General features: G+C 39.2%; 2 protein-coding genes across 2 annotated transcripts; one reads left to right on the top strand and one right to left on the bottom strand.

Annotated features, from left to right (window-relative positions):
• Positions 1–63,305: 63,305 nt before the first annotated feature.
• Positions 63,306–281,965, bottom strand: RNGTT (RNA guanylyltransferase and 5'-phosphatase). The gene is made up of 16 exons (XM_082855531.1): positions 281,740–281,965; positions 272,511–272,620; positions 270,826–270,929; positions 270,648–270,736; positions 262,866–262,941; positions 261,444–261,684; positions 252,263–252,372; positions 250,605–250,706; positions 219,740–219,875; positions 209,698–209,769; positions 198,411–198,575; positions 175,809–175,877; positions 156,113–156,213; positions 113,750–113,816; positions 67,081–67,204; positions 63,306–65,615 (listed from the first exon to the last, which is right to left on the bottom strand). Exons 1-16 carry the CDS (start codon positions 281,801–281,803, stop codon positions 65,455–65,457), a joined length of 1,791 nt encoding a protein of 596 aa, XP_082711657.1. The 5' UTR covers positions 281,804–281,965; the 3' UTR covers positions 63,306–65,454.
• LOC309972052 (methylglutaconyl-CoA hydratase, mitochondrial-like) lies at positions 122,462–123,615 on the top strand (the record flags this gene model as incomplete). Its single annotated transcript, XM_082855490.1, has 1 exon — positions 122,462–123,615. One exon carries the CDS (start codon positions 122,462–122,464, stop codon positions 123,479–123,481), a length of 1,020 nt encoding a protein of 339 aa, XP_082711616.1. The 3' UTR covers positions 123,482–123,615.
• Positions 281,966–288,358: the final 6,393 nt, after the last annotated feature.

Below are 288,358 nucleotides of genomic sequence, written 5' to 3'. Positions count from 1 at the left end.
CTTAATGTAAGTGGTTTTTTTTTTTAAGATACAGAAATGAACATCTAAAACAAAAAGTTCTCTCTCCAAAGAATTTTTCCCTGTATGTGATTGTAGCAATAATATTCCAGTTTCAATTTGTTCCAGATTCATAAGGAAAACGGGCTTTTCCTGTAATTTCCTGGTTTATTCCTCTCTTGACAGCAAAACTAGGTAATATCTTTACAGGAATATGGTCTTTTCACTGAATTAGAAAGTTTGTATGTTCGATTCAATTATTTTCTCACGTTTCCTAGGTATTTCTCTGGGCACAAAAACACTTTTACTTAACAACAGCAACAAAATATTGCATTTCCCTTTAAAATGAAATTTTAGAAGAAAAATTGGGAAAACGGAAGTGTGTGTTCATCCTGAGAGGGGTGTCAGAAGCAGCTGGGTGGAGGGAGAGGTGCAGAAGCTCCGAGTCAGACCGCGTTTGATTCAGCCGAGTGGCCTTGGGCGGGTCACTGTTCTGCTAAACCTCAGTTTCCTCTCCTATAAATCAGAGATGGAACACCCACCCTTCCGGGTTAGTGTGAGGCAGATGAGATCATGCATTGCGGCCCTAAGCCCATGCTCAGGGATGTCCCTGTGCCCCAGAGCAGCCCTTGCCTTGGGCCAGTCTGGACCACCCACCCCCCAACACACACCACTACCCACCCACGCACCCTCACATCAGTAAATACAGGACCCATTGCTCCGTAGAAGGCACTGGTGGTAGTTTCTACAAATGGCACCAAGGAAACAGGTTTGCCACCAGCCATGACTCGGTCTGTTGCCAGGCCTGGAGTAGGGGTGGTAGGGGACAGCTCCTGTTACCTCCAAGGCGTGGTGTCTGGGGACGCTGCAACAGCCATCCCTTCTCGGTGGTCAGGCAGGAATCCTTGTCTGCTCTGAACTCACAGGCATTGCGTCTCTCAAGATCTTCATTCGGACGCCAGGTCTGCTGGGGAATGCCTTCGGAGGGGGCTCATTAACGCTTGTAGAGCACCTGTCAAGGGCTTGCACTACGCTAGGCACTTCACATCATCGTCTCACGTGACTCTCTGCAGTAAGTAACCATGGTCACGATCATGACCTTTAATGATTGCTTGATTACGTGCTCAGCACTTCACATGTACTGACTCATTTTAATTTTATAACAAGCATATGTAGCAGCTATTATCCCCATCTTACACGTGAGAAAAATGAGGCACAAATGGGTGAAAGAATTTGCCCAGCAACACAGGAGATGTGAGTCAGACTTGCACTTTGTACACCAAGGGATTTGACACCACACCAGGAGCATCTATCTCCGTCACCCTGACGCGCCTTACTCTGAACCGGCTCCTTTCTGTTTAACCTACTTCCAAGGTGGCAGCTAGAATGATCCTCCTTTGACTTGTTAGCACAGGTGGAGTACTGTCCACAGTTCTAATATTTCAGGACTAAGTCTGCCTGCCTCTAGTTGGACTGTGGATGCCAGGAGTTAAGTGTAGGGGCTTAAACTCAGATGCCAAATCCAACTTAAGTCAAAAGCATACATTTCAAAATTGGATAGTACTATAGTCTCAGCCTTCAAAGTACTTTTAATTTAATTTAATTTTTTATTTTTTTAAAAATAAATTCTTCAGTACATTTTAGTACAGATTTATAAATCCTACATCCATTAAAATTGATGATGCAACAATGACATCCTGGGTACAATACTGTTAACTATAATTTAAGAAAGGTGATATTTCAAAATTTAACCAGTCAAATTACCAATCACCTATTTTTTGACATCAAAGTACTTTTAATTTTAAATGAAGCAGTCATACTGCTTTTCCATTCTCCTTGGGGTACAGAAACTTTTATAGTCCTTCATGAGCCAGTTTACCTCTAGGTTAAAAGAATCTGCAGTACCTTTCTCTGCATATCACTAGAGGCTTTGAGTGTCCTGATCTGTACCCCACGACCCCTGGAGAGTTCTAAACCTAGGTCTGTATTCAAGTGGACCCAGGGGCTCTGTTCTACTTGGAGCGATTCTTTTCCCTTCCAGTAAGTCGTGTTTTCATGGAGAGTCCTAGATCCAATTTGGCACCTCTGTGCATCCCAGGCCAAGAAAGGACCGCACCTTTTAGGAGAGCTCTGGGCTATAATCAATTCCCACACTCAACACAGTCCAGACCCTGAACCCAGAAATGACCTTTGGGAAAATGGAATGTAGGTAATGGGATGCACCCAATATTTCATCACATGTCACAGGAGTAAAAATAAGCACAGTAAATGATACATCAGAGGTCCACCCCGAACGACATCCTCCCTCTGCTTAGAATGACTGTTCCATTTTCCTCCCATCTTCATCTCACAAAGGCTTCAACAGTTGCAGCTCAAATGCTCCCACCTCTGGGGACATCTTCCCATACGCCCACTGAATTCACTGTTCCCCCTTCTGAATTCCCATACACATTGTACTGACAGCACCTCCACACCTACTGTATCTTGAAATTACCTGTGTAGGTCTGTCTCCTCCACCAATGAGCTGAGGGCAGACCCCATGTTGAATTTTCTTGGAGTCCCCTTGCCTGCCAGTACCTGGAGCAGAGGAGATAGTGAAGACTTTTGGGAAGGAAGGGGAAACAGGAGAAGGGAAAGGGAAGGAAGGATATAAGAGGGAAAGGAAGGATGGAGTGCAGGAGAGTGGAGTACATACAGGTTGACGTTTCCCACAATGAGAGGATGGTAGTTGGAGATTGTATTAGTGTCCCAGGGCTGCCACAATAAATTGTCACAAACTTGGGAGCTTAAAACAACAGACATTTATTTTTTCTCAGTTCTGGAGGCTAGAACTCTAAGATCAAGGTGATAGCAAGGCCATGCTTCCTCCAAAGGCTCTAGGGGAGAATCGCTTCTTGCCTCTTCCAGCTGCTGGTGGCTCCTGGCGTTCCTTGGCTCGTGGCCACGTGATTTCAATCTCTGCCTCTGTTTTCACGTGGCCTTCTTCCCTGTTTGTGTCAAATCTCCTTCTCCTTTCTCTTATAAGGACACCAGTCACTGGATTTAGGGACCACCCTAAATCCAGCATGATCCCATCTGAAGATCCATAACTTAATCACATCTGCAGAGACTTAATTTCCAAAGAAGGCCACACTCATAAGTCCCAGGGGTTAGGACATGGACATATCTTTGGGCGGGACACAATCCAACCCTGTCGTAGAGGCAAACTCCACATCTTCAACACCCCCTCTCCCACCACCATCCAGAGGTGTTCCCAGAGGGAGGCATTCTATTCCAAGGCTTGGTTCACCGCCCAGCACACACAGAAATGATCAGATTTCAGCATCACACTGGAGCAAAGATACAGCGGCTCATGGCCTGAGGACACCACCAAGGGGATCTGGCTGCCCCAGGCCTGCCCCATGGCCCCGAACTGAGGGGATCATTATCTCGGCAACCCTGTGACCCATTCCCAGCCGCTGCGCTGCAGCCCAGCCGCAGTGCTCTGTAAACACGTAAGAGTCACAAAGCAGGGGGTCCCCACCTCCAATCTCCTAATATCTAAAGCTGGCAGAAGGCACAAAAGCAACATTTCCCTCTTGGGGGACCCATTCTTCTTCTGCATCCACCGCCCAGAATTTCTTTCTCTCCTGTCTTGGCCTCTGAACTGGAGAGACTTGTCTCTCCCTTTGACCGTGAAATACCAGAAGGGGTCAGGAGCCACCCTCTTTTCCCTGTGAACTTTCTCCTCCCAGGTGGCACAGGTCTTACCTTTGTGGCTGCAAGTCCAGTTTCGAGCTTCTATTTCATCTTCTCTCATTACGCCCACTGGGTTTCTAATTATGTGCAGGGCATGCCCAAGACCACACAGAAGATTGGTGTCCTTTATTCTTCCACCTCTGCGTGTACAGGCTGGGGCTGTTATTAGCAGTTATGTGGAAAAGAAGGTATGATTTTCCTTTATGTGGAACAGTTCTACCCAGCCCCACTGTGAGATTCAAGAAAAGGCCGTTCCTAGATAGAATTCACGCCACATCTCTATTTTGTATGCTGCCCGTGAATGGAGTGTAATCTGTCCTTCCTGAAACACCCTCATCAACTAACTCGGCCAACTTCTTTCCCAAACAAACCCTGTGCAGCTTCCAGTACTTTTTCTGCAGAAACTACTAAATTAGCTGCTTTGTGGTTTGCTGTTGAGCCCTGAGAACTTTATTTCATTATTAGGCACTCCCTGGCCTACAGGGAGAACTGCCTGGAATATCTAAAACTGTCTATTGTTGAAGTTCATTTCATTTCTATGCCTGCTTCCGCTGGTGATATCGAACATGGGCTGTGTATCAAAATGTTATACCGGAGGGGGGGAAATACATGAATAAGATGATTACAATGGCAAAAGAATCCAATTCATTTAAGACACTCCACATTTCTTTTCAGATTTAATCATTCATTCTTTCATCTGTGCAAGGGTGGTAGTCAATGTTGGCTGATCTTAAGGATAATGAGTGAAATTTTCTGGGAATATAGTCTCAAACACGCTGCAAAATATACGTGGCTCAGATTTCCGGATTCAAACGGGAAGGTAATTTTTATAAAAGCAATTTTTGCAGAAGATATTCAAATTCTCATTTACAGAGCTGGGCAGGTCATTTTGGTGAGTCGAGTCAGTCTGCACTTGCTGCGCTGGCATCTCAGCAAGGACCCTGACAACCCTGGGAAACTGACAAGGCTCATTTGCAGCTTCAAAGACAGGAACCATTTAAATACACAAGTTCGTAGCAGCTGGAGGTAAGGAATTGTGGTGATGCTGACATTTTGCTCCTTAACTCAGCTGTGAGTCAGAGCACAAACTACCACAGGGCCAAAATTTTCAAGGGATGACGTTAATGTTCCTCCCTGGATTAAGACGGGCCGTACATATGCTTGTCCTACGGCCTATGACCCCTCTCGGGTAACTATATAATTTATCATCCAAATAGGGACACTTCTGAGAATGAAAGGGGCTATATTTTTAATAATTTATAGGGGGAAAAAAGGCATAAACTAAGACTATCTCAGGCAAACTGGGAAGTATTGTCGATCCTACTTCTCTCCCTCCCCCCAGCCCTGACCTCATTCCCACCTCATCCTTAGACATTTACCGTTCATCCCCCCACCCCCTGTGACCTTGTGGATAGCAGTGGTTATGGGGGTGGGGCTGGGGAGGTATTGGTGGCAGTCATCTCCACAGCACCTCCCCTCAACCTCACATTCAGATTCTGCCATTGTCAATATATGAGACCACATGAAGACGGCTGAATAGTGTATATGGACTATATGTACACAGGAATGTATGTGGCTCCCAAACGTCCACGGGAAACTCTTCTCCATCTTATTCTACTCCTCAATTGCCAACACCTGCCTCCTCGCCTGTCTACTCACCTCACTGCCACCAGCTCCTTCAACCCATTTATATCATGGAACCTAGAAGGCAAACAAGTTGTAGCAATTCTTCTGGTTCTCCAGCACTTAGCCTTGATGACAGAAATGGATTTAGAATCATAGATTTGGGAGGACCCTGGAGAAACGGCTGCCCCATCCAGTGACCTTAAAGGAAATGGTTTCAGTCACATAAGAAGAAATTTCGTTGCTAGAATTCGTCTAGAGATAGAGTTCTCAAAGCCAATTTCAACAAGTCTGTTCTCCTATTTGCCAACATAAGCAACCGGAATCTCCTCGTGTTCCACATGCTCTGCGTTTTAGGGCTTATTCCTTTTGTCTGCCAATGCAGAGCATCCTCTGTGGGGCGACCCCTTCTCTACTCTTTTCTTTCTAGTCTTTATCTTTCTTGTTCCAAGTAGTTTCATGGTCATTTTTTGGTTACACAAACTATCAGAGAGATGATTTAGGAGGGTTGGTTTTCCTATCTGATATTTCTAGACCCTGGATCTCTGACTGATATTGACAACATAACATTCCTGGTTTTCCAGAGGGACACTTAAATGTTAGTCCTCACTTGGCCATAGACGCCCCTTCACCACTTATTTTTTTATTTTTATTTTTTTGCGGTGCGCAGGCCTCTCACTGTTGTGGCCTCTCCCGTTGCGGAGCACAGACTCCGGACGCGCAGGCTCAGCGGCCATGGCTCACGGGCCCAGCCGCTCCGCGGCATGTGGGATCCTCCCGGACCGGGGCATGAACCCGTGTCCCCTGCATCGGCAGGCGGACTCTCAACCACTGCACCACCAGGGAAGCCCCACCACTTATTTTTAAATATGGATTTCACATCCGGAGAGTTCAAGGCTATCATTCCCTGGGCGTTTTTCCTACTTGGCCTTTGGCTTTTAACCCCTCCTTGGTGTATCAAGGACATTTGGGTTCATTATTATCTCTCTCTGCCTTAATTAAATCAATTAGGGAAAAGATATCAGGGAGCTAGTTACAGACGGAAAAGATGTGTAAGAGCCTTGTCTTGGGAGAACACACTTTGCCTTGCACTTACTGAGCACTGAGTACATTTGCAGAGCTGAATTAATTTCAAGCTCAAAGTGTCCTTTTAAAAAAATGTTGAGACATATTTGTAATGTCTCCAGTGAAGAATCTTACCCTGAGAGAGAGCTGAGTATATTTCATCATTAGGAAGGTTTTGCTTTGGGGTTACTCTATGAGATGTTGGACAGAGCTCTTGGCTGGGGGCCCAGCTCTGTCACCTTAAAAAAAAATCACTTCACCTCTCCGGGCTTGGTGCCCTCATTCATAATATGTGGAGTATAAACTATGAGAATCATACTCTAATCTCTCAAGTCATAAAATTCCATGATCCTATTCTTCTATTCAGGTAAAGAATGCATTTCCTTAAATTCTTTTTTTTTTTTTTTGTCTGCGTTAGGTCTTCGTTGCTGCTCACGGGCTTTCTCTAGTCATAGCGAGCAGGGTCTACTCTTCGTCACGGTGTACAGGCTTCTAATTGCGGTGGCTTCTCTTGTTGCAAAGCACGGGCTCTAGGTGCACAGGCTTCAGTAGTTGTGGCACGCAGGCTCAGTAGTTGTGGCCCATGGGGCTTAGTTGCTCTGCCGCATGTGGGATCTTCCCGGACAGGGCTCAAACATGTGTCCTCTGCATTGGCAGGCGGATTCTTAACCGCTGCACCACCAGGGAAGCCCTCCTTAAATTCTTTTTTTTTTAATTTTTAAAATTTTTATTGGAGTATAGTTGATTTACAATGTGGTGTTAGTTTCAGGTGTATAGCAAAGTGAATCAGTTATACATATACATATATCCACTCTTTTTAGATTCTTCTCCCAAATAGGCCATTACAGAGTTTTGTTTTTTTTTTCTTTTGCCACACCATGTGGCATGCAGGATCTTAGTTCCCCAACCAGGGATCGAAACTGGGTCTCCTGCAGTGGAAGCTTGGAGTCTTAACCACTGGACCTCCAGGGAAGTCCCCATTACAGAGTATTGAGTAGAGTTCCCTGTGCTATACAGTTGGTCCTTATTAGTTATCTATTTTATATATAGTAGTGTGTATATGTCAATCCCAATCTATCCCTCCCCCCCTTACCCCGTAGAAAGCATAAATTTGTTTTCTACATCTATAACTCTGTTTCTGTTTCATAGATAAGTTCATTTGTACCTATTTTTTAGATTCCACATATAAGCGATATCATATGATATTTGTCTTTCTCTGTCTGACTTACTTCACTCAGTATGACAATCTCTAGGTCCATCCGTGTCACTGAAAATGGCATTATTTCATTCTTTTTTTAATGGCTGAGTAATATTCCATTGTATATATGTACCACATCTTCTTTATCCATTCCTCTGTCGATGGACATTTATGTTGCTTCCATGTCTTTGCTATTGTGAATAGTGCTGCAATGAACACTGGGGTGCATGTATCTTTTCGAATTATGTTTTTTTCCAGATATATGCCCAGGAGTGGGATTGCTGGATCATATGGTAGCTCTTAAATTCTTTTTTTAAAAAAATAGTGTTCATGTGAAACCCTTAAAATATACAAAATTACAAGCAACAGCATAACTATTTACCATCCACCCACATTTAACACATCTTAAAATTTTGCCATATTTACTTAAAATTTTCTCTTTTTAAAAAAAACAAGAAATAAAACAAGACAAATACATTTGAGGCACTGTTTGAAGATTCCCTAATCCCTTTCCACTGCATCTCCCCAGAGCTTGACACTACCCTAAGACTAGCATGCTTTTTGTTTCCATCTTTGTTTTTATACTTTTGTAATATGTGTGACATCTCACATTTCAAATCCCTTACCCTCATTATTCATTTTTGTTTTTCTCTTGGGAGTTCATTTTGATTGATAGTCAACTTCATTTACCTATTTCTCCTTCCTTGTCACTATCCAAAAGTATACATTCTTGAAAGGGGAAGAAAAATTCTCATTCAAAATTCCAGAACTTAACTATTAAATGAGAGTAACAATTATAGAAAATTACACCATTTGGTAGTGCAGGTTCTCTAAAGAATCCTTAACAACCTCTGCTAGTTTCCTTGTCCTATGGAGAAACAATTTCTACAGGATGTAGAATAAAGAATAACAGTTTCATTTCATTTATAACCAGTGCCCTTTGGGAAGGCTCAGAAAAAGAGTTGCTAAACACTTGGATGGACTGGTAAATTTCTCACACTTATTCATCAACTTTGTCTCTCTTACAAGGTAAGCACCGGGGAAACCTCTGTCTTGCAGAGGGTTGTAGAAAATACCAGCATGTAATAAAAGATCTGGAACAATAGTGAGGACAGTCACTGTTCTGGATATAAGGCACTGAGGAAAAAAGGACTGAAACAAATCACGACAAATATTAAGCTTTATTTGGAATAGAATCACATACCCTAAAATTACAGACCAAAAGAAAATTAGAGTCAGCATTATTAAATCCCCGTCAGCTAAAAATGGTTGGGGTGATAATCATCACTTACTTTGGAACATCTTACATTAATATCAGCATACAAAGCAATATTCCAACAACTGGTGGAAAATACAACTTTCTGCATTTTATAAATATTGCTGCTGTGAGGCACTGAGAGTCCAAGCTACTTGATAAAATTATATAAGTCAGTGAATGGTCAAGCCAGGATTTGAACTCTGATGGGGAGAATAATATTAAGCATTCAAAGAAGATCTTGCTGTTAGGCAACAGGAAATCTTTCCAAAGCAAATGAACCACTATGCATCTGAAATAAGGAGCAAATTAATTCCCCATTTGGGGAACATCTGTCAGATTGGTAGATGGCCACCTGGGAAAATGGCCCTTGTCTAAGATCCTGAGAGACTGGAGCCATGTAAGAAAGTCCCATTAGTATCCAATGAAGTGTGTCAGACTGAAGCATCTTGTTGTGAGGATGTTAAACTATGTGCCATCCTGCATCTGAGACTCCAACATCAAAATTCAAAAAGAAAAGCATCTTTGAACACCTTTTCTAGCTTACTAAGAGGGTATGACAAAATGCCCGGGGAAATCAGAGATGATGAGGGGAATTTCGTAAGCATGGAAAAACAATCTTTACCCATGAGGCACTGTTACTGAGAATAGCAAAGGAAAAGTCCAACATCAAATGCAGACCTTGGTATATTTCCTCCTATTTTCCCGGTTCTCCGCATTCATTACTGCACAGCTTTTCACAGCTACTCTTAACTGTTGGAAAAACCATCACTTAAAATGTTTAAATATGATATTGATTTCATCTCTGTCTACCATCACTCTAAGAATAGCTAACATTTATTGAGTAATTCCTTCATGTAAGGCACTGTGCTAAGTACTTCATATGCATTTTTTCCATATCATCTTTATAGTAACTTGTATAAAGTGGTATTTGGGGGCGGGGTGGCTAGATAACCCAGTAAAAATCCATCTAAGCAAAAGAGTATAAAGAAAAAGACCACATAACAAGAAGCCCAAGGCTGGCTTTAGGTGTGCCTTGATACAAGGCTCAATGCATGGCCCACTTTCCTCCCTCACCATTCCTCTACTTTCTCTGAGTTAGTCCTATTCTCCACTTGGCTTGAGTCTCATAATTTCAAGATGGTAGCCAGTAGCTCCAAACCTTTCTTCCTCTCAAATTCAGATCTAGTGGAGAAAGTATCTGCCTCTGATGCAGAATTCTCAGCAAAAGTCTCTGAGTTCTGAGTGGGTCACATGCTGATCCCTGCACCAGTCACTGAGGCCAGGGAAAGTGGAATGCCATTTTCTTAGGCCCAGGTACCATGATGCATCTCTGAGTGGTAAAATGAAGCCCCACCCAGAGCCCCCAGGGTTGAGAGCAGGGGATGGGGTGATTCCTCAAGGAAAATTCCAAAAGAAGGTTAAATGCAGAGTGGAAAAATACCCGATCCATACAAAATTTATAAGATAAGACAGAAAGGTTGGAAATATTCTTGGGTGAGAGAAATAGCATGATGCAAAAGTGTGGAGGAAAATAAACGTGGTTTTCTCTAAGGAGACGGGGTCCATTACATTGGCAGAATACAGCAGCTGAGCAGTGGAGAAAACACCAGAAAGGCAGGACATATCCAGGGTATGGAAAGCCTTCGATTAGACCCGCGTGTTTAGACCTGATTCAATAGGCAATAGAGTCATTGTATAGACGTGGAGGAATAAGATGAAAAATACTTGTGAGGAAATGGGTTTTCTGGAATACCAGAAAACTGGACACAGAGACGTGATTCAGAAACACCCGGCTGTTAACTCTGCTTTCATTAATGCCCCATTCTGAAGTCTTGGCCTTATTGATGCTGAGTTTGGTTTAAGAGCAAGGAGAGCTTTAGGGATGTTTATAAACATTCCCTTAAATGGAAGTACGTGAACCATTAGTGTGAATTTTTCTGGACTATTGATATTGAATATAATGCTTGAGATTAAAAGAGCAAGGTGTTAATAGAAAACAAATTTACGGGGAGACCTTCAAGATGGCAGAGGAATGAGGCATGGAGATCGCCTTCCTCCCCTCAATTATGTCAGAAATACATCTACACGTGGAACAACTCCTACAGCTACTGAACACTGGCAGAAGACTTCAGACCTCCCAAAAGGCAAGAAACTCCCCACGTACCTGGGTAGGGAAAAAGAAAAAACAGAGACAAAAGAATAGGGACGGGACCTGCACCAGCGGGAGGGAGCTGTGAAGGAGGAAAGCTTTCCACACACTAGAAGCCCCTTCGCGGGCGGAGACTGCGGGTGGCGGAGGGGGGAAGCTTCGGAGCCACAGAGGAGAGCAGAGCAACAGGGGTGCGGAGGCCAAAGCGTAAAGATTCCCGCACAGAGGATCGGTGCCGACCAGCACTCACCAGCCCGAGAGGCTTGTCTGCTCACCTGCCGGGGCGGGCGGGGCTGGGAGCTGAGGCTCGGGCTTCGGTCGGTTCGCAGGGAGAGGACTGGGGTTGGCAGCGAACACAGCCTGCAGGGGGTTAGTGCACCACAGGTAGCCAGGAGGGAGTCCGGGAAAAGTCTGGACCTGCCGAAGAGGCAAGAGACTTTTTCTTCCCTCTTTGTTTCCTGGGGCACGAGGAGAGGGGATTAAGAGCGCTGCTTAAAGCAGCTCCAGAGGCGGGCGCGAGCCGCGGCTAAAAGCGCGGACCCCAGAGACGGGCATGAGACGCTAAGCTGCTGCTGCCGCCACCAAGAAGCCTGTGTGCGAGCACAGGTCACTATCTGCACCGCCCCTCCCGGGAGCCTGTGCAGCCCGCCACGGCCAGGGTCCCGGGATCCAGGGACAACTTCCCCGGGAGAACGCACGGCGCGCCTCAGGCTGGTGCAAAGTCACGCCGGCCTCTGCCGCCGCAGGATCGCCCCGCACTCCGTGCCCCTCCCCCCCCCCCCCCCCCGGCCTGAGTGAGCCAGAGTCCCCGAGTCAGCTGCTCCTTTAACCCCGTCCTGTCTGAGCAAAGAACAGACGCCCTCAGGCGACCTACACGCAAAATGGAGAAAATACAAGAAACGTTTAATAAGGACCTAGAAGAACTAAAGAGCAAACAAACAATGATGAACAACACAATAAATGAAATTAAAATTTCTGTACAAGGAATCAATAGCAGAATAACTGAGGCAGAAGAATGGTTAAGTGACCTGGAAGATAAAATAGTGGAAATAACTACTGCAGAGCAGAATAAAGAAAAAAGAATGAAAAGAAGTGAGTAGAGTCTCAAAGACCTCTGGGACAACATTAAACGCACCAACATTCAGATTATAGGGGGTTCCAGAAGAAGAGGAGAAAAAGAAAGGGACTGAGAAAATATTTGAAGAGATTATAGTTGAAAACTTCCCTAATATGGGAAAGGAAATAGTTAATCAAGTCCAGGAAGCACAGAGAGTCCCATACAGGATAAATCCAAGGAGAAACACGCCAAGAGACATATTAATCAAACTATCAAAAATTAAATACAAAGAAAAAATATTAAAAGCAGCAAGGGAAAAACAAATAACATACAAGGGAATCCCCATAAGGTTAACGGCAGATCTTTCAGCAGAAACTCTGAAAGCCAGAAGGGAGTAGCAGGACATATTTAAAGTGATGAAGGAGAAAAACCAACAACCAAGATTACTCTACCCAGCAAGGATCTCATTTGGATTCGACGGAGAAATTAAAACCTTTACAGACAAGCAAAAGCTAAGAGAATTCAGCACCACCAAACCAGCTTTACAACAAATGCTAAAGGAACTTCCCTAGGAAGGAAACACAAGAGAAGGAAAAGACCTACAATAACAAACCCAAAACAATTAAGAAAATGGTAATAGGAACATACATACCTATAATTACCTTAAATGCAAATGGATTAAATGTGCCAACCAAAAGACAAATACTGGCTGAATGGATACATAAACAAGACCCTATATATGCTGTCTACAAGACACCCACTTCAGACCTAGGGACACATACAGACTGAAAGTGAGAGGATGGAAAAAGATATTCCTTGCAAATGGAAATCAAAAGAAAGCTGGAGGAGCAATTCTCATATCAGACAAAATAGACTTTAAAATAAAGACTATTACAAGAGACAAAGAAGGACACTACATAATGATCACAGGATCAATCCAAGAAGAAGATATAAGGATTGTAAATATTTATGTACCCAACATAGGAGCACCTCAATACATAAGGCAAATTCTAACAGCCATAAAAGGGAAAATAGACAGTAACACAATCATAGTAGGGGACTTTAACACCCCACTTTCACCAATGGACAGATCATCCAAAATGAAAATAAATAAGGAAACACAAGCTTTAAATGATGCATTAAACAAGATGGACTTAAATGATATTATTAGGACATTCCATCCAAAAACAACAGAATACACTTTCTTCTCAAGTGCTCATGGAACATTCTCCAGGATAGATCATATCTTGGGTCACAAATCAAGCCTTGGTAAATTTTTAAAAACTGAAATCATATCAAGTATCATTTCCAACCACAACGCTATGAAACTAGATATCAATTACAGGAAAAAATCTGTAAAAACTACAAACACATGGAGGCTAAACAATACACTACTAAATAACCAAGAGATCACTGAAGAAATCAAAGAAGAAATAAAAAAATACCTAGAAACAAATGACAATGAAAACACAATGACGCAAAACCTATGGGATACAGCAAAAGCAGTTCTAAGATGGAAGTTTATAGCAATACAATCCTACCTCAAGAAACAAGAAACATTTCAAATAAACCTAATCTTACACCTAAAGCAATTAAAGAAAGAAGAACAAAAGACCACAAAGTTAGCAGAAGAAATCATAAAGATCAGATCAGAAATAAATGAAAAAGAAATGAATGAAACGATAGCAAAGATCATTAAACTAAAAGCTGGTTCTTTGAGAAGATAAACAAAATTGATAAACCATTAGTAAGACTCATCAAGAAAAAAAGGTGAAGACTCAGATCAATAGAATTAGAAATGAAAAAGGAGAAGTAACAGCTGACACTGCAGAAATACAAAGGATCATGAGAGATTACTACAAGCAACTCTATGCCAATAAAATGGACAAACTGGAAGAAATGGACAAACTCTCAGAAAAGCACAACATACTGAGACTGAACCAGGAAGAAATAGAAAATATAAACAGACCAATCACAAGCACTGAAATTGAGACTGTGATTAAACATCTTCCTAACAAACAAAAGCCCAGGACCAGATGGCTTCACAGGCAAATTCTATCAAACATTTAGGGAAGAGTTAACACCTATCCTTCTCAAGCTCTTCCAAAAAATTGCAGAGGAAGGAACACGCCCAAACTCATTCTACGAGGCCACCATCACCCTCATACCAAAACCAGACAAAGATGTCACAAAGAAAGAAAACTACAGGCCAATATCACTGATGAACATAGACACAAAAATCCTCAACAAAATACTAGCAAACAGAATCCAACAACACATTAAAAGGATCATACACCATGATCAAGTGGGGTTTATCCCAGAAATGCAAGGATTCTTCAGTACATGCAAATCAATCAATGTGATACACCATATTAACAAACTGAAGGAGAAAAACCATATGATCATCTCAATAGATACAGAACAAGCTTTCGACAAAATTCAACACCCATTTATGATAAAAAGCCCTCCAGGGGCTTCCCTGGTGGCACAGTGGTTGAGAGTCCGCCTGCCATTGCAGGGGACACGGGTTCGTGCCCCGGTCCGGGAAGATCCCACATGCCACAGAGTGGCTGGGCCCGTGAGCCATGGCCACTGAGCCTGTGCGTCCGGAGCCTGTGCTCCACAACAGGAGAGGCCACAACAGTGAGAGGCCCGCGTACCACAAAAAAACCCAAAAAACAAAAACAAAAACAAAAACCCTCCAGAAAGTAGGCATTGAGGGAACGTACCTCAACATAATAAAGGCCATATATGACAAAACCCACAGCCAACATCGTTCTCAATGGTGAAAAACTGAAACCATTTCCTCTAAGATCAGGAACAAGACAAGGTTGTCCACTCTCACCACTATTATTCAACATACTTTTGGAAGTTTTGGTCACAGCAATCAGAGAAGAAAAAGAAATAAAAAGAATCCAAATCAGAAAAGAAGTAAAACTGTCACTATCTGAAGATGACATGACCCTATACATAGAGAATCCTAAAGATGCTAACAGAAAACTACTAGAGCTAGTCAATGAATTTGGTAAAGTAGCAGGATACAAAATTAATGCACAGAAATCTCTTGCATTCTTATACACTAATGATGAAAAATTGAAAGAGAAATTAAGGAAACACTCCCATTTACCACTACAACAAAAAGAATAAAACACCTAGGAATAAACCTACCTAAGGAGACAAAAGACCTATATGCAGAAAACTATAAGAAACTGATGAAAGAAATTTAAGATGATACAAACAGATGGAGAGATATACCATGTTCTTGGATTGGAAGAATCAACACTGTGCAAATAACTATACTACCCAAAGCAATCTACAGATTCATCGCAATCCCTATCAAACTAGCAATGGCATTTTTCACAGAACTAGGACAAAAAATTTCACAATTTGTATGGAAACACAAAAGACCCTGAATAGCCAAAGCAATCTTGAGAAAGAAAAATGGAGCTGGAGGAATCAGGCTCCCTGACTTCAGAGTATACTACAAAGCTACAGTAATCAAGACAGTATGGTACTGGCACAAAAAGAGAAAGATAGATCAATGGAACAGGATAGAAAGCCCAGAGATAAACCCATGCACATATGGTCACCTTACTTTTGATAAAGGAGGCAAGAATATACAATGGAGAAAAGACAGCCTCTTCAATAAGTGGTGCTGGGAAAACTGGACAGCTACATGTAAAAGAATGAAATTAGAACACACCCTAACACCATACACAAAAATAAACTCAAAATGGATTAAACACCTAAATGTAAGGCCAGACACTATAAAACTCTTAGAGGAAAACACAGGCAGAACACTCTATATCATAAATCACAGCAAGATCCTTTTTGACCCACCTCCTAGTGAAATGGAAATAAAAACAAAAATCAACAAATGGGACCTAATGAAAGTTAAAAGCTTTTGCACAGCAAAGGAAACCATAAACAAGACGAAAAGACAACCTTCAGAATGGGAGAAAATATTTGCAAATGAAGCTACTGACTAAAGATTAATCTCCAAAATATACAGGCAGCTCATGCAGCTTAATAACAAAAAAACAAACAACCCAATCCAAAAATGGGCAGAAGACCTAAATAGACATTTCTCCAAAGAAGATATACATATTGCCAGCAAACACATGAAAGAATGCTCAACATCACTAGTCATTAGAGAAATGCAAATCAAAACTACAATGAGGTATCACCTCACACCAGTCAGAATGGCCATCGTCAAAAAATCTACAAATAGTAAATGCTGGAGAGGGTGTGGAGAAAAGGGAACCCTCTTGCACTGTTGGTGGGAATGTAAATTGATACAGCCAGTATGGGGAACAGTATGGAGGTTTTAGTTGAAAAACTAAAAATAGAAATACCATACGACCCAAAATCCCACTACTGGACATATACCCTGAGAAAACCATAATTCAAAAAGAGTCACGTACCACAATGTTCATTGCATCTCTATGTACAATAGCCAGGACATGGAAGCAACCTAAGTGTCCATCGACAGATGAATGGATAAAGAAGATGTGGCACATATATACAATGGAATATTAGCCATAAAAAGAAATGAAATTGAGTTATTTGTAGTGAGGTGGATGGACCTAGAGACTGTCATACAGCATGAAGTAAGTCAGTAAGAGAAAAATAAATACCATATGCTAACACATATATATGGAATCTAAACAAAACCCAAAATGGTTCTGAAGAACCTAGGGGCAGGACAGGAGTAAAGACACAGATGTAGAGAACGGACTTGAGGACATGGGATGGGGAAGGTTAAGCTGGGACAATGTGAGAGAGTGGCATGTACTTATATATACTACTAAATGTAAAATAGATAGCTTAAAAAAAATAAAAATAGATAGCTAGTGGGAAGCAGCCGCATAGCACAGGGAGATCAGCTCGGTGCTTTGTGACCACCTAGAGGGGTGGGATAGGGAGGGTGGGAGGGAGACGCAAGAGGGAGGGGATATGGGGATATATGTATATGTATAGCTGATTCACTTTGTTATAAAGCAGAAACTAACACACCATTTGTAAAGCAATTATACTCCAATAAAGATGCTAAAAACAAAAACAAATTTATGGCTGCCTAAGGGGAAAGGGGGACGGATAAATTAGGAGTTTGGAATTAATAGATACACGCTACTATATATAAAATAGAAAAACAACAAGGACCTACTGTAGCGCACAGGGAAGTCTAATCAATATCTTGTAATAACCTATAAGGGAAAAGAATCTGAAAAAGAATATATATGTAACTGAATCACTTTGCTGGACACTTGAAAACAACACAACACTATAAATCAACTACACTTCAATTTTTAAAAAAAGAGCCAGGTCTTAGCAAGAATTGTGTTTTCATGATCTAGAAAGAACTAGACAATATTGCTGGCACCTCCAGGGCCCCATTAAGTATTTCAGGGGCCAAGAGAAGCTATACCGACATATGCTTTATGTGTTCCTCCCCTGCATGTTCTGGCTGATTGCAAGAAAACTGTGTTTCTATTTCATAGAGGGACTTAATATAACTTTACAGCTGAGAGTAGTGCAGGGGAGTCTGTGGCAGGGGGGATGTATGTGTATGTGAGGAGCGGCTTTCTCCACCAATCCACACCCCCAGAGCAACATCACAGTTGGTGTCAAAAGTAGGATTCGCACAGAGACTCTCCTGTTCCCGTGCTGGTCTTTGGAAGGGACGCTGAGAGGTTGAAGGAAGGAAATAAGAGCAAAAAATACCAGGATACAGACTGCCGAGTCCTTAATATGAGACTGAAAGTTTTGAAGGATATTTTGAGGAAGAGATGGATTAGTGGAATTCATCTATTTCTTTACCTCCAACAGGTCAGCCCCAGTGAATACCTTTAAAAGTCATTTCTCAGGGTAAATATCCTAGAGCAACATTCTCTGGCTTCTCCTAAATATGCCAGTCCTGGCATTGGGGAGGAGTAAAGATCCCCAAAGGTAAGAAAGGACTATGAAGCAGGAGGGCTTCTCTACTCTAGCATCTGGGACCATAACCTGAAGGACTCCCACCCCCACCCCAAATTCCCACCAAGCAGAAATTGGAAAATTGCTGAGGTTTTAGACGTATGAATGGGAGAACATGGGACTGAAAGATACTTTAACTCTTGCGCTCACTTAACTGTTACCATAGGAGGGTTGCCAAAACCAGGGAGGATTAAGTCAATTCAAAAGTTTTTAAAAAACATCTCTACTGACCTTTCCCCCAGAAAATGGCCAAGGAGAACACTGGTTCTGATTTTAAAATCTTAACTGTAGGGGCTTCCCGGGTGGCGCAGTGGTTGGGAGTCCGCCTGCCGATGCAGGGGACATGGGTTCGCGCCCTGGTCCGGGAGGATCCCACATGCCGTGGAGTGGCTGGGCCCGTGCGCCACAACTACTAAGCCTGTGCTCTAGAGTCTGCGAGCCACAACTACTGAAGCCCGTATGCCTAGAGCCCGTGCTCCGCAACAAGAGAGGCCACCGCACTGAGAAGCCCGCGTACTGCACTGAAGAGTAGCCCCCGCTAGCTGCAGCTGGAGAGAGCCCACGTGCAGCAACAAAGACACAATGCAGCCAAAAATAAATAAATTAAAAAAAAAAATCTTAACTGTAAGTCTCTTAAAATGTGTGCAAATAGTTTCCCTAGCATGCAAATCTGATCTTGAGACAGAATTAGACAAATATCCTAGGAACTAATTGGGTTAAATTTTGTGTTCTGAAGTTTCACATTTTTCTTAAACAAGAATATAGCATATTTATTAGTGAAAAGGTGAGCCACTACTTTCTGAAACTTCTGCTTGAAACAAGGATGCACGTGTAAGCTGACACAGTTGTGTATTTGTGTGTCTGGTGAGATGTAGGCGGAGAAAGAAGAAGAAAGCATCATTTTCAGGATGCTCATGGTCTCCGATACTGAATTTAAATAGTCTCAATACAATCCAGCTAAAGCATTAAGTATAACTTCAGTGTTTTAGACGTGATGCTGTTTGGGTCATAAATGAACCTGCTGGACCAGAGCCAATGGAGGTAAGGGGAAGCTGGCACTATGCCCAGCATCTCCAAAGAGATGCTGAAAATAAATTAGGAAAATAAGTGTTTTTCCTTTCTTTTGGGTCACCTTAGAATATTGGCTTGAGGCCACAGTCTCTTTGGTAGCTAAGGGGTTGATACAAAGCTGCTCCTCCCTTCTTCCTTCAGTAAAATATAGGGAAATGCTGTGGAAGTTGAATAGTGTAGAAGTTGGGAAAGGGGGGAGGTGAGAAATGGATACAACTGGACACTGGAAGAGAAAAAACTCCAGGGTCTTTATTAGAAAATATGTCTTTTATGGAGAGAATAATCAAAGGGAGTTGGGAAATAGACAGAGACCCACCGGAAAGACTGTGTGTCCTTAACTTGGAACACTAGAAAGAGAGACAGAGCCAGACAGGGTGACAGGAGCAGTGTGGGTGGGGAGAGGCCGTGGTCAGCTGTCCCCAGTAGAACCCTCATGCACCCAACCTCCCCATCCCAGAGAAATCAAGATGGTGGCCCACGCCCAGCCTAGATCTTCACAAGCTGGATGAGCCAATCAGGGGAATGAAAGGAAGTCCACTGAGACTTGACTAGAAGAAGGAGATGAAGAACTCCTCAGCTTTCAAACAAAAAGAGAGTGCAGAGGAGAAAACTGCATGCTTCCACAGCACTGCCGTTAACCCTGGGTGAGATGAGCCCGCCAGGGCCCACACTTTAGGGGGCCCCATATACTGGTTCACCGATGCATTGTCTGATATACACTGTCTGATAACAGCAAATGCAAAAACAAACAAACAAATAACGGGCTAGCCACCCAGGGTCAAGAGGTGCACTTCAGTCAAATAGATTTGGAATCAAGTCCTCAGACCAAACTGTTAAAAAACCCAGACCAAAAAGGAATATACTCAGAGTCAGAGGCTGGTGGGCTCCATGATTCTGAAAGGCTGGAGGCAAAAAGAACATTCAGGAGCCCCAGGGCCCTGACTCTGTGTTCTGGAAGACAGTCAAGGATAAATGTGACTGTCCCTCAAATGGACACGCATGGCTGCTTAAGTAACACCTTCTGGTACGGTGATGTGAGCTCAGGTCTGAGGTCTGTACAGCAGCAAGAATTGATGGGGACCTGGGTGTGTGGACAGTGTTGCCAGGAGCTGTGTGTCCCACAAGGAAACCCAGGGCCACAGGAGGCCACCCAGAGGTGTGCCATCTCTTCTGCCCTGTGTCCCCTCACAATTCTTAAGACTTTGTAATCTTGGCTGATCAAACCAGGAAGCTACTGGAACCCCACTGTGGATGTGAGTGTGTTGGGGGTAGGGGTGGGGGTCTCTTTCAGCCCATCTCTAACTCGCTTGACACATTACATACCTTCCCTTGAAAAAAGATTACCTAAGAAAAATGAGTGTAATTTCTGGAGCAAGAAATCAGAAGTCTTTCGGATTTATCCTCTCTCCAATTCAAACATAACGCTATTCACCACTACCTAAAGTACTTCGGTTTCTTTGCCTGAAAAGTAAAGTTGAGCTTACAAATATTTTTCCCTTCCATCTCAAAGGAGGCTGTGAAGTTGAACTAGAAGACGTTTATGATCGCCGATGAAAGGTACTCATTAAGTATAATTGCTATCATTACCTGAGTCTGTTTTTAGTTTCCTCATTTTTTATATTTAGAGATGGCATGATATGGTCCACAAGAACTCCAGCATTAGCATCCTTACCCACTTGCCTGCATACCTGGGCCTGTCCTGGGCTAGAAGGTGGGTATGTCAAAGCCTTGGATCTCTGGGCACTGGGGCTCATGGCAATGCTAGATCCCATGCTCCGTTCGGTGCTACTTTCTGACAAGCATCAAATTTCATTCCAAAACATATGTACCAATAGCTGGCTTGCTGTGGGTACAATTAGTCACTTTCTCAGAATGAGGAGCAAAGGGCTAATTGTTCTGCAAGTGGACAATTGCTGCTGTAATTATTAGCCCCTGTAATTTTTCATCCATACATAATTGCATATGCAGATGAGGAGAGCTTGGGCTGTCTTCTTGCAGTTCCACCCAAGAGGCCGTTCATTGTTATGCTCAGGGTTTTTTCCACTTGTACTGGTCACGGTTGAGCTTTTCCGTGATTGTCTTTTCTTACTCCGTAAAATACCAATGCAAAAGCAGTTTTTAAAAAGTTTTCCAGAACAATTTAAATACTGAATCAGCCCTCTAGTCGCTGGGTTTGTGTTAAATGTAACTTGAGTACTTAACAAAGGCAAGTCTCTGGCTGAAGTTTATGGAATCATAGAAAAGAATGAAGCTAGCAATTTCCCCTCAGCTCCCAGTATCTGCTCTCCCCTGCAGTCTCGGCTCTTCTCGAAATCAAACTCACAGTCTCTCTTTGGAACTTCATTTCAGTGTATGACTCTAACTTTAAAATATCCAAGCCTTTTATGTTCCCAAATTGAACTCAGGAGTTCTAGAATCATCGTGGTGGCAGCGAATTCATTGTTAGTTTCTTGGAGAATGATGGGACCAAATTTGTTATACCTACGTTTGTAGCCAGAAACCATCTTGAGAGGTAAATGAATCTATTTTAGGTTTCTATGTTAAGTTTTTTTTGTTTTTTTTTTTGTGGTACGCGGGCCTCTCACTGTTGTGGCCTCTCCCGTTGCGGAGCACAGGCTCCGGACGCGCTCACGGGCCCAGCCGCTCCGCGGCATGTGGGATCTTCCCGGACCGGGGCACGAACCCGTGTCCCCTGCATCGGCAGGTGGACTCTCAACCACTGCGCCACCAGGGAAGCCCCATGTTAAGTTTTAAAGAAAATGCTTTTGGAAGCAGCTGATCTTTTTCCTGAGGCATCTGGCCAAAATCCACCCAGCTTCATTTCACCTATATCTGCAAATCCTCAGCTCAGGGCAGAAATGTCTGGGTGATAGAGGAAGTTGTGAGGAGGACTTGTCTCCTTCCAATTTGCAAAGTTGCTTGAGAACTCCTTGTACCGAAGGGCATCCCACTGTTCCCCTGTTCCTGGAGCATGGCTGGTGGTCCTAGACAAACACCCATGGTGTGGCAGGCTTCTCTTCAGATGAAAACTCTGAATACTCAGAAAAATTCTTTCCAGCTTTGTGAACTCTCATGATGCAATCAGTCACAAAGCTTGGTAATGCTGGGAAAGGCAAGATTGATTTAAAGGATTTGGGGAGAATCGTGCCATTAGGCAATGCGTTTTTTTTTTTTTTTTAATAAATTTATTTATTTTTGGCTGTGTTGGGTCTTTGTTGCTGCACGCGGGCTTCCTCTAGTTGCATCGAGCAGAGGCTACTCTTCGTGCGGTACGCGGGTTTCTCATTGCACTGGCTTCTTTTTTTGCAGAGCACAGGCTCTAGGCACGTGGGCTTCAGTAGTTGTGGCTCACGGGCTCTAGAGCACAGGCTCCGTAGTTGTGGCACACGGGCTTAGTTGCTCTGCAGCATGTGGGATCTTCCCGGACCAGGGCTCAAACCTGTGTCCCCTGCATTGGCAAGCGGGTTCTTAACCACTGCGCCACCAGGGAAGCCCTAGGCAATGCTTTGATTTTTCTTTTTCTTATTCTTTCAGTGGTTCCAAATAAAAGTGAAACTCACTGAAAGATATAATATCTACCTGCTGAAGTTGAGAAAGAGGCTCCGGTGAAGTCATTTGCGATTAAAGGTAAATCTGGGACTTCCCTGGTGGCACAGTGGTTAAGAATCCGCCTGCCAATGTAGGGGACACGGGTTCAAGCCCTGGTCCAGGAAGATCCCACATGCCGTGGAGCAACTAAGCCCATGCGCCACAACTACTGAGCCTGCGCTCTAGAGCCCGCGAGCCACAACTACTGAGCCCCACGTGCCACAACTATTGAAGCCTGCGTGCCTAGAGACCATGCTCCGCAACAAAGACAAGCCACCGCTATGAGAAGCCCGCGCACCACAACAAAGAGTAGCGCCTGCTCGCTGCAACTAGAGAAAGCCCGCGCAAAAACAAAGACCCAACACAGCCAAAAGTAAATAAATAAATAATAATACTTTTTTAAAAAAAAGGTAAATCGGCCGGCACATAGACAGCAAATGTGTGCATACATGCCTGCAGATCCTTCTGGAAGACTCAAAATAACATTCAGCTGCTCCCTATCTCATGACCCCTAAGAGCTGTGACCTGAATCACTTCCCCCCATCTAAGAATGTTAATAACCACTGTGGAGATCACGCATTGCATTTCCAGTGCCAAAATCCCCCTTCTCTCCTGCTCAAAGAGGATCCTAAATGCACCACATTTGCTTTTTTATGAGGATGCATTTGCCAGTCGGCCTCAATGCAAGCCCAAGTGCTTCAAAGGCATTAATAAAGGGGTGGTAATCTCAAGAGCCTTATTTTTGTCCCCAGTGTTCACCCCAAAAGGAAATGTGCTTCTTACTAATAATAGAGGATGTGACCAAAAGCATTCAGTGTATTTATCTGTTCCTAGTTCATTTGCCAAGGCTGATGTGCCCCATCAGAGCTCTTTTAGAAAGGCTAAAACAATTAACCTCTTTCTCACTTGCCCTGCCAAACGCCAAGGTCTGGCAGTTCTTGTTCAGGAGATTTAACCAAAGATCAGCCCCTCCTCCCCTGACACATAAACCAAGTTAACGCATAATGATGATGAGAGCTAACATTTACTGAGCTGGGTGCCAGGCACTGTGTAGTCCTTTACATATGTTAACTCATTTCATCCTCGCGACGACCCCGTGAGGTAGATCCCATTCAGATCCCCATTTATCACTGTGGACACTGAGATACAGAAGCGTTAAGAAACTCGCCAGAAATCACACAGCTGGTCCGGATGCTGCTCTAGAGAGAGACACTGCTCTTGGTCACTAGAGATGCATCTCTGAGTGGATGCTGTTGTACGTGTTAAGGTGATGTAGGCTGATGCGTTGCCCTCCAGTTGGTATCAAGGACCACGAGATAAGAAAGGGCCATCCTGGCTTCTCCCTATTCCTTAAGACCCATGATCCCCTTATGCTTCCTGCTATCATTTAGCTCATTTGTGGTTTGGCTGGATTTCTGACTTCCAAATCAGATGTGCTAAAAATATAGTCTTGGGCCCTGGTCCAATACAGATTCTTCCAGATTCACTTAGAAGCCTCTGAGTCAGTTTACAATAGAGCACATGTATTAGACGGACAAGCTCATTATCAGACGATGTGTCTAAAGAAATAACAAGAACCACACAAGAGCCAGTCACATCAGATTTGCAACCATCAGGCATTTGTCAACAATAGTCACCAAGTCTAGGGCTCGTTGGTAATCGTGCATGAACTGTGTAATGCTAGCAAACAGGAAGGCAGTTCCAGATAAGCCTTGCTGCCATGTACTTCCATCTCTTGTGATTTGGCCCATCTCCATATACCATATATTACTGACTTTTTTGGTTAATCTATATATACGTTTCTTTATTATTTTTAAATTAGTTTTCAGAAGCTATCAGCCCTTGGAATCATCTGATGGGCATTTGTTACTGTTGTTTTGTTTCTTAAACAAAAGTTAAATTAAAAAAAAATTTTTTTTTATCCTGATAAAACTCTTATGCCCTCATTTTTAATGCCTTCAGCAAGCTCTGTATAAGGCAAGGAGCTGAAAATAGAATTTGGCACTGAACAATATTCTGTAACATGAAAACTCTTCCCTTGTGTAAAAAAAAAAAATTGTCACAGGCAACATTTCTCTACATTCAATTTGATAACCGAAGCCCAAGAAAATGCAAAAGGGGATGCAAATTTCTGTTCCACGTGTTTTCCTGGGTACGTATCCCTATCACGACCCCTGTCCGCCTCCTGCAGTCAGTAAAGCCCTGGCCCTGGCCGACACCCACCCACTCACCCACTCCCAGCTCAAACTCTGATCCAGAGGAGGGATGGGCTCTGCTCTGAGTGAAGAACGGCATCGCTCTGGGTTGAATTCATAGTAGTTGTTAATTTAATAGTGGGTTAGTTCGTCGAACTATTTTTGGCCACAGAATGTTTTCCTCCTTATAAGAAGCTTGTAAGCAATATGTAAAACATCTTTGTGGGTCCCCAGCCTATAGCCTTGCAAGTTTCCTTCTCATAACTAGTACTGTTTCTCTTCAGGGTAATTAATTCAACGAGCAACCAGCAATCTACCTTTAGCTTAAACTTCATTGGTTTCCGACTAAAAACAAAAGAAGAACCCAACGTTTGGTGAGTGTCCCAGTCAACCACTTCCCTTGCCAGGAGAGTTTTCAACAGGTGCAGCCACTCTCTGAGGGCCCAGAGATGCAAATTTTGAGCAAAAAAGCCTGTTTTCCTTCTGCCTTTGGCTCCCCTCTGGGTCCTGAAATGACTGTGTTTAACCAGAGACTTACAGATCACGGAAGATGATTTTTTTTTTTCCACTCCAGGCAGAAAAAAAGCACAAGCCCAGGTTTATCAAAAAGGCAATTTCCCTCAGTACTTTAATTAAATGTTAACCTTTCTGTGAAGAGTTATAAATTGCATTAGAACATAAACGTCAACCGACGACATTTGAGACCTGAACAGAACTTATGTAATGTTTCCAATAATTAGTGTGTCTATTCCAGACGTCAGTTAAAAGTTCAAAACCTTGATATGTGGGTGTCACCAAAGAGGACAGTGAGAGCCACACACTGGGGTCCTCGGGGAGAATTTCCAGAAAGGCAACGCATTTTGACCAGAATTAAAGCAGACTTCTGGCCTAAAGATCTGTTTTCTTTCTGCTCTCCTGGGCCTCCCAGACGCTTGGGGAAATCTTAACAATACTAGACGCGTTTACAAGTCAGACTCAGTCCATTTTTAGAGTGAGTCAAGATTTATAATGCTCTTTTCCTTTTCCTTAACAATCTGAGAGCCCCGGACTGACACCCTTCACCTTGGAGTGAGGCTATCGCTTGTCCTAATCTCCCCCATTCCTCCCAGCCTGCTGACTGGTACACAGTGGCTTTTCCCTTCCATCTGGCTGACAGATGCCACAAACTGCACATGACTGTGTCAGCCTCCAAGTCAGGGCATCGATAACTTCCATGGGACAAAGTTGATAATCACCTCTTGGTGTAAAATGGTCTTTTAGAGAATTAGATAAATGTGAAACTCTCCGCGAGGTCAAGAACATCTTCCAAGGCCACCTCCCCCGTTTTGACGGCATGATGGCCTGACGTGGACATTTGTTTTCAGGCCTGTGATTCCCGCACCCTATGTCCCTCTGCTTTATCCCAGGCAAAAAACTGGGCTGCAGGAAGGCCTATTGGTCACACCCTTAAACCTGAGCAGGACAGTGCCCTGGGAGCAAGGCCTGCCTCTCAGGGTCAGGCCTTCACGTCCTGTTCTGAAATCTGCTGACCCCGAGGAATAAATAATTCATCTCTCTCCGGTAGTGTCTCTTTTTACAGAGATCTCTGTGACAGAGCTTTGACGGTAGCAATGTTCATCATGATTGTTCATCCACAGAAGTAAGGAGAAGACCTGGGGAGGGGAGAGGGAAGCCCCAGCATGACTCCAGAATATCATTCCACACCTTCACGGTCAACGTCGGAAAGTGTTTGAACAAAGGAAATAAATGAAGGTATAAGGTCTCTGCACGGGCAGTTGCTGGAAGAGTCGGTTTGCTCTAGTCTAAGGCTTGGGCAGGACCACATCCCGGCTCGTCAGCAGAGATCCTGGTCTTCTAGATATTCTTTCAGCTGGTCCCGTCAAGAGGGATCCTGGCCTTCTAGGCATTTTTTTTTTTTTTTTTTTTTTTTGCATTTTCCCCTCCGGGCACACCTCTGCTCTTCCTGTTTCTTTTAGCTTAGGCAAAACGGGGCGGTGGGCGGGAGGCATGATTCTCTGGGCTCACATAACTGGGAGGAAGCCAGAAGAAGCCGAACAGGCCAACCAGTCCCTCTCCCCGCAGCGCAGCTCACCCACCGGCCAGCTGTAGGCTCTTCTTCGGCAGCCCGGCCTCTTCCCTGAAAGGAGAGCCTGATTTGGCCTCTGATTTCACAGTTACATCCTCACAGCTTTGGTCCTGGAGCCTGCCCGGAAATGGTCTGCTCTGACTGTCCCCCAAGCTTCTGGAAGCAGACCTGCTGCCCAGCTAAACAAATTCACAGTGACTGGGGAGCAGTGGGGTGAGGCTGGACAAGAAAGGGGTTGGCCATTTTTCAGCTCAGGACAGTTTGGGTATTTCAGCTGGTGTGCACGTATTACTACAATAAAAATGGAAGTAAAATAAAATGCTTCCTCTCGACTGGCAGACAGTTAAAAGACAGCATAACTCAAAAGCACGGCCAGCTCATCGTTCCTATTTTTAATGGTAGTAAAATACCCATGACGGAAAGCTGACCATCTTAACCACGTTTAAGTGTACAGTTTGGTGGCATTAAGTACATTCACACTGTTGTGAATGTCACATGTCACCAGCCACCTCTAGATCTTTTTTCACCTTGAAAAACGGAAACTCTGTACATCGAACAATAATTCCCCATTCTCTGACCCTCTCCCTTTCAACCACCATCCTACTTTCTGTCCCCATAAATTTTACTATTCTAAGTACCTCATATGAGTAGAACCACACCGTACTTGTCTTTTTGTGACTGGCTCATTTCACTTACCGTAATGTCTTCAAGGTTCATCCATGTGGTAAACATTAGAATTTCACTCCTTTTTAAGGCTGAATAATACTCCATTGTATGGACATACCACACCTTGTTTATCCACTCATCTGTCAGTGGACACTTGGGTTGCTTCCACCTTTTGTCTGTTGTTCATAATGCTGCTGTGGACATGGGTGAACAAGCAGCTCACCTTTTAAAACTACATTTTTAAGAGTTTCTCTGGATTTTAGTATGAAGACAGAAGCAAAGGGAGGCCGGGGCACCTGGGAAGTAAACTACCCATCCCTCACCCCTGGCCATCAAAGGGCTCCGTCCTGGGTTCTTTGAGTGTCCTATGAAGCAGAGATTTTTATCCCCATCTCGTACTGAGAAACTGAGGCTCAGAGGGTTAATTAAGTTGCCCGAGGTAACATAGCTAGAAAGGGGCTGAGAGTCAACCCAGGTCTGACTCCACGGTCCCTAAACCGTCTGCTGTCTCGTGCTGCCTCCTGAAAGCGGGGCAAAGCTGGACCCGGTGTGTGTGAAGATGGGGGGCAGGCAGGAGGCTGAAACTCTGTCCCTCCCTCCCCTGCGCCTACGGAACAAAGATTATTATTATTATTATTATTTTTAGAGCCAATGGAAAACAAAGAAAAGTACAGCAAATGGAGCCTACAGGATGCAGACAGGCAGCCTGACTCTCAGATGAGAACACACTTAGCTATTTGTAACAAGGCTGAAAGCGGGGACAAAATCTCAAAGTCTGCAAGGAATCATGGCGCAAAAGGGACCAAATTGCAGGAAGTATTTCAAGGCCGTGAGTGGACAGCAAAATGGCAGATGAGTTTTAGGAGGGAAAATGCCGGGAACTGCACTCAGAGAAAATCACCCAAACCAGACTAACGGGGGATTGCTTTGAGCAAGGAGGTCAGGGTGTGTATGGGCTGAGCTGCCCAGTGCCCCTCAGCAGGGGAAGGGAGCAAAAAATACCGACATCTTGGGCTTCCCTGGTGGCGCAGTGGTTGAGGGTCCGCCTGCCGATGCAGGGGACACGGGTTTGTGCCCCGGTCCGGGAGGATCCCACATGCCGCGGAGCGGCTGGGCCCGTGAGCCATGGCCGCTGGGCCTGTGCATCCGGAGCCTGTGCCCCGCGGCGGGGGAGGCCACAGCGGTGAGAGGCCTGCATACCGCAAAAAAAAAAAAAAAAAAAAAAAAACCAACATCTTTGAAAAAAACATCATTCACAAAGCAGAAAAAAATAAAACAACAATAAACACCCTTACCGAGGTGGAAAATAAGGCTTGCACTGAATGAACAGATCCCGTAAGGGAAAGAGTAGTTTTTCTTTGGAAATACCAGGGCTGCCTGTCGCAGGCACCGAAATGGTCAGTAAAATTTTGAGCATCATCAGAGCAGTCCGAGAACACACCTCCTCCCACACCCCTGGACCGCTGCATGTGCCTTCCTGTGGCATCTCAGGAAAGCAGCGCAGATATGAGGAGATGCAGGGTTGAAACGGGAATGAGTGCAGGAGCCTGGGGTTTTCTCACAGACCAACGCCCTCCCTCCTTGAAGGTCTGACCATGAGATCGGGGAAGATAACGCTGTCTCTGGACAGGTTACATCCAGGAGCCCCCTGGCCCGGGCTTTGTTTTATGTTGCTTGTCTGTTCATTGTGAGGGCACAGGAAAGGGAGGGGATGGGAGGAGATACTTTGCTATTAGGTCTTCAAGAATCTTTGTGGAGTTTCTCTCTGAGACCAGGGCCAGGATGTGGCCGGACTCCCAAGTCGTATTAAAAACCCCCCATGCCGTTCCAACCAGACCTGGCCCTGGCTCGTGGGTCCACAGCTGCCGGGTGAGGGGTCCTAGGCTGAGCTCAGAGAGGGGAAGGATCTCCCTGCATTCTCAGGATCTGACCTTTGAGACATTTTACTGAAATTTCTAAAACCACAGTGACGCCTCTGCTGCCTGAAACAAGAATCTCAGGTAAGGACAGTGGTGGAGCCTGTGATTTCTTTGTCTCACTGGGTCCATGCGTTGGGACCACCACCGTCCTCGCCACCAACACTCAGAAGCAGGGCTTCCCTGGCCCCCAGGTCTGGCACACGAGCCCCACACAGCCCTGATCCAAGGGCCAGGCCCTAAGCTCAGTATTGGGTGGCCTCATTCCAGGCTCCCAAGGGCCACTCCGATCTGTACTCAGCTCCCAGGGAAGGGGCTGCTCACGACCTGGGTGGGGAGTGGTGGGGGAGCAGGGGGCTCCGGTCTGGGGAAAGAGAGGGAGTGAGGGCAGGAGATAGGCGGGCATGAGGGCCCACTGGGGAGTGGGGAAAGTGTATTGTGGAGGTAAAAAGCTAGGCAGCCAGCCAAGCTCCCTCCGTGGTAGCGGGGACTGACGGGGGTCCCCGCGCAGTAGTGCGGCTCCCGCACTGCAGGAAGGCGCCCCCAGAGGCCGGGAGTGGAGGTGGAGCTGCGCACAAAGGTTGCGTGCCGGGCCCCAGCCCTGCCCAGGGCTGTGCTCAGCGGGAGGATACAGACGCTCTCGTAATCACGCAAAGATGCAGCAAAGGCAGGTGGACAGCCCTGGGCTTCTCACCAAAGGGACGCTCAGTACATGTCGCAGGAATGACTGTGAGTCAGTTGATGAGAGCGCATGCACCCCCCTTCCTCTGGGGAACACATGGGTAACACACAATAAGCGGCACCTCTGCCTGGGCTTTGCTAGGCTAACTCTGGCTCAGCAAAGCCACATCCTCGGCTGGCAGTCGGGGAGAGTGTTCTACGTGTGCTGGGCTCATTATCCACAGGGCAGGTACCCACCTGTGGGGCTGGGCATCAGGCCTTTGCCTTCATCCCAAATCTAGCTGGGCGGGACCAGTGCATGCAGAACAGAGCATCCTTTCCCTGACCGGGGCAGCCAGCCCCGTTCTCTCTCCACCCATAGCATAAGATTCCCTCCCTGCCATTAACCAGCCGGCTCCCAGGGGGCAGGGGGCAATCCCCTCCCTGCGGCCGCTGCACAGGGATGACATCTAAGGACCATTCAAAGTGCAAGGGGATTGACCCCGCTCCGCCGTGCACTTTCTGCTTAATAGGAACAGCTGGTCAGTGAAGTGTTTGCTAGCAATTTAACAAGGCTCAAACGGCGAGAGGCATCTGCCGATAAATCAAAAGCGGCGCCCGGCTAAATGAGGTTTAATTTAAATTCCTATCTCGAGCGAAAGGGGAGCATAATTGTGCCTTCCAGTTGTACTAGTACCAGCAAGGCCCAGGCCAGATCGGCTCGCTGCCCACCCCCGGCCGCCCTGGGGTGTGATGGCCCCAACAAGACTAAACTGTAAAATAAAGCCAACTGCCGAGGGGGCCGGGGAGGGCGAGAGGAAGGAGATAATGTGTCATTTCTTGCAGAAACAAGCCAAACTTTACTGTATTCGGAAGCCATAAAACTCATCACGGCCAGAAGCAAGTCCACCGTGGCTGCCCCATTAGAGCAGAGGGCAGGGGCCCAAGGGCAAGGGGGCAAATGAGCCTGGCAGGGAGAAGGACTCGTTCCATGGAAGTGTCACCAGTCAGAGCCATGATGACACCCAGGAAGAGAAGAGCTGCTTTCTTCTTATTGTCTCCTGGCACAGAGATCTGGACACAGACTTTGCCACCTACACACACGTCCTCCTCTGCCTCGAGCCGTCCTCAGCCTTGCACGTTCACCTGTAAACCCCTAGCTCCCAATGCATTTGATTCTCCCCTCCCTGCACATCCCATTTCTCTTTAAAATCAGAGCCTGGGCTTAACATCAGGCAAAAAGCCGGCTGCTGTCTAATGCGTCTTCCCTGCGAGTGCCTCAGGAAATCAAGCAGTGAGTCACCAAAGATTTGTCCTTCAAGGAGTCCTATCGCGGCGGCCCTGCTCGCACGTTTCATTTCACAGGGGGCAGAGATGCCTTCCCCGCGGGCTGGGTCTGGAGGGTGTCGTAGGAGCTCCGTACCCAGGACCTATTAGGCGGAGGGAGTGACTCAGAAAGCCTTGGGGTGGAGAAGCAGGTGCCCCCATGCCCACGGATGCCAAAAGTACGGCCTAGAGTTCACGCACAGTCAGTCCACACGCCCTCATCCTTCGCAAGGCAAAGTCTATCCTCTCCCTCTGCTCCACACTCCTCTCAGTTACGCTTCCTAACTTTGCTCTTCAAACACGTCAGCACCTGTTCCCTTGAAATCAGCACATGTTCACTGAGGACAGGGGCCCTGCCACAGCGACTTCGTCCCCTTTTATAATAGGTCCCAAGGCTCATAGGCCAGGGCAAGACCTCACCCAGGAGTGTATCTTTTAGGAATTGTGTACGACAACTAGTAAGAGCAAAGACAAGAAGTTTATTTTTCTCTCACGTTAAAATTCACAGATGGCAGTCCTGGGCTGGCATGGCAATGTGCATCAGAAACCAAGGCTCCTTCCATCTCTTGCTTCTGTATCTTTTTTAAAATTAAACTATAGGTTGATTTACAATATGGTGTTAGTTTCAGGTGTACAGCTTCAGATTCTTTTCCATTATAGGATATTACAAAATATTGAATATAGTTCCCTGTGCTATAAGTAAATCCTTAGTGTTTATTTTATATATAGTAGTGTGTATCCATTACTCCCATACTCCTAATTTATCCCTCCCCCTCCCCTTCCCCCTTGGTAACCATAAATTTGTTTTCTGTGTCTGTGAGTCTGTTTAGTAAATAAGTTGATCTGTGTTATTTTTTTAGATTCCACATGTAAGTGATATCATATGATGTTTGTCTTTCTCTGCCTGACTTACTTCACTCAGTATGATCATCTCTAGGTCCATCCATGTTGCTGTAAATGCATGGTTCTGTATCTTTAGCCGCTGGCTTTCATCCTGAAGGTCACCTCATGAGCAGAGATTGATGCTGGAACACCAACTATCACATCTGGATTCCAGGTAGGAGGCAGAAGAAAGAGGGAAGGGATATTTTTTTAAAAAAAGGAAAGAAAAAGGCACTTCACAATTGCCTATTTTGTAAGTTTTCTCAGAAGTCCCACTCAATAACATCTCTATATATCTCACTGGCTAAAACCTAGTCACGTGGCCACACCTAGATACACAGGAAGCTGGGAAACGTGGTCTATTAGTTGAGCACATTGCCACCTCCCACAATCAATAGGGCTGGGCTGCCTCTACAAAGGAAGAAGAGGAGAATGGATTGGGGCTGGCGTTAGCAGCCTCTGCCACCATAGGCTGCATCTCGGTTTTGCTTTACCGTTTGACAGGTCTTCCTGTGAGGTTCTGTGGTTGAGACGGTAACACCCAGACTGGGTAACCAGACAGTCTGGGGGGATCCCATCTAAGCAGCATCTCAAAGGGAGTTGTGATGACGCCAGCTGGGACGGAAATCTAGTGACCATCACAGGACCTAGTCCTGATGGCAGATGTTAACAGTGGCTTGGATGCAGACTTCCAGAAGGCAGGATCTTTGCCCCACTGACGAGGGACACACATAAAAAACCCAAGCAAATGTGACAGCATCTATTCGAGCACAGAGGGGAGAGTGTCCGGGGCAGCAAGGGGACACATAGAGCAAGTTGCCCTGGATTCTGAGCCTGGGGTTTTTTCCTGGTCCCTATACCCTCCTGAGCACAGCCTTGACATCTGTTGGTGTTTAAACACATATAGGTGCCAAAATAATACATAAATAACATTTTTTGCACAAACTTCGTGTTTGGCGAACACACGCTAATTGGTCAAAATTAGGCGTAAGCACCAAGCACTTCCCTGGTGGCGCAGTGGTTGAGAATCTGCCTACCAATGCAGGGGACACGGGTTCGAGCCCTGGGCTGGGAAGATCCCACATGCCACAGAGCAACTAAGCCCGTGCCCCACAACTACTGAGCTTGCACTCTAGAGCCCTCGAGCCACAACTACTGAGCCCGCGTGCCACAACTACTGAAGCGGGTGTGCCCAGGGCCAGTGCTCTGCAACAAGAGAAGCCACAGCAATGAGAAGCCCGCGCGCCGCAACGAAGAGTAGCCTCGGCTCGCCGTAACTAGAGAAAGCCCCCTCGCGGCAACGAAGACCCAACACAGCCAAAAGTAAATAAATAAATTTATTTTAAAAAATTAGGCATCAAGTCCCACACATTGGTCTTCAATAACGTCCACGAGAGCAACAGCTGGAAGCAGCAAGTTAAAGGTGTTACAGCACCTGAAAGGGACCCTCCACTTCTCACACACATATTTTTTGAGCACGACTGTGTTTGTTTGAACTGCTCTCACAATGTTCTTCCAGAAATTGGTAAATTTGCTGGCCCAAAGGAAAGAGAGGCGGGAGAGGGTCCTTCAGCCCTGAGCTCCAAGCTAAACCAGGGACGCTGCATGTTTATTTGCAGAGCAATGCTCAGAAAGGGTGCCTGTTCGGTCTTCTGTTTTTTGCTTTTTATTTTGAAATAATGTTAGACTCACAAGAAGTTGCAAAAATAGTAGAGAGTTCGTTGGTACCCTTCACCCAGGTTCCTCAACTTATAACATCTTACACAACCAGAGCACGTTAATTTTTTTAAATATTTATTTATTTTATTTATTTATTTGGCTGCACCAGTCCCAGTTGCAGCATGCGGGATATTTAGTGGCGGCATGCAGAAGATTTAGTTGCGGCACATGGGATCTAGTTCCCTGACCAGGGATCGAACCCAGGCCCCCTGCATTGGGAGCTCGGAGCCTTAGCCAGGGAAGTCACCAGAGCACATTTTTAAAACCAGGAAAAGGATATTAGTACAATATTATTAACTAAAACTACAGACCGTATTCAGATTTCACCAAGTTAGCACATGGATATACTCATGTAAACGCTATCCTATTCAGGGTACGGAGGTGTTCTGTCCCCAGAGTGAAAACCCTTTGCCTATCCTTTTAGGGCCCTCCCCCTGGCACTCACTGATCTGTTCTCCATTACTATAATTTTGTAATTTTAAAAATGTAATATAAACTAAGTCATATAATTTGTAAACACTTTAGGGTTCTTTTTTCACTGAGGATAATGCCCTCAAGATCCAGCCAAGTGGTTGCATGTATCAATAGTTTCATCCCATTTTTTTACTGCTAAGTAGATCCATGGCATGAATGTACCACAGTTTGTTTAATCATTTACCATTAAAGAACGTCTGTTTCCAGTTTTTGTCTGTTACAAACAAGGTTGCTATAAATATTCGTGTACTACTATAAACATTTGTGCATAGGTGTTTGTGTTTGATGAGCTTTCATTTATCTAGGATAAATACCTAGGAGTGTGATTGCTGGGTCACATGGTAAGTATATGTTTAACTTCACAAGAAAATGGTTTTCCAGAGTGGCCTCACCATTTTATATCCCACTAAGCAACGTGTGAGAGTTTCAGTTGATTCCTATCCTTTCCAACAATTGGTATTGTCAATATTTTTAATTTTAGCCATTCTACTTCGTGTGTAACAGTATCTCCTCATGGTTTAATTTGTAATTCTCTAATGGCTAACAATGGTGAACTTCTTTACATATGCTTATTTGCCATTCACATGTTCTATCTGGAGAAATGGCATTCAAGTCTTCTGCCCTCTTTCTAATCACAGACAGTCCCTGACTCAGGATGGCTCAACCTAAGATTTTTTGAGTTTACGACGGGGTGAAAGTGACACATGTTCAGTGGGAACTGTACTCACGAGTTTGAATTTTGGTCTTTTCCCAGGCTAGGGACAGGCAGTACGATGCTGTCTGTCACAAAGCCCCGTGGTGGGACCAGGTAAGAATGGCGGGATTGGAGATACACAAACCGTAGCCAGTCTTCAATTCACAGATCACTCCGTTTCTTACACACAATTAACACGCAGCACAGGTTAGTCAAAGTAGAGAAAATAGAAAGGGGTAATGCACCGACCGCTCCAAGGAGAAGTCCCGAAAGGAGGCATCTCAGCACAGGCAGCGGTCTCTGGTCCTTCCCTCGGCTCCAACAGGAACTCGGGCAGGTCCATCTGGAACATCTCTCAGCAGCGTGGAGTCGGGTCCTCCCGTGAAGAGCTCAACTCCGTGGACTCTTTTTAAGGAGTCTGCCAGTACGGTGTAAGGTTACACCCCTGGGGTCTTGTCTCTCTAAGTCACTCCTTCCTTTCCTCTGACTTATGTTGCCAAACAAATATCTTATGTAAAGTAACACTCTTCATTTATCCCTCTGAGACACTCGCGGTCCTACACTGGACGTTTCAAAACAACTAATGTGGAAGTTTACCTTGACCGCTGTGACTCTTTTGAACCACATAACATAGCTTAAAATAGCTTAACTCCTAAAGGTTTCACGCAGGATGAATAGGAATCCTAACACGAACGGAATTGCATGGTAACATATACTGTCTCCTGATGCTGGACAGAGGCAGCCACTCCCTGTCAGCCACACGATCACCAGGGTAAACACCCCATACACTTAACAACCATTCCGTACCCACACAACCATTGTTTTTTCACTTTCGGGAAATTACTCAATAAGTTACATGAGATAGTCAACACTTTATTGTAAAATAGGCTTTGCATTCGATGATTTTGCCCAACTGGAGGATAATGTAAGTGTTCTGAGCACATTTAAGGTAGGTGAGGCTAAGCTATGGCGTTAAGTGGGTTAGGTGTATTAAATGCATTTTTGTCTTAACGATATTTTCAACTTGTGAGGGGTTTATCTGGATGTAACCCAATCATAAGTTGAGGAAGATCTGTACATTGTTTTACTGTCAAGGTTAACAAGTTCTTGATATATTCTGAACTGTAAGTTCTTTGTCAGATATATGATTCTGCAAATATATGCCCACTTACACCACTTTTATTCAACATAGTACTAGAAGTCCTAGCCAGACATTAGGCAATAAAAAGAAATAAAAGTCATCTAAACTGGAAAGTAGAAAGTAAAATTATCTGTTTGCAGATAATATGATTTTTATGTAGAAAACCCTATAAAGATTCCACACACACACACACACACACACACACACACACACACACACACACTGTTAGAACGAATAAATGAATTCATCAAAGTAGCAGGATGCAAAGGCAACACACAAAAATCAGTCGCATTTGTATATGCAAACAACGAACAAGCTGAAAAGGCAGCGAGCAAAACCGAATAACAAGAGCAGAGAAAGTTACAGGAGGAAGCGATTCCCTGCAGATTTGTAGGGAGGAGACTGGCTTGAACCACTCAGCCCAGGAGCTCATCATCACCGCAAAGCCGGCTCTCCGGGGAGGCTGGGTAAAGACACCCAGCCTTCCAGAGACCAGCCCTTCTGACAAAGCACAGCCGCCTTCGCGAGCAGCCAGGCAAACTCTGCAGAGAAAACGCAGGGCAGCCGCTGAGCAGCCTGAATTGCCATTCAAAGGAGAGGTGGTTTCTCTCCTTCTCTTTCTGCCTGAGCAAGTGGACCTGCATTCCCACTGTTTATGTGTCTTAAAAGCCAACATGTTCAGTGTGTTTTGGGTGTGGAAAATGATCAGCCCACAGCTGGCACGTTGAGATTATGTCTTAGGCGAGGCATTTCCTTCGAGACCGAACCGTTTGTACAGTTTTGTTATTTCAGACCACACGCTGCCTGGCTGCTGAGCAACAGAACAGGAGTAAACGGACCAACATTCTCAGCAACGTGAGAACCAGTTTCGGCGCCTGGTGAGAGTGAAAGCTGGATCTGGGCGGGTGCCAGGCAGAGCACACCCGCCTGCTTCACCCTTCCCCAGGCTCCATCCACGTCTGTGTGGCCCCGGGCAGGGGTGAAGCTTGCTTGGGGTGATTGTGTGTCACACACGTGCCCCTTCATCCCCTGCCTGCTTCCCAAAAGGGCTTCCTGCTCCTGCCACGGACAGCAAAACCTGCTTGGAGTAGAAGGGCAGAAAATGGCCTTTTCCTGAGCCAAACCCCAAAGGAACCCAAACTCTGTGTAAAATATGTGGGCGCACTTCCTGTTTTAGTTACCCTAGGAGGGGTTCATGATCCTCTCACACACTCCTGATGCCTCTCCCCTTCCCGTCGTCAATCTTCATGGCTTTAGAATGTTTTCCTGAGGGTTAGGCAGTAAGCTTAAAAGTACAGACACACTCATCGGTGAAAGAAATGTAGTTGGCCTACATAAGCTGCAAAATGAACTTCTTGTGTGATGTTTGGTGATTATATCCCTACAGGTGAAGGCTTGAACTCAGGGTACTGGAGAAGTTTTACTCAAAATGGATAGATGTGTGAGTGGGTGGGTGGATGGATGGAGGGATGGATGGGTAGATGGATGGATGGATAGCTGGGTGGGTGGGTGGATGGATGGATGAATGGATGAAAGGATGGATAGATGGTGGGTGGGTGAATGGATGAAAGGATGGATAGATGGTGGGTGGGTGAATGGATGAAAGGATGGAGAGATGGTGGGTGGGTGGATGGATGGATGAATGGATGGATAGATGGTGGGTGGGTGGGTGGATGGATGGATGAATGGATGAAAGGATGGATAGATGGTGGGTGCATGGGTGAGTGGATGGATGGATGAGTGGATAGATGGGTGGGCAGATGGGTAGTTGGATGGGTGGGTGAGTGGATGGGTGGATGGGTGGGTGAAGTAAAAAGAGAACCACAGCAGGCTCAATGGCCCCCTGAAGCCCCTGCCCAGTGAGTGGTGGGGGGAACCTACTAGCCTTCCTGTCTTTAGTGTCCTGTAGGAAAGTCTAGTTCCTCCCTGGCCCTGGCCCTGATGACCAATGCACAAGTGACAACCACGACTTGGAGCACCCTTGACCACACTGTGACATCTGTGTCTCTACCTTAGCAAGATCATGGTCTCTCTCAAGAAAGAAAGCTAATAATAGGAAAAGGACCTCAGCTGAATAAAGACACAGAGCTATTCAGTTTCAAGGCCAAAATCAACCAACTATCACTGCCCTATTCTTATGTTTAAAGTGATTTGTCAGAATAAAAAAAAAAAAATCTGTTTACTGGCCCTGAAGCATCTCTTCCAATCCCAGCAGGGTCAGAACTCGGGTGTGAACAGCGTGCCAGGCCGAGCCCCTTCCCAGCCACTGGGCGGCATCCCTGCTCACTTCTCAGACCCTGGATCCCGCTGGGCTTCCCAGTGCGTGGGAGCCGAGCTGGGGCCTGGGACCTGCTTCCAGGCCACCAACCTGAGGTCTGGGGCATCAGCCAGCAGGACCCCTGATGGAAACGGAGGCGTGTAGGAAAGAACTGGACGGCAGGGACTCTGGACAGGGCCCACTCTCCTCTCCCCAGCTCACCAGGGAGCTCTTCGGGCTTCAGATCAGCTCTTCCCCCAGACTTCTTCCAGGTTCTGAGCTGGCAGGAAAGGTGGGCTCGTGTCCCCTGGGGGCTGACCACTGAGTCCCATGGGACCTTCTTGGGAGGAGCTCCCACACGTTTCCTTTTCCTTCCTCTTTTCATTAGTTCTCCAACCTTATACTCTGTCTTATGCTCTGGTCCTAAATGCTTCCCTCTTTCCAGCATCTGCTGGATGGTAAGCGCGGGGCTAATCTTCCCTATTAATCTGCCCCTGGCTGCCCCTCCAAACTCCCAGCCCCTCGGGGGGTCTGCTGGACCCAGCATCCTCCCCTGCGAAGAAGTGATTGGTCCAGATGCTGTCTGAGCTTCCCCCCAGCCCTGGCATTTCCTTTCAAAGGGTGGGTGGTATGTTCTTCCTCAGACCCTCAGAGCCAAGAGCCTGCTCTTCATGCCTTCTGGGCACCGTGGGAGACCCTGGACTGAAAGCAAAACAATCCACTGGGCCGCAGCTCTGCCTGCACCGTCCAGTTCCACCCACGGGAGCCACCAGGCACACGCGGCTCTGGACATTCCCATTGAAAGTAATTAAACTTAACAAACTTTCAATTCTGTAGTTCAAAGAACCTGAAAAAGAATATATGTATAGGGCTTCCCTGGTGGCGCAGTGGTTGAGAGTCCGCCTGCCGATGCAGGGGACGCGGGTTCGTGCCCCGGTCCGGGAAGATCCCACATGCCGCGGAGCGGCTGGGCCCGTGAGCCATGGCCGCTGAGCCTGCGCGTCCGGAGCCTGTGCTCCGCAATGGGAGAGGCCACAACAGTGAGAGGCCCGCGTACCGCAAAAAAAAAAAAAAAAAAAAAAAAAAAAAAAAAAAAAAGAATATATATATATATAAAACAGAATCACTTTGCTGTACACCTAAAACACTGCAAATCAACTATACTTAAATAAAAAAATTTGGAACAAGAATTTTTTTAATTCATTATTTTAGTCATGATGCCCTCTTGTCAGCTACCCAGTAGCTACCTGTGGCTGGTGGCTACTTTATGGGACGGTGCAGTAAAGCGTTTCTGTCGTCAAGGAAGTTTCCCCCAGATAGTCCTGGAGGCAGGCATGCGGTCTGCGGAGGCCAGGCCAGAAGCTGAATTGTCCTAGGACCTACCTCTACTGCACTGTATCCCTTAGAAGTTAGTCACTCAAGCAAGTCCGTATTCAAGATGGAATAGTGTTAAAGAATTGGTGGGCATTTAAAAAAGTCTGTACAGAAGGTAATTCAAAATCTGACACCTTCCACTCCCATGGTCATCTTGATCTACATCCTCCACACACTCTTGGGTCCCCAAGGCAGAGACGAGAGCATCTGTCCAGACTCCTCCCTCCTCACCCTGCACCCATTTGGCACCAGGCCCTGTTGACTCCGCCTCGCAAATTACTCTCACGTTCCTCTCTCTTTATCCCTCCTGCCACTGCCATGGATGCCTCCATCGTGCCCTCTGGGTCAACTGCCAACCCTCTTCCTCCTTCCCCGGGGTACTAGGACCACCACTGGAATGCACCTCAGACCGTACCATGGCCCTTCACTTTCCTGAGTAGGAACCTGAGTACCAGAGAGGTAAAGGGACTTGCCCAAAGTCACACAGCTGCCTGGAAGCAGAGGCAGGCAAGAACTCAGTGCTGCTGGCCACTGGGGCTGGGCATCTTCCATTACCTCACTGCCTTGAGGGTAAGTCTTTGGATGTTCTTGAAAGGCATTCTCCCACCAGAGGCCTGGGACAGTCTCTCTGCCTTTTTATTCCAAGCCCAAAATATGGTCTCCGTTGCTAGATTTTGCAAACAAATTATTGCTAGAGAAATAAATGGCCACTTTTATTATTTTCTTTATTCCAAGTTACCACTTAAATAGGCATTGCCAGATTTCTGGGTGTCATCATCTCATGAAGGAACTATTCTTGATCTTAAGGAACTTCCGTTCTAAAATTATACAAGACACAGACAGAGAAGATAGACACACACAGAGAGACACTAGGCTTTGCTTTTTTTGGTAAGGGCTGGGGGAAGCGCAGGGAAGGGAGAGAAAATAGAAAAGGATAGAGAAAGATCAGCACTGTTTGGTGGATGAAAATAGCAGGAGAGACGGCAGAGAACTTGATGGGTTCTGTCCCCAAGAAGAAGGGATTTCGAAGCTGCGCAACTATTTATTTATTTTTGCATGTGGAATCAGCTATTTTATGCAACTGATAAAATCAAGGACAATTAGACCAAATTGAGCTTTAATTTTGGATTGAAAGTGTGATTCTTCCACCAAGAACTCCCTCCCACGACATCTGAAATTACTAACTGCGGAAGGCACCCAGAGCCGTCAGCCTAGACCAGTGCAGGCTTAATGTCTGTCAAAAACGTAGACGCTAAGACCCACATGCTCCTGCAGGGGCATTAGAAAGTCTAGACGGGGTGCAGATTACGGCCACACCTCAGGCAGCATTATTCAAAGCACTTGCTTGTTTACAGTTGATTTAACTTTGGAACCGAAGCAGGAAAAGTGACCCCAGAACCCCTGGAGGATCTGGGCTGCTGGCTGTGGGTTTGGGAGGAATAGCGGGTAGGGATGTTGGTGGGACACACTCCGATCAAAAGCAAGATTTCCCTCATAATTTCATTCTCCAAAATGTGCTGAGCTTCCCCTAACCTTGAAAATAAAACAAAACAAACAAACAAACAAAAAAACCCACGCTATCACCTCTTTTCTCTTCCCTACATCTCCCTTCCTTTGCTACCCTGGTCCAAGAAGCGTAACATCCAAGTTAAAAGTTCAGAGTCTTTCTTTGAGGTCAGACAGTCCTGGGCTGACATCCCTCCTCACCTATCAAGGAAGATCTCTCTGAGCCTCGGGCCATAGCTGCTGAGTACCAGATGATGATGGTGTCTTGTCCACAGGGTGTGCACAGGATAATGAGATGATGTGTGTAAGGCATTTGACTGGCACAAAGTCGGGGTTCACAAACCATTCGCCATCATTATAGTTATTCCTGTGGTCACACGGCCTCTAGGCCCCTTTCTCCTGGGCCTGTTAACTGATGCTGACGATTTCCCCCGTCTTGGCCGGACTGCCCTTCGGAAGCCTCGGTCCCTGTCGGAAAGCTGAGAGGCAGGGCCGGGACGCGTGTTCCCTCTGGGAGGAGTTGGGGACCCCACCCGTGCCCCGCGTGGGCCCTCTCAGCCGGACGGAGGAGAGGACAAAGCTTTCCCCGAGTGCCGCAGGCAGGGCTGGGACAGACAGAGCTCATCGCTGGCGTGTCCCCCAGGCCGGACACGACGACGGGTGAGATGGAAGGCTTGCGGGGTCCCCGGAAGGGCTCGGGGAGCATGAGGGGCCCGTGTCACGTGAGACCCCTGAGCAGGGGACGCGCAGCCAGGCCTTCAGAGTCTGCTTTCAGCTGGTGTCCGGGCTTAAAAATGGTGACGAGGCCCAATTTCAACTTTCCCTCCACCCTCTCTGAGATGCCTCTGACCCTCCCTCCATCAGTCGACCCTGGGTTTGTCTCTTTCCTGCAGGGGAGGGAGGGCCTGGTTGTCGAGAAGGCTCTTGGTGAGATCAGGGGCCTGGTTGTCGAGTGGACTGGACAGAGGGGAGGGAGGGAAAGGAAGACGTGGGAGGGTTTGCGCTCAGCCTTTAGACGGTTCCTCGAGTGGTTGTGTTCATTTGTGCGACTGGGATCGGGCACAGCTCCTGCCCCGAGGGGCTCCTGAGGGAGGGGAGAAGGGGGTTCTAGATAACGAGAGACATGAGCACAGGGCGTGCTGGGAGCCCACGGGAGGAGGGGTCAGTAAAGGCCTCAGGAGAAGGAAAGGTCTGAATTAGGATGTCAAGGGTGATGAGCAGGGGTTACGGGGTCACCCAGGTTGTGGAGGGTAGGACAGTTGGGCGTGGTGTGTGTGTGTGTGTGTGTGTGTGTGTGTGTGTGTACTGCAGGGCTACAATTCATTTGTGGGTGCGGGGAGGATGTTAGGAAGTGGAGAGGTTGGCAGGGGCCACATCACAGAGGCCCTGAAGGCCCATGTCACAGAACTGGGGTTTTCCCAGGGAGACGACGGGAAGCCCCAGAAGACGCTGAGACCGGCGAGTGCCACAGCAGGACTGCATTTCAGAGCCGCCCATGCTGACTCTGCCCCAGGATGCGTTCTTGGGCCTTGACGGTCACATACCTGGCTGCCACATTTCTGCTTTGCAGAACTGAGGAGACTCAAGGCAACATTTTTTGTTGTTGTTCATGCCATTGCTTAGCAATGGAAGCAAAACACTCACCTTCCATGTGATCAGGGGCCCTTTAAAATGTGTTTTTATTTTTTATCAAAGTAGTGCATGTACATAGGTTAGGAAAGCCAGACATGGACACAAGGTGTGTGATAGAAAACAGTTGTCCCTGCCCCCTCTGCCTCCCTCCCAATTCTAATTCCTCAGATACCACAGCTTCCTTCTTCTGCTCTTTCCCTCTGCATCTGCAGATGGCATAGGTAGAATGCTTTTTCTTTTTTTTTCTGTTTTAGATTCATTGTGGAAGGCCGGGCCATTGAGATAGGCTGGGACCTGGGACCTGGGATCTGGGACCCTTTGCTGCAGTGCTTATACAAAGAAACTACAAGAGACTAAAAATAACTGCTTGCATGCGCATGCACAGTTGGGACAAATTATGGACAACAAGATACAAAGAGACCAAAAAAACCCAACTGCTACTTCTGAAGAGCTGGGAGCAAAAGCAGGACACTGTGCATGCCCCCCCCACATAACACCACCTAAGGGGTGGGCAAACCACCTAAGACACCCCTCTGGCCTGATCCCTGGACACACCCCTGCCCTCACCCCATATAAGGAAACAGCTCACGCCCCTGCTGCAGCAGGAACCCCAGTAAAGCCTTGCCTGAATTTCTTGTCTGGCCTCTTATCAATTTCTGTTGATTAATAACCCTGGTCGGTAACACCATCCCTCCCATTTACACACTCTTGCCTCCTCTCCATGTCCTCATGTCCTCAATACAGCGACGTCACACTTTTAGCTAAACCAGGGGCTAGCATAGTGTTTCCAGCACAGCCGAGCCACCTGGTAAACTAGAGCAACGTTTGCTTTTGTTTTGCTTTTTGGTTTCCTGGAGTTAGTCATTGCCAGTTTGTTTGGTTTTCCCAAACAAACTGATTCACCCCCAGCCCCTTCAGCTGAATCCCAACCTCCTTTCATACCTTGGAGCAAAGCAAGCCTTCTGCAGGATCCTTTCTGCTGAGCCTTTCCTCCTGGACCTTCCCTCTCCTGCTCAGGTGGGAGACACTTCTCTCCAGGCGGCTGCCTAGCTGGCACACGGGGGCTTCTTCTCACTCTCAGCCTGAAAAATCCCTTGGCCTTCAGAGCACCTGGGGACCATTTGGGGACGCTTCCTCAGGTAGAAGAAGCTATACAAAACTTTTGTAAAAACTAGGATAATTTTGGATTCCCCCTTTAAGTACACTGGAAATGACTCTTAACCACACACAGGCCTTGGCTTTCTGAGGGTGCAAAATCGAATCCCCTCTTTGGTTTTAAATGCACTAAAGCCCTTGCTCTGCCGGTCTGATTCCTACAAGGGCATGCAAGACACACAGCTGGTAATTTTTCCAGGTGCACACACAGTAATTAAACTGAATGCTATCATAGCCTTTCTAGGTAAAAGGCCTCCTGGGCTTGTTTTAATGAATAGATAAAGCTCATCTGTAATTAGTACCTTTAGTTATTAATATGCAAAGGAGGCCTGCTGGTATCTGTAATTAGCACCAAATTCTCGACGGTTAAGGATGCTGCCAAAATAGGAAAGTCTGTAATCCTCAAAGTCTCCAGCCACTTGAGGACCTCCCAGACCTCACCTCCAGCCTAGCCTCCCCCTCTGTGCTCCCCTCCCAGGTGTCCAGCTGCCTGCCAGACCCTCCTCTCTGTATTCCAGAAGCATCTTGAACTAGTCTAACACTGGACTCAAGTTCTATTCCCTCCCTACACTTGCAGCCCCTTCTAAGAAGCCCAGTCCTGGGTCATGGCCCTTGTCTTTCCCTTGCCCTCCTTCCTCCTTCCCAGCAGGCTCACCTCCTCGGGAATAATACACCACCCAGGCAGTCCCCTGACCCAGAAACCCACGCCCCCTCATGACCTCTCTTGTCTCCTCTGGCCATCCCACTCATGTCGAAGGCAGCTGCCTCTTCTTCCACGCCCGCCCCCTCCCCGGGTCAGGCCTCATCAGTGCTGCAGGGGTGGAAGGTTGGAGAGGGGAGTCTGCCGTGCCTTCCCACGGTCTCCCCACCTCCTTTCTCGGCAGCCCCATCCATTTCCCATGTTGCAGCTAAGCATGATTTTTCCAAAGCACCTCTTCACTTTCATCTTTCAGGTCTCAGCTTCGACACAGTGTCCCCTGGGAAGACGGCGAAGATCCCCGGCTCCCCAAGTCCGATGTTAGTGCCCTACCCACCTCCTCCCTCGGCACCCCTAACTATCGCGTGTAGCATTTAAGCGCTCATATGGTGTTTGCCTGTTTATTTGTTTGCTTCCCTCCTTAAGAACAGGGATGTGTGTCGCTACCCTCATCAACTGACACACAGTAGACCATCAACAAACGCTTTCAAAAGAAAGACTGAGTTAGGCTTCTCAGATTTTTTTTTTTTTTTTTTTTTTGCGGTACGGTGAGAGGTGCGGGCCTCTCACTGTTGCGGCCTCTCCCGCTGCGGAGCACAGGCTCCGGACGCGCAGGCTCAGCGGCCATGGCTCACGAGCCCAGCCGCTCCGCGGCATGTGGGATCTTCCCAGACCGGGGCACGAACCCGTGTCCCCTGCATCGGCAGGCGGACTCTCAACCACTGCGCCACCAGGGAAGCCCTCTCAGATTATTTTTTAAAGTCCTCTATCAATTCTTGTTATTTGATTAATTTGCCAGCAAACCGACTCCTACCCGCTGCGTGCAAGGGAAACCTTTGTCTTAACCTTGATTGCTTGACATTGCGCACTGAATTAGGAAGGCCTGAGTGAGCTCTTGTACCCGGTGTAATTGTGCCCCCCCGCCCAGGTAAATGCACAGTCCGCTGTGGGAGGCTGGGTGGTACAGGGGCCAGAGCCCTGCCCCGAGTCAGGAGGGTGGGATCTTCCACTCTCTGGGCTGTGACACCTTGGACCAGCCGGCCTCCCTGGCTCGCCTGGTGGCTTTGGAGTTGCTGGCAGGGGGCCGGCCGCTGAAGCCTGAGCCTGCCTCTCCCCACTCTCCCACCCCCAGCTCCGCCACATTGTGTATGATTCTGTCGCTTCCATCACTCACATCTGCAGCCAGCGGCCCCGATGCAGATTAAGTCCTTTGAAGGCAGGCTCTGAAAACACGAGGAAGATATTCTCTTTGGTAGGAACATTCGAAATAACATCTTTTCAAGTGTGTGGAAGATCAGAATATGAATAGGATGGGGGTGCGGTAAGAAGGGTTTGTGAAAGGAGGGGCTGGGTCCTGCAGCTTGCTCTATTCTGAACGGGGGAGCCGGGAAGCTTGCTTTCTTTTCTCTACAAAATGACAAAATCGCTGTGGGGACATTTACAGCCAGAATCTCTCTGACATTTTTAAATCTCCGAAATCACGAAAAAAAAAACCCCAAAAAACATCATAGCATGTGCGTTGGCAAGGGAAAAGCTTTATGTTGTGGGGTTGTCTAAAAGACACCAGCGGAGCCTGGGTATCTCTGTCAAGACTGTCCTCTGAGGATAGTTTCCTGGGCAGCATCTGCATCATCTAGAAGGTGGGGTGGTAAGGACTGAGCACTTCCTTACAAGTCACTGCAGACATGGTGGCCAGTGTGTCAGGCTCACCTCTTCCCGCTTGGGATGGATGGGAAGGGACAGCAATGGAAATCTTAAAGGTGCAGGACGACACTGAACCCAACGTTCACGGTTGGGTGTTGGAGGCCAGCTGTGGCCCCATAGCTCACCCCTAAGAATCTAGGACCCCCTGGCCCCTTGGGGTGGTGACTTACTGGGCAAAGCTCATGAACAAGCACTTGGCCTGGAAGGCAAAGAAACAATAACTCTGAAATCCCAGTGAGGAGGTATCTGGACACCTATAAATAAATCACCTACTTCCCCCATTCTTCGCATTACCGCCCATCAAAGTATCGGCCTCAACATTGGCTGCTCAGTTAATAGTCCTTCAGGAGCCAGTGTGATGCCAAAATCTAGCAACTCACCGGCACTTAATGACAACGTCCAGCAAAGATGCTGACTAGCCTTGCTGAATATGCTATCCTTGTATGGAAGAGGCAAAAAAGGAGGGAGAAAAAGGGCTGGGGCCCTGCACCTCCAACCTCAGAGGATGGGCCAAGGTGGGCAGGGCAGCTGGAGCCCGAAACAGACTCCTCAGGACAGCGCGACCCTGGACTGGGCCCTTCTAGGAAGCCCATATCACGGGCTGGCTCTGGGGCAGCAGTGTAAAACTGGCCATGCTATAGCTTTGTATTGACAGACACATCAGCTTCACATCCAAGAGGGGTGCTGCGTGGTGTAACCCTATGTGATGCATGTGGCTTGGTCGTTCCATTTGGAAACAGGAGACAAAGTCAGCTTTGTATCCAGGATTCCTTCTCTGTCGTCTTTACAAATGCACACAAACAGGTCTGACAACGTGCTACGTGCCCAGAATAAGGGAGTCACCGGTGCGGAACTATTTCATGGCAGTAGTCCATGGAAGGGGCAGTTCTGACTGCTGGGACTGGTGCACACAAACACCCCAAGTCCAAACTTGTCCCCAGACTGCTTCTGGTCCCAGAGCTTTTTGGATTGTAGAACTCTTTGAGAATTAATTAGGCAGGACCTCTGGACCCTCATTCCAGAAAGTAATATACAGCTACACAAATTTTGCCTATAATTTCCCTGGAAAGCAGGGATCTTTGGAGCTCATTTATAGCCTCCTGGTTAAGATCCCGGTTTAGGAGTTGACAAAAAAGTTTCTTCACTGTGATGGGCTAAATATTGAGTTCTCTCTGAACACATTATAAACATATTATACATGATCGGTTTTTATCAAAATTCAAATTGTTGACTTCTCAGGAATGTCTCTGCCAATAAAGCAAAATGTATCTGTGGCGTGAAGGAGGAAGGCGGCCTCTGGGGCGAAGGCTGGGAGGAGCTGCTTTTCTCTAGAACACACATCACCCACAGCCCCGGTTGCCCCAAGAGATTGTCTGACTTGGAGCACATCCCTGATATTTTCTTGGGCATCTCGTCTGCTTCTGATAATTGATCTGAGCAGCGTCCGTCGAGGGTGTGTTGAGGGACAATGTTGGGGGTGGATCTTGTGCAGGTTCGTTCACCCGGGGGGTGACTTATGGCCGACTGGCTGAACTGTGATTTGGTGCAGCTGAAACAAGGCTGCAGGTGAATGGGGGCTGGCTCCTGGTTTCCATCTATTTGGTGGCCACCTTTCCTTCCCCAACACCCCAGAGGCTCTCTCCAGAGTGGTCACCAGGGCTAGAAGTTTTAGGAATCACAGTCCAATCCAAATTCTTAGCTGGGATGTTGAAGGGCCGGGTGTTGGGGAAACACGTCTCCCAGGACAGCTGAAACAGTGAGCCAGTTTGCAGGGCATTGGCTGGCTCCAGGGAGAGCTGAGAGTTGGGGGGACCAGGCCAGCCCGATGGTGGGCTGTTGGTGGCCTGCCGGGGCTGAGAGCCGGTGCGCTCTCGGCTTAGGAAGCTCTACCGGAAGGCAGTTTCTCTAATGCCCACAGCGGCACCGGAGGGGTGAGCAGGGCCCTGGAAAGGGTGGGTATGATGTGGGCCCAGGGCAGAGGTGGGGGAGGCTCCTGGGAGTGGGTCGCTGCCCGACAGCTGGCCGGACTGAGGCTCCTCTGTAAGGACAGACAGGACAGGGCCCAGCCATCTGCTCAGCGCTAGTATTCGGGACAGGGTTTGCCTGTAGCATCAGAAGAACTCAGGCCTCTCGGGGGAAGGCACTGCTCCCTGCCAGGACGGACTAGGTGAGCTGGTGACAGATGTGAGTCAATCCTCTTTCTGTTTACAAGTTGCCGCAAATCATTTTCCAGGGTTTTCCTACTGGGTACCTTATCTTCTCAACCGTGGGGTAAGTTCCAGGAAAAGAACTGTGTCTTTTATTTTTTAAGGTCCACCCTTGGCTACAAGCCTGGCCCTGAACTTGTGGAATTCAGTGTCTCCGGCCACGTGCCTTTGCTCACGCAGTCCTGAGTCCCCCTAAAATGTGTCTCTGTTCACCAGTGAAATCTGAAGTGACCAGAAGATGCCCCGCCGTGAAGACCACGTCGAATGGTACCACAAAGCCTTGTGGAGAAAGAGAATGAGGGCTCGAGGCCCAGCTGGCCCTGCTCCAGATCACATGACCTTGGGCAAGTCACTCCGTTTCTCTGAGCCCCAGTCTACTCCCCTGAGCAACGCGAGTGGCGATGACTGCTCCCAGAGCTGCTGTCAGGGTTCAGTCACAGGTTGGATGCGGTTTGCTCTCACTAGAAATTTCTCACCAGTGTTGGCTCTGGCGTATGGCCTTTCTCCCAGGGAGCAGTTTCCCAAAGCCAACCAGAGACCCTCTTCAGCCTCTCTCAAACCTCCATAGCAATTTGTACCCTCCTATCTCACGCTTCTTCTGCCTGGTATCATCACTCAACCGTGTAATATATATTAGCTGTCTATCCCCACCCTGACCCTCAGCCCTCACACACATTCGATGTTTATTTATTTTATTGACTTCGGCTGCACCAGATCTTAGTTGTGGCATGCAGGATCTTTTAGTTGCAGCATGCAGGCTTCTTAGTTGCCGCATGTGGGATCTAGTTCTCCGATCAGGGATTGAACCTGGGCCCCCCTGCACTGGGAGTGTGGAGTCTTACCCACTTGGACCATAAGGGAAGTCCCACACATTCACTGTTTAAATAATATTTATTATTTTCTTTATTGAGGTATAGTTGATTTACAATATTATATAAGTTTCAGGTGTACAACAGAGTGATTCACAATTTTTAAAGGATGTACTCCATTTATAGTCATTATAAAATATTGGCTATATTCCCCATGTTGTACAATATATCTTTGTAGCTAATTTATTTTATACGTAGTAGTTTGTACCTCTTAATTCCCTACCCTCCTTCTCTCTCTCCACTGGTAACCATTAGTTCTCTATATCTGTGAGTCTGTTTCTTTTACATCACATTCACTAATTTGATTTATTTTTAAGATCTCACATATAAGTGATAACATACAGTATTTGTCTTTCTCTGCTGACTTATTTCACTTAGCATAATACCCTCCAAGTCCATCCATATTGCTGCAAATGGCATTCTTTCTTTCTTTTTTATGGCTGAGTAATATTCCATTGTATATATGTGCCACATCTTCTTCATCCATTCATCTGATGATGGACACTTAGGTGGCTTCCATGTCTTGGCTCCTGTAAATAGTGCTGCTGTGAACATAGGGGTGCATGTATCTCTTCAAATTAGTTTTTTTGTTATTTCCAGATATATGCCCAGGAGTGGTATTACTGGATCACGTGGTAGCTGTATTTTTAGTTTTTGTGAGGAACCTCCATACTGTTTTCCACCGTGACCGCACCAGTTTACATTCCCACCAACAGCGCACGAGGTTTCCCTTTCTCCACATCGTCGCCGTACACATGCACTTTCGCAAGCTTCTAAGGGCCAAGTTGACAGCTAGTTCAGATTTACACACACCAGAGCCTCCAGCGCATATGAGGATCAAAGGACCGCTGCCTGGATTGAATCATTTACTGCTATGGAATAAATATTCAAGTTCTGAAAAGGAAGTCACACCGAATCACACAGCGATGTTTCAAACCTGAAGATTTCCTCTGCAGCAAAACTCTGTTTTTCTATCAGCAGCAAGTTAGCCATTCATGTGAATAATTTCAAACAGCCTGAAAAATCACCACTGATTTCAAAGCACCACAGTCACACATTAAACCTCTTTTCAGAGAAAGACGAAAGAGAACTGAAAGAATAAACTTTCAGTCCAAAGGGTGGGCGTAAGGAGATACTTATACAACAAAATTAATTTAGCCATTTGCCAATCTTTATAGTGGATGACCTGAGAAGGACATTTTGCTTCTATCCAGAATATACTGTTATGTAATAAATGAAAGCTCAGCTGTCCCCCCAAAGAAGGGGGGAGTTGATGTGTCACTGGCCACCAGAGGGACACCGTGTGACACAGGCCACAGGGCCACCTCCTCCGCCGGAGGCTCTGGAACTTGGAGGCTGGTGGGGGAGACTTGAAACCGCCTGCCCGGGTCCAAGCCCACCTGGGTTTGCATGCAGTCACCCCCCAAGGCAGATACTGTGCCTCCAACTCTGAGTCCTGAGGGTCAGGTCAGCTCTGCGTTTGACTTGTTTTGTTATTGAAATTACAGGTTTAGGAAAGGAGTGTTGGCTCCCAACTCAGAAGAAGGAATCTCCTCGGGCATCTGTGTGCTGATCTAAGCACCATTCATAATTTTTTTCCAAGCCAACCTCGTTTCTGTGACCTTTAGTAATCTCGTTATTCCCAGCAGAAAAGGCTCAGAGCTAAAACAGTCTCGTTATAATTTAGTCTTTACACTGAAAAAAAATTTTCCCCACTGTCCTTCACCTCACAATCCCCCAAATGCCCCCCACCCCCTCCCCACAAAAGAGACCCCGAAACTCCTATACTTGGTTTCAAGCTCAAAGCAGATCTTATTTATTTATTTATTTTTAGGACGCATCAGTTAAATCTGTTCATCTTTTTTGAGTTGAGGGACTGGAAGAAATCACACATCGTTTCTGATGTGATATACCCATGGGCGGTTTTGCATCCTACCCAAAGATAGCTCAACTTCATTTTAAGATGTTTTGCCTTCTATGGCAATCAAAATCAAACTTTTCTAAGTAGACGTGTGCTTGTGGGTTACGCAACTGCTGTCAGCGGTGCCTGCGGTCTTTGCTTGACCTTGGATGAACATCTAAGCCTTGGAGGCTGGTGTGTGCATCAGTGCTGCCCACATGCACACGGGCGCTCCAGGTCGCTCAGGCTCCAGGATGATAAGAGGGTAAAGGGCAGTCACCTCTGGGCTACTCATGGGCTTTGTGAAAGGTCACATCGTCTGCCTAATTGGAGGCAACTTTCTTTCATGCCCATTTTTATCTCCTCGGGGAGAAATGCCAAGTGAACTGAGAATTAAGAAGTCAGGGGCCAGCTGAGCAGCCTTGTTAAAGACACCTCAGGGGGCTTCCCTGGTGGTGCAGTGGTTAAGAATCTTCCTGCCAATGCAGGGGACACGGGTTCGAGCCCTGGTCCGGGAAGATCCCACATGCCATGGAACAACTAAGTCCGTGCACCACAACTACTGAGCCTACGCTCTAGAGCCTGCGAGCCACAACTACTGAAGCCCATGCGCCTAGAGCCCATGCTCCACAACAAGAGAAGCCACGACAATGAGAAGCCCTCGTGCTGCAATGAAGAGCAGCCCCCGCTCACCGCAACTAGAGAAACCCCGCGCGCAGCAACGAAGACCCAACGCAGCCAAAAATAAAAACAAATCAATAAATTAATTTTAAAAAATGAGAGACACCTCGGATTTTGGGTCTCACTTTGCTCATCTCTAAAACGGGACCAGATGCTTTCAAAGGCAACTTCCAGCTCAAACTCAGGCTCTTGCTTTTCTTTTCTCCAGGAAGATCCCAGGAGGTGATCAGGGTCCAGGTGATCACTCCGTTCTCCCCAAATGTCATCCATCCAGCCTCCTGCATGTCCTTACTTTTCTCCTGCCCCATGAACAGCATCTCTGTTCTCACCCCGGGGCAGCGTCTTCCCTTCTGCCCACCCTTCCCTGGGTCCCATCAACAAGATATCTGGGGTAACATATTTTTAACCAGGACAAGCTTTGGGAAAACCTCTGTCACTGTTCCGAGGAAAGTCGATTCTGTTTATTATCATAAACTGTTGTCCGTTTCCTCAAACTTTCCACTTACCTCTTCTCCTTAAACAAAATTATCTTTCTCCCACCGTAACACTTCCTATGCAACCCTTTTAAAGGAAACTATTGCATTCATTCAAATAAAATTATTCAGGACCTACTATTTGTTGGGCTCAAGAAATGCTTGTCGAGTGAATAAGTGAATGGATGAATGTACCTTGTTGGTTGCTATAGGAGATTCAGAAACAAGCCCTCTTCCCAGCCTTTAGGGGGATGGTCTGTGGTGGCAGAAAGGATTAAACGCACACAAGAATAGTTGGAATACAAGCAGTGCTAACCTTCATGATATAGTAACACTGCTTGTAAATACTGAAAGCCAGTGTCAGTTGAAAACAAGTTGGAAAAGAGCCACTTCCCTAACCACACCCTGTAAGCATCTTTCTCCTCCCAGCTATTCTGCCTCTTCCTCGGCACCCCCAGACCTCCCCCAAAACTAGCAACCAGAGAGGGTTAACACCTGGCTTGGCAGGGAACCTCAGGTATGCTGCTCCAGAGCTGTTCTGATTGGTCACACCCTTGCCTATGAGTTACTTAATATTTGGACTATCTCTACTGTATGAGTAAAGCTCAGGTAACTGGCAAAAAGAAATAATAAAAGTAAGTAAAGAAAGGAAATATGGGGAGAGTTGGTTCCATTCTCCACTAGAGTGATGGGCACCAGCCATAAGAGGACGTTACACTCCCTGGTCACAGCGACCAGCTCAGGAATGGGCAAATGACCCAACCAGATGCAATGAGATGTAACAAAACTTTTGCTGGGACTGTTGGTAGAGGGATATTTACTCTTTATGATGGATGTGGACTGCGATGTGATTCTGGAGAAACCATGGGCTACCATATGAAGCCCAGTGATGCTAGGAGTTGAGTGATGGGAAAGCTCCTAGATCAAGCCATTCCTGAAGTCATGCCTGCCTTCTGCACTATTCAGTTATCTAGAGTAGGCAAGTTTGTCTTTCTATCATTTTTTAACAAAAAAAAGTCCTGATACTGGGATGAAGGAAATACAGGAGGAAGAGAGATGGAAAACGGTGCCGTCATTCTCAGTTCCCTTCTTTCTTAGCTTTTTGGAGCCAGGTCTACCTGATCCTGGGATCTGGTCTCCTTACTCTTTCTCATTCCCCAGGTCATCATCCCCTCCTGACTTTGTTTTTTGATTTCCTACCCAGTCAGGAGTAAAATCCCTCACATTTTCAAACTTCTTCTGTTTTCACCTTGCCAATCTCCAACCCTGGGTCATCAGAACAACACTCCCCAGCCCTTTTCTCATCATGGCAAACTCAAAACATGACACTCTTTGAAGGGTACCCTGGGGTAAACTAGAGATTTAGGGTGTCTTTATGGGCCTTGGGGAGGAAAAGTCCATTATATTTTTTAATATTATGAAATTTTGATCTAAAAAAAAGTAAAATACAAAGTCCCAGGGAAGATATAGCTTTGTATAAAACTTCAAAATAAAATCTTTTCAAAATGTTAAACAAGAAATTTGAGCTTTCTTCTATGGACATGACTTTTTTAATATCAGTTTAAATGCTTCAAATGCTGTCCTCGAATCCTAATCAAGACCTTTTATTTATTTATTTAGATTTTTAAAATTAATTTATTTTTTATACAGCAGGTTCTTATTAGTTATCTATCTATCTACCTATCTATCTATCTATCTATCTATCTATATATATATATATTTTTTTTTTGATACGCGGGTCTGTCACTGTTGTGGCCCCTCCCGTTGTGGAGCACAGGCTCCGGACGCGCAGGCTCAGCGGCCATGGCTCACGGGTCCAGCCGTTCTGCGGCATGTGGGATCTTCCCGGACCGGGGCACGAACCCGTGTCCCCTGCATCGGCAGGCGGACTCTCAACCACTGCGCCACCAGGGAAGCCCAGTTATCTATATTTTTATCTTTGTAGTGTATTTTGTAGCTTTCTTAACATTTATTAATAGTAAGCTTATTTTATATTTTAAAAATTTTTTTTGAATTTTATTTTTTTTATACAGCAGGTTCTTATTAGTTATCCATTTTATACATATTAGTGTATATATGTCAATCCCAACCTCCCAATTCATTCCACCACCACCACTAGCCCCCCGCTGCTTTCCCCCCTTGGTGTCCATACGTTTGTTCTCTACATCTGTGTCTCTACTTCTGCCCTGAAAACCAGTTCATCTGTACCATTTTTCTAGATTCCACATATATACATTAATATATGATATTTGTTTTCCTCTTTCTGACTTACTTCACTCTGTATGACAGGTCTCTAGGTCCATCCATGTCTCTACAAATGACCCAATTTCGTTCCTTTTCACGGCTGAGTAATATTCCATTGTATATACGTACCACATCTTCTTTATCCATTCATCTGTCAATGGGTATTTAGGCTGCTTCCATGACCTGGCTATTGTAAATAGTGCTGTAATGAACAGTGGGGTGCATGTGTCTTTTTGAAGACTTTTTAATGATAATCTCCTCAAATTCTTGGTAGTCACTATCAACGAGAAACTGCACGTTAGAAATAAAAAAATTAAAACCATTCTTTGGGAACCTTTCAGAATGTCGACAGCTGAAATTATATTTAAAGAACCAACAGTCTCTTCTCTTTTTCATTTCTACGTACAAATGTGATTTCTTGCTGATGTTTCTTATGATAAAACAAATGGACTTTGAATCCAATCGGATTATTTTTATGTCAACTATTTCCAAATAATGGGAAGCCCTAATGTGGAGAATGCAGGTGTATTTTTAAAACAGTCTCCTTATACCTAAAATGAAGACCATGACAATAGTTCATCAGCCATGGGTGAGAGCTTCCCAGTCACTGTTTCAAGACAGCCTGCTGTCCCGGCCCGCATGGTGGCCAGGTGGGGCATAGACTGTGGCCTCCAGCTGAGAGCTGCCTCTGGGCTCCTGCAGGCAAAAGCGCAGTGACCAACATCAAGGACCATGATGTACAGATGCTCCACCGTGGAAACTGGGTGAAGCCAGCTGTGCAGCATGACTCCGCCCAGCCTGGACAGAGAGCTCGTGGAGCTGCTGTGCACACGGCCGCTGTGGCTGATAAGAAGGGGCCTCCTGGGAGGCCGGTGAGGGCTTTAGCGGGTGGCGCTAAGCCTCTGCCTTCATGTACAACAGACACTCGCGTCCACTAGACGTAGCATCACAAAGTGAATGCGCCCTGCGTAACCACTGCTCTTGGGAATAGTAAATTCACCTGTTGACGCAGATGAAGCCCCTAACCCCAACGCCTCCACTTCCTACTATTTTTTCTTGTTTTTCCCTTCACCTCAGCCACCAGCATCATCTTTCTGAAGGTCGCCTAGAAACCCAATTCAAGGCCCTTTCCTCAGCCCTTGACTCCTCTCTGGAGCAACCAGAACTATTTCACGCCCTCTCTAGCAAGAGACATTTCTCTCTCTCGGGCCAGGACCAGGAGGTTTTGTATGACTTGTTAAGGAGACTTGAGTGTAAAGCCCTGAAGTCTCTCGGAAAAAAACCAAAAAAACTCATAGATGGGGCTAAATGGATGAGTGCCAGGTTTCAAAGAAGCAGTATTTGTAATGACATTAAAAAGTCAAGGCTACTACATTGGCTTTCAGCATTTTTCATCTTTGAATGCTCAATAAAACTATTTTTGGCAAAGGAAAAAAAAGAAACATTTCTCTCTTATCGACTGTGGGCTGTACCGTCTTGAGCCTCTTCTTACTTCTTGATGCCTTACTTTCTTTCTTAGTTTTTTTTTTTTTTCCCTCTCCTACCCACTATCAATGGGGTTTCTGACCCTCTTGTACTCCAAACCTGCTACACACACTGTTTTCACCATCACTATTGTGTGGACGAATTTAAAATCCTACTAGTGGTATGACTGTCCAAGCTCCAGTTCTAAATTTCTGCCCTCTCTTTGGACAATTCCATCTGAATCTCCTGACAGCACCTCTTGCTCATCACGCCCAGAGGCCCCTTCTTCATCCCAACCCCAAACCAGCTCTTCCTTGCCACTTCTCTGCTTTGTCAAGGGCACCACCGTCACCCCACCTCGGCTCAAACCCTTGAAGGTAAACTTGGTTTCTCAACTGATTGCCGAATCTTGATGATTCTCCCTCCTGAATGCCTGTCACATCCAATCTCCTCGATTTTGGTAGATGCCACCCTATCCTGGGTTCTTTACCTCTCACCTGGATTATTACAATAGCCTCCCAACTGGCCACCTTCGACAGATTATTACCAGTTTATTGCACCCAAAAACTCCCTTGTTTAAAAGCTTTCAATAGGGAATTCCCTGGCGGTCCAGTGGTTAGGACTCCGTGCTCTCACTGCCCAGGGCCCGGGTTCAATTCCTGGTCAGGGAACTAAGGTCTTGCAAGCTGGGCAGTGCAGCAAAAAAAAAAAAAAAAAGCTTTCAATAGCTCTTTATTGACCAAATTTAGCTTAACTTCTTAGCCAGACATTCAAATCCCTTCATAATCTGTCCCCAGCCTATCTGTGTAACCCAAGTTCATTTATAGATTCTAGAAATATTTACTGAGCTCCTACACTTTGTGCCAGACTGGCCTAGGTACTGGAGATACTGCAATGAATGAAATCAAATTCTCAGTTCCCATGGAATTAACATTCTAAAGAGAGTCAGACAACAGGCAAACATATATGTTAGATCATAACGCTTGTAGAAAAATAAATTCGGGTAAGAAGGTGGACGGTGATGGGAGTGGCATATTAGATGGGATGGTCAGGAAGTCCTTTTTGACGAGGCGGCATTTGTCTAGAGACTCGAATGAAATGAGGGTGAGACTTATGGATATCGAGGGGAAGGGCATTTCAGGTAAAGGGAAAAGAAAGTTCCAAGTCCTTCAAGTCAGAGCACGCTTGGCAAGTTGGAGAAACTGCAAAGGGGCCAGAATCGATGAGCAGAGTGAACAAGAAGGAAGAGATGAGAGAGAGTCGGCTGGAGGCCAGGTTATGTAGTCCTGGATGGATGACGATGTGCATTTAGGATTTAATCCTGAATGAGGTGGAAGGCCCTGGAAGGTTTTGAGTAGTTGAGTGACATGTTCTAAAAAATACTACAGACAGCTGTGGAGAGACTGGATTGAGAAGGTGATGAGGGAGAGTGAAAACTGGGAGACCAGTTAGGAGGCTGTTGCAATAATCCAGGCAAGAGATGAGACGAGCGGTTTGAAGAGGGTAAGAAGTTGTTAAATTCTGGTTACGGTTTGAAGGTAGTGCTGCTGGCATCTGCTGGTGGATTGATTGGATGTGAAGTGTCAGAGGAAGAAAAGAATCAAGGATGATTCTCAAGCAACTGGAAAAGCACAACTGCCATGAACTGAGCTCTCTGAGAAGCCTGTGGGAAGAGAAGGAAGTCTACAGGAGGAGGAAAGTCCAGTCTGGGGCGTATTAAGCTTCAGGTGACCATCAGGTATCCAAGTGAAGATGTCAAGTTGTCAGTTGAATAGTTGAGTCTAGAATTCACGAGAGAGATCCAGGCTAGAAATAGGTTTGGAAATTGTGTGTAGATGGTATTAGTGTTCAGAGAGTAGGAGAGATCTCTTAGAGAGTGTCCACAGAGGCCAGTGGACTGAGCCTGGGTCACTACCACATGCAAAGGTTGAGAAGATAAAGAGAGCTCAGCAAGAGAGAACTGTGGGTGGAAGGAAAGAAAGCCAAGAAACTATGGTGGCCTGGAAACCAAGAACAGAAAGGGTTCAACGAGGAGGGAGTCGTTTGTGATTTGTTTAAAAATAATCGTGTGTGTGTGTTGTGTGTGTACACGCATGTGTGTAATGGAGGGTGGGGGGCTAGTTGGTATATAAAATAAACAGGAACTGCCACATTGATCATTGCTGAATCTGGGAAGATGGGGAGCTCATTTTACCATTTTCCTTATTTGTGTATATGTAGGAAATTTCCCATTAAAAAGAAGTGACAGGGACTTCCCCGGCGGTCCAGTGGTTAAGGCTCCGCGCTTCCACTGCAGGGGGTGTGGGTTCCATCCTTGGGCAGGGAACTAAGATCCCGCATAACGCACTGGCGTGGCCAAAAAAAAAAGTAACAAAATAAAACAGAGAAACTGAAACACTGATGGTGCTGATGGGTCAATTCAGAGAGTGGATGTGACCTGTAGAGGCACTGGTGGTGGTGACGAGCAGTCTCAGCAGGGACGAGAGCCTGTTGGCAGTGGGTTCAAGAGAGATGAGGAAAAAAGGAGCAAGTGAGTGCAATCACCTCCTTCTAGGAATTCCGAAGGAAAGGGGAACAGAGAGAAATGGGTCAACAGCTGGAAGGAGATCAAGGGGCCAGCGGTGGGTAGGTGGTTGGTGAGCTTAGGATGGGCTGAGGACAGCCATATTTCCTACCACTGCCCTGCACACAAGCTCTAGACACAGCCCCGGAAAGCATCCTCTCCCCACGTTCTCTGTCCACACCTGCCCCTCCCCATTCATCCCACCCATCCACCAAGGCCTAGACCACGTTCCACCTCCTGCATCATCCCAACTGTATGTGATGTGTCCAGGTGTCTGGTTTCTACCCACATGCAGAATTTTCAAGAAAATTTATTATATGAAAGTTTTGGTTGTGGTGCTGTTCGGTTGGGGTCTCTGTGGCTCTCACCTCCAGTGTGTGTTTATGCTGTAGATGAAAGCTATACAATGCTCCCCTGATGGCCTTCGGCGGGGAAGCAGAACTTCTACAGAAACAGTAAAGTTTCTTATTCCTTTAGATCTTGGAAGATAGCATTCGATAGTAGCAACGAGAAGAGTATCTCTCACTTGCCTTTCCCACTCTAAAAGACAAGGCTAGAAGCACCAATCCACGCTAAGGGATCACGGACTGCTATTTATTTCTAAAACTAACTGAAAAGCCTCAGCTGCTAACAAAAGACTTCTCTTTGGAAACATCAGAAGTCGGGCGGAGCAGGTGGGTGGGGAGAAGAAGCCTTCTAGTTTCAGCTCCGTGAAACTGCCCTGAAAAGTAAGATGTGATGGAAAACACTGCTTCCCTCACACCTCCCTCAGAGTATGTAACAGCGAGGAGACCAGGGCACTTTCTTAAGATTCTTCCTGCGGAGAAGTTTCCCTCAGAAGCACTCATTTGCAGTGCAAAAGGCAAGAACAGACAAGACACTTCTAATCAGGATTAAATACAAGATGCATCAGAGATGGGCTGTGAAGAAATTCTCAAGAAACGAGAGATGTTATCAGTGCTTCATGATGAGAAGGCTAGAGGGACAAAAAAATTTTCTGTTCCTATATAGCTAAACTGAGGGAGACAAGAGCAAACACATCTTTTTTTTTTTTAATTGAAGTACAGCTGGTTTACAATGTTGTGTTAGTTTCAGGTGTACAGCACAGTGATATATTTATAACTGAATCACTGTGCTGTACACCTGAAACTAACACAACATTGTACATATATATATACTTTTTTAGATTCTTTTCCCTTATAGGTTATTACAAAATATTGAGTATAGGGACTTCCCTGACAGTCCAGTGGTTAAGAGTCCATGCTTCCACTGCAGGGGGCATGGGTTCGAGCCCTGGTCAGGGAACTAAGATCTTGCATGAGGCCAAAAGAAAACAAAAAAAGAAAATATCGAGTATAGTTCCCACATCTTGACTGAGTCTCAATAGCAAGTACAAAAGGCACGTGAACCTCCCGCCCTAATTACTGCCGGGTGCCCACTGTTGCCGAGCCCTGTGCTGTGTATGACAGAGTCCCTCCGCTCACGGAGCCCAGGGGAGACCATCACGACACAGCGTGACAGCCAGGAGGCTACCTGTGGCGGGAAGGCCTCCCTGATCCTGGGGGTAAGGGAGCTTGGAGCTTTCTGACAGAAGCAGTAGAAGCACCAAAGGTTCCTGAGTGCAGAGAGCATGGAGGTTTGGGGACAGCCAGGAGTCACACTGCGGTGAGACCCAAACCTGGATATACAGGTGGAGACCAGGTCACACAGGGCCTCTGATGTCATGGGCCAGGGAGCTCTGACTGGAGAGGAAAACAAGAGCAGCTTCGCAATTTTGAAAGATCATTCCGGTGGCGGCAATCTAAAGGGAAAATAGGGCTTCCCTAGTGGCACAGTGGTTGAGAGTCCGCCTGCCGATGCAGGGGACGTGGGTTCGTGCCCCGGTCCGGGAAGATCCCACATGCCGTGGAGCGGCTGGGCCCGTGAGTCATGGCCGCTGAGCCTGCGCGTCTGGAGCCTGTGCTCCACAACGGGAGTGGCCACAACAGTGAGAGGCCCGCGTACCGCAAAAAAAAACAAATAAATAAATAAAGGGAAAACAGACCATGTGCCGACTTCGAAATTGTGAAAACTGGTGACTCCTGTTGGTGTGACTTGCTGTCAAAGCCAAATTCTGTTTTTCTGTGTTATATTCGGTTATGCTTATTTTTGTACCTCAAAGAGGTGAGGGTTTCATTCTATCTGTGTATTTTTAAACATTCAGATAATTTCATTGTTCACCTATATATCTTCGATCACAAGAGCACAATGTAATCAACCATTGTGAGGTAGCTGGACGATAGTTACTATGAAAACGACCTTCAGCTATGGAACCAGGGGCTGCTTCTTCCCTGGGGTTTTCATGCCCTCTCCCCACTTACAAGCCCCGATCTGGAATTTCACCTATGCAGTGATTCCCAACACTGGCCTATGAAAAAGTTTTCACCAGTTTGGGGTTAAATGTAGAAGCAAAGGATGGTGTAGTGAGACTTTCATAAAACAAAATTTGGTCTGCGTAAATGCATGTCTTTTCTTCTAAATTATGCCTTACTTCCTTTTCGGGTATTAAGATTCCCTTTATTTTATGAAACGATGGCAACCCAGTATTTTGTAAATGACCTTTCATGGCAAAACAGTTGGCTACCCCAGATCTGTGCACTGATTTTTTTGAAATGTGAAATCTTCTTAGAAGCTTGGGAGGTCACCTAACAGCTGAGTCCAGGGAGGGGATGGACACATCTGGAATTGACCAAGGCTGATGATAACCTGCCAAAGCATCAGGGTTGACAGCAAACTATGTGACAATCAGGAAATGCTGGCCCAGTGTGTGATTTAATCACTTATTTCTTGCTAACTGCATGTGTGGAATTTAGCATCTTTATGAGAATTGTTAAACTTCTTTTCACGGCCTCTGCGTCACTCACATTTAAATATTGTTAAATAAGGTCCTAAAGATGTGTTTACTTTCCTGCTCCCAACTTCATCTTATTTTGGAGGGAGGTGCTTGGAGCCTATTACCTGTTAGCACCAAAGAAACAGCTTCAATAGTTTGGGACCCTGGCACAGAAGCAGCCCTCCTCACAGAGGCTGTACCAGAGCCTGTCAGGGAGTACTGACTGCACAGTAAATTAGGACCTGGAGTAGAAAGACCTGTGTTTGGGTCTCAGCTCACAACTAACTAGCTATGTTACCTTGGGTCAGAGCTTCCTCAGCTACAAATGAGGCTGATGACGGTACCTCCCTGCACAGAGTGGTTGTGGCATCTTTGGGCTTGGAGACTATTCCATAATGGTCATATTGCTATTATTGTGAATACAGGATGTTTACAAAGCACTGGTTTTTACACAAGAATCATGTCAGACTGAAAAGCTTCTTTTTGATCATCTGATCCAATCTTGGCATCTTATAGATGGGGGCGGGGAGAAACAAGTTCTAGAGAGGACAGAGAAGCAATGAGAGGCAGAGCCTAGACTTGGTCTTTGGGTTGAGCCCCGGGGTTTTCTCTACCACATTAGTTTTCTCCATCTGGAAGTATTTGATTCTTAACTTCCAAGTTTCTCGGTTTCTCAGGAAGGAAAACAGAAGATTTTCCAAGTCTTCATGTTAATCTCTAGAATGCAACAAAACCAGGTGGATTTTGATGGGTATGGTGGACAGCAGCAGGATCTGATGCCAACAATAAAAGGGACACGAGTGCGTTGGTTATATAAAGGGACACAAAGGCACCACCAGGAAAACAAAGTAGATACACTTTCTATTATTTTAAATCAGTAGTTTCATTACAATACTGCACTGACACACAATTAAGAGAAGGAATGTCCTGACATTTTCTGAGCATTTCATGGAAAGCAAATGTAACCAGCCAGGCAGCCGAGTCTTCCACATCTTTTCCAAACACAAAGCAAAGTTATATATCGTAGCTCAGGAAAGTAAAGTTTTCTTATCCTCATCTACAAAACTTCAGTGTCAGAAAACAGTTATTATGAAGTGGGCTGAGAAAGAAAGTGTTTCCTTCATGACGTCCCAAATCCTGACTCCAGACTTCCACCGCCACCCCCCACCCCGACTTCCCAGATGACTTTTTATGACACTGCAGATGGTAATGTGTTCAGGGGCTAAATGTGATCTACTTATTATATTTCACTACAATTGAAAGGAAAAGATAAATTAAGAAAATAAAGTCCTGGAAAATGCACAAATGCACAAATGCAAGGAGAAAATATCTGGGTGTATTAAAAATGAGATGCTCTTTTCACGTAACTCATTTAAAAGGTTACAATTACCATAAACATTTTAACTCCATTAAAGACTGCTGACAAAAGCTTGCTCTTACATCTGCAAGAGCCTTCTGCGTTTACACGGGTTTGGAAGAAAGCAATGCACCTTGTGAAAAGAGCCACCAATCCTGGTGGAGCAGGCGTCGGACTATTTGGAGTTGCATAGGCGTTTTTTTTAGATCTGCTTTGTACAAGATACCATGAAACCTTGACCAATTTCCATTTTTCAATAGTTAGTGCGGCAGTCAGATGTTTTAATCCCTGTTGTGCTCAAACGCACAAAAGTACTCTAGGAAAGAAACACTAAAATGGCATTTTGAATAAATTCACTATACATTACGTAACTTGGGAACAATAAAGGAAGAAGCCCAAGCATGACTCTAGTATTTCATATAGAAAAGCACTGCAGGAAGAAACTTTGTTTAAAAACATTAAAACTCGGGTGAATATAAATACATGTTTGGTTCATCTGTGCTATTTGATATAGAAATCCTATCAGATATTCAATCTACTACGTGACCTGTTTGGGTTTCTCACTGTATTAGCAGAAGAATATACACTGCTGCATATACTCACATATATATGCATATACATATATAAAATTCAGATCATGAAAATTTGTTTAAATACACATACTTAAAACCTGTACCTCTAAAAATAAATACATTAGCTTCTAGTAGGCTAATTTTCAAGAGTTCCTTCACAAACCAATCAGAACACAGTTTCCCAACAATGGCATGTGACCAATTAGCCACTCTTTAAATCCATTATCTATCAGTAAATGTGTTTTTTGTTTTTTGTTTTTTGTTTTTTTAAATTCAGATGTACAACTGAAATAGCATTCCCAGAATAGAAGATGAGAGAATTCTGGCTTTGAAAATAAATGTCTTGGCTTCCTTGATGTTTAGTTCCTACAGATGTCTAGTCTTTGCCTCTGCATTTATCAAGCAGTGGGAGAGCATTTTCTAGTGACAGCATTCTCTTCCACTGACATTACCTTCTAATTAAAGGAGTCAGCTGGCATTTCCTTTGCTGTTTGGTGCAAGGGAACAAATACAACACTGTCTGTATCTGATATCACTCCCATCATCACAGTGAGTTGTGTGTTTTAACGTAATTTACAATGTGCTACCACTGAGGTACAGCAGAAGTAGCCCTGGCGTTAAAACCAAAAAAAAGAAAGAGAACAAAAGTCTCCCAGGAGAACAACACACACAGGACCGGGTGGTGTGTCTCTAAGTTCTATGAAGTAACTCGGTACCACTGCCAGAGTGGATGCATTGGATAGCTGATACTGCAGTTCAAACAACAGAAAGAGACGATGAAAAGATTCAATATACCTCCTTTAGAAAGGATGAAATTAACAAAATTGGAGCTTTACTTTTTTACTTTTCCATTTCCAAAACAACTTCTTAAAATGATATAAGCCAGACCAAGTTCTTTAATATAGCACAATATTTAACAACTTTGTCATTTGGTTTTGAATACAAGAATTTCAGAAATGTAGGAAATCCATGATAAATAATAGCAAGAATATTTAATGCCATTGTCTAAATGTTTTAAAAGGAAAATCTATCATAGTTGAAATACAACTTCTAAAAAATACAGTGTTCTAGGCGCTCACAGTTCTAGATTGCTAACTTTATAAATTAAAGTGGAAGTTATCCGTATATAAACAAGGCCTCTTTTTCACTGATTTCGATCTCATTTAAACCTTTGGATATTTCAGTCTTCAGATTCCACAAGGTAAGGCTGAGTTTACCAGATATAAACAAAATGTTTAAGTCCATGATGTACTGTAGCACTGAGGAAACAAATGCATCAAGTATTTACAGGCTGGCTACAATACTTTCTTCTTCTTTTTTTTAAAGTCAAATGTGTATCAACATCAAGCCACACTCTGTTTTGAATTTCTCTGGTCGCAAAGAAAATGGGGCAACAGCACTTTTCCTCACTCATCTTTCCTCTCAATCCTGAAGTCAGAGGCAGGTCTTTAAATCAAACGTCTTTTGGGAGGTGGTGGAGGCATGAACTCCGTGTCTGGGTCCAGATGATGATGCTTTCGCTTCTGTCCTTGAGAAGCTGCCGCACATCTGTTGATGAACTCAAACAGCATCTCCTTGGTGACAGGGTTTGAGATGCTGTTGCACACGGCTGTGGACAAAGGGAGACGTGAGTCTCGTGTGAGGGTTCATGGAGGCGGCTTACTCGCCCCAGGGAGATGAGGACATGGGGAGACGTTTCCGTCCCAACACACTAAAACTTTCCATCTTCCCAACGTGGGCGACTTGCTGTGGCTTCAACTGTGCTCCTCCCTCACCCACCCCCGAAATGAGTGCATTTCTGGTGGCTGCTCTTTACTATTAATTCTAGACCCAAACTTTAAGTATTTGGGTTTAAGCCTGTCTTCACTACAGTTTTTGATCCCTCCTAACAGTTTGTATAGGATATTGATCTCGCCCAGTGCGTCACACTAGGGTCCATATTCAAGCACAGTTTCTAAAGGAAGTGCGCGCTCTAGTCCTCCAGCCTTTCTCTCTCTCAGAGAGAAGCGCACACTGAGGCATGTGTACGGCACCAGCCACCGTGCCCGCCGAACGGGGAGGCTGCAGTGTAGCTGGCAGAGCATATTATTCTTTATTTTAGTAACTTGCTTGAAGTAAGGTATTACAACAAAATGACTATTAAAGAAAGCACCTTTCCCTATGTGATCAAAATTGTATTTACCCACTTGGTTTTAGGAAAACAACACGGGCTTAATTACTCCTCTTTTCCAAATTAACGCATCCTGTCTGAACACAGACGTTAGTTCCAACAAGAACCTTCGAATGTACAACAGTAACTTTTAAGCCACAAAACTCAAAGTGGCAATTTCTGTATTATCTCATAAGCTTATCATACGATCATCATCATCACTGACTGAGCACTCAAAGTGCATAATCCTATTAACCTTTATTTTTGGTTTTTATCTGTCTTTTTCTTTCAGTTCCACTAAAAACAGCAACCCAGAATTGCTGCCAGTAGTAGTTTACACCTTAGAGACCTAATTAATATGTGCTGTTTCCCATGAAAGACCCTCACTACTCTGAATTCCCAAAGCACTCACATTGTACCCAGAGCACACCCTGAAGGACAGCATAGCAGGTTTTACGTTTCTTTTTTTTTTATTTTATGTTTTTTAAGGTTTTCATTGACTTTGTTCTTCATTGTTTGTAAAACTATCTTAGGAGCTGGAAATTACATTTCCCCTGCTCATGCCATCTTTTGCCATCTGGCAGACGATGGCTTCAGCATTTTGAATGGATCTGCAATTACCATGGCTTTTGTTGTGGCTGTCATTCAACAAATTCATCCTGTCCGCAGCCCGATTTCCTGCCCTTTAACCCCTCTCCTGGGTGCCCGCAGCAGCCCACAGGTGAGGGAGGACAGGAGCCACGCGGGGCACAGACCTGCCACGAGCCCTCCGCGGTCCACACGGCCTTCTGCCCCCAAAGCTGAACCACAAAAGGCAGCACAGTTTGGTTCTAACACTTCAGCTCTTGTGTGTTGTTGTGGGTTTTTTTTGTTTTTTTGGGGGGGGTGGTTCATGTAACCTCCACTGGGAGGGTGTCACACTCACCCATGGCAGTGTTGTAGGCATTAGGGAAACTTTTGTCTGTTCTCTGTCTCATAAAGACCCAGCTGTTGTTCTCGAATTTGCATTCTATAATTTTGTTGTCATACTGTTTTAGCTCTTTTGTCACCTGTTTTAAAAGAGAATTGAGGAAAATATTTAAATCATCTGACAGGCTTCTTGCCTGCACTACGTGACAGACGCATTAGGGAAATGCCAAAAACACCTCGGTGCCTCTTCACACAGAGCTCTTTGTCATCCGAAGCATCTAATCAAGCCCAAGGATGTGGTGCGCCCTCCCTTGTACACTTGCTCATCAATCTGACACCTTATAAATAGTCGTGAAAACGGTTGTCAATACATAGCAATTAAAAGAAGCTAAGGAGAAACCAGCCACTTCTGGGCCAAATGCAAATACGTTACCATAGGGACCAATGCCTTCGATATTGTCTGTGTCCCTCTGGCTTTCAGAAACTGAGTATCTGTGAAGGTTTCAACAACCTTTAGAAAGACCACACCATCTAAATTCCTATGTCGGAATCTAAGAAATCCCCTTTACTGGTTAAGATAAAAAGTTACGCATAAAGAATAAACATTAGGATCTGATTCAGGCAATGTGCATCCTAACTATTTTGCTTTTCAAGCAGTGATAATTAACTAAAAGTCTAATCTTTAGGCTATTTACCCTTTTCATCTCTAAACCGGTATGAATTTAGAGATGAAGCCACCTTTGATATTAGCTGGTAGGTTTTTTAGTTACTTCACCTCAGATGATTGCATATGGATTACAACTTAGTCTATCAACGCTAACAAGTATCCATGGCAACTACAGAACCTTTGAAAAGATATTTCATCGGGCTGTGAGGATGGTTTTCATAAATAGGAACCTAAGCTTATCTTCGCAGTTTCAAATCAAATGCCAGTCATGGTTAATATTTTAATTCTGTCCTCGTCTTTCACAGCTAACAACTTTTCCTCACAATACGGAAGATTGCAATCAGTTAACTTCATTAGAATTATTTGAAATGCTCTCCTTTTTCTACCCACATATTCACTACCACCTAGGAATACGAAGGGAAGCAAATTTTTAAAAGATGCTTTCAATTCACAGATTAGGCAGTGCATATCTCCATAAAAACTTTCAAATTGTAGTCCTTTTCCCTTTTCCAATCCCTGTAGTCCTTTTCCAATCAAGTGTTACACTTGATTGGACTATTTGCATTTTCAACAAATCTGACAGGACCAATACATTCAGTGTATTGGAATCAGACCTGCCCAAGAAAGTGATGCTCTACTTACTTAGCAAACTTGCTAAATTTATTCTCAAATATTCATTATTCTAGTCTCAACTCCCCTCCCTCCCTTCCTAGGGATCTACCTCCTTTTATTTCTGATACATTATCTATATCCAAGTGTTAGGCAACTTATTCAGGTAAGGTAACCACTTATGTTATACCATAAGTAGGGTCTAACAGGTAAGTTTCTAAACCTTCCAGATTCTCCATTTTCTAATTTCTAAAATGGGCAAAGGAGTTTCTAATACACTGGGACATTGGAGCAATAATAAATGAAAGTGCCTGGCACATAGTAGACAACCACTAAAGTTCTTAATTGAATATATAAAATTAGGAAATGAAACATTGCTTTTTTTTTTAAGTGTACAAATAAATTTACTAAAGATACCAAGATGACATGGAAAGGTACACTTTGAAAATACCCGTCAAGAAAATTGTATCACACACATCTACAAGAATGGCTTGCTATCAATAATGTGCAGTCTGCACTTCTACTGACTACCAATCGTAGTACATCTTTATCACATATTTACCATTCTTCTGTTTCTAGTCTCAGAATTGCTATAAATTATGTGTTGCTCCATCTGACTACAGCGATTAGGCAGTATTATTAAGTATCTGTGTATCTACCTGGGTACGCATTAACAATCCGGGAAATAGGGCTTTCCAGAAAATGCATGCACCTACCACTAACCTAAACGTATTTCCATGTTCAAGAACAGTACATTGTTCTTCACTGATCACACCAGTTATATTCCCAAGATAGACACAGTGCAAGGTACTCAATTTGGGTAGGTAATAAAATATGTTTAACTTTTAATAAATGTATTTAGGTAATAAAATAGATTTAAGATATAAAACAATATCTTCCATATGTATACAAACTAAAGACAGTTTTCACTAATGGTCAGATGAAGAGAATGATTAGCATACAGGGAAGGAGTTCAACTTTAGTATCCAAATTCTAATTTGTTACTAAGACAATAATCATCTTCAGTCATCACCTATTATTATTTACTAAAACAGGATCTGGTTAGGCCTTTTATACTCAGCTCTGTTATCCTATTGTGAGTTAATGAGAGCTTGAAGGTAGTAAGAATAAAATATTTATAAATCAAGATTTCACATCTGTACCCATAATTACATTGGATTGAGATTCTACTGTTTTGGGGGAAAAAAGGAAGAAAAGAAAAGAAAATACAATGTATTTTATATTGAAGAAAAAATTGTTTTCATGTATCCATCTTTCTGAGTACCACACTTCTGATACCATTTGAGTCTACCAATAATCCGATGTTAAGAGACAGTCAGATGAAACCAGATCTAGTACCTCTGAAGATTTTAGATTAGCAGGTCAATGGTAATACTTGGAACGAAGGGCCCAAGACAGAGGCAGGCAGAACCACAGTTGCTCCTCTCAGTTGCACTTTTTTAAAGGAATACTTTTTGGAACCTAAATGCTGGACACACTACCAAGTCACAAAAGGCGAACCATCAGCGCTGGCTGAACCATGCCGCTCAGAGCAGGCAGAGATGCGCTTCCATCTCTAATGGTGGAGCACAAGCCCCTAGAATTTATTGTCCCTGCTCTGTGAGAGCTGTTTTGTTATCAAGAGCTCATCTTTCTTTTCTAGAGAGACTGTACGAAGGGGAGGGGGATTTCTCTGAACTAATGTGCTCTAGAGACACTTTAAAATAACGAATATCCTTGGATTGAGAAAGACACCAGTAAGCTGGGAGTTTTTTAACTTTTAATTTTGAAACAATTTTAGCTCTACAGAAAAGTTGTAAAGATAGTACAGAGAGTTCCAGGATTCCCATTACCCAACTTTCTCTAATGTTCATGTTCCGCATATCATGTTACATTTATCAACTCCAAGCGAGAAGTTAACATTGGTACAATACAATCAGCTAAACTACAGACTTGATTCAGACTTCATCAGTTTTTCCACTAATGTCTTTATCTGCTCCAGGATCCAATCTAGGAAACTGCATTCCTTAGTTGTCATGTCTGCTTAGTCTCTTCCAACCTGTGACAGTTACTCAGACCTTCCTTGACACTCTTGAAGAGTGCTAGTGAGATATTTTGTAGAATGTTCCTCAAATTGGGATTTCCTGATGTCTTCTCATGATTAGACTGAGGTTATGAATTTTGGAAAAGAACGCCAGAGAGGTAAAGCGCACTTCTCATTGCGTAATGTCTAGGGGGTAGATGAGATCAACGTGATTTCTTCCTGGTGGTGTAAACAAACTCTGATCACTTGGCGAAGATGGTATCTGCCAGGTTTCTCTACTGCAAAGCTACCATACTCTTAGTTCCAGGCACTATGTCTAGCCCTGCTCAGAGATAAGGGAATTAAGCCACTTGCGGGAAGGAAGGGTATCAAAGAATTTGTGGACATTTATTAAAAGCACCACAGAGATCAATACATTTCCTGGGAGAGAGATTTTGAGGCTAGACAAACATCCCTTTTCTTCTTAAAGTTTCGCTCATTAATTTTAGCATTCATCCATGAATCTTGCCTGCAGCAATTATTACTGTGGCGTTCTAATGGAATTTTCTATTTTCTCCATTCCTTCTACATTTATTATCTGGATTTCTTCTGTAAGGAAGATTTGCCTTTCTCCCTCATTTATTTATTTGCTTACTTGTATCAGTAAGAACTCATGGGTATTTATTTTATTCTTTGGCTTATGATAAAGTAGTATTGTCATTTATTTTCTTGCTCAAATTGTTCTAGTTTCAGCCACTGGGAACTCTCTCAGGTTGGCTCCTGTGTCCTTTTAACTTGCTTCCACTTTTACTTACTTATGCATTTTTAGCATTTAGTCCCTGGCAATAAAAGCTACTGCTCTAGGCTCACCTTGTCTTTTCTCTGCCTCAGCTCTAGAGTCAGCCATGGGGTCCTCTACCAGGATTTTACAAGAAAAAAATTACTCTTCGACAGTCCAGACTATGCTAAAAAAGTACTAACACACACCACTTGTTTTGGTCAGAATTTTCAATTATTGAGAAAAAAGAGAGGGAGGGGGAAAGAGGAGTGAGTGTGAGACAGACAAAGAGTAACAATGAGACTCTAAATATGAATATATGTGTATATATATATATATATACACTTAGAAGTTTCCACCCCATCTTTTGTGAACTGCTTTCTGGAACTAAACTACATTGACCATTTTTTCTTTTCTGAATTTAAAATTCTACTCAAGCTCTAACTCTGTAATGTGACAGAAGGTGAATTTTTAAAATGTATTTCAAGTAGATGAACTCAAACAAAAATCTTGTTTCCACGTATGCAACTTCAAAGTCTAGTACTTATGAATGAAGGCAGAGAAAATAAAAGAACAAATAAATCACAAATGAAATGGAATTATAAAAGTTTTCCTTGTGGTGTCAGGACAATACAAATAGCTTAAACCTGAATTATTAGACAATCTTCTAGAACTACTACCTTATAGTAGGGCCTTAATATATTATTTTTAGCAAGTGCATCCATCTACTAGAGAAAATAAAACCCTTGACAAGCTACCCTTTTTAAAAATATGCTAGACTTAATCACTTCAAAAAACGTTCCTTCACTAAAATCCATTTGTGTTTTTTGCACCTTTATAATGAAGAACTACTGTGTAAATAACACACTTCACATTTGCTAGGTTAGAAACAGAAGCAGGAAGCCTCTCTCTCATGAATGGTGGGGTCTTCAAGCCCTCCAATCTTGAGTTCAACTAATGAAAGTTGCCAATAAAAAGAAAGCAGCTTGGGTTTCCCTGGTGGCGCAGTGGTTGAGAGTCTGCCTGCCGATGCAGGGGACACGGGTTCGTGCCCCGGTCCGGGAAGATCCCACATGCCGCGGAGCGGCTAGGTCCATGAGCCATGGCCGCTGAGCCAGCGCGTCCGGGGCCTGTGCTCCGCGACGGGAGAGGCCACAACAGTGAGAGGCCCGCGTACCGCAAAAAAAAAAAAAAAAAGAAAGCAGCTAGAACTCGGTCTTATTTATCCCAAAAGGTCATTACAGACGAGTCACAATTCCAGGGTATGAAATCCCCACTAAACTACAGATTATTACCTTTTTATAAAATCAGAGTTAGTTATAGTTATTATTCAAAATATAATACATCTTCATATAAAATAACTGGGCAGATAAAGCAACAACATGTTAGTACTGGTTATTGGTAGATGGTGGAGTTAGGAATGACTTAGTTTCTTCTCTGTGTTCTGCTGTATTGTCCAAACTTTCTACATAATACATGCTTAACTTTCATAATTTTTAATAATAAAAAATTCCTAAAATAAACTATGTTTCATAAAAGATGATAAACATGAGATTGGTTTTTAATGTAGAGATACAAAAACAACAGGAAGAGCTAAACCTTTAAACAGAAAACAAAAAGTTTTGGAATAAGGTCCTAAGTCCACAGTTCCCAAACTGTGCAATGAGACAACCTTATAGAGAGGCACTGTGGGGTACTTTAAATTTCCCGGGAAACACAGTGGCACGTGTTGGACACCATGCAAACTATTAGTTGGCAGGAGTTCACATTTTCAACATGAGATTCCTTTGGGTAACATATCTCTGCAAAGCTGAGTATTCAGTGGTTATTGTCATTGATAAAAACCAAGTATCACCAAAATCAATGTGGAAAGTAAATGAGGTTGGTGGTGTATAATCTGATTCTAAGGTTTAAGAAATTACGCAGTCCTTAAATGGAATTACATTTTCAAGTTTCTTTTAAAAAAATTCCAACTTTAAATTCTATATCATGACAAAATATGAAACAAGAGTGACAGCAGAACATTTTCATGCACGCAAATTCTTAAAATTTTAGTATTTCATATTCTTTTCTAGGAGATTACCAAAGTTTTGTTTCATCAACATGAGGGCAACAATGAAAACAAAGAGGAAGATGTGGAATCAAGGGAGTTCATCCAGCTCAGGAGAGAAACAAAGGCAATTCCCATCCTAAGGCCGTTTTAGGATGACCACTGTGCCAGTGTGCATAGCAGACTGCTACAAGCTTTATGGGGGCCACAGGGTAGTGGCTCAAGTAGGAGGAGTTCCATGCCCCCGCCTGCCTTAAATATTGGAACTGAGACAATGTGTGATGTGACAATATAAAGTGGAGTTTTAAAAAATTCTGTGAGTATAGTATTTAATATAATGACAGATTAAACTAAGAAAAGAAAAAAAGAAAGAAGAAATTATGCAGTCCATAACACATGCTAAGCTGTTAGGACATAAACATTTATTAAGTAGTTTGGATCAATCCACTTAATAAATGGAATTGTTAGGTATTTCTTTTGGATTAGAAATGTCTATGAGGGAACATGAACCAAGAAAGTTTGATAATCTCTGCCCCATAGCGTTTTCATTCATCCTTCCCCAGATCCTAGTCTCTAAACCCATATGTAGGCTTATATCTAGCACTTAGTGGAAACCAACCAGAGCAGTGAAAAACTTTGCTTGAGGTACAAAAACTAGATGATGGGTACAGAGGAGAATTTCTATCAAGTTAAGTTCATTCATTGACTTAGATCACTAACATATATATTCCTCACTCATCTTCTCTATCTCAATAAATGATTAACTCCGTTCACCCAGTTCCTCGTGACAGAAGCTTTAGTGTCCTCTGCTCCCTTCCCCTTTTATCTTCCCTCCTATTCACTGCATTACCAGTTCTATCTCCAAAATACATTGAGTATTTGTCTCTTTTCTTACTACCATCATCACAGCCCAAGCCCTCACTGTCTGTCAGATTCCTGCAACAGCTTCCACACTGGTTTCTTCTTCTACATTTTCCCCATCCAATCAATTTTTTTTTTTTGCGGTACGTGGGCCTCTCACTGTTGTGGCCTCTCCCGCTGCAGAGCACAGGCTCCAGACGCGCAGGCTCAGCGGCCATGGCTCACGGGCCCAGCCGCTCCGCGGCATGTGGGATCTTCCCAGACCGGGGCACGAACCCGTGTCCCCTGCATCGGCAGGCGGACTCTCAACCACTGCGTCACCAGGGAAGCCCCAATCAATTCTTTACAGTGCAGCCAGATTGGTCTTTGACAAATGTAAATCCAATCAAATCATTCCTTTGCTTAAGAGAAAAACAAATAAAAGACACGCCAGTTGGAAAGGGAGAAAAAAGACTATATTCACATAAGACACGATCACTTACATAAATGGAATCTATGAAGATGCTCCTAGAACTAGTAAGTTTAACAAGGTTGCAAGGTTAATATACTAAAACCAATTGTATTTCTATATATTAGCAAAGAATAGTTGGAAATTTAAAATTTAAGGAGTATCATTTATAGTAACATTCAAAAACATAAAATAGGTATTTAAAAAAAAAAACATGCAAAATCTGTATGCTGACAACTACAAAACACCAATGAAAGAAAGATATCAAAGAGGACCTAAATGAATGGAAAGATATATCATGCTCACAAACTGGAAGATTCAATATTGCTAAGATGTTAACTATACAGATTCAACATAATCATAAGCAAAATCCCAAAAGGATTTTTATATATATAGACAACCTAATTCTAATATTCATAGGGAACGCCCAAGACACTAGAACAGCCAAAACAAAAAGAACAAAGTTGGAGAACTGACACTAACTGATTTCAAGGCTTAGTATATAAAGCTACAGAAATCAAGACAGTATGGTATCGGGTGAGTAGAGAGACACATACATCAGTGGAACAGAACAGACAGCCCAGAAAGAGATCCACAATTATAAGGTCAATTGACATTTGACAAAGGAACAAAGGCAATACAATGGAGAAAGAAGAGTCTTCTCACCAGAAGGTGCTGGAACAATTGGATATTCACATGCAAAATGATGGACCTCAACCCATATCTTTCACCTTACACACAATTAACTCAAAACAGAAAGTACACTTAAACAAAAAACCTAAAGCTATAAAATTCTGCTCTGCATCTAAAGATGCTGTTAAAAGAATGAAAAGACAAGACAGAGATTAGGATAAAATACTCGTAAATAACATTTCTGACAAAAGACTTGTATCCAGACTACATAAAGAACTCTTAAAACTCAATAATAAGAAAACAAACAACACAATTTAAAAATGGACAATCTGAACAGAAACTTCACCAAAGAAGATATATGAATGGCAAATAAGTACATGAAAATATGCTCAACACATCATTAGGAAAATGCAAATTGAAATCACAATAAGACACTACTATGCACCTGTTAGCTTGTCTAAAATAAGTATCAAATGCTGACAACAATGCCAAGCAACTGAACTCTTACACATTGCTGGTGGGAATGCAAAATACTATAACCACTTTGGAAGACAGTTTAGCAGTTTCTTAACTGTCTTCCAAAGTTAAACATACACTTACCAAAAGAGCCAGCGACCCCGCGCCTAAGTATTTACCCAAGAGAAATGAAAACATACATTTGCATAAAAACCTGAATACAAATGTTTGCAGTAGTTCCGCTCATAATCACCCCAAATTGGAAATAACTCAAATGCCCTTCAACTGGTAAAGAGATAAAACAAATGTTGGTACAGCCTTGCAATGGAATACTACCCAGCAATAAGAACTATTGATAAACTATTGATAAATGGAATACCATGGATGAATTTCAAATACAGTATGCTAAGTTAAAGAAGCTAGATTTTAAAAGCTACATAGACTATGTGATTCCATGTACATGATACCCTAGAAAAAGGCAAAATTATAGGAACAGACAACAGAACAGTGGTTGCAGAGTTTGGGAGTGGGAGAAATGATCGCTTATACCAGGGTGTCATGTGGGATTTTGGGGGGAAGTGATGGAACTGTACTATAGCTTGATTCTAGTGGTGGCTATACACCTGTATGCATTTGTCTAAACTCACAGAACTGTACATCAAAAGGAGTGAATTTATTGTAGGTAAATTTTGAAAGATGAATTAAAACAAAAAAGAAACAAGAAAAATGTCAATTAAAAAAAAAGTAAATCAAATCATGTCATCCCCTTATCAGTGGCTTCTCATGACACAGCACTAAATGACATAGCCCCTGCTTATTTTTCTAGCTCGTATAAGTTGTACAACTTTTCCTCTACCTTGTTTATCATTATTTGTAAATATAATTTTTTTGTTGATTATCTGTTTAATATCTGTCAGCCAGAATGGTTAATAATTATTGAATACTTACTAGATGCTGAGCACTGTTCTAAGTACTTTATGTGGATTCATTTATTTAATCCTCGCAACAGCTCTAGGAAGTATCCCCGTTTTTACAGATAGAGAAGCCAAGGCACTAAGGAGTTAAGGAATTTGATTAAGAGTCTCATAGCCAGTAAAAGGCAGAGAAACATCCTGCATCCCTATTAGGTTTTATAATCTGATTTAATCTGTATATGAATCCAGTGAGATTTCCAGATGTGGACACTCAAGCCCAGAGAATTTAAGTAACATGCAGAAGGATACAGAGCTAATTTGTTTTGGTATCAAAATTCAAATTCTAGGTCTTTGTGAGTCAAAAACCTGTGCCCTCCTTTTCCCTAAGAATTTAGGCTCTAGGTTGAAAAAGTATTACAGGAGGCAAAGGTAAACTACACTTGTGGAAGCTTTTACTTCTTGTGTAATAAACTGTAATTTAAGTAAGTATTTCCAAGGATTATATTCCACTTGGGAGAGCCTGTGGGTGGGAGGCGAAGTGATGTGTGACAGACGAAGGGCGGGAGAACATAACATGCTGGTGTGAATCAAGCACGATGTCTTATCAAGTTTCTTTTCCTTTACTTTTCAAACGCCCACCATGTTGACCTGCACCATCTCTGCTGTTTGCTATTCTGGTTGCGTGCGCATGAACCACACATCATGGCAAATTGCAGAATTTCTCAATCATTAAGGATTTACAATAGGTTAATTTTAAAATGGGCTGCACTTCACAGCTGCAAAGCTTTTGTCTGATTTCTCGACCAAATGAGAAGCCATTATTGGATTGAAGACCTTTCCATGGGCAATGACAAGCAAAAGAAAAAGGTTGTGTGGGCAGAACAGGCAGCTCTGCCAGGTAAGGTGAGGTAATGGTTAACAGCTCACTAAACAGACTGCCAAACTCTATGGCACAATGTATCGCACTGTTTAGTACCAAGCATGATGAGAATTTATAAGTAGATCACGGGTTCAGTGCACACGTGGGATAATAAAAACGATACACAACCAAGGAAAGCTTTACAATCTATAGGCATAGATTGTATGCCTATAGGCAGTTTTACTGCACTTCGATTTCACTTCACAGATATTGTGTTTTTTGTTGTTGTTTTTTTTTTTTTTTTACAAATTGAAGGTTAGTAGCAACCCTGCTCTGTCTGATGATGGTTAGCATTTTTTAGCAATAGAGTATTTTTAAATTAAGGTATGTACATTTTTTTTAGACATAATGCTGTTATTGCACACTTAATAGACTACAGTTTGGTGTAAACATTACTTTTATATACACTGAGAAACCAAAAATTCAGGTGACTTGCTTTATTGCGATATTTGCTTTATTTCAGTGGTCTGGAACCAAACCCGAAATATCTACAAGGTCTGCCTGTACCATTAATGTGGGGAGGAGGCTAAAATGCAATATGCATGCCTAACACGTTTTTCTTTCTAAATAGTTATAAGTACCATGACAGACTTGACTGATGTTGCTTGTTTTTTAAGATGTCTGTCTCACAGCCAAAGCAAGTAATTCATAAAGTATATCTGTCAGATTGAGTTTGATAAATGGTCTATCTATTGGCAGTAACAAACACCTAACTTTAAATCGTGTTACCGGTCATTAAATATCCATGCTTAACAAAGTTCACAATACACTGGATCTAATGTTTGAGCTAGGCAGGTCACTAAAATGTCAATGTATAGTTCAAGTTTACTTCAATGAGTCCATCATTTACTCTCCAAGGACTTGCTAACAATTTGGGCCCAATAATGTTCATTTGTTTATTCCTTTAGCAATACATGCTGGTTACATATAACTTTATCTCTTTCCACTGACCCATTTAAAACCTGTCTATTCTTATAGAGTACAGACCTCAAGAGAACTGTCCTCCAGCTAGATCAGTGTGTCAATCAACCAAAATGCTACCATAATAAGTAAAGATTTCCTTCCTGTTCTGCCTACTATTTAGAGGAAAAAAAAAAAAAAGGTTGACACTCTTCCCTTTTGATCATCTTCCAGAGTAAACTTGGTCTTTAAAATGACTTGATTTGCCCTATCAGCATTAATGGGCACAGACCCACAACACCTTTGAATCATTAGCTTAGGGACACAGAACTCCTTAGTTTAGTGATAATGCTCTGTGGTGACTGCGACCCATCTGAGCAAACAAAGCTTTCCAGGATTCCTTTCTCACAACTCAGCACCTCGGGTCAGTGCAGACTGTCACTGAGATACTTGGACCACAGTAGCTGTAACTTTGCCATGCACACTGCCTTCTATTTTTATATATGCTTTCTCAACAACTATATTTCTTCTTCTTTGAGAAAGAAGTTCTGGAATTATTGACAAAAGCATTACACAAACACAGAGTGACAGTACACTGCTCAAAACCCTGGAGTTCTGTTTTGTATCTTTATGTACCTTCTGAATGACATTCACAATGGATTTATTTAAATCTGCCTCCTTAGCTCCAGGTATTGGGGATATCAAAAACCACTCAGAAGAGGTTGAAAGTTTAAAAATGGTTACAATAAATTATCTGTATCAGCTGTCACAGTCCCTAAATACCTTCCTCAAAAAAAAAGATCTTTTTTTCCCAAAACACACTACAAATACCTTTCATAAAATCCAATATTCTGGAGTTGATAGGAAACTTGGAGGTCATCAAATCAAACACTTTTATTCTGAAATATCTAAGTACTAAAGTGCATCCTGCATTATGTCTACGAATTAGTGTATCTTTATGGGTGTGAACATTCATGCATTGAGGAGATTATAAAACCAGATGAAATAGCAAATTCATTACTTTGGTAACTTGTACTCAAAACTAACTTAATGTTTTTACCTAAGATATTTATTTTTTTGAATTAATTTTTATTGGAGTATAGTTGCTTTCCAATGTTGTGTTAGTTTCTTCTGTACAGCAACTAAGAGATTTATTTTCCTTCAGAGATATTTACTTTTAAAATTATTGACTGAGATTTTTTTCCTTCTTGGGGAAGGGAAAGGGAGGGAATGAACAGTTTTTGAACACCTGCTTTGTAGCCAGCACTGTGCAGGGCACTTTATATACTTTATTATCCTTCATGCTAGAGGAAAAGGAAACTTTTATTGTTGTTCACTCCTAATCAAGAAATTACTAAATAACTAAATGCTAATGGAGTATCCTTTGCAGTCACCATAAACTACAGGCAATGTGCGGATCCCTTTAGGTCATGTTAAGTTTAATGTGATATAATCTTCTAAAACAGAAACGGTAAGAAACACGGGCTGCATAAGAGAAAAACAAACAAAAATGAGCAAACAGACAAAAAACTCACCAGCCTCCAGTGCCACGGGTTGGCTAATACAAGTGTGGAGAAAAGAGGCCTGGACAGAAGTTAGGAGGAAATCTCTATAGTGGGGAGGGTAAAGATGCGGGAGTAGACAAAGGAAGTTCTCAGCGTCCTAAGTCACGTCTGTGAAATTAAAGTGCTTTCAGCTGAGTAATACACAACAGAGGACGATTTCAGTGATGATTAGAGCTATTTAAATTTTTAGTAGGCTCCAGTGATTTAAAACAGTCTTTTCTGTCCGGGAAACCGGTTTATCTGCTTTTATTTTCAAACTTGGGGGCGGGGGGGGGGGGAATCTTTGCAAAGAATTATTCATGTATGTAAAATGCACAAAAATACTATTATGTAAAGATGTCTACATTTAGAAGTATGTGATTGCCCAATTTTTGAGAGATGAGAACTCACATTTGGAACCAGATTAAATCTCTCACTTAGCTCCCTCCCTCCCCCACGCCCACACTCTGTTAGGTTTTCATTCTAGTCCAGTCCTGGTGAGGATATATGGCAATGCGTCCTAGCGGGAATAAAGAGCAAAAAGTACATGGGCAATCCTCCCCTTACCCCCCCCCCCCACACACATATCTTACCACTCAACTGCTCTTATCAAGCCTCCAGAGAGTATATTCTGAATAAGGTAGCCGTGGTCGCCTATGAGGAACGAAATTATTCTCTGGACTGTAGTGCTAAACTACATGGAATTAAGTCTGAAGATTAAAATAAGGTGGGTGGCTTTTCACCTTTCCTCTAAAAAGTACCTAGCACAATCCTGATGCTTCATAAAAATAACATATCAGGTAAGTGGCATGCTTGGCAGGAACGCTTTTAAATCGCATGTTACAGGATATTCTCATCCTAGTGCGCCTCCCTCGAATTTTGACTAAGTCAGCTCAGCCCCACGACTACAGAAAGCACTGAGTGAGTCTCCGACGATGCTCCTCCCACCAGTGCCAACCTGTGCCAACTTTTAGGCCAGGACACCTGCCACCCTGAGCGCCCATGGCTTCTGCAGTGGTGGATGTTGTGCCTCTGGCTCACTGCTTGAGGGTCTGCTCTGACCAAATGACAATACAGGAAGGATGTTTGTTTGGGGGGTTTATTCAGAATTGGAGTGTTGGAAAGTAACAAGGTGCGAACACTCACAGCCAGCTGCTGGCTGCCACAGAAGACAGGGCGATCACCTCCTGGTACTACTGTTCTGTGCCCGAGGGCTCCAAATCGTCACCGCTTTAACTTGCTACCACACTTCAGATGTTACCACTCTTGTTTCCATTTTTGCTTTTGAAACATTCCAGGAACAACTGAATCCTACCCATCTAATTGGTGCCAAATTTACATACAGTCATGTCCCCCCCACCACGGTGTTCAGTGGACATTCTAGTCATTGTCTGTCCTTAGGAAAGGGCGGGGGCTAAGTCCCTGTTTTAACCATCACACAGTACAGCCTGGAGTTTCACCAGCAGATGAATGCTAGGTAGCCCCACTCCAGAGCCTGCTGATGGCACAGCAAACAGCTGAATTTAACCCCTAATTAATCATGAAATATCAACTCCCAGTTAAAGAGGTTGGCAATGATTTGGTAAGTTAGGGGAAGTGGCAGAGTGAACATCTGGGATTTTTTTTTTTAATCTGACATAATAAAAGGAAAAGTAGCTCATTCTTACATTTCTTTTTGCTGGTTTTTTTTTTTTTGGCTTAAACAACTCTTTAGAAATCGAAATCCAACAGAGAACAATTATGTTAATAACGCCAGGAAATCTGTTTGCTTTGTTATATTGGGCTTCAAAAGCACTTCAACTGAACTTACATTTGTGATCACAAGTAATGCCTGTTCTTAAATCCATTTAAAATGTTTACTTTATTACAGCTTATTATAAACGTGAATCTGAGATGCAGCGCCATGGCTGCTCAATTTCCAGGCCACAATTTTATGATAATCATATGAAATGTATTCCTGTGTCAACAGCACTGCCTAACAATGCCCCAAATGGGGTTGTTCACAGCGCTGGACGCAGGGTAACCGCTACAAGCAGAGAGCTCTTCACTGGAGAATTTTAACTGAGTTTGTAACATGTACTCTTTTGCTACACTTAGCTCAGTTTAATTACTATGATCTCAGAATAGAGTTGAGCTCCTACAAGAAAACTGACCCTACATACTGGAACGTGACTGGGATAAATGGGTTCTGTTATTTTATTGTATGGTTGGAGACTCTTTTTGGATAGCCTTCCAATACCAGAGGGGATGAGACTGGAGAATTCTTCTGTACTTGATGTCCCCCTACTGCACACAGTGATAATAAGGTACCTGGAAGATACCTTCTGTCACCCCGGCATCTCACAAAGGAGTAAGGGAACATGTAATATATGCAGATCCAATAACTGGAAACAGAAAATGGGTCTAGAGGTGCCCCTCCCTCTCCAATATTGGCTTCTCCACACACTCATGCTTTCCTCGCTTCCGTGATGAGTAGCCCATGTAACTGCCTAGTTGTTGGAGTTGAGACCTCAAGCAACATTTTCCCAACTCAGCATTTTTTGAGGCTCTATTACGCAGGTACCAGGCCAAGCGTTTTTATGCTCATTATTTCCTTCATAAGATCTATCCGCATGCAGTGGACCGTCTACTTTTTAGAGGGAGGGACAAGCATGTACTGGCGGGAACCAGGATCATGTGGGAGTGAGCCGTACATTACTTTTTGCTTCACTCTTTCGTTTCTCCTCCTAGGACCGCCTCTCTGAATGGATAACAGGTCTGTGCAAATGCTCAAACAACCTTAAGACAATTCACTTTTTACACCTCATTGTTTTAGAAAGAGTACCAAGCCCAGAATCCTGGCTGAAAAGAGAGCACAGGAGCTCACCTAGGCCACCTCTCTTTTTAGACTGAAAACACAGGTTCACAGAAAGCCTACAATTTGTCCAAAGCATATGGCTCTGTAGGGGCAGAGTCAGAATGAGGGTCCAGACACCCGGCATTTCAGTTCCGCACACTGACCCTGTGGTCTACAAGACTATCTTTCACCAGCAAAATGGGTAACTCTGCAGGCCAAATTCTTACTTGCAGTCTTGCAAGTTTCACCAAAGAGGAGAAAAAGGTTTGACCCAGTTTATCTAATGTATTAAAAATAGTTTATATCCCAACCTACTATGGACACACACACATACACGTTTCATTAAACAATTTATATTCCAACTTGGTGCACTTTGCTATTTTTTTTCTTCTATTTCATTTCATGAAAACAAAACAAACAAAACTGGTTGAGATCCACTAAACTGCTTTCAAGACCAACCACCAAAGTTAGAAAAAAAAAAAAACCTCACAGAGGATTCTAATAATAATAATTTCAAACAACTAACAAGGAAGTGGGGGAGGCATTTTACCTTTTCTAGCAGGAACTGCATAAAAAATGGAGGCAGACAACCCTCAGGACAGCAAGCCAGACCCCACCGGCTGGCTCCTCCACCCTTCCCCACGCCCTCGCCCTTCCCAGAATGATACACTGTGCTGAGGCTTCCCTGGGCCAGGCAAACACGCTCAGCCGTTTCTCCAGTTGTCCCTCTCTGGCACAACATGCTGGCCAAGAAGAACTGATACTTGACTTTAATAATTTCAGATGACACTTTTCTCTAGAGAATTGGGTCTGTTTTGTCAGCTCCTGAAATACCACATGATATATTATTTCAGAGTATAATTTCTTCCTTCTGTTTACATTCTCCCTCATTAGATGGTAAGCTCCTTGAGCAAACAAAACAAGGACCCTTGTTTTGCTCACTGCCAGATCCCACTGAACACAAAAGAGGTGTTCAATAAATATATATTTAAAAAAAAAAAACCTTGATAAGGATTATACAAAGAAATTATAGAAGTGACATCAGATTTTGAAACATTCCAGCCACTATTAAATGATTTTCACCCCCTGGACTGGTCAGGCTCTCACATCATCCTCTCTTCCCCTCTGGCTAACCACCTCTCTTTTGTCAGGATCACCTTCTCTGGGAAACCTGCTCTGACTCCACAGACTCTCTGCTTCATTGATGTGCTCTCTTCCCTTATCTTAGAAAAATGGCCTAGTGAATTCTCTACGTCTTCAGCTTGACAATAAGCTCCATCAGGATGGAGCTTTAATACAGTGCCTTGCACACAGTACATCCTCCATTAAAACTTTTACATGCAAACATGCATGAAAAGTTATGTACTTCTGGCCTGAAAAACCAAACCAAACCAAAATAGAATAAATCCAACCTAATGACCTGGTTATACGGGTAATTAGTAGTTGACTCAATCACAGCTTTCTGAGTAGAAGTCCTTTTAAACCATGCTGCCACATAAAATTAGGCTTTTCCTTTGTGGATGTGGGTATGACTTCTAGTGAAAGAGGAAATAGGATGTCAGCTACTGGGGAGAACTGAAGGGGGAAACAGAGAGGAGAAAGTAAGCAAACACCATCCACCACGCATTTCTATGTCAGCTGGAAAACAAACACACAAAAGTTTAGGCATCCCATTGCATCATATTCATTATAAACCAGGAATTTTCTGCTTCCTAAAATATTAAAGATAATGATGCATCCATCCACCCAGTATTTATCAATATTGTTCACAGTAGGAAAAAAGATAAATGTATCATTCCTTTTTGTATCAAATATACAAATAGGAGAAGCACTAGAAAAATACACAGTGTAAATATGCAAATTTTAACTAAGTAATTCATTTACATAGCTCCACTCACAGGAACTCAAACATCTTTGTTAACATTAACCCTTCACATTCTCGTGAGCTAGTTTTGCAAGATTCCTATTTTAAACAGTGACTTAGGACCCATGTAAATAAGGATAAATTCAAAATAGTTTCTGCCTTCCTGTCTGCCACTCTAAAATGAATCTACATTTCCTTCTTAAAATAATTTTCCATAATAAATCTTAAGAAAGATCTCCATCAAAATTTCCTGCAAAATCTGCAAATAGTAGGGTCAGCAAACTGTCTCAAGAAATATGATTTGCCAAGTTAGTTCAATAAAAATATTCAATAGGACACAAGCTGAAAGGCTATAGACCAAGAAAAGACATATGACAAGACACTGAGAGTCTGCCTTGAGGGTATAAAACGTTGGTTTCGAGTCTCTAATAATTGATCACTTTATTAATGATCCAACAGAGGACTTAATGAATAGCCTACTAATAGGATCTTAATTCAAATTCGAAGCATCTTTTGAATATCCATTAGGAAAAGTAATATAATGAAAATTTTAGAGAAGGTATTTTTGCAGAAAATAAAATGTAACTTGGAAAAAATACAAAAGATGAAGTCCTGGTAAATATTTAGTATGTAAGGGAAAATGGAAAGGCTGTCATCACTGTGGAAAAAGAAATGATAGTAGACAGATTATCAGAAAAAGATTTAAAATAAGACATTCCACTATTTTTATATACTATTGTTATTATTAACAGTTCTCACCCCCTTTGACAGAAAGAGTCATATTACTGTAGCAGGAGGCAGAAGTTTGGAGGAAAGACTTTCTTGAAGGAAGAAGAAATATCCCACTGATGGATGAAGAACTGGGCTTAAGTTTGAGTAGGTTGCTAGGCTCTTTTTTCCATTCTTCTCTCTATATTCACCCAGAAAACTACAAAATGCCTGTATAAAGTAACAGGGAAGAAATAAACACAGAGGCATTCATTCCTTTGCATTTTTTTTTCTGTGTTTGGGGTGTGTGTGTGTGTGTGTGTGCACGCACGTGTGGGTGTGTGTATGATATGTATGTTTATGATGTATACATATTTTTTTCAATTTTAAATAACAAATGCAGAGCTTTTAGAAAGCCTGTAGGTGATATTTGGATACAAAAAAAATTCTAAAATGGAGACAGAGTAATAAATCAAACCCTGCAATTGAGGCTCAGATAGAAACAGAAAGCGCCTCTGTCATTTTTTAACCTTCCAAGGCCTAAAGATGAACAAATCCCAGCCCTCAAACACACATATACAACAGCCTGTGCAATCAGAAAATGACAGATTCAGGAGGAGATTCTACATTCTTGATAATCAGCCCTGTAATCTTTCCTCTTCCCTATACCACACTGGCCAACATACAATTTAATTTCATCATTTGGATGTGTGTGATTATTTTTATTTATAGCCTCCAGATCTGCAGATATAGAACTTGTGGTTTCTACTATTTACTCTACCTGAAGGTGTATCACAGGTACAACACTCTCCTGCTCTTTGGAATGGGAGTAGGGGTACTTTCTCCTTTTTAAGAGATACAGGTCATTTGCACAACAAATACTTCTTCAGCTTGTATTATTGTACAGTCATATTCTGATGAGTCCAAAGAGCTTCCCCTACCACCACCTGAGGGGAGGGAGGGAGGTGGGAGGACATTTGTATCAGAAAGAGACCAACCACAATTCCTCTATGGCTGGGGCCATCTTCTAGCACCCGCCCTGCAGAATGAGCAGGAAGGCCTCTTCCGACTGCTATCTCTGACACGTGGTACTGCTGAGCTCCTTGGAGTAGATCCAGTTCTTTTAGGAAAGCCAGCACGGTTGTGACATCTTGTAGACCTAACTTATTCTGAATTCTGCTCTATAAGGAAGACTGTTTTAGAGTAATTCCAATTTATTATTACTAATTAATATATCGCCCTTTGGTAAACCAGACCAAATTTATAAGGAAGAGCAGACACATGTTACCATGAGGTCACAGACTGTGTTTACAAAATTCAGACAGCTAGTGACAGAAGGTTTCAAGCTTACTTTCCCCTGACTCCAAAGCTCTTAACCATGTGATCTGAATAGAATTCTCAAGGCATTTATTTTATTTGACTTTGAATGTCTTCACTTTCTTTTATAAATCCTTAAAGTCAAATAATCATAAATGACTGTATTTTAGTTTAAAAAGGATGCTAGACATGATTTACTGAAAAACCGTATTTTTAATTTAAAAAAAAAAAAACTCTTTTAAGACAAAGACGAGAACCCCAAATCTCATACCCAGTCCTGAGATCCTTCCAACATACCAGACTGCTTCCTTTTAACTTCTTCAAATAACCACACAGAGTACAATTTAAGGACAATTCAGTATTTTCCTCACCTTGCTAGATTACTGAGACAATTTAGGAAAGAGAGTGCCACAAAAGAATATAAGGAACTGTGGAGTAGGTAGAACTAGATTAAAATCTTGATTCCAGTGCTTTTGACACATTTGTGGTGTGCTCCGTGCTGTACAAGCCTTAGGCTCTATGCTACGCCACTCTATGCTGTTCAATTTTTAAGCCATGTAACCTGGAGCACAATGCCAGATGGTTCCTATTGGGTCTGCTTGAGTCAACCTATGTAAACCTTTTGGTAGACATAGGGGGCTGCAATTCTGTTAGCCTGCTTTCCTGTTATTTCCTGGGGTTTATTCTGCACTCAATTTATATTAGGAAAATATGATCATGTATTACAAACAGAAGAATTCTTATTCTATTTCTGTTAACTTCCATTTTAAACGACAAGAAAATAAAACTAAATAAACTGAAGAAACTAAAGCCCATGCAGTTCACCTTGACATTCAATATATGCTTTACTGAATATGCTTTATAGAGCATATTTATATGCCTTTATATAGCCTAAAACTATTAATGGTAGTAGAGGAAGGCAAACAACTGACTGTTTGGTTTACTTTCATTCTATTCTTTGTTAACCTGAATTGGAAAAGTGGCTATTCCACGAGGTTATTTATAAATTAAAACCAAAGTGATACCTGGCTTTGAAACAATACCTTGAACTCAAAATCAAAATGCCTCCTTAAGTTAGAAGCCTGCAGCACAGACAGACACTCTCAAGCACAGCCACATGCTCTACTTTTTTAGAAGAGGTGTATCGAGTTTTAGGCAGCCCAGGTTCCCTAGAAGCATACCTGTGGTGTTAGTTATGTACTCAGTTTCTCATGTCACAATTCCTCATATGAAAGAAAAATGTAAAAAGATCAGAAGATCCTAATGTTCTGGATCCCAAGGTGATAAAAGAACAAAGTCCCTATTTGTAATGGCTCATTAAATGCCTTAGAGAAGAAGTGATGGGGGGGTAGAAGGAAACACCATTTTTTAAAATGACTTTTATAAGCCTAGATTTGTGCTAGATGGTTTATCCACACTATTCTATAGAATTCACATCATGATTTTAAGAAGTAGATGCTGTCATTTCCATTTTATAGATATAAAACCAAGGTACATACATTGGATGAGAATCCCACCAGATTCGTCTAGTTCTAAAGTCTATCCTAAGGTTCAGGGATTGGTTTGCTTTTCAACTGAATGGCAAATCATCCTTGTGCAGTTTAATAGATTCATGAAAAAAATTTCCATAAAGATCTCTAAAAGCTAATTATGAAGTTAATCCCACACCCCATAAAGGGCATAAACATGTCTCACACACCAGCCTGCCACATTTCTCACAACTAAATTTCAGCAAAAAAGCACAAGAGCCAAAACAAACTAAAAAACTGAAGGGTTCTATTTTTTTGGATAAGATATACTTTTTCTTTAATCTGACAGATTTCTCTATTGGTTACATAGCATGAGCAATTTTCTCACAGGAAATCTCTTGTATTTATAGCAAGCTAATTACTCTCTAGAAGTGACTGTCATATGTATGTGGATGGTTTTGGATTCAATTTTGTCAAAAGCTGGGAAATTAATTCATGTCTCATCCCATGCAAGCCTTATGTTTTAAGAGATTAAAAGCCACTGCAAAGACCTATTACCAGGGAATTTCTGAAGACTACCCTTAATTTAAAAATACATTAGTCTACTTCTTTTTGGATGATATAATCTACGAGCCTGTTTGTTATGGTCAGCTCAATGTTCTACCTAATTGTGAGGGAAATATCTGTTTATTAGAAATAACAGATTTTTGCTTTAAAGTTCAGACCAAAAAAAAAAAAAAAAAGAAAGCTTGCATCTTAATCATAAATGTACTGCATTAAGACATAAAAACAAAAGATTCCAGCAAATAAGAAGCTCACTAATTTCATATACCAAAAGCTACAATATGCTATTTACTACACAATTAACTGTTTTCTCTCAAGAGAGAGATGTAAGTAACATTTTGCAAACTTCATTTTGTTGAAATATATTCCCGTCTGCTGAGCTTCTTATTTTGTACCAGCAAAAGTGAAACATGCTACTTTTGCTATTGTCAAACAAAAAACATTTAAATGATTACCAATTTTGATTCTTGCTCTAATTTTTTTCAGCTGCATATGGTAATACATTTCAAAAAATGATGTCAGGGATGCCACTTTACTATAGCAAAGTATTAAAACAGACATTTGGTGTTATCAACATTTGCTGCACCCCTGAAGAACAATATGGGGAACTTTTTTTATTTTAGAGGAGACAACATCTACTTCTAATCTATATTGAGTCCCTGTAAAGCACGTGCTACTACCATAATAAAGGTCTCCAGCAGTTATGAGGCTTTTGTTTAAGTGACCCTAAAAAGTTTAATGGGTTTCCAAGACCACTCATCAACATACAGAGATCCTACTATTCACCTACTTCAGTCTGTGTGATATATACTTTCTCGATTCAAACATGGGAAGTTTCAGTGGCAAGTAAAGACCTACGCGTGTAAAATCTTAAAAGTTAATCAGAATTCAGGAAAATATTAGATTTCACAGGCAGTATATATTATTTGCCAAGTAAGTGACACAAATCATATACCACTCCCAGAAAGAAAGGATGGCTCCTTCCCAGATATTGGCTCATATCTCCCGTACAGTTCTTATTGTATTATTCTTTTTGCTATTAAGCTATTTGTATACATACCTTAAGAGCCTAGAATAGGCAGATTTAAAATTTTTCATTTCTGAATCCCACCACGGTACTGAAAAATACCCAGCACTTGGTACATGCTCAATCAATGTTTACTTGAATACCTGAATAAATGAATGACTGGTGACGATGATAAAGGTGATGAAGACAGCAGCCACACTGAGGGCCAGGTGGTGTCCTAGGGGCTTCGCATGCATTAACTAATTTACTGTTAGCTTCCTCTTGGTACTTTACTAATGCGGACACTGAGGCACAGAGGGACCAGCTTGCCCCGACTCATCTAACTCCTTCATGCCCTTCAATTCTGGGCTTAAAGGTGACTTCTTTAGGGAGGTCCTCCCAACCCATGAGACAAAGCTACAGACACTTGCCCTCCATCCAAACAACCCCTTTACCTTCCCTATCATTACAGTCGTCACTCCTGAAGAACTGATTTAATCAGCAGTCTTGTACATTACACAGTGAGCTCCATAAAGGCAGGGACCATGTCAGTCTTATTCACTGCTCTAACTCCAGTGCCTATCAAAGTGCTTGGCACATAATGGGTACCTAATAAATTTAAGCTTCATGACTGAGTGATGCAGGTAGCCATTACATTTTCATTTAAAGAATAAGTAACAAACATGAGCAAATCTGAGGTGATCTGAAAGAGTCAATATAACTGCCCAGTAGGCATCTGAAGATTCAAAACTGTGGTTTAAGAGAAGAATGAGGTAAAGATTTGAGAGGCATCTTCAGGCTATTATTCCATGGCTATAAATGATCACAACAAAACTGTGACACTATGGTTGACCCATTTCTGAATACATATTATTTGTATATTAAGGAGAACCCAACATCTTATGTTTCTGTTGTAAGCCCCCAAAAGAAAAATTCCAAAAGGGGCCTTATTAAATAGTAAAATTAATTAAGATGAAACCATTCTTTAAGAGGTTCCTCTTTTTTTTTTTTTTTTTTGCAGTGCACGGGCCTATCACTGTTGTGGCCTCTCCCGTTGTGGAGCACAGGCTCCGGACGCGCAGGCTCAGCGGCCATGGCTCACGGGGCCCAGCTGCTCCGCAGCATGTGGGATCATCCCGGACCAGGGCACGAACCCGTGTACCCTGCATCGGCAGACGGACTCTCAACTACTGCGCCACCAGGGAAGCCAAAGAGGTTCCTCTTAATAACAGTATAGTGCCTTTATGAGAGTGCCTGGAATCTGCCATTAGCATATTTCTAGTTTGGTAGAAAAGCTTCCAGCTTATATTAAAGCTCCTGTGTGTTTTCTTTTGTTTTTTTTGTTTTTTTTTTGCAGTACACGGGCCTCTCACTGTCGTGGCCTCTCCCGTTGTGGAGCACAGGCTCCAGACGCGCAGGCTCAGCGGCCATGGCTCACGGGCCCAGCCGCTCTGCGGCATGTGGGATCTTCCCGGACTGGGGCACGAACCCGTGTCCCCTGCATTGGCAGGCGGACTCTCAACCACTGCGCCACCAGGGAAGCCCCTGTGTGTTTTCTTTAAGATGACCATGGTGAAGCTGAAATACACTACTACCATGATTATACACCAGAAGCACTCAAGCAGTAGAGATGAGTCCTGTGTTGTAGGGACAAGCAAAGCGTTTAAACCTGCAGATGTACCTAAAAGAGGCATATGGATTACAAACCACACTACACCACTACTGTGACAACAAATGTGAAAACTCCGGCAACGCACTGGCTGACAAGAGAATAGAAAGCAGAACTGGTTCAGTCACTCTGCTTGACAAACTTGAAGATAACACCTATGTTACGGGAAAAGTATTGTAAGTTTCAAACCTGTTTTACATCACTTGATGCAGCTGTGAGTAGCAGTGACAGAGACATCAACTACTGCCACCGTGAAGAAAGGGAGACGGTGAGGAAAGGCAGCAGCAGGCTCACTGAAGAAAAGAAACCACTGCAAGTGAAAGAACATCATTTCTGAGCAGAGCTGCTAATGCTTTTTGCCTTCTTGGCCGTATTTACACTTATACAGCCAGTAAGCAGAACCACATTCAAATATTTAGGACCACGAGAGCAGCGTACGTAATTAAGAGAAATAAAGGGTAAGTCTGTAGGCCCTTCCAGCAAACAAAACAGTACCAGTAATGCAGTACTGTCTTAAGGCAAATATGGCAGAATTAACACCTCCTTATTAAAAAAAGAAAAAATAGGAACACAATGTCAGTGAATGAAAGTACTACACTTTTCCAGGAGGATGTGGAGACACCTTTAGGCCCACTGGTCAAAGCTTATGGATGTATATAATCAGGTGCAAATTAAGGTTATTGATTTAACAAGCTTAGTCACCTAATTTTCCCTAGAAATTTCGGCACTTTTTAAGTTACTCACAGGAAAAAAAAAAAAAAGAAGCAAGAAAGGAACTGCCAGAATGTGACTTTGAGAAATAATAGCTGACAGCAAATCACCAACCCTGAAGCACAGTAATCTTGGGCCCCTTTCTGAGGCAGTAACTGGCTTAAGAGATATTAACAATTCCTGAAGCCATCACTTTATTAAAGTACAGGCAAATAGTCCAAGACAATACTCAAAATAAAAGTTCTATAAATTATAGGACACTTTAAGAAGGTAGGGATACTTCCAATTTATCAAATGAAAAAATTAACATAAATGCTTGCTTAGAAAAGGTACATGGGAAAATTTTCATTAAATGATGATGTTGTTGGGTCACTGATCTCTCTACTGTCTTGCGTTTCTATAGAGCTTGCTCTGTTCAATGCACTGTTGTTGTATGGGCTGACTCCCTTGGAATACTTTTTTTCTTTTTTTTTTTGCGGTACGCGGGCCTCTCACTGTTGTGGCCTCTCCCGCTGCGGAGCACAGGCTCTGGACGCGCAGGCTCAGCGGCCATGGTTCACGGGCCCAGTCGCTCCACGGCATGTGGGATCTTCCCAGACCGGGGCATGAACCTGTGTCCCCTGCCTCGGCAGGCAGACTCTCACCCACTGCGCCACCAGGGAAGCCCCCTTGGAATACTTGATCAACGTCTCCAATGGAAAATTTAAGTCAGCAATATTTACACAAAAACAGTGTTGTAAAGAACAAAGGGAGTGGGCTTAGGGAGTCAAGAAAACCTGCGTTCAGATCTAATTATATCATTTACTGGTTTGCATGACCACGGGCAAGTTCTTTAACCTCTCTGTATCTCAACTTTCTCATCTGTAAGTAGAAATAATATTTACTTTATAAGACTTTATAAATATTAGAAGGTATAATATGTCCTGGGCATATAATACGTGCTCAATAAAAATGATTTCTTTGCTCTTTATAAAAATACCTTATTTTTTTCTATTCCTAGTACAATTAAAGTCATATGTTACCATTCATTCCATTTATGCCATAGATGTTTCTGTAAATGATCATTGATCTTAACAAAAACATCTAACTTTAAAAATAATGTCAAAGGTTGTTATTTCCAAAAGAAAGAATACATATCAAACCAAAAATATGCAAATTCTATTACTGTGTAGTATTATCACTAGAGTTCAGGTTTCTGCTTCCAGATTACCACGCAGAAACACTGAAGGAAATGTTTAATGAAAATGGTACACTAGAAGAGCTAAATTTTTAGACCTATTTATGTATTATTTATAAATAATTATTATTTATTTTTAAGTCAATAATAGTCTTGATGCTATGTTTTTAAAGTCACAATTTTGACGGTAATTCTCTAAAGAAGCTGTGAATGCAACAATAAAGGGTCAAATATCACCTTCAATGGGGAGAAAGGTATAATGAACTGATTTCTTTCTCACAATAAAAATCTGCACTGAACAAACCTGAACCAATCAATCTGTTGTCTTTTTCCAGGATACAAATCTCCTGTGAAAACTATGTCTAACAGACTTGGGCTTAATCTTAACTTCTCAAGACACACAAAAAGAGATGAAAATAACTGAAATAACAACTATGGAAAGGCAAGATCTTCAATGACTTGAACTGTCAGATTCAAAAGTATAACTAGTCACATTAAGAAAGGTTCTCTAGGGCATTCATTTCCTGTCACAAATAATAGTTCCACTTGAACAGCAAGAGAATATCAGAAAAAAACAAATAGAAACATTAATTTGAACTATTTTTATATTAGCTCTACTTCAAACAATATGAAGAAGATATAAAAATATTTTACTACCTGACAGTTATGACTTTAGGAATCCAGGACCCTTTTGTCATTGTCCATGGCAGTGAGCATTATTATTAGTTACTTTAGCTGGGTCTAAAGAAGCCATCTGAAATACTGATACAAATCAGCAAGAAAATGTCAGTTTTTGATGGTGAGTTTGGTTCTCAGCTAAAATTCTGGTGTTTCTCTAAAAAGGTATTAGTCCCTGCCCAGTTCCAAATTACAAATTCTTAAAGCGGTCTGTATAGTTTTGCTGTTAGTGTGTTTTTTTTCTTTTTAACTCTCTAACACCAATTTACCTCTTCAACCATATCTCGTATTACTTCCTTACATAAACTTTTTCTTTTATACTCAAGGCAAGACTTTATAGTTTCACTCCACACTTTGCATTTTCTACTTCCCTAAAACACCTTTCATTCTCCTATTCCTGCAAGGAGTAAACAGAGAAAGACAAAGTCTTTCTTACACACACACACACACACACACCCTACTATTCACCTAATTGGTAGGACAATACAGTTCTCACACACACACACACACCCTACTATTCACCTAATTGGTAGGAAAACACAGTTCTTATTTCCTTTGTGAATCCCACTTCAACTACCCCAGCCCAGAGTTTTTCCTCAGCTTTGGACATCTATAGCTAATTCCAAGCATCTGACACATCACATCCTACCTTCTGTTGTTAATTATCTTTTTACAAAGAGATTCTTTCCATCTCACCAGTCAGACTATAAATAAGTTAGGGGCATATAAAATAATATTTTTATTTTACGGTATTTTTAATTGAAATATAGTTGATTTACAATGTTGGGGTAGTTTCAGGTGTACAGCAGTGTGATTCAGTCATATGTATATACATATTTTTAAGACTCTTTTCCCATACAGGCTATTACAAAACATTGAGAAAATAGCTTATTAATCTTTATATCCCTGTCTTCACCAAAATACTTTGTACATATATACCTAATCAATGTTTCTTTTTGACTAGCAGGTAAGTTTTGAGATAAAAAATTGCCAAGAGACTAGTACATATAGTCAAAGGAATAGGGAATTGTCACCATTAGAGCGGAGTGGGAGTTAGGGAAAATGAGGGGACAAGAGCACAGGAAAGCCCGATGGAAGGAATTTATATTTGCTACAGTGGGCAACAGGAAGCCACTCTTGGTGATGATTTAAAAATGAAAAAAAGGGCTTCCCTGGTGGCGCAGTGGTTGAGAGTCCGCCGCCTGCCAATGCAGGGGACACGCGTTCATGCCCCGGTCCGGGAAGATCCCACATGCTGCGGAGCGGCTGGGCCCGTGAGCCATGGCTGCTGAGCCTGCGCATCCGGAGCCTGTGCTCCGCAACGGGAGAGGCCACAACAGTGAGAGGCCCACATACCGCAAAAAAAGAAAAAAAAAAACAAACGAGTGTGGGAAGAACTTAAGAAAGGTTCTAAAGGCCAGAAACAGAGACTGAATTTATGCTAGAGAGTGTCAAGATGCCTAAAATAGAAACTATCAAGGAGTAGAAGGTTTGAAGGAAGAAAGCGATGTGGCTCTACCTCAAGTCCCTCAGAAGAGGTGGCCATTAGTTAACAGCCAACAGGACTGAGTGAAGAAGAGGCCTGGGCTCAAGGGAAGTCAATCTATTAAGGACATTTGGCACTCCACCAAGAATAAGAAGAATTCAAAAGAACGGACTTGTCTTCACTTTTCTCTCCCAAACTATAATTTTTCATAATTGTATTGATTTAATAAATCATTCAGGCCAGTAAAGGCATTTGAAAATCCTCAACAGGCTTAAGATTTTACTTATTATGGATAAGACTGAGCCCTGTAGAGCATGGAAGTCTGTATCTTTTAATGGATACAACAGAACGGAATAGTTCATCACTGGTAGTAACTTCCCCTCAGCAGTACAATTTCTACCTTTGCCTTGTGTGGCTCCATTTCACTCCAGAAATCTCCACTTTGTGACATCTAATGACCTTCATCATATGCATGTGGCCTTATTTCATTCATCCTTTTGCTAAACCATCACCACCCTGAGAATATCTCCTTGCTTATTTTCATTGTCACTGCCTTTTACATCGTCCAATTACTCTTGTGCTATGCAACCAACCTACTCATCCTGAAACTTAGAAAACATCTGTTCCTTCTCAGTGCAATTCTGCTCTAGTTCCTTTTGCAGCTAAAATCAGCCCTGAGTCATCAAAATGTGTCCAAGATACACTGATCTTGAAAAACATTAAAATGCTTTAATTCCATCTATGCTCACAAAGCATACACAACTTTGAGTCAAAAAATGAGAGACTGTTTTTCACTGTATCTAGCAAAACTGCCACACCTGGTTGAAAAAAAAAAAAAAACTATTGTGGGCTTCCCTGGTGGCGCAGTGGCTGAGAGTCCGCCTGCCAATGCAGGGGACACGGGTTCGTGCCCCGGTCCGGGAAGATCTCGCATGCCCCAGAGTGGCTGGGCCCGTGAGCCATGGCCGCTGAGCCTGCGCATCCGGAGCCTGTGCTCCGCAACGGGAGAGGCCACAACAGTGAGAGGCCCGCGTACCGCAAAAAAAAAAAAAAAAAAAATTTATATACCTGATTTCTTCCCAGCTGGTTCTTGAAGAAATAGATTTCTAGAGACTATTTCAAATTAATAACCATATAATACTTTCACCCAAATCTCTTGGATATTAAAAAGTAATAAAGGCAAAGTAAAAAGCATTTAATTCAAAAGGAAAACAACTAGGAGGGTTGGGCCTTCTTAAAAACTCATGGCTGAGGAGAAACATATGACACAATAAATTCCAAACTAGATGCTTTGGGAACAAAAGGAAAACACTCCATAACTATATCAGAAGATATTTTAATTAGAAGCCTTTTAATATTTCAGCAGTTCACAAATGTTCTCAATACAAGAACTCTCAGCTCTTACAATTAACAACTAATGAACATAAACACTCAACAATGACTAAATAAGTAGTAGAAGTAAGATTAAAACTTTGAGCTCTTTATACTCCCATCTCTTTGGATGTAAATAAACCACAATGACTCTACCTTGATCCTTGTGGTGGAACCACATTTCCTTTGGTCAAGCCATTTAGTACAATCCGTGTCTTAACTAGTATTATACCCATTACAGAGATAATTTTGGCCTGCTATAAAATCAAAACTCAGAAGGGCTTCAAGAATTACAATAATATACTATATATGGTAATGCAACATAAATAGTAATTAGTACACTAAATAGTATACACTAAAATAATACTCTATAGGACGCAATATAATGTAAACTACCTGTTGGCACTGTAACCTTCAGTGTGTCACTAAGCCTTCTATGTTTTCCTGATCTGTAAAACTGAAAATGCTACAAGTACCTACACTTTACAGGTTGTCTGAGAATTAATTAGAGCAGTGCCTGGCACTTGGTGCTCAATAAATGTTGGCTATAATATTTGTTTGCTTAATAACGGTACTAACCATTCATGCTTTTGGTTTTAAACAAGCATATTATCCTGCTTTCCTTTTTCGTGTTAGAAAGTTTTCAAATACTGACAAATAAGAAAAAAAAAAAAAAGATGAGATATCCGAAGAGATATCAATATGGTTTTAACATTTGATAAAATGTAAGATATATATATATATATATATATATATATATATATATATATATATATACACACACACACACACACACACATTAGGGGTACATTTAATTTAAATATTCTTTTATACTATTTGTTTCTCAAAGTCTCAGCATTCTTTGACCCCGCAAAAAGAAAAAAGTTTTATATGAAATGAAATGAATTTCCGACTAGATAACTGCTTTTATTAAGACTTAGTAAGTAGAATCTGACTCTAAAATATTGCAATCTATTGAGAAGAAATTTTGTATAGTCAAACAACCTAAAATGTCATTTTATGTGTCTAGATTATCTATATAGATTCTGGATAGACTAATTTTTAAAAAAAGATATATAATGTGTGTTCACTGTTAATATTTTGACTATTACCAGACTAAATCTTAGCAGAAAACAATTAAAACTACTTTAACACTAGAAAAAACATATTATTTTAGCAGATGAATGACCACTTGTGAAGCTATTTCCTGGGTATCACAACTTCTGATCTGGTCACACTGTAGAAAGAACTTAAATATTAATATTTAAAATATTTTAGTAAAACTGTAAATATCCAAATGGTACCTTAATGCTGACTTGTATTTGCAATATTAAATTTATAACAGTTTCTCCAAATCTTACACTTCATTGCATTTAGTACAGTTTGTGAATTTCCTGAACGACAAGCTTATCATTTTTACTTACTGGCAAATAATTCTATAGAAAATGAAACTTTGGGATATGAAGAAAACAAATAACCAGCTCACTATTTAGAAAAAAACTGTTTTAAGAGATAATTAGATTTATTTGACTATATTTTTAAATTCCTGTCTCAAGACAATCAAAGATCCTTCTTAATTTAGAAAGATTGGTTCAAGATGGCAGAGTAGGACGTGCTCTCACTCCCTCTTGCAAAAGCACCGGGATGACAACTAACTGTTGAACAATCATCAACAGGAAGTCACTGGAACTCACCAAAAAAGATACCCCACATCCAAAGACAAAGGAGAAGACACAATGAGATGGTAGGACGGGGGCAATCACAATATAATAAAATCCCATAACTGCTGGGTGGGTGACTCACAAACTGGAGAACACTTATACCACAGAAGTCCACCCACTGGAGTGAAGGTTCTGAGCCCCACGTCAGGCTTTCCAACCTGGGTGTCTGGCAACAGGAGGAGGAATTCCTAGAGAATCAGACTTTGAAGGCTGGTGGGACTTGATTGCAGAACTACGACAGGACTGGGAAAAACAGACTCCACTCTTGGAGGGCACACACAAAGTAGTGTGTGCATCAGGACCCAGGGGAAGGAGCAGTGACCCCATAGGAGACTGAACCAGACCTACCTGCTAGTGTTGGAGGGTCTCCTGCAGAGGCGGGGGGTGGCTGTGTCTCATCGTGAGGACAAGGACACTGGCAGCAGAAATTCTGGGAAGTACTCCTTGGCGGGAGCCCTCCCAGACTTCACCATCAGCCCCAGCAAAGAGCCCAGGTAGTCGCCAATGTTGGGTCGCCTCAGGCCAAACAACCAATAGGGAGGAACCCAGCCCCACCCATCAGCAGACAAGTGGATTAAAGTTTTACTGAGCTCTGCCCACCAGAGCAACACCCAGCTCTACCCACCACCAGTCCCTCCCATCAGGAAGCCTGCACAAGCCTCTTAGATAGCCTCATCCACCAGAGGGCAAACAGCAGAAGCAAGAAGAACTACAATCCTGCAGCCTGTGGAACAAAAAGCACATTCATAGAAAGAAAGACAAGATGAAAAGGCAGAGGTCTATGTATCAGAAGAAGGAACAAGATAAAACCCCAGGAAAAAAACCAAACAAAGTGGAGATAGGCAAACGTCCAGAAAAAGAATTCAGAATAATTATAAGGAAGATGATCCAGGACCTCAAAAAAAGGATGGAGGCAAAGATGGAGAAGATGCAAGAAATGTTTAACAAGACGTGGAAGAATTAAAGAACAAACAAACAGAGATGAAGAAGAATTAATGAACAAACAGAGATGAACAATACAAGAACTGAAATGAAAAATACACTAGAAGGGATCAACAGCAGAATGACTGAGGAAGAAGAATGGGTAAGCAACCTGGAACACAGAATGGTGGAATTCACTGCTGCAGAACAGAATAAAGAAAAAGAATGAAAAGAAATGAAGACAGACTAAGAGATCTCTGGGACAACATTAAACACAACAACATTCGAATTATAGGGGTCCCAGAAGTAGAAGACAGAGAGAAAGGACGCAAGAAAATATTCAAAGAGATTATAGTCGAAAACTTCCCTAACATGGGAAAGGAAATAGCTACCCAAGTCCAGGAAGCCCAGAGAGACCCAGGCAGGATAAACCCAAGGAGAAACACTCCGAGACACATAGTAATGAAATTCGCAGAAATTAAAGACAAAGAAAAATTACTGAAAGCAGCATGGGAAAAACAACAAATAACATACAAGGGAACTCCCATAAGGTTAACAGTTGATTTCTCAGCAGAAACTCTACAAGCCAGAAGGGAGTGGCATGATATACTTAAAGTGATGAAAAGGAAGAACCGACAACCAAGATTACTCTATCCAGAAGGATCTCATTCAGATTTGATGGACAAATCAAAAGCTTTACAGACAAGCAAAAGCTAAGAGAATTCAGCACCACCAAACCAGCTCTACAACAAATGCTAAAGGAACTTCTCCAACTGGGAAACACAAGAGAAGAAAAGGACCTACAAAAACAAACCCAAAACAATTAAGAAAATGGTCATAGGAACATACATATCGATAATTAGCTTAAACGTGAATGGATTAAATGCTCCAACCAAAAGACACAGGCTCACTGAATGGATACAAAAACAAGACCCATATATATACTGTCTACAAGAGACCCACTTCAGACCTAGGGATACATACAGACTGAAAGTGAGGGGATGGAAAAAGATATTCCATGCAAATGGAAATCAAAAGAAAGCTGGAGTAGCAGTACTCATATCAGATAAAATAGACTTTAAAATAAAGAATGTTACAAGAGACAAGGAAAGACACTACATAATGATCAAGGGATCAATCCAAGAAGAAGATATAACAATTGTAAATATATATGCACCCAACAAAGGAGCACCTCAATACATAAAGCAACTGCTAACAGCTATAAAAGAGGAAATCGACAGTAACACAATAATAGTGGAGGACTTTAACACCTCACTTACACCAATGGACAGATCATCCAAACTGAAAATAAGGAAACAGAAGCTTTAAATGACACAATAGACCAGATACATTTAATTGATATTAATAGGACATTCCATCCCAAAACAGCAGATTACACTTTCTTCTCAAGTGCGCATGGAACATTCTCCAGGATAGATCACATCTAGGGTCACAAATGAAGCCTCAGTAAATTTAAGAAAATTGAAATCATATCAAGCATCTTTCCTGACCACAACGCTATGAGATTAGAAATCAATTACAGAGAAAAAACGTAAAAAACACAAACACATGGAGGCTAAATGATACGTTACTAAAAAACCAAGAGATCATTGAGAAAATCAAAGAGGAAATCAAAAACTACCTAGAGACAAATGACAATGAAAACACAATGATCCAAAACCTATGGGATGCAGCAAAAGCAGTTCTAAGAGGGAACTTTATAGCAATACAATCCTAACTCAAGAAACAAGAAAAATCTCAAATAAACAATCTAACCTTACACCTAAAGGAACTAGAGAAAGAAGAACAAACAAAATCCAAAGTTAGTAGAAGGAAAGAAATCATAAAGATCAGAGCAGAAATAAATGAAATAGAAACAAAGAAAACAATAGCAAAGATCAATAAAACTAAAAGCTGGCTCTTTCAAAGATAAACAAAATTGAAAAACCATTAGCCAGACTTATCAAGAAAAAGAGGGAGAGGACTCAAATCAATAAAATTAGAAATGAAAAAGGAGAAGTTACAACAGACGCTGCAGAAATACAAAGCATCCTAACAGGCTACTACAAGCAACTCTATGCCAATAAAATGCCAACTGGCAAGAAATGGACAAATTCTTAGAAAGGTATAACCTTCCAAGACTGAACCAGGAAGAAACAGAAAATATGAACAGACCAATCATAAGTAATGAAATTGAAACTGTGATTAAAAATTTTCCAACAATGAAAAGTCCAGGACCAGATGGCTTCACAGGTGAATTCTATCAAACATTTAGAAAAGAGCTAACACCCAACCTTCTCAAACTCTTCCAAAAAATTGCAGAGGATGGAACATGCCCAAACTCATTCTACGAGGCCACCATCACCCTGATACCAAAACCAGACAAAGATACTACAAAAAAAGAAAATTATAGACCAATATCTCTGATGAATACAGATGCAAAAATCCTCAACAAAATACTAGCAAACAGAATCCAACAACACATTAAAAGGATCATATACCATGATCAAGTGGGATTTAGTCCAGGGATGCAAGGATTCTTCAATATACACAAATCAATCAATGTGATATACCATACTGACGAACTGAAGAAGAAAAATCATATGATCATCTCAATAGATACAGAAAAAGCTTTTGACAAAATTCAACACCCATTTATGATAAAAACTCTCCAGAAAGTGGGCATAGAGGGAACCTACCCTCAACATAATAAAGGCCATATGCAACAAACCCACAGCAAACATCATTCTCAATGGTGAAAAACTGAAAGCATTTCCTCTAAGATCAGGAACAAGACAAGGATGTCCACTCTCACCACTATTATTCAACATAGTTTTGGAAGTCAGAGCCACAGCAATCAGAGGAGAAAAAGAAATAAAAGGAATCCAAATTGGAAGAGAAGAAGTAAAACTGTCACTGTTTTCAGATGACATGATACTATACATAGAGAATCCTGAAGATGCCACCAGAAAACTACTAGAGCTAATCAATGAATTTGGTAAAGTTGTAGGACACAAAATTAATGCACAGAAATCTCTTGCATTCCTGTACACTAATGATGAGAAATCTGAAGGAGAAATTAAGGAAACACTCCCATTTACCACTGCAAGAAAAAGAATCAAATACCTAGGAATAAACCTACCTAAGGAGGCAAAAGATCTGTATGCAGAAAACTGTAAGACACTGAAAGAAATTAAAGATGATACAAACAGATGGAAAGATATACCATGTTCTTGGATTGGAAGAATCAATATTGTGAAAATGACTATACTACCCAAAGCAAACTACAGATTCAATGCAATCCCTATCAAACTCCCAATGGCATTTTTCACAGAGCTAGAACAAAAAATTTTACAATTTGTATGGAAACACGAAAGACACTGAATAGCCAAAGCAATCTTGAGAACGAAAAACAGAGCTGGAGGAATCAGGCTCCCAGACTTCAGACTACACTACAAAGCTACAGTAATCAAGACAGAATGGTGCTGGCACAAAAACAGAAATATAGATCAATGGAACAGGAGAGAAAGGCCAGAGATAAACCCATGCACCTATGGTCAACTAATCTATGACAAAGGAGGCAAGGATATACAATGGAGAAAAGACAGTCTCTTCAGTAAGTGTGCTGGGAAAACTGGAGAGCTACATGTAAAACAATGAAATTAGAACACTCCCTAACACCATACACAAAAATAAACTCAAAATGGATTAGAGACCTAAATGTAAGGCCAGACACTATAAAACTCTTAGAGTAAAACACAGGAAGGACACTCTTTGACATAAATCACAGCAAGATCTTTTTTGACCCACCTCCTAGAGTGATGGAAATAAAAACAAAAATAAACAAATTGGACCTAATGAAACTTAAAAGCTTTTGCAAAGCAAAGGAAGCTACAAACAAGACGAAAAGACAACCCTCAGAATGGGAGAAAATACTTACAAATGAATCAACGGACCAAAGATTAATCTCCAAAATATATAAACAGCTCATGCAGCTCAATATAAAAAAAACAAACAACCCAATCCAAAAGTGGGCAGAAGACCTAAATAGACATTTCTCCAAAGAAGACATACAGATGGCCAAGAAGCACATGAAAAGCTGCTCAACATCACTAATTATTAGAGAAATGCTAATCAAAACTACAGTGAGGTATCACCTCACACCAGTTAGAATGGGCTTCATCAGAAAATCTACAAACAACAAATGCTGGAAAGGGTGTGGAGAAAAGGGAACCCTCTTGCACTGTTGGTGGGAATGTAAATTGATACAGCCACTATGGAGAACAGTATGGAGGTTCCTTAAAAAAGTAAAAATAGAATTACCATATGACCCAGGAATCCCACTACTGGGCATATACCCTGAGAAAACCATAATTCAAAAAGACACATGCACCCCAATGTTCATTGCAGCACTATTTACAATAGCCAGGTCATGGAAGCAACCTAGATGCCCATCGACAGACAAATGGATAAAGAAGATGTAGTACAGGGCTTCCCTGGTGGCGCAGTGGTTGGGAGTCCGCTTGCCGATGCAGGGGACACGGGTTCGTGCCCCGGTTCGGGAGGATCCCATGTGCCGTGGAGCAGCTGGGCCTGTGAGCCATGGCCGCTGAGCCTGCGCGTCCAGAGCCTGTGCCCCGCAACGGGAGAGGTCACAACAGTGAGAGGCCCGCGTACCGCAAAAAAAAAAAAGAAGATGTGGTACATATCTACAATGGAATATTACTCAGCCATAAAAAGGAACGAAACTGGGTCATCTGTAGAGACATGGATGGATCTAGAGACTGTCATACAGAGTGAAGTAAGTCAGAAAGAGAAAAAGAATTATCATATATTAACACATATATGTGGAACGTAGAAAAATGGTAAAGATGAACCGGTTTGCAGGGAAGAAATTGAGACAGAGATGTAGAGAACAAATGTATGGACACCAAAGGGGGAAAGCAGCAGGCGGTGGTGGTGGTCCTGTGATGATCTGGGAAATTGGGATTGACATATATACACTAATATGTATAAAGTGGATAACTAATAAGAACGTGCTGTATAAAAAAATAAAATAAAATTCAAAGAAAAAAAAAAAGAAGGATCCCTCCTACCCATAACTTACAATTACCGTATCTACTTATGATGGAATATCACTTACTGCAGTAGTCTGAAACTTCTGAGGGTGCTCAAGGTACCAACTTTAATAGTGCCCATTACAAATCACTGGCAACATTAATGGATTTGTATTATCTAGTCTCAGAGTTTCATAGTTTGTTATTGTTCTCGAAGGGTCAACAAAGAGAACACTGGTCTGGAGCTTCCCTAGCCGCCTGAATCATGGCCATGATACACTTGAAATGGGTCTTTATTGCCACCTCTGCCTTGGGGAGGGGGCAGGGGTGCGGGGTTGCTTTTTCAAATTTTATTAGGCAAGCGGACAAGTAATATTCCTTCCTAACTGACTATTTACTGGAGAAATTATTTTTCTCCTTTTGTGGGAAAAAAGTGAAATATATAACTTCTAGATATCTAATGTACAATCTAGATCAGAAACCATGGCATTTGTCAGAAATATGACTTCTACAAGAGTCATTTTAGATATTATCTTTTCTATTTACATGGTTGTCAGTGCGTTTGAAATTCTTTTTAGATGTAAAACATTGGTAGGGAAAAAACCCAACAGGATAAGAAACACCATGTTATTTCCTTTCACCAAAATAGGATGTCCATTGCATTATAAATATGTAAGTAAGCATGATACTATCTCCTTTCTTGAGAACATTTCAAAATTACAAAAAGGAATTGTTTAGTCTTTTTCTCTCCAAATCACATGTAACAAGAAGACAGCATGATATGATAGATCTGGTTTTCAAAAAAAACTAGAATATGCTCAAATGATTTCTAATATTTTTCTATAAAGTGGCTAGCTCAAGAGAGATTGAAAGTAATTGGAATATCCAGCTAAGAAAAATGCTTTCTTAATTGGAAAATAATTTGAGGACTAGATTTAAAATGTTCTCAGAATAATTCACACAATCTACATTTCAAATAAACTTACTGATGTTAATAACAATTTACAACCACAATCTTAAATTAGAAAGGAAAATTAATTTATATTGCCTCAAAGATAATCCCAGCTCAAGAGATGAGAAAATAAAGTTTTAATGCAGTAAATATGTATGTAATTAGAACCAGAGTTTTAAATACTTTGATGAACTTCATGGTAAATACTTGATGGTTTAAAAAAACAACAACAACAAGCTCATAGATACAGAGAACAGGTTAGTCGTTGCCGCAAGCAGTGGGTGAGGGTGGGAGAAATGGATGAAGAAGGGGGTCAAAAGGTACAAACTTCCAATTATAAGGTAGATACGTTCTGGAGATGTAATGTTAACAGCAGGGTGACTATAGTTAATAATACTGTATTGTATATTTGGAAGTTGCTAAAAGAGTAGATCTTAAAAGTTCTCATCACAAGAAGAAACTGTTTTGTAACCATGTAAGGGGATGGATGTTAAGTAGACTTATTGTGGTGATAATTTTGCAATGTGTACAATATTGGACCATTATGTTTTACACCTGAAACTAATATGCTATATATCAACTATACCTCAATTTAAAAAAAAAAAGCAATATTTGGTTTTCTAGGCATTCTTCAATAATAATGTTAAATATTTAGTGTTTTTATGTCTCAGGCACTAGGCTAATTGCTGAGGATACAGAAGCACACAAGACACAGCCCAGCCCTATGGGACTCATATTTTTGTAAACAGATAAGTTTTTTAAGGACATGAAGGTAAGAATACTGAAACTGAAACACGTATGACCACAGGCCTTAAGTGTTACTCAGTTTTGGCAATAACACGGCCAAAAGTACCTTGGTAAAAATGGCAGGAAAACTACTGCTATTGAATACTTTCTGGAACCCTAAGTCTGCAGTTTCGATGTGATTTGTTGGTAACAATGCATGATTTTTAACATCCAGAAAGTTGCTAGATGGGCTCACTAGAGAGCCCAGCAGTGGTCCTGAAGCACTCTGTCAGCAAGTGTGCAGGATAAAATGCCGTCAGCAACTTAATAGTTTTTGCATATAAGTAAAGAGACTTTTGGCTTCCATGACAGTTTGTGAGGTTTTTAAGTTTTTTTTCACTTTTTGAATCTGCTTTCAACAAAGAAATACCCATGTCCGCTCTGATTACTGCAACATGAGACACTGAAAACTTGCCTCTCCACTCACAGTACTACAGAAAACTGAGCAATTATTCAATGAATATGGCACACTAATCTAGATCTGCTTCCACTGCTTTCTCTCAATTTCTCACTCATCTCCATTTCTTTCTGTTTTATTCATCTATGGGGATCTAAACTTTGTCTTTCTAGCCTCAAAATACATGAAATCACTTGGAAGACAGAGTAGGCACAGAAGTCTCTCTTCTGTTTATGAGAATTAGGGTCCTTTTGAAATAGAAAACAGCTTTGCTTGGCTCCATGAAACATCTTAAGTCACTTCTCATTTATCTTTTCTTATACTCTCTTCCTCCTTCTCCCCAGCAACTATGACATCACATCACTTTCTTCCCCTCCAAAGCCACTCCGAGGACTACCATCAACTCAGGGGCAGGTAAGCTTCCTCACCATTGCCTGCACTGCATCAATGTGGCAAATGGCAGCATTAGCTGGACAAGTCCTACCCTGCAGCAGTGTCTGCCAAACTATGAGTTGTGACCCATTTTCCAAACAGAGAAGTTAATTTAGTGGGTTGAGACCCACATTTAAAAACTAAATCAATGGAAAAATAAACTGAACAGAATGGAAAATCATACTTATTTTGAAACTTTGGTTTATGTTGTGTGTGTATAAATACACATATGTGTATGTGTGCTGGAACTCAATGAAAGTACACTTCTTACATTCCTACAGGTCATGGTGGTAAGTTTGGAAGCCGCTAAACTACAATACTCAGTTCTAGGCCTGCATCTATATCTGATGTAATACTTCAGATATTTTAGAGATTTAAAATATGGATGTTAAATAATTTCCTTTAGTAAAAAGTGTTGATCTAATGAGCCACACATTTTCTAAAACATCATCAGTCAGTGAACAAATCAGTTTTCCTAGTTTTCTCAGTATTTCCTAAGAGACCCCAAATAAATACTTTATCTTTAAATTTAATTTACCCTAAAAATTAAAATTGACACATTATTAGGCATTTCAAAGATATTTTTAAGTAACAAATAACAATCCAAGCTCAATATACCTAAAACGGAAAAGTATTCTACTTTTTTTAATTTAAAAAAGTCTGAGGGAATGGTTTGATGGATTTTCAAATATTTCAAAAATGAAGAGATCACTATTTCTTTGCACTAACGGAATATGTATATGAATACAAACACCAATTTTACACCAATTTTATATTTCCTGGGCTGTAAAGAGACTTAAAAATTGAAGCTCAGAAAGCCTAGAGTATGAGACTGTGACTAATGGCACCCAGTCCCTCAGCAGGGATGGAACCAAGTTCTGAGGCAGAGAATAACCCAGCTGCACTGACTATAAAATAACTGCCTCAGAATAACGGTTATATTCCTTACATTTCACATATGGCTGCTGCATGGAATTCATAGTTAAAATACAAAAGACATTCAGCCATTCCGCAGTGTCAAAGTGAAAACTGTATGTTACTCAGCCTCACAGCTTCACACACTTCTTGGGCTGTCTGAACTGCAAGAGGCAACTAATACCAAGCCCGGTGGAGAGGGACAGCCCTGTGGCTCTGAGACTTTCCATAACAATCCTTGAGTTGATTAAAAGTGATGTTGACAAGCTTCAATCCTTCTTGGTTTTATGGATTATGGCTGGTAAGTGGAGCCTCCAGGACTAGAACCCTATGAGAATAGCACTGAGATTTTTACTGCACCGTAAAATGCTTTAGAAAACAACACAGAATAATAGGTATAAAATGTAAACTACTGGGACTTCCCTGGTGGCTCAGTGGTTAAGAATCTGCCTACCAATGCAGGGGACACGGGTTCGATCACTGGTCCGGGAAGATCCCACATGCCGTGGAGCAACTAAGCCCATGCGCCACAACTACTGAGCCTGCGCTCTAGAGCCCGCGAGCCACAACTACTGAGCCCATGCGCCACAACTACTGAAGCCCACGTGCCTAGAGCCCACGCTCCGCAACAAGAGAAGCCACCACAATGAGAAGCCCTTGCACCACAATGAAGAGTAGCCCCCACTCTCCCCAACTAGAGAAAGCCCGCGCGCAGCAACGAAGACCCAATGCAGCCAAAAATAAATAAATTTTAAAATAAATAAAATGTAAACTATTATTTAAACTTGACCATGTCTATAAAACTAAACTATGAAGAATAGAATTATATACGCACTGAATTAAGATAAAGGTATTATGCAAAGATATACAGAAATAACCACCCCTCCACCCCAAAAAAGCTTCTGACAACTTGAAAGCATACAAATAAGAATTAAGTAAAATTTTACTTTTTTCAAAACTTCCCTTTTAAATTTCAAAGACTACATATAAAGATATAATGAAACATATCTCTTACTTAAGAAAACCCTAAGTCACACACAGCCCAGTACATCTAGAAACTTATCTTAATCTCAATAAAGTTGAAAGAAGTTAGTCTTGGATGAGGGTGAAATCTACTTCATTTACAGCACTAAACAATAGCTGTGGATATGTGAGGCAATCCTTTTCTTACTCTGTATTACAACTCATTATAAAATGATCAGTGTTGGGCTCCCCTGGTGGCACAGCGGTTGAGAGTCCGCCTGCCAATGCAGGGGACGCAGGTTCGTGCCCCGGTCCGGGAGGATCCCACGTGCCGCGGAGCGGCTGGGCCCGTGAGCCATGGCCGCTGGGCCTGCGCGTCCAGAGCCTGTGCTCCGCAACAGGAGAGGCCACAGCAGTGAGAGGCCCACGTACCGCAAAAAAAAAAAAAAAAAGAAAGGATCAGTGTTTTATTTAGTTTATCATATTTTAGTTTAAAATAAGAAAATAATCATGTATGTTTAAAATCAAGTTCTTCAGATGACAAATTTCCCATGAAAACTTATTCTGATGACTTTCAGAAGATGTTAAGAAATATAAAAGGTAAACTTGGGATAACTTCCTCTAAAAATAATGAAACCTGAAACTAGCATGAAGATGTACTGGTCTAAGACTGTAATGAAGTCCCATGTTTGTATACACTGGTATCTTTACCTAGGGCTTGGACAGAAAACTAAAACTAAAAGATTAATCATGGGAGAGGGAGGGAGGGAGAGACAGAGAGAGAAAGAGTGGTTGTAACAATTCATGTTATATGCTAATAGTACATACATCTATTGTCACGCTATAGCAAATTTTCTGAACTCATTTAACACTAGCCCAAATATCCACCATCCTTTTTGTGTTTTCCTTTTTCTCTTTCTGATCTTTATAAATTGGAGCTCCTTTTTAGAAATACAAATGTAAAATGCCACTTTAACAAATGTAGCCTCTAGCACCAAGCCACTCACACTTAGTCCTGTGATGTTAATAAATGAGAATTCCTTTTCCTAAATATTCAAATGAACAATTTTCTATCTTGATTTATAAAAAAAAAAAATTCAACCAATACTCTCTTAAGAAAGCAAAACAGTTTCCATTTATTAAAGGTCATATCTGATATCTATGCCACACAATACAGTATCATTACATTTAGTTGAACAGCAAACGAATACTGGTATTTCATGTCCAGAAGAAGTCAGATGCAAGGCAAGGGGCAGGGAATGAACCTTAAATTTCTAGCCTGATCTCAAGCATTTAAACTATGATTTTTAAAAATTGTTTCCCAATTAACTTACAAGCATTCTAATTAGGTAGGGATCTATACAGCATTTTCATAAGAACCACAGGAATTATAGAAGAACTTCAACAATTAATGAGGATAAGAAATCCTTTTACAGTACATGAGAGAAACCTTTCCCATAGCAACATCAAAGGAAAAAGATGGCCTAAAATAATGGACTTTTTTCTATTGAGTTGATTATCTAGGCATAAAGGGTTGACAAAGGATTGACCTCTGTCACTGGGCTTGTTAGAAAGGGCTTGGATAAAGAAAATCATATGTTAATGAATCAGGTGAGTGATGGAGGAATCACCCTCATACATACATACTCTTATGTTTTTGACACAACATGTAACACACACACACACACACACACACACACACACACACACACAAATTCTACCCTTCCTTAAATATATCAGATAAGCCTCTCACTTTTTCATTATTTCAGTTATAATACAGAGAAACAGGATTTTCCAAACCAATGGACAGAAAAAAAATTGGGCTTTTAGAAATGTTTCTGCTGAAACTTATTAGAATTCCTGCCTCTACTGGAGAATTTGGTGAACAGGATAGTGAGGGAGGTTTATGAAGAGACTCTTGCCAACTCCACTTGTGTTCCAGGGATGTTAAAAATAGAATTTAAAAAAATGTACCTGAATGCTTATCATTACTTAGGGAATCAGAAACGTTCAAGAGGGTCCACAACTTAAGACCCTAATGTGGACTTTTGAGAGTGTCTTAAGTTAAATTAAGGAAGGTACTTAAAGAAGTGCTGATGCTATGGTAGCTAAAGAAGGTTTTTCATTTTAAAATGTCAATAATGTGACTAAACCGCCTCAGTATTAAATATCTTATATGTCCTATTCAGGCTCAGTCTATTCTGAAAAATCTTTGTTTTTCAAAGCATAAAAATAGGTCATATATGTAGGGGGAAAGGCATTCAAAATCACATCCAACAAATGAATGTGAGAAAAATAATTAACTCATAGAGCCAAGAAACAATTGTGAGGAAAAATCCAATACTAAACCAAAAAACAAATCAAATTTTACAGGTCTGTCAGAAAACATTAATAAAGTTAAAATAACAAAGGAAAAGGATGACTGCAAACCTTTCTTTTTATTTACTGCCTTGAACATTCATAATACTATTCCACTTTTTACAAGAAAGCCTAGTTGGAATCTGTGCTTCAACCCTCAACTAATATTGCTATAAAAACAATCTTTGACAAAAAAATTGAATGCTTTCCCTCTAAGATCAGGAATAAGGCAAGGATGTCTGTTCTCACCATTTCTAATCAACTTTGTACTGTAGGTTTTAGCCAGTGCACTAAAGCAAGAAAAAGCAATAAAAGGTATCAATATCAAGATCAGAAAGGAAAAAGAAAACTGCCTCTTAGTAGATGACATAATCATTTATGTAGAAAATCCTATGAAATCTACAAAAAAGCTACTAGAATTACTAATTGAGTATAGTAAAGTTGTAGGATTTAAAGTCAACACACAAAATTTAATCGTCTTTTTATGTACTAGCAAAACAATCGTAAAATGAAATAAAAAATACTTTTAAAATAGCATCACAAATATAAAATATTTACAGATAAATTTACTTTTAAATGTGCAAGACCAACACACTGAAACAATGGAATACTGCTGAGAGACACTAAAGATCTAAATAAATGGAGAAATATGTGGCTTTGATGAATTGTAAGATTCAATACTGCTATGATGTCATTTCTCTTCAAATTGATCTCCAGATTCAACGTGATCCAAATCAAATTTCCAGCAGGTATTTTTACAGAAATTGACAAAATGATTCTAACATTCACATGGAAATTAAAGGAACCCAGAGTAGTCTAAACAACTCTGAAAAAGAACAAAGTTGCAGGATTTACACTACCTGACTTCATGACTTATTCTAAAGCTACAAAAATCAAGACAGTGTGATATTGGTGGAGGGATAGATACATAGGCCAATGGAACAGAATAAAGAGCTCAGAAATAGATTTACACACATATGGTGAATTGATTTTCAACTAAGATGCAAAGGCACTTCAATGGTGGAAAGGATACCCTTTTTAACAAATGGTTTAGGAACAACTGGATATCCACGGGCCAAAGAAAGGTTGGGGTGTAGGGGGACAACATTCCTCTATGCCTTGAACCTTGCATCATATACAAAAATTAACTCCACTGGACAATAAACTTAAATGTAAAACCTAGAACTATAAAGATTCTAGAAGAATACATAGGAGAATACTCTTTTAGCCTTTGGACTAGGCAAATATTTCTTAGATCAACAGTAAAAGCAAGAACCGTGAAAAAAACTAATAAACTGAACTTCACCAACATTAAGAATTTTTGCTCTCTGAGGATCCTGTTAAGAGAAATCCCATATCTGATAAAGGGCTTACATCCAGAAGATATATAAAGAATGTTCAAAACTCAACGGTAATAAAACAAAAAACCCAATTAAAAAATGGCAAGTTTTGAACACACACTTCACTAGAGACGTACAGATGGCAAATAAGTACATGGGAAGATGCTCAACATTATTAGTCATTACAGAAATGCAAATTAAAACTCCAATGAAATACTATATACCTATAAGAATGACTAAACTTAAAAAGACTGACCATACCAAATGTTGATGATGATATGGAGGAACTGGCAATCACCCTGCTCGTGGGGAAATAGTTTGGTAGTTTCTTAAACAGTTAAAACATACAACTGCCATTTAACTCAGGCATTTTGGTCTTAGGTATTTACCCAAGAGAAATGAAAATATATGTCCATACAGAGACTTGTACACAAATGTTCACAGCAGCTTTATTTATAATAGTCAAAAAGCAGAAACAACCCAAATGTCTCTCAACGTGTGAAAGGATAAAGAAACTGTGCTAAAACCATATAATGAAATACTACTCAGCAATAAAAAAGAATGAACTACTGAAGTGTAACAACATGGGTGAATCTCAAAATAATAACACTGAATGAAAGAAGCTAAAAGAGAGAGAGAAAGAAATACAGTATGATCCATTTATATAAAATTCCAGAAAGTGCAAATTAATCTATAATGATTAGATCAGTGGTCACCTGGGGACTGAAAAAGAAAAAGGAAGGGCAGGACGGGGGAGTTCAAAGGGGCACAAGGAAACTTTTAGGGGTGATGGATATGTTCATTACCTTGACTGTGGTGATGGTTTCACAAGGGTATGTCAAATTGTACAGTTTAAATATGTATATTTTACTGTATGCCTATTATACCTCAATAAAGCTGTCAACAAATTCTATTGGTAAAAAGGGTAATGTGGCTCTAAATTGTACTCTTCTTAACTAATCACTAAAGTGCAATGGTCAAAATTAACGCTACTAAGGGCAAGATTATTAAACTAGTCGATTCACTGAAAAACTGAATTACTTTTTCATCAGAGATATGCAAAAACAAATGAAATTAATAATTCACATTCCCAAATTTTTGTGATAGTTATTTGCATGGTTTTGGTGGGTTCTGGACGAGTGAACTGTATCTAGGGAAAATATACTAGAAAATGAACAACCATACCTTGATTTGTGCAAAGGGTCTTTCATAACCTCCAACATAGAGAAGGCCAACATTCTGAGGAAGTAACCTACAAAGGAAAAAAAAGCATTATTTATAAAATACTCTTCCTTAAATATGAGGTTGTATAATTACCAAAATTTGTATAATAGATCCTGACTATGAAAAAATTAATATCTATGCAATTATTCTTGTCTTTTTGCACGATGGAATAGTAACCAGCAAAGGAATAATTCTTATACTTCAGAAGATGATGGGTAAATATTGAGAATGGCAACTTAAATGTAAAACAGTCTAACATACTAGTAATTCTAGCAAAATTACTACATAGGGGAGAATTAAAAGAAGCAATGCATATATTTAAAAATCTATAAAAGTTCAATTCAAGAAACACTCACTGTGTGTCTATATTATGCACTATGGAGATAATACAAACCTAAACAGTTCAGTCCCAAAATTTAACAGGAAAACCAGATACACAACCCTAACAAAAGGTGGCCTCTGATAAATGCTATTCTAGAGGTATCTGCCATTGCAAAGTAGTGGAGTGAGAGATACCTTCTATGGAGGGAGCTGGAGAAGCCTGAAGAGGAATTTAGGCTTAACTTTTAAAGGGTTGGTAAGGCAAAGGGAGAAATTTTAAACTATACCCTGAGAATGCAGAAGATTTGAAACCAAAAGTAAAGAAGTCTGGCTGAAGTAAGGGATAAGTTAGTCAGAGATGAAAACCCGAAGAAGGTTTGGAATGGGCCATGAAGAACGTCAAATGTCTTATCTTTATTTCATAAGTAATATTTATTTTTTTGTACAGACAATAAATGCACATGGAAATAAAAATCAAACCATCTAGAGGGTGGAGATAAAATGGTTACCTTCCCTGCATCATTCCTTCCTTCCTATTTAAAGAGGGCTATCATTCTTGACTACATTGAAACACTGTGAATAAGGAAATACCATCATTAGAACTATGCTTGTGGAGCATGTAGTCGTGCTGGGTATGAGAAGGTCATAATTAAATTAATTACTTTACGGTATCTTGTAATCACTGTCACCGGGTGACAGTGTGAGATGGTTGTATGATTACTGAAGAGGAGAATACACCAACCCAAAATACACCACTTTGACATGTGGATTATTTTAAGCTGAAGGCAATCAAGACCTAGGAGACTCAGGAAAACTTTTTACCTCTCTTGTAACTGCCTAAAAGAACTTAGATGGGGGGCCTGGCCCAGAGAGAGAGCTATTACCATAGATAACGTTTTTATCTGAAAGACCAATCTGCATGGCAGGGCAGACTTCTAAATACAAAACATCTGTTCTTCTCATCATCCTGTGAGTTACCCTCCTCCCCTTTGAAGACCCAGGCCCTTATCCCATTCCTTAGCACAGGATGGCACATAAGCCTCAACTGCTCGACCTACCCTTGAGTCTTGTATCTTTGGGGATCCCGTACATACTAACTTAAATATGTTTTTCTCCTGTTAATCTGTCCTATGTCAATTTAATTATTAGACCAAAGAACCTAGAAGAAAAGAAGGGGAAATTTTTCTACCCCTACTTAACCTTCCACTGACTTGGTCTAGTAAGACTCATAAAGTTCACTGTTAAAGCACCTTAGATTTTATGAAATAAGGTAGATAGATATTCCATCTCCTAGGAACACCTCTGTTCCCTACATTCTTTAAAGGCCTATAAAGTACTGAAGGCCAATAAAGGAAAGCTAATAGCTGACAAACACAAAAATAAATTAAACCAATTTAGCAAAAAGCTACAGTACTTAAGTTCGGCATGTGAGTGATACTTACAGTTATGCCTTTTAGCATGTTGTTGAAGGTTACAAACATGACTAAAGGGATATTTGTTCACTGGATGCAAGTAGAAAGCATAAGAAATATCCCCAAATCTCAACTAGGAAATGGAGAATTTCTTCACCATCATTTGACAAATAAGAAATTAATCAAAGCAACAAAACTTTAAATCTCTCACAAATTGCTAGTATCACAAATTTAATGTTAGTTTTATATAGCAGTGGTAATTTATTTCCTATATAACAAATGATGACAAAAAGCTTCATAAACCTCTTTTAGAAGAATAGTCACTGTTCATACAAATACATGATAGAAAAGGAAGAGAATAAAAGCTGGCTGACATTTAAAAATCAGTATGCCTCTAATTACTATTCATATGCATTTTAGGAAGCTTGCCAATATACTATTCAATGTGTCCTCCCCTTCCTCCAACTTGCCTATCTAATAACTACCTTCTAAACAAGAAATATCTTAAATATGGTAGTTACACAGCATATACATATTTCGCTTTTTAAATACTGTTCTTTCTCATTCATGTCCATATTATTCCTTACATAAATTACATTACCACCTTCGTTTGAGTGGGTTTTCATAGGTATCATAATTTAAGCGTTTGTTATGTGTAAAATAATTAGTACTTTGAGAACATAAATTCCAACTTCTAAGATGGAACGTTTCCTAAAATGCTTTTACCTTTCAAAAAATTATTATGCCAAATTGTATACATAATTATTGTCAAACAATAGGCACCATTTTATTATGACAGGGTATTTGTATATAATATAGCATTCACACATTTTAAATCCCCAGGGTAAAGGCATTAATTCAGCATTTACAGATGCATTATAAATATATGTTAAAATAAAAAGCATATGTTAAAATAAAAACCATGACGCATTTAGTACCAGATAATTGTTTTGTCCTTCTATTAGGTGAACATTAATATAACATTTATACAAATGCTAATAACTTCCAAAAAATTTGCTTGTAACTAAATGCTTCTACGGCTACCAAAGAAATTTTTAGAGTAAGAAGGCATTGCTGAGAAAAAGCTAAGAGAATTCAGCACCACTAAACCAGCGTTACAACAACTGCTAAAGGAACTTCTCTAGGCAGGAAACACAAGAGAACACAAAACACAAATTGACCTACAAAAACAAATCCAAAACAATTAAGTAAATGGTAATAGGAACATACATATCGATAACTACCTTAAATGTAAATGGATTAAATACTCCAACCAAAAGACATAGACTGGCTGAATGGATACAAAAACAAGACCCGTATATATGCTGTCTACAAGAGACCCACGTCAGACATAGGGACACATACAGACTGAAGGTGAGGGGATGGAAAAAGATATTGCATGCAAATGGAAAACAAAAGAAAGCTGGAGTAGCAATTCTCATATCAGACAAAATAGACTTTAAAACAAAGACTTTACAAGAGACAAAGGAGGACACTACATAATGATCAAGGGATCAATCCAAGAAGAAGATATAAGGATTGTAAATATTTATGCACCAAACATAGGAGCACCTCAATACTTAAGGCAAATGCTAACAGCCATAAAAGAGGAGATCCACAGTAACACAATCATAGTAGGGGACTTTAACACCCCACTTTCACCAATGGACAGATCATCCAAAATGAAATAAATAAGGAAATACAAGCTTTAAATGATACATTAAACAAGATGGACTTAATTGATATTTATAGGACATTCCATCCAAAAACAACAGAATACACATTTTTCTTAAGTGCTCATGGAACATTCTCCAGGATAGATCATATCTTGGGTTACAAATCTAGCCTTGGTAAATTTAAGAAAATAGAAATCGTATCAAGTATCTTTTCGACCACAACACTATGAGACTAGATATCAATTACAGGAAAAAACCTGTAAAAAGTACAAACACATGGAGGCTAAACAATACACTACTAAATATCCAAGAGAACACTGAAGAAATCAAACAGGAAATCACAAAATACCTAGAAACAAATGACAATGGAGACACGACGACCCAAAACGTATGGGATGCAGCGAAAGCAGTTCTAAGAGGGAAGTTTATAGCAGTACAATCCTACCTCTAGAAACAAGAAACATCTCAAATAAACAACCTAACCTTACACTTAAAGGTATTGGAGAAACAAGAAAAAAAAAACCCCAAAGTTAGCAGAAGGAAAGAAATCATAAAGATCAGGTCAGAAATAAATGAAGAAAACAATAGCAAAGATCAATAAAACTAAAAGCTGGTTCTTTGAGAAGATAAACAAAATTGATAAACTATTAGCCAGACTCATCAAGAAAAAAAGGGAGAAGACTCAAATCAACAGAATTAGGAAAGAAAAAGGAGAAGAAACAACTGACACTGCAGAAATACAAAGGATCATAAGAGACTACTACAAGCAACCATATGCCAATACAATGCACAACCTGGAAGAAAATGGACAAATTTCTTGGGAAATCACAACCTTCCAAGACTGAACCAGGAAGAGATAGAAAATATAAACAGACCAGTCACAAGCCCTGAAATTTAGACTGTAATAAAAAAATCTTCCAACAAACAAAAGCCCAGGACCAGATGGATTCACAGGTGAATTCTATCAAACATTTAGAGAAGAGCTAACATCCATCCTTCTCAAATTCTTCCAAAAAATTGCAGAGGAAGGAACACGCCCAAACTCATTCTATGAGGCCACCATCACCCTCATACCAAAACCAGACAAAGATGTCACAAAGAAAGAAAACTACAGGCCAATATCACTGATGAACACAGACACAAAAATCCTCAACAAAATACTAGCAAACAGAATCCAACAGCACATTAAAAGGATTATACACCATGATCAAGTGGGGTTTATCCCAGGAATGCAAGGATTCTTCAATATATGCCAATCCATCAACGTGATACACCATATTAACAAACTGAAGGAGAAAAACCATATGATCATCTCAATAGATACAGAAAAAGCTTTTTACAAATTCAACACCATTTATGATAAAAACCCTCCAGAAAGTGGGCATAGAGGGAACTTACCTTAACATAATAAAGGCCATATATGACAAACCCACAGCCAACATCATTCTCAATGGTGAAAAACTGAAAGATCAGGAACAAGACAAGGATGTCCACTCTCATCACTATTATTCAACATAGTTTTGGAAGTCCTAGCCACAACAATCAGAGAAGAAAAAGAAATAAAAAGAATCCAAATAGGAAAAGAAGAAGTAAAGCTGTCACTGTTTGCAGATGACATGATACTATACATAGAGAATCCTAAAGATGCTACCAGAAAACTACTAGAGCTAATCAATTAATTTGGTAAAGTAGCAGGATACAAAATTAATGCACAGAAATCTCTTGCATTCCTATACACTAATGATGAAAAACCTGAAAGAGAAATTAAGGAAACACTCCCATTTACCACTACAACAAAAAGAATAAAACACCTAGGAATAAACCTACCTAAGGAGACAAAAGACCTATATGCAGAAAACTATAAGAAACTGATGAAAGAAATTTAAGATGATACAAACAGATGGAGAGATATACCATGTTCTTGGATTGGAAGAATCAACACTGTGCAAATAACTATACTACCCAAAGCAATCTACAGATTCATCGCAATCCCTATCAAACTAGCAATGGCATTTTTCACAGAACTAGGACAAAAAATTTCACAATTTGTATGGAAACACAAAAGACCCTGAATAGCCAAAGCAATCTTGAGAAAGAAAAATGGAGCTGGAGGAATCAGGTTCCCGGACTTCAGACTATACTACAAAGCTGCAGTATGGTACTGGCACAAAAACAAAAATATAGATCAATGGAACAGGGTAGGAAGCCCAGAGATAAACTCACGCACATATGGTTACCTGATTTTTGATAAAGGAGGCAAGAATATACAATGGAGAAAATACAGCCTCTTCAATAAGTGGTGCTGGGAAAACTGGACAGCTACATGTAAAAGAATGAAATTAGAACACTCCCTAACACCATACACAAAAATAAACTCAAAGTGGATTAAAGACCTAAATGTAAGGCCAGACACTATAAAACTCTTAGAGGAAAACACAGGCAGAACACTCTATGTCATAAATCACAGCAAGATCCTTTTTGACCCACCTCCTAGAGAAATGGAAATAAAAACAAACAAATGGAACCTAATGAAACTTCAAAGCTTTTGCACAGCAAAGGAAACCATAAACAAGACAAAAAGACAACCCTCAGAATGGGAGAAAATATTTGCAAATGAAGCAACTGACAAAGGATTAATCTCCAAAATTTACACGCAGCCCAAGCAGCTCAATATAAAAAAAACAAACAACCCAATCCAAAAATGGGCAGAAGACCTAAATAGACATTTCTCCAAAGAAGATATACAGATTGCCAACAAACACATGAAAGAATGCTCAACATCATTAATCATTAGAGAAATGCAAATCAAAACTAAACTACAATGAGTTATCACCTCATACCAGTCAGAATGGCCATCATCAAAAAATCTACAAACAATAAATGTTGGAGAGGTTGTGGAGAAAAGGGAACCCTCTTGCACTGTTTGTGGGAATGTAAATTGATACAGCCACTATGGAGAACAGTATGGAGGTTCCTTAAAAATCTAAACATAGAACTACCATTCGACCCAGCAATCCCACTACTGGGCATATACCCTGAGAAAACCATAATTCAAAAAGAGCCATGTACCACAGTGTTCATTGCAGCACTATTTACAATTGCCAGGACATGCAAGCAACCTAACTGTCCACCAACAGATGAATGGATAAAGAAGATGTGGCACATACATACAATGGAATATTACTCAGCCATAAAAAGAAATGAAATTGAGTTATTTGTAGTGAGGTGGATGGACCTAGAGTCTGTCATGCAGAGTGAAGTAAGTCAGAAAGAGTAAAACAAATACCGTATGCTAATATATATATACGGAATCTAAAGAAAAAAAAGGTTGTGAAGAACCTAGGGGCAGGACAGGAATAAAGAGGCAGACATAGAGAATGGACTTGAGGACACGGGGAGGGGGGACGGGTAAGCTGGGACGAAGTGAGAGGGTGGCATGGACTTATATACACTACCAAATGTAAAACAGATAGCTAGTGGGAAGCAGCCGCATAGCACAGGGAGATCAGCTTGGTGCTTTGTGACCACCTAGAGGGGTGGCATAGGGAGGGTGGGAGGGAGACGCAAGAGGGAGGAGATATGGGGATATATGTATACCTATAGTTGATTCACTTTGTTATACAGCAGAAGCTAACACAATATTGTAAAGCAATTATACTCCAATAAAGATATTAGAAAAAAAATGGCGGCATTGCTGGAAAAGAAAAAAAGAAAGGAAATCTATTAGAGCTTTCGACAAAAGTAAAGATAGGCAAATCTAATGTTCATTTTGCTTCAATTTCCCAAATACAAATATTAACAAATATCTATTCTGGAAAGAAAGCTGCAAAATTATTTCCAGAAAATTTTCTCACATAAAGTAAAATTAAAACTTGGCAGGTAATAGAAAGATTAATTAAAAGAACCTCATTCACCATCATTCACTGACGATATATCAGGCTTACAAAAAATTGCTTTAAAAGGAAATTGAGTGTATAATTATTTCAAATTAAAAGTTAAAAAAAGGCAAAGGGGATCTTTCTAAAAATAAGCTACATAACTCAAAATTAACTGTTCTGTCTACAAGTCCTAATTACATTACCCACTAACTGATACACTTTTCAACTGCAAAAATACTTTGAAAATACTTTCAGTATCATGAATACTGACTGACAAATAAAATCCCACTTCGAAGCCAATGAGCAAATTCTCCAAAGAGCAGACTACATCCAGTATATTTCATACAAGAAAAAAAGAGAAAGTAAATGCATCTAATATGGGATCACTAGGGCCCTTCTGAATTTGAGAAAATGCACATTACTGAGAAGGCCTACATTATTCTTTGAGACTTCTAGTAGAATGTAGGTAAAAACAGCATATGCCATTAGCCCCAGATGAAACTTGAATTAGCAAATGAGTGAGTTTATTATTATCCTTACAGACTTTTCATAGCCTACACTTTTCTGATTTGCTTTCTAAACCCTGGTATAGGAGTAACAAAATGCTCTAGACTTTCATGAAAAAAATGAAAAACCACCACCAACAACAACAACAATCGGATGGTTAAATGAAGAATCTGTGTGCCGGTAGAAATAAATACATTCCTAGCTCTGACAACTGAGAGGGTCTGTAATGACACCCAGCAGCAACAACCGTGCGGAGGACCTAGATCCGTGTTTCCAACCATCAATCTTCACCAATTAAAAAACAAAAACAGGGCTTCCCTGGTGGCGCAGTGGTTGAGAGTCCGCCTGCCGATGCAGGGGACGCGGGTTCGTGCCCGGGTCCGGGAAGATCCCACATGCCGCGGAGCGGCTGGGCCTGTGAGCCATGGCCGCTGAGCCTGCGCGTCCGGAGCCTGTGCTCTGCAACAGGAGAGGCCATCCGCAACGGGAGAGGCCACAGCAGTGAGAGGCCCGCGTAGCGCAAAAAAAAAACCCAAAAAACAAAAACACCTGGGCTCTTTGGAGAAAAGGCTGATTTCTGGACTGAGGGGGGAAAAGTATAAGAAGTGCCTGGAACATCTCGTGGTACTGGGAAGTAAGGAGATAATGGAAAAGTGATGAGAGCATGCCAAAAAGACACAGATGTTGAACTGAAGGCGTTCCCAAGGACCGAAGCCAAAACAGCAAAATAAAATCATAGTGCTGGATTATAACCCATGGAGTAAAATATTCCTAAATCCTTAATAATATAAATAAGTATATGAGGAAGAGGGGACAGTGGTTCTTTCCATTTCAATCCCTATTAATGCACTGAAAAAGAATGAAGGAGAAACAGTCAACATGGCAGCGGCGGCCGCAGCGGCACCCGGGGCCTCGGGTATCTTGCAGGCCGGCCGCGCTCGCTTGGTGGCCGCTTGCTGTGCGCGGCTCGGCCCTGGGTGGAGGCTGTCCGGCTCCTGGACGGTCCCGCGGGTCGACCCGGCGACCTGGGCTCGGGGCTGGACACCCACGGCCGGGGGTGCGGCCTGGCGGAGGGGCTACAGCTCTGAGGTGAAGACGGAGGACGAGCTGCGGGTGCGGTATCTGGAGGAGGAGAACCGAGGAACTGTGGTGCTTGGAATAAACAGAGCTTATGCCAAAAATTCATTGAGTACAAATCTAATAAAAATGCTTTCAAAAGCTGTGGATGCTTTAAAATCTGATAAGAAAGTACGGACCATCATAGTAAGAAGTGAAGTCCCAGGGATATTCTGTGCTGGTGCTGACCTTAAGGAAAGAGTCAAAATGAATTCCAGTGAAGTTGGTCCTTTTGTCTCCAAAATAAGAGCAGTGATTAATGAAATCGCTAATCTTCCAGTGCCAACCACTGCAGCAATAGATGGACTCGCTTTCAGTGGTGGACTTGAACTGGCTTTAGCATGTGATATAAGAGTAGCAGCTTCTTCTGCAAAAATGGGCCTGGTTGAAACAAAGTTGGCAATTATTCCTGGTGGAGGGGGCACGCAGCGACTGCCACGTGCCATTGGGATGTCCCTGGCCAAAGAGCTCATCTTCTCTGCACGTGTGCTCGATGGCCAAGCAGCCAAAGCAGTGGGCTTGATCAGCCATGTTCTGGAACAGAACCAGGAGGGGGATGCTGCCTATAGAAAGGCCTTGGACCTAGCAAGAGAGTTTTTACCTCAGGGACCTGTTGCAATGAGAGTGGCAAAATTAGCAATTAAGCAAGGGCTGGAGGTCGATTTAGTAACAGGATTAGCCATAGAAGCAGCTTGTTATGCTCAGACTACTCCAACGAAAGACAGACTTGAAGGTCTTCCTGCTTTTAAAGAGAAAAGGACCCCTCGTTATAAAGGAGAGTAGAAGAAAGAGAAATCTTTAAAACGCCAGTGTAATAAGTATACTTCTGGAAGTATCTTTCAGATTCACATATGCCTCAGCATCTGGAATCCCAGCGACCAAAGTGAAGAGCGAGTTATCCATATACTGAATTAAGTATCTGGAGTGGACCCCTATGTGTACTTGTTCAAATGTGTATCGTCATTTTCATTCAGATTTATAAAGCTAATAGTGTATACTGTCAAAAACGCCAATTCAAAATTAGGTATACATTTTTAAATACCTCCTGCATACGAGGCTTTCTGTTCTTAAATTTTTTAATGTGAATAATTTATATATTGCACACGCTAGGAAAAAATATTGATTGTATGTCTCCTGTGCTACAGTATGAAAATAAAATTATTTCCATGTACCAAAAAAAAAAGAATGAAGGAAATTGAAATTCACCATATTTGAAATATTTGCCTAATTGAAATTGAAAAACACCACAGTAACGATTGTTGCAGGCAAAAACCATTGAAAAATACTAAAACTACAAGAGGAAGGTAGGATGAGAAACCTGACATCTGCCTAGTCTCAAAATTTCAACCCAGAAGACACTTACTAATCATAAACATAGCAACTTTAAAATCCAGCAGACTCACTTAACCAAATAATCAAAATTACCAACATGAGCTCCCACCCCCAACATAATGCACCTAGAAGAGCACACTGTTGCTTTCGTGGTGTGCCTTCCTAAAAATACACCCCCCCAAAAGATCACACTAAGGGGCGTTCTATATAATAACTAGTAGTCTTCAAAAAGTGTCAAGATCGGGCTTCCCTGGTGTCGCAGTGGTTGAGAGTCCGCCTGCCGATGCAGGGGACACGGGTTCGTGCCCCGGTCTGGGAGGATCCCACATGCCGCGGAGCGGCTGGGCCCGTGAGCCATGGCCGCTGAGCCTGCGCGTCCAGAGCCTGTGCTCCGCAACGGGAGAGGCCACAGCGGTGAGAGGCCCGCGTACCGCAAAAAAAAAAAAAAAAAAAAATTGTCAAGATCATGAAAAGTGAAAGTGAGGTACTGTCCCAGATTATATTAAGATTGCGTAAAGGAGACATGAAGCCAAATATAAAAGAACATAGGGTTGAATTTATGTAAGGTTCAAAACCAGGCAAAACCAAACCCTAGTGTTTAGAATTGCATACCTGAGTAACAAAAGTATAAAAAAGAGCAAGGAAGTAAAAATCACAAACTTACAGATAATGGCTATCTTTGGTGGGAGAGAGAAATTTGTGAATGAGAAATAGCATGCTGGAGGCATCTAGGGTGCTGGCAATATGATTTTTTTTTGTTCTGAGTAGTAGTTAAATGTATGTTGGTTCCATGAAATTTCAGTAAGCTGTACATTTATGTTTTATGTACTTTTCTGTATGTATACTTCGTACTATAAAAGGTCTTAATATAAAAAGTCCAAAGAAAAAAACCAACATAAGCAATCACTGAGAGAGTAAGAGTGACTCCTAAATGAGGGATACAATATTAATTGGTATATTAACATATTTTAATATTCCTGTAAAAATAGATGAGTATTTTAAGAGATGAGCTTCTAGGGAATCCACAAGTCACTCATCCTCTTCTTAGTACTAGAGCTACAAATTCTATGGCATAAACATAATATGAAAACACAGAACTCACATATCTGGGCATAATGGTTTTAAATAGAAAGGCAGTAAAATTAAAAAAAACAAAAAAAAGGAACATAAGTGCATTAAAAATGTATAGACAAATTTTCCAGTCCCAGCCAAGATAAGATGGTACCTGAGAGAAGGGAAACAAATGAAGTCCTACCACTACCCCAGCCTACCACCTGGACCCAATAAAGACTAACATATTTACTATCTGATCCTTTGGAGAAAAAAATGGCCAGTCCCATTTCAAGACAAATGAAAGCATATGTCTACGAGAAGACTTGTTTCCTAGTCTCACAGCAGCTTTATTTATAATAGCCAAAGATTGAAGACATCTCAAATGTCCATCCATACACAGGTGAACGGATAAGTAAATTGCGATATGTCTATACAACAACAGGCTGCTCAGCAATAAAAAGAAACAAACTACTGATACATGTAACAACATGGATGAATCTAATGTTGAAAGAAGGTGGGGGCGGGGGAAGACCACCACAGACACATACAGTGTATGTTTCCATCTACATAAGATTCTAGAAAATGAATACCCCAAAGCAGTGGTTGCCAGAAAAGGGAGTGAAGGGTGTGGGAGGAGAGAGGGAGGGAGGGATTAACAAGGGGAAGGAGGAAATTTGGGCGGGGGGGGGGGGGGGTGCGGCTGATGGACATGGTCATCATCTTATTCCGGGAGTGGTGATTTCACACTTAAAAATCAAATTGCACACTTTAACTAAGTGCAGGTTATCATATATCAAATACTCCTCAATAAAGCTGTAAAAAATAATGTACAAACTTCATCTTCAAAGTTTTGCTAAATATATTAAAAAAGGAAAGTACAAATGTTCACAGGCCATATCACAAACTGGGCCTACAAATAATTCTAAATCAACCCACCCTGATCATTCTAAATGGAGAGTTGGTTTATTATTTTAAGACCTGCCTGTGTAAACATGAAGCAAAAAGTCTGAAAAGTGGTTTTTAACAGGGAAATCATCAAACACATATAGCTCCCCACCTGGTTTATTATCTACTGGTCATAAGAATTATTCTATAGCTTACTTTTAACCTACAAAAGAAGAGAGGGGAGAATGATTTATGTAGGGATTAGCCTCAAATCTAAACATCTGAAATTACGTGAATCATCATCATATCCATAAATTTTCACATCCTTGACTCCAAGATGTATATGTAAAGCACATTTGTTTAAAGATTAATAAATAAAATAAATGAATAAAACTTTCATTTCCTGTATTGGGAAATTCTGAAACTTATTTTATTTTTTCCCTATATTTTTGTTGTACAAGTTCCCCTTGTATACTTCAGACAAGACTCTGTGACATCCTCCTTTTCCCCTGGGAAAATGTAGGAACATTATGCTATGGGGCCATTTCTGCAGAAAAAGTACAAAAGATACTGTGGAGACAAGAAACAGGGAGATTTAAGCTGAGTGGATATAATTCACAATTCCATTTTTTTCTGTCTAAATTATAGCACCATGTCACGTTACCAGCTATTTCAATAATAGCTATGATCAATCAAAGAGAGAAATGTTTTTTTAAATCACAGACCCCAGAATGACTGAGACTGTTATATTCCACACTGAAAAGAATTATTTCAAATCTGAATTTCAGCTTCATAGAACTCTCCACAAACTGCTGACACATGAACTGCCAAAACTACAGAGAACTGCCTAAGTGTCTCACTGATAGAATATACATTATATTGATCTTCTCTTTACTATTAATTTTAATTTGAATACTCCTCTAGTAAATATTATATATGCATCCCTTTTTTTAAATATAGATTTTGGTAGGTATTGAATTAGTATTTTTTCATTGCTAGGTACATACTAGCTATCTTTATTTTTTAAAGTATGGTTAAGTCCCCTACATAGGAACCTTCAAGTTGCAAACTTTCAAAGATGTGAATGTGCATTCCATCAAGTCAGGCGTGAGTGAAATTGCAGCTTGCCCTCTGCCTCCTATTGCTGACGATCCTTCAGCTCTACCATCTCCCATCTCCTCTCCCTCCTCCAGTCAGTAACTCTTCTTGCCTGTTCACTCGATGCCAGCCCCTGCATACCAGCTGTTGTACTGTACTACTGTACTTTTCAAGGTACTGTACTGTAAGATTTAAAATGTTTTCTTTATTTTTTTGTGTTTGGTCATTTTTTATGTATTATTCGGGTGAAAAGTATTATAAACCTATTACAGTACAGAACTATATAGCCAACTGTGTTAGTTGGGTACCTAGGCTAACTTTGTTGGGCTTACGAACAAATTGGACTTAAAATGCGCTCTCAGAACGGAACTCGTTCGTATGTAGGGGACTTGCTGTAGTTAATTCTTTATCATTTTCATGACTCTACTTATAAACATGAATAAGCCTATTTTGAGTTAACAGACAATTCCTGCCTTAATTCAATCAGTATATTCTTTTGTTCAAACAGAGTAACTTACTGACTGTTTAGTTTGCAAAGCCCTTGAAGGAAATTCTTACCTAGCTGAATAGCTCATGTAAAAGAATTTGAACTGTAACGATTCATTTTATTCTTTATTTTGATATCTGTTCAAAACACACTGATAACTAATGATATAGTTGCAGAATTGTTTTTAATTACTTCAAATTTAAAAATGACCAGAATAACATATTGCACATCAATTATTTTGCTTATAAATCATTATATTTACCCTTGACATATGCCTTAATCAATTAATAAAAGTTAACATAATGCATGAGACAGCTGAACCTCAGTAATGTGACAGCTATAATCTAGTCTAAGTATATTCAAGACGAAGTTCCAGAATCTCATATGCTGGCCTGACAATAGGAAATCATGAGATATCCATAAGAAAGACATCACCAGATAGTGCTGGCAATGCTATAAAGCATGATAATCTTAACATTTCTTAAAGCCGTGAATATAAAGTAAATGTTACCAAGCTGTCTAGGACCACATTTTATAAATGACTGAAAGACCCTCACGTCCTTACGGTGAAACTAATTCAATTATTTCCAAAACACGAGATGGAGGTTATCTAATAATCACAATACTTTTCCATTCATGTTTTCCACTCTATTAAGTGACTGATGTGAATTCTTGAAGTGGGTTATGGTCATTACAACCTTAGAATGTGCTCAGCAAATCCATGAGGGGTAGTCAAACAATGCTATCTTTTTCCTCAAATAAATTAACCAGGCTTTCAGAAAGAATTAAGCAGTGTGGAAGTATAAGCACATAGTTATTTCATACGGCTTTTTTAGGATGTAGTTTTAAAACCCATTCCTTGTCACCAATGTCATAGCAGCATTATTCACAATAGCCAAAAGGTAGAAACAATCCATATGCCCATCAGCAATTGGAAAACATAATGTGGTATACATCTTGTTTATGGAATATTATTCAGTCTTAAAAAGGAATGGAATGCTGACATGCTGCAACATGGATGAACTCTGAAAACATTATGCTAAGTGAAATAAGCCAGTCACAAAAGGACAGCTATTATATATTCCACTTATATGAGGTATGTAGCAAAGTCAAATTCAAAAAGACAGAAAGTAGAATAGCGGTTACCAGAGACCAAGGTGAGAGAGGAACAGGGAGTTATTGTTTAATGGGTACAAAGTTGCTGTTTGAAATGATGAAAAAATTCTGGAAATTGACAGTGGTTATGGTTGCACAACACTGGGAATGTACTTAAGGTCACGGATTTGTACACTTAAAAATGGTTTAGGGCTTCCCTAGTGGCGCAGTGTATAAGAATCTGTCAGTGCAGGGGACACAGGTTTGATCCCTGGTCCGGGAAGATCCCACATGCCACGAAGCAACTAAGCCCGTGTGCCACAACTACTGAGCCTGTGCTCTAGAGACCGCGAGCCACAACTACTGAGCCTGCATGCCACAACTACTGAAGCCCGTGCACCTAAAGCCCATGTTCTGCAACAAGAGAAGTCACCACAATGAGAAGCCCGCGCACCGCAACTAAGAGTGGCCCCCGCTCGCCGCAGCTAGAGAGGGCCCACGTGCAGCAACGAAGACCCAACACAGCCAAAAATAAATAAATAAAATAAAAATTTTTAAAAAAGGTCTAAAAGGTACGTTCTATGTTTTAGAAAGCCCCAAAAATATCCATTCCTAAGATACAAGTCTCTCAACAACTTCAAACATTTTTCTCTTCTTGAATCCCACAAAGACTGTTCCAGACCTCCTCCTTCTCTATATCTCCCCAGACCATCCCTTTCTCTTCTCACTCCAAAAACCACTTTTATTTCTCACTGAGTGGAGAAGATCCAGTCTTGAGGTACAAGTTTCTCCATCTTTCAATTCATCTGTATTTCTATACATACATCCTTAGCTTTCCTTCTCATTCCTTGCTAAAACTATCCAGCCCTCCACTTACTTGATACCTTCCCAACTTTAACACTTATTCTTTCTCTTCTCAAAGACCTGCAATCTTTTGTTTTCTCCCACTCTGCCAGTTAACAAGGAGGGTTACAAGGGCAGGAATGGTCATTCTGAAGTTGAGTCAACTAAAAATCACTACAGAATGGATAAGATTTGTGGAAGTAATCTACCCTGAGACAGTTGACTCATAGATGAAGATTTCTAGGTCCTTTTTGTTAAGGCTGTTATGGTGCTGTGGAAAGGGTGGCTGGAAATCACACTGTATGTCTGATTCCCAACTGTGGTGCTTGTTTCCTGTGTAACTTCAGGCAACTCATTTAACTCCTCTGTAGCCTCATTATTTTGTTGGGCAGACGGTTATGACTTAACTCCACAGAAATGTTTTGAGGATTAAATAAAATAATGTATGTACTTAACTAACATTTGTTCAGTCTAAATCAGTTGAATACACTGAATGACCAAAGCATATTTCCAAAACACGGCATGTCTTAAAAAGAAGAAAAAATGAACTGCCTTGTATGAAATATTGAAATTTAATGTTAATGACAGATAAGAGAGTTAAAAAGTATAAATCTGTCAGAATGTATATAGTCAATGCATGTCTACATGTAAGAAAAGAGGGAGAAAAAGAGACAGATAGTCAGAGGAGAGGATAGAGACTGACTGACACAATTAGCAGAGAGGAGTTATCTGGATGCCAGAAAAGCATGTACTACTGTGGAAGACCTAATTTTCCAAGCTCCGGATGAAATATCCCTCAAGATAACCTAACCCTTTTCCTTCGATCACACAGTCACAAAACAATCTTCTAAGGGCTAAATAACTTTCTGAGTAGTTAGAAATGAGTTGCTACAAATAGAGACCTGAGTATGTACATATATGTGTATATTTAATGCATATGTGTGTACATACACATCTATATGTAATGATATACAGTTGACCCTTGAACAATACAGAGATTAGGGGCACTGACCCTCAGCGAAGTCAAAAAGCCACATATAAGTGGATCTGAGCAGTTCAAACCTGTGCTGTTCAAGGGTCGACTGTATTACTATAAATTAGTGCTGATGGTTACAAAGCCACGAAAACCATAATAATTACAGTTGTTACTTACTGAGACCTTCAGTGTGCAAGGCCCTGTGCTAAGCTTAATTCTACATTATATCGGCCTTCTCTCTGGTATTAATTTTAATTTGAATACTCCTTTAGTGTTAGGAATTTAGGATTGTCATTTAATCTTGTCAAAGAATCCCATGTGTTAGGTACCATTATTATTCCCATTTAATAGATTTGGAGGCTAACAGAAATTACTAATTTGCCTGAGGACACACAGCTTGTAAGAGGTCGAATTGAGAATCAAACTTCTCTTCCTCTGGCTCTTTGTTCTTAAATCTCACTTCTTAATAATTAAGACGTTTGGTTAAGGATAATTAATTCCCCACAACATGATCAATGCTGAGTGATAAAATCAGTGTGGGACTTGCAAAGCTCTGGCCAACCTCTTCAGGTATGCGGACAACTTCAGCCAACATGGCCTACTTCTTTAAAAGGAGCAACGGGGGAAAAAAAGAGTCAACAAGGGAGGGAAATTAGCTCAATCCTCTATTCAATCTTGGCTCTTCCTCATCTTCTTTCTCTTTATGAAATTGAATCATTTATTATACATCAATTATTTAGAGTATATGTCAGACTCTAGGCCAGGTATCAGAGACATAACGATGATCCCTGCCTCGGGAACTCATAGTCTTAAAGCAGCAGCAGGTTTGAAGTAGTTAAACTACAAGAAACGGAGACAAACTGGCAAATTCTATAACAGACCCATGGGAATTATGTACTGTAGTAATCTTCTGACTACTAAAGACTTTTAAACCCTGAAAGTAGAGGCTTGCATGTTAAGTGAAAACCCACACACTGGTCTTCAGGGACTTCCTTTAGGCGCATGCCCTCAAAATATGACCCAACACTGGAACCACTGCTAAAAGTTTTCAAGATTCTCTTATCAAATGCCGTGAAATGTAATCTTATAACATTTTATATTATAATCCCAAGCCTCTAGTACAGTGCCTGACACAAGGTGAGTGATCAATGGTTGCTTGGTAAGTAAAAAAATACAGGAAAAAAAAACACACACACAGGAGAAAAAGAACAAAACAAACAAAAAACAACACATACCTCCCTAAGGAAGACACTGTGGATTTATCTATTATATGTAAGAAATCTAGAGATGGCTACAAAGAAATGTTACTATATATGAGCAGCAGCACTGATAGACTTCCTGTTAGATGGCATGTAAGAAGGGCATATTAATATGACTCTGTAATTTAAATGGTTCCAAGCAGCAAATTGAAAGCTAAAAAAACACTTTCAACTACTACTGTTTTTTGGGGTTTTTTTTGCGGTACGCGGGCCTCTCACTGTTGTGGCCTCTCCCGTTGCGGAGCACAGGCTCCGGACGTGCAGGCCCAGCGGCCATGGCTCACAGGACCAGCCGCTCCGCGGCATGTGGGATCTTCCCGGACCAGGGCACGAACCCGTGTCCCCTCCATCGGTAGGCGGACTCTCAACCACTGCGCCACCAGGGAAGCCCCAACTACTACTGTTTTTAAGTAGAATTCTACTACAATACCTGAAAATGGCAAGCGCATTTCAACTGTTTTATAAGGTAAAATATAATTTAGTAAGACAAAATCAAGGTAGCTTAAAATAAAGTGAAATAACGCCATATGTGTACAAGGCACAAATAAAAGTAAAATCTAAAGGCACACAGCTTACTGAGGAAATTAACTATTCTGTAAGTACTTAAAATTTCAACAGTTTGTCACTCACTAGAGAGGTACTCAAAACATTAAGTATGGCAGTCTAAAGTGAAGACATACTGAAGAGAAATGGCAAACTAGATTCTATTTATGTGCTACTGCCATAACTAAAATCATCCAAAATACTTTGCTTCATTTTCTTCTTAGAGTACGTATAATATTGTTTATAAACTACCTACCAGTGTTGCTTATAAAGTATCTACCAAACTTGTATTTATTGAAAGTTTTAACCATAGTTTAAAAGCAATCTGACAATCAAAGTGAAACTTAAATGATGTAGTTACTCATAACTATGAAGAGCACAGTACTTTCAATTATAACCATTCCAGGCTATGAAACACACTATTATAAAAACAAACCCATACATATAATACAGCTTGAAATGAAATTTCTAATGGAACAAGCGTAAACCGACCACAAACAGGATAGTTCACTTCAAGCTACCGATTCTTCATACATCTCTCTTAAGGCAGGGAGGGGAGAGTTGTTGGGTGCTAGGGGCACTGTGAAAGGAGAAGAATCCATTGACACAAGGACTCTTTATAAGACAGAGTTAATATATTAGAAATAACATTATTTATAATTCCTTTATAGGAATATTTAATATTTTAGTGTAACTTTTCTTCTCTTTTAATTAATATTTCATAACTCTTCCTTCTCACTGCTCTTCCCCAAAAGGATGTTTTGCAGAAATAAAGGAGGAAACAGCCATCATGCTCTAACAAAAAAAGGAGGCAGGAATAAAGAAAAGAAATTGATGCTGATTGCAATAACAAACAAACGCAATGAATTAAATTGACAAGAAGTTCTCATGCAGAAATAAAGAAGACTTGATGCATACAGTGTCATGCCATCATGAAGAAAGTGACATGTCATCATTCATATGGGAACATGATGGCAACATGTTTATATAGTTAGATGTATAAAAGGGAAGAGCTGAAAAAGCTTCAATATAAAACTTTGCTATTAAGGTGCTTAAAATCGAAGACAAGGACTTAGATTTTATTCTCTGATTGCCTTATCACTCAGCAATTGGAGGCCTCTGCTTTCACCAATTCTGCCTCTTTACTGTCTTGTGAATGTGCCAGTCATCTCCACCTGAAATACCCTTCTATCTTTTTCCAGTACTACCCATTTTTCCAGACACAGCTTCAGTGCCATCTCCTGCATGAAGCTTACCTTGATTGCCCCACCCTCACTGATTTATCATTGCTCCAAATTCTTCTGCAGCATCAACAACCTGTGCCACACAGTTTGGTCCTTATTTATATATTGTCATACATAGTTCACTGCTGTTTCATGTGTTTGTTTTATCACATCTATATTATGTTATAACTTCTTGTGGAAAAACAACATTTAGTATTTCTTCCATACTCCTCACATTGCTTATCACTGTTCCAGGTAATTAGTAAGATATTCCATAAGCATTTGTAAAATAAATTATAATAATGATCATACTAACAGCTAATATTTATTAAGCTATGTGTACCAGACACTGGACTTCAATTAATTTAATCTTTACAGTAACTCTACGAGGTGTGTTATAATTCATATTAATGATATTAATATTAACCCCATTTTATGAGAAAAGTTAAAGTTTAGTTTAGTAACAAACAGGATCATGGTAGTGAGCATGCATCTCAAAGAAATATGCTATCCAGAAAAGATATGAAAACTAATACAATCTATGAAAAGCGTCCTAAGTAAAAGAGTAGGGAAAATAGAAAGGCTAACTACCCAGTTAATGCTTCAAATTCTCTAAACTGTTAGGGGTCCTCAAAGTCAATACCTCTATCCCCACCTGGAACTCACAGGCAAGTGCCACACGGTAGGCACACAGTACCCTTGAACAGGTGAACTTCCTGTTAGAAAAAATACACTTCATAGCCTCTCTCACATTAAAAAAATAAATAAGTAAACTGTATGGAATCCACCATTCTCTTCCTAATTTTATCAGAATAAAATAGTTATTACTGAAGAAGGAAATGACAGTGGTCTTATTTAAAAAATACTAGAACTTCCCTGGTGGTCCAGTGGTTAAGAATCCGCCTTCCAATGCAGGGAACGCGGGTTTGATCCCTGGTCGGGGAACTAAGATCTCAACGTGGTGCGGGCAACTAAGGCTGCACACCTCAACTACTGAGCCCACAGCGCTATCGAGCCCGCATGCTGTAACTAGAGAGAAGCCTGCACACTGCAACTAAAGATCCTGCTGCCGCAACAAGGACCTGACGCAGCCGAAAATAAATAAATAAATAAATATTTTGGAAAAATAAATAAAATTTTAAAAAATAAAAAATACTAACTGTCCCTCTCTGTTAAGCTCACTGCCCCCAAGCAGAATTCAGAACTTGGTCTTAATATTATCAAAAAAAAGATCCCCAGATTAAAACATTAAGTTTTACTTAGAACAGTCCCTTGTTCATTTAGGAAGATAAAGGGTCAAGTGTGATAATTTCAAGAGTCCTCTGAGGAGATGATACTTCAATAAATAAATGTGTAATATATATGTGACATATAACAAATATAAATTATACATATATACATCTATAATATAAAGTAATAAACCATGTTTACCAAATCAGATATATAAAAGATCACTGTTGAAGCAAATATGATTCCAAATTTACCTTTTCTCTCCCTGAATCCTCTTTAACTAACAGTAGATTTAGGCTAATCTGTGGATGACTAATCCTATAATAAAATATCTGCTATATCAAAAGACAGGATGCTACACAGAAAACAATTATGAATAATGAGTAAACAAATTAAAAACATCTAGCTCAAAAGTAATGACCACAGAAACGCTATCTAAAGAGCCTTAAACAAGACAGAAAGACTGTGATTAATCCCATACATCCAGATTCTATTTCCATCAATCAGTTCACAACGGTTGTTCTAAGAATAGGGAAGATAATAGAGGGCCTAGAAGTATGGCTGATTTACCAGAATCCCATGGGATCAAGAAACACATTTTACATTAAAGATTTTTTTCCTCATAAAAGTTTGCTATTCTGCATTTGCAAACTGTTAGACCCAAGAGACAAAACTCCTACCCTCTAAGACTCAATTTTTTTCCTCCAGTTACAATTTATTTTAAAGAATTAAGAATGGGGTTTAGTTTTGAGTGACTATTATTCTATGAAAATAAACTTTTCACAGTCAATTTTTTAAAAATACATGTAGGAAATCAATGATACTCTACTATGATTTGTGAAAATTTAAAATGTAAAATGTCTAGTAGCACAGTAGGCCTTTGCCAAGGATAAAAGATGCCAAGATAAGAATGTAATCCTTAAAGCCTTCTTAATTTCTAACTTTAAAAGATATACATGCTGTGTGTATAGAACCAGGTAACAAGTGCTTCCAAACCTTGCTACCAATACTCCAGCCAAAGGAGACAATATCAAGCATCTTTCTTTCCTACGTTTGATCTCATAAAGGATATAATATCAGTAAGAGAAGGAAAAAGACTGCTCTCCATAAACAGTACAGGTATTAACTCTTGCTATTCCTCCTCCCTCACAAAATTTGCTAGGTAGAAATCCATTTAGGAAAAAGCGAACCCAGTGGTCATATCCTCTAGGTTCTTCTATCTTAAAAGTTTGAATTATATATTTTCTCATTCTGTCAAATGTTACGACCAATGAAAAATACTTTCAAAGCACTAAGTTAGTCACAGCTATGAAAAAAATTAGGAATTACACCTGACATATAAGATGCAAAAGATCTATCTTATATCTACTATCTTTGTACTGCATAAAGGTGCTGACTGGATGTGCTAAAAAGAAATAAAGGTTGAACATTGTTCCCACGTTTCAGGGAACAAGCATCACTTGATTTAAGCAGAGCTAGATCTACAACAGAGTGATTTCATCAAAGGATTAAGAAAATTATTATAGTGAGCTCTTTATGACTTCTTAGCGGAAGAGAAAAGAGGGTAGAAAGGGTGAGGGAGAGGACAAGTGAAGAAGTCTGAGGATTTTCATTCTTTCAGGCAAGGAAATGGGTAAGAACTGTTCTCAGAAGAGAGTTAAACAGTCCTCTGAAATATGGAGCTACAAACTAGGTGAAATTCTAGCTGATATCACTTTACCTTAATTTAGAGATACTTTGAAGGCAGTCATTTTCCAAATCATGACAAATGCTATTATCTAAAGCATTCACACCCTCTCCAACGTACAAAAGGCCTTCAAAGCCATAGGTGCTATGTTTTACGTTGGAACAATAGACTCTACCCTCAAGAATATTAATTTTTAGTGAAAGACACCAAAAACATCAAGCTCCATAATTCAATAGAATACGCTGAATACACAGAAGGACCAGGACTCAGGCTCCACGGGTCCACCAGGTAAGACTTCATTTCCCAGTAAAATTTGCTTCTCTTTCTCATGTTTTTTTTTCTTTCTTTTTTTTTCCAATAGTACGTTCGAATTGACACCATATCAATATTGTATCATATTGTAATTCAGGTTGAAGAGCTTAAGATTTTCCTGGACCAGGCAGGAGGTTCCAGTGAAGGCAGGGTTGGGGGAAGGAGGTAGCCTTTCAGATTGTGCAGTCCAAGAGCTCTCTCTTCCATGCCACAGTGACAAACTATTTCTTTCAAATCCATTTTTTGCATCACTGAGTACAGGAGGGCTTCTGCAGCCAGCACAGTTCACCCTAGTTGCCTGGTTACCTCAGTGACCACTGTCCCAGGGGTAACAGCCCTGCTTTCTAGGGCACAAACCAAGGAAGGGCATGTGAGGACACAGCCAGAAGAGGGCCCTCACCAAGAACCCAACCACGCTGGCCCCCTGATCTCAGACTTCCAGCCTCCAGAACTGTTAAGAAATAAATGTTGTTTAAGCCACCGAGTCTGTGGTATGTTATAGTAGCCTTAACTAAGACACCCTAAGATTAAATATACTTTCTAAAATGTATTTATAATATGAATTTGTTAAGCAATAAAAGTGAACTTCTACTCAACCTGTGTACAAACTACATCCAGAATTCCAAAAGAGTCAAATCTAAAGTAACAAGGTTTTATTACACGTGTGTATTTAAATGCACTATATGTGGTCTAAAGGTTAAGACTACTGCCTTTATCCTTTTCTCTTAAAAAAAAATGACTGATAGAAATTACAGAGAATCTAGGATTCACACAGAGTACAGAAAACCCTATAGAAAGGAGGGTGTCATAGAACATAAGCACTATTGTAGGTTTGGGGGACCAAAGTTGAGGCACTTCTTTGATGTGTTAAGACAAGCCCTTTTCTATGGACCATTTCTAATACCCTAGCTACACAATAAAGGTTTTAAACTATTAAAAAAAAATGACCAATAGATTTACTATCATAAATGGACCAAAATATAAATAAAAGATGGTATTTGCATAAAATGGCTCTTTTATGTGTTAGACACCGGATTTTAATTGTCCTTCATATTTTCCAAGCATAATATTTAAAACTCTTCTCTTTTTTAAATGCTGCCTTGCAACCATATTAATCTCAACAGAAAAGTACAATCTGTTCATGACTGCTGGTAAATAGAAGTCTAGACAGCAAATGATCTCTGAAAGGACGTATTTCCATTGAATAATAAATCCAAGGCACTTTGTACTATCCTATTATATACAAATGTAAGGAGGACAACAAAATAACATGAGTGAAAGGAAAATTTTAAAGAAAAAGTTACACTCTCTCTCCTTGAACAAGTTAGGAAAAAACTTATATAGGTTTCCAAAGACTCAAAATTTTAACCTAAGGAACATACTTCATAGTGATTTTTTTAAGTCAGATTATTCTTAGTGAATTCTTTTGGCTTAAGATAAAAAAAACCAGATATTAGTAATGCACTTAAATGTTTTCTTGGGTGGAAATGACACAATACATTTTCATCTAGAAATAAACCATTTTACTTGTTTCCTTCATCATTTCTAACTTAAAAGAAAAAAGAAATCTAGCCTTGTTTTTTGAATAATCTTGAGACAAGTTTTAATCTTTCAATGTTCAGCCTTTCAATATTTTGTACAAATAAACCCAAACTACTAATATGTTATCCAAAATGATTTTCCCCAAAGCTTCAATTACAAAAAAAGATTTTATTACAGCTTTGGCATTTAGAAATTTGCTTTCTAATAATCATCTATCAAGATTACACACTATCTACTTAGTTATTTCTTTGTAATTTTTCTATATAATTGTATTTTTTTATTATTTAGGAACACCCAAAGACACTTTGCCAAGAATAAGATACAGCTTAGTCTGTACCTTGACAATCTATACAATCCAGTATATATGCTCAACTATATATTGCATATTCTGATAAGGGTAGTTACAGTACAGTAGTATTATTTAGCATGTATTACTGGTTGCATTTTAATAATAAAAGCTGCCTAATAAATGAACTAACCTTTGTGTAGTAGTTTACAGTCTATAGATGCCCTTCACACACATTATATCTCATTAACAATTCTATGCAGTTCTGTTCAATGGGCCCTAACCTATCAACTCACTTTGGATAACTATTAATTTGGTACATCTTAATAAAGTTAACAGGCTTCATGTGGCATGTTCATGCAGAGATGCAGTTTTTGGCACTAAGGAGTTTAAATTAAAATTAAGGATTTTTAACAAATCCTTGAACACAGTGATCTTACTTATAAATATCTAAGTGGATAAACTATTAAACAGAAAGGTTATAAGAATCATTTGTTAGTTCTCTCACTCATCCATTTATTTATTCTTTGAGCACCTACTATGTGGCAGGCACTGTTCTGGTTAGACTGGTCATCTAGATGGCATGTATTACAATGCAATTTATATTTTAAAATAATTGACCAGTGATCATCTGATTTTTCACCATGCAAATTAGAAGATTACTGGGGAAACAAAATCTTAATAATTCTAACCAGGTGAAGAAAACTGACTATGAATAGACACTACTAAAAATAAATATGTAATTTGACAGCCTAATGAGAAACAAGCTAAACAGAAACAAAATCAACATATCCATATTAAAAACCAGATATCAGAAAGGGGTCACGTGTTTGCCTTGTCTTCAGGGAACTGAGTTCAATTCAAAACATCTACCTGAGAACAGGCAGTGTAAAACAACTTATGAGGTACTCTGGGGGTCAAGTTAACAGCTCACAATAATGTAAGGCAAAATAAAGCAAATTTCAATAACAAAACATTATGGGACTTCCAAGGTAGAGGAGAATTAGTTTGGAGTGAGGAATAAAGTTTATAATAACTTGGTTTTGTTACAGGTATTCCTAATCTTGGACAACTGAGATACAGACTTTAGTTTTTAACTTGTTTAGTATCACCTCAAACGGAGTCATTTTAAACAAAAACCTACTGTGAAAAAGAGAAGCACTGAATTGGAAAGCAATACATTATTACCCAATTTTACCTGGCATTGATTAGAATTTTAACAATAGAATACAAAAGAAGAAAAGGTGAAAAGAAAACAATTAGCAGAGAAGAAATCTCCGTGGTGCTACATTATCAATAATGAACTGCTATATGAAGATTCTAATTCCCAAAGACAAATCTGCAAATATGCTTCCATCATCAATATATTTAGCAGAATAAGAGCTAAATCTAGAACCCAGACGCTTAATTTTTAGTAATAAATTCTTCCTAACATATTATAACAAACTACTCTAAAATATTCTATATAAATAGTTCAAACTAACAGAAGACTAATATGGAATGAAATTTAATTTTAACAAACCAGTTTCCAAGTTCCAACTTATTTTACACAGTTAGTAGTCTTTAACATGATAAGCATTGACAGTTTGTAAACCTACCATAAATTTTCAATTGCATTTGTGCAATATATAAAGTGTAGAAATGTAATATATTTAATGGCAAGGATATGCACTATATTTATATGTTTGTTATACATATCACATTTTTCAGTTTTCCTTTAAATTGTAAAAAACTTCAAATAACTATCATATTTCTTAAGGAGAAATTCATATTTTTTGAAATTACTGTCTTGTATTATGGACTTTTTATTATGCTGCATATGAAAAAGGGGATATGATAATGATGAAACATTCCTGATGCATCAGACTGAAAAATTAGACATTTACAGACCATGTCTGAAGCTAAAGTTCTAATTGGATAACCCCTTTCCCCCCTTGCTCTCATTTTGAAAGATATATAAATTTAATTTGGTTAATGGCATGGTCTATTGGACTCAACACAAGATAGTGGTTAAAAAAAATATATTTAGAATTCCAATCTTGGTCTATTGTTCTGGTTCTAATCTCAGTTCACTGAATGCTCTTGGATAAGTCATAACTAAATGACATTTTTCAATTTTCCCATTTGTAAAATGGAGATAACTGTCCTACCTCATGAAGACATTACTGACTTTAATTAACTGGGTAAAATACTGTGAAAATCAAAAAATGATGAAAACGTTCAGTCCAATTAAAATTTAAACTTAAGTCATTATTCAAACCGAAGAGTCTTAAAATGTACTTCTTAAAATCTAAATTGAATACTCTAGTAGCATTTGTTGAAAATCACCTGACTCATCTGCACCTTCATCTTTCAAAGGGTGTGGAGTAACATCAAAGTGACAACTTACAATTTAGAATACATACTTTGACCAGCTCACTAGCTCCAGAGGTGATCTGTGGTTATGTAATAAAAGCCCAGGCTCATTTGACAAACCACAGCACAATTAAAAGATAAATGATCATCCAAGATAAACTGAATGTAACAGAACAAGTTAACAATGGAAATGACAGGAAAAGACTGAAGTTATTGTCAATACAATACATCCAATCTTTCCTCATCTAAATTATAAATTATGTTTATGAAAAGGTATAGAAATTGATATATTTGAAAACTAACTTGGTAGAAATGCTACAAGTGTTTATTTGCGTTTTCCTTTTCTCAATTCACAAAGCTCTTGGATGGAGACAAACAGCCTTCCTAAAGAATATGCACTACTTTTAACTCAATTCAATAAGTAATTGGTGAGCAACTACAATATCAATTGTTCTTAAAAGGTTATGCATAATTAAATTTTATAAATTAAATTATATGTTACTGGGACTTTGCTTCCGGGAAGACAGAGCAGACAAACTTTTCTCTATTCCTCCCACTAAGTACAATTAAGAATCAGGGACATTGTATACAACACAAACATAAGCTGGGGCGAAGTGAGAGCGGCATGGACATATATACACCACTGAATGTAAAACAGTTGGCTGGTGGGAAACAGTAGCACAGCACAGGGAGATCAGCTCGGTGCTTTGTGATGACCTAGAGGGGTAGACAGGTACTTATTAAATGTTGCTGATATGCAGAATGATAGATCCTAGGGGAAACAGAACAAGAGCTTATTATTCCAAGGAGCATAAGGACAAGATAAAAGAAAAAATATTCAGTCATTCTTGTCATTCACAGTAGTTATGTTCTATAACGTCACCAGGAACACTAAATTAGTGAATACGGAACCACTGCTTCTAGGGGAAATACAGCATTAGGTTCCTGCAATCCTCTGATCATATTTTTGTCAACCAAATAACATATAACCTTGTTTTCTGTGTGTTTCTGTTTAAAGACACATTATTTAATATATATTGTTGATTCATTAACACTGAACTCACAGCCAACAACACTATAACTCATGCCTGAATAAAGCTTATCTAACACACATTTTCTCTGAAAGGGAAATCACAGCTTTCTTGCACTTAGGAACACTAGACAGCACTTCAGCGCTACACTTGGAGGCCCAGTGAAATCACCAAAATGTGAAAAACATAGCACCACAAAAAAAAGACACTTGTTTGCAGTATGAGAGTTAAAACAAGAAAGCAGTACATTGCCTTGTTCAACCTCAGCTGGGAACGTGTACATAGGATGACTCCTAATGTCTTTCCCCCCTGTGCATATCCATGAATGACTGTGAAAGCACTGCAAGGTTACAAGTAAATTTTAGCTAGTAGGTGAATCTGCAACTGCAGAATCTGTGAATAATAAGGATCAATTGTATATATTCAATCACAAAAATTTAGAGCAGAAAGTGACTTTAGAGATCATCTTTCCAATGTTCTCATTTTTCAGATGCAAAAAGTAAGAGGTGGAAGAGCTGCATGATATAGGTATGGTCAGAATCTAATTAATGCAAATCCCCAAAGTCAGAACATATGGCACTTCAGAGAATGAAGAATATTCTTCAGTTTTCCTCAGAGGAGATCCACAAAGTTGCATGTATCAGGACGAAAGTCCCTGATAAGGAAAACCACTGTAGTCTACTCTTCAGAGCCAGTGGCCAAGCAGAAAGTCTAGAAATTGGCCTCCCATGAAACTTCAGCTTGACCTTGTCACAGTTAAGATAGGGGATGATAACTAGCCAACTTAAGTATAGGTTCTGGTACCAGGTTCAAAACACTGTATTATTAGAAAATTTAGCAACTAAACTTCAAAACTGAATGATGAGCTTTGATATTTTTCTTTTCTAATATATATTTGGATTGACTATATAAAAAGAAAATAGCCAAAGCCCACAGATGGGGGGAAAAAAGAGAATTACCTCAACAGACCAAAGTTTGGCTAAGTGATACCCAAAGTGATGGGTGATTATAATTCACTTAAGAGTAAAGTTAGCAAATTAAAAGGAATTTTAATTTGAAATGTTTATGATATTCTTACAAGAAATAAAGACAAGCATAATTGGTAACCTGCCAAATTCAAAATTTTAGAGTACAACATATTTCTCAATACAGAAAGATCAGTGGAACAAAATAACTATTCTGGACAGATGTTAGAATATATAAAAATGTGGTACAAAATACAAATTGCATCATACCAGTTCTGAAAACAAGCTGAATATTTAAAAAAAAACAAAAAACTAAACTTGAATCCAAAGGTGAATTTTCAATTCTCATTACTTTGGGGCATTATTTGACCAAAGTCATTACTTCCAATTCCTTGCTAAGCTTTTTCCAACAACCTTCTTTGCTGATTCATCTTCTCCCAGCCTCTAAAAATGTTGACAGGCCCCAAAGCTCAATCCTTCATCCTCTTTATCCACATTTATTCCTTTGGCTATATCATCCAGTCTCATAGTTCTAAATTCCATCCATATACTGACAGTGTCCAAAATAAATCTCCAAAATTCTAAATTCATTATATTCATCAGCTACTTGACATATGAAGATGGTTAACTATTACAATATCAAACTCAACATACTCAAAACTGAACTTTCAATCTTTCTTCCTAAACCCACTCTTCCACATTCTCCTCCATTCTCAGATGATGGCAACTTCATCCTATGGCTCAGGCAAAAATCCTTGACTCCCTGACTCCTCTCCCTTTCTCGCACACCTGTCAGCTCTATGTATCAGTTATGGTTTAACCTGGGGATCAGAACCTTCCAGTGATATGGCATCAGGAATTTATTATAAGGATCAGACCTTATACCACTGTAGGAGAAGCTAAGGAGTACAGATCACAAAGGATATGATTGGAGGATCAGAGAAAAGTCACTAACCAGGGACCATTCAGGGGCACCTGTGAAGAAGTTTGTGGAAACCTGTTGCCTCTATGTTTGATGGTGGGCCTGAAAACAGTAATGGCAGGGCAGAGTTGGGAAGAAAAGAATGTACCACAAGCTCCTAAAACAGTTACTAGCAAAGAGAAGGTGCTTAATATTTATTTGTTTATCAGATGAATCAACCAAAGTTCTGGAAGGAGAGAAGAAATGAGGCAAAGGTAACATCTGAATAAATAATGGCAAGAAATATTCAGAACTGATGAAAAACAATGTAACGTATTTTCCAGAAGCCAAGTAAATTTCAGTTAGAAAAACAAAAATCCATATCTAGACTCATCACAGTGAATCTAAACTACACTAAACACAATGATTGGCTCTTAAAAGTAAAACAGAAAGAAAAAAAGGTTATCTTCAAAGGAGACAATTGTACTGACAGCTGACTTCTCAACAGTAACACTGAAAGTCAGAGGACACTGGAATGAAATCATCGATATGCTAAAGGAAAAATAACCGTTTACTTCAAATTCAATGTCCAATGAATAGGGTAAACTAAAGACTGTCATAAAAACAATGGAAATTAGTTACTAGCAGAGTCTAAAAGAAATGTTAAAGAATATAACTACTGACAGAAGTTTAATAATTCCACACAAAAGGTATGAGATAATAGAGGGGATGCATAACAAAAGAAGTTATAAATAAATAAGAACAGTAATCAAATATTGGCTGTACACAATAAAAACAATAATGTACTGTGGGCTTTAATAAAAAGGAAAAAAGTCAATAATTACACATAAGTTGGAAAGAAGTGAGTAGAATAAAAGTACATTATTTGGAAAGGTAAAAATGTCAACTTTAGACTTACTGAGTTAAATACACATGCTAAAATTTCTAGAGTAAAATTTCTAGAACACAACTTCAAACTGAGCAGGAAAAAAATGAGAAAAAACTACCAAAATAAAAGAAGGCAAGAAAGAAGAAGAAAATAAATACAGAAAAGGTAGGACAAATAACACAAAATAAGATGGTGAAAATTTTTCATATTTTTGATTAATTTAAGTAAGTATAAAACATAAAATGCTCCATTTAAAAGATAAAATATAACCAAAGATAATAAATACAGCTAAATGCTATTTACAAGAGATAAATCTAAAATATAAGGAAAGAGAATAAAGTTAAAGGGTAAAACAATATATACAAGGTGTATTTGTTTCCTAGGGCTTCCATAAGAAAGTACCACAAACTGGGTGGCTTGAAACAACAATTTATTGTCTCGCAGTTCTGGAGGCTAGAAGTCTGAAATCAAGATGTTGACAGAGGGGGCTTCCCTGGTGGCTCAATGGTTAAGAATCTGCCTGCCAATGCAGGGGACATGGGTTCAAGCCCTGGTCCGGGAAGATCCCACATGCCGCGGAACAACAAAGCCTGTGCACCACAACTACTGAGCCTGTGCTCTAGAGCCCCTGAGCCGCAACTACTGAGCCCGCATGTCACAACTACTGAAGCCCGCGAGCCTGGAGCCTGTGCTCTGCAACAAGAGAAGCCACCGCAATGAGAAGGCAGTGCACTGAAATGAAGAGTAGCCCCCGCTCATCACAACTAGAGAAAGCCCATGCACAGCAATGAAGACCCAACACAGCCAAAAATTTTTTAAAAATTTAAAAAGATGTTGACATAGCCATACCCCCTCTGAAATCCATGGGAGAGAAATCCTTTCTTGCCTCTTCCTAGCTTCTGGTGGTTTGCTGACAATCCTTGGCATTCCATGGCTTACAGCTGCATCATTTCAATCTCTGCCTCCCTCATCACATGGCCTTCTCTCCTCATGCATCTCTATATCTCTTCCCCTCTAATTACATCTCTCTAATGACACTAGTCATATTGGATTAAGGGCCCACCCTATTCTAGTATGACCTCATCTTCACTTATACCTTGATTGCATCTACAAAGATCCTATTTCCAAACAGAATCACACTCACAGGTACAGAGCATGCAACATACCTTTTTGAGGGACACATTTCAACCTACTACAGCAGGCAAGCACTAACCAAAAAGAGAGAAGTGGGAAGAAAAAAGCTAACAGAGTTCTAGTAATGTCTACTAGCATCAGACAATGTACTACGTGAGAACAAGGGTAGTAAGGTAAGATCAGTTAGAGGTTATTTCGGTAGTCCAGGTAACACAATGCTTGTTTGAATTAAGATCATGACTAGGGAACGAAAGAAAGTCAACGTATTTAAGCATTATCTAGGAAGTAAAAACTAACAGGACTTCACTGGATAACCAGGTAAGGTAGACAAAGATGATTTATAGGTTTCTGGCTTGTGAAACTGATTAGAATATGTTATTAATCTCTATCTTCTAGCCAGTTACTTTCTAAAGCACAGATAATATCAATTCTTTTTATTGGTCACTAACTCTCCATGGTTAGTCCTAATTCTCTACTCTGCTTTTCTTGGTCTATCACAATCTGGTCCTAGCCTACTTTATTCAAGTGTTCACTTCCATAAACTCTAATGATTTGATAAACATTTCATGTAATTTCATGACTTTTTTCAGACTATATATCTTGAATGCCATGCCTATGTATTTACAAAGTTCTACTCAAATGAACCTTCTTCTATAGCACCTTCATTGTACTATTATTGACAATTAAAATATTTTATATGTAATATAAGATTGTCTGGGCTTCTGTAGTACTTTACTCACACTGAGAGTACAGCATCTGTCACATTGATATTTATCTACATCTGTCCCTCCAGTCAAGCTACTCATACCTTCAGGATAGGGCTTACCCATCTTTTTATTCCCAGCACCTCACAATGTGGTTTGCACACAGATGGTTTTCAAGGAATGGTTACTGAATAGTGATCATTAATCAGTTTTAACTAGCACTGCTACTTACTATGCCGAAAGTCCAAAAGTAAATGGAAGACAAAGAGGATAGTGATTTCTTTTTCATTTTTATAAATTAGATTCTGAAAAAGATGAATAAAGGTCGTTGTTTCTTAGTAATGAATTCATGTAATTTACAGTTAATGTATTCTAAACTCCCCTGAGACTATGTAATACGGTCTATACTTTCTACTATAAATCCGTATTTAAATGCTGAAGCAATTTTAAAATCTAAATAATACACAGTCCAGCTCTAGTTATGAAAGTTAAAACATTACTCAGAAGAGGTAAATTTGTTGATATCTGAGGAACTCGTGTCACTGTATAATGGTCAGGAAAAATACTTTTGATACTAACATGTTAATTTACTACAATTTAGATCATCAATTCTCAAACAATTAAATAAAAACAGAATGTACTTTCTTAAAAAGCTGCATAATCTAGACTTCCTCTGATGACTGAAAACATGCGTATGAAACCTGCAATGACTTCTGTTTATCAGCATGAACATGAACTATCTCTGAGCTGCAGATATAGAAAACTTCTAGTTGATAGAGGTTTCTAATTAAAATATTACAAGGTGGTAATGTACTATAAATACAATTGCTAAATCTATAGTGTTTACCCTGAACAATGCTGGTATGTATATGTGCATTTAGAAAATCTAAAGCTTAAACTGTTATTACACAATGAAATACGTTTCCTACATATAATTGAGTATAATTTTTTGAAAACAAAGGTCATATATAACAGGTACCAATATAATAAAAGTAAGATACTGAAAACAACCACTAGCAACACCACTTCATGAAGCTTTGCAAAAATCATGGATCATAATTGTTCTTACTATCCCATTATTCAACACTTGGAAGTCCAGTTTGCTAAGATAGTTTTCTGATGTACACAAAGAACAAAATGAGCTCCTTCCATACCCTTCCCCCATATCCTTTCCCTTGAGATTCAAAGCTTAATATGAGTTCCATTTTCCAGAGATAAAAGGACTGCATTAACAATGATGTGCCCTAGCTTTCTTCTTTTTACAATAAATTACCATATTTATATTTTGAAGCTGTCATATGCTAGAGGATATTAAATATCCTCTTGTCATAATTAACTCTTTAAACCAAATTAAATGGCTTGGTTCAAAACAGACTGTGAGAGTTACAAGAATATAATTCTATCACTAGTTATCTTATAATTATTTTAATAATCAGAGCTATTTAATTTATTCCACAATTGCATTAAACAGAGAAATGCACAGTGGCTAAAAAGCTCAAATTTTTCCTCATTTTACCCATAATATATAAACAAGATTTGAACTTGGGATGTTCAGCAATAAATTTATAGTAACTTCATCAATACTCAAGGCCAAATCCTAATACCACAAGCTGTAACAAATTGCTAATTTTTAAAATTCCATCCATAATTATATCAAATATAAGCCATTGGACTAAAACATAAGCATTTCATTTTACTAAGGCTTAGTAATATTTTTGTTATAAACACAATTGTTTCTGCAGTAGACTAATATAATGGCATGGAGAGTGACTCTCCTTTATGATACGATACAAACTCAAGAAGGTCTATAGTAAAATACTATGTTCACAGGCTGCTTGGATTAGTTTGAATCACATTCTCTCCGATGTGATTCAAAGTAGGAACTACACTAGTATTTAATCTATACAATATTCCCCAGGGATATCTCCCAGGTAACAAGCTCCTCATAACGTAAAAGCTAACTTAGAAAAATTGCAATTAAGTAAAACATACATTAAATTAGAACAAATGACACAAGCAAAAGGTTCTCGTTGTAATGAATAATTTGAAATGAATAAATAGTTAAATGCCAAAGAACCAAATGATAAAACAAAGGTAATACCAATTTCTGTTCAGTAAATTAACAAGTGAAAAAAAAGTATTTTGACTCCAGTGACGTTAGAAGCACAAGTTTGTAAACCACATGTTCCTTTTCTCCTAGGTGCTTTGACTATATTTATTTTTGGTAGATGGCCTGAGAACGATTTTCTGTAGGAAGTAGGGAAGACAAAATCAAAGGGTTAAGAAGAATCACTAATACCTCATAGACAGCTGGGCAGAGGAACTGAACAGCCAGCCACAGCTTCTCCTTCCCTCATCCGGCCCACTTGGAAATACAGCATAATCAAAAACTTGATACACTAACCATTCAAAAGACTGAAACCCAAGGAAGCATTTGTCTTAAAAAATGTTTGCATGATGAGAATATGTTCAAATAGGATAAACAAAGCAGGTACCATGGGCCATTTGCTAAAAAATAAAAGTAGCCATTGTTATACCCCTCCGACCAGCTAGCTATATGCCAATAGCTCAGTTACTAAGTGTACTATGTAATAATATTGGTTATATTAGTGCTGTTAACTCTAATTAATTTCATTTATTTAAAATAATTCTTTTAATAAACTGTAAATAAAAGAGTTAAGCATTTCATTCCAAAATAGAACAGAGGGGGAAAAAAGAAACTGGCTCTGTTCAGCAGAGAAATAAGACTCTTTTCCCCCCCTATAGTTTATCAGCTATATTCTTGCTGACTTAATCCTTTCGTACACAAGAACATTTTTTTCAGCAGTCTGAATATTTTACCACTATAATTTCTTTCTTAAAAATAATAACACTTGGGGCTTCCCTGGTGGCACAGTGGTTGGGAGTCCGTCTGCCGATGCAGGGGACGCGGGTTCGTGCCCCGGTCCGGGAAGATCCCACATGCCACGGAGCGGCTGGGCCCATGAGCTATGGCTGCTGAGCCTGCGCGTCCGGAGCCTGTGCTCCGCAACGGGAGGGGCCACAACAGTGAGAGGCCCGCGTGCCGCAAAAAAAAATAAATAAATAATAACACCTGTTCAAGTAAGCATTAGAATCAGATTATTCTTTTCTTTAAATAAATCTGAGCAGAATGAAATAAAAAACACTTTAGTCAGCAGAGTTAAGAGGACTTGTTCATATATTTTCAAGTAGAATCATGTAGTTGATTTCACTTACTTCATCGTGCTACTTACTAAGCTAGCATTTCTCAACTTCAAATGCCCAGACCTGAGTTGGTTAAGATGCATCTTATATTTAATCCTACAAAACCTCATAAAGCAATACTATTTTTGCATTTTAGGCCAGTAGCTCGTAATTGTAAAGTCTATAAGGGCAGAACCCATATTTACTTTGTTCACTCCTGCAACTGAATATAGAATATGAATAAATCTTCACAACAAACCTATGAGCTAATCACTATTACTGTGGACATTTTACAGATGAGGAAGATTAAGTAACAACAGCAAGGAAGTAGTGGAGCTAGGATTTGGTTCTGTGCAGTCCTGGCCAAAAACCCATGTTCTTAACCACTATACATATTGTCAACATTATTTTAAGACATTTGTTACCAAAAAATTCTATACATAAAAATTTTGTGATTTCTGTTATTTCTTGCTCTCCAGGTGTTCAACAATTTATAATTAATTACACAAATAAATTGAAGATATATGCATTTTAAAAGGGAAAAATTAACAGGGATTGGAATCAAACAGGATATGATTCACAAACAAAAGTGGAATTTAAACAGTTCAGCAAACAACAGAACTGTAGGATCGGCAAAACGGGAATATGGACTTTTAAATCTACCTTACTGAAAACAACAAAAATAACAGCAATATATAATTACTATATATATTAATATATATTTTACATATATTAGATCATTTAAACCTCACAAAAGTCTTACAAGGCCAATTCCTATTTTACCAATGAGGAATCTGAGGCACAGAAACAAGGGCTGTGCTCAAGGTCACACAGGTAACAAGAAGATTTAAACCCAGGCAGCCTGACTCTAGAATCTGGGCTCTAAACTATGCTATACAAATAATAAGTTTATACAGCTCCCTATAAGTCACTGACATCGTACTCAAGAGTTTGCACTCTCCAGAACACAGACAACCTTTGTAATTCTAGCTTTTCACAAAGACCACAATTTTTTTTTTTTTCGGTACGCAGGCCTCTCACCTCTGTGGCCTCTCCCGTTGCGGAGCACAGGCTCCAGACGCGCAGGCCCAGCGGCCATGGCTCACGGGCCAAGCCGCTCCGCGGCATGTGGCACCCTCCCGGACCGGGGCACGAACCCGCGTCCCCTGCATCGGCAGGCGGACTCTCAACCACTGCGCCACCAGGAAAGCCCAAAGACCACAATTTTTGGTTGGAGATTAGTTAATATAAACCCACAATAATTTTAAAACAATGTATAGCTTTCAGTTGAAAATCTGAATTGTATGTCTGTAAAGCTCAACACAATGTAAATTGCTAAGATATACACAAGTTATTTTAGGCCATGATAAATCATCATTAATATACCTTGAATTTTCAGAAATGGTACTATAAGGAGGGAAAAGAGCAAAGTTTAGCTTTTAAATGCCATCAACAGGACAGTTAATAGATTTTTCTATTTGCATTAAATTTTAATCTAACAAGAATCTATACTATAACCACTTTATTACAGCAGCTAAGGGAGATTCAAAACCATACTTTGAAAGCCTAAGACATCATAAAAAAAAATCATTGCAGACATTTTCAAAGATTGGTATTTACATTATACCTTTCAAGACATTCCACTCTATACTAAGCTTTGTAGAAATATTAGGAACACAATCAAGAAAAGAAATTAATTTGTCTCATGGTTTTCTTTTTCATTTCTCTTAACATCTTTATTGGAGTATAACTGCTTTACAATGGTGTGTTAGTTTCTGCTTTATAACAAAGTGAATCCGTTATACATATACATATATCCCCATATCTCCTCCCTCTTGTGTCTCCCTCCCTATCCCACCCCTCCAGGCGGTCACAAAGCACCGAGTTGATGTCCCTGTGCTATGCGGCTGCTTCCCACTAGCTATCTATTTTACATTTGGTAGTGTATATATGTCCATGCCACTCTCTCACTTTGTCCCAGCTTACCATTCCGCCTCCCCATGTCCTCAAGTACGTTCGCTAGTAGGTCTGTGTCTTTATTGCATCTTGCCCCAGGTTCTTCATGACCTTTTTTTTTTAGATTCCATATATATGTGTTAGCATACAGTATTAGTTTTTCTCTTTCTGACTTACTTCACTCCGTATGACAGACTCTAGGTCCATCCACCTCACTACAAATAACTCAATTTTGTTGCTTTTTATGGCTGAGTAATATTCCACTGTATATATGGGCCACATCTTCTTTATCCATTCATCTGTTGATGGACACTGAGGTTGCTTCCATGTCCTGGCTATTGTAAATAGAGCTGCAGTGAACATTGTGGTACATGACTCTTTTTTAATTATGGTTCTCTCAGGGTATATGCCCAGTAGTGGGACTGCTGGGTCATATGATAGTTCTATTTTTAGTTTTTTTAGGAACCTCCATACTGTTCTCCATGGTGGCTGTATCAATTTACATTCCCACCAACAGTGCAAGAGGGTTCCCTTTTCTCCACATCCTCTCCAGCATTTATTCTTTGTAGATTTTTTGATGATGGCCATTCTGACTGGTATGAGATGATATCTCATTGTAGTTTTGATTTGCATTTCTCTAATGGTTAATGATGTTGAGCGTTCTTTCATGTGTTTGTTGGTAATCTGTATATCTTCGTTGGAGAAACGTCTATTTAGGTCTTCTGCCCATTTTTGGATTGGGTTGTTTGTTTTTTTGATATTGAGCTGCATGAGCTGTGTGTAAATTTTGGAGATTAATCCTTTGTCAGTTGCTTCATTTGCAAATATTTTCTCCCATTCTGAGGGTTGTCTTTTTGTCTTGTTTATGGTTTTCTTTGCTGTGCAAAAGATTTTAAGTTTCACTAGGTCCCATTTGTTGATTTTTGTTATTTCCATTTCACTAGGAGGTGGGTCAAAAAGGATCTTGCTGTGATTTATGTCATAGAGTGTTCTGCCTATGTTTTTTTCTAAGAGTTTAATAGTGTCTGGCCTTACATTTAGGTGTTTAATCCACTTTGAGTTTATTTTTGTGTATGGTGTTAGGGAGTGTTCTAATTTCATTCTTTTACATGTAGCCGTCTGTTTCCCAGCACCACTTATTGAACAGGCTGTCTTTTCTCCATTGTATATTCTTGCCTCCTTTATCAAAGATAAGGTGACCATATGTGTGTGGGTTCATCTCTGGGCTTCCTACCCTGTTCCATTGATCTATATTTCTGTTTTTGTGCCAGTACCATACTGTCTTGATTACTGTAGCTTTGTAGTATAGTCTGAAGTCAGGGAGCCTGATTCCTCCAGGTCCATTTTTCTTTCTCAAGATTGCTTTGGTTATTCGGGGTCTTTTGTGTTTCCATACAAATTGTGAAATTTTTTGTTCTAGTTCTGTGAAAAATGCCATTGGGAGTTTGATAGGGATTGCGATGAATCTGTAGATTGCTTTGGGTAGTAGAGTCAGTTTCACAATGTTGATTCTTCCAGTCCAAGAACATAGTATATCTCTCCATCTGTTTGTATCCTCTTTAATTTCTTTCATCAGTGTCTTACAATTTTCTGCATACAGGTCTTTTGTCTCCTTAGGTAGGTTTATTCCTAGATATTTTATTCTTTTTGTTGCAATGGTAAATGGGAGTGTTTTCTTAACTTCACTTTCAGATTTTTCATCATTAGTGTATAGGAATGCAAGAGATTTCTGTGCATTAATTTTGTATCCTGCTACTTTACCAAATTAATTGATTAGCTCTAGTAGTTTTCTGGTAGCATCTTTAGGATTCTCTATGTATAGTATCACATCTCATGGTATTTTAGTATCTTAGCCCCACTTCACTAATCACATGCTACAATTCTTATGATTCAGAGACATAGCTACTCTCCTTTCAAACTATTACAGGCATACTTCTCATAATTCTAACATACTGCATCTAACATAAGTATTAGATATAAGCTCATTTATTTCATGAAAACTGCTATAATACATAACATTCTCTCCATGAAAAAAAGCATATTACTCCAGCTAACTGAATAATATGTATTTTACGTCATAATTATCATTTTATATTTCATATTAAATACCCCATTTTTGAAAACTGACACCCATGTTACATAAATAAATCAGGTACCTACAGCAATGTAACTTGCATATTGCTATCCAAAAAAATCACCTTAAATGCTGACATTGTGGTGTGTTTTAAAGAGGACTAAAATCAAAAATAATTCATTTTTTTAATAAAAAGCCATTCAAATAGGTAAAATTTTTAAATATATATTTTAAAACACACTAAGAATAAAAGCAAATGACAAACTACTAAACTGAATTACACTTTGCTATATTTAATTGCAATGGACAAATGGAAGGAAAAAATTAATAATATCATTTCTAACACAGAAAAATGGACATGCTACATTTAGCCTCATGTAGCTTTTAAGTGTTGCTAAGAATTACAATCTGTAAAAAGCAAAACAAAATCACCTTTCAAAACTCAATGAAACAATCAACAGAAACACACAAGGGTTTATACTCCTTAACTAAATATTATAAATAAAGCATTTAGGCAAAATAAAAGATTTAGTAATGAGGCAATTTAACAAATTTTAGTTCACCTTTGAAGCCTTATTTCCAAAGAACCATATTCACCTGTGACTTTTAAGAATTAAAAAAAGAAGAAGAAGATGCAGGCGGCAACATCTGAATTAATCCCTCAGCTGCCACTGTTTAGAAGAGTGGTGGTCTTCTCTAAGCCACTTCCAGAAAAACATATAAGCCTACACTCAGCTTGCATGACTTTTGATGTGGAGGTTCCAAAGTGAACCAGCAACCCAGAATATCTGTATACCCAACACTTTGTCAGGAAGAATAATCTTGAGCTTACTACTTAGCAATATTTATCCAAAGATATTTTATATATATGGGGGGGAGGCGGAATGTGTTTTGGGGAAGTTTCAAGAAAATACTGATTAATAATATTTAATTATTCATATTATTAGTAGTTAATAGTGTTATAATAATATAATATTGATAATATTGGTTAATAATTAATAAAAAATTAACTGATATTAATGTTAATACCAATGCATAGCTAAGATTAAATTAGAGAAATAATATTTTTGGATAAGTATTGATAAGCAGGAAACTAAAGATTATTCTTCCTGACAAAGTAACTGGCATACAGATATTCTAGATTGCCAATATTATTTCTCTTATCTAATCTTTTATATTATTCTATAGAATATACATATTCTATCCAATCCTACAGTCAAAAGTTATCTATCTATCCTTGGATTAAACCGGGCCAATAGACAGTGAAATACCTAAATAACACTATTTGGGGCCCAGATAATTGTTCTGGCTAAACTGTACTTTGCTATTAAGTCACAAACTCTTATTTAAGGATGTAAAATACTAACTACTCTATTTTTTGAAAACTGATACCCATATGACTTAATAAAATTCTTTTTTTAGTTAGGATTCACCACACTACACAGTACCTTTATTTGAAAATATACAGTCTCTTAAGAGACTTAATCTTCTGGAATCTGGATTCATATAACTCATCGTATATCCTTCATTCCATTAGCTACAAAAAAATAAACCTGTGGTTTATCTTTGGCAAGTAAAAAGAATTTTATGGCATGCATTGGTACACTTTTAACCTCTCTGCCAGCGTTATCTTATTTACTTTCTCTTTATGATTTTCTTGATTAAACATTTCTTGTTTTGTTCTTATGTATTTACTAATATGAGATGCCATAAAAAATTGTGAAACAAGGTAAAATTAAACAAGGCTTTGGAAAAACAATGAAAATATTCATGCTAAAGCATTTTTTACTCTAAAATAGCAATCAATGAAGTCAAAAATGAAGATTAACCAATAAATGAAAAAAATTAACACAATGAACATAATGAAAAATTGTAATGTAATTCCACAATTAAAACCCTACCCTAATAAAGTATAGATAAGTGTTTGCTATCCAAATACAAACATGAAGTAGTTTCCTTCAAAGGAAAAAAGGCTTGTTTCAAAACATTCAATTATAATATTAATGATCATATCTTATATTTGTAATTCACTGAACAGGATTACTTTCAAGTAAAATGTATTTTCACTTTTACAATTAAACAAAGTTCATTTTTTTACATTAGAAATAACTTTCTTTTAAGACTAAAATTAGTGAAGTTTAAAGGATGCTACCAACATGTTAGCTGTGATAGGTCAAAGAAGTAATCTGGGAAAATGAGATAGATTTATGGGTACATACATAAAGTATACGTAAAAGTACTTTACTTTCTTTTTGTAAAGTATATGTAAAATACCCAGTAAACAGTGAAGCCTTATGCAAACGGTATTATTTCATGTAAAAATCATGGGGAAACAAAGGGGCATACTTACCCTTCTCCTCCCATTCTTGTTATCTTTAAGCGAAAATCCACAGAATTCAAACTGGGAGGCTTCCATTTCAAAATATCATCACATCGACCAGGTTTATATTTCTAAAGTGAATTAAAATGATGATAATAGTTAATATGAAGCTAAAAAATTAAACATTTGATTTATTAAATATAATATCAATTACTTTTCATTAAGCAAAATCACTTTTTTTCTGAATATAATTTTTGTTATTTTTAACTGATGAGTGAAGTTAGATATCAACCATCTTACTGATGGCCTCTTTTTCTGCCAAAGCATGTAGACACTTGTTTGTGAAAGTCTCGAAAAATAATGAAACCTGTTATTCCCTCCAATCCTACTATAACTTAAAGGAAGTTTGATCATTTTTTTAAAATTTTGTTCCTTCTTATTCAATAGCTTTACTGTGGGATAATTCACAATTAATAAAATTAACTAATGAATTTTGTCAAATGGATACAATCATGTAACAATCGCCAGAATCATGATATACAGCATTTCAATCACCCCCAAAAAGTTTCCCCTTGACAGCTGCAGTCAGCTCCCTGTTACCAACTCTCTGGCAAGAGTGACCTTCTTTCTATCACTATAGTTGTGCCTTTTCTAGAATTCATAAGAAATTCTTACACAAGGTTTTGCTATATGCTGGTGCATATATTAGCTTGTTCCTTTTTATTAAACTGAGCAGGATTCCATTCTATGCATATACCACAAATTGTTTATGCATTTACAAGTTGATGGATATCTGGGCTGTTCCCATTTTTAGGCTACCAGGAATGATGCTGGTCTGAACATTTGTGTGGACATCCGTTTTCATAACTTTTGGGTAAATACCCAGCAGCAGAATGGCTGGGTCACATAGTTAATGTATGTTTAACTTTACAAGCAGCTGTCAAATCGTTTTCCAAAGTGGCAGTGACATCTTCCATTCCCACCAGTAATACATGAGAGATCAAATTGCTCCACATCCATCCTAGGACTAGGTATTGTCGGTCTTTTTAATTCTAAAGTATGTCTCATAATTTTAATTTGCATTTCTCTAAATGACAGATGTTGAAGATCTTCTAATTTGCTTATTTGCTGCTATCTGTGTATTTTCTTTGGTGAAGTGTCTGTTCAAAATTTTTCCCTTGTTTTTACTGGGTTATCTCCTTATAATTGAACTGGAAGAGCTGTTTACATGTTCTGGATAAATAGCCTTGTTTGGATACATGTACTGCAAATATTTTCTACCAGTTTTTGTCTTGCTTTTTCATTTTCTTAACAATTTCTTTTGAATATATTTTAATGAAGTCAAAATAAACTATTTTTTACAGCTTTATTGAAGTATGATTGAGAAATAAAAAATTTAAGGTATACGACATGATGTTTTGATATATGTATACACTGTGAAATAATTACCACAATCAAGCTAATTAACATATCCATCATCACACAGTTACTTCTTTGTGTATGTTGTAAGAACATTTAAGATCTATTCCCTTAGGAAATTTCAAGTATACTTTATTATTAACCACAATCACCATGCTATACATTAGGTTTCCAGAACTTATTCATCTTATAACTTAAAATTTCTACCCTTTGATCAATATCTCCCCTCTTCCCCTACCCCACAGCCGCTGGTAATCACCATTCCACACTCTAAGTTTGACTGTTTTTTTAAGATTCCATATATATATATAAGAGCTTATTTCACTTAGCATAATGTACTCCGGGTTCATCCGTGTTGTCACAATTGGCAGAATTTCCTTCTTTCTTAAGGCTGAATAATATTCCATTGTATATGTATACCATTATTTTCTTTAACCATTCATCCATTGATGGACACTTAGGTTGTTTCCACATTTTGGCTACTGTGAATATCGCTGCAGTAAAGATGCGAATGCATGTGTCTCTTCAAGATGATTTTATTTCTTTCGGATACATATCCAAAAGTGGAACTGCTGAATGACATGTAAGTTCTATTCCTAATTTTTTGAGAAACCTCCATATTATTTTTCATAAGAGCTATATCAATTTACAGTCCTACCAACAGTGCACAAGGGTTCCCTTTTCTCCACATCCTCACCAGCAAGTTATCTTTTCACTTTTTGATGATGGCCACCCTAACTGGTGTTAGGTGATATCTCAGTGTGGTTTTGATTTCCATTTTCCTGATGATTAGTGATGTTGAGCATCATTTCAAAATCACCAATTTTAAACTTTTACATTTGTGCTTTTTGTGCCCTCTTTAAGGAATCTTTGCCTATCCTAAGGTCACTGCAATTTTCTACTACATTTTCTTAGAGAAATTTTATAGTCTTAACTCTTATTTTTAGGTATATGATCCATTTGAGGTTAATTTATTTATAAGATGTGAAGTAAGGGACTGTTTGTTGTTTGGCAGTTGCATATCAATTTCATCCAGCACCGTTTGTTAAAAGATTATCCTTCTCTCACTGAATTGCCTTGACATCTTTGTCAAAAATCAGTTGTTTATAGATATAGATATATTTCTATTCTTACTAATCTGTTGCATTGATAAACATGCCTCTCTTTCTGCTCATAGCATATTGTCTTGATAACTCTAGCTCTATATTAAGTTTTGAAAGCAGGTTATGTAAGTCCTCAAACTTTGTTTTTCTTTTTCCAAATTTTCTTAGCTAATGTAGCATTTATATTTCCACATATATTTTATTTTATTTATTTTTTATTTATTTTATTTTTGGCTGCATTGGGTCTTCCTTGCTACGTGCAGGCTTTCTCTAGTTGCGGCGAGCGGGGACCACTCTTCATTGTGGTGCGCGGGCTTCTCATTGCAGTGGCTTATCTTGTTGCAGGGCATGGGCTCTAGGCACGCGGGCTTCGGTAGTTGTGGTGCGCAGGCTCTAGAGCACAGGATCAGTAGTTGTGAATGGGCTTAGTTGCTCTGCAGCAGGTGGGGTCTTCCCAGACCAGGGCTCAAACCCGTGTCCCCTGCACTGGCAGGCAGATTCTTAACCACTGCACCACCAGGGAAGCCCTCCACATATACTTTAAAATTACCTGGTCAATTTCTATGAAAAATAAGTTTACTGGGATTTTAAGTGAGACTGCAGTAAATTAATAGATCAATTAAGGGAAAAATAACATCTTAACAATACTGAATCTTTTGATTCATGAACACTTCAAATCTCTCTATTTACTTAGTACTTAGGTCTTCCTAAATTTCTCTCAGCAATGTTTTGTAGTTTTCGGTATACAGGTCTTGCACAACTTTTGTTAAATTTCTTCCTAATAATGTAATACTTTGGTGCTATTATCAATACAAAAAATTGGTTGTTTCTATACAACAGCAATGAATAATCCAGAAAGGAAATTAAGAAATCAATTCCATTTACAATAGCATCTAAAAGAACAAAATATCTAGGAATAAATTTAACAAAGGAAATGAATGGTCTATATACTGAAAACTACAAAACATTACTGAAAAAGTTTAAAAAGACCTAAAAATGGAAAGACATCCCATATTCATAGACAGGAAAAGTGATATTGTGATTTATAATAAATATACATTTGGTCTTCATCCCCACTTCTGGCACAGAGCTCCTAAAACCCTTGGAATTTCCAAAGTGAAGAGAGTGATAAGGGTCTTTTATTATGCTAATGAGGTGATTTTGAGGTAGCACCTAGGGATGGGGGCTAGTTGCCAGGAGCCAACCAAGTGATCAGAGGGTTGGAACTTTCAGTCCCACCACTCTGACCTCTGGGGAGGGGAGGGGGGCTAGAAGTTGGATCAATTGCCAGTGGCCAATGGTTTCATCAATCAGGCCTGTGTAATCAAGGCTCCATAAAAACCAAAAAAGAAAAACGGGGTTCAGAAAGTTTCTGGGTTGGTGAACACATGGATATTCAGGAAGAGGGGGCGCCTCGAAAGGGCACAGAAGTTCCATGCCCCTCCCCCATGCCTTGCCTTATGTATCTATTTCCTCTGGATATTCCTGAATTACATCCTTTTATAATAAACCAGTAATCTAGTAAGTAATATATTTTTCTGAGTACTGTGAGCCACCCTCGCAAACTAACTGAACCTGACAAGGGGGTCATGGGAACTTCTGATTTATAGTCAGGTGGTAAGAAGTACCGGTAACAACCTGGAATTTAACTGGTGTCTGAAGGCCAAGGAGAGGGTCCTTGGAAGCTCCAATCTACAGCTAGTCAACTAGAAGCACAGATAATAACATGAACTTGCAACTGGCATCTGAAGTTAAGGGGTGGGGGAGGGTGGGGAAACTGGAAGCAGTACAGTTTTGAAGAGCCCTCAACCTCTTGAATCTGACGCTATCACTGGGTAGACAGTGTCAGAACTGAGTTGAATTGTAGGACACCCAGCTGGTGTCAGAGAAGTGCTTGGTGGTGTGGAAAACCCCCTCCACACAGGGACTGGTCTCAGAACACCCATTAAGAAGAATTAATATTGCTAAACTGTCAATACTACTCAAAGCAATCTATAGATTCAATGCAATCTCTATCAAAATTCCAACAACTTTTTAACAGAAATAGGAAAGCCAATCCTCAAATTCATATGCAGTTACAAGAGACCCTGAAGAGCCAAAACAATCTTGAAGAAAGAACAACACAAAGTTATAAGACTCACACTTCCCAACTTCAAAACTTACTATAAAGCTACAGTAATCAAAACGGAGGTGTTGACATAAGGACAGACATTTAAACCAATGGAATAAAACTGAGAGTACAGAAATAAACTCATCTATTGATAGCCAATAGCCAACTGATTTTTTTTTACAAGGATGCCAAGTCCATTCAACGGTGAGAGAACACTCTCTTCAACAAATGATGCTGGAACAGCTGATTTCCACAAGTAAAAGAATGACGTTTGGAACCCTATCTCCCATCATATACAAACACTAACTAAAAATGGACCAATGCCCTAAATATAACAGCTAAAACCATAAAACTCTTACAAGAAAACACAGGGGTAAATTTTCATGATCTTGCATTTGGTGGTGAATTGTTAGATATGACATCAAAAGCACAAGCAATAGGGCTTCCCTGGTGGCGCAGTGGTTGAGAGTCCGCCTGCTGATGCAGGGGACACGGGTTCGTGCCCTGGTCCGGGAAGATCCCACATGCCGTGGGATCATGGGCTGGCCCCATGAGCCATGGCCGCTGAGCCTGCATGTCCAGAGCCTGTGCTCCACAACAGGAGAGGCCACAACAGTGAGAGGCCCACGTACTGCAAAAAAAAAAAAAAGCACAAGCAATAAAAAAAAAAATAGATAAACTGGACTTTATCAAAACTAAAAAACTTGTGCATCACAAGATATCAAAAAAGTGAAAAGATAACCTACAGAATGGGAAAAAAATGTGCAAATCATATACCTGATAAGGGTTTAATATCCAAAATACATAAAGAACTCCTACAACTCAACAACAAAGACAACCCAATTTTTAAAATTGTCAAAGAACTTGAATACACATTTCTTCCATAGAAGAGATACAAATGGTGAATAAGCACATAAAAAGATGCTCAGTATCATTAGCCATGAGGGAAATGTAAATCAAAACCATAATGAGATACTACTTCATATGGGTGGCTGTAATTTTTTTTTTTTAGAGGAAAATAACAAGTGTTGGAGAGGATGTGAAGAAATTAGTAACCATGTATGTTGCTGTAAGGAATATAAAATGATCCAGCCACTATGGATAATAATATGACAGTTCCTCAAAAACTGAATTTGAAACACAGAATTACCATATGACTCTGCACATGGTAGAGCGAAGAAAATTGGAAACAGGGACCCAGATATTGACATGTCTACAATCTAGGTTTCCATCACCATATAAATGGGTAAACAAAATGCAGTATATACATACAATGGAATATCATTCTGCCACAAGAAAGAATGAAGTTCTGACACATGCTACAAAATAAATGATCCTCAAAAACACTATGCTAAGTGAAATAAGCCAGACACAAAAGGACAAAAATGGTATGATTCCACCTGTATAAAATATCCGCAATAGGCAAATTCATAGTGACAGAAAGTAGATTAGCAGTACCAAGGGCAGGGGGTGGAGGCGGGGGGCATTGAGGGAGTGGGCGGAAGGCGTGTTATTGCTTAATGGTTACAAAACTTCTCTTTGCACTGATGTAAAAGTTGTGGAAATGGTTGTACAACACTGTCCATCTAATCAAAGAGACTACAGCATAGGAAAAAAGTGTTTTAAATTATTCTAGAACATAGTAAAAAGAGAAAATTTTTTACTTTGGTGGCTATGGACTTATTATAGAGGAATTAAGATTGAAAACTTTGAGTAATGGGTAATATTCACTAATGCAGACTTATACCATGATGTAAATATGAGCAAAACACTTGGGCAGAAAAACACAGAATCTCCTGAAGGAGAGGAAAGTATGTCAATTCAGCGAGGGCATTATGGGGGACGCACCATATTATGAGAAAGGTACTCAGGAAGGAAAAACTGCTAAGTGTTCTCATTACTAATATTTTTTAGATATACGAGTCAAATTGCATTCTAACAGATCTTTATAAATTTGAGGAAAAAATGCAAAAACCCTAGTCATCGGATCTCTTATTTCAAACAGAAGTCCATATAATGACAAATTTCGTATAACAAGTTTCGCTAAGCAAGACAAACCACTGGAGTTGATAGGAAAGACATTTTATCTGTAGCAAATTTAAGAACATAATGCACACTGTCTTCCCCCAAGGCTTGTGCTTAAACATGAATAAATATAAAATCAAATATATAATATTTCAGTGGAAGTTTTTGTCCATTTATTTGCCCTGAGAGATTCATTTAGGTAACACATGTCCTTCAGGATGATCACAAATAAACCTCTTTAGACTTGCTGAATATAAATGTTTTTATAAATGTTAAAACTGCTAAATTTTCCAGTCGTGACCCCATTAATAAAAATAATAATAAAATTTAGTCTTTTTTCTAATAAAGTCTATCTGACAGAAACATCACAGACCTTTTAGTAAGAGTGGTTCCCTATGGTAGTGAAGGGTAAAAAGGAGTGAGGGGAGAAAGGAGTGAGGGGAGAAAGGAGTGTCAGCATCCCACACCAACCCCACTCACAACAGCTGCCAAGGGAATGTCACATGTACGAACAAAACATCATTTACTTCCGTTCTCTATTCATTTATATGACTACGAGTATGAGACCACTTCGAAAACCAACACCAATCTAAGTTATTAAATCTAGGAAATGTTAATGATTGTACAGCTTTAAAATATTTCATAATGGGTACCTAATAACAAATTCTAAATGTAATTTTAATATATTATTATTTGTAAAATAGCTACTAACTATCCTTCACATTCTTCTCTCTGGAAATCATCTAATGGAGAATAGCATATACTGACTCTTCTGCTTTTACACAGCAATAGTTCAAGTACATAAGTCATTCCTTATCTGACTGTACACCAAACTATTTATATTAATCTGAAAACCTAGACTTGACATGACTGAGAATTTCAAAGCACCTTTATGAAAATCAATGAAATGCCTGACAAAAATTTTTAGGAAATTATATTTTAAAAATACTGTAGTTCTGAATTACCGAATATAAATGCAACGACATAGATCCCATGAGTAAAATGTATTTAAATACCTGTTCGAGTGTAAATTCTACTTCAGTAGAATCATGTCTAATCATGTGCCTACAAAATAATTAGTAAAATACTCAATAAATACTTGATAAAAAATTTTAAAAATATGGGCTTCCCTGGTGGCGTAGTGGTTGAGAGTCCGCCTGCCGATGCAGGGGACACGGGTTTGTGCCCCGGTCCGGGAAGATCCCACATGCCGCGGAGCGGCTGGGCCCATGAGCCATGGCCGCTGAGCCTGCGTGTCCAGAGCCTGTGCTCCGCAACGGGAGAGGCCACAACAGTGAGAGGCCCGCGTACCGCAAAAAAAAATAAAATAAATAAATAAATAAAAATAAAAAAGTGAAAAAATTTTAAACTTATAAAATATTAGTCTCAGGTATTTTTAAATTTATATATTTAAACAGAATATTTTAGATTATGAAATGACTTAAATTAGCACTATTCACAAAAGACTATGTATATCAATAACTATTTAAAAATCCTTTTTTCAAGTTCCCCAAAATAATATGGTCAAAGATATTATATAATACAGGGAATTAAGCATTTTAAATACAAATATTTGTGAGTCCTCAAACTTGAAATACACTTGCTGAATATAACAAGGGTACAAAAACATCCTTTCAAGCTACATTTTCCAATGTATAATTAGGGAGCAATGAATTTTAATTTCATTAAATTCACCAGCATGTATCTAGAGTAAAATAATTATCAAAGCTATATTTAATTGATACATATAATACTTAGTTCTATAGAAGCAAATCTGATTTTACCAGGTGAGTTGTCCAATAAAAAATTAGAGATAGATTATGTCTGAAAGCAATTACCAATATTACCTGAGATGTCCATTATTATCTTTAAAAAGAAAAAATGTAATGAATGCAGATGTCAGGCAACCAAGTAAGATGCTTAAGGAAGTGTTTACCAAATGAGAGCAGAACCTGGCTTAGAGGTACAGGATGGCCATGTGCCAAAGAAGTCCTCTAAAACTAAGAGAAAATGAAATGGAGGCAGAAGTGATACACCTGCTATACAAAACAGTGGTTCTCAATTAGAGATTTTACCCCCCAGGGGATATTGGCAATGCCTACATTTTTGGTTGTCACACTGGGGAGGGAAGGGTGAGCTACTGCCATCTAGTGGGTAGAAGCCAGGGATGTTTCTAAACATCCTACAACGCACAGGACAGCTGTACACAGCAAAGAATTATCCAACCCAAAATGTCAATGGTACCAAAGTTGAGAAACTGATCTAAAGGAAGCTAGTAGTAATAACAACAAAGAGGACAAGATATCTGGTTCTTCTTTGCCTCTACTGACTACTAACTTCATGATTCAAAGCAAATTCAAAGTGTGGGCTTCATCTATTTCACTTGCAAAAATGCAATAGCATTTTGCTTGCCTAAAAACAGGGTATCTAAACCAGAGATACCTAAAATGCTTTGTAGCCCATGCTACTCTATGATTTCCACTAGTAAAATGTGAGCAGTTATGTTATCGTAATATATATTCCAGGCCCTGCACTGAAACCTGAGACATACTGTCCTCTTCAGAAGGCTCACATCCTGAAGCTAGGAAAGATCCCTGGCCTTACCATATATTAGTTTTATTTTTGTTGTTTTTCTAGAATTTAGTTTTAAAGAAAGCAGAAAAAATCCTCTTTGGTAATTCTACTGGACAGAAAAGTAAAACAACTCTAGATTTATTGACTTGATTATATCCTTTTGCCCATGTTTCACTGAGAAGCAAATAACCAACACCTATTTTGCAAAACAAGACACATAAATATCCTGTACGGAGGAAAAGTCCCTAATCAACACTAACTACCTACTATGTGCCTAGTACCATACTAGTTGGGGAAGATACAAATTCTCCCAAGACAGTGGGCTCAACCACAGTGAGGCTTTTAATATAACCTCCAAGAGAGATTAGAGAGGTACTCAAATGAACACAAACAAAGTTGCTGAGGAATAACAACAGAGAAACACGAAAATCAGGGGGCAGGGGTAAAGGAAGTTTTCTTGAACAAGAAAAATGCATGAATTGAATTTTGAAGAATAATTAGGCTACAAGAAAGTTCTACGCAATGAGAACACAAATATACCTGAGTTGAGGGGAAGTGTGCTCAAGTTTTCTGAGACTAAATTGGCCCAGTGCTCTATGCTGTTCTTGTTGATGTAGAGGAGGTGAAGAGTCGATCTCCTATAAAAATAGCTCAAGGCAACCCCTTGGTATTTCATTTCTAAAAAGTCACAAACTTGGTATAGATGGTAGGGAGAAGTATCATAGAAAGAAGCAGGGGAAGAAAACGGAGAATTCCATTTTCAAAAGCTTGCTGACATTTCTCATCTGCTTATGAAAGTTTTACTACTACTTATGGAAAGTGAAGTTGTGATTTGAGAGTAAAATTTAATATTAGAGAATTAATACAATTTCTTGGCTTAATAGGTTAGAAAACCTACTCAAAAATACATTTGTATTACTATTTCTATTATCTGATTCACAAGTCTAATTTCTTCTTGCTGTTGTTTTAATATAAAATAACCTGTAGCTTACATTCTAATGAAATAATTTCAGAAAAAATACAGTTACACAAAGACCTCTGCAACTTCAGCTTTACTTTCCATGTCTGCGCAGTTCCATATAACTACACATGAAATTAAACTTTAACCAGTAAGGAACTGGGGGTAAAGACAAGTTAAATGAAAATACCCAGTTAGTATCAAGACCAGTTAATAGACCTGAGTAAGAATACTAGAAAAATGAGGGGTACTGAAAGCATGCAGTAAACTCCCTCTTTTTACAGATTAACTGATAACCCAAATCGTTAGACTTGTCCAAAAAATTCCCAAATCACAGTAATACAGAAATCTTTCCACTATTAACAAAAAATACAGATTTATATCATTTGTCCGAAAGCAAATGATGAAAGGTTGGGTTAGATGATCTCATATTATAAAACTGTTCCAAAAGGAACCAAGTCAGTTGTTTTCTAATTACTTTTAGCCTAGTTCTGTGTGGAGCGGTGAGTAGGAGGGACAAGCAACTGGCAATGCCGTGTCTAGTGGGAAGAGGGAGCTCAGACAACCGAATAAACCTCAGCACCTAAACCACTTACCTCTTCTCTCCCACTCAGGCCCCACTGAAAGCCTACCTAACCATCTGTCCTGTCTCATCTCCAGCACAGGCCCCATCTCCCAAAGTATCCTGGCCCTACTCCCTGGGCCCACCAAGGTGCCTCTGCCACTCCATCAGTCTGCACTCTTCTCACACTGCTGCAGGGTCGAGTTTCTTCATAGCCCTTTGAGGGCAGAAACCCTGCCTTTATCCAGTTTTATTATTTCTTACTCAGCAATGTGTATAACATACAGTAGACACCCAATTTATTAGATGAAGGCATGAGCTAATATATTCCAAAGCTCAAGATTAACTCTCCCTTAATATCCAAGACTACTGCCATCTGGTATAAAATTCCACTAACTTTGACAGCTAGCAGATTCTCACAGAGTTTCTCCTCTTCTCTGGTGGACACAAGTCTAAATAAAAGTGGTCTACTGATAGGGGAATCAAACTCTAGATACAAGTAACATCTGCAGCCTAGTTACTTTATACATCAAGTACGTTACCCTCCTTTTTTGCTAATCTATGCAGCGTAGTATCACTAAAATAATTTTCTCTGCTCCTAGTACTGGTACGAAGAAGAGCATTGTAAGAACACAGGGGAGAGTCACACTCACCGAATCAGCCGGGCTTCCCCAAGGAAGCCACACCTAATTTGATATTCAAAAGCTGAATGAGAGTAATACCGAAAGGAAGAAAATAGTTTGTTGCAGAAGAAACAGCTGGTGTAAAGATGTACTCATTACAAATACTTAAATTTGCAGCTTTTACAAAATGAACTGGTCTACCAGTAAAAAGCCCTACTGAAGTTATCAATGAACTTTGACAACAAAAGGAAAATTTATTCTAAATTGACAAAGTGTATGTTTTAAAATATTTCCTCCTAGAAGTCTGAACTCCCCTAAGCATAAGGGATGGGAGCTATCAATAATAAGCCCTATCCTTCTGCTGATTCCAGTATGTCCCAAGATGCTCAAATTAGAGCACTAACAAAATATACATTAAAATACATGGCTGGACAAATCCTGAAAAGCAAAGTGCAAAATAATGTGCTACCTTCCTTGAAAAGTGGAGTGGGAATAAAAATGTATTAACAAATTTGTATTTACTTATAAATGCATAAAGAAACTATGAGAAGATAAGTTAAAAACAAACAACAGTAGATAATTGAGGGAGGCGAGAAAAAGGAGAGGGAGACTTTCTTCTCTGTATTTGTCTTACTACATGTTAAATGTCTGTATTATCTAGTTAAAATTCAAATTAAACATATACCACTGTAAAACACAATTTAAAAAAAATCTACCATTAATTTTTCAATATTAAATGTTATCAATAAAAAAGAACTATCCCTAATTCACTGTGTTTAACATGTATCATTTATATGAAAACTGATTTTGCACTTTATATATTTACCTTCTTGGAATTCACTGATTCCTTCATTTTGCGAAATCCTTATTTACATTTATTTGTCCTTTTCTCTGCTAACAATATATCATCATTAGCAGTGTCTTTTTGTTGTACAGTAACAGTATATATCTATATCTAGCTGAGGCTGATTACAAATTATTCCTCTTCAGCTGTTTATTTTGTCAACAAAATTCAATGGAAAAGCAAATGTTTTATTTATTAAGAAAGCTAGAACAATAATATTCTTCTCTTTTCTTCTTCCTTACACAAAAGCAAGCTAAGAATATTTTGCTGTGTTCCAAAAGTTGATTAAGGAAAAAAAAATAAAACTAAACAAGGTGTATTTTCTTCCTTGGCAGTTCACTATTACAATTCTTTGGAAATTATTACATATTTCTCAATTAAAAAAATAACATATTTGGGGGAAAGATAGAATGACACTTTTCCAGTCTGCCAGGAAACAGAGCCCTTCTTCAATTGAAGACCTATCAAAATATGCAAGCAAATGTCATGGCAACAGAAGCTTTCACCATGGTAACATCATCTCTGCTACAGAGGAAAACCACTCTAATTCGTCATGTACTTCAAGACAAGACATTAGACTAATTCCAATTTTCATTTTACAATCTATCCATAACATTCAATATACCTGGCAGTAGTAAAGACTTAATAAAAACATTAATATTTCACAAGAAAGCAATATTAAAATCAAAGCTGACTCTATTTACATGCAAATTGATTAACATTAACGGGTGAAACATAAAACCAAGCTGACCCACCTTACAGAAAATCAAGATAGTGATGAAAACATAAAAAACAATTCTATCACTATTGCTTGAGAGTAAATACTCTAAACTCAATACAGAAACAATTCTATGTTTTACTAATCACAATATAGCTGGCAGATAAAACAAGAAAAAGTCTTATTTTAATAAAACAAAGAAAATATTTCAAGTTTTTATTACCACCTCTATTTTGCAATTCATTACATATAATTCTGTTTTTATTTCATAGTGAGGGAGTATTAATGGCACAAAAATTCTTATCTAGAAATGTGTCTCCAGATGACAAAAGTAAAATCAAATATGATTTTTAAAAGGTTAGAAATCAATCATTACTACAAATAAAAATTTACTATGCTACATAAATCATTAAAACCGCTTGCAAAAGCTAGTAAACAAACAAGGATTATCAACTTTATAAATTAAACTTAAAGATCTAATAGTTGTCAAGTAAAAGATCTACTACCTATAGCATATTAAAATGTCAAAGGCCAACTTAAAATATTCATTTTTAGGTAACAAACCACAAAAGATTAGCAATTCAAAATGTCAATGAAATCGTAAGGCTGAAAACCTTATATATAAGGGTCTAATAAAAGCTATCTGGTTTATGGTATAGACTAATAACCAGATGGAAAATTCAATCTGAAGACACTTCTTTTTAAAAATGATCACCTCAGTTTGTTCAAAGTTTGAGCTTTAAGCCTTAGAAAGACTAGAGGTTCATATTAAAATAAACAGCCAATTTCTTCTTCAAAGAAAACAGCCAATTTCTTCTTCAAAGAAAATACCCATTTTTCTCAAAATATTTAAATATTTTGGCAAGTATAACTTAACACTTCAATTTTTTAAAACACTGTTTATGAATAAAGTAATATAGTTAAGTCACCTTTAAATAAAAATATCAGTTACTTTCACATCAACAGCAAAACACAAGGGGAAACAAAAAGGCAGCATGGGATAAAGAAGAGAGTAAGCTGGCTTCAAATCTAGGTTTGGTCTTTAACCTGAAAACAAGGGAAAATCACTAGAGATTAAGGAGGAAGACCACTTGGATATGGTATGAAGAAAAGACTGGAGGGGGATAAAGTGGAGGCTGCAGGACCAGTTAGGACACTGCTGCAGTGGTCCAGGCAAGAGGCAGTGAATGACAAGTCACTGGAGTGTGGCAGTGGTAATGGAGAGAAAAGGGAATAATTTAAGAGAGATTTAGGAGATAAAGCAAGATTTGGAGATGGATTAGAGGGATAAAAGAAGGAAAGGCGTCAAAGATGACATCTAGATTTCTCACTCAAGTAACTGCATATAAGCAACTGAGGGATGAAATGTTGGGAAAGGATCATTTTGTACAGTTTGTATGTTGGCTTGTTTGTTTGGGGAGTAGGGACGGAGTTCAGCTTCAAAGTATACTGAGTTTCTGGTGTTTTTGAGAAATTTAAAAGGTGATATCAGGGTAGGCAATTAAATAAACAAACCTGGAGCTTAAACAGAAATCAAGAGTCTGAGTCAGGCTTACGGGAAATAACTCAAGTGTGGAAGAGATTTCAAGGGAGAGAGCAGAGCATGGTAAAAAATGAAGGTCCGGCATACCGAGCCTTTAGAAACTCTGAACTTCAATGGCTAGTAGAAGACGAAAAGCTTGAGTGAGATGGAGAAGAAATGGCATGAAGCCATGCAAGAGAGTATTTTTAAGGAAGTGTGGACAGCGGTACAGGCTACCACTAGATAATCCAGTAAGAAAAGGGCTGAAAAACGAACATGATTTTGCGACGAAAAAGATCACTGGTAACCTTTCAAAAAAGCAGTTGATACAAATGGTATTTACTTAGATGAAGCCCCTTTTAAAACACAATCTTATCTAGAAGTACAATATATAAAAGAAATAAATCAGGGCTGCCGTGAGATAAACAGAATGCTTACCTAGTAACCTATTCCTGCACATGGTCCCCTGAGGCCGTTCACAGAAACCCAGAACTTTGGAAATTCATGTTTTGAAACCACTGAGCTAGATAATCTTAGAAGTATATTTTCTGCTTTGATTTACTATAATTCTATAAGTGCAATTTAATCTACTTTTTTTTAATTGAGGCTTTCATGGTAATTAATGACTGCTGTAGTTTAGTAAATATCAGATACTAGTACATTTCTTTATAAACACAAAGAAATATCCTAAGCTTTATTTTCCTGAATATACCATCCATTAGCTTTACTTGTCCTTTTTCTTATAAAACTAATAAACTAAATGCAATTCTGGATGTGTTACAAGGTTATGTCTCTGAAAAACAGAACATTAAATCAGAAGGTAAATGAACTTTCTTCTAAGCTGGTGTTTGGGGTTTTGCCCTCAATAGAATCATCACTTTAATATAGTATCTTTATCACTGTTCCTCAATATTTTGCCAGGATTCAAAATACTTTCTTCTTCTTCTTTTTTTTTTTTTTTTTAGCAGTAGTAATATCTTCTACCTTCTACTCAACTTCAGTTCCCTCACTATAATTACTATAGCGAAGCAGAATTAACTTCTTGCTAAGTTTTAAGTAACTAGCACCAAACAAACGTAGGCCCAGAAGTTTTTACAAAAGTAGATGCACCAAGAATCCTCTTCATTTTCTGCCCTTCATTTGCCTTTGGAATATGTCTCTGGTGTTAGAGAGTGGGCTGCAGATTATAAGTCAAGCTTTGCCCATCCCTGACCAGGATCTTCTCTCCACTTTATGCAGCCTCACTCAGATCGCTAAGTTGGTCACTCAAAACAGTCCCTTTCTTCATTTATTTAAACTGCTGGCTCAAGGAAGCCAACAGATGCAAAACCACACATTGTGAGAAGTTTGGGAACTTCTAACTCCACACATTTGTCAGAAGATTTTCTGATAAATGTTGTCGACTAAACATGTGCATTTATATCCACTTTGATTTGAAACCTCACTAAAATGGGAGTTACAGAAAAGAGAATCAATAGAAAAGGAAAATCAGGAGAGAAGACAACAGCAGAAAACAATGCGTCAAATTCTGGAAAGACAGAAAGTAGATGGAGAAGTTAACAGAGCAGAGAGCAAAGAACACTGAATACTAAGTGCTTGCAGCAACCAATACAAAGGCAGAGGAATTCCTGCTGAGTTCCCCAGAACAGGCTACGTGACATAGGAAAACAGATACTGAGAAGGTTGCGAGGAGGTGAAAGGGAGACCTGGTACTGGAAACAGACTGGGTAAAAGTCTTCACAAGGAGCATTTACGCCTCCAGCTCCCCTCCTCCACCCTGGCAAGAGGCAGGAGATGTTTATTCTGTGGCAAAACTGAAGGACGGAAGCTCCAGTCCAGAAGATTCAAGAACCACAGAAGAGGAAAAGTGAACCTTGGAGAGTGAAGTGAAAAGTTTACCTACTGAAGAGCATACCCTCGCCCCTTCATCTTCTCCATGCAGAGAATGCTAAAAGCCAGGCAAATGCCACCCAGCAAGACACTAGAGAGTTGGTCTGAAGAATTCCAGGGAAAAGAACTGTGGATTCTAACATTTGCATATCCTCCAAAGTAAAAATAAAGGGTGAAAACATATTTTAACATGACAAAAAATACAGGTATATCTCTGATATACTGTTTTATTTTGTCATAAGGGTCTAACACTCACCCTGACTGCACTTCATTATTAAAACTGAGTTCATCCAAGATTTTAGACTTCCCCAGAAGGAAAACTTAGAAATGCTGGCAAATTTTACATTTTAAGGTTCTTGGCCTGATTAAGAGTCCTAAACTTCTAATTCAGAACTTGCTTTAAAAAGAAAGCCTAAGAAAGGAAGGTAACTTAAAACCTTAGAAGGACCAAAATAGAAATGACACTGGGTATTAGGGTCTATGGCTATTAGTTGGAAATGTCATATCAAGCTAAATAACTGCAGCAGGCCGAAAAATGGCCCCCAAAGATATTCAGGAAACTTTATGCCAAATGGTACGCCACTTATACCATCAATAGACAATGGTATCGCTTACCCTAAGTAATAAGTAGCATTAAAAATTAGACATGATGGAAATGAACCAATGATACTAAACTCCAGTAGAGAACGTTGCCCTTTGAACAGTGTAAAACTAAGTCCACACTCATTTTGTTAAAAAGGGAAAGATTAGCAAATCTTAGATATTCAAAACTAGAAATAAGTATAATTTATAAACTGAAAGAATGTATAAAAACTGGAATGGGACTAAATTCTCATTGAGTAATGCAATGTCATTTAATGCCCTGTCTCTGGACCACCTAAAATCATGTCTCCTCCCACCACTGGAACCTACACCTGTCTGTAATCAACTCTCTTCTTACCTCCTTATACAAAAGACCTAGAGCGGGGCTTCCCTAGTGGCACAGTGGTTGAGAGTCCGCCTGCCGATGCAGGGGACATGGGTTCGTGCCCCTGTCCGGGAAGATCCCACGTGCCGCGGAGCGGCTGGGCCCGTGAGCCATGGCCACTGGGCCTGCGCGTCCGGAGCCTGTGCTCCGCAACGGGAGAGGCCACAACAGTGAGAGGCCCGCGTACCGCAAAAAAAAAAAAAAAAAAAACTTAAACTGGATTGGAGAACAGTAAAAGACCTGAAAAGAGCTCTACCTTATTCATTGAGAAGGCAATTTAACATTGTAAAAACACTGATTTTGTCCAAATTAATCTAACTTCAAAGCGTTTCCAATTAAACACCCAACAAGAATTTTTGGGTAACCTGACAAACTGATTGAAACTTTTATGTTAAACCAAATGCCCACAAATACTTAAGAAAATCAATTATGAAGTCATCGTAATAACAAGTGTGGTTACTAGAAGAGGGACAGACTGATAAACCAACTTACTACACTAGACATCACAAGACTCACCTGTCAGGCCATTTCTCTTACATATACCAAAATCTCATACATGCATGGGTCTGAACCACCATGAGTTTAACACAGTGAAACACTGTAATTCCCGTTATAGTTAGATTTTATTTCTTTCAATCCAGGGAGATTAGACTTAGAAAATACTGGAACTCAAAGATCTAATGTCTATCTTCCTAAAATAGTATTTTCTACTATTTCTGTCCCCAGCCTCTAACTCTCCTCCATCTCCTCCTCCTGCGACCACAAAGATTTTTCCCCCCATCTGTTTGGCAAGGGGGGCTGGGAAGAAGACAGAAGCCAATCACATACCACGTTATACCTTAATTTGCATAATAGCAGAGTTTTACTATATACGTAAAGCATATATAATATAGCGTTTAATACATAATGTTCAAAAATATTACAGCCTCCTTCCCTTTTCTCCAGGTACCCAGTTTGATGTGTCTCTACGTAACTTCACAACTACCTTGCACCCTAATTTCTAAGGATAGAGTTAGTGAAGGCAAAATGAAGCTTATGACAAGGTGTGGCACATGATATACAACTCTTTCCTATAAGAGCAGTGGTTCTCCTACTTGAAAACGCATCAGAGTCACTGGGAAAGCCTGAGAAAGCACAAATTGCTGGACTCCATTCCCAGCAGTTTCTCATCAGTAGGTCTGTGGTGAGTGACATTTATAACAACTTTCTGGGTGGTGCTAATGCTACCTTGTCCACAGGCCACATTTTTTTTTTTTTAAAAGAAGATGTTGTGGGTAGGAGTTTATTAATTTATTTATTTATTTTTGCTGTGTTGGGTCTTCGTTTCTGTGGGAGGGCTTTCTCTAGTTGTGGCAAGCGAGGGCCATTCTTCATTGCAGTGCGCGGGCCTCTCATTATCGCGGCCTCTTTTGTTGCGGAGCACAGGCTCCAGACGCGCAGGCTCAGTAGTTGTGGCTCATGGGCCTAGTTGCCCCGCGGCATGTGGGATCCTCCCAGACCAGGGCTTGAACCCGTGTCCCCTGCATTAGCAGGCAGATTCTCAACCACTGTGCCACCAGGGAAGCCCAAAGGCCACATTTTTGAAAAGCACTGCGCCACAGAGCACAGGTTCTCAAGTGAAGGCAAATTTGCCCTTCAGGGGAAATGAGGCAGTGAATGTGTATATTTTTGGTTGTCACAAGCTAGAGGGGTGGGAGGGAGAAGTAATACTGGCACCTGGTAAGTACAGACCAAAGATGCTGTGAAACATCCTACCACGCACAGGACAGCTCCCCGCAGCAAAGGATTACGTGGCCAAAAACGTCAATGATGTGGAGGGAGGGAAACCTTACCATCAGTAAAACATAATTACTCCAAATATATGATTTGACCATTAAGTTGGTGAAAAGTTCTTCAGTGAGTTTCAGAAATCTGACATGGAATAAATATGCAAAGAATTGTGTTTTTCTTCAAATATTGATAACTCTAAATTTTACTCATCCATGGCAAAATGAAGTTTTAAAAATATTAACGCTTAAAGATATACTGGGCTACAGAAAGAAATAAGCATTTATTTATATAAGGTTATTGGTAGATTTCTAGTAAAGAAACAAAACATTCATTGTGCAAGAGTAGTAAGAAAACTAATTATATTAAAAGACTAATAACTTCCTTGAAAAATAATGATCAGTCATATTTATTTCCTAAGCTAAGTGAAAAGCAAATAACTGTTCATTGTACTATTATATGTATTTAGTATAAAAGAAGTATTTTATTTTATAATGAAAATTTGTTTTAAGGAAAAGCAGTGATTATAGCAGTAATCAATCCTAAGTAAATATATCTAAGGAAAATGTACTTTATATATACATGCATGGGCATACACGGATACACCTACACACACACATGCACACAGAGACAAATGTACTTACTCCAGTGGGCTGGAAAATGAGACCATCCATTTCATGGCTGACTTCTTTGGCAAAGTTTCCTTCAAGTAGCTATAAAATAAATACACATATTTTTAGAAACACAATAATCACTTTAAAAGTTTTTTAATTTTTTGTAAGCTTTATAAGAACTTCTTAATACATAAGCTTTAAAAATGGAAATACAAAATGGGGGAGAGGGGTGATCCAGAGGGATCTAGGTTAATATACTGTAAGATTATTTTTTAATATATGAAGGTTTCCATTCCATGGCAGGCTAGATATCTCGAACAACAGTTCTAACTACAATAACCAAAATGATGGATAAAATATTTAAAAAAATTTTTTTCTTCTTCAGTTTTATTAAGATATAATTGACATACAGCACTCATCTCATACAGATACAAAATAAAAATAAATATACTTTTTCCTTGTGATGAGAACTCAGGATTTACGCTCTTAACAACTTTCATATATAACATACAGCAGTGTTAATTATATTAGTCATGCTGTATATTACATCCCTAGTACTTATTTATCTTACGACAGTGGTCAAAGGTACAAACTTCCAGTTATAAAACGTATTTTTAAATGCACTATGCTGAGCCAGCATAAAAGGAAGGAAGGCATAGGCCAAAACCGAAACAAAAGTAGAAACGCTGGGAAGTAATAAATAAAGGGAATAAAACTAAACATACACAAAAAAGGAGAGAGCAGAGAATCTTGCTTGGGGATAGATGGAGCCGGGATAAGATTGTCTGAGAATGTGTAAAAAGAAGCTAGCTCAAACATGGGGATCGCAGCCCCAAAATGCATTATCTGTGTTATCCCCAAACCTTCAAGCAGAAAAATTTAACCTTTCTTTTTGTCCTACTTTTTGCTTCATTTTTTTGTCTTTATTACATTTTTTTTCAAGCAAAAAAACTGCATTGCAAGGAATACACAGCATGAATTACAAATAACAAGCTTTTTCAATGCCGTATCTACTGAAAAGCAGAGTTACAGGCCCAACGCTCTCTAATTAGTTCTGAACAAGTAGTTTTAAATGCTTCTCTTCCATGGATTTTTATATTATTCTGAAGAACTGAACATATGCATCACTGAGTGAGGACCTACAAACTGATTTTCTGCATTTCAGGGAAAGAGAGCAGAAGATACTTTCACAGAGCCAGGTAATAATGTCATGTTACCCAGAGTCTGGCCAACTACCAAAAAAACATTTAGGATGGTTCTGGGATTCAAGTATGTTCCACCAAGATTTTGGATATGCTGTGTGTTATTCAATCACAATCTTTCATCACAATCACATCCTCTAAAAAACCACTACACTTAAAGGCAGATTTGCATTCCAAAAGCAACAATCAAAATGTCCAGTATATTGCACATGCCACAAGATCTGTGATTCTCCTCCCAAACTGTGACTTCATCTTCTCTGCCATTTCATTCCTTGAAATCTGTAATTTCTCTAAACTGGGGGCAGTTCAGCAAAGAAAAGTAAGAGCAATCCTAGTTTCTAAATGCTTTAAGACCAATTTGAGTTTGAATAATCTACACTTCCGTAAAGCTGTAATGCTCCTTAGTCAAATTCATGGGGACAGAAATTACAGAGTCTTGGGGAGGAGAGAACGAGGTGTTAGCGTTTGATGGGTACAGAGTCTCAGTTTGGAAAGATGAAAAAGATCTGGAAATATAAGATGGCAATGGTTACACAACAATGTGAATGTACTTAAAGCCACTGAAATGTATGTTTAAAAATGATTAAATGGTCAATTTCATGCTACGCATATTTTACCACAATTCTTTTTCAACTGTAATGCTCTTGATATTTTCTTTTTTGTTGTATTTTGCTCTTTCGTCTTATTATGACACTAAGAAAGTGGGGAGCTTGCAGACTGGGGCTCTTAGAGCCATATTATCCAGAGTTTGGCCAAACAGGCAAAAATTTCAGACCAGATCTGAAACTGATCTCCAATTCATTCATAGGTTTAAATGATCTACCCATATGAGGAGGAAACTGCTGAAGTAAAAGTTCAATATGGATTAAAAGTACTGATTTCTTATAATGAACTAATGATGGGTAAAGGGTCAAACAAGAAAAAAAATGTATAAAATTGATAATTCTTGTACTTCATCATGTAAGAAAAGGTAACCTACTAATTTATAGTATAAAATCCTGCTGAGGGATGAAGCAATGAAAACAAAATGCCACAATTATCTTTTTAAAAACACTTTTCAAAGGTTAAACAATTTGTTCTTTTATAGTAGGTACATCATTTACGGCAAGTAAACATAGCTTTTCCATTCTTAGACCATCTTTCTCCCATTCATATACTGGACCATCCCTGTAGATAAAGTATATATAAAGTTAACAGTATAAAGTATAGTGTTGGCAAGACTCTAGATAACATGATGTTACCTGCTGCAGAAATGAAAATAACTTCCTTTTTTATTTTACTCTAACTTTTTAAGAATCAGAGAATTTAAGGGACTATGAAACTTCTTAGGTCAAAAGAATATTGCTTGTTTTCACTCGTTTTATTGCTCATTGATTACTCTAGACAATATTTCTTTCTTTACTTAATACATTTACAATATTACCTAACACATATTAAAGACCTACTATAAAGCATCGTTGTGCTTGGTTCTTAATAGATGTACATCATTCAAAACACACAACTCCTCATGAGATGTATAATTTTTAATTTTATATTACTATTCACTTCACCAGAAAAGGAAACTGAGACCAACAGCAATTAAGTGACTAGCTTCAAGTCAGACAGCTAAAAAAGTAAAATCACTCAGAACAGATTTCAGTCAGACTTTAATTAAAAATAAGGACATAGGGGACTTCGCTGGTGGCACAGTGGTTAAGAATCTGCCTGCCAATGCAGGGGACACGGGTTCCATCCCTGGTCTGGGAAGATCCCACATGCTGCAGAGCAACTAAGCCCGTGCACTGATGAGCCCGCGTGCCACAACTACTGAAGCTCATGCGCCTAGAGCCCGTGCTCTGCAACAAGAGAAGCCACGGCAATGAGAAGCCTGCACACCGCAACGAAGAGTGGCCCCCACCTGCCAAAACTAGAGAAAGCCCGCATGCAGCAACGAAGACCCGACACAGCCAGAAATAAATAAATTAAATAAATAAATTTATTTGGGAAAAAAAAAAAGGAAATAACCAGAGGAAGTCTCTGACTCTCTGAAACAAATGCCCCAAAGACTTCTGAAACTTCCCACGTATATAGGTCCTCCAATCATCATTTAAAAATACAGACTTTAAATGTATTGTAGCATGTACTATATGAATAAGATACATACAAAGGGAGGTAAAATTCTTGGGGTGGAGGGAAGTTTTTTTTCAGCGATAAAATCTAAAAATTTTCTTAATTTATGTAATAAATATATATAATTCATTTATTCATATTAGAAATCACATATATAAAATTATATGTTAAATTTAAAATACTGCTTTTTTCCAATCATAATTCCTGAAAGAAAATTTATCCAAACTTGTTATGAGCATCTTCTGTATATCAGTGTCTTTATTGTTAGAGCCAATACTTAAAGTCACTTAACACATTTCCATTATTTTCACTGCTATCTCTGAGTTATAGCATACTTCAAATTATACATGAGACCGTCACTACAGATGTTATCTTAAGCTACAAGTACCGTTTGAATAACATTAGCAAAGTTTTTTCCCCCCTCATCCATTCCTTAGGTCTGTATTCATAATCTTGAAAGTGTTCACCATCTTTAAGGTTATCCTTTTTTTTTCCTTTTCCTTTCTTTCTTTCCTTCCTTCCTGCCTTCCTTCCCTTCTTTCTTTCTTTATGGCTGTGTTGGGTCTTCATTGCTGTGCACAGGCTTTCTCTAGTTGCGGCCACGGGGGGCCACTCTCCATTGCGGTGCGCGGGTTTCTCATTGCGGTGGCTTCTCTTGTTGTGGAGCACGGGCTCTAGTCACACGGACTCAGTAGTTGTGGCTCACGAGCAAGTGGCGCACGGGCTTTGTTGCTCCGTGGCATGTGGCATCTTCCCGTACCAGGGATCGAACCCATGTACCCTGCACTGGCAGATGGATTCTTAACCACTGCGCCATCAGGGAAGCCCCTAAGGTTATCTTTTAAAAGCTTTTTATGGGAAAGTTCCACTTTTACTTACGGTGTAAAATATGTCTAACCTGACAATAAATTTTTAAAAAGCAGACAATCTATAAAATCATAGCTTTTGTTAAGGTTTAGAGTGTTGAGGTGTCCACAAAATCAGGTAAACTGAATCCCAGGCCCTCCAAAGAAAGATGAGACACATGAACCCCTTCACCTTTGGAAGAGCATAAGAGGAAAAAATGGCTGCCACAAAAGTGGGTACAAAGAAAAACTGAAAGTTTGATCAAGTGATCAAAAACCAAGTGTGGGTTAGTATAACAGTATAGAATCCCTGGAAGCTCCAAACACAAGAGGACTCCTCACTAGCTCTATTCCCCAGGTTTCTATCAGGATTCACAGGAAAGATCAGGGGTATGACAAGAAAGATGAGAAAGCCTCATCTTAGTTGCAAACAGACATAAAATCCTTTCCAGACCCTTCCTGATATGAAGTAAAGGCCATCTGAGGATAAAGTCGTCTGCAGCTACACACGGGTCCAGAAACAGCCTTGGTCCAAGGATATTATATTGATAAAAAGGAGAAAAACTTGCTCCTGCCAAAACATCCCACCTATGCAAGGCAAAATTCAGCTGCCAAGAGGGAGAGGTCAGCCCACTGAGGGGAAACCCATCCCTGAGACTCAGGTGCTCAGGGTCTGCTTAACAGCAAGGCTTGAGGAGGAAAATTAACAAAACCCCACAGTCTGCACAAATCAGGCACTGAGTGACAAGAAACAGTCGATTACATATGAGGGAGAATGCAAGAGCACAAAAATAGACCACTATGTGGTATAGGCAAGCAGAGCCCACTGAAAGCTACAAGTGAAGCAGGAACACTGGAGAAAACCCATTTTATACTCCAGTTCTCTCAATAAGCTCAAGTAACAGAAGTCATCTGCTTAAGGAATCTGAAGTCTTCAGAGCACAGAAGATAACTATATAGCAATACAAACCCATGTTAAATACAGATTATTCAACCACTAACCCCGCCTCCAGCAAATGAAGCTTATTAAACTTAAAGGAGAGGTACGCCCATTACTAAGCACAAAGACATCTACCTCAGTATATATTGTTCATACAGAAAAAAATGCCCAGCATCCAATCGAAAATTACCACACACACATACAAAGCAAGAAGAAAATGACCTACATTCAATAGATAAGGCAGTCAATAGAAAAAAACATAGGGATGGCCCATATTTTGGAAATATCAAACAAAGATTTTAAAATAACTTTAACATTTTAAAGGAAAAGATGGAAAACATGCATAAGTACATGTGGAATTTCACCAAAAAGTTGAAAATAATAAAAAATAAGACAAATGGAAATGCAAGAAATAAAAACATAATATCAAAGAAAAAGAATGCTAATCAATGGGAATGACAATCAATGGGATTATCCACTGACTGGAAAGAACAAAGGAAAGAATCACTGAACTTGAAGAAGAAAAGAGTGTAGCACTTTTTCCAACTGAAATACAAAAAGGCAAAAGGGGAGATGCTGGGGTGGCAGGGGTCGGGAGGAACAGAATGAGGAATCAAAGAGCAACGGTAAAGATGTCTTAAAAATACTTACAAACACGTAGACAGAAAACCAGAAAGAATATGGAGGACTGTAACAACAATGAAACAACGTGACCTATTTGACATTTTACAGAACACTGTACCCAACAAAAGGAGAAAATACTTTCCTTTTCCAAGTGCATACAACACATTTATAGGTCAAAGTCATACAAGGTATGACTGTGCTCCCGCAGCCTATAGTTTTAAAACATTCTGTCTGTACAGAAGTAAGATGATTCGCCATTTAACAGTTTAACTTCCTCTATTCAAATGTAATCTCTGTGAGGCTAAGTACCACACCTAATTGTTCCTGTATTTTTATTTTTATTTTTTTTTTTTTTGCGGTACGCGGGCCTCTCACTGCTGTGCCATGGAGCACAGGCTCCAGATGCGCAGGCCCAGCGGCCATGGCTCATGGGCCCAGCCGCTCCGCGGCACGTGGGATCCTCCCAGACCGCGTCACGAACCCGCACCCCCTGCATCGGCAGGCGGACCCTCAACCACTGCACCACCAGGGAAGCCCTGTTCCTGTATTTTAAGCACCTAAAAACATAGTCAAATATACTATCATTAAAAAAGTCAATAGATTAAGCAAATAAGCTCAAAGTGTCAGGTTAACCAGAAGCATAACTTAACTTTATTTCATCCGTGTGAAACCAAATCCATTCATCCTAAAGATTAATGCACATTTATTGATAAAATAAGGCTATGAAATTAGCTACCAATTCATTATGTGTATGGTAACACAGTTTAAAACTGTTTGCCATTTTGCTGCAAAAAACTTAATCCCCCAGGGACTCCCACAGGTTTGATAATTTACTAGAAGGCCTTAGAACTCAGAAAAGCACTATATTTATGGCTTAATTTTGGTAAATACATACTGAGAATAACTTTAATGAAATTAAGTTGGTCTCTCCTAAAACCAGTAATAAATATAATTTTGCAAAGTTTAATCATTCTTTTTTAAAGAGAATACTACTTAGATCTCCAAAACCATTTATGTGACCAGACATTTTCTTTCCTTTTCAGGTTCCCAGTAAATAGAAGAAAAGCAGACTTCAGTTAAATTTGTTTGTTGATGGGTAAAATTACATCCACAATAAAGAGTTCAAAAAAGATAATGATACTATTCCTTTAATGTCTTCAACGTATTTTCTTTTGGTTTATAATTCAACAAACATGGCAAATTACCGTAAGATTTTAATTCAGAAATATACAGCTGTTATTATAACACCTGTAAACTAGAACAAATATTTAATATTTAGAGTACTGTTCTTCCTTACCTTAAGTATCCCCCAAAAGTATACTTTTATAAACTTTTAGAAGAAAAAGGGGGTAATACGAATTAGGGGTCTCCACCCCTGAGGACCGGGCCGCACAGCGGAGGTGAGCAGTGGGCAAGCTAGAAGCCTCATCTGCCGCTCCCCATCGCTCCCCGTCGCCCACATTACTGCCTGAGCCATCTCCCACCCCCTCCACCTCCCCACCCCGTGTCTGTGGAAAAACTGTCTTCCAGAAGCCGGTCCTTGGTGCCAAAAAGGTTGGGGACAACTGATATAAATCATCTTTTTTTTCTAAAATGACTTCTTAGCATTTCAAATGGACGACAGAAAAGAAAAGGATGTTAAGAGGAAGGTTTGAAGTAGGAAGAGTCTATTAAACTAACAGATACAGTAACAGAGAAGGCCAGGTGGGGCTCACGGATTAAAGAGCCCCAAGAAGAAAGAATGAGAAGAGCAACTTCTAAAAGGGGTGCTTAAAGAGCTCATGCAACTAATATACACATGCCTCCACATAATCCCCATCCCAATGGTAGACTCTCATAGCAATTTACAGCTATTTCCAAGACTTTACTTTCTGCTTTTGTATAAAGAGTCCTAATCCTCTGGTCATATCCACCAGCTACTCTAACTTTAACCCTAATTTTTCAATGCCATCTATCAAACTCACAACAAGGACTTTAGCATTTGGGTCATGGTCGTCTTCTTCATGTGTGCCGCCATCCTGCAGGTCCACTTGTATGTGGATATTTTTCAATAAATATGTACTACAGTACTATACGACCCGTGGGTGGTTGAATCCAAGGATGTAGAACAGAGGACCAACTATAAAGTTATACTGGAATTTTTGACTCCACAGAGAGTCAGGGCCCCTAACCCCTGTGAAATTCAAGGGTCAACCATATTCTACACTGGTCTTCTATTGCTTCCCAGAAAACACCAGCTACACAACATTGCTCTGATTATGACCATTGTTCTTAAATGTTTCTTCTGCACATCATACTTATGATAGCCACATTCCATGTGTTCATATAAACTTCATTTAAATATCCCACTAACCTCCACACATGTTCAACAAAGTAAGCAAGACTGATGGCACACACTGGTGGAAAACAAAGTAAAAAACAAATAGATGCTCTGATCTCAGCCTAATCTATTCAAACACCTGGTTTATTTGAACCAATTTTATGAGCTAGCATGGAGAAAATATGGAGTCCCTCTATCAGGAAAGATATACTTGCATTTTTCAGAGCCCATGTTTTTTCACATCTCTGAAAACAGGACATATCTTACAATTGATGATACAGCATATTTTAATTGGCAGAGGTCTCTCAAATCCAGTGGTACATAAAATAAGGGAATGGTCTTATAATTAATAGCATCTTATTTGGTAAAACAAGGTACAGAAAACATGGTTCTGGGTGAACAAGAGAGTCCTCTGATAACCTTATGAAACTTCATTACTTAATGCTGCAGAACAAGATATAGCCAGTCCCCAACTTATGATGGTTCTACTTACTTTTCAACTTTATGATGGTCTGAAAGCGATACACATTCACTAGAAACTGTACTTCAAATTTTGAATTCTGAGCTTTTCCCCTTTTCCCAGGTTAGCAAAATACAGTACAATACTCTCTGGTGATGCTGGCAGTGGCAACTAGCCACAGCTCTCAGTCAGCCAAGTCATCATGAGGGTAAACAACTTATACACGTAGAACTCTTAATGTACCCACACAACCATTCTGTTTTTCACTTTTGAAACAGTACTCAATAAATTACATAAGCTATTCAACACTTTATTAAAAAATAGGCTTTGTGTTGTATGATTCTGTCCAATTGCAAGCTAATGTAAATGTTCTGAGCACATTTAACATTGGCTAAGCTAAGCTGCTTTGATGCCGTAACCCTGTCACAAGTCAAGGAAGATATCCATGCACCAGAATCACACCTATGATTTACAATTTGTTCTCATGTATTTGTCTTCAGAATCTTAAGCCTTATTAGCAAGAATGCTGGAACTGAGGAGTTTAAGGCTTCTCTAAAGTGACTTCTGAAAGTATTTGTAAAACCATACCCAATTAATTAGATTGACAGGATTAGGCCACATATTAGGATTAATCTGTGACCCTACAATCCAGTCAAGTTCTTTAGTGCTTCACTTGCACCCTGTGAGGTCATCATTACAGACTAAATTTCTATGACTAAACATTATACAATATATATTCAAATATATTTACTACTGCCGTAAGTAGTAAAGCACATAAAATAAGGAGCCCCAAGTCCATTTTCCTAGAAATTTTGTAATTATTTTAAAATTTTATTGCAATCCTTCAACAATGACACATTTTTTTTATATTTTACTTTTGGTAAGACTGGCTCTATTTGGGGTATAAAAATGACTAGATGTGTGTTCGATAACCAAGAAACACAATCTAACTAAAAAATGTACGTCCCTCGTTTTCCTAATCCACTCAAAAGATTACATTTTCACAACCATGTCTCCAAGTCCATTCTAATTTATAATCATCTTTTCAGTTCTTGAGGGGGAACTGAAACACAAATTGCAGGTTTCAAGAAAGTCTGAAATTGTTAATTATCTACTCTTCAAGCAATGTGATGAGGGCAGTGAATTTTTTTTCTTTAGAAAAAAAAATGTACTACTATAAAAGTTACTTGTGCTGGAACTAAGCACCCTCCATCATTTCAACAATGACCACTAGAAGGCTCACTTAATTTTCTATGCAACTAGAAAGGGCAAAGGCTATTATTTAACTTCAATCTTTCATTTTAAAATTCTAATAAAACTACTAGGTCAGACATTAATACCAAAATATTGGCTCACACTGATAAGAGTTATACACTTAAAAAAAAAAGTGTTCAGCTGAAATTGAAGACACTTGTATGATAAGTCAACCCTGTGCCTTTGTTAACCTGTAGTAAATTCACAACCACAGTTGGTTAGAATAATTTATCAGATTTTTTTAGAAAAGGAACTGCCTCCTAATCACTTTAGAGGCCAATAATTATTTTTTCTTCTGAATCTACTAATACCTATCTCCTGGATGTTAATTGTAAAAAAATTTTTAAGCTCTTATACTGAGCAAACATATAGAAATTTCCCCATATAACAATTGTGAGTCCATAGAAATGTTTAAAATATATTTGGCACCAGATATAATGATTTCTTCATGTTTCAGTGAACAAGATTTACTACCCCAAAAGAAGTTTCCTGGGACAATAAATCTTGAGGCTCACTATACCAAAGAAATTAAGAATTCTCTTTATTATGCATTACGGTGATTTTCTTAAATTCTCCTCTGAAATGGTAAATGAATGAGATTGAAAGGATCCATCAGGCCATATTCAATTTCAATGATGAATGACATATTAATAGACTAGATAATACAAAAATAAACACCAGAAATATGAGAATATATAAAGTTAGCCTCATTTCATCTTGTGTCTGCCTTTAAAGCAAAATAGTTTCACCATTATATCTGTAATTACATAAAAAAATTAGGCATAATCATTGAGAACCTCTATGTGTGAAGAACAGTTCTGCACATTTAGGCAAGGTTTTTTTCTTCTCTTCAACCACAGTTATACTAACATACTCTCAAAGCTACTTTTTCTTTTACTGTGATACAAACAATAAAACACTGATAAAGTCATATAACGTTTATATATAAATAACACACTTTATGGCTAGATTTTCTTTATGAACTACTAGTGTTAGACATACAAGAACTATAAATTTATATTTAAGGATAAACTAAGAAAAGAAAGAAAAGGCAATACCTAGAAAGTAAATCTGAATGCCAGATGAAATACATACATACATAAAACCTAAACTTCCTACCTAGCAAAGTATGCAAGAAAATAATAGATGAATATTTATAAAATCCTTATTAAACTAGATGAGTACATGCCCTTGAAATTAAATGTAGTTAAAAAAAAAGCTTTTGTAATTCTCTGCTTAATCCTCTCAACAGTTATTACAGAGATCTTCACATTTATTACTCTTTCATCCTACATAGCAAATATTTTACTTTCAAAACAGTAATAAATAAATCATTGTAAAAATATTTTCCACAGAATTTTAATAAAGCAGTCAAACTGGACACGAGAAAGTAAAACGACTCCAAGCAGAGAAAAGCAATAAATTCATTGCTAGAAACTTTTAAGAGATTATTAGGTCTTTTCTTTTTCCTTTCCTTTTCCTTTTTTTTTTCTTTTTAGTTTGAGTGTGTGAGATGAAAGAGGAGGATGGAGTCTTGCTTATTTTTTTTTAATCAAGCATAATTTCCTAAAACCATTCAAGATTGACTCCTTGCACGGTATTCCACTACATCCTAACTACATACAACCCTGCAGGGGACATAACTAACTACCCCTAAGGGAAAGGTGTGGAGAAGTGGAGAGAGGCAGACAAGCAGGAAATGAAGACAACTTAGTAGAAATAACTTAGCAGAAACAGAACTTTTCAAATGGGAAATAATCCCAGTTCAGGCTTAGTCACATTAAAGAAAAAATGTGGACTTTACCAAACAAGACAGCTATGCATGTGTGGTGGCTAGAGGCAGATGAGAAGTCTCTGTACCTTCCTTTCAATGTTGTTGTGAACCTAAAACTGCTCCAAAAATAAAGTTTTTTCAAAAAATAAATTAATAATAATATATTAAGACTAAGTAGGGCTTATCCCAGGAACAAAAGAAAGCTTCAGTGTTAAGATATATTTCCAATTAATACATAAAATAAACAAATCTAAGCAGAAAAAAAAAAAAACCAGTATTCTATCTATAGTAGATAAAACGCAATTGGACAACATTGAATACCTTTCTTGATTAAAAGTAAAATGACTCAGTAAAATAGAACCAAATATTCACTTGCTCAATCTGATAAAATAGATTTCAGACTCAAAGACAGCATACAATACTTTAAAGAAACACTAGAAGCATTCCCACACAAATCAAGAACAAGACAAGGAACCCTATAACTATTACTACAATTTAAAATTGTACTTGTGTGTAACTGAATTAGACACGAAAAAAGTTAATGTATAAAAAACTAAAGCGATAGCTTCAAGATGGCGGAAGAGTAAGACGTGGAGATCACCTTCCTCCCCACAAATACATCAGAAATACAGCTACATGTGGAAAAACTCCTACAGAACACCTACTGAATGCTGGCAGAAGACCTCAGACCTCCCAAAAGGCAAGAAAATACCCACATACCTGGGTAGGGCGAAAGAAAACAGAAAAAACGGAGACAAAGAATGGGGACGGGACCTGCACCTCGGGGAGGGAGCTGTGAAGGATGAAAAGTTTCCACACACTAGGAAGCCCCTTCACTGGCAGAGACGGGGGGTGGGCAGGGGGGAAATCTTCGGAGCCACAGAGGAGAGAGCAGCAACAGGGGGAGAGGAGGGCAAATCAGAGAGATTCCCACACAGAGGATCGGTGCAAACCAGCATTCACCAGCCCGAGAGGCTTGTCTGCTCACCCGCTGGGACAGTCAGGGGCTGGGAGCTGAGGCTCAGGATTCAGAGGTCAGATCCCAGGGAGAGGACTGGGGTTGGCGGCGTGAACACAGCCTGAAGGGGACTAGTGAGCCCAGCTAACCGGGAGGGAGTCTGAGAAAAAGTCTGGACCTACCTAAGAGGCAAGAGACCATTGTTTTGGGGTGTGTGAGGAGAGGGGATTCAGAGCACCGCCTAAACGAGCTCCAGAGACGGGCGTGAGCCACGGCTATCAGTGTGGACACCAGCAACGGGCATGAAACACTAAGGCTGCTGCTGCAGCCACCAAGAAGCCTGTGTGCAAGCACAGGTTACTATCCACACCTCCCCTCCTGGGAGCCTGTGCAGCCCACCATTGACAGGTCCTGTGATCCAGGGACAACTTCCCTGGGAGAACGCACGGCGCACCTCAGGCTGTTGGTACATCACGCTGGCCTCTGCTGCCACAGGTTCGCCCTGCATGCCATGCCCCTCCCTCCACCCCCCCACACCAGCCTGAGTAAGCCAGAGCCCCTGAAGCGGCCGCTGCTTTAACCTGGTCCTGTATGGGTGGGGAACAGACATCCTCAGGTGACCTACATGCAGAGGCGGGGCCAAAGCCGAAGCTGAACCCCAGGAGCTGTGCGAACAAAGAAGAGAAAGGGAAATCTCTCCATGCAGCCTCAGGAGCAGCGGATTATATCTCCACAATGAAACTGAGGTACCCTGCATCTGTGGAATACCTGCATCTGTGGAATACCTGAATAGACAATCATCCCAAAATTGAGGCAATGGACTTTGGGATCAACTGTAGACTTGGGGTTTAGTTTCTGCATCTAATTTGTTTCTGGTTTTATGTTTATCTTAGTTTAGTATTTACAGCTTATTATCAATGGTAGATTTGCTTATTGATTTGGTTTCTCTCTTCCTTTTTTTTTAATATATATATTTTTTCCTTTTTCTCCTTTTGTGAGTGTGTACGTGTATGCTTCTTTGTGTGATTTTGTCTGTATAGCTTTGCTTTTACCATGTGTCCTAGGGTTTTCTGTCTTTTTTTTTTTTTTTAAGTATAGCTTTTAGCACTTGTTATCATTGGTGGATGTTTTTTGGTTTCGTTGCTCTCTCTTTCTTGCTTTTTTTAAACTTTTTTATTTGTTTATTTTTAATAATATTTTTTATTTTAATAACTATTTTATTTCATTTTTCATTCTTTTTTTTTTCCTCCCTTTTCTTCTGAGCTGGGTGGCTGACAGAGTCTTGGTGCTTCAGCTGGGTGTCAGGCCTGAGCCTCTGCTGTGGGAGAGCCATGTTCAGGACATTGATCCACCAGAGACCTCCCAGCCCCATGTAATATCAAACAGCGAAAGCCCTCCCAGAGATCTCCATCTCAACGCTAAGACCCACCTCCACTCAATGACCAGCAAGCTACAGTGCTGGACACTCTATGCAAAACAACTGACAAGACAGGAACACAACCCCACCCATTAGCAGAGAGGTTGCCTAAAATCATAATAAGTTCACAGACATCCCAAAACACACCACCAGACGTGGACCTGCCCACCAGAAAGACAAGATCCAGCCTCATCCACCAGAACACAGGCACCAGTCCCCTCCACCTACACAACCCACTGAACCAACCTTACCCACTGGGGGCAGACACCAAAACCAAAGGGAACTACAAACCTGCAGCCTGAGAAAAAGAGACCCCAAACACAGTAAGTTAAGCAAAATGAGAAGACAGAGAAATACACAGCAGATGAAGGAGCAAGGTAAAAACCCACCAGACCAAACTAATGAAGAGGAAATAGGCAGTCTACGTGAAAAAGAATTCAGAGTAATGACAGAGATGATCCAAAATCTTGGAAATAGAATGGAGAAAATACAAGAAACGTTTAATAAGGACCTAGAAGAAACAAACAATGATGACCAACACAATAAATGAAATTAAAATTTCTCTACAAGGAAACAATAGCAGAATAACTGAAGCATAAGAATGGATATGTGACTTGGAAGATAAAATAGTGGAAATAACTAGTGCAGAGCAGAATAAAGAAAAAAGAGTAAAAAAAATTGAGGACAGTCTCAGAGACCTCTGGTAAAACATTAAACGCACCAACATTTGAATTATAGGGGTCCCAGAAGAAGAAGAGAAAAAGAAAGGGACTGAGAAAATATTTGAAGAGATTATACTTGAAAACTTCCCTAATATGAGAAAGGAAATAGTCAATCAAGTCCAGGAAGCACACAGAGTGCCAGACAGGATAAATCCAAGGAGAAACATGCCAAGACACATATTAATCAAACTATCAAAAAAAGAAAAAATATTAAAAGCAGAAAGGGAAAAACAACAAATAACATACAAGGGAATCCCCATAAGGTTAACAGTTGATCTTTCAGCAGAAACTCTGCAAGCCAGAAGGGAGCGGCAGGACAAATTTTAAGTGATGAGAAAGAAAAACCTACAACCAAGATCACTCTACCCGGCAAGGATCTCATTCAGATTCGACGGAGAAATTAAAACCTTTACAGACAAGAAAAAGTTAAGAGAATTCCACACCACCAAACTAGCTTTACAACAAATGCTAAAGGAACTTCTCTAGGCAGGAAACATAAGACGAGGAAAAGACCTACAATAACAAATCCAAACCAATTAAGAAACTGGTAATAGGAACACACGTATCAATAACTGCCTTAAATGTAAATGGATTAAATGCTCCAACCAAAAGACATAGACTGGCTGAACGGATACATAAACAAGACCCATATATATGCTGTCTACAAGACACCCACTTCAGACCTAGGGACACATACAGACTGAAAGTGAGGGGATGGAAAAAGATATTCCACGCAAATGGAAATCAAAAGAAAGCTGGAGTAGCAATTCTCATATCAGACATAATAGACTTTAAAATAAAGACGATTAGAAGAGACAAAGAAGGACACTACAAAATGATCAAGGGATCAATCCAAGAAGAAGATATAACAATTGTAAATATTTATGCACCCAACATAGGAGCACCTCAATACTTAAGGCAAATGCTAACAGCCATAAAAGAGGAAATACACAGTAACACAATCATAGTAGGGGACTTTAACACCTCGCTTTCACCAATGGACAGATCAACCAAAATGAAAATAAATAAGGAAACACAAGCTTTAAATGATACATTAAACAAGATGGACGTAATTGATATTTATAGGACATTCCATCCAAAAACAACAGAATACACTTGCTTCTCAAGTGCTCATGGAACATTCTCCAGGGTAGATCATAGCTTGGGTCACAAATTAAGCCTTGGTAAATTTAAAAAATCTGAAATCATATCAAGTATCTTTTCCGACCACAACGCTATGAAACTAGATATCAATTACAGGAAAAAAATGTGTATAAACTACAAACACATGGAGGCTAAACAATACACTACTAAATAACCAAGAGATCACTGAAGAAATCAAAGAGGAAATCGAAAAATACCTAGGAACAAATCACAATGAAAACACAACAACCCAAAACCTATGGGATACAGCAAAAGTAGTTCTAAGACAGAAGTTTATAGCAATATAATCCTACCTCAAGAAACAAGAAACATCTCAAGTAAACAACCTAATCTTACACCTAAAGCAATTAAAGAAAGAACAAAAAAAACACAGCAGAAGAAAAGAAATCATAAAGATCAGATCAGAAATAAATGTAAAAGAAATGAAGGAAACAACAGCTAAGATCAATAAAACTAAAAGCTGGTTCTTTGAGAAAATAAACAAAATTGATAAACCACTAGCCAGACTCATCAAGAAAAAAAGGGAGAAGACTCAAATCAACAGAATTAGAAATGAAAACGGAGAAGTAACAACTGACACTGCAGAAATACAAAGGATCATGAGAGATTACTACAAGCAACTCTATGCCAATAAAATGCACAACCTGGAAGAAATGGACAAATTCTTAGAAAAGTACAACCTCCCAAGACTGAACCCGGAAGAAACAGAAAATATAAACAGACCAATCACAAGCACTGAAATTGAAACTGTGATTAAAAATTTTCCAACAAACAAAAGCCCAGGACCAGACGGCTTCACAGGCAAAGTCTATCAAACATTTAGAGAAGAGCTAACACCTATGCTTCTCAAACTCTTCCAAAATATAGCAGAGGGAGGAACACTCCCAAACTCATTCTACGAGGCCACCATCACCCTGATACCAAAATTAGACAAAGGTGTCACAAAGAAAGAAAACTACAGGCCAATATCACTCATGAACATATATGCAAAAATCCTCAACAAAATACTAGCAAACAGAATCCAACAACACATTAAAAGGATCATACACCATGATCAAGTGGGGTTTATCCCAGGAATGCAAGGATTCTTCAACATACACAAATCAATCAATGTGATAAACCATATTAACAAATTGAAGGAGAAAAACCATATGAGCATCTCAATAGATGCAGAAAAAGCTTTTGACAAAATTCAACACCCACTTATGATAAAAACCCTCCAGAAAGCAGGCATAGAGGGCACCCACCTCAACATAATAAAGGCGACATACAACAAACCCACAGCAAACATCATTCCCAATGGTGAAAAACTGAAAGCATGCCCTGTAAGATCAGGAACAAGACAACGATGTCCACTCTCACCACTATCATTCAACATAGTTTTGCAAGTCCTAGCCACGGCAATCAGAGAAGGAAAAGAAATAAAAGGAATCCAAATCGGAAAAGAAGAAGTAAAACTGTCACTATTTGCAGATGACATGATATTATACATAGAGAATCCTAAAGGTGCCACCAGAAAACTACTAGAGCTAATCGATGAATTTGGTAAAGTAGCAGGATACAAAATGAATGCACAGAAATCTCTTGCATTCCTATACACTAATGATGAAAAATCTGAAAGAGAAATTAAGGAAACACACCCATTTACCACTGCAACAAAAAGTATAAAATACCTAGGAATAAACCTACCTAAGGAAACAAAAGACCTGTATGCAGAAAACTACAAGTCACTGATGAAAGAAATTAAAGAGGATACAAACAGATGGAGAGATATATCATGTTTTTGGATTGGAAGAATCAACATTGTGAAAATGACTATACGACCCAAAGCAATCTACAGATTCCATGCAATCCCTATCAAACTACCAATGGCATTTTTCCTAGAACTAGAACAAAAAATTTCACAATTTGTATGGAAACACAAAAGACCCCAAATAGCCAAAGCAATCTTGAGAAAGAAAAATGGACCTGGAGGAATCAGGCTCCCTGACTTCAGACTATACCACAAATCTACAGTAATCAAGACAGTATGATACTGGCACAAAAACAGAAATATAGATCAATGGGACAGGATAGAAAGCCCAGAGATGAACCCACACACATATGGTCACCTTATCTTTGATAAAGGAGGCAAGAATATACAGTGGAGAAAAGACAGCCTATTCAATAAGTGGTGCTGGGAAAACTGGACAGCTACATGTAAAAGAATGAAATTAGAACACTCCCTAACACCATACACAAAAATAAACACAAAATGGATTAAAGGCCTAAACGTAAGGCCAGACACTATAAAACTCTTAAAGGACAACACAGGCAGAACACTCTATGACATACATCCCAGCAAGATCCTTTTTGACCCACCTCCTAGAGAAATGGAGATAAAAACAAAAGTAAACAAATGGGACCTAATGAAACTTAAAAGTTTTTGCACGGCAAAGGAAACCATAAACAAGACGAAAAGACAACCCTCAGAATGGGAGAAAATATTTGCAAATGAAGCAACTGACAAAGGATTAATCTCCAAAATATACAGGTAGCTCACTGCAGCTCAATATCAAAAAAAACAAACAACCCAATCCGAAAATGGGCAGAAGATCTAAACAGACATTTCTTCAAAGAAGATATACAGATTGCCAACAAACACATGAAACACATTAGCTCAACATCACTAATCATTAGAGAAATGCAAATCAAAACTACAATGAGGTATCACCTCACACCAGTCAGAACGGCCATCTTTAAAAAATCTACAAGCAATAAATGCTGGAGAGGGTGTGGAGAAAAGGGAACTCCTTGCACTGTCAGTGGGAATGTAAATTGATACAGCCACTATGGAGAACAGTATGGAGGTTCCTTAAAAAACTAAAAATAGAACTACCATACGATCCAGCAAACCCACTACTGGGCATATACCCTGAGAAAACCATAATTCAAAAAGAGTCATGTACCACAATGTTCACTGCAGCTCTATTTACAATAGCCAGGACATGGAAGCAACCTCAGTGTCCATCGACAGATGAATGGATAAAGAAGATGTGGCACATATAAACAATGGAATATTACTCAGCCATAAAAAGAAATGAAATTGAGTTACTTGTAGTGAGGTGGATGGACCTAGAGTTGTTATACAGAGTGAAGTAAGTCAGAAAGAGACAAACAAATACCGCATGCTAACACATGCATATGGAATCTAAAAAAAGAAAAAAATGTCATGAAGAACCTAAGGGCAAGACAGGAATAAAGACGCAGACCTACTAGAGAATGGACTTGAGCATATGGGGAGGGGGAAGGGTAAGCTGGGACGAAGTGAGAGAGTGGCATGGACTTATATACACTACCAAATGTAAAACAGATACCTAGTGGGAAGCAGCCACATAGCACAGGGAGATCAGCCCGGTGCCTTGTGTCCACCTAGAGGGGTGGGATAGGGAGGGTGGGAGGGAGACGCAAGAGGGAGGGTATATGGGGATATATGTGTATTTATAGCTGATTCACTTTGCTATATATAGCAGCAACTAACACACCAATGTAAAACAATTATACTCCAATAAAGATGTTGAAAGAAAAGGAAGGAAGAGAGGGAGGGAGGGATGGAGGGAGGAAGGAAGGAAGGAAGGAAGGAAGAAAGGAAGAAAGGAAGGAAAAAAGAGTAAAACTGTGTCAATTTACACCTAATATGACTGGATACTCAGAAAATCCAAGAGAATCAACTGAAAAATAATTATAAACAAGAATCAGATGGAACAAGAGAATTCAATGAAAACACAAAGGCCTAGAATAGAGACAACAACTTCAAAAAAGAAGTACAAGGTTGGAAGATCAAGTCTGTCTGATTTCAATCTTTACTATAAACAAAGGTAGTCAAGACAGTACTACCACAAAGACAGATAAAAAAGATCAAGGGCATAGAACAGAGCATCTAGCAATAGTCCCACACATACATAACAACTTATTTTTTATAAACATGCAAAAGAAATTCAATGAAAAAAGGACCATCTCTTCAATACTTGGTGCAGAAACAATTGGATATCCATATGCAAAACAAACAAAAACCTATCAACAGGCTAAAAACAACCCAAATGACTATGGATTAAGTAAATGATGGTACACTGATAAGATGGAAATCTGTGCATCTATTTAAAAAAAGATTGAAGGAGATCTCCATGTACCAAAACTGGGGCAAGGGGACACAAAATAAATTAAGTAAAAAAAAGCAAGTACAGAAAAGGGCGTTAAGAATCACCTCTTGGGTAAGGATGGTAAGAATATAAATAAATGTATTGCTTGCACATGGATAAAGAAATTCTGATGGATACAATAAATGCTAATAGCAGTGGTTACTCTTCTGAGATGATGATAAATATCTGCTGTCTGACTTTTAAAATTTTGTTAACCACATTTAATCTATTCAAATAATTCTTTTTTAATTGGCCTTCAAACTGGAAATGCAAATAAATTGTAATTTAAGAAACTGCTACTTCTTATTACTATTTAGGATGCTGTATTCTAACACCCATTTATGTATATTAAGTTAAAAATTAAACAACTCATTATCCCTTCACTAGTTTGACGGATCAAATTCAACAAAATGGAGAGGTTGTTTATAGAGCTATGCTAATAAACTCCTAAAATCAAAGTTATCTTCAAGTTTTTATAGACAGAAATGAAATTCTACTGTTTTCTACCCAAAGGTATGCATTTTTCCGAGTTGTAAATTTTGTTAAAAACCACATAAAAACTAGGCTTTCTCATAAAAATGATACGTACTTCCCTGACAAATGCTGCATCATTCGTAACACCACTATTTTACAATTCCCAGTAGCAAACATAAAAATAATAAGCAACTCTAGAGCAATAACCTGTCAATCGTAGCTACTATTCTATAACTTGGTGTTACTACAGTCTTACCCTTTAGACCAACTCTGCTGCAAAATGTGCTTTCCCTCTGTATTCTACAACTTTACACTTTGGTAAGAGAAATTGAGGACAAAAAATAACAGTAAAAACTGAAAAGGAGGGAAGAGGAGACTTATATGTAAAATTCCAGATAATAGAACTGCTTGAAAAAAAAGAATTTCCTATGATGATTTCAAAGCGTGGTTATATAAGCTAAGTAGAAAGGAGAAAAATTAGAGCATCGTTTTTTCTAGTGAAAAACTACATGAAAAGTTGGTCAACATAACTATATACTTCAGATCCCTAAAGAACTATTTTCTAAGCATTTCTAAGCAGCACTGATTTTGACTAATAAAACTACACTGAGACACATTTTCTTAAATGCTGAATTTTGAATTATGGCAGCACAAGCTGTCAAAATGCATTTAAAAAAAATGAATGCAAACTGAAACAATTTGGCTTCTGACCAACTTTTACAATGAATTAAAAATTTAGAAAGGTGTGGCCCATGTTAAGTGTTAACGTTATCCCTACCCTACTGACTGGGCAGGGCACAGAAGTGTATGGCTCTTTTAGGCAACCCTATAATATTCCTGCTGCCAGAACAGACACAAAAGCAGTGAACTGTGGGAAGGCCATGGCACCAGAAGTCAACCAACAGTCCCATGCCAAGCAGGCATTATGCACAATAAGTGAAAGTAGAATGATAACTTTGTATTTGTTGAGAAGAAAAGATAGGCATTCAACAGTGCTGAGATTATTGCTAATATTACATCCAAGGGCTAATACCAAATTGAGTGGACTTGAGTAGAAGCAGTTAAAATACAACAAAAACTTACATCATCTAACATGTGAGATTATATTAGAAAAAATTTTAAAACATTTAATTGCTTACATTGCTATTATTTCCTATGTTATTCTATCATAACCACCTCTCCTCCAAAACATAATAACTCCATGGTGCATCTTTACTGTCAAATACTATGCGGCAGTTATAAATCTCTTTGCATGTCATGGAAATATTTCCAAGTTATACTGTTAAGTGAAATAAGTCTCGGGTTTTCAGTGTCAAAACAAAAATAAATAACAAAAGAAAACCTTCCACATGTATGTATATATATATGTAAATTAATTTTTAAAATAAGACTACGTAGTAAACACTGTTGACCTTCAGAAGGCTTAACAGGTGATTTTCACTCTATATAATTCTATCCTGTTTACAGCTTTTTAAAAAACATAATATGAACCAATAGCCATGAATCACAAACTATTATAAGAAACAAGGGGGACTTGCCTGGTGGTCCAGGGGTTAAGACTCCGTGCTCCCAATACAGGGGGCCCGGGTTCAATCCCTGGTCAGGGAACTAGATTCCACATGCCCCAACTAAGAGCCCACGTGCCACAAGTAAAGATCCCGAACACCACAACGAAGACCCTGCACGCGGCAACAAAGATCCCGCATTCCGCAACTAAGACCTGGCACAGTCAAATAAATAAATATTTTTTTAAAAAGAAAAAAAGAAAAGAAAACAAGGAAGTAACCTAAGTTTCTGTCACTGAGAATCTTACTAAAATAAAATAGGTAAACAACAAGGACCTACAGTATAGCACAGGGCACTATATTCAATACCATGTAATAAGCTATAATGGAAAAGAATCTGAAAAAGAAAAAAATATATATATATATATATGTATATATATATGAACTACTTTGCTGTACACCAGAAACTAACACAACATTGTAAATCAACTATACTTCAATTAAAAAAAAAAAAAGGATCTTGCTAAAGAGCAGACTTGGGAATTATATATGTTTGTCAATATAGTGCTATATTCAATTCAAGTAATTTCTGGAAAAATCAAGACAAGTGGGTCTCAAAATGTCATTCATATTCCTTTTCCAAGATGAGTTTTGTTACACTGCAAGTATTAATTAGAAAACTTTACCTTTCTTGAAGCATGGATGTCAAAAAATGGCTTATTTCTGACTCTAAATGGTTCCTGTGTTTTGTCAATGAGCCCCGTCTTCATTTTTTCATGTCGAGGATTTATTATTTCTCGTTCTATACACTGCAGACGAATATTAAAATCACAATCTCCAACCGGCTGTGCCTGAATTAAACAAGACAATTATTTAAATTTCAACACTAAAAACTATTTTATCAGCATAATTATCAGGCTGATACACTATACATAGCAGTCTATATAAACAGCATCCTTTGGAGTTGCCCAGTGTATAGCCTGAACAACCACAAGTGCCAGCCCTGATGATTAATTTGACTAATGACAGAAGCATACCTAAACATGCAAATGCACACACATACAGTTACTTATTTTAATTATAAATATATAAAAGAGTACGGGAAAATGGTACAAATCTTCTCAAATATAAATTGATCCAAAGTTTTCACATCTGAATCAAAGTATTAATATACTCACTAATCATTTTTATTGTTTACATGAATTAGTAAAACCTGTGTAAAAACTAAAATCCACAGTCAGGAAAGTACAAGCAAACAACACACCAAAATAGGCAAAAAAGTCACCTATAATGTTTTTTGTTGTTTAAAGTGCTAACACTTTACAGCCTTCAAGAAGTAGAAGATATTTATTAAACAAATACATTCTCAACTCTGAAAACTAATACAGAAAAGGTTTATATGATATATATAAAAACAAAAGTTTTCTTCTTCCCCCATATGTATATATACAGTATATATATTATGGTATATATATATGGTTTGAACCATGAAATAAAAAGCACATGTACACTTTGGTATAAGCTGAGGGTAGGGGCTTGTCCTCTCCTAATGGTATATACAAATACAGCTATAACATATCACCTGGGTGACAGCAGTGGTCCGGATTAGCAGCATCACCTCAATGGTATATCAAGTACCCTTTTCTTTATTCTGCAATTGGACACACTTCCACGCATTTTTCCCATCTTTTCTGCCTTCTTTCACTTCTCTCATCTATATCACTCAACCTAACATTTTACCCAACCTACTGTTTACAAAGGGGTGGCAACACTTGCTTAATCTGTGAACATTAAATACACCTCAAGGATGGCTTTTTCTCAACTTTGGAAGGATGACAATTTTGATACTCAGCAAAGAAGATGGAGCAAGACAAGTGAGCAAGAGCTAGGTATAAGGTAGAATATATTCCCTTTACATAAAGGCATACGACTGTTTGTAAAGGTTATTTACTGAAGAAATGCTAGTTAGTAAATAACCACACAGTCCATGTGCAAACTTTTCCATGTCACCTATGTCATCAACAAGGTTGAAAAACCTACAATGTCAGGCTTATTTATTAGATGAACTGAGACCCTGATAAAATTAAAATGAAACAAGCAAGCCCTCTTTTTAAGAAATAAAATTAAAAGCCTAAAAATTGTTTAAAAAACTTCTAAGTAGTCTAAATTCCCTCCTAGATACTCTTCACTTTAAAATTCACCAAAACTAGAATAGATTGAAATCAAGTTCACCTTCAAATCTGTGTTGCCTATCATAAAGGAAGCTCCTGATAGATAGGTGTTGAATCGTTGAGAATAGACTACAGGAAGCGCTCAATAACTATTGACTAACTGGTCTCCCTGTTTTGAGTTCTTTCTCACTTCAAAACACTATCCACGATGCCAGTGGAGTTATCCTCCAAAGCAATAAAAATAAGATCATATCATTACCGTAACTAAAACCCTTCAGTAGTGTCCTATTATATACAGAACAAAGAACTAAGCTAAAATGTCTTATTCAGGTAATCTGGTCTCCTACCCACAAATCCATTCTCATTTCCTGCTATGTCTCACATCTCACCATACATCAAGTACACTAAAAACCATCTAATGCTCCTGACTTCTAAGGCTCACTCCTTCAAAATTAATCTGTATCACTTTCTCTGTCTACAACTCCACACTTCAAATAACTCAAGTATACCCAGGGTAAGCTGGAATATTCTCACCTCTCTGGTACCTCTCATATATTTCTATATCTCCCATATATCTTTGACATTATACTTATGATACCATTATAATATTTCTTTATATTTATATCCCCATTCATAACACCACTGGTCTGCAAATTTCTTTTTCTTTTGTTTCTTTTGACCGTACAGCATGTGGGATCTCAGTTCACCGACCGGGAATCAAACCCATGCCCCCTGAAGTGGAAGCGTGGAGTCCTAACCACTGGACCGCCAGGGAAGTCCCTGCAAGTTTCTTTTAATTTTGTATCCAATCTAAACACATATCCGAACAATTGTGTATAATATATACATATTAATTTTTAATAAATTGCATACATGCACAACTGTATGTTATAAAACAGACAAAAATTGAATAATAGATTAAGAATAAACAGGAGTTATCCAATTTTCTTTCCAAATCCCAATGAACTGTTATAGAAGTAGCCTCCTTTGAAGGTCAGGGCACTAAATTATAAACTCCCTGGAAGGCAAGAAATTATGTCCTATTCTTCTGGGCATACTCAATACCTAGACTAATACTTGACATATAAAAAATTATCAATGAAATTCTTGCTGTACAAAATAATAAACTAAGGAACTGAAAAGTTACAAACAATTATTTCAAAAAAATTTTTTCTAAGGGTGACCTTGATTTCATAATTCAAAATAAACAAAATGGTTAAACATCAATGAAAGCTCCACAGTATATTAAAGAATTAAATATATGACACTTTCAATTATAAATATATTCTATTATCAGAAATGTGAAAAACTGTGACTTAAAAAACCAATGAATTAATCACTCCCTCTTGCGAGAGCACCGGAATCGCAAGTAACTGCTGAACAATAATCAACAGGAAGACACTGGAACTCACCAAAAAAGATACCCCACATCCAAAGACAAAGGAGAAGCCACAATGAGATGGTAGGAGGGGCACAATCACAATAAAATCAAATCCCATAACTGCTGGGTGGGTGACTCACAGACTGGAGAACACTTATACCACAGAAGTCCACCACTGCAGTGAAGGTTCTGAGCCCCATGTCAGGCTTCCCAACCTGGGCGTCTGGCAATGGGAGGAGGAATTCCTAGAGAATCAGACTTTGAAGCCTACTGGGAATAGACTGTAGGATTTCGACAGGACTGGGAGAAACAGAGACTCCACTCTTGGAGGGCACACACAAAGTAGTGTGCGCATCAGGACCCAGGGGAAGGAGCAGTGACCCCATAGGAGACTGAACCAGACCTACCTGCTAGTGTTGGAGGGTCTCCTGCAGAGGCGGGGGGTGGCTGTGGCTCACCGTGGGGACAAGGACACTGGCAGCAGAAGTTCTGGGAAGTACTCCTTGGCATGAGCCCTCCCAGAGTCCGCCATTAGCCCCAACAAAGAGCTGGGTAGGCTCCAGTGTTGGGTCACCTCAGGCAAAACAAGCAACACGAGGGAACCCAGCCCCACCCATCAGCAGACAAGTGGATTAAAGTTTTACTGAGCTCTGCCCACCAGAGCATCACCCAGCTCTACCCACCACCAGTCCCTCCCAACAGGAAACGTGCTCAAGCCTCTTAGATACCCTCATCCACTAGAGGGCAGACTGCAGAAGCAAAAAGAACTACAATCCTGCAGCGTGGAACAAAAAGCACATTCATAGAAAGATAGACAAGATGAAAAGGCAGAGATCTATGTACCAGAAAAAGGAACAAGATAAAACCCCAGAAAAACAACCAAACGAAGTGGAGATAGGCAACTTTCCAGAAAAAGAATTCAGAATAATTATAAGGAAGATGATCCAGGGCCTCAGAAAAAGCATGGAGGCAAAGATCAAGAAGATGCAAGAAATGTTTAACAAAGACCTAGAAGAATTAGAGAACAAACACCTAGAAGAATTAAAGAACAAACAAACAGAGATGAACAAAACAATAACTGAAATGAAAAATATACTAGAAGGAATCAATAGCAGAATAACTGAGGCAGAAGAACAGATAAGTGACCTGGAAGACAGAATGGTGGAATTCACTGCCACAGAACAGAATAAAGAAAAAAGAATGAAAAGAAATGATGACGCCTAAGAGACCTCTGGGACAACATTAAACACAACAACATTCGCATTACAGGGGTCTCAGAAGGAGAAGAGAGAGATAAAGGACCCGAGAAAATATATGAAGACATTATAGTCGAAAACTTAAATAACATGGGAAAGGAAATAGCCACCGAAGTCCAGGAAGCCCAGAGAGTCCCAGGCAGGAGAAACCCAAGGAGAAACACACTGAGGCACACAGTAGTCAAATTGGCAAAAAATAAAGAAAAATTACTGAAAGCAGCATGGGAAAAACAACAAATAACATACAAGGGAACTCCCACAGCTGATTTCTCAGCAGAAACTCTACAAGGAAGAAGGGAGTGGCATGATATATTTAAAGTGATGAAAGGGAAGAACCTACAACCAAGATTACTCTACTCAGCAAGGATCTCATTCAGATTCGCTGGAGAAATCAAAAGCTTTACAGACAAGCAAAAGCTAAGAGAATTCAGCACCACCAAACCAGCTCTACAACAAATGCTAAAGGAACTTCTCCAACTGGAAAACACAAGAGAAGAAAAGGGCCTACAAAAACAAACCCAAAACAATTAAGAAAATGGTCAAAGGAACATACGTATCGATAATTACCTTAAATGTGAATGGATTAAATGCTCCAACCAAAAGACACAAGCTCGCTGAATGGAAACAAAAACAAGACCATATATGTGCTGTCTACAAGAGACCCACTTCAGACCTAGGGACACATACAGACTGAAAGTGAGGGGATGGAAAATGATATTTCATGCAAATGGAAATCAAAAGAGAGCTGGAGTAGCAATACTCATATCAGATAAAATAGACTTTAGAGCTTCCCTGGTGGCGCAGTGGTTGAGAGTCTGCCTGCCGATGCAGGGGACGCGGGTTCATGCCCCGGTCCGGGAGGATCCCACATGCCGTGGGGCGGCTGGGCCCATAAGCCATGGCCGCTGAGCCTGCGCGTCCGGAGCCTGTGCTCCGCCGCGGGAGAGGCCACAACAGTGAGAGGCCCACGTACCGCAAAAAAAAAAAAATAAAATAGACTTTAAAATAAAGAATGTTACAAGAGACAAGGAAGGACACTACATAATAATCAAGGGATCAAACCAAGAAGAAGATATAACAATTGTAAATATATATGCCCCAACACAGGAGCACCTCAATACATAAGGCAACTGCTAACAGCTATAAAAGAGGAAATTCACAGTAACACAATAATAGTGGGGGACTTTTAACACCCCACTTACACCAATGGACAGATCATCCAAACAGAAAATTAATAAGTAAACACAAGCTTTAAATGACACAAAAGACCAGATACATTTAATTGATATTTATAGGACCTTCCATCCAAAAACAGCAGATTACATTTTCTTCTCAAGTGCACATGGAATATTCTCCAGGATAGATCACATCTTGGGTCACAAATCGAGCCTCAGTAAATTTAAGAAAACTGAAATCACATCAAGCATCTTTTCTGACCACAATGCACTAAGATTAGAAATGAATTACAGGGAAAAAACATTAAAAAACACAAACACATGGAGGCTAAAGAATACATTACTAAATAACCAAGAGATGACTGAAGAAATTAAAGAGGAAACCAAAAAACACCTAGAGACAAATGACAACGAAAACATGACGATCCAAAACCTACAGGATGCAGCAAAAGCAGTTCTAAGAGGGAAGTTTATAGCTATACAAGCCAACCTCAAGAAACAAGAAAAATCTCAAATAAACAATCTAACCTTACACCTAAAGGAACTAGAGAAAGAAGAACATACAAAACCCAAAGTTAGTAGAAGGAAAGAAATCATAAATGTCAGAGCAGAAATAAATGAAATAGATACAAAGAAAAAAACAGCAAAGATCAATAAAACTAAAAGCTGGTTCTTTGAGAAGATAAACAAAACTGATAAACCATTCCCCAGCCTCATCAAGAAAAAGAGGGAGAGACTCAAATCAATAAAATTAGAAATGAAAAAGGAGAAGTTGCTACAGACACCACAGAAATATAAAGCATCCTTAGAGACTATTATAAGCAACTCTATGCCAATAAAATGCACAACCTGGAAGAAATGTACAAATTCTTAGACAGCTATAACCTTCCAAGACTGAACCAGGAAGAAACAGAAAATATAAATAGACCAATCACAAGTAATGAAATTGAACCTGTGATTAAAAACCTTCCAAGGAACAAAAGTCCAGGACCAGATGGCTTCACAGGTGAATTCTATCAAACATTTAGAGAAGAGCTAACACCTATCTTTCTCAAACTCTACCAAAATATATCAGAGGGAGGAACACTCCCAAACTCATTCTATGAGGCCACCATCACCCTGATACCAAAACCAGACAAAGATACTACAAAAAAAGAAATTACAGACCAGTATCACTGATGAATATAGATGCAAAATCCTCAACAAAATACTAGCAAACAGAATCCAACAGCACATTAAAAGGATCATACACCACGACCAAGTGGGGTTTATACCAGGAATGCAAGGATTCATCAACATACACAAATCAATCAATGTGATAAACCATATTAACAAATTGAAGGAGAAAAACCATATGATCATCTCAACAGATACAGAAAAAGCTTTTGACAAAATTCAACACCCACTTATGATGAAAACTCTCCAGAAAGCGGGCATAGAGGGCACCTACCTCAACATAATAAAGGCCATATACGACAAACCCACAGCAAACATCATTCTCAATGGTGAAAAACTGAAAGCATTTCCTCTAAGATCAGGAACAAGACAACAATGTCCACTCTTGCCACTATTATTCAACATAGTTTTGAAAGTCTTAGCCACGGCAATCAGAGAAGAAAAAGAAATAAAAGGAATCCAAATCGGAAAAGAAGAAGTAAAACTGTCACTATTTGCAGATGACATGATATTATACATAGATAATCCTAAAGGTGCCACAAGAAAACTACTAGAGCTAGTCAATGAATTTGGTAAAAAAGTAGCAGGATACAAAATTAATGCACAGAAATCTCTTGCATTCCTATATACTAATAATGAAAAATTTGAAAGAGACATTAAGGAAATACTCCCATTTACCATTGCAACAAAAAGAATAAAATACCTAGGAATAAACCTACCTAGGGAGACAAAAGACCTGTATGCAGAAAACTATAAGACACTGATGAAAGAAATTAAAGATGATACAAACAGACGGAGAGATATACCATGTTCTTGGATTGGAAGAATCAATATTGTGAAAATGACTATACTACCCAAAGCAATCTACAGATTCAATGCAATCCCTATTAAATTAACAATGGCATTTTCTACAGAACTAGAACAAACAATTTCACACTTTGTATGAAGACACAAAGACCCTGAATAGCCAAAGCAGTCTTGAGGGGAAAAAACAGAGCTGGAGGAATCAGACTCCCTGAATTCAGACTATACTACAAAGCTACACTAATCAAGACAGTATGGTACTGGCACAAAAACAGAAATATAGATCAGTGGAACAGGATAGAAAGCCCAGAGGTAAACCCACACACCTATGGTCAACTAATCTATGACAAAGGAGGCAAGGATATACAATGGAGAAAAGACAGTCTCTTCAACTAATGGTACTGGGAAAACTGGACAGCTACAGGTAAAAGAATGAAATACGGAAACTCCCTAACACCACACACAAAAATAAACTCAAAATGGATTAGAGAGACCTAAATGTAAGACTGGACACTATAAAACTCTTAGAGGAAAACACAGGCAGAACACTCTTTGACATAAATCACAGCAAGATCTTTTTTGATCCTTCTTCTAGAGTAATGGTAATAAAAACAAAAATAAACAAATGAGACCTAATGAAACTTAAAAGCTTGTGCAAAGCAAAGGAAACTACAAACAAGATGAGAAGACAACCCTCAGAATGGGAGAAAATATTTGCAAATGAATCAATGGACAAAGAATTAATCTCTAAAATATATAAACAACTTATGAATCTCAATATCAAAAAAACAGACAACCCAATCCAAAATTGGGCAGAAGACCTAAACAGACATTTCTCCAAAGAAGACATACAGATGGCCAAGAAGCACATGAAAAGCTGCTCAACATCACTAATTATTACAGAAATGCAAATCAAAACTACAGTGAGGTACCTCACACCAGTTAGAATGGGCATCATCAGAAAATCTACAAACAACAAATGCTGGAGAGGGTGTGGAGAAAAGGGAACCCTCTTGCACTGTTGGTGGGTATGTAAATTGATACAGCCACTATGGAGAACAGTATGGAGGTTCCTTAAAAATTAAAAATAGAATTGCCATATGACCCAGCAGTCCCACTACTGGGCATATATCCAGAGAAAACCATAATTGAAAAAGATACATGCACCCCAATGTTCATTGCAGCACTATTTATAATAGTCAGGTCATGGAAGCAACCTAAATGCCCATCAACAGACGAATAGATAAAGAAGATGTGGTACATATATACAATGGAATATTACTCAGCCATAAAAGGGAACGAAACTGGGTCATCTGTAGAGACATGGATGGATCTAGAGACTGTCATACAGAGTGAAGCAAGTCAGGAAGAGAAAAACAAATATCGTATATTAACGCATATATGTGGAACCTAGAAAAATGGTACAGAGGAACTGGTGTGCAGGGTAGAAATGGAGACACAGATGTAGAGAACAAACGTATGGACATGAAGTGGGGAAAGTGGTGGTCGTGGGGTGTGTGTGTGATGAATTGGGAGATTGGGATTGACATGTATCCACTAATATGTATAAAATGGATGACTAATAAGAACCTGCTGTATAAAAAAATAAAGTAAAATTCAAAAATGCAAAAAAAGTTAAAATTTTAAAAATCAATGAAATAAAGCAAAAGGTACTCAATAAATCCTTACTGAATGAATGATTACAGACCAAGAGATGAAAAGCATGAATTAATCATTTTTACAGGAAAATATGGTTGAATCTCCTAAACAAGACACAAAAGCACAAACTTTGAGATATAGTGAGCTGGATTTCATTAAAATGAAAAACTTCTGTGAATCAATAGATATTAATATGGAAAACATATTGTTTGCCACATATATAACTAAGAAAGGATTAGAATCCAGAAAAGATAGCTATTAGAAGATTATTCAAACTTGCAGTTAAATCACAGAAGAAAAATTCAAACAAGTAAAAATAAACATGAAATATGCTTAACTTCATTAGTAATCAGGAAAGCAAATTAAAACAATCCAATTGACAAAGATCTTAAAATCTGATAATACCAACTGTGGTAAAGTGGTACAACTACTTCTGAGGGGAATTTAGCAACACAACAAAAAAGCTGAAGTCGCCAGTTTAATCAGAATCTCCATGATGTAGGGAAGAGGGACTGGCTTTTTAAAACGCTTCCTAGATGATTGTATCCCAAGAATGAGAACTATCCTAGAGAAACCTGGACATACACACACAATAAAAAGTATATAAAACTGTTCCATGCAATAGTAGTATAACAGCAAAATATGGAAACCCCAATGTCCATCAAATGGAAAAAAGATAAATTCTGTATATTTATACAATGTAATAAAATACTAATTAAAGTGAGTGAACTAAACCTGTATGTATTAACACAAATAAATATCAACAAATAAGGTGGACCAAATGTTGGGTACCATAGTACAGTAGTACAATGACATTTATATAACAGTAGAAACACTGCAAAAGAATACACCACATATATCTTATCGATCTACACTAGATAGTAAAGGTATTAAAAACATTCATGGGAATAATAAACATTAAATTCAGGGTAGAATCTGCTTCTGGATAAGATGGTCAAGAATGGAATGAGAGAGGTGTGCACAAGAAACTCCTACTGAATCTGTAATGATTTATTCCTTACTGAAAAGAAAGTGGAGTAAAAATGACAATGTTAAACTTCAACAAATCTGGAGGTCAGTACATAAGTATGCCTTACATTATTCTCTATATATTTGTGCATGCTGAAATTTTTCATATTTTTTTAAAGAATTAGAAGGCTGTTGTCTCAGGCAAAGCTCCCAGACTAAGAAGTGAACCTGCACTGAACAATATTAAAGTGGAGTTCATTATCAAGAGGCAAAGGAGACAGTGCACCCCCATTCACAAAGAAACAAGGCCAACCCCATCCTTTACATCTCGTTATGGCCCAATGAACATTATTCCAATATCTGTAATGAGAATAAATCAATTCTGGAACACCTTACTTTTGAGGAATATAGTGGTCACAGACAGAACAAAAATAAAACTTGATTTCTGACTGAGTTTCTTAAATTTGAAACTCTGAAATATAGAAATTCAACAAAAAAATGAGATACATACATTGAACATTTCCAGGAAAAAATAATCTGGATAAATGCAATCCTGAATCTTACTACTACAATTTAAAATGTATACCCCTTAAAAAGAACTTTTTAAAAGCCTTGTTATAAATCTTCAAAACCTTATAACTTAACACTTTTAATTCCAGAAGTCTTAATTGCTTTCAGTCTGGTTTGAATACTAAGTGATTATGCAATTTGAATAACACGTCTAGAGGAATGATTACACCTTTTCATGGATATACACTACTGAAAGAAATTCTTGCATTTACAGAAGTCATCTTGTACTGCCTAAATAATTTAGTCATTCATACTATAATTAAACATTAACAGGAAAACAGATTCTTGATGAGTCTAACATTGCAGGAAATGGGTAGAGAATATAATTCCTATTTTTTTAATCTATTTACAACAGGCAATTTTATATTTTGTTTTCAAGTTTCCTGCATGTACTCATGAATAACATATTTGTGCCTCCATGTTACACAGTGAACACTCATAGTCAGTTTCTCTGTTTTTTTTTTAAGTGACAGACTAATAAAATTTGGAGACTTTTTAATCGAGTACAGGATAACTAAAATTGAGAATTTTCCATTTTACAAAATGCTGTCTTATTTTATCACAATTAAACTTTTTTCCTTACTCACTTGAAGTTCCTAAAGAATCCAAAGACAAAGAAATGTGCTAAATATTAGGCAATTAAGAGAAAGAAAAGGAGACGTAAAAGTATTAATAAGGTATCAAATGGGTAATTTGAATGAGTCATCATTCTGCTTTCCTACTATCTCTAAGACAGTAGAACTTTTTATTTGTTAAAAACTGATTATTATCTCAGTGACATTTTTATTTTATAAATTATAAAAGGTACTTACATTGAATTTAATTATGTCGTATATCAAGTATCTAGGAACAGCCTGTCCATTTACTCTGTCAATAATCATTTCCTTTAAAGAGAAAAGAAGGTAAGTTTACTCATACTTTAAGAGCAATTTCTTTAGTTTGATTAAAATATAACATTCACACAGAAAGTACATAAATCATAAATATACAACTTGATGAAATTTCAAAGTGAACACACTTCTACACGGATCAAATCAATAGACTGTCAGCACCACAAAAAAACCCACCATGAATTTATTCTGTATTGCAATAAAATCATATGACAATATCACCTCATTTTTTATATTTGAATTTCTATTCTACATCTTATGTTTGAATTACTAAGCAACTATTAGGATAAAGAAACTACAAATTTTAAATTCTAAATATCAGCAACATTTAAAAAATAAATTTTGCTAAATCATTATTGCTTTAAATTCTGTTGTATGTCAATTGCTTTAATCATAAAATCTATAGGTATAAATGGTGCCCTTATTATAGATAAAATCTCCATGTGACCCTTGGTTCCGTATCCCTTTCTTGGATACGGATCCCGTATCCCTTGGTTCTTTCTTGGTTCCGTATCCCTCTACTATGATCAAAGGGAACAGGGCAAGAGAATATGATATCACATATCACAGCCATTAAGTGAAACGAACTTAAAATCTGCACTCTGACAGAAAAAAGATAAAGGACACTAAAGGATGATTACAGGCATATAATGTAGGATTTTAAAAAATTTTTTTCTGCCATGTCATGCAGCTTGCAGGATCTTAATAATTACCCAAAATATTAATTCTTAATAATAGGTTTTAACCTAAAATTATTATTCTTTCCTCATATTTTTCCTTGGAAACTAAACAGTCTTTTTATTATCTAATTTCATGACAATAACCACACACAACCATCTAAAATTACAAAGAACACACTGATGGAAGACAAATATATTTTCTAGTTTTAAGCAACTATTACCAATTGATTTCTTTCTCAAATATGTATTAGTTAAGCTACAGACATTTATTTATGGTTATCATCTTGAACCCAACAATTGACATAAATCATTTTCATTACTTTAAATTTGTTCACTGAAATATTTTTAAGTACTTGTATCTGAGAATTTTATAAGCCAACAAGGTAGCACCAATAACAGGTTTCAATTAATCTTTTCAAAAATGTGTGGATGGAAATTAAGTGGACTTCCAGGTTCAGAGAGCAGAAATCACAGAATTTCCCTCCCAAATTACCTGATGAAATGAGTAAATACATATCTTCTTCAAACAGTAAAAATAACAAAAAAGAAAGTTTATTATCAGCAAACTAAACAAGTAAAAAGGAATAAACAAACCAGTAAGTTTAAAAACTGATAACCATGGAAACTACCAAAATTCTGGTAAAACAAAAAGGGTTCACCTCCAAGCCCACTAAACCCCCAAAAGCCCTACTTGTAAAATGACAAATCATTGATAACTGTCACTATTACATTAAAATATAGAGAAGGAAACTCGGTGGTTATTCTTGTCTTCTTTTTTCCCTCTTCCGATTAAAAAGTAATTAAAATAGCAGAACACTCCTCCTGTCTGAAATAAAGGCTACGGGACTGCGTGCTGAATTGGAGAAACAATCTGAGCATTACTGGAATAAAATATGGCTCCCAACTCGCTGAAGAAAACATTTACCCACAGTTTTTAAAAGAGAAGAGAACCCAGGGATTCTAACAAAGACCTAGGCTGTGTGGTGGACAAAATATATGAAGAAATGATCTTCAAGGCACTAGACATCCAGCAACAAAGTACAGTAACTCCTAGGAAACAGTAAATAACTATATGAGCCCTACAACTGTCCCAGTTTATTGGTTGAGGAGAGTTTCCAGGCTTCAATGCAGGCAGGGGGAGCCCAGGAGAGCCCAGCAGTCTCCCTGAATTGAGAAAATAGACCAGGCTGTCTAGGGAGACCAATGAGGCTAGAGTTTTCACAGCAGAGGATAGGGTGGAAGAGGGACGTCTTCAGATAGACCCCCATGAATATTCAGCAAAGCAAGCATGTGAGGAAACTACTCAAGGTCAGGCAAAGAAGTACCCAAAAATCTTAAAGAGAACCATACATGTCACTCAACAAGGTTGGGAATAACGCCTGTTCCCACCAGCCAGATTAGAAAGTCTCATAACTCACAGGGCATTGAGTACTCAGAAGGATCTTATCTCAGTAGCGGAGGATAATTATCCCTAAAGACTCCTCACCTAACAAATCTTAAAAACAAGACTCAAAAGGCACAAACTAGTCCCAAGTAAATTAACTGCATCTCAGAACAAAGCTCAAGAATAGTTATAGGAATACAAAAATATTGAGCCCCCAACAAGGTAAAATTCAAAACATCTGGCAGCCAATCAAAAATTACCAGGTATGCAAAGAGACAAAAACACACAGCTCATAAAGAGGAGAAAAAAATCCATCAAAATAGGCCTAAAACTGTGAGCGATGTTAGAGCTAGCAGGCAAGAACATTCTAACAGTATCCCATATATTCAAAAAGGTAAGTAGAGACACAGAAGACTTAAAAAAGACTCAAATTCAATTTCCAGAGGTGAAAACTACAATGTCTGAGGTGAAAAATACTGTGGTTGGGATGAACAGTGGTTTAGATGCTGGAGAAGGAGAGATTCATGAACGTGAAGACAAATCAATACAAACTATCCAAAATGAAACAGAAAAGTTTGTTGTTGTTGTTTTAATGAAAGAACATTAGTAATTAAATTTTCAACAGGTGGAAGGTAGAAATGCACAAAAACATTCTACTTTTGATGAAAATTGTAAACCCACAGAAAAAAGATGCTGAATCCTTTATTATGGGCCCTACGAAAAAAAACCCAAAATCTGCATGTTTGACTTTCCTATCCTCTGTACTTCTCCATATTCCATTGCCTTTATCTGAAGTTCCCAGGCATCCACTCTTCTGCCTACCCATTTAATATTTCCTGAGCCCAAACTATACTCTATGCTCTAAGTGCTGGAGACATTAAGCACCCAGTCCCTAGCTTCAAGGGGCTCAGAGTAATAGAAAGAGAGGAAAATATATAAGTAGCTAGGTCGAAGGAAGAGCTACAGTTTTAATGACAGATGGCCATACAGAGAGAATGACCATGTAGCTATCTGTCTAAACCAGGATACTTTTGAGAGTGAGAGATGGCTATTAATAACTATACTAAGACAACAAGTATACACCTTTACTATTCCAGTCAATAAGGGCACATTGTATAAACATAAGGAGAAGGAGTGGTTATTTCTACCTGAAGAGTAAGACAAAGGTTTGATAATAAGGTGAGAAACCCATTAGCTGAATCCTGAAAGATGTGGTGGATATCTTCTAGCAGGATGGTGGACACGCCAAATGGTATTTAAAAGGCATGGAGAAGGTGGTAAACTATCCAAAGCTCAGTAATAGGTGGGACTTATGCTTTAAAGGGCTCACAGTCAAAGATGATGTTAAATGCTTAGGCGCGGCCCAGATATAAGGAATATTACATTACGTACTTTGGCTTTCATGCTTTAAGCAATGGAGAACCACTGAAGGGGTGTTTTGGGTTTTTTTAATATAAATTTGTTTTATTTATTTATTTTTGGCTGCGTTGGGTCTTCGTTGCTGCACGCGGGCTTTCTCTAGCTGCGGTGAGCGGGGGCTACTCTTTGTTGTGGTATGCAGGCTTCTCATTGTGGTGGCTTCTCTTGTTGCAGAGCACGGGCTCTAGGCACATGGGCTTCAGTAGTTGTGGCTCACAGTCTCAGCAGTTGTGGCTCTCATGCTCTAGAGCGCAGGCTCAGTAGTTGTGGTGCACGGGCTTAGTTGTTCCGCAGCATGTGGGATCTTCCCAGACCAGGGCTTGAACCCATGTCCCCTGCACTGGCAGGCAGATTCTTAACCACTGCACCACCAGGGAAGCCCCCACTGAAGGGTTTTAATGAAAGGAAGTAATTAACTGTGGAAAACCTGTGGGCCTTCAAAGTTCATCTCAAAGGTAACCCATTCCTTGAAATCCTTTCAGATAAGGCCCACTTGGTTCTAATTATCATAGTTAAGTGATGAAATGTTCCTGAATTAGATAGCAGTGGTTGCATAATCTTGTGAATACTAAAAACCACTGACTTATATACCTTAGAATGGTAAATTATATTTCAACTTTTTCAATAAAGTTAAATTTTAAAAAGAAAAAGAAATCCTAAAATCAGTTCTTCAGAGTGAAGGAAAACGATGGAACCCCAGATACACAGCATATATTAAACGTCAGCTATGTATGTGTTGATTACACACGTTCTATAAATACAGGCACAACAAAAATGACTAAAAGGAAATACATCAAAATGTTAAAATTTAATCTCTTCTTGATAGTTGAGTTCTATTTTATAACATACAGACTTCCTAAAATTTTAACAATGAGCATGCATATTCCTTTATAAAAAATTAACAGATGAAAAGACATGCCATTTTCCCAAGATTTTTGTTATTAACTTTAATGATTAACTGCTATATCCTCCTCTTATCCTCAGTATAAAATTGATTGAACTTCACTGATTTGTTTCAAGTGAATTACTGCCGTATTTCTAAACTCCTATTTTCCACATTCTGTGGGTCAAAGAACATAATCTAGAGAGCAAAACAAAAGCTTAAACGCTCACATATGACAGCCAGACAATTAGGCAGTTTGAGTTATTCTTGGATTTGGAATTTGACAAAAACAATTTGCAAATGAAAATGTAGAAGAAACAGGAAACTACAGAGGACTGTTTTAATTAACTAAGTGGAAAAACAGATATGGCAACTATAATTCTGGTCCAAGTAAACTGACATCATGAATCATATTGCTATTTTAAAACCTCACAAGAGTCTATTATGTTGCTCTCAGTTATCCAAGTTTGGGGTGAAAATAAATAGTACTGCTAAGTTAAATCTGCAGGTGGTTAAGCATCTAATTTTTAAGCATTATTTCCTACCTGGAATGCCCTTGGCCCATGTCCAACAAAAATCTCTTTCTATAGAAATCTTCCCATATCTAACACCAACTCCTCTATAAACCATCTTTAGTTTCTAACTAGATGTAATTCATTTCTCCTCTAAACAACCAAAGGACTTGTTTTAAATGCCAATCTTCGTTTTATTCGTTACCTATCATTCTCCGTCCCAACCCAATGAAGTAAGATATCTCCAGGGTGAGGCCTTCTTCTCAACCTTCTAAACAATGCCTGCACTCCTGGTGTGGTACATGATAGGAATGAAAAACTACACTAAACTTTTGCAAATGCTATAACTTGAGTCTTTTTCTTCCTTTTATTTTATGAATTATGATGCTAAAAAACTGTATCTTAAATAAAATGAAAGTAACAAAAATCAAAATAAATGTTCTTGCTGTTCCCATGAACCAATTACCAGAGCTGCTGTATTGGCAATGCAGATTATGGACAGCACAACTCCCGGGGTAGCTGTCACAGCAACTACGATAAGAACGGAACACCTTGGAGATGTGCAGTAGCAATACTTCCAACCTTATGCAGTGGCTCTGTCAACCACAAGGGGGTGTGTGTGTGCACGTGCAGCATGCGTGCGCGCACACGCACAAATGTGTTAAAAAGTTTACGTATATATGTCAAAATATTTTACCACGCACACCGTCACAGGAATGAAAATTTATAATACTAGTAGCCTCACAGAGTACACAGTATAGACAATTCTGTGACTCTATAGTTACTCTTCGCTCAGTCTCCGTTTGCCACTCAGTCTCAATCAACTATACTACCTTCTTTCCTTCTTTCTAATCTTTATATCCAGCTCAGTCAACCTCTCCCTGGACTTCTGTCATCACTCTTTATGACCCATCTAAAATTTTCCTTGATCTCATGTCCACTGCTCTTCTCCACACAACCTCAAACTCTCACTCTCTCTACGTCACATCCTGAACCTTCTCATCACCCAAAACTATACCTCAGAAGTGGCTGATTCAAACATCTCATTCTCCAATCACAGTCTTCCATCTTCTGGCTTGCACACTCCAATATTTACCTGGTAAATTTTTTAAAAAGCACATGGGATTGGGGCAACAAGCATTCAGGTCACTTGGAAAATGGTACTCCCTCTGTTAAACAAATAAATACATATTTTATGCATGTGGCTTTCATTAGGGTAATTCTATCATTGAGAGTTTAAATGAACATTCACAAGCTACTCACTATTTTCCCAATATCACTGATATAAATCTGAAACAGAGACGCAAATTTCATCTTAAGACAGGAAGCATTCTCATACAAATTCCAGAGACTATTAGCCAGATATAATTCAATCTGCCTTGTGAAAAAGGTTCAATACTGAAAAAGTGAATAAATACTAAAGAACATGAGCAGTATCCCTGTAGAAAAGAAACTTACAGTTGTGGGAAGCCATAAGAAAGATGTAGAGTCCCTTTTCCCTCCAAAGAAAAATAGTGAAGGTGTGGCAAAGAGATAAACCACACAACCAAACATAGCAAACAGAAAGGTAAATGGTCTGGAGATAAGCCTACCAGAGATCATTCTGCAGAGAAAAATACAAGCTTCTTGTTGTACAGATTTGCACATAAAGTATAACACACTAATTCAGCCTAACTTCTCAAATAGCCTTGTTCACCCGAAAGCTAAATAAAGAGAGCAAAATCTAAGTGACAAACTTAAGAATAGCCAAGAGATTGGATATCCTTGCACTATCAGACATTAAATTGTATGCTAAAGTTACAGCCTGTAAGTCAACCTAAAACTACCACGGGAAGACCAAAATATTAATGGAATAGGAAAGCGAATCAAGAAACAAACAACGATATAAGGGAATCCCATATACAATAAAAATGATATACCTAATTAAAAAGGAAAAATACATTAGCAGACTGGTGCTGAGGTAACAATTTAGACATTTGGAAATAAATAAAACTGTATCCCTATCTTACTCATTTTACCAAAATGTATTGTGGATAGATCAAATATTTAAATATGTAAATGAAACCATAAAAGTATTAGAAGGAAAAACAGGGGACTATTATAATAATTCTGAAGTAAAAATATCTTTCGTAAAATGACACAAAAGCCAAATATTAAAAACCAAGGTGTTTAACTACTATATATAAAATAGATAACTAATAAGGACATACTGTATAGCACAGGGAACTCTACTCAGTACTCTGTAATAACCTATATGGAAAAGAATCTAAAGAAGAGTGAATTATGTATATGTATAACTGATTCACTTTGCTGTACATCTAAAACTAACACAACATTGTAAATCAACTATACTCCAATAAATATTTTTTTTAAAAAAAACAAGATGTTTATAATTTACCTACATAAATTTAAACCTGTGCCACCGAAAACACCAGAAAAAATATTATTTTTTCAAAATATGGGTCATAAAGTAATACCCCAATAGACAAACACTTCTCATAAATCAGTAAGAAAAACATGAACACCCAACAGAAAAATGTATGAAAGATCTGAATGGGCAACTCACAGAAGAAATATAGTAACTCTGTATTATACTAAATACAGTAAAACAGAAGTGAAAAAATATTAAACCTCCTCAACAAGTCACATAAATTAAGAGGTAAACATTTATTTCACTATGTGCCAGACACTATTATCAGCACTTTATATAAACTATCCAACTTAATCTTCACAACAGCACCAAGACCTAAGTACTGTTATTAGCCTAACTTCACTACAGATAACGAAACTGAGTAAACGATATTAGGGCCCTCATACAATAACTCATGGAGCCAATAAGACACCATCAGTTAGAGTCAGGGTTCTTAACCACTATGCTATACTATCTCCTAAAATGAAAAAGTCATTTAAAATTAGAAGATTTAAAATTTTCAAAACCCAGTGTTTAATAAGACAGTGCATAGATCCTTTAGGATGGCTGAACTATACATGTGTTCAAACTTTCTGGAAAGAAGGGTGGCAATTATACATGTCAATGTTTAAAACGGGTAATGCCCCCAAATCCAGCATAGTGAACACAGTACAGTGTATCAGGTTACTGTCCCTGCCTTGGGAGGACTACGTCTCTTGTACTCCAAGTGGTACTGCCACCTATGAGCCCCTGGTCTCCACTGTCTCTCTTCCTTGGATATATATATAACTTAGGCAAGGCCCTCTGGAATCTTCCCTGGGATTGATATATGGATATTGGGAGAGAAAAGTTCCCTTTCTGCTTGCTTTGCAAGGCACCTTGCCTCCCACATGGGAAGAGCCTTCATGCAGAGTGAGAACAGACAGACAAGTAAGCAAAGAAAGAGAGAGAAAGACAGCATGGTCCATATCACTTGAGTCCCCAGATCCAGCCTGAAGCAAGTCAAGCTGAAACCTAATTATTTGTGCCAATTTAGTTCTTTTTTCCTCAGTTACTTTAAGTAGAATCTCACTTCTAAGAATCTTAATTATAAAACTGCACAATTGGGCTTCCCTGGTGGCGCAGTGGTTGGGAGTCGGCCTGCCGATGCAGGGGACACGGGTTCGTGCCCCGGTCCGGGAGGATCCCACATGCCGCAGAGCGGCTGCGCCCGTGGGCCATGGCCGCTTAGCCTGTGCGTCAGGAGCCTGTTGCTCCGCAATGGGAGAGGCCACAGCAGTGAGAGGCCCGCATACCGCAAAAAAAAAAAAAAAAAAAAAAAAAAACAACTGCACAACTGTGAAAGAAAAAGGTATAAGGATATGCATACAAGTATGTCTTATAATACAAAAAATCCAAATGTCCACCAAAAGAGGGCTGGCTAAATTAATTACAGAATTGTTTGTCAAACTTGCCTAATTAAAATCACTTGGGCACTTATTAAAAATAGAGATAACTTGACCCCTGGGAGAGTCTAATTCACTAGGTCTAGGATAGGCTACTGGGATAGGCCATATTTTTAACAAGCATCCCCTATAATTTTCATAAGCAAGATAGTCTGGAAACCCTAAATTAGTGTTTACATATACAGTGGTCTATCATTCAGACTTTTATGTGAAAAAGGTCCAAAACACATTGCTAAGTGAAAACAACACAAATTACAAAACAGATGTAACATTTAAATCTTTTCATGCAAAATTATGTAACTATCCACGTGGGTACATATTTGACCAAAGTACTCATTTTCAGCCAGGGCAGAGGTACCTGTACTCAGAATCTTACTGGGACTGGAAGGGGTCCCAAGTCCCCAAAAGATTCTGATAGACATTCTGTTTAAGAATCTATGCCCTGAGTTAGTATTACTAATATGAATGTGAATCCTTCAGGAGCAGATGTAAGATTGAATGTTCTGGCACAGAGAAAAGTCTGGAATAATGTTCATCAAAATGATAACAGAAGTTACTCCAATGGTTAAGAGTTCAGGTGATTTTTACCAGCTTTTTTGTAATGTTCTGTATTATTTTAATTTTTATTTACAATGAACGAATACATTTAGAATTGGGGAGAAGAAAGCTGTCTGCTCAGGAGAAAGTTAAAATATTTTTAATCAAGTAATTTTATGATTATTAAGTATAGATTTTCTGAATGGGAAAATTCTTATCAGCTTTCAAAATTCAAATGTAAAAGTACAAGTGGCTGCTTTCAAAGACACGATCCTCTTTCAACAAGAACTATTAGTTCATATAGCTAAAGAGCCAAGGAAAAATGTGATATGTCACATCACTCAATTAAAATTCAACTGACAAGTAAAACAATAAAATGAGTTTTTCAGTAAGAATTTTTTTCAATCACAAAGAACAAAAGAATTAAGATTTAATTTTGTTCACTTATTCTGTATCTAAGACAATGATCAAGTGACAGTAAGTGCAGGTAAGAGATAAAGGGAATTTAACATCTTAACAAAAACTAGATTCAATTTTTTAACTGTCAATTATACACCAATAAAAAAAACTTTTAAAAAAAACTGGATCTGATTCTAAATTTCCTGTTTAGTTATTAAAAATACACATGTACTTGCACAAGAAAGAAAAACAGCAATGTTTGATATTTTTTAAAAAAAGATAAAATATGACTTACCCCATCTAGGAGAGTATTCGATAAATGCATGCGGAGATCTTTACGAAATGGAAATTCCAGATTTGAAACATGAAACACTGAATTATCTCTATCAATCATAAAAACTTCATTTGTGCCATCAATCAACATCATATACCTTAAATGAAACATTAAAAAGATAATATTAACAGTAAAATTCAAGAATAGAGTCGTAAGAAATATCAGTTGAATTGTTTTTCCTTAGACTTACAATAGCTGCCTGGAATAATGTTCACCAGAGTCCCCCCTCCACCATCATTCAAATTAAAGTACCACAAATAACAAAATCTTTTTTAAAGACGTTTTTGTTTCCTATAAAAAACATACGGTATAGAGAAATCAAAGCTTTTTACGGAAACAATGTGATGTTCAAGAGCAACCTTATAACCCATCTTAGGAGAGAACGGTTCTCTAATTTTTATTAGATCTTAAACACCAAAGTTTACGAAACACACAAACACACATATATGTAATTACGGAATTTTATTGGCTCAACAACTATACAAATTAGGAATTACTCTCTCCACTTTGCAGTAAAAAAAGAAAGTGATTTGCAAATGGCAAGACGTCAAAGTATCCAATGCTCCTTCTGCCACACACAGTGAGCAAAACAGCTAACCTCTCTCTTTGAATTAATGTAATGATACAACCAGATACCACCATTTCAGGTACAATTCTCATTCATTTCTATAAAATTAAAATATTTTTTAACACAAGCTCATGAGAATTTTTATTAGCCAATCAATATATGGGGGAATTTATATACTTTAAAATGTGTCATCCTCCAAATGGCCGAGTTACTATCACTGATTCCCAGTTAGTTGATCATCAAGAACAGAGCTCTACTGCACACCATATATAAAAATAAAGTCCAGATGAATTCAAGTCAAGGAAATTACAGACCAACAGGCTATACTACCAAACAGATAATAGCAAGATTTGGGATGAAAATGGAGACCATACCCAGGTACCAAACTCTTCAAAGAATGAGAGAAATCTGACAGCAATAAGTTAGAAAGTTAAAAGTCATGAGCCTCAAAGGAACAGAAGAATCACTGTGTTGTCTTGTTTGTTGTTAAATGAAACACTGGAAGACTAATAGTCTGGATGTACCACTGAGAATAGAGGAGAATGCGGACCATCTGCCTAACTTCCTACCCATGAGGTAGGTCAGAAAAAAAAAAGCAGCAACTCAAAAGACAGAGCTAAATCAACTTAAGGCTGGGGGACAGAAGAAACGTTCAACAAAGAGACGGAAGCAAATGTAGTACATGGTGGCTAATATAGAGGACAATTTGTTTCCCATAAACAACTGTTCTAAAAAACAGAGAGACATGTTCAGGACAGACGAGGAGAAATGGGAGGGCTGATTAAGGTAACAGAAGTGTGTGACAACAGGCTGAAGAGCAGCAAGGCAGACCAAAGGGGCTGACATTTGGGGACTGGATTGGAAGCATGCTGTTACTAGTGTTTTCAAAATAATTAGTCATAGCAGGCCCCCGGAGAGGAGGTGAAGGACTCGGGCCCTTGCTATGTATTGAAAGAGCTGTATCCTTAGGAGATGGGGATTGTGAAGACTCAGGTTGCGCTTGGAAAAAGAAAATCAGCCTCAGTCTGGACTGACTGTGCATCTGAGAAAGTCAGACCAACTGCCGGGCCAGCAGGTTGGCAGACAACAGGAATACTTAGTTCCCGAAGCTCCTGCACATGCTTTCCAGAAGTGACAAATCCTAGTAGATAGGGAGAGTCTAGTCTTCTTGAAGAAGTCAACCTTGCCCTGCGTGGTATTTCAAAGAGAATTTAAATCAACATAAGAATAGGGCAAATAAGGACTTCTTTGGCGGTCCAGTGGTTGAGACTCTGCACTTCTACTGCAGGGGACATGGGTTTGATCCCTGGTTGGGGAACTAAGATCCCGCATGCCGTGCTGACTGGCAAAAAAAAAAAAAAAGAATAGGGCAAATAAAAAGCCTGTGATACCTTCTGCAAAAATGGTACTGAAGACACAATCCATCATGCTGTTTAAGGACCTAGGTCAGCATTTTGCAAAGCTTATTATTTACTTTTAGGATTTCATGGCAAAATAAATTAGGGAAACACTATATCTTTCTCTGGGAAAGTCAAGATACATATCAGGAACATTTAAGGTTGTAAGAAAACATGGAAGGAGTAACTCAGTTTTCCTGGGTCTCTCCCATGTATATAGGAGATATACATGTTATTAAACTTTTTCTCCAGTTTAAAAAAAAAGAAAACATACAATAGTCTGTTTATCTTATTTAGCCCATTATTTCCTAAACTTAATCCTGGTATCTGTTAATATCCGACAGAATTAGTATTCTTTTCTTTTTTTTTTAATTTAATTTTATTCATTTTTTATTTTTGGCTGCATTGGGTCTTTGTTGCTGCGCGCGGGCTTTCTCTAGTTGCAGCGAGCGGGGGCTACTCTTCGTTGCAGTGCACGGGCTTCTCATTGCGGTGGCTTCTCTTGCTGCGGAGCACAGGCTCTAGGCACGTGGGCTGCCGTATTTGTGGCACACAGGCTCAGTAGTCATGGCTCGCGGGCTCTAGAGTGCAGGCTCAGTAGTTGTGGCACACGGGCTTAGTTGCTCCGCGGCATGTGGGATCTTCCTAGACCAGGGCTCGAACCCATGTCCTCCGCATTGGCAGGCGGATTCTTAACCACTGCACTACCAGGGAAGTCCAGAATTAGTATTCTATATTCACAGTGTGAGAAAAGCTGGCTTATGCTAACAAATTTCAGAATTCAGAAAAAAGAAACAGGACTTCCCTGGTGGCACAGTGGTTAAGAATCTGCTTGCCAATGCAGGGGACACGGGTTCGATCCCTGGTCTGGGAAGATCCCATACGCCGCAGAGCAACTAAGCCTGTGCGCCACAGCTACTGAGCCTGAGTTCTGGAGCCTGCGAGCCACAACTACTGAGCCTGCGCACCACAACTACTGAAGCCCACACACCTAGAGCCCATGCTCCACAAAAAGAGAAGCCACCACAATGAGAAGCCCACGCACCACAATGAAGAGTAGCCCCCACTCACCACAACTAGAGAAAGCCCGCATGCAGCAATGAAGACCCAACACAGCCAAAAATAAAAAATAAAGAAACGGTTTCCCTCTTCTGATCATAAGATGACAACAGAAATTATATTTCCCTTTTCACTGGCTGCCCAGAAGCTCAGAATTAAATATAATGTTCAAATAGAATAATTATTAAATCCCAGGGTGCTGGTACATTCTGCTTTTTCTGTCATAATTATTCTCTATTCATTTTTTAACACACTTATTTGAGATATATATATATATATATATATGAATGCATACATATCTTACTATCAGATTTTACTTCAAGTGGAATATCAATTAAAAGAAAATACTATCTATGTATATTTATGCATAAACAGATTTAAAAGACCAAGGAAGGAAAGGCATTAGAAGATGGAATTCATTATAAAGGATTGCTCATGGGAAACTCAGCTTACATATGCAGAGATATCAGAGAAATTATTTAGCAGTTGGTATTCAGAGATTCTTCTGCACATATAAATTTTCAGGCTTTGGAACAGAAGTTTCTGGAATGTGATTTTTGGTTTGAACTCCAATCATTCCAAATCACATGTACTTTTGTTACGTGATACCCATGAAAAATAAGAAGCTATTTCCTGTTAGGGAAGAAAGGTAAGGAATGTGGAAATAACCTCAACTGCAAATTTAATACACAGAATTACCAAATTATTTGTATTATATACATTCTCATTAAAAGACAAAAATACAGGGCTTCCCTGGTGGCGCAGTGGTTGAGAGTCCGCCGCCGATGCAGGGGACATGGGTTCGTGCCCCGGTCCGGGAAGATCCCACATGCCGCGGAGCGGCTGGGCCCGTGAGCCATGGCTGCTGAGCCTGTGCGTCCGGAGCCTGTGCTCCACAACGGGAGAGGCCACAACAGTGAGAGGCCCGCGTACCACAAAAAAAAAAAAAAAAAGACAAAAGTACAGAAGTTTCACTGAATTAAAGCATTGATTCACTTTTTATATTGAAGTATATATACCAAACCATATAAATAACAGAAAAGCCAAATTTATAAACTGCTTTTATTTATTTATCACTGCTCTGCGCTGCGCAGCTTGCAGGATCTCAGGTCCACGACCAGGAATCAAACCCTGGGCCTTCGGCAGTGAAAGCACAGAGTCCTAACCACTGGACCACCAGGGAATTCTCGCGTAAACTGCTTTACTTTAAATACTGGTTTTCCAGCTTGACTAGAAAAGCTGCAGTCACTGAGATGTGAGATAGCTAATCAAGTAAAACCACCAATTATACATTAATACAATTCAGGAAGCACATAATTAAAGAGGAAAACTGATTAAAAACAAAATATTGGTAACTAATACTACCTTAGAGTTTTAACTCACATTCCTAATAGTAGTCTGAGGGTAAAATAATCTTTAAACATCTTATAATTTAAATTTATCACCAATATTCATTAATATGGAAAGAGATCCACAATATATTAAATGAAGAAAAAGCAAGTTAAAAATCAGAATGTATGACTATGAGGGGTAGGGAGATAAAACTCTGTATGAATAGTAAAATAGACAGGAAAGCCTACACCAGAGAATTGTCATCTCTATGCGGAATTATCAATAATATTTGCTTTTCTTATTATACTTTTTTGTACTTTTAAGAAATTTTAGAAATAAGCTCAAATTGCTTTTACAAGCCAGGGGGAAAAATATTAAACTACAGAAAAAAGAAAAAATAGAAATATAGTCTAATCAGAGTCTGAGAAATGTTTTTTCCTTTGGCAATAAAATAAGATGGGATGTTAAACCTCGATGGTCATATACCACAGCAGCTTCAAAATTAGCAGGTATTTCTCCTCTCCTATTATAAAGCATTCATAGTGGGTAATAAAAACAGAAAAGTTGATCATTTATATTGATTCATTTCACCACCATCTCTTGTACCAATTCCTATCAAACTCACTATGGTTTTTTGTTTTAAATAATTAACCAGTTAATTTTTTTAAATATTTACTAAAGGGCCAACGAGTTTTCAGGCACAGATGCTAGAAATATAACAATGAAGAGCACAGGTTCTTCATCTAACTTCATATAATTTGCACCCTTAACAAGAAAACAAGACATTAAACAAATAATCCCAAACATAAGAAGTATTGACAAGGTGAAGTACTAGGCACTACAGGAGCATACAAAAGGCAGAATCTGTCAGAGTTCAGATATCGGGAAAGGCATCCCAGAGGGATTCTCACGTAGCTGATAATAACATCAGGTTATGATCACTTAGTGAGCAATGGCTATGCACGAAGCAGTGTTCAAAGCCCTTTATATTAACTCAATTAAGCCTTACAACAATCTTACCATGTAGGGAAAATTATTGTTCCCATATTCCAGATGAGGAAACTGAAACCACAGTAAGTAACCTGCCCAAGGCCATAAAGCTGGCAAAATAGCAAAGGTGTTATTAAAACCTAGACAATAATCTATCTCGACAACCTCTACAGTATCCTGCCTCCACCTGCATTGTGCAGAAGTTAACCCAGCAACTTCTGTTGGGGGTGGAGGGAAAAGGGAAGGAGAGATGGGGTGTGTGGTGAGAACCAGTGCTTGGTACAGTCTACCAGTTGCAATATCCTTGAGACAAAAACAGAAGGTGCGTGTTTTGGCAACAAAAAATTCAGAATACAGAAGCATAGAGAGAAAGAGGGAAATGGCATGGCTTAAGTCTAGAGAAGTAGTCAAGGACTTAGTGATTCATGAAAACTCTTTTTCTCTTTACTCTAGAAAGTGGAAAACCCCTTGCATGAGACAAACAGAAACCATAATGGGTAATTCAAACCCAAGATAGGTAATACAGGAAACTGGTTACAAAGATATTGGAAAGCTGAAAAGGTTAACAAGGGAAGATGAAGATAACAAGAGATGAGTAACTGCAGGAAGCACTACCACCTAAAGGGCTGTGGGAACAAAACGGAAGAGGCGTGTTATCAGAGGCCAGGAGCTTGGAGGATGGGCATTTCGGGGCCTGGAAGGTGGGGGCGGGGGTCCACGGAGCTCAGGGCTCAAACCTCTAAGGAGGTGGCACCAAATGGCTAAGACCTGGACCTCTAAGGAGAGGAGCACAGCACCTCAAGTTTCAATCTCTACAGAGGAAGCACAGAAGGGAGGATGCTCAAACAGCCTAGTGGGTGAGGAAATGCAAGCGGCACGCACTCATTTGCCTACGATGCACCCTCCAGAAGCTGGCACCTCTGAGAGGGAGCAGTGCGGTTGGTGCTGGGAGTGCCAAAAGAAGCTGGGAACGGAGTAAGAGTTGTCGCTGGCAGCTGGAGGGGTAAAGATAGAAACAAGAGAAGTCGCTTCTCTCACCTTCCAAATTCCTACGTGCTCCCCATGGTAAAACCCAAGAAGAGGCAAGCTGGCAAGGGAGTCGGAGAAATGCAGTTTGCGGAGTCCCTCATCACAGTTTAAAAGGGTGGAACGGGAGCTGAGGAAGAGCAGGTAGAGAAACAGCAGCCCACTGAAAGGCTTTTAGCAAACTAACAGCACAATCTGATCTGCACTTTTCAAAGTTCACCTCCACATAATGTATACTCCTATAGGATAGGAACCAATCTGTAGACCAGAGAAATTATGAGGCTTTTATGGTACTCCAAGTGGGACTACAGTGGCAATAGTAACTTAGAGGTAAGCGGATAAATTCAAAACGTGTAAGAGGCAGACTGACAGGATAGTGTGCTCTTGACTGGCTACGGGGCTGAGGGGCAGAAGAAGTCGAGGAGGACTCCCAAGCTTCTGGCAGGAGGAATGAGTGCACTTTATTTGCTGAGCCGTGGAGCACAGGAGGAGGAAGCAGTCACTGTTCAGTTTCGTTGGGGAGAAGTGACAGACAGGATACGGACATGGATCTTTTCATTTTTACATTGGAAACCAAAAGGCCCAGATTTTCTCTATCCCTGTCTCTAGCAGGCTGGAAGTAGGGTCTAAGTCAGACAACCAAATGCTCCCTTCCCAGAACTTTTAACTTGAGAGACAGTGAGGCACAGGAATAGATTAAAAATGATTCGGAGAGACAGCAGAGGCACCGTCACCAAGTGCCAGTGGTGGCTTCCTATTCCAAGTGTTCCTGTGCCTGACCTTGGCTCTGGTCCTTGCTGCCTGGCTTCCCTTGATTCCTATCCATTTTCTGAGACTGGTTCTCCTGAGAGCCAGCCTTCCAATATATTCCTTTGTTTACATTAGCCAAAGCTGATTTCTACTGCTTACAGTCGATGCAATGCTAATGGATATGCTGTTTGGTTGTTGCTTTTTTTTCCCATTTTGCCCACTATATACTGCTGAATTCAAGTAAGTTATATGTGCCCATGACAGAACCACACTGTAATGTCCCCCAAACTATCCTCAACACCAATGGTTATGTGATACCAGCTCTTTACACAATAACTTCATGCCAAGAGATATGCCATCTATTTCCTGTCCTTCAACAGAGATAAGTGTACAATGTTAAGCCCAGAGTCTACCTTCCCTTTGTATCTTTTCTCTCATAAGAATTCACTGCCAAACCTCTACTGTTTCTATACCAGCTACATTTCCTCTCATTTCTATTCCCAGTAGAACTGGTATACAGCCTCTGAAACCTAATTCTCAAGACTGTAGAGAAATAGTTATATTAAAATCTCTTGCAAAGAAATTCACAATTTAGAGCCACTTCCCCAGATACAATCATAAACCTTTCTGACATAAGAGCAGTTGGTCAGACTCTGGCCCCGACCCACCAACGCCTGTCAGACCTTATTCCAGAAACGATGCAAGAACTGCTGACTTGCTGAACCCCAGCTTTCTTCCTTCCCCATGGGGCTTTAGGCACACTTTGCCTTTTTCTCTCACTAGCTCACTGCTCAGTAAACTTGATCTCTGGTAATCTCTTTTGCAAAGTATATCCACATCCTCTTTAACCCATTTTTCCCCCATTTCTTTCAACTGTTAAACAAAAGAGAAATTTATGTTATGTATATTTTACCACAATTTTTAAAAATGAAAAACCATTTTCCTCCTTCTCACCTTGTTCACTTAGTTCCATTAATGAGCTTAAGAGAGCTCTACCAGAGGCTAGTGACACACCTGTATCAAGCAAAATTAAAAGTCATGAGTTTCTGATCCACCTAGACAAAATAATCAGTGTCACAAAGTCCCCCCCAGTCTCCATCATGCTCTCAATCTAGCTCCTCCCCATCTTATAAAAATCAAATTCGTTTCCCCAACAGAGTTTTTATAAACTTCTTTATTTGTTGCAATATAGTTTGTTTGGTTACCTGTGTTGAAATACATATTGTCACTTTTCACAGCAGACAAACACAGTAAATGATTTAGCTACCTTAGGAATTAAGCAAGCTTTATAGGCTAGGTTGGGAACCTAACCACCATTTAGACTACAATTCTATGGAAACACAACCTAAAGTCTACCAACACAAATTAAGGAATCTCAGAAAAAGACTTCAGGTAACTTGAAACATCACTGCTTACACTGCTTCCACAAAAAGACCAATATTTGATGATAAAACAATGTAATCCCTACACACAGCTTTACTTTCAAACATAATGCTATAATCTGTTTAGTTGACACAAATAACATTTCAACCTTTGAAAACAAAAACTATTTGAAGTACAGCTTTACCTTATTTTATCTTCCCAGAAACTCAAAGAACTCATATTAAGGTCATTCTTATTTTCACATTAACAAATTAAAGAGAACATACACACAAACAGTAACACTACCGCCACCTAACCTTTTTAAAATTTATTTCTGCTATTAACAATCACTGAAATGAAGACACAGTCCTAACATATTCTTCACATAACTGTGAAGACACAGTTCTCTTCATCAAAAACTATCAAAATTTTCATTCAACATTATAAAAGATTCCAACCTAACAGGTATTATCATCTTGATTTACTGATTCTATACGCAGAGCAGCCTTCTTCAAAACGATTAGCTCCTTTTTAATCTTCATATCACATCAACTTAAAAGTTATAAAACAGATGTGATTAAAGTTTTATAGTCTTAAATTCACTTTAAGCCCACAGCTTCATTCTATTATGTGATCACTTCTATACATACAACAGTAATTAAACAGACAACATTTATTATTTAATTTTAAACTGCAAAGCCCATTCACTTCCACACAAATTTAATTGTCAAACTTGTCTAATCAGCCTCTGATCTTAGAATGTTAATTGTACGTTAAATGGCAGGTCAAAAGCATGCCACTGAACATTTGAACAGTTTGCTAACACTTAACTGTCTCCTACTTAAGCATAGTCATCTTTATTTTATATGTTGTTTATACAGCAAATTTTCCACTAGTTATGTTCATCTGAGTTTTGTTTAAGCTTGGTACTTGGTAAACTTTGTCTATGGAAAAATCATCAGTCAAAAGACTTTTATTTCAACTTGGGTAATTCATCGCAAATAAATCTGGAAGACCCAGGGGTATCTACCATTTAAAAAAAAAAAAAATCCCAAATCCTCCAAGCCTTCTCATTAAAATATCATGTATGCCTATTTCTATTAATAGATAGTAAAAAATTTTAAAGCATAGATGTTACTGTTTCAAGAAACCCCTTCAACCAGCAAGATTTAGTCTGTGCAAGATTAAAAGAATCTGGCAGGTGTAGGGCCCAGTATCAGCTTCTAGAGTCCTCCCTCCCATTCCACAGAATTAATGATACGTAATACAAATAATCAAGTATATAATAAGATTTAGAGTAAATTTCTTCCAAACCACTCAACAATTTAAAAATTTAATTTTCTTACTTTGTTTTCATGGAGTATGAATGGCACCAGTGCTATCATTATGGGCTTTGGGGAAAAAATTCCAGTTCCAGAGCCTGTAACACCAGATTCAATCAGTGCTTGCCATCTAGACCACTAAAAAATAGGCAGGCATCTGTAACCAAAAATCTCATCAACTATTATAACATGATTCTAACTGTCCAACTCCTAAGTATATGCTTTATTTTTTTTAATAAATTTATTTATTTTTTGGCTGGGTTGGGTCTTCTTTGCTGCATGCAGGCTTTCTCTAGATGCGTTGAGCAGGGACTACTCTTCATCACAGCGCATGGGCTGCTCATTGAGGTGACTTCTCTTTGTTGCAGAGCATGGGCTCTAGGCGCAAGGGCTTCAGTAGTTGTGGCACGCAGGGTTAGTTGCTCCGTGGCATGTGGGCTTCTCCCAGACCAGGGCTCGAACCCATGTCCCCTGCATTGGCAGTCGGATTCTTAACCACTGCACCACCAGGGAAGTCCCTAGGTATATGCTTTAACTTCAGAAGTGCAACTGTCTTATCCCTTTCTCATTTTGCCATCCTCCACTGCTCAGAAATGTGTACATGCCTACTGCTAAGCCTATGTATGTGTAAAACTATACCTTGTCCTAAAATACATTATCTTCAAACTCTTACTCAAAACTCCCTTTCATGAAATCTCTTATACTCTAAATAACAGGTCCTATTCAAATCACTCTATCACTCCAAGTTTTCTAAAAATTATAAATCTAATATGTACAAAAAAGAATTGCCTCTGGTAGAAGAGAAGCATACGGGGAGCAAGCGGGGGCCTTAAAGTTCACTTCAAGGAATTTCAACTTTACTTTTAATTGAGCTGAATTACAGCTAAAATGCAACACATGTTAAAAGATAAAGTTATATACTATATGTTGTTCATTAGTGAACATTAGTTATAGAGGTATTTTATAACATACCATTAATTATATATTAATATATAGTAAATAGGGGGGAAGATATCTACAGGCAAAACAGAAGGCACCAACATAGAAAGATATGTGGGAGTCCACTATGGAGGTTAAAACATTCATCCCAGACAGGCTCTTCCTAGCTGTGTGATTTTGCACAAATCGCTTGACTACTCTAAGATGTAGTTTCCTCATCCAAAGTCTCCACCTCCTAAGCTGGTTGCAAGAATTAAACGAGTTAGTACCCCCAGGTTCAAAGCAGCATTATCCACAACAGCAACAGTGTAGAAGCAACCCAAGTGCCCATTGACAGACAAATGTATAAGTAAAATGTGGTATATATATTAAATGGAATATTATTCAGCCCTAAAAAACAAGGGAAATTCTGAAGTATGCTACAATACAAATGAACCTTGAGGGCATTGAAATAAGCCAGTTACAAAAAGATAACTACTATATGATTCTACCTATACGAGGTACCTAGAGTAGTGAGAAATCAGAGAGACCAAAAGTAGAACGGATGGTTACCAGGGGCTGGGAGAACTGGGGAATTATCATTTAAAGGGTATAGAGTTTTAGTTTTGCAAGATGAAAAGAGTTCTGGACATGAATGGCAGTGATGTTTGCACACATTATGAATGTATTTAATACCACTGAACTATATACTTAAAAATAGTTAAGATGGTAAATTTTATCTTATGGGTATCTTACCACCATAAAAAAAATGAAAAAGAAAAAGAATTAAGTGAATTAATATATGAAGAATACAGAACAGTACCTGGCACATGGTAATAAAATGTAAGCTATTGTTATACTATGTCCAGGGCACATAGTAAGCACTTAATTAAGGCTGGATATCATTGTTATTAATACTATGACTACTACTTTACACAATCCAAAAAAGAGTCAAGGTCATTAATAAACAAAGTCTGGATAAGACAGAAAGGATTCATTTCCTGTAGGCAGGGAAGAAGAGGACATCTCTTCTGAACAGAGAGGGAAAGAGATGAGTGAGCCAAAAATTTTGAAGTGCAGAAAAGTAAACCATAGGTAATTCCCTGTGAAGGTTACCCACAGCCCACAAACTCAAGCTTATATGCATCTTTACACAAAAGCAGGCAAGAACTACAGTAAGTAGTTCCTTATTTCTTTTTTCTAAGAAGAGCTGTAACCCAAGACAATTTTGTAAAATCAGAAGCTGCACTACCTGAGTGAGCAATAACTCAAAGAGCTCAAATCAAAGAACCTGAATCAGGTGGATCTCTCAATCTGTCTAGGAAACTGCTTCCTAAACACTGAAATGATAAGAACAAACCTGAGCCTAAAATATTCCAATGCACTGAAACAGCTTCTTAAGATTTACTAACAATAATAGTATATATAAATACACGATTACTCCAAAAGGTATTGTACATAATGGAAAATTACCACGTTTTTGTCCCACAATCTAGCTCATTATATAAAAATTAGTAAAAGGATAATTTAAATAAAATTATAATTAAGGGAATTCCCTGGCGGTTCAGTGGTTAGGACTCCTCACTTTCACTGCTGAGGGCGCGGGTTTATTCCCTGGCGGAGAACTAAGATTCCACAAGCCACACAGTATGGCCAAATTTAAAGTGTGTGTATGTGTGTGTGTGTATCTATAATACATTAAATCTACATGGGTTCATATTTCCCTTAGCAGCTTAAAAGAAACATAAGAATTATCATAACAATAAGAGTAGCCGATCAAGTCCCTTTCTATGTACAAGTTTATAAGATCAACTAATTAACAGAGTTTAGGGAAATGCAAGAAGTAGAATATAAAAGCATACCTTTCAACTAGTGAAAAGAACTGTCAAATCAGGACTGAATTATTTGCTACCAGCAATATGCATCTTGCTAAGTGCCACTTCTGTGGGCTAGAGTATGTTCCCTCCTCCTTTCCACCAATCTACAAAGAATTAGAGAATTATGGACTCTTAAAGTGCTGGAAGGGTTCTTACAATGTAGTGCCACTTCACCCAAGTAGTGTGTACACACACAGGTGCACACACACACATATATCCCACCTCCAGCCCTGTGACAAACACAAACAGCACTTAAGGCACAAGAAAAACCAGGCTAGATTCAAATGCAAGTGAGAACAAAAAGTATTCATACAGGCACTACCAAAGACACAAAACTATCTGGTTATATTACCTTCACCAGTTCGTAACTGTCTGAAAATAAAGTATAGGTTAATAGTCAACTTACATAAATAAAAACATAACGATTTACCCTTCTACAGCAAGATGCTTCTACCTCAAAGACTCGGTTTGAATACAATATAGATATTTTTTAATATCTTCTAAGTTCATTTAAATGTTTTTCTTAATGGTCACCTAAAGTCCAAAATCCAAGAACTCTAAAACCATAACTGAATACAGACACAGTTGGATAAATCAATCTCTTCAAATCCTCAAAAGTGATAAGGTTAGCAAGAGAAAAATCTTAAGATACATCTTAAAGATTCAAACTGAATAACACTGGCTAAATGAGTTCCATCTAATTAGGGGGACAGGAGGATTTCTCTTGGTTTGTAACTATTTCCTTATGCTCAGAAATATGGCTTTTTGTCACATTAAAAAATACAAGGGACTACCCTGGCGGTCCAGTGGTTAACACTCCGCGCTTCCACTGCAGGGGGTGAGGACTAGATCCCTGGTCGGGAACTAAGATCCCACATGCCAAGTGCCGAAAAAAAAAAAAAAAAAAAAAATTCAAGCCCACAACTGCTAATTAGGTATAGGCCATTGAACAAACATGGTCTCTCTGGTATCCTCATCCTGAGAAACTGGAATAGATTCTGGCTACTTAAAGTGTGGTCCTTGGACCAGTAGCACTGGCATCACCTGGGAACTTGTTAAAAATGCAGAATCTTGGGCCCCATCCCAGACTCACTGAATCAGACTTACATTTTAACAAGATCCCCAGGCGATTCATATGCACATTAAATTGAAAAGCACTGGATTAAATAACCTCTAACCATCCTTAATACTCAAATTGCAAAGGAAAAGAGAAAAGCCAAACAACAGAAGCCAAAATAAGCAAAAATAAATTAAAATTTTTAGAAACATGAAAAAAAAGTGCTTCCACTAAAATGCCTGTTCAAAAGTTATAGTCAGTAGATTTTCCCTCTCTTCTTAGTTACAGAAATATTGTTTTGATACTGACTAGGGTAAAAGGAGCAGAGGATTAAAAAGAGAAGAGAAAGAAGACTAAGCAAGATACAAGTTAGTTCCAATCCCAGTCTTCTAATTTTCACATTTTACATTTTGCAACTTTTGAAACTCACTGTTGCCTACACTAGCTGAATGAATGCCAATATAACCTACTTTCAATAAAAGTTTTCACAAAGGTCCCCAAAAAGGTTCACTTAATCGTCCTTGAGCATAACTGAAAATGAGAAAAAAAGTGCTGCTATAGGGGCTTCCCTGGTGGTGCAGTGGTTAAGAATCTGCCTGCCAATGTAGGGAACACGGGTTCGAGCCCTGGTCCGGGAAGATCCCACATGCCACGGAGCAACTAAGCCCGTGCACCACAACTACTGAGCCTGCGCTCTAGAGCCTGTGTGTCACAACTACTGAACCCATGTGCCACAACTACTGAAGCCCTTGCGCCTAAAGCCCACGCTCAGCAACAAGAGAAGCCACCGCAATGAGAAGCCCGCACACTGCAACGAAGAGTAGCCCCCGCTCGTCACCAACTAAAAAGAAAGCCCGCGCTCAGCAACAAAGACCCAACACAGCCAAAAATAAATACATTAATTAATTAATTTTTAAAAAACAAAAAAAACAAAAACCACTCCTTTCAAAAAAAAAACAAGTGTTGCTATAGGGGCTTCCTGTGCCTCCTGTCAGGAAACCCCCTTGAGGAGTCTCGGTTGGCTGGCTCTCTGTGACATTACCTCTTTCTTCCTCCAGTCACAGAAGTAGGTTGGCTGCTTCCCCTTCCACAGCAACTATTCCTCAAGTGTTCACTTCCCTGCCTTCTGTATCGCTATGAAAAACACTCTCTTGCCATACTCTGTATTCCAAAAAAACAGCTCTTCTAAGTACCTCAAAGGCCACTGGGCTAACCTACTGATGCAGCAGTCCCAAGCGGCCTTCAACTTCAAGATGATTGAGGTAAAGGATCTCCCACCTTACAACTTCCTAACAACAACTCAAGAAGAAGTAGGAGTTGGTTAACAATCAAAATTTAAATCAAAAACTCATGGCTCAGAAATCCTTAAAACTCTTGACATGTTTAAAAATATATACTAACAGTTTCACCAGCCACCAGTACAATAATTGTCTTCCTTAGTCCAAGCACCGTACTGCCCAGTGGCTAGAACTTAACACAGACTCTGGATTGACAGCAACTATTAGGTCAGTCTAGCTCAGACACACTGTTTCCGCTTCATGACTTCGTGCTACTCCTCTTGCCCATGTTACTCACTCTCCACTAGTCATCTTCCTCCTAAGAATGCCTACGTTCCAGAGTCTATGTCACATCATTTATAGGAAATTATATTTCACATTGTTCTCTCATGTATTCCCATTTTAATATCACAATTAGATTTTCACCCATTTAAGGGCATGAAACATGTCTTAAATTTTCTCTTTATAAATAGGTTCAAATTTTAAAAATAGGACTTTACCATGACTATGGAATTTCTCTTTAGAAAGTTCGAGTTCGGTTTATTTTATTTTAAGCAATCTATTAATTTGGTAGAAGGTGTAACTATCAACAACACTTACCAAGCACTTCCTACATGTTAAGCATTATTCTAAATGCTTTAGATGAAATTACTTAATCCTATAACATCTAGGAGGTAGTTATTATTGTTATCCCTATTTTTCAGATGGGCAGGTTGGGAGTTACAGGGGTTGTATAACTTTCCTAAGGTCACATGACTAGTAAGTATGGGTACTTCAGGATTTGAACCCAGGTAGTCTAGTTTCAATACCCAAGCTCTTAACCACTATACTATACTGCTTCTCAAAAACAGACCTGTTTTATAAGCTAACATACTTAAGTATCTTTGTTTTCTAGAATTTTATTACATTATTACCTTTATATGTCCATGATTCTACTGACTATGCAGAATACCTAACATAGGCTCACAATCCCTCTTACTGAAAACTTTGGAGTTAGATATACTCCCAAATTAAGATAAAAAAAAAAATTAGACAATCTTAAAATATACTAAAAATAAAATAAAATAGGTACAAACTAATCTTCCTCTCAAAACTTTATTGCTATTGAAATTGACCACAAAAAAAAAAAGAAAAAAAGAAATTGACCATACACTAAGATACTTAATTTGGTGGCTCCAAGTACATCATCAGAGCAGCTACCATTTAAAACTTGTCAAAAATTAGAAATTTTATAAAACAAGCAACATCTTTTGTGTGTATCTTAATTCTTCTATATAACAATGAATCTTTTTCTTAATTATTTTACTGAAAGGGAAAGATCTAATCTACAAGAAACTTGAAATAATTTTATGTTTAACACAGATATTATACTTTACCATACATATTTTACTATAAAAACCCCATTATTTATTTTAAATGTATAAACAGACTAATAGCACCACTAGGTTACTTTTAAGAAAGATAATTAAAAACACATGTAGAAGATGCATAACACGAAGATGCTTGATTTAATATTGCTTTATGCACATAGGGAAATATAAGTACATAAAATTATATCTAAATGCACCAAATGTTTTAAATGACTTAATTTCCCAATTTTTTAGTACAAAATGTTTAATAAATCACACTATTAGAAATTAACTGGTTTCCACTGGTCTTTGTTCATGTTCACATAAAATTACTGGGAAAAAGTCTAGATGCAACAATGTCAACAGCTAAATACTAAATACAGTACCTAACCTCTGAGATTACAAAATTAAATATAATATGGACTCATCATATTAAGGCAACTACCAAGGCCAGATCACAGAGTCGATTCAATGTGCAGTTGCTTAAAGTTTACAATTTAAGGAGCAATTTTATTTGTTCTCATTATATATACTGTATTCTGTGCCTCTAGCTACATTTACATTTTATCAGGCTAATATAACACTTAAAAGGCTTAAAAGCCATTTTTAAATAATTCATGGGGAGACAATTTAATTCTGTGCCCAGGCAAAAATATTTTAAAAATTAAATTTTCTAAAGTCTAAGATGTTACGAAAGTAAAATTTGTCCAGAAAGGCTCACCTGCCCACAAAAACAGCAGCAACAGCAGAGCTGGGCTGAAAGCCAGGAACATACTGTTCTAAGATGGGCTGCATATAAAATCTTCAAACCAGGGCTTCCCTGGTGGCGCAGTGGTTGAGAGTCCGCCTGCCAATGCAGGGGACATGGGCTCATGCCCCGGTCCGGGAAGATCCCACATGCCGCAGAGCGGCTAGGCCCGTGAGCCATGACCGCTGAGCCTGCGCGTCCGGAGCCTGTACTCCGCAACGGGAGAGGCCACAACAGTGAGAGGCCTGCATACCGCAAAAAAAATAATAATAATAGGAAAAAAAAAAAGCTTCAAACCAGATCTCACAATTTAAAAAAGAGCTGTCAGAATTACTCATTTTCAATTTCTTTACCTAAGTTCACAGATACTAATGCCTTTTGGGAATCAGATTACATGCAAACACTGAATATAGTTCCTAAAGAAAGTAAAGATACTATATGATGTATAATTTTAAAAAACAAAAGCATGTAGTTATAGAAATTTCTTTCCCAAAATATAATTGGAGCATATATATCAAAATTGCTATTCTTCATATACCGTGTACAAGTCCAATGACTGTTCTACCCTTATGAACAAAATTTCACTATCTAAAACAGAAGAGTTACATTCCAACACAAAGTTTTTCTATAGACTCCTTTGCTCCCAACATGAACAACAGAGAGCAAAACCCATATGAGATAAGAGAGAATCTTCAAATCATTCTTTCATTTTCTGAGATTCCAACATAAGAACATCAGTTTCCTGAAGCAAACAAAACACTTTCAGAGACTTTAATGTGGCAAAATCGTTTTTACAAAAATAGGTCTAAAATGACAGTCATATAATTCATATGCAATGCACAAAAGAACATGGCAACATTATCAAAACTGCTATGCTTTCAGTAGTGTTGTATACATGATCCCACTAATCCTCACTAAATTCTTAATAATCCCAAACTAGTATTTTGGGGTGTATTAGATGTACAATGCATTGGGTAACAGAATTCTACTGCCTCACAAAAGCAGCCTGAATTAAAGCTGGTCCTCTGCTGCCATCTAGTGCAGTCATAAAATGCCAAAACTAAACCAAAAGTGACTGGAAAAAAACTTTTTGGTGATGAATCTATTTATTGAATCATTAAAAATACTAGTTCAAGGGCTTCCCTGGTGGTGCAGTGGTTGAGGGTCCGCCTGCCGATGCAGGGGACACGGGTTCGTGCCCCGGTCCGGGAAGATCCCACATGCCGCGGAGCGGCTGGGCCCATGAGCCGTGGCCACTGGGCCTGCGCGTCCGGAGCCTGTGCTCTGCAACGGGAGAGGCCACAACAGTGAGAGGCCCGCGTACCCCACACACACAAAAAATACTAGTTCAAAACATGGGCCTTAAATATCACTGCAGAAAACGCTACAAAAATATTTAATAATTTACTTTAAAATATGTGAGTGTAGGGATTTCCCTGGCAGTCCAGTGTTTAAAACTTTGCCTTCCAATGGGGGGGTGTGGGTTCGATCCCTGGTTGGGGAACTAAAATCCCACACGCCTTGTGGCCAAAAGAACAAAACATAAAAACAGAATCAATATTGTAACAAATTTAATAAAGACTTAAAAAAAATGGTCCACATTAAAAAAAAAAATATGTGAGTGTATTCCCACAAATGCATTCTAGAGCATACAGAATAGAGCAATAAGTGGTTATAATGAACTATCAGGTAATAATTACTCATATGAAAAAAGTTACCTAGAATAATATTATCACAGTACTGTTTGTTATAAAAGCAAAAATTTCAAAACAATTTAAATTTTCAACCACACAGGATTTCTCAAATTATGATTCCCTGGTGGCGCAGTGGTTGAGAGTCCGCCTGCCAATGCAGGGGACACGGGTTCGTGCCCCGGTCCAGGAAGATACCACATGCCGCGGAGCGGCTGGGCCCATGAGCCATGGCCGTTGGGCCTGCGCGTCCGGAGCCTGTGCTCTGCAACGGGAGAGGCCACAGCAGTGAGAGGCCCGCGTACCACAAAAAAAAAAAAAAAAATATATATATATATATATATGGTGCATTCATACAATGGAATACAATGATCCAGTATGGCTCCTTTTCCTCCTAAGACACTATCAAAATAACAAAGTTAGATTTTTTTTTTTAAGTATAAAGCCATCTGGTGGTTTTCAAAGTATGTCCACAAGTCCCCAAACTCTTTGATACTCTTCCTTTTAAGAGGTGGAGCTAAATTTCCCTCCCCTTGAGTGTGGGCTGGATTTGTATCTCACTCCCAACAAATAGAATATGGCAGAAATGACTGTAAATAACTTTTGAGATTAGCTTAGATTATAAAAAGACTACTACTTCCATCCTGGATATCTTGAAATATCTTGGATCATTTGCTCTGGGGGAAGCTGGCTGCCATGTAGTAAGGACATACAGGCAGCTGTGGAGAACCACATGGAACCCCAGAGTTAGTATGAAGACTGCTTTAAGCTGAAGATGTTTGAGATTCAAGAGATGCAGAAAGAAGCGTCCCCAGAGCTTCCCTTATTTGACTAAACCCAGAAACTTCTGGGAATGAGGCCACCATAAATCACCTCTTTGGAGCAGCTTCACTCCCAGGAAGGAGACTGAGAGTGAAACTATCTTAAAACCCCTCTCTGGGGGAATTTTACAGCCATGAAGAAGATGGAAAAGATCAATCACACCAGCATAACAAAGATTATCAGATTATCATAAACTTTCTTCTCTCCTGTTGTTATCCTAAACATAGGTTCTCCTAAAGTAACCCATTTGTTCTTCCCACAGAAGCCTTCTGTCTCCATTCCCTTTCCCCTATTAAGTTAGGGGTGTGTGTGTGTGTGTGTGTGTGTGTGTGTGTGTGTGTGTGTACCCCTAACTTTAGTCATTTAGCACATCACTTCTTTTGTGCACTCCCACAGGCATTATGAATAAACTTTTATCCTCTTCTTTCCTCAGTTTAATCTGCAAACTCCCAAACACTAAACACAGTGGGTACAAGTTTTTCCTCCCCACCCAGGCCTGCAAGGCAAGGAATGGAGGCCTCAGGCCAACAATCAGCAAAGAACTGAGGCCTGCCATCAACCACAAGAGTAAGCCTGGAAGTGGAGCCTCGAGGTGACGGCAGCCCTGGCCCACAGAGTGACAGCGACCTCCTGAGAGACACTGAGCCAGAACGACCCAACTAAACTGTTCCCCAGAACCATGAGATCATAAATGTTTGTTGTTTTATGCTGCTAAATTTGAGGGGGTAATCTTGAGGTAATGTGTTGGGTAGGAATAGATAACTAATATAATACACAACAATGAAGATAATGAAGGAAAGGAGGGAAGACCATCACTGGATGAACTATGGCAATAAATTTCTGCTGGACAAGAAATCGATGGAGAAGTGCTGAGAAGCACTGCACAAAAGTAGCAACATCTACAAGTGGAGCTGCCTATTTTGCAAAATCCCAAAGAAAATCCAGACCCAGAAACATCAACTAACGAGAGTGACAATAGGGACTGAAAAAGAGAAATTAGTTATTTTTAACTAATGTAAAACAATTAAATCCCCACAACTCACAGACAAGACATACAGGTTAACCAACTCCTAAGCAATCAATCAATAAAATTGGAGGGCCCTTCTCTAAAGAAACTGAACCAAACCCTGAGGTAAAGTAACTACATGGGTAATGGTGCCCGGAAGTAAAAGACCTCTCCAGGCAGTAGGACTGAAGATCCTCCAGCACAACCGCTTATCATAAAGCAAAGGTCTCAAGCTGACAAAGCCGGCCCACATTCACAGAATTTCTTCCAAGCAGTTTTTCTGCCTCATTTTTAAATGCAAACAGCCAACCAAGGATCACTGCACATTTAAGGAAAACCAGAAACATGAAGAAGAAAGATGATTCAAGATTAAGAGAAAGTAACTCTATACCCGCCAGTTAGTATTCTCATAAGAGATTCAAAACTCTATCATGTCCATAAATTAAGAACAGGTTGGCATAAAAAGGTATAAGCAGAGAGTAAAAATGCATGGGTACTCTTGAAATTTAAAAGCGTAATTACTGAAATTAGTAATTTATTAGAAATACAGAAAGAAAATGAGAAGATCTCCCAGAAAACTGAAAAGGAGACCAGGAGATGAAAAGTATGACAGAAAAGATAAGAGAAGAAAAAGAATCTAAGAATCTAGGTGGTGTAACAACCAACAGTAGGTCTAGAAGGAGAAAAGAGAAAAAAGAAAAAAGAGAGAGAGAGGAAATAAAATATCAGAGATAAGATAAAATTACCCTGAATGGAAGAACCCAGGTTTTCAGATTCAAAGAGCTCACCAAGTACCAATGAATGGGAAGGTTGGGGGGCAACGGCGACCCACATAATTAGACATCACTGGGAAATTTTAGGACAAGAATAAAGAGAAAATTCTAAGTTTCCAGGGGCGAACCACTTCCAAGGCACTAGAATCAGAATAATATCACACCTTTTATCAGTGGCAGAGGTTAACAGAAGAAATTGAAGTAAGGTTTTTAATATTCTTAGGGAAAATCATTTCTAATCTAAAATTTTATACACAAGCAAATTACTAAATTCAGGACAAGAGCAACAGCATGTTCATACACCTAAGCATGCTTGTGTTACTTCCTGTACATACTTTCTTAGGAAGTGAGTTAAGGAGGTATCCCTGCAAAGTGACAGAAAAGAAAGTAAGGAAGGAAGGAAGGAAGCAGAGGGGAAGAAAGAAAAACATGGAATCCAGAAAGCTACATCCAACCAGGATAAAAGTTGGGACCAGAGCTTTATACACAGGCTAGAAATCATAGAAGGCTCTAAAAGAGAAGTCTTTGGGATAACAAAAAGTAATTGAAACAAGAAACAGAATGACTAAAACCTTGAAAAAACTTGATTATTGGGTAAAGGCAATTATTCGAGTAAAAAAGAACCTATTTAAACTCAACAAAAGAAACATTCTACTTGATGTGGCAGAGAAGGCATGACTTTGAACTCTGGGCAAGTTGGCTGTCTTTGGTGGTCAGCTCCATCCCTGCAGTTGTGTGCTCAGTGGATCCTGGTTTGAGAAGTAAGCAAATAACACTTCCCAGACTCCCTTGCCAGCTCTCTGGAAGGAGATTAGAAAAAAAGAGGAAGGGAAAAACCTATTGATCTGCTTCTGGCAGCATCTGTGGCAGCACTGAAGGCAGCAGCCACCAGATGACGGCACAGCTTCTTAGGGGAGAGCCCCCTGGGAGGGGCTGCTGTGCAGAAGTGGTGAGTGGTCCCAGAGCAGCGGCCAGACAGGCAGTATATTACCTCCTCCAGCACCTGGGCATCAAGTGCTAACCAGGCTCCAAACAGAGGCACTAGCAGCCTGCTGAACTCCAGGTGACCCTTTGGCTTCTCCATCCTCTCAATGCCTTTGTAACCAATTCTATGTATTAAATTCCTGTGTGTTTGAAATATCAGAGTGATTTCTTTTCATGCCATGAAAAAGGAAATCTATTCCTTTCCACTAATCTAAATGATAGTTCCAGTGAGAAAAAAAAATTTTAAGTATTTTTCACCATTTAAAACAACCATACACTTACATAAAACAAAAATCCTATGTTTAACAAACAGCATGTAAATGTAAACAGAGTTGACAATATTAAAGTTAGAGCTGACATAACAGAAGTAGATGGAAGACAGAGAACTCTAAAGTCCGCATCTTAACAAGAGTTAAGAAACACTACATTAGGGTTATTAGGATAAAGGGAAGATTAAATATACAGGCATGATCGATGAAGAGAACTAACAATAATAGTTTACCTATGATGAGAAACTAGAAGAAAAGACAGGTGGGAACAGAGGTACTGGTAAGCCACATCCTCATGACCACATTAGGAACTCACCTAAAGTTAATTAATAAACAGCAACATAAACATATTATTTAGAGATCTGAGGATAATCACAAAATAAGTATAAAAAAAAAGTAATGGAAATAAAAATAAACAAACGGGACCTAATGAAACTCAAAAGCTTTCGCAAAGCAACGGAAACTACAAACAAGATGAAAAGACAACCCTCAGAATGGGAGGAAATATTTACAAATGAATCAACGGACAATTAATCTCCAAAACATATAAACAGCTCATGCAACTCAATATTAAAGAAAACAAACAATCCAATCAAAGAATGGAAGAAGACCTAAATAGACATTTCTCCAAAGAAGACATACAGGTGGCCAAGAAGCACATGAAAAGCTGCTCAACATCACTAATTATTAGAGAAATGCAAATCAAAACTACAATGAGGTATCACCTCACACCAGTTAGAATGGGCATCATCAGAAAATCTACAAACAACTAATGCTGGAGAGGGTGTGGAGAAAGGGGAACCCGCTTGCGCTGTTGGTGGGAATGTAGATTGATACAGCCACTATGGAGAACAGTATGGAGGTTCCTTAAAAAACTAAAAATAGAACTGCCATATGACCCAGCAATCCCACTACTGGACATATACCCAGAGAAAACCATAATGCAACAAGACACATGCACCCCAATGTTCATTGCAGCACTATTTACAATAGCCAGGTCATGGAAGCAACCTAAATGCCCATCGACAGATGAATGGATAAAGAAGATGTGGTACATATATTACTCAGCCATAAAAAGGAACGAAATTGGGTCATTTGTCAAGATGTGGATGTATCTAGAGACTGTCATACAGAGTGGAGTGAAGTCAGAAAGAGGAAAACAAATATTGTATATTAACACATATATGTGGAACCTACAAAAATGGTACAGATGAACCAGTGTGCAGGGCAGAAATAGAGACACAGATGTAGAGAACAAACGTATGGACACCAAGTGGGGAAAGTGGTGGGGAGGGTGGTGGTGGTGAGATGAATTGGGAGACTGGGGTTGACATATATACACTAATATGTATAAAATGGATAATAATAAGAACCTGCTGTATAAAAAAATTAATTAAATTAAATTCAAAAATTAAAAGAAAAAAAAGGTTAAAAGAAGTTGCGTGAGACCTCAGAGATATTGCGGGTTCATTTCCAGACCACCACAATAAAGCAAATATCGCAATAATGTGGAAAAAAAAAAAAGTGGTTGCCTTTAGGGAGTAATACTGATAGACAGAAGGAGGGGATATGGAAGGAATCTCCAGTATTACTTGATTTATTTAACCATAAACAAGGATTACCTTAATAAACAATTTTATTTTAGTCATCGAATAGGAAAATGTTTAATAAAATAGAAAAATATTTAGGAGCATTAATTAAAAACAGCAGATTACTGGGCTTCCCTGGTGGCACAGTGGTTGAGAGTCCGCCTGCCGATGCAGGGGACACGGGTTCATGCCCGGTCCGGGAAGATCCCACATGCCGCGGAGCGGCTGGGCCGGTGAGCCATGGCCGCTGAGCCTGCGCGTCCGGAGCCTATGCTCCGTGACGGGAGAGGCCACAACAGTGAGAGGCCCGCGTACCGCAAAAAAAAAAAAAAGCAGATTACTAAACTAAAAATCATAGATACTAAACAGTTTAAGTAGAAAACATATTTCCCCTAATAGAAGCTCCATTATGGCAGGGACCACTGTAATGCCCAGCATCTAGAATGGTACATGGCATACATAATATACACCAAAAAATACTGTGGAATGAATTCATTTTCACTTAACAAAATGATATATATAGACAGAGACACAGGTCTGAAAATATACACACCAACATTAGCAGCAACAGCAGCAACTGGTGAGATTACGGCTGCTTTTCATTTTTTTCTTTTCCTTATCTTCACTTTCTAAGTTTTCCACAATGAATACAAAGTAATTTTATAATGAGGAAAAGTATTTTTAAAGTCACTATCATTTTTTCATTAAACTTTTTCATTTTGTGACCAGAATCACAAAAGAAACCAAAAAAAAGACATTTTACATATATATATATTCCAAGTTAGAAAAACTCACAACTATTAATAATGGAAAATGTTTAGTAAGGTATAGACATATTCATTGATCTTGACCTAATTAAGAGGATCTGAAAATCTTTCAAGGTAACAGAATACTGCAAAATTACTATTCATTGCACAAATCAGGTAATTAGTTCCAATACTGGTTAACAAATCTCATGAATCTATCTGTTCTGAGGCTAAGAAGCCTCTGTTGGTTATTTTAATTAGTTACTTTTAGATTAAGTAGCTCTGTTTATAGTGAGAATACAGAGTATCATTACACTTCAAAGTATAAAATCAAATGATATATTCATTTGCACTAACTACCATGAATGTTACAGGTTATGCTTTTTAGAACTTCATAGCCATGCACAAGTTAAGTATGTAAAATACAGTATCCTTTTACCTGGTCTTCCATGGGAGAGAGTAAAAAGCCACATTGATTACTCAGATTTACCTTGATCTGGAATAAAATGTTAAAGCCACTTAAAATGGTATGGGCAACACTTACATATCAAAGGGGCTGAAAGGTGTGAAAATCATTTTGATTTTTATAAAACAATCAGTCTTCATGAGAAGAGAAGACCAGAAGAAATATTCCAAAGGCTTTGTTTTATTTTACATTTGCCCCGTGACCTGGCTGATTACTTTTGATTTTCTTTTGTATAGGGCACACATTCTTAAAAGATCAATTACAATTCTTTCAAACAATTTTTCACTGATTCACAGAGAGGAACAGATTTGTTTTCTCTTTTTTACCCAACCTAGTACTTAGCATTTCTACAATCACACATAATGGACTAGAGCATGTGAGCAAATAACCAGTTCTTAAAGGATAGTGGAATTATGAAAAAATAAGTATGAAAATCCCTTAACATCTCATCCAAGATATAGCTCTAGAGCTGAGCTGGGAGTCGGGGCAAATGCCCGCCAGTGAGGTCAGTAGCACTATGCAATACTAAATAACAAATGGGTCTGTATCTCTTCTTTACTCCATTATCAAAGGTAAACAACCATCTAGGACACCCATTATTATACTCCTAAAATCAAAATGAGCACTCATATTTCATATGGAATATCAAGTAATGCTCCTTAGCAGTTCTTTGTTACCTCTCCTTATTTATACTGCTTTGTACTATACATACTTCTACTACATCTCTTACTGCATCTTAAAGCTGCTTCAAGGGCAGGAATTGTATTTTGTTTACCTACAGTGTCTTGTATCATCTTTGAGACCTTCTAACCCCTATAGTAGCTTCATAGTTATCTACTAAAGCAATAAATATTATTTCTGCAAAGATACTGATTTTCCCATTAAGTGAAAGGTGCAATGCAATTCCAATTACCATCACAAAGCGATTTGAAGGAAACCTGATAAAGTTTTCTACAGTTTATAACAGAACAGCATATGTCGTATCCATTTATATGGAGGATCAGGCGGTGAGGGAAGGCGGCAGCAGGCAGGAAGATGGAGGCACAGAGTCCAGAGAACCAAACCTCCAACTCTTAACATTGATCATCCCAAGGTGTGGGATAAAAGTTCTCACGGGGAGAACTTTTCCTCTCCCTATATAAGGAAGACATCACCAGAATAAGCGTATTTTAAGATAAAAATTCACCTATAAGAATAAAACAGTAAAAATAACCAAAGAAATAGTGAAAAAGAATAATGAAGACAATATCTGGCAACACAGGAAAAAATACATGTATAAAGCAAGACCATGGTAAAGATCCTAGGCTCTGGAGCCAGACCACCCACATTCAAATCCCAGTCCTGTAACTAACATAACTGTGCAGGCTTGGAAAACTCACTTGCCTTTACATGCCTCATTTTCCTAATTCATAAAAGGAGGATAATAATAGTACCTACACCTCACAGAGTTGTGCACAGTACATGAGGTATTCTGTATAAAATACTCAGACTGATGTCTAGTATACCTAAGTGCTCAATACGTGTTATCTGTTAAAATATAATTTGTGCCATAGCCAAAATACAAAAGAAACTTGTGTAATCGACTGATGTTTCCCAAAACGCTAATTAAATCAATAACAAATTTCATTTCCCAACTGTCAACCTGGCCACATTATTATTTATACTAAATGAAACTACCCCAAACTGCCAAGAATGCAGTGAAATGGGCTCTTTCAGGCAATAGTGTTTGGGGGTGTAACGTACAACTTTTGGCAAGAGGTATCAAGGAGTTTAGAAGTTTCCATACTCTTTATCCAAGTAATATTATTTTCATCATAAGCTATATCAAGATGGGTATAAGGAGTTATTTATAAAAGAAAAAACTGGAAACAGTCCAATGCCTCAATAAAAGAGAGCAAACAATTTTATCTTGGCAGCAATTAAGTAATATCTTTTTTTTAACATCTTTATTGGAGTATAATTGCTTGACAATGGTGTGTTTGTTTCTGCTTTATAACAAAGTGAAGCAGCTCTACGTATACATATATCCCCATATTCCCTCCCTCTTGTATCTCCCTCCCACCCTCCCTACCTCACCCCTCTAGGTGGTCACAAAGCACCGAGCTGATCTCCCTGTGCTATGCGGCTGCTTCCCACTAGCTATCTATTTTACATTTGGTAGTGTATGTAAGTCCATGCCGCTCTCTCACTTCGTCCCAGCTTATCTTTTAAAGTATGTTCTAAAAACGGAAAATGCTCATCTTAAGATTAAAAAATAAAAATAATCATATTAAACAGGTTAGTTCTAATTACCTGCTAAGTCCAGCAAAACCTCTGGCATATGGTAGATGTTCAATAAATATTTGCTGACTGTATGAATAAATATTATTCTTCTCATATATTTGGGTCCTGTAGCCTAGCTCTCTTTTAAAATATATGTATTTAGAAATATTAACAAAAAAAGGATTTTTTTTAATGTTTCGAAGTTCCAGATGCTTGCTACTCCTAGAATATGGGCAACCCCAAATTCTAATCAGGGATTGCACCAATGTTTGCAACAGAGGTTTTACCTATATCCGTTTAGCTCTAAGAGTTCTCTAGCCAGATTTGGTAATGAATTCAGTTGATTTTTATCCTTAAGTACCATTTCAGAGACAGTACCTCTATTAAAAAGTAGTAACTCTCACATTGATAAGTAGCTTAATTAAAGAACCTAATATTTAAAGGAACTTTCTATCCTTTAGTAAATCCTAAAGATGTGACTAGCTGACATCTATCTCAAAAGTTTGATTTAAAAATATTAGATTGTTTTTGTCCTATACCTACTTTTCTTCTTGTATAATAACTAACTCACACCCTAAGAGAATTCTGAATGTATTCTGAGAAACCAAATGTTGGTTACCATGTAAAAATGATTTTCCAAGGAGTCTTAAACTATGACACCAATAACTAACGTTTATTGAATGCCATAATAATAAACATTTTACATGAATCTCCTTTAATCAATTAATGGACAAATTCTCAGCTGTATCCTTAACTCAGTGGCTGGCTAGACACTTCTCTGGTTTAGTCACTGATTTTTAAACTGTGTTCAACCGGCACTAAAAGCCATGGCTCCCGAACCTGGCTGGAAATCAGAATCAGCTAGGGCTGCTTTCAAAAACACAAATTCTCAAAGCCTACTAAGGTCTACTGAATTTGGATCTCTAAATTTTTTTTTTAATGCAAGCTTAATATGATCGTAATACAGTCATGATGATAACATAACCCAAACATCCAATGGCGTTTGGGAATTGCTGCCCTAAAAAAGTTCCATGGTGACCTTAGAGACCACCCAGAGTGCAACCCCACATGCTGCCCCAAAATGTTCACCAACCAAAGCAGCCCCACTTTTGTCTGTTTTATATAATGGGGGGTCCAAGTCAGATTTGGGCTTGGAGAAGGAGTAAAATGAGTTCTGTTACTTTCTCTTTTTAACCAGTTTACTACCAGATATCATCCGCTATAGCTTTAGATCAGTAAACAGTGCTTCTGATTGACTTTTAATCACTCCTTGTTTGTCTCCCTTCTCCATGATAAAAAAAAAGGAACACAGGGGGCTTCCCTGGTGGCGCAGTGGTTGAGAGTCCGCCTGCCAATGCAGGGGACACGGGTTCGTGCCCCGGTCCGGGAAGATCCCACATGCCGCGGAGCGGCTGGGCCCGTGAGCCATGGCCACTGGGCCTGCGCGTCCGGAGCCTGTTCTCCGCAACGGGAGAGGCCACAGCAGTGAGAGGCCCGCGTACCGCAAAAAAAAAAAAAATTAAAAATGTGAAAAGCAGATCTTAAAGAGATATACCTTCTTTCCCATTTTCATTGCAACATTATTCACAATAGCCAAGATATGAAAATAACCTAAGTATCCACCAAGAAATGAATAAATAGATAAATAAAGAAGATGTGGTATGTATATATATGTATATATAGATATATATACACAATGGAGTATTATTCAGCCATGAGAAAGAAGGAAATCCTGTCATTTGTGACAATATAGATAGAATTTGAGGGCATTATGCCAGGTAGAATAAGTCAGACAGAAAGACAGATACTGTATGGTATCACTTATACGCGGAATCTAAAAAGCTCATAGAAACCGAGCCTAGAATGGTGGTTACCAGGAGCTTAAGGAGTGGGGAAAATGGGGAGGTACTGGTCAAAGGGTACAAACTTCCAGTTATAAGACAAATAAGTTCTGAGGATCTAATGCACAACATGGTAATTATAGTTAAAAAAACTGTATTACATACTTGAAAATTGCTACAACAACAGATCTTAAATGTTCTCACCACAAAAAAGAAATGGTAATTATGAGAAGTGAAAGAGATGTCAGCTAACACTACAGCAGTAACCATTTTGCAATATATAAGTGCATCAAATCAACAAGTTGTACACCTTAAACTTACATAATGTCATGTCAAATTATATCTCAATAAATCTGGAAAAAAAACTAAAGTGTACATACGTGTGTGCATGTGCATATATATATACATGCACTCATTATTCTAATTATATGTGTGTGTTTGTATATATAATACATACACTCCTAATTGTTCTAAAACATTTTCTTCACTATGAAAAAGTTAATAAGACTTCTATATTAATATCTATATATGTGCATATATGTGTATATATATGTATACATTGCATGTATATATATACATATATGCATATACTATATATACATACATCCATATATATACATGCACTCCTAATTATTCTAAAACATTTTCTTCATTACGAAAAAGTTAATAAGAGTTCTATATTAATCTGTTATTTCAATTATTATAACATTTGCTGAATGAATAAATAATATAGCAAAGCTATAAAAAATGGATTACAAAAGAGAAAGATAAAGTTTAATGTTATTGAGGAAGCAACTTTATGCTTTAATACTAATAAATATTTTTAAATGTAGGAATATGAAACTTGAAGCTAAGCTTTGTTATAAGAATACAACAACCTTAAGAGTGTATAAAATTACAAAAAGTATTAGCAAGGATTAAGAGAAAAAGAAAACTATCGAAGGAACAAAATACAGAGTGAATCAAGGAGACTTGGTAATTTTTAGATTATAAACTGATAATACATCTGTTAATTTTAGAAGTGTCCAACACCATTAAAGACAAGGTGGCAGGCAGCGAACATACCAAAAAGCACAATATTATTAAGAAAAAATACTTCCAGATTTAAATTTGGTATAGATTCATGTCAAACTAACATAACTCTGAAACCAAAAATTAAGCAGAATGAGAGTTATAATTGTAGTACACAGCTAAGAATACTAGCAAAACAAAAACTATACAATATATGAAACATGCTTATTTTGCTGCTCAAGTCACTCCCAGGAGTACAAACCTTCTCTAACAACAAAGCAATATTCTTCAAGCATTCGGGTTATTAGTCAATTTTTTAAGAAATCTAACTTACCGCGTACCATCTGCTTTCCAGCTTACTTTATATGGCTTCTGCTCCAAAAGTTTAATATTTTGCTTGTCCATGGAAATAGGCTGTGCTCCAGGGAATCCAGACCTTAAAGAAGAACGCTATATTACTATTATGGCTGGTGTCCATACAAAGCAATACATGTCTTAAACCAAGCTCACCTGAGTCACACATTTAGCACAATGTTTTCCCTATCATGAGATTAATGTCAATTGGAATAATATCAGCTTTCACAAAAATGCTACCAAAAGGTTATCATTTTCTTGACATTTTAGAACTCAAGTTAACAGGATCATAATTGCCACTGCAAACTATGACTATCGGGCTAATTTTTAAATATTAATACACATGATCTAAACAGTAAAGCACATACTGTTTACAAGTCTTTGTATATCTACAAATCTTTTACTTCAGGAAGAAGTTTAAATCTTGCCTTGACTATCTTACATTGCTCTAGACCCCATATTCCTCCATCACGACACTGCCAGCTTGGCATAACTTTGCAGGGTTAGCAAGTTTCTCCTCAAAAGATGCCCAGAAGTGACAAAACAGGAGAAATTCAGGTCGAGATTAAAGTACACTGGCAAGGGTTTAACAGAATACTAAAACTGATAGCACTTCATCATTTACATTTTTTAGTTAAAATTATTTCTAGTTTATTGATCTGTATGTATACCAGTCCAAAAGTTCTTTATATTAGGAATTTTTAACAATAATCCTGTTTCATCATGTTCCAGCTGTATTACAATTTTCTGCCACAGATAGCAATGATCAACAGAAATGACCATAGACCAAGACCTGAGAGCAACGAGCAGTGAACTCTCTCTTGAATCCTCTCCCATGAAATGTCTGACAAATATCTTCAAGTCATGGTAAGGGGCAGAACATATTTAAAGCTGATTCTCCCAGGTTTCTGATGACAGAAAAACTGGAAAATGAGGCACATTCAAGTTTCACCTCTTCTCTCTTAATAAAATGATAAGGGCAACTAAAACATTAATCAGCAACAGTGGGACTTCCCTTGTGGCGTGGTGGTTAAGAATCCGCCTGCCAACGCAGTGGACACGGGTTCGAGCCCTGATCCCACATGCCGCAGAGCAACTAAGCCCGTGCACCACAGCTACTAAGCCTGCGCTCTAGAGCCCACAAGCCAAAACTACTGAGCCTGCATGCCACAACTTCTGAAGCCCGTGCTCCGCAACGAGAAGCCACCGCAATGAGAAGCCCGCACACCACAACGAAGAGCCCCCACTCGCTGCAAGTAGAGAGAGCCTGCGCACAGCAACAAAGACCCAATGTAGCCAAAAAATAACAATAATATATTTTTTTAATAATAATAAAAAAATCAGCAACAGTAGAATCAATCTCACAAAACAAATACCAGAAAGTGACAACAGTAATTTTCTATTCCATTAGGAAGACATGTGAGTCATCTAATTTTGACTCAAAAGTCTGGTTATTACACTGTTTATCTTGAGAAAAATCTGATAAACTCTTGCTTAACATGTTTTTAAGAACTCTATGTAAACACAGAAACTTCAAGGAGCAAAGAAGCTATGACACTGTTTGCATTAATGTTAAGTATTGCAGAATAAGAATAAATTTTATTTAACACTTTAATTAATATTGAAAATGTTTATTACCCTTCCCAGCCACAGAATTGATGACACTTCTGTTGTACCTCTCCTAACTTTGGTTGAGTTGTTACTTGAGTTACACCTTTAACAGTTACGCCTTCCAAAAAAATAGCACCCTGAAAATAAAAGGAAAAGAAAAATACATTAGAGTTCAAATCCATTTACAAAGACCAGACTGAAAGATACATTTATTTTCAGAAATCTGAGCAAATACATGCAACAAATGGTCTGCTACAGGAGGTTCTACAAACTCCCCTGGGATTGTACACTAGTTTTCCTTAATCCAGCATATGATTTTCAATGTACATATACAGGCCAGTGTCTATATCATGCTGTCAAAGCATCCATGGGTACTACTCAGTAATCATAACAGCAGTAATATCTTACCTACCATTTACTCAGAGCCAGGCAAGTATCTGGCATTTTACAAACAGTTTCTCTAATCCTTATAACAATTCTGAAGAGTACATGCATTATATTTATTTCACAAATGACTAAATGAGGCATAAAGATTTTATGTAATTTATTCAAGTGGTAAAAACAGAATTTGAACTGAGGTCTATACTATACCATTCACCAATGATTCTCCATTCACCAATGAGTCTCATTTGGGGAAGGGGGTGAGAAGTTGTGTCACTGATGGAGTTTGGATTTTGAGATAAAAACCTACAATATGTACCTTTGTAAACTAGAATAAGAGTATAACAGTAGACAAAGCAGCTAAGCTACAGTCATTGGATGTATCAACATAAAAACTAAATATTACTCATCACTGAATTTTTAATCTAAATTCTTTAACTCGGAACTACATTAAATGTCTTATTGTATTTCACCCATTTCACAGCAAGTATATTTTTAGAATATCACAGAGAAGTGAAGCAGATGGAGAATTTATATATCAAATAATAAAGAACACCCCTGGAAATTTTAAAGACTAAAAAATAGTCTTGATTCAATTACTTTGAGACCCATAAGAGGGTTGGCATCAGTCTCAAGAAATATCTATAAAACAACTCTAGCTGTTAACGTAATTCGGGAATAAAAAATAGGGTCTGCAAGCTACAATGATCAACATTCTGGCAAAGATTTGGCAAACTGAACTAGTTGGGAAGGAAAAAAAAAAAAGAACACAATACTTAGTCCACATACATCCCTGTCAAATTTAGAAGAGTCCTAAAGTCAATCCAGCAGACTATTTTTTGCCCCTAATTCTGAATCATATTTTACAGTTATCTAAAATGTCATCTACCTTGTTTTCCTTAAAGAGAGGTTCCATAAGCCAAAGTATCAAAGAATACCATTCCTCTCCTATTACACCATAATCTCTTTATCAGCCAATGAAATTCCTGTTTTAGAACCATTTCTACCATTAAATATAATAACTAAAGAAAAATTTCAAAGGAAAGCTTAACCAGGTGGATAAGTTTTTTTAACATATTTAGTAATTGAGATACTCATAACTTCAATATCCTGATGAAATTACATCTTGTATATACTAATTAAAAAAAGAAAGCATTATCTTTATTCTGAAGGTACTAATAGCACAGAATTTTTTTAAGTTTTACCAATAACCTTCCCTGTAAACTCAACCTTTTTCATGAACACCCTGTACCCCATGTCTTAACTAGAAGCTAGCTCTGCACCAAGAAGACCACTCACTTTTCTCTTAAGTGAAAGCTACTCATTCTCCTACTGCGCAAGTCCCATGGTAGTAGTGTAAACAATTCTCTTATATCCTCACTGCTTTCCCGGCCTCTTTCAAAAGTTCCTCTTCCATTCAGACTCATTCAGCTACATCACTCAGCTAGATGTCAGGTAGAGCAAACATCCACTGTGGTTGGTTGCACAACGGCTCTCTTTGTGGATGGGATGCCTTCCCCACCCACAAGCCATATTACATGACATGAAAGATAACATGCCACTCCAGCCAAAGTTGATGGGAGCATGAGTGAAACCCTAACTCTATCTGAACCTATGAGGTTCTCTCTTCTGGTAACCTGGAATTTGGACCCAGAAAATCTCCGCATGTGGCGAAAATTATCACACATAAGCTTAGACATAGGACATTAAATATCCCTCGTAAACAAAGAATCAGAAATCTCCCAGGTAAACAAGGAATCAGCTATATTCCTGCGCTTGAGCTGCACCCATTTACTCATAGTAAATTCCTCTTATTACTTAAGCTAGTTTGAGTTAGTTTCTGTTACTTGCAACCAGATAATCTAAATTAATAAAATGCTCTATCCTTCATATATTGACCTCTGGTCACTTCCGCACATTCATCAAAACCATCAGTATTTCTCACCATGCTAACTTCTGTCATTATATTGGTAACATTAACATCCATTGAGACAATCTGACCCATCATACAACCTAAGCTTCACAGTTCTGTAATTTTTTTTTTTTTTTTGCCGGTACGCGGGTCTCCCTCTGTTGTGGCCTCTCCCGTTGCGGAGCACAGGCTCCGGACGCACAGGCTCAGCGGCCATGGCTCACGGGCCCAGCCGCTCCGCGGCATGTGGGATCCTCCCAGACCGGGGCACGAACCCACGTCCCCTGCAATGGCAGGCGGACTCTCAACCACTGCGCCACCAGGGAAGCCCTGTAATTTCTTTTTTAATGATCCTCTCATCTGTGCTTAACTTGAACAGCCTGCTCCATGGCCATATCATCCTCATTCCAGACTGCTCCACCTTTTGATTCATCAACTCAACTTACATTGACTGGGTACCCACAACATTCTAAACCAGTATGCTCTTCTGACCTCTTTCATTAAACAGCTTAACTCTTTTACTCTCACTAAGCTCACTTTTCAATTTCACCAAGACTAACAATCCTTCACTCCTCCCTTTCCAGTCTAACAGCTCCCCCATCCTGACCTTACTTCCTATTCAACCTAGATCCTATCACTGATTACTTCAATTACCCTTCACCTGGTATCCTCTGTACTCTTTACCCTCTGATCCTTCCATCACACCCATACTAAATATAGCCGACCTTGTATCAACCCACCATTAATCTCCACTTCCACACACAGGCAGCTGAAATTTACTGAGGAAAAATCCCAATCTCAGGGCTAAGGATGAGATTTCCCTCCTCTTGCTGAAGACCTATTTCTCTATCTGCTCTTGAACTTCATTCCCTTTAATCTCCTCAGAAATTGCTGTATCATTAATTCCTCTAACATTTCATTTATTTTCAACTTCACTGATTCCACTAGCTCCCTATCCTCAAGTAATAGATATGCTTGAGTTTATTCCATACTAAAAAGCCTTTTCTGAATATGTCTGCATCAAGCAATCACCCTTAGTTACCCTTTTTGCTCATAACCAAACTACTTGAATAGTCTGTACCAGTGTGCAGGTAAGAGTTAACGTAATAGGACTGCTTGCAAGGTTGGCCCCTGGATGGCATCTGGGAACATGACTCCCAGTGTTCTCAGTCAGCTGATAAGGCTGGTTCATCACGCCTAAACTATTTGTACAGGCAATAGTTTACGCTGAACAAATGTTTTCCTTCTGGGATTCTGGAATATTGATACATGCTAGGCACAAGCTGCCTACATGACCAACCATGAATAAAAACCTTGGGCACTGAGACTCTAACGAGCTTTCCTAGACAGAAACATCACACATGCGCTGATGCATTTCCATTGCTGTGGGAAGAGTGAGCTCTGTACGACCCCTCGTGGGAAGGAGAGAGCATAAGGAAGCCTGCACGTGGACTCTTCGAAACTCCACTTGTCTTTGTCACTTATGATCCAGCAGGATATCCTTAGTATACCGCTGCGTTAAATCTTAGCTGTAAGTACAACTATATGCTGAATCCTAGAGAATCTCCAAAAGCAGAGGTGGTAATGAGGACCCCTAACACAACGGTGTCCTTTTTCTCACCTCCCATCAGCTGCTTAAAATCACTAGTCTGACCTGGCCCTGCTGTACCACAGAAAATTATCCTCAGATGGACACTTCATATCCTTACTGTATTCATCCCCTCTATGACTTTTCATACTATTAAATCATCCATATAGATCACTACAAAACTCTAAACTATTTTTCATATTTCTTTGTCTTCTTGTGCTACATCCAGGAAGAATTTCTTAGCTAGATCTTCCAGCTTGATAATTTCCTCCACAGCTAACTTCAGTCTGCTATCCAACCCACCTACTGACATTTTTCTTTATTATTATCATTTCTAAGGTCTCTAACTGGTTCTTCTTCATAATAGCTTGCCATTATTTTATGGATTGATATCCTCTCTTGTCTTCTAAAGAAATGTCCTGTTTGCTTTTTATAAACTATTGTCTTCGGTGCTAGCCAAAAAGAATGAGGTAGTTCTGTATGTACTAGGAAAAGAGAAAACTTCACTTCTTACCCTATATACTTCTAGATGTTCACATTTTTATTTTACAAAGAAAATTGATCTTTATGTCACTTGTGTACACTTTTAAAGAGACAGGTAAGTAATTGTGGAGAAATTCTTTTAAGATAACAAAAATGCCAGTGGTAGGGTAAAAGTTGAAGGATTATTTGTTTTCAAATTTTCTTTAATGTCAGTATATTATTTTCATAAATAAAAACATATTTAATAATTTTAGTATTTACTAGTTATGATTTGAAAAGAGGAGAAACCTACCAAAATGCATAAAGCTTCAGAATTTTCTTTTTTCATAACTCTACCTTTGGAAGTATAAGCTCAAATATTCTTGAAAATTACCATTGCATTGTCAGTCAGAAATCAAATCTAACTACTTTCTCCAAAAACAAAGAAGGTAAGCATTCTGCTTTTGGCAATGGCAGACTAGTTTATTTAGACAAATTTTGCAGCCATGAGAAATGCTAGACAAAAATGTTAAAAGCACCTGTTTTACGATATCAGAGAATTAGAAAGGCAGTAAGGACCTGAAGGGCCAAGAACTCAGAAGGAAGGGAAGCCCTGAGAGATGAGACAGACATCTGGCATAGCTTTTCTCCTCTAGGATTTTCCTCTAAAGGTACTGTTTCCAAAATGGTAGCTGAGAGGCTACAAAACTGAACAGAACTTTCAGCATTTATCACAAGAATGGGAAAACAAAAATTGGAGTTCAGGTCACCAAGGAGAGGGGTCCTGCTTAATGCTCCAGGATTTCAGTTAGAATTCCCAAGGGGCCACACTACAAAACTGGGGTGAATCAAAAACAGACCAGCCCCCCAAAACAAAAGCCTAGCTTCTAAACAGTTCAATTCTTGACTGAGTTAAGATGTTCTATTCCTAATCCTGTGTAGGAGCAAAGGTAAATCTTCTCTGAAGGAAGAAAACAGCATGCAGAACCTTAAATTATTTCCACAATTTTTCATACATAATGTCTAGTAAGCAGAAATACCCAGGTATTTAAAACAAAAACAAAACAAAAAAAAAACCTACAGTTGACTAGAAATCAAATGAATACAAGAAGAAAAACTAAAAAAAGGATCCAGAGGGTATCCACATACTAGAGTTATCTGACATAGGCTTTAAAATAGGCTTAATAGGGAGTCCCTGGCAGTCTGGTGGTTAGGACTCGGTGTTTTCACTGCCATGGCCCAGGTTCAATCTCTGGTCAGAGAACTAAGATCCCACAAGCCACATGGCCAAAAGATTTAAAAATAAAACAAAATAAAATAGCCTTAATAAATTCAAAAACCTAAATGACAAGATGCAGAATTCCAGCAGAGAACTGAAAGTTACTTTAATACTCAAACTGAAATTCCAGAAGTGAAAGTAAAATAACTGAAATTAAGTACTCAGTGGATGATTTTAACAGCAGCTTAGACAAAGCTACAGAGAGAATTAATACACTGGAAGATAGGTCAGAAAAAAAATAACCAGACTGAAAAAAATGAAACAAAAAAGTGGAGAATATAGAAAAGAACATATGAGACATTTTAAAAAATAATAATACTTAAAAGGTCTATTGAGTAGAAGGAGAAAGGAGAAAGAATGAATCTAAAACAATATTTGAAGAGATAATGGTCAAGAATTGTCTAAAACTGATTTAAAAATCTAATCATAACTTCAAGAATCACTGTAAGTAGGAAGCAGGAAAAATACAAAGAAAACCACAGGTAGAAACATCATAGTAAAACTGTTGAAAATCAAAACCAAAAAGAAATTCTCTTCAAAGAAGTAACTTCTCAAGAGAAATGAATTATGGAATAATATCTTCAACATATCAACCCAGAATTCTAGAATCTGGATTTTGAAGAACAACTGTTCTTAAAATCATGGGGTATATAATAAAGACATTTTCACACAAATGCTGAAACAATGTGTCACAGCAGATCCACATTAAAGAAAATACTGAAGAGAGTGCTTCAGTTAGAAGGAAAACTATGCAAATGGAACCACAAAAATACACAAAGAAATGAAGAGCACCAGAAAGAATAAATATGTGGGTATAGCTAATGAATATTAACCATATAATGATGATGATGATGTCTTATGGGATTTAAAGTATAGAGAGAATCAAAATACACAATACCAAAAGGGCAGTAAGAGATGAATGGACTCAAAAGTTCTTGGATTCTTGCATTATCTATAAAGTGGCAAAAGTACTAACATTTACCAGACTTCAACAGTCAAAGATGCATACTGAAATATTGGGTAACCACTAAAAAAACAGTAAAGGAATGTATAACAAGCATGGGCTGGGGTGACAGAAGGGTAAAAATAATTAAGCATAAAGAAGGCAAGAGGACTTCCCTGGTGGTGCAGTGGTTAAGAATCTGCCTGCCAATGCAGGGGACACGGGTTCAATCCCTGGTCCAGGAAGATCCCACATGCCGCCGAGCAACTAAGCCTGTGAGCCGCAACTACTGAGCCTGCGCTCTAGAGCCCACGAGCCACAACTACTGAAGCTCGTGCGCCTAGAGCCCGTGTTCCGCAACAAGAGAAGCCACCACAATAAGAGGCCTGCGCACAGCAATGAAGACCCAATGACGAAGACCCAACGCAGGCAAAAATTAATTAATTAATTTTTTTTTTTAAGGCAAGAAAGGAAGATAAAAAGGACCATACCACAAGTGGGATAAACAAAATCAAACAAAAAAAAACAAATAGTGAGATAGTAAGTTTAAATTATATCAGTAAAATAAATGTACATAGACTAAATATTCCAATAAGGCAAAAACTGATGACTAGGTAAACAAAACCCAGCAACATGATGCTTATAAGAGTCATACCTTAAATAAAGGATTAATAAAGGCTGAAAGTAAAAAGATAGATACAAGGTCTTCCATACAAACACTATCCAAAACAACACTTGTACTACCATATAAATATCAGATCTTTTACAATGCTAAAAGTTAAGACATTGTAAAGATAAAATTATCTTTTATACATATTTGTATAAACCAAATATCACCTCAAAATATATAAAGCAGGGCTTCCCTGGTGGCGCAGTGGTTGAGAGTCCGCCTACCGATGCAAGGGACACGGGTTCGTGCCCCGGTCCGGGAAGATTGCACATGCCGCGGAGCGGCTGGGCCCGTGAGCCATGGTCGCTGAGCCTGCGCGTCCGGAGCCTGTGCTCCGCAACGGGAGAGGCCACAACAGTGAGAGGCCCGCGTACCACAAAAAAAAAAAAAAAAAAAAGTATATATATATGTATACATATATATATATATATATATATATGTATACATATATATATATATATATATATATATGTATACATATATATATATAAAGCAAAATCTAACAGAACTACAAGGAGAAATAGGTAAATCCACAATCACAGTGGGGAATTTTTAAACACCCCTCTTAGTAACTGACAAAACAAACCAGGAGAAACTAGGTTTGGGATTTTATTTTATATGTCATTTATTCCCCTAAAGAAACATGCTCTTCTTGGCTAGTTTCCTTTTAATGCTGCTGGAGCTCATTTGCAATTATAGGGATTTAATGGTGCTTAAGTTTATAAAATAAATGTCATGTTTAAGATACCTTCTGATGGCAAAGAAAAATAAATGCCGCAAACTTGACCCTATTTTGTAAAAACAGTAATGTTTGTTTTAAACTCTTTTACACATTCAAATACTAGATCATAATTCAAAAATACATTAAGCGTATGCTCATGATTAATGTTATTCTTAAAAAATACAGTTGAATTCCCTCACAGAAGTGATAAGAGGGTAATCATCTATATGTCATATTATGCTATTAGACTTTCTTTAGAATGTGATTCTTATTTTTCTAGGTATGTGATTCAGTAATTTCAGATATCTAAGTCCAGAAAATGAGTTAGAGTAAAAAACTAGTCCAGAAAATGAGTTAGAGTAAAAAACTAAGTTATTTTTGAAATTATTTCTATGTTTCAAAACAATTTACACTTTCAGTAGCCACTGAGTCTTGAAGTTTGAAATGTGTAAATACATATTAAAACAATGTTTTTCGAACAAGAGACTTTTTTTTAAGCCCTAAATAACTGTATTTTATTATTTATATAAAACAAGGAATTTTCTTCCTTGCCTGTCAGTCAATGAATACTAATAAATGAGTTGTGGTATTTACTGCTCAACCATGGTATCTCTCACACCTTAATTATTAGCTTTATGAACAATTAATTACCGCCACACTTTCCCTGATTTTACCCTTTGGCCTACACCATCTACTTGTGTATGTACAAGTACAACCAGCAATCTTCTTCTCAACATCTCTCCTGTCCTCCCGAGAAAAGAAGGTAATGCCTAATGTTTTTTCTTAGGCCTTTTATTTCTAGAAGATTAACAGGAGTTGGCTATAGAATAAATAAGAATCTTCTGAGTTCAACTTTACAGAAAAATATGAAAACACCACCCATGGAAAGGAGCAGAATTCATATGCAAAGTTATTTTAACTATGGGACAATTTTGTAAAGCATCAGTAAAAATTTTCACTCCATATTTAGTTAGAATCTCACAACAGTTTGCAAAGAAACAATAAATTCTCAATCTAACATCTAAGAGTTCTTTGGTTTACCTAAGAAACAAAAACAGGATGAATTTATATAACTGAAACTTTTCTTATAGAAAAGGCAAAGATCCATGGCTATTAAGAGTCTTTGGAAATAACCAGAATGAAATAATCTAACAAATCTAGCTAAACAAACATAGTTAACATCCATTTGCATAAGTCTCAATGAAGCTGTAGAAGAAAAGGTAAAGACTATAATAGTATTTTTAAACATTACCAGTTTTAAACGTTCTTTTCTCCTTTTACCAAAGGAGGCACTTGACCCAGGTTCTGATTCCTTTTTTCCATCCTCGTCCTCATCTTCGTCTTCATCATCCTCAAAACACCAATCTGGCAATAGAGGTGGGGGTGGTGCTTCCTCTATATCACCATAGCGACGAAAAAGTTCTTTCAAATAATCACCCTTATAAATTCCTGGTGGTCTGGCTTGAGCAAAAGTAGCAACTGCTGCTTCAATACTATGGAAAATAAACATCATGCAATTTCCTCACTACTCTCCATTTATGCAGATTTATCAAAATTCACTTGTTACATTTAAGGCAATTATACAAAGCATAATAGAGGTTTTCTAAAATGGACAAATCACAGTCCCCACGCTCAAGGCATTCAATCCATTAAGAGACAAATTCATTCTGAAACATTTTTAACATAAGTACATGGGAATTTCCAAAACTCTAGAGGTAAACCGCAATGAGTGTATAGACGATACTGGGTACAGTCTGTAAGGAATTTAAGTAAACCCTTGAAGTTTGAGGTCTGACTCTCAGCGAAAACATCAAAGAAATGTGAATAGCAATATGAAAAGAGAGTAAAAGCATGCTGGTTCTTCAGGAACTTTCAACACACCCAGGCATTAAGAGTACAGGTCATCAGAGAGAGGCTAAGCATAGGCTGAGTCTGACATAGGAGTCTGTATCGTGTAGCATTACCGTATAGAGCATCTGAAAGGCCAGAAAGGCAGGGCTAGAAGTGCATGCAGTAGAGAACCCCCAAGGATGAATGAACAGGAAAATATACAATCACATGTGTACTTCAGCTGATTATATTCAGAGAAGGATCTACTGCGTGAAAGGCTTTGTAAACAAAAGTAAAGACCTTCAAAGTAAATGAGGAAATTCAGTTAGTAATATCCCATTCTCTAATCTCTCAGAATCTAAAAAGACACTTTACAAATAACAGCTGCTCAGAAAGACATGCTTATTGGTTTAAACAGAATAACTCTGTCCCCCAAAATACCTTTTCTGTATAGCATTTAAGTTTTTCCTAGTACTCAATAGGTATTTTTAAAAGGTACTATTAAAAATGAAAAGAAAAACAATAGTAACCTCCAAGGTGAAAACGTACACAAAATATTGGAAGAACTTGTCTCTGATAATTCTGTAAGATGTGAAAAAAAATCTGGAAAAGAAAATGCATGGTATATGGGATCCATAAGCACTCAAAAGTGCTACTTAGTAGAAAACACCAGGTAATGAATGGTGCTCGAAAGATTAACCAAATCTAAAATGAGAACCAATTGAATCAATCATATTACTCATGACTTCACCAAAAACCTGGCAATATAAAATGCTATAACTGAAAAAGCAATAAAAAATTTTTATCAATTACTAAATATGTCATTATAACAAGAAACAAATACCTCCAATCCATTTTCTCCACCAAGAAGGCACATATGAGGAAACCAGTGCGATTGAAACCATGGGTACAATGAACACCTAAAAAATAAAACAATTTTGATTTAATAAATCACTTCAGAGGCTACGTTTTACTTTAAAACCCCAACCTGCAATCAAAACATTTCAATCATTTTATAAAATACATTTTTAAAGCTTGGCCTTCTTTTATAACTATTAAACCTGTCAGCTTAAATTGCTTAGAAAATAACTTATAGCACTAGCTATAAGTTTAAATATAACATATACTGATTTATTAGTTACAACTGTTTCTAAGGTCTAAAGTTTTATTTTAAAACTAAAAGATTCCAAGCATTTTAAATAAGGAGGTATTTCATCAAACACACAACTCTAAAGAACATAGGCGCACGCACACACACATGCACGCGAGACACTTCACTAGATACGGAAAATAACAAACTGATGGATACACGGTACAATAAAAACAAAGTTCTCTAGAAACCAACTGACTGTATCTTTACATTAGCTTGTAATCTTCCAAAATGAACTTTTAGAAGAAAAACCTGCTGAGAAAAAGACATTTATTTTTGTTAAGCTTTTTTTCAGGACATATTCAAGATCAGTGTGGTCCTGCCTCTATATTCTGAAAAGCTGCAAATGAGTTTCATAAATTCTAAAACTGACTGCATTTTCAAGTCATTTTAACTACTTTGAAAAGTAATAAAAACAGCTTGGTGTACATTATTAAACGATCACGCTGTAGAGAACCCACTTCAATGGCAGCTCAACGTAAAGTAGAGACGGAGCATCAATGAAGCAAGAAAACTAGTAAGGAAGCCATCCCAGTAATTTATGGAAGAAACATTTAAGGTAGAATGTGCAATCTGAGGGGTGAATAACTGTCAACACTGAGAGTTTGGTTTCTGACTTGGGTGACTATTTGGGCAATGGCCCCCTTTACCAGGTAAGGAAGTACAGGAGTTTACATCAGTCTTTCGGGCAAGGCAATGAGTACAGCTGGACATGCTGAGTTTAAGGTTCTTATGAGACTTACAAATATTTGGAAATAAGGGTAAAGAGCTTCACAGAGAGATCTAGCTGGAGTTGTGGATTCAAGAATAATCAGCATATAGTCACTACAGAAGCAGTCTGTGGTGTGGGCAAAATCACTGAGAATGGGTAAGTATCAACAGAACAAGAGAAGATAATTAAGGATGGAATGTGAGGAAAACTAACCTTTCAAGAATAAGTTGGCGGATGGAAGGGCATAAAAAACGACTAAGAATGAACAATCATGGGGTCGAGAAAACAAAGAGTGCATGAACACTGGGTCATGTTCACCAGGAAAAGAGGAAGTTCCAAGACAGGAGTGTTCAACTGTTTAAATGTCACAAAATGATTAGAACTGAAAGTCACTATTTGTTTAAGACTGCAGAGGGAGGACTCCAGATCGCAGTGATGTGAATGAAAATAAATGGATTCAAGTATCAATCTTTTGGAAAGTTGACTGGGAAGGAGAAGGGGAATATAAAACAGAAAGGTGTGGGGGTTTTTTGGAGGGAGGGGTAATATTTTAATATAAGAGGCTTGGGTATATTTACAGGCTGAAAAGGACCTGGTTAAATCTCAGAGACTGAAATAGAGAACAATGATATAACTGAAATGAAGTTTCTGAAAAGAGATAAAAAATAAAGAGATCAGCCTTGAACAGAAAAAGTTACCCCTTAGAAATAATTGCTATAATCATGAAACTCTATAAGTTCATCATCTCCAGTGCTTTGTTAAGAAAAAGTGCCTCAAAAGTTACACAAAGATGTCAGCTGTAAATAGACATTTTTATTCAACATAAATCTTAACCCAACATGTAAATTTCCTCTCTATATTTGAGACCAATTTAAGCAACAAATACTCTAAAAATGTTTCTCATCTACACCACTACTATTTTTGCATCTAATTTTTACTCTAGCAAGATTAACTAAATATTTTTATGAATAGGAAATGTAAGAATAATTGCCAATTAAGTGATTAAGTCATGCCATGATAGGCAATTTAAGAAAGTACCAGTGCTCATTATTCAACATAGTTTTGGAAGTTTTAGCCACAGCAATCAGAGAAGTAAAAGAAATAAAAGGAATTCAAATTGGAAAATAAGAAGTAAAGCTGTCACTGTTTGCAGATGACATGATACTGTAATACACAGAGAATCCTAAAGATGCTACCAAAAAACTACTAGAGCTAATCAATAAATTTGGTAAAGTAGAAGGATACAAAATTAATGCACAGAAATCACTTGCATTCCTATACACTAACAATGAAAAATCTGAAAGAGAAATTAAGGAAACACTCCCATTTACCATTGCAACAAAAAGAATACCTAGGAATAAACCTACCTAAGGAGACAAAAGACCTGTATGCAGAAAACTCTAAGACACTGATGAAAGAAATTAAAAAGGATACAGAGAAATGGAGAGAGATACCATGTTTTTGGATTGGAAGAATCAACACTGTGAAAATGACTATATGATCCAAAGCAATCTACAGATTCAATGCAATCCCTCTCAAACTACCAATGGCATTTTTCACAGAACTAGAACAAAAAATTTCACAATTTGTATGGAAACACAAAAGACCCTGAATAGCCAAAGCAATCTTGAGAAAGTAAAACAGAGCTGGAGGAATCAGGTTCTCTGACTTCAGACTATACTACAAAGCTACAGTAATCAAGACTGTATGGTACTGGCACAAAAACAGAAATATAGATCAATGGATCAGGAAAGAAAACCCAAGGATAAACCCATGCCCATATGGTCACCTGATCTTTGATAAAGGAGGCAAGAATATACAATGGGCCACAACTACTAAGCCCGCAAGCCACAACTACTGAAGCCCACACACCTAAAGCCCACGTTCCACAACAAGAGAAGCCACTGCAATGAGAAGCCTGCGCACTGCAAAGAAGAGTCGCCCCTGCTCTCTGCAATTAGAGAAAGCCCACGCGCAGCAACAAAGACCCAATGCAGCCAAAAATAAATCAATCAACTAATTTAAAAAAAGAACTTATTATGTGCCAAGTTATTATAAATATTTTTATTTAATCAAGAGAAATGTTTTTTACCAAAATACACGTGTGCTACTCAGGAAAATATATATTCACAAATCTGGCCCATGTATTTATAATTAGAAACACCTAAAGTAATTAGAGGCATTAGTTAAGCTACACATCTATTATATGTAGTCCACCATTTACCAAGAAATCAGCCATTTCTCTTTTAACACAAAACAGACTTTTTTATTTCTCCAGTCCACAAAATTCTTATCCTCAAGTTATTTCTGTACATGCAAACAAATGCACTATAGCTCCATAATCTCTTATTTGTAATTATAATTTCAAAAAAGCTCTAAAAAAGACTGATAGGGGGACTTCCGTGGTGGCGCAGTGGATAAAGAATCCGCCTGCCAATGCAGGGAACATGAGTTCGATCCCTGGTCTAGGAAGATCCCACATGCGGTGGAGCAACTTGAGTCCGTGTGCTGCAACTAAGGAGCCCACCTGCCACAACTAAGACCCGGTGCAACCAAATAAATTAAAAAAAAAAAAGACTGATAGGGTACTATCAAAAGGATACAGAAATCAACTTGAAGGGGCTCCCATTGGCCTAGGATGGAGCAATTTGGGCATAAGAATAAATATTGACTGCAACTGATTTAAATACATCAACTATATAAAAATTCATGAGTTCATACAGATACTCCAAGAAAAGAAAGTAATCAGTCACCACTGGAGATTGGTAAGATACCAATTCATTATTCTGGAAATTAAGAAATAAGAGAATCAGACGCTTAACTTGCCTTTCCATTACAAACTGCATTTCAGGATAATCAAATTGTTGAGAATAGTTCTTTACTAAAGAAGAATTCCAGCTAATCCATGAAGAAATGAGAGAGAATCAGAAAACAATCACTGTTTTCCAACCCCTAATGAAATACTGGATGAAGGCAGCAACCATCAATGGATGATAAAATCATTAGGTAAAAGACAGATGAAAAAGTCTGTAACAGAGGAAACAAGATGGTGCCACCAGAACCCACTTAATCATCTTCGTACCCCTAAAAGCAGGACCATCAGACATTATGTGCTTCCTGATGTGGTGTGAAAGGAACCATACAACACCAACTATGAAGTATGCTTGCCAAAATATATAAGTACGCCTCTCGATTTAACTACCAGTTTACAGGACATACAGAAGACAAAGGAAAAAGTTAACTAATACTATGAGGAAGAACTCAGGTAGACCCAGATAATGGAATATTTTATAGGACAAATGATGTGGTTTCTCCAGCAAACTGATAGCATTAAAAAAGAGAGTGAATCAGAGAGATTTAAGAGACATAACAACAAAATGCAACATGTGGACACTATTGGAAACTGGTTTGAAAATCTAACTTAAAAAGGCATTTTTTCTATAATTGAGGAAACCTGAAAATGGACTAGGCTTTAATGACCTTAAGGAATTTCTCATTATTCTGTTTGGTACAATTGCATGGTGATTATATAAAAACCAAAAATCCTTATCAGTTAGAGATGCATACTGAAACACTTTAAGTGAAATGACATGGTATCTGTGATCTAATTTAAAATACTCAGAAAAAAATCTGTTAGGGGGAGGAGAGGAAAAATGAAAAAAAAAAAAAAACATCAAAATGATAATTATTGAAGCTGAATGATGGATACATGAGGTGTCATTTCACTATTCTCCCTATTTTTGGTATGACGGAAAATTTCTACAATAAAGAAAAATTAGGAGGTACTATCTCCAGGGGAGGTAACATATGGTAAGAATTGGAAACATATGACCCCCACAGGTTTCAGATAAGGGATTATGAAGCTGTAGTTCTTCCTAAACATCAGAAAACGTCTGAGGCTTCTGTGTTTCAAGAACTTTTCATTTCCACTAACTCTACAGTATTATCCCACAACCAGGCTAACTGCATGTACTGACAGTAAAATGATGATTTAAAAAAAAGAGTAGCTTTGAAAATAAATCTGAGTCTAACTTTTGTCATGTCACAAATGTCTACTGTTGATCACAAGTATGCTTCAGCAAAAATGTGTGCAAGGCTGATGAAAATTCCATCTCTGATACTAACACAACTAAAATATTGTAAAAGCAGACCAATATTTTCTGATCCTAAGAACACAAACTTGATTCTTTATTCTTTTTGTTTGAAAAGGTGTTACCAGCAACCAGCTCTAAGACCAGTTTCTGTTGTTGTCTTCAGAATATTACAATAAATAATTGCCACTACAATGCTCCAAAACTGGACAGGCCCAAAGCAAATGCTTCCACTTCAATCCTCATGAAGAGAACCCCTACCAGTGATATAAAACAAATAATATATATTAACATATATTGTAGCACAGTTCTATAATTTTTTTTTAATAACCCATAAAACACTCAATTTAGAAAACTTCCCCATCAGTTCTTCTAAGAATACAACCGGACAATTTATAACAAGGGTTGACTTGGGAGTATTAATCTTCCTGAAATCAGGATATCTGATTCCAGATGTTAAGTGTTCTTGAAGTTCTTCTTGAATTCTTCTTCTTTACCCCTATAATGGCTTCTCTCGGATGAAAAAAGTTGTTTTTAATTGTTCAAATAAAGGTCTCAATGCTATTTTAAGCTGTTTATGTTCTGGTTGTATCCTAAATATGTGTGTATTTGTTACATATATTCATGTGAATGTGTAAATATATATACATATCACAATACCATGTCATATAGTCCCATATTATTGTTCTTCTGTTAAATAAATTGCATACTGTACAATATAAATGATCTGCTTCTATCAGAGGTTTAAGCTGTTTCCAGTTTTTTAATTACAAATGAAGATGTGATTAAATTTCTTTCTCATAAATCTTTATGTCCATCTCTGACTACTTCCTTTAAATAAATTCTTAAATGTGGCCTTGACAAGTCAAAGAGTGTGAACACTTTTAAGAATCTTGACAAATATCACCAAATTGGCCCTCCAGAGAGGGCGTACCAATTAACACTCAAATTAATAACGTATAAGTACATCCACTTTATCCAAAGCTTGACATTATGATTCTTTTTTAATCTTTGCCAATTTGATGGGGGAAGGTAACAACATATATTTTAATTTGTATCTCTTGTTAACAAGTAAGAATGAAAATTTTTTTCATGTTTCTTGGCTATTTGTAATTCACTTCTTATAAATTTCATTTTCATTGTTTTCCATATTTTTCTATGGAGAAATGCCTCTTTTGCCTGTTGGATTATAAAATCTTTTTGTATATAAGAATATTAACTTTTATCTGTCATATATGCTTCAAATATTGCTCCCAATTAGTCAAATATCTTTTTGCTCTGTTTCTGTTGTGTTTTATAATACAGAATTTATTTTTCATTTTTATGTGGTCACTCTAGAAACCAGTGTAGCAAGTAATTAGAGATTTGGACTTTGAAGTAAGAAACCGGATTACAAACCTGGCTTAACCACTTATCAGATGTGTTACCATGGAAAAACTATACTTAATTTCTCTGAGATTCAGTTTTCTTATCTGTAAAATATGGATACTGCCACATATTACCGAGTTGTTATGAGGATTACATTCATTCATTCATTCATTCATTCATTCATTCATTCATTGTTTCCCACCAAGTCTTCCAGGCAAATAATAAGCATTCATTAATCCCAGCTGTTACTATTACCATGAATAGATATTTTAATTTTTGACAGCAGTTTTCAAATTTAAGTGTACATAAAAATCACCTAAGACCCTTGTTTTAAAAACAATTAGATCCCTAGGCTTCATTCCCAGAGGTTTTGATCATACAAGTCCAGTACAGGGCCCTAAAGCATGCACTTCTAATAAACATCCTCAGGTGATTCCGACGCAGGAGGTCCAGGAATACGGCTTAAAAAATACCTGTTTATGGATTCTGCCTTTGACGATAAACTTGGAATACCCTTTCTTACCTCAGAGTTAAATAAGTACTGACCTATATTTCTCCTATATTATTATGGGTCCTTTCAAAAATATTTGATCCATCTAAAATATATTTTATTATACAGTCGGCTAATTGTCTCATAACCATCTGTTGAATAATCACACCTTCCCTCTCTGATGTGAAAAACATCTCTACCACTAGGAAACCACTGTAGTTTCCATTACTTTACCATACGCTTGGATAACTGGTAAGGAAAATCCCCTTGTTACTTTTTATCTTTCAAAATTTTCTTGCCCATAATTTCACCTGTTTGATTTGCCAAACAATTGTTTTCTGTACTCAATAAATACTGACTTAATGGAGGCAGTGGACTTAACAAATAGAAATTAACTTCATAGTAATTTTTCCAAAGTCTCATTGGGATTTTGCTTGGAATTACATTAAAAATTGGAAATTGGGCTTCCCTGGTGGCACAGTGATTGAGAGTCCGCCTGCTGATGCAGGGGACACGGGTTCGTGCCCCGGTCTGGGAAGATCCAACATGCCGCGGAGCGGCTAGGCCCATGAGCCATGGCCGCTGAGCCTGCGCGTCCGGAGCCTGTGCTCCACAACAGGAGAGGCCGCAGCAGTGGGAGGCCTGGGTACCGCAAAAAAAAAAAAAAAAAGTTAGTCTACTACTTTAGTAAATGCTTCTTGGTGATGATTTAAAAAAGAAAACAAAACTTCCATATCAATTTACTTGTAAAAAAGAAAATGGAAACCCAATCACAAAGAAAATATTCAACATTGGTAAAGTGAAGCCAAACATACCTATAAGTTCAGGCGGGTTTCTTTCATTAAACCGCTCACATAGACGAATAAATGTCTCGGTATTCTCCGTTGTAGGGCATTCGCCATGTCTAGTAATACAAAAACATTTTTTTTTAAGAAGAGATTACAAATTTCAGCAGAAGGTTTAAATATTAAGGAATCTTAATACATGACTTACCCTTTACACTGAAGTTTTATATATTTGATTCCTTCTTTTTCTATGTCATTTCTGTCATAGAATCTTGAAGTATTTGTCAGGTCCACCAACAAGCCCATTTTAACCTTAAAAAAGAATGAAAGAAAAAAGAACAGATTTACTGGTAACTGAATTTGTACCGAATCGAACTGACTAAATGGCAGTATTCCAGGCCAGTTCATTCAACTACACTAAGGGAGATTTTAGGTTCACTCTGTCAATGAACTAATAACAATGAAAGTATCACTTATCCAAGTCTTATTCAAGACATAGAACTTAAGCACTAAATAAAATAAATTAACCCCTAAACTAATGATGAAACAAGAACATAAGCAAAACAGACTCCACTTCAACATTACAAAAGTGTACCTAAAAAAGCAAACACTGATGTAGTTTTCTGCATCTGTCACTCCACCTATGATTTACTAGACAAGAAGCCAGAAGAGGGATATCAGCTATCTGAAACACACCCCAACCAAAGCTCCAGGCACACAATAACCCAGCACTCCGAGCAGTCATTACTACAGCACATGTTAGGCAGTTAAATTCTCAAGTGAGTACACAGGGCAAAAAGTGTGTACAGTCAAAATTCCCTTGTAAATCCCTTAAATAATCAATAAAGAATAGTACACATGGCCGTATTTGTGCATCTCATTGAAGACTTACTCCCATTCCTCAGCCAGTTTTTCTTCCTGTATTGGAACAAAAATCATTATTTCTTCTGTTGAGCAGTAACTGAAGTAGTTGGCTTGTGTTAGGGGGCCACAGGTTTGAAAAATCTTGAACCACCAGAATCATATTCAGCCTTGAAATATATGCACACTGGAACTGAGCCAAGTAAAAGAACAGTTAATCCAAACATCTTCCACCTCATTCTGAAGTATATACTCTCTGAGAAGAATGGCAAGAGAAACAACCTGTACTTTTTAAACTGTTATTTTTCTCTCTTTTGTTGTTACTGCTTTTATTGAGTACCTATTGTTGCGTTTGCCTAAAGGAGACTGGTCTACATAAGAATTCAACTCCGGGCTTCCCTCGTGGCGCAGTGGTTGAGAGTCTGCCTGCCGATGCAGGGGACACGGGTTCGAGCCCTGGTCCGGGAAGATCCCACATGCCACGGAGCAACTAAGCCCATGCGCCACAACTACTGAGCCTGCGCTCTAGAGCCTGCAAGCCACAACTACTGAGCCCGTATGCCACAACTACTGAAGGCCGCGTGCCTAGAGCCTGTGCTCCGCAACGAGAGAAGCCACTGCAATGAGAAGCCCACGTACCACAACAAAGAGTAGCCCCCGCTCGCCACAGCTAGAGAAAGCCCACGTACAGCAACAAAGACCCAATTCATCCCAAAATAAATAAATAAATTTTAAAAAAATAAAAAGCCACCTGTAGAACAAGAAAGGGATAAAGTATGTTAAATCAATATCAAAAATGTTTTGTTTCGGGCTTCCCCGGCGGCGCAGTGGTTGAGAGTCCGCCTACCAATGCAGTGGACACGGGTTCGTACCCCAGTCCGGGAAGATCCCACATGCTGTGGAGCAGCTGGGCCCGTGAGCTATGGCCGCTGAGCCTGTGCATCCGGAGCCTGTGCTCCACAACGGGAGAGGCCACAACAGTGAGAGGCCCACGTACCGCAAAAAAAAAAAAAAAAATGTTTTGTTCCTTACCTTCAGACTCTTCAGATAATTTGAAAGCATACTGGGATGGAACCGATTTTCTTCAGCAACTTGACTGTCATATCTTGGTCCTAACATTGTCTTCAGAGGTAAAAATCTTCCTAAATAACATGAAGATAGGTAATAATTTTCAATAATGAAAATGTTCCAGGTTAAAACTCTATAATTAGCAATTCTCAAAATCACTTTCTAACAATGTTTTAAATGGAATTTAAAAGAGTATTCATGAAATACTCTCAACCTACACTATATTTTCAAAAGGCACTCCTTGGAACTTTTTAAGACAACATAAATTCTAGATATTGATAATCAAATATAATAGCAAAAGAAAAAATTACCAGTGAATGGAACTTCCACAAAGACTAAGTTCTAAACCACTATATTTAAAAGTTATTGCCTTAAAAAAACTAGAAAACTGATAATGAAGTAAATTAAATCAATTCTTTGAAATTCCTATCATACTCTTTTAATATGAAATTGGAACTTTCTCCATCTTATAAGCTTATCCTACATCTCAGGAGAAGGATCATGCTGAGGAGCATACTGACCAAAATCACACTCCAAATGTATCAGTGATTCTAATTTCAGCAAAACTGACTGACTTTTGGCCTTTTTTATTCCTGAATCACCGTATAAACACAGGGGAAGTCATCTTTTAAAATCACCTATTTTAGCTGATTTATATTATAAAATCAGTAAGAATAAATATCTACCTAAAACAATATCTAAGTGAAGTCTTAACATCTGTCCAGAGGCTTTAAACAAAATTCATAAAAAGATCATTTTTTTCTATTTTTATTTTCTACAAAACCAATCAAGATCACCAGTAACCTCCATGTTGCTAAGTCCAATGGTCAACTCTCAGTTCTCAAATAACTGATCATTTTTTAATTCAAGAGGGAGCTCTTGAATCGCTTTTTTCACGTGGCTTCCAGGATACTACATCCTCCTGTTTTCCTCCCCTCTCTCTGGCCTCTCCTTCTCAGCCTGCTTTACTGGCTCCTCTTTATCTCCCTGGCCCCTCTATGTTTTGTCCCAGGGCTCTGTCCTTGCACCTCCTTTCTAACTACATTCACTACCTTGGTGTCTCATCAAGTCTCACAGCTTTAAAAGCCATCGGTGTGTAGGGCTTCCCTGATGGCGCAGTGGTTGAGAGTCCACCTGCCGATGCAGGGGACACGGGTTCGTGCCCCGGTCCGGGAAGATCCCACATGCCGCGGAGCAGCTGGGCCCGTGAGCCATGGCCGCTGAGCCTGCGTGTCCGGAGCCTGTGCTCCGCAACGGGACAGGCCACAGCAGTGAGAGGCCCGCGTACCACAAAAAGAGAAAAAAAAAAGCCATAGGTGTGCTAATGACGGACAAAGTGTATCTCCAGGCCAAACCTCTCCCTTAACTCGAGAATCAAATATCAAACTGCCTACCTGACTTAGTCTCTACTTGATGTCTAAAAGACATCTGAGACTTGATATCCAAATCTGAACTCTCAATCTTCAAACTCCTCTCATGGTCTTCCCCATCTCAGCAAATGGTAACACCATTTTTTTAGTAGCTCAGGCCAAAACCTTTGGTGTTATCCTTGACCCCTCCCTTTCTTACACACACCACACCCAATCCATCAGCAAATCCTATCAGATCTCTCTTCAGAATATATCCAGGATCTGACCACTTCTCACCACTTCTACCATCATCTCACCTAGATTATTATGCTTCATTTAGTTTATTTAACAGATATTTAATGAGTGCCTATTATGTTCTAGGTGCACAGACTACATAAGTGAAAAGAAAAAACAAACATAAAAATCCCTGCCCTCGTGAAGCCTATATTCTATTAGGTAAAGATAAACCACAAACAATGAACATAATAAATAATAATGGTACATTAGAAGTTTCATCCCACTAGACCTCTCTCCTTCTCACTGTCGTCTCAGAGGTCCGATTCTCTTTCCTCTACATACCCTTAACCTCCGTGCTCCTCCCCAGCTGCTCAGTCACACTCTCCTGAGAAAAAGCCAGACCTCGATAAACCCAACGACTTGATTGATTTCTTTGGGCCTCCACCTACACAGCTCAAGGCTCCTAGAGAAAATCTCAGAGCACAGCAGAAGGGTGACAATATAAATCATAATCATCAGTCTCAAAGGCAATCCTATGTTTCACATCTTTTCCTCATTCATAAAATATACCAAGCTCCCCTACCCCCTTCTCAACTGATGGCTTTGTATTATAGCGTACTGAAAAGAAAAAGTAGAAAGAAGCAACTTTATATGTCTAACACATACCAAACAATGTTTAAAACATTTTACATAGATTTATTCATTTACTCCTAACATAAACATATGTAACGTTATTATCCCCATTTTACAGATGAGGAAACCGAGGCAAGAGAGATTAAGTAACTTGCCCATTGTCACACTTCTAACAGTGATCCAAACCCAGGTGATCTGGATGTAGGGTCCATGGAAATAACTGCTATTCAACAATGTCTCTCCACCACCAGGTAGAAACTTGCCTCACCTTTGCAGTTATAAACCTTTCTGTATCTGAGTCCATTTACTCTTTCATCCCCTGTCCTTACTCCCATTAAAGGCAAATCCCCTCCCTTCTGCTCTGGATTCTTTCCATTTTGCACTCACAAGGACCATCAATCAACTCTTCCTCCCTTCCATGTTGCTACCAACTTTTCTAGTATCTTAACATCTCACAGCATCTCATACATCTGGCAACTCCTTCCTTCTTGAAAAATTCTCTTGGCTTCCATATCACCATACTCCTTTAGTTTCTACCACCCACCTAACACCACCCCCAATTTCTAGTCATTCTTTCTCAACTCCTTTGTTCCCTCTACCCAATTTCTTTTGTCTTCTTTTTCTTTTTTTTTTAGTTGCAGCACACAGGATCTTTGTTGTGGCACACAGGATCTTTGTTGCGGCATGCAGGATCTTTAGCTGTGGCATGCGAACTCTTAGTTGCGGCATGTGGGATCTAGTTCCCTGACCAGGGATCAAACACGGGGCCCCTGCACTGGGAGCATGGAGTCTTAGCCACTGGACCACCAGGGAAGTCCCTACCCAACTTCTAAAGGGCAGGTTTTGGTAAGGGGGGGGTTCCATCCTGGGCCTTGTCTTCTACTCTTTCTACATTCTCTGCCTGAAAGGTCTTTTCCACTGCCATGGCAGAAACAATGCTATCTGTTCATCAAACTCCATTTATTTTCCTCTTTCGTGGCACGCAGGAAGACTACATTTCTCAGCTTCTCTTGTAATTTGGTGAGGGTCATTATGACTGGACTCTGACCAACGGGATATGGGCAGGAGTGAGATATAACACCACCCCAAGAGCACCCACTCCTGCTCTTCCCCTTCCATGGCAACCCTGCAGGTCATATGTTTAAGTGGACCGCATCACAAGATGGGAAGAGCCCAGAGAGTCACCACTTGGAGAAAAGTTGCCCAGGAAAGCTCCCTGAAACACAATGTATTGTGATATGAGCAAGAAATAAACATAGTATGTTGACTGGAACCCTTGAGTTTGGGGAGTTGTTTGTCAGAGAAACTAGCATTACTTACCCTGACTAATCAAATACCATGTCTTTAAATATTGTCTTTATGCCGATGATCCTTAAATGTACATCTCCAACTCAAACTTGTTTGAATTCCAAACCATATATCCAACTGTGTACTCAACATATCTACCTGAGCAATCAGGATCTTTTTTTTTTTTAACATCTTTACTGGAGTATAATTGCTTTACAATGCTGTGTTAGTTTCTGCTGTATAACAAAGTGATTCAGCTAGTATACATATATCCCCATATCCCCTCCCTCTTGTGGCTCCCTCCCACCCTCCTGATCCCCCCGGTCTAGGTAGTCACAAAGCACCAAGCTGATCTCCCTGTGCTATGCAGCTGCTTCCCACTAGCTATCTATTTTACATTTGGTAGTGTATATATGTCAATGCTGCTCTGTCACTTCGTCCCAGCTTGCCCTTCCCCCTCCCCGTGTCCTCAAGTCCATTCTCTACATCTGCGCCTTTATTCCTGTCCTGCCCCTAAGTTCATCAGAACCTTTTTTTTTTTTTAGATTCCATATATATGTGTTAGCATATGGTATTTGCTTTTCTCTTTCTGACTTACTTCCCTCTGTATGACAGACTCTAGGTCCATCCACCTTACTACAAATAACTCAGTTTTGTTTCTTTTTATGGCTGAGTAACATTCCATTGTATATATGGGCCACATCTTCTTTATCCATTCATCTGCTGATGGACACATAGCTTGCTTCCGTGTCCTGGCTATTGTAAAGGCTGCTGCAATGAACATTGTGGAACATGTCTCTTTTTGAATTATGGTTTTGTCAGGGTATATGCCCAATAGTGGGACTGCTGGGTCATATGGTAGTTCTATTTTTAGTTTTTTAAGGAACCTCCATACTGTGCTCCATAGTGGCTGGATCAATTTACATTCCCACCAACAGTGCAAGAGGGTTCCCTTTTCTCTACACCCTCTCCAGCATTTAAGCAATCAGGATTTTAATACTTCTTCCAACCTGCTTTCCCCCTCAATAAGCCCTAATGGTACCAGTCATCCCACTGCATAAGCAGAAACTTGGGACTAAGTTTTGACTCTCTTTATCTCATTCTAAATCCAGCACCAAGTCCCGTCTATTTTCCCTCTTTAATATCTCTCAAATCAGCCTACTACTCTTCGACTCTACTTCTAAACCATCACCATTATCTTTCACTTGAACTACCATGACAAGTTCCTAACTAACCTCCCCACTTTCACCCTTGTCTCTTTCATTAAACACAGCGCAATCAAAGTAAGCTTCTTTAAACTGAAGTCAAATCATCTGACCCCAATGCTTAAGAAATGACAATGGTTTGCCAGTGCACTGTGAAAGTATATAAATATTAAAACCCCTTATCACACCGTAAGCTTATACGATCTGGCTCATACTCTCCACCCTCACATCCATATCCTCACTTTCAGTCTGAAATCTCTCCACCGTCATCCTATCCCAACAGAAGACCTTCAAAAAAAACAAAAAAACAGGACTTCCCTGGTGGCGCAGTGGTTGAGAGTCCGCCTGCCGATGCAGGGGACACGGGTTCGTGCCCTGGTCCGGGAAGATCCCACATACCGCGGAGCGGCTGGGCCCATGAGCCATGGCCGCTGAGCCTGCGCATCCGGAGCCTGTGCTCCGCAACCTGTGCTCCCACCATTGTGGGAGAGGCCACAATGGTGAGAGGCCCACGTACCGCAAAAAAACAAAACAAAACAAAACAAAAAAGCAACACTCACACTCTATCTAGCAAACTTCTATTTATTCATGTTAATTCATATATACCTCCCTCTGGGAAGCCTTCTTGATCCCCTTCTTCTTCCCTAACATCAAGGTTTATTATCTCTCCGAGAAAAAAATAATAATAATAATAATAAAAAGAAAAGAAAAAAAGGTTTATTATCTCTAGTATCCCATAATATTCTATAATAGAGTCATTATTGACCTTGTTAAAACAGAACTGTGTTTAAAAATGATGGTTTGCTACTCACAGAATTGTGTGCTCTTTAAGGTGGGGGACTATATCTTAATCATCTCCCAAGTCCCAAAAACCAGCACAAAGTATATACAAATATTTGCTAAGTAAAATGTCTTCAAAGTCATCACTATTATCATAAGACTGAATCATATTTATAGTCCCCCAGTTAGTTCCCAGGAGGTTCTTTATACATAGTACATACAAAATAATTTTATGTTGAATAATCAGAAGTTTGTTTTCTTCAAAGTGTTCACCTGAAATCTATCACTCAGAAGCAGGAAAAAAGAATTCTTCAGAAATAAAGCTTGGCCCTATCTCCAGGTACTCACTCTCTCACTAGAAGTCTGGTTTAATTAGAGAAGGTGACTTCAGCGTGGGACAAATTACTATTTATAATTAGCACCATCTTCTTTCTGATTCAGAAAAATTATGAACTTCTAGTACTAATAAGATTCATCCTAATGTTTACAATGAGAAAATTTAAGCAGTCATAACACATTTTCCTAAATATGCAAAATATCAAAGAAATTATACAATAAGCATAAATTACTTTTCTAATCAGAACAAAAAAGAGGAAGAAAATAGCAGGTAGAAACTGGGAATGTGAATGATTCCTTATTTTTCTCTAACGCTTGCAAGAATATAGCTAGCATTTCTTATTCTACCACTATAAAACACTGCCAACCCTACATTATCTAAAATACACAATGTGTCATGAACACTTCTAGGACAGATATGTTAGAGAGATCAAATTTTAAGGGAAATTCAGAAAGACTTATCAAGAATTTTATGTTGTATTCACCTTACTTTCTAGTAAGGATCACAAAGCCAAGCCAAAGAATTGATTACCAGTAAAGATTCAGTTTGGTTGTCAGGAGGCCTGGGGTTCTGTTCAGGGCCCGCAACTGCTCAGATTAGGTGAGCTTAGTGACTCACTGATCACAGTAATTAAGAGTCTATGTTTTGGGGGTCAAAATACTGTAATACAACAAAAAAGGAAAAACTTTTTATTCCTGACCCTTCATCTCCAGGAGAGGGAGAAAAAAAAAAGCACACAACTCTATTTCTTACAGAAGTATTAAGCTGCCTGGAGCTTAGCATCTTATCTGCTGCTGTCCGCCCCCAGTCAGTACCACATTTGCCCCATTCATCTAGGAAAAAGTCAGTATTCTGATATTTGTCATTGCCATCTGCAGATTATATTAAAATTCTGATTTTAAAACTGTTTTCCTAATTCCAAATAAAAAATATTCACTGGGACAAGACCTTCTTTATGATTTTGTTTTTCTCACAAATCAGTGCAGCAGGTAACTAATGAAAGGATCCAGGAAACATGCTCCAGGTTAAAAAAGAAGCTAGACATCTAAGTTTAGAGGTTTCTTCATAACTCCATAGAAAAGGCCACATGTAAAAAGAAAGGATTCAACAGTAAGTTAGAGATGCCAAGGGAAAAAACGTCAAAATGTCTGAAGAGTGAGATGAATTGTAATCAATTCATCTGAAGACAGTACAATGACTATCAAGCACAAGTGAAAATCATATAAAAATGGTTAGAACGTAGAAAAAATTATTCATTTTTGTTAAGGAAAACCATTTCCTCACCCCAAGGCTTGCTCAGATTATCTTTTTTTTTTAGATTATCTTTTATCCATCATTTATATGGCTTTATTAACTGAGAATTTTATATAAAATGTGAAGAAAAGCTGAGAAACTAGAAGAACCAGAAAACCTGAATTAAAAAATGACTAGAGAATCTTCTCTTCCAACAACTTAAAATAACTAGGCTGGGACTTCCCTTGTGGTGCAGTAGTTAAGAATCCGCCTGCCAATGCAGGGGACACGGGTTCGAGCCCTGGTCCGGGAGGATCCCACATGCCGCAGAGCAACTAGGCCCGTTCACCACAACTACTGAGCCTGTGCTCTGGAGTCCTGGAGCTGCAACTGCTGGGCCCGTGTGCCACAACTGCTGAAGCCCGCACACCTGGAGCCTGTGCTCTGCCACAGGAGAGGCCACCACAATGAGAAGCCCGCATACTGCAAGAATAATAATCCCCACTAGCCACAACTAGAGAAAGCCCGCGCGCAGCAACAAAGACCCAACGCAGCCAAAAATAAATAAATAAATAAATAAAATTTAAAATAATTAATTAACTAGGCAGACATATTATTGCTGTGTACATAATTAGTAAGTATGCATAGCTCACTACAAAATCCTTTAATTTTGTTTCAAAACACCTTCTAGAAAAAGCATTAAGTTGGAGTTAGTTAAAATTTAAAACTTTAACTCTTCAAAAGAAACTTTTAAGAGAATGAAAAGGCAAGCCACAGATGGGAGAAAAGACTTTTAAAAGCATATATTCAACAAAGGATTTGTATTTACAATACATAAAGAACACTAACAACTCAAAAATAAAATAAACAACCAAATTTTAAAAATCAGCAAAAGATTTGGACACTTTGCAAAAGAAGATATGTGAATTGCCAGGAAGCACATGAAAAGATGCTCAACATCAAACCACAGTAAGATAGTACTAAGCACCTATTAGAATGGGTAAAATTAAAAAGACTGATCAAATCAAGTGTTAGAGAGGATGTGGAGCAAACAGAATTCTCATAATTGATGGCGGGAATGCAAAATGTTATGACTTGGAAAAGAGTCTGGCAGTTTTTTAAAAGGTTAAACTTACACCTACCATGTGATGCATTCCTCTCCTAGAGATTTACACAGGGGAAATGAAAGCATATGTCCTACAAAGAACTGCACATGAATATTCATAGCAAGTTAGTATGCAACAGCCAAAAACTGGAAACAACCCAAAGGACCATCAACAAGTGAATGGACAAACCAATTTAAACTGGTGTATCCAATACAGTGGAACACTACTCGGCAGTAAACAGAGATGGGCTATTGATACGTACAAGCACAGCGTGAAAATCTCAAAAAATAATGCTGAGTTAAAGAAGCCAGAGACCTCCCCCCCCAAAAAGAGTGTGTTTCCATTTATTTTAAAAATTATACAAAATGCAAACTAAATCTATAGTGACAGAAAGCAAATCACTGGTTGCCTGAGGGAGGGAGGGATTACAAAGGGCAGGAGGAAACCTGGAGTGGTGATGATTGTGTTTACTATCTTAATTGTGTTTCACAGGGTGTGTGTGTGCGCCTGTGGTCCAAATGTATCAAACTGTACACTTTCAAACTGTACACCTTAAAGTCTGTTGTGTCAAACTCAAAGATGAAAAAGTCCTCAATTAAGAATCATTTAAAAAACATAACAAAAACCTCCACTCTCAGTGTGGATGAATTTCACCGCTGGGAACTGCCCCTCCCTTTAGCCTTCCTCTCAAAACCGACACTTGTCCCTTCCCCTTCCGAGAACCCTCAAAGGTTTACAAACTCCTGACTAAGCTTCAAAGTATTATTACCCACTGGGTTCTTGGGTTCTCGGCTCCTGCCACACAGAGCTCCTATCTACCTCCCCGTTCGCAATATTTAGCCTTACTGAAGAGTGAGAAGTGCCCCCACTCCCTCCAGTCCAGGTTCCCAAACACTCAGCCACGAAGCTTCATCGGACCGAGAACGTCTCGGTCCTGAAACACCACTACCGAAAAGCTGCGCCCCACTCAGCCCACCCCCGGACCCGCCGGTGCGCGGGGACTCGAACACCCCCCGTCCCGGTTACCTGCCACCGGCTGGCCGCGCCGCGGACAGTTTAGCCACCGCGGGGGAATCTTGTTGTGAGCCATGTCTTGGGGCCGTGCACAGCCGCCCCCTCCACCAACTCGCAGCGCCGCCGCCGCCTCCTCGCGCTCCGCTCTGCTCCCGAGGTCGAGGTACCCGAATCCTGGCCGGTGTCCGAACCCCAACAGCCCGGACCCGGTAATGTCAGCACCGTCGCGCCACTTCCATTCAGGCTCAACTCTAAGCGAGCCCACAATGCACCGCTACTTCCGCCCCAAAAGCCCCACCCCCTTCTTTCCGAGGTCAGAGGTGAAGAAAGAGACGCTGGCGGACGGATAGGAAGGAGTTAAGGCCAAGGCGAATGGGAGGGGCGGGTCTTCCCTCGCCCCGCCCCGCCCTGCCCAGACCCAAAGCGCTCTCAGGGCGGCTTTGCACATGCGCAGCTGCCGTAGTATTGGGAACCAGAAGTCGCACTTGTATTCGTTTCCCATAGGCTGCCGATGGAAACCCCAGAGAGTGAAAGGAAACAAATCCTCTTTCCACACGTAGACTGGTCCGCAGATTCCATAAAGGCATCTGTTTTACTGACGAAGGGGGCCATTCCACCGCCGTCGTAGCTCAAGAACCTGATAGCCCTTTTTCGGCCAAATTTGATGTCCCGGCAGGATCTGCGTTTGATTGGGAATTTGGAAAGTTCTTCCTGACGTGGATTAGGGGAACAAGCTTTAGAGAAATTCTAAGAGCGAGAGATTGGAGCACCAGGAATGAGGAATTTCTCTTTGTGGGAGTACTTCTGGGGATCCATGAAACATATGAAATTAATCTCAAAACATTTTGTATGAGTTTTGTTTGTACACTTCTGGAGCAAAGTTTTATAGCGTATTTGGGAGTCTCAAAATTACCAACTAAAGTGTGTAATTTGCAAAGGCAGGAATTGCCCAGTGGAGCACCACTACCTGACGGTGTTACTTGCCTTACCAAACAAACGGTCTTTCCCTTCCTGTTGAGCAGGGGCGATTGGGAGTGTTTTCTAAACTACTGTAGTAAGACTTTCTGTAGTTAACAGACTAATTTAGTTAAAGTATTCAATATAAAGCTGGGTGCTGGCAAATTAGTTATAATGTAGCAGTTCGGCTTTAACTATTAGTGATGTGTTTGAACTGCAAGAGTGTGAGGTTTGGGAGAATGCATTTTAAACTTACAGGACAGCTCAGCCCCTGAATGCCTGAACCCTCTCAGTAAGATCAGAATTCTCCCTTGAAACAGAGAGGGCCCAATGGCTCTCTCTCTGAGAGAGCCTGAGTTAGGTCACACTCCTGGTCTGTCCTGCCATTACATCTGCTGAGACCTTTTAGTGAAAGTATCACTCCTCTGCTGACAAGACTGTTGCCTTACAAATCAGCGATCTGCCCAAATGATGCCCAATTCTCTTCTCTGCTGGCAGGGGGAAGTTGGTACCAGACCCAGAGTGGTGAAATGTTTGATCCTCCAAATCTCCAAGGATGAAAAAGGTGAGCCCGGTCCTGGAAAAGTATTTCACTTTCCCCTTCTGGGGCTGACTCCCCTTGGAGACCGTCCTTCTCACACACTGTGTCCACCTAGGGAGCTCAGTACTAGGCACAGGGAATGCTTCGCAGAGGCTTCATACCACCGATGAGCAGCTGTTAAGGCAGCAGTGTGTGCTTAATTTTTACACCACTATCCAGTTACGCCCTCTTTTTTCTTTTAAAGATTTTTTTTGATGTGGACCATTTTTAAAGTCTTTATTGAATTTGTTACAATATTGCTTCTGTTTTATGTTTTTGGTTTTTTGGCCGCAAGGCATGTGGGACCTTAGCTCCCCAACCAGGGATCAAACCCGCACCCCCCTGCATTGGAAGGCGAAGTCTTAACCACTGGACCGCCAGGGAAGTCCCCAGTTATGCCCTCTTTATCCTTAGTGCCAACAGACCCAGAGGACTCTGTGGTTCCCTTCTGCCCACCATAAAGGGCAGAGTAGGACAGTGGCATCCAAGTGAGAGGGCAATTCCTCCCATTTCTCCCTACCAGGAATCCTTTGCCTGATGGGTACTTCTGCCAGTATCACTCCTACTCCCACATCTCTGCTATCCTTCAAGAAGAAAAATAGATGCCCCCAGAGGAACCAACATGTCTCCTCCCTGGCCTCCTGGAACCACCAACACATTCTCATAAATACGTCTTGGCCTCCTCTTTATTGACTCTTCACAGGTGAATTCTTCCATAGAACATTTATTTTGCCCATAAGGAAAGGTGTGTGTAAGTGTAAAGAAGACTGAATTTTCCCTCTTGACAAAAAGGAAAGAGACTTTCCTTTGCCCAGGGTATTTCCTTGAGAAAGCTTGTATTTGTAAATCCTTCCTCATCACCCTGATATGTATATAAATCTTTTGAACAGCTAAACGAGCCTCTTGCCTGTTTTACAACCCAGGAAATTTTCTTAGGGCCTAGGGAGCCACCTATTTGTAAACATGAAGGAAGATAGCGCCCCCTGTCTCTCTGTCACCATGGGAATTTAACCTAAAACACCTCATTCCAAGCTGAAAGTCACAGAGATTGAAAAGTTTTGTTTTCCTTTCAGGTAATGGCAGTTAGCTAACACAGGCAGCCAAGCCAGTTACCAAGTAAATTTAGGATGAACTATGAAAGACTGTATAATAAACGGTGCTGCCGAAGTCCTCTTACATGGGGACTAGTTATTATTTATCTCGAGAACATGTATGGAATGGATCATATATACTTGGCTGTTTGCAAGGGTGAGTGTTCTCACTTTGCAATCTCATTAGAGGATTGCCTGTGATTTGCATTAGAGTCTGGTTCAGTGCATATTCAATAATAAAACTGGTTTATTTCTTTGCTACATTTGTGGAGTGAACGTTCTCCTCTCTATGTGTGCCTCTGTCCGAATTTCCCCTCTTCATATGAAACCGGTCATATTGGATTAGGGCCCACCCTAATCCAGTATAAACTCATCAAGATTCCATCTGCAAGACCCTACTTCCAAATAAAGTCACAAGTACAAGGTTAGAAGTTAAACATATCTTTTGGTACAATTCAACCCATAACACCCACTCTTACTTTCAGAGGCACAGTCCAGGCTTGCAGACACACAAGCTGTTTTGAATCCCAGGAACGTGGCTGCTCTATGTCTTCCTTTTTCTGAAGGAAGTTTTTCTGGAAAGTCAGAGACTGAGATAGAGGCCTTAAAAATCACCTTCTACGCCCCTCCCTTTTTTTGTATACTGCTAGTGGAACAAAGCAGGACTCTATAGGGCCTTCCTTGGACAGACCCCTCCCCCCATGTCCTCTGCTGTAGCTCCTTTCTGAAGTACCTAATAACAATATCTGATGCACATTTCCTGAGTTGTTTTACAGATGCTAAAACCTCACCAAGGGAACTCCCTGGCAGTCCAGTGCTTAGGGCTCTGTGCTTCTACTGCAGGGGGCATGGGTTCGATCCCTGGTCAGGGAACTAAGATCCCGCAAGCAGCATGGACAAAAAAATAAAATAAAATAAAACCCCCACTAAATGAAAGAAGTTAACTACCAGAGGACCATGAGCATGTAGCCCCCAAGACCTGCTGGAGTCTGAGGACTGATAATGTTAACCCCCGTGACACCACCCTGTTACCTCACCATCAGCCATTCGGATAATTGTGCACGCAAGCTGGTCACACACCCTGCAACTCCTCTCCCTCACCTGGCCTTTAAAAGTGCCTCCTTGAAACCCATCAAGGAGTTTGGGCTTTTTTTTTTTTAAACAACATTTTTTTTTTTTTTTTTTTTTACTAATCAGCTCTTTTTTTAAATTTTTTTAAATTAATTAATTAATTTTTTGGCTGCGTTGCACAGCATGTGGGATCTTAATTCCCCGACCAGGGATCGAACCCGTGCACCCTGTGGTGGAAGCATAGGGTCTTAACCACTGGACCACCAGGGAAGTCTGGAGTTTGGGCCTTTCGAGCATTAGCTGCCCCAGACTCCTTGTGTGGTGCCTTACAATAAATGCCACGCTTTCCTTCATCACAACCCAGTGTCAGTAGATTGGCTTTCCTGCACATGGGCAAACAGGACCCAAGTTTGGTTCGGTAACACTAGAAGCTACAGGAAATGAGATATCTTGAGCAAACTCAAAATCACCCTATTTTCTTCCTTTCTACCAACAATACTGATCCCACTTGAACGGTTTAAATTCTTCAGTGACACACTTTCAAACCTGCTCTCCAGAGAGGCTCCAAGTATGCCCTCAGTGATCAGACTTCTAAAGACCCAAATTCATATCTGCATATTTTTAAAAGATAAACTGAGGCACATTTTTAAATGTCAAGAGTTTATTTGAGCAAAAATCAATTTCAGTTGAAGTGCGCCAAACCAGGAGTGGTTAGGAGCCCCCAGGAGCCAGAGAAAGGACTTACAGAGAGAAGGCGCAGAAGCAAAGAAAAGAAAGCATTTGTTCGGCTAGAGCTTAAAGCCTCGTTGGCTGTCTGATTAGTCGACCTTAGCGTTTTGGTTTCCTAATCTGGAGGCATTTACAGGGTTTGATTTTGGTTTGTCTCTGTAGGCCTCCTCGGCATGAGCGCCACATCAGCTGAATGGCCTCCTTGTTTAATTAAATTAACAAAATCAATTCCCCAACAAAGTCTCAACATGAAAGACTCCAGTTCCAGGGGTGCAAATATATGCCCAACTCTGAACAGGCCACAAACCTGTGTGCAAGGATATCACACGTATTTTCTATAAATCAACTCAATCCTGATTCTGAATTCCTTCTTGCTAAATCAGTCGTTTAGAGGAGGAAAAATAATGTTCCCTCTACCCTTCTTGGCTGAGACCTCCTGTGATAAAAGACAAAGAGGAGAAAAATGAACAGAAGTTTATTAACATGTATACCTCATGTGCGGATGCGAGATACCCAGGGAAGCTGAGATGGCTAGCACCTTAAATACTAATATCTTTAGCCAAAGACAAAAGAAAGATGTTGGGGGAACAGAGAGACCAGTTATGGGAAGTTACCAGGAAAAGCACAGTAAAAGGTAAGGTTTGGGGCTTCCCTGGTGGTGCAGTGGTTGGGAGTCCGCCTGCCGATGCAGGGGTCTCGGGTTCATGCCCCGGTCCGGGAAGATCCCGCGTGCCGCGGAGCAGCTGGGCCCGTGGGCCATGGATGCTGGGCCTGCGCGTCCGGAGCCTGTGCTCCGCGGCGGGAGAAGCCACAGCGGTGGGAGACCCGCGTACCGCAATAAAAAATAAAAATAAAAAAAAAAGTAAGGTTTGTTATGAAGATTTAAGTCTCTGCTTTCTTCACTGATAAGTTTCACGTGATTTTAGAGTCATCCCTCTCTTCCTGGTACTGAGAAGGAGACACCCTCACAAATGGAGATTTCCTTTATAAATATAAGTTTCCCTGACAGAAGGGTAACTTCTACTCTGTTTTCAGAGCTTCTCCTGTGTCTGCCTTTTCTCAAAAAAATAATTCGCTCAAAATAATCTTTATACCAAAGAGACATATTTGGGGGTAGCATACTCTGCTACCCTTTAGTGAGAAGTGCTAGCTCTGGCATTCTTGGGGCTTCCTGACCCCACTTCTGTGCCTGGAATTATATCTTGGTTTCAGGGGCTCTGACAACACATCTCCAAGAAAGAGGTGAAGGGAAAGGCTGGTCTCTTTTTTTGTTTGTTTTGTTTTTTATTTATTTATTTATGGCTGTGTTCGGTCTCGTCTTCATTGCTGTGCGCAGGCTTTCTCTAGTTACGGTGAGCCGGGGCTACTCTTCGTTGCAGTGCCTGGGCTTCTCATTGCAGTGACTTCTCTTGTTGTGGGGCTCTAGGTGCGCGGTCTTCAGTAGTTGTGGCACGTGGGCTCAGTAGTTGTGGCGCACTGGCTTAGTTGCTCCACGACATGTGGGATCTTCCCGGACCAGGGCTCGAGCCCGTGTCCCCTGCATCGGCAGGCGGATTCTTAACCACTGCGCCACCAAGGAAGCCCCGAAAGGCTGGTCTCTTGTCACTGACCCTCTGTTCCCTTGGCTGACACTGATCCTTGGCATGATTCCCGTGGCCCCAGGGGGTCTCTATTGCTCCTCGGCCACATTGTGGGGAAAGGGGATCTTTTGTGAGACTGGAAACCCTACAGCTCAGGCCTTCTGAGTGCACCCATAGGCATTCCTCTCCGAGATGCCCAAACTACAGGGTCTGGAGTAATGTCCAACACCTTTCTTCACTAATCAGACGGTCCCAAAGGAAGGATTAAATAAGTACATGTGGCTGGTGTAGAGGAACAAAGTGTGCCACCCCAAAATGTCTCTTTGGCACATGGGTTACTTCAAGCTGAAAACAATGAGGGCCTGAAAAACTCAGGAAGAAACTTTGAACTTCCCCCTAACTGTCTAAAAAAGAATTTAGGTAGAAAGCCTGTTCCCTAACAGAGCCATCTCCAGAGATATCCACAAAGGGTATGGGCTATATGTGGTGAGGAAAATTCTCTAGAGATCAGGTCCCCTCTGTGTCCCATTATCTCTCCATGGCCCGGGCGAGCATTTATTTACCAAATATTTGCTTTTTTTAATCTCCAAGTCAATTGCCTTTCTCCCCTCTCAAGTCTCAAA

Source organism: Leucopleurus acutus (assembly GCF_964270905.1).
Source record: "Leucopleurus acutus genome assembly, chromosome: 15".
NCBI lineage: Eukaryota > Metazoa > Chordata > Mammalia > Artiodactyla > Delphinidae > Leucopleurus > Leucopleurus acutus.
The sequence above is the reverse complement of the archived record's forward strand: the minus strand, read 5'-3'. Positions and strand labels throughout refer to the sequence as shown.

Excerpts from the sequence above, each read along its gene's own strand:
- RNGTT (XM_082855531.1), bottom strand. The coding sequence starts at position 281,803 with ATGGCTCACAACAAGATTCCCCCGCGGTGGCTAAACTGTCCGCGGCGC. Across the intron at positions 272,621-281,739 it reads GCGCGGCCAGCCGGTGGCAG|GAAGATTTTTACCTCTGAAG; the intron begins GTAACCGGGACG and ends CATGTTATTTAG. Across the intron at positions 65,616-67,080 it reads TGCCTACAACACTGCCATGG|CCGTGTGCAACAGCATCTCA; the intron begins GTGAGTGTGACA and ends CTTTGTCCACAG.